The 236,953-nt window shown below is 41.6% G+C and overlaps 6 protein-coding genes and 1 pseudogene across 19 annotated transcripts; 3 read left to right on the top strand and 4 right to left on the bottom strand.

Moving 5' to 3' along the window:
• Nucleotides 1–2,783: 2,783 nt before the first annotated feature.
• ANGEL2 (angel homolog 2) lies at nt 2,784–21,200 on the top strand. Of its 8 annotated transcripts, none has more exons than XM_019428640.2 (9): nt 2,784–2,953; nt 5,425–5,750; nt 10,325–10,581; nt 11,276–11,345; nt 12,474–12,895; nt 13,920–14,046; nt 14,452–14,509; nt 17,225–17,388; nt 19,244–21,200. In XM_019428640.2, the coding sequence occupies exons 2-9, from the start codon at nt 5,432–5,434 to the stop codon at nt 19,393–19,395; spliced, it is 1,569 nt and encodes a 522-aa protein (XP_019284185.1). In that variant the 5' UTR covers nt 2,784–2,953; nt 5,425–5,431; the 3' UTR covers nt 19,396–21,200. The 8 variants fall into 8 exon arrangements, with proteins under 8 accessions (XP_019284185.1, XP_019284232.1, XP_019284149.1 ...); XM_019428604.2 differs by having other exon boundaries at nt 2,804–2,994; XM_019428667.2 differs by lacking the exon at nt 5,425–5,750 and adding an exon at nt 7,435–7,684 and having other exon boundaries at nt 2,888–2,994.
• A 792-nt stretch (nt 21,201–21,992) lies between these two features.
• VASH2 (vasohibin 2) lies at nt 21,993–62,263 on the bottom strand. 2 transcript variants are annotated; one of them, XM_019428701.2, is made up of 7 exons: nt 61,921–62,263; nt 53,208–53,296; nt 48,059–48,115; nt 47,424–47,498; nt 40,178–40,559; nt 38,640–38,755; nt 21,993–25,112 (listed from the first exon to the last, which is right to left on the bottom strand). In XM_019428701.2, the coding sequence occupies exons 1-7, from the start codon at nt 62,194–62,196 to the stop codon at nt 25,040–25,042; spliced, it is 1,068 nt and encodes a 355-aa protein (XP_019284246.1). In that variant the 5' UTR covers nt 62,197–62,263; the 3' UTR covers nt 21,993–25,039. The 2 variants fall into 2 exon arrangements, with proteins under 2 accessions (XP_019284246.1, XP_019284264.1); XM_019428719.2 differs by lacking the exons at nt 47,424–47,498; nt 48,059–48,115.
• A 31,347-nt stretch (nt 62,264–93,610) lies between these two features.
• FLVCR1 (FLVCR heme transporter 1) lies at nt 93,611–130,513 on the bottom strand. Its single transcript, XM_019428727.2, has 10 exons — nt 129,661–130,513; nt 124,373–124,517; nt 118,623–118,763; nt 110,499–110,566; nt 108,896–108,999; nt 99,387–99,497; nt 98,766–98,871; nt 98,224–98,335; nt 96,759–96,826; nt 93,611–96,602 (listed from the first exon to the last, which is right to left on the bottom strand). The coding sequence occupies exons 1-10, from the start codon at nt 130,396–130,398 to the stop codon at nt 96,513–96,515; spliced, it is 1,683 nt and encodes a 560-aa protein (XP_019284272.1). The 5' UTR covers nt 130,399–130,513; the 3' UTR covers nt 93,611–96,512.
• Nucleotides 130,514–130,618: 105 nt separating this feature from the next.
• Nucleotides 130,619–164,539, top strand: SPATA45 (spermatogenesis associated 45). Of its 3 annotated transcripts, none has more exons than XR_008424628.1 (4): nt 130,619–130,792; nt 135,128–135,293; nt 161,068–162,783; nt 162,926–164,539. XR_008424628.1 is itself a non-coding variant. In XM_019428735.2 (2 exons), exons 1-2 carry the CDS (start codon nt 155,229–155,231, stop codon nt 161,085–161,087), a joined length of 297 nt encoding a protein of 98 aa, XP_019284280.2. In that variant the 5' UTR covers nt 155,124–155,228; the 3' UTR covers nt 161,088–161,133. The 3 variants fall into 3 exon arrangements, 1 of the variants encoding a protein (XP_019284280.2); XR_002074914.2 differs by lacking the exon at nt 130,619–130,792 and adding an exon at nt 134,879–134,981 and having other exon boundaries at nt 162,926–164,538; XM_019428735.2 differs by lacking the exons at nt 130,619–130,792; nt 135,128–135,293; nt 162,926–164,539 and adding an exon at nt 155,124–155,505 and having other exon boundaries at nt 161,068–161,133.
• An 8,176-nt stretch (nt 164,540–172,715) lies between these two features.
• Nucleotides 172,716–193,664, bottom strand: TATDN3 (TatD DNase domain containing 3). 4 transcript variants are annotated; one of them, XM_019428773.2, is made up of 10 exons: nt 193,506–193,664; nt 191,955–191,987; nt 190,870–190,943; nt 190,568–190,652; nt 186,379–186,441; nt 185,135–185,244; nt 184,916–184,971; nt 183,489–183,601; nt 175,665–175,739; nt 172,716–173,120 (listed from the first exon to the last, which is right to left on the bottom strand). In XM_019428773.2, the coding sequence occupies exons 1-10, from the start codon at nt 193,569–193,571 to the stop codon at nt 172,977–172,979; spliced, it is 819 nt and encodes a 272-aa protein (XP_019284318.1). In that variant the 5' UTR covers nt 193,572–193,664; the 3' UTR covers nt 172,716–172,976. The 4 variants fall into 4 exon arrangements, with proteins under 4 accessions (XP_019284318.1, XP_019284317.1, XP_019284315.1 ...); XM_019428772.2 differs by having other exon boundaries at nt 172,718–173,120; nt 175,665–175,742; nt 193,506–193,662; XM_019428770.2 differs by having other exon boundaries at nt 172,719–173,120; nt 175,665–175,745; nt 193,506–193,660.
• Nucleotides 193,665–193,679: 15 nt separating this feature from the next.
• Nucleotides 193,680–228,755, top strand: NSL1 (NSL1 component of MIS12 kinetochore complex). Its single transcript, XM_019428766.2, has 6 exons — nt 193,680–193,962; nt 197,401–197,476; nt 201,431–201,561; nt 203,138–203,192; nt 225,632–225,699; nt 227,223–228,755. Exons 1-6 carry the CDS (start codon nt 193,729–193,731, stop codon nt 227,502–227,504), a joined length of 846 nt encoding a protein of 281 aa, XP_019284311.1. The 5' UTR covers nt 193,680–193,728; the 3' UTR covers nt 227,505–228,755.
• Nucleotides 202,562–202,657, bottom strand: LOC128778919 (U6 spliceosomal RNA; annotated as a pseudogene).
• Nucleotides 228,756–236,953: the final 8,198 nt, after the last annotated feature.

Raw genomic sequence — 236,953 nt, 5'->3', positions numbered from 1 at the left:
AAAATATTTATACAAGTGCTAATTTATCTCTATAAACCAATTAGAGCGCAGCTCCTTTAGTAAAATAAACTTCATAATTTCACTTATTAATATCTTCCAGATGTAGGACATCTCACGTTCATATAATGAGAGGTAAAGCCCTTCGTAAATAACAGACACATAGACACACAGGCAAATAGAGAGCTTATGGCTTTGAGTCTATAGTTTCAGTCAAGAGTCAACACAGAAGCACAAAATCTCACTAGTCGAGATGCCAAAGAGTTGTTTTTCCCAGTGGGCACAGAATTCTTGAGCTCAAAATAGACAGACAAATGAACAAGAATAACAAGCCAGATTCTCTGCTGTCTTTCACTCCATACAAAAAAGATCTCTGTAAGCCATTAATCCTTTTACAGAGATCACCAAGTGGCCAGACACTACCAACACTACCAAATTGCCAATCACTGCTGCCACAGGAGAGGCATAATTTATTGACCATATACAAACCAAAACACAAAACCAGTGGAGAAGAAAATTAAAATTAGGAAAACAGAAATTGAAGAACATTCTGCTGTGCTTCAGATCTACCTCTGAAAGCAGGAAACGAAATACCTAGACTTGGCAATCCATGAGCTAGAGCTCCCTGGTCATAAGTTGGTCTGGTTCTGTCCAACGAATACACTGGGCATCTTGGTGGGAACTGCAAAACTGTTAAAGGATAACTCTAAAAGAAATAATTAAAAAAGTAGTTATACAAAAGGATTTTATTTAACTCTTTTATTAACCTTCTCTGATAGATGTTACAATTTGTTCCAGGAGAATCCAAACAGCAGACACTTTACAGATCAGGAATATTGACCTTGCAAATGAATGCAAAACTGGCTTTTCTCCAGAGAAGGAGAGTTCTCTCTCCATTGGATAGAACTCAACTCACATGTTCACAGATAATAATCATTTGTATTACCATCTGTTCTCTACAAGTTAACTTTAATCACTACAGAATTCTAAAATAGTCTGATTCAAGATAAAGGTGAGTATCTTTCAGGATCAGACAATCCTCCAAACTCCAGCATTCCATTGAAAGGACATCCATTAATCTTTTTTGCTTATTTCAAAGTGTTACATTTCTCCTTAACACATTACAAACCAGAGGACATAGGATGTACTAGAGGGAGAAGTTTCTGCTCATTCACAGATCTGCTCTACTTCTGGTCCTGTGTTTATCATTCATTCAAAAATATCTACAATCTACTGTGTACTTAGCACAGCACTAGGTGGGGTAAATTCTGAAAATAATGGGTCATGGTCCTTGCTCACAAGGAACTTACAATCTCATTATGGAAATAAGACATACAAAAAAGCAGCCAATAAATATAATAAACTGCAAAATTTTTAGTACAACCAGAAAAGAGGGCAATATAAACTAGAAATACATCTGACCATCATTATTGATGCACTATGTATTTGTGAATTTGCCTACCTACTAAAATTTATCTGTAACTCCAAAACCAATACTTGCAAGTGCTTTTGCATTCATTCATGGACATATGCAGAGTGGTGAAAATTTTTGTTGTTGCATACTCCCAGCTGAGCTTGAAGGAAGCAAAGCTTGCCTTCTTGTTTCAGCCCTCACATTATAAACAACTGTCCTCTTCACAGTCTGTTTAGTACTATGTTTTCCACATTTTTGTGCTTTTGTTGGTGATTTTGCTGTTTAAAATGGTCCCCAAGGGTAGTGCTGAAGCGCTGTCCTAAATGCTTAGGATCCTAAGCACAATTCTGTGATGTGCCTTATGGAGAAAACAAATATGTTAGCTAAGCTTCACTCAGGCTCGGCCACGAATTCAACGTTAAGGAGTCAAAAATATATACTAAATGAAGTGTCATTAAGCAGAAACACATATAAACCAAGGTTATGTATCAATTAGGTGGCTAAAATGCGACCAGAGGCTCAGGGGAACCTAGCCCTGTATCCCCACTAGAAGCAATTGTTCGGTATTCACTATTACCGCGTTGGCAGTAACTTTATAGAACATTAACAATCACAAATGATGGCAATCAACTATACTTATACTGAGGAAAAATGTTTTTCAAGTACATCCGATTCCCTTATTAACATACAAGAGAACAACAACAAAAAAGCCTTCCCAAAAATTTACTCCACTCACTGCTCTCCCAACGAGCCTACAATTGCAGTAACCTTTCCCCCCTCCCCACTTTATTCTTCCTTCTTCTTCAGTTTCCCTCTCCCTATTCTTCCTTCTTCCTCAGTTTCCCTCTCCCTCTCCCCCACTTTATTCTTCCTTCCTTCCTCAGTTTCTCTTTTCCTCTCCCTCCTTCTCCCCCTCTCCCTTTCAGAAGGGTCTCCACTTAAAGAATGTTTTCCAATCATCTAGAGTCCTATACTAATATTGAGAGACACCACACACACACACACACACTTAAAAGTGAGCCCTGAGGATGTGTTCCAAAATTAACTGCAAAAATCCTTGGTATCACGGTTCTACGGTACACTGTTCCCCACCTGGGGCGTCCGCCTTTTGAATCTCCCAAGGACATCATAAAAGTACGCTAAAATACGTTTTTTTTCTTCTTAGCTCTCACAAAGTCACCACCTCCTACCCTCCCGTAGGCCTACACAGAGCTGTTCGGCTCTTAGTTTAGTTCTTGTTTCTTTAAGACAGAAGTCGGGTTTTTGCCCTATTCCGAAATGGCCGCCCATGCTTCCCCCGCTCTGCGCATGCTACTTGAACGCAATTCGGAGTTGTAATTCGCAGACTTTCGCGGCGCAAGATGGGGACTTGGCGGCCGGCGAGCCCGAACCTCCCAGCATGCCTTGCAGCCCGGCCGGGAGTCCCGACGTCTAGTGATGGGGAGCCCCTGGTGCTTTCGGCCGCCGCATCGGGTGTAGAGGTCGAGCCCCGAGCCTGGGAATTGGACGACCGCAGAGGAGAAAATGGAAGCGTGGCGCTGTGTGAGGAGGGGCTACGGCCGCTGTGTGGTGGGAAGAGGCCGGTCAGTAGGGCTGGGTGGCAGGAGGGAGGAGGGAGGGGCGGGGGCGGGCGGCCCGGGTAAACCCGGGGCGGGGCGGGCTGGGGGAGGAAGGAGGAGGAAGAGGGTCCGGGCGGCGGTGCCGCCGGGACGAGCCTCCGGAGACCCCGAGGGATAGGTAAACCCGGCGTGGAGCCGGCGGGACGCCTGGCCGACGCGGGCCGGGCCGGGCCCGGGGCGATCGATCGCCCGCAGGGCTAGTGCCTTCCCGACCTGGCTGGGCCTTGGAGCCCCGGCCCACTTTCCCCCAGCCCTGCCCCCGAGCCAGCCCGAACCCCCGCCCCGGTCCCCGGCCTCCTCCCAGGCCTCAGCACCCGCCGGGAGCTGAGCGTCCGCGGGGAGGCCGCCGGTCCGCAGTAGGTCCCGGGGCGGCCTGACCCGGAGAGGCGCGCACATCGCACGCACGCCCGGGGGTTTGCTGTTTGCGATGTTAGTGTCTCTCTCTCAAACTTGAGTCATTTGTGTACCAGCCTTTACGATTATTACCGAATTCTCGTTCCACACTTGTGTTTACTGCATTTTTCTTGAAATTGACTCATTTTTTTGAAAAAGCACTTAAGTAGTGCTGCCTATATTAGCATCGCCCCAAGCAGTACCCATGAAATCTTGGGTTTGATGTACTGATTATGGGTTTTTTCCTAATAAATACTTAGATGTGAAAAATCGAAAAGTTTGTGTACCGTATGAAACGGACTGGTATACCGCACCTGGGAAACAGCACTGTATTAATTATTATATATTATGGGGATCCGGTTTTAATCTCCTGTAGTCCGGGCTTGATGACAATTCAGTTCAACAGTGTTTTCCTGAGTACCAGCTGTGTGCCAGGCACTGTGCTAGGCACTTGGGAAGAGGCCAGGATTAAAATGAGTAAGAAAGCTCTGGCCTTGAAGGAGCTTATCGTCTTAAGAGCAAAAGACGTCTCTATAAGTAACTACAAATATGAAGAATAAGTTTTGCAGCCACGAGTATTATATGGCAACATGGTAGCTTATTAGCATGGACCGAGCACCCAAATCTCTATGGCTTTCAGAGTTGTCACAAAGCAGAGTAGCATGCCCATGTCATGCCTTTAAAGATTTACAATTAAGTTGAATTTAGAGAACAATTGGAGAATGCAAAAGTTTATAATAAATTATATAGAACAGCAAAAGTATATGATAAAAATTTTAAATGCCTTTAAAATGAACATATAAAAGTTAAAGAAACAGTAAATACTATTTAAACTAAGTTTCTTTGGTGGTAGAAGTGAACATTATTAACACTGTCTTGGAAGTGTACCTTTAATGAATTCTAGGAAAGGATAGAAGTCCTCTGAATCCAAAATTTTTGCCAGAATAGTATCGTAAGAAGATGGTGCTTGAGTTGTATTGTTTCTTAAGAGTGCCTGAGAACAAATTATTCAAGTTAATGATAACACTACTTTGGCGATGTTTTGGATGATCAGTATATTGGTTGGAATGTTGGTGAATTATTAATGAGTAAGCTCTATCCCATTTCATTTCCCTCAAGGAGAAGCATGCCATGAAAAAAAAAAAAAAGATGGAAAAATAAATTATCCACGTGCTGATTAGCAAGAGAGGTAGTTTGGTGAAGTTGTGATAGGTTTTTGTTTTCTTAGCTATACAAATGTTTGGAAAATGTAATCTTGGTTAAAAACAACTGTTCAGAAGCCTGTTTTTACTACAAACCCAAGTTGGAGGAGAGATTGGCTTTAATTGTAGTCAGCTCATCTATTCCATAGTGATTTAACTCTTATGTTTGCTGTGGATTGTATTTATCCAGAGTTTATTAGATACTAGAAGGCTACTCTGAAAACCAGTTTGATGGTTAATCTCTCAGTTGAACTGAGGACTTTTTGAAGTGTATGTGGTGTTTTGGGAGCCTGGTGGAGTCTATGTTAAGTATTTAGAATACCATTCATAGGTGTTGAAGGACAGCTTTGAGGTATTGCTACTAATAATTAAATCATGGCTGCTTTTGCCTGTCCTTCATAGATCTTGAAGATTTTTTTTTCAGATTCATATATATATATATAATATAATTATATTGTATAATATATATACATATATATATATATATTTTTTTTTTTTTTAGAGAGAGACAGCACATGAGCAGGGGAGAGGGGCAGAGGGAGAGGGAAAGAGAGAGGGAGAGAGAGAATCTTAAGCAGACTCCATGCTCAGCTAAGAGTTCTACAAGGGGCTCGATCCCACCACCATGAGATCATGACCTGAGCCAAAATCAAGAGACAGACGCTTAACCAACTCAGCCACCCTAGAAGCCAAAGTTTAAATATCAGGCATTATCTTGCCTTGAGGAGACAGATTTGGATTTAATGTGCTATAGCTGAACAAAAAGTGGTACCTCAAGGAGTGTATTTATTTCTTTTAGATACCCCATGTTTCCCCATCACCAGAAGAGTCTGGGCAGAGATTGGACTACACCGTGGGAGAATCTGCAAAGGTGTTGCTGGAACAGACATATTTCTAGTTGTATGAGGTGGCCTGGACATTATTCTCGTGCTCCTTACCCATACTTCAGTAGTAGGCATTTTTCACTACATTGGAGACCACCTTGTTTGTTTGAGTCTAGAACTCCGTTTCAGTACTGGAACTGGAGACCTGACAGCCTGAGCCACAGCTCTTTGATTCATCTCTCTAGTTACATCATGAACTCTGAGGGAGATGAGCCTTCATCAAAACGAAGAAAACACCAAGGTAAAGGTGACGTTTATCTTGGTGGAGAAATAGATGTAAGCCATAGAAGGAAACTTTCCTATCTGATAATCCTTAAAACCTCCTCCGGGTTTTGGAGGGGTTTAGTATTTGTTTTCAACCCATAGTTTTCTATTAGGAAAAAGGAAATTATTTTTTTAAATGACGTCTTGATTTATATCTATTTTTATCTTTTGTGTATTTCTGACAGTAAAAATACAGGAAACTATATATAAAGAGAGAGGGAGAGAGACAGAGAGAGGGGGAGAATGAGGTTGGGAAAGAATGTAGGACTAGATTAAAACATTAAGTTTAAGAATAATTATCAAATCCACTGATTTAAAAACAGGTCCTTAGACTTTCTAGAAATTGGTGTATGTTCTTGGGAGTCCACAGATCTATAAAAAAATTAAATTTCAGGTTTTTATTATTTGCTTATTTACTTTAAAGATTTTATTTTTAAGTAATCTCCACACCCAACATAGGACTCGACCTCACAACCCTGAGATCAAGAGTCGCACGTTCCACTGACTGACCCAGCCAGGTGCCCCTCATGTTTTTATTTTTAATGCTAACTTTTTAATGTAAGACCAAAGGATATTCTTAAAGACACACAATCATTAATTGAAAGATATTTTCTTACAGAGTAAGATTTTAGCTTACTCAATGTATTTATTGTACTGAGGTTTATACATATAATCTTGAGTCTGTGGGATGTCTTATCTTTTAATAAGGGAACCACATCTTTTTCAGCTTTGAGAATGAGTTTTTTCTAAATATGTTGATTATTTCTAGATTTGTCAGATTGTTTACAATTCACTAGACTCGCTCTGTGCTGCCAGCCCTGCCTCCTCCCCCAAAGTATGTATGAATTATCTAAGTGGAACTTGGAGTTGTCTTTCTTACTGGGCTATGTTTTCGGTGAAGATAATTCCTCTGGAGATATTTGAAAATAGACCGTATAAGTGTTTCTGTGTAGAGAGCTGACATAAGTTTGTCAAAGGAAGACGTACAGAGTTAGTCTCACTTGGAAGTCAGAGCTCGAAGGTTAGCTAGACGATCAATTAGTGCTCTTTTAAATAGAAATTCTACTACACATTTGAGTAGAAATTGTAAGCACCGAAAGTGAAAATCTGTTTGTATAATATTTAACCACAGCATGTGTTCATAAACCAATATTCTTTTGAATGAACGAAAGATGTATTGTAGAGGCATTAAAATTAGGTTCCTAAGAACAGTCAATCCATAGCCTGTAAATCTAGGGCTGTATGATGACATGAGATGGCTTGTCATTCATGTATTCGTTGTTGATCAGGTCAGCACACTGCTCTCTTGCTTAGCCTTTGTAAATCTGGTGTGCTCCCAGGTGGAGTTGTGGCTTACTGACATAAGCATGGGCTCAGGAACCACTCCCTGCTCTCATTCTGTCCCACCACTAATTGTGTCAACTTGGACAGGTTATGGAGCCTCTCTGCTCCTTGGTTTCCAAGTGTAAAATAATGCCTACTTTGAAAGCCTGTTGAGGATGAAATGAGACCTATCAAAGTGCCTAATACACTGTTGGCTTCATAGTAGGTACTCAGAAAATCGTGGTGGTGGTGTTTTCCCTTTAATGAATGGGGGATGACATTTACATACTGATAAACTTTGATTGCGACCTGACTCTTTATATGTCCATTCTTCCTAGGTATTGTGAATAAGGAAAATGCTCTTCGTTAAGCCATATTTGTGACTTCCGATAATTCACTAATACTTTTCAATCAAGAGAACAGCCTTCTAACTTGCCTATCACTTTAAAGTGGTATTTGAAGGAATTGTGTGACACAATTATGACTTTTTAATTAGGCGCCCTAAAAACCTGATCAGGCCTATTGCTTACTTTCTTTGATTCATCTGTCTTCTCTGCTGTGATCACCTTGTTCCTCCTGACATGGAAGGTATATAAGCTTTTGTAGTGTGACTGTATGTTGTGAAGTAGATGAAGGCCAAAGACTGTCCTCTCTCAGTCGTCTTCCGATTGTCTTCCATGGAACCCTAGCTCTCAAACACATTTCTGTATGTTTATTAAAAGCAAATGTGGTCAGGAGAAAATATGTATTTACCCCATCAGCCAGCCCCAGTCTATTAGGGATTGATGGTCATGACACGAAAAGTAATGCCAAAGAGTTATATAAGCTTGAGAAGGTTGAAAGCCACTCTTGAATTAGATAATCTGATGGTTTCAGTTACTTCAGAAATGGAACTGCAAGAAGAGTTGGCTTACAAACACTTGCCAGGACTATACAATTCTCAGTGCATCTCTGTGCCCTTACATATACATATTTTATAGGAAAATATGAACACCTTTTTTAGACCTTCATTTTTCATATCTTAATATGATGGTGGCTCCAGGGTAGGGCTGTAACTTTGTGATGGTGGCTTGCATTTTGTTTGCATGACTAGAGCCCTTTGCATCTCGTATACATACAAAGACTATGATTTGTGGCTAAAAACCATCAATAGACAGTCCCCAATTTACGAATGAATTGTGTTCTAGATAATTAGTTCTTGAGAATCAGTTGTGGATCATCAGTTTCCGCTTTCCCCATACAAACTATGTTACAAATCTCAGGGTAATTCTGTGGAGTCAGTACAATTAGGTGTAGTTCTGGGCCTTCGCAGGTAGGATTCTCTTTATTCAGTGAAGGATAGGGAAGAATATGGTTTCCATCCCTTTCCTGGGTATAGGACAAGTTGTAGGCTAAGTTCTGTAATCCTTGAAGACTTTTGTTGAGTTTGGTTTTCTTTCCTTCCACCTTTTTTTTCTTTACCCTTCTCAGGCGCTTAGTACCTTCATGGTATCGTATGTCTCCCAGCACCATGTTCCACCCAGACCTCACTATTCATAAAAATTATCTTCCTCTTCGAGCCTCTGGTCAAAATCTCTATTCCCTCCATGCAGCAGACATTAAACATGTTTACCAGAGGATATTTAAACATTTTTTACTTTATTGGCATTTCTACAGAGTTTATTGATACTTTGATTGTAAATATATCATCATTGTAGACGATTTAGAAAAATCATCCACAGTCCTTCCACTCAGAAATAACCGCTCTTAAAAATACTGGTGTGTTTCCTTTTGGTCTTTTTTTCCCCTATGTATGGAATATTTTTCCTCAATTTAATTTTTAATTAGTGGAATTCTAGGTATTGTAATCCAGTGAAGCGAAAACCTTCATGTAGGAGAAGGAAGATGTTCTAGGACTGAGGTTTTTCATGTAATTTTAATCATGCTTGAAAGTCCATCTCCAAACCTGTTTTCCCAAGTTCTTCCCTTTGTTTTCCCCTTCTGTTGAGCTCATGGAATCTCTAAAACTTCCACATTTTTCTTCATGGTTTCCATGGCAGTAAGAGTATCCTCCTTAATGGTGGGGTGAGAGAGACAAGGTCAAAGGGGTGTATGTACATTTGCGTGTGTGTGCAGGTCGTTTCTAAGTCGAGGACTACCTATAGTTGAAAAATCTCGTGCTGTCTGATTCTCCTCTCGTATTGTGTCTTTGCAGAATGTAAACCATCACAATTCCTGGTCGCTCACTGCATGCTGGGCTCTTCAGCCAGCCCTTACCATTTACTAGCATTCTGCACCCGTGTTCTCTCTAACTTTTGCTTTGGTGTGCATTAAAAAGAATTCTTGTGTTCATTTCGTTTGCATCATTCCACTAAATACTGCTTCCACATGTTGGCATCATACACCCTTCATTCATGTCTAAACCAGAATTCTGAGATGAGTTCTTGCTAGAACTTAATCATTTGATGATCTTATCTTACTCACAGGAAATAAAATATAGTGCAAAATCATCTTATTGAACAGTCAACTGTGACATTCAAATACAGTTGACCTTTGAACAATACACAAACTGCATAGGTCCACTTAACACGTGTGCTTTTCTGATAAGTATGACACAGCACTGTAAATGTATTTTCTCTTCTTTATGATTTTCTTAATAAGGATTTCTTTTCTCTAGCTTACTTGATTGTAAGAATACAGTATATAATACATATAACATACAAATTATGTGTTAATCTACTATTTATGTTACCAGTAAGACTTCCAGTCAACGGTAAGCTATTACTAGTTAAGTTTTGGGGGAGTCAGAAGTTTTATGCAGATGCTTTTGAGGTGCTTTTGACCCCCCCCTCCCCCCGCATTGTTCAAGGGTCAACTGTATATTGTTATGGTTATGAAGTTGCTGAGCTTATCTGGCAGAGCCACTTGTCAACCATAAGTAAGTGAGAAACTAGGACCCCTGTTCAGTCTTAGCTTTATTAACACACTCTCAAGTCTCCAAAATGACTTGCCAGATCCTTTTAAACTTGTTTCGTACCTGTTGGTCAGTCATCCTATCATTTTACTGCCTTTGTAATCAATTTGATGACAACTTCCAGTTACTTAGTGCTATGTTGCCATTTCCTAGGGGAAAACGTTCTGCTCATTGCCTGTAGGAGTTTTTAAAAGGCAAGAAAAAACTGACATACAGGAAAATTTATGGTTTGTTTTTCATTAACTCTTTATGTGTTGTTCAATATATTTTAACAGGCACAATACAACGGCATTGGGAATATGTATGTAACCATAATAAAGACAAGACGAAGATCCTAGGAGACAAAAATGCTGACCCCAAATGTGAAGACAGCGATAACAAGTTTGACTTCTCAGTGATGTCCTATAATATACTTTCACAAGATTTATTGGAAGACAATTCACACCTCTATAGACACTGCCGGCAGCCAGTTTTACACTGGAGTTTTAGGTTTCCCAATATTTTGAAAGAAATTAAACACTTTGATGCAGATGTAAGTGCAGAATATCATCAAAATTCTTCACATAAAAGTTCACTTGTGTACTGAATGGTTTTATGCCTTTCGTTTGTGGTATGAGAAGGTTTTAAATACAGTGATGGAACAGTTTTTAACAACGTAACATGACTTCCAAAGAGTCGTTTGCTAATGGTTGTTGGTATAAATAATCACTAAAGTTTCAAAAAAGATCCAAAAAGTTCTACTTATCCGTCAGTTTTGAGACAGGGACTGGCAGTATATGAAGTATTTATTTAGTAACGGTTTCCTTTGACTTGAAATGTAAATCATTCTTGTAAAAATCTAGATGATGGCATTCAAAGAAATGACCTCTGGAAAGTACTAGAAGGACATAGTACTAAGGAACATTTTAATTCAAGAAGGACTTAGTACAAAGGAACATTTTAATTCAAGAAAAAGACTCCAACATGTAAATTAAAAAGATTTCTTTTGGGAAGTACAAGTTTCAGATAGTAAGAGAGAGAGCTTCGTGTATTTAAAGGCCACGGTTTGGGGGACTGATCAAATTTGGAAACGTTAATTTGATAGTTAAAAAGAAGAAAAGGATTATGTCTTTTATTTCAAGTTTCATTAGGTTTTTAGAATTTTAAAAGCCTGTTTTTAAAGATGAAAGCACCAGAAAGTTCATATTTGGTCTCTGTTTTAATTCACACCATGTTTTTCTTCCAAGGTACTTTGTTTGCAAGAAGTTCAAGAAGATCATTATGGAGCAGAAATCAGACCCAGTTTGGAATCTTTGGGTACAATGTAACTTTTATTTTAGCCAGATTTATTTTGGAAGATTTGCGTGCTGTGAAAGCATAACTTGCTAACAAAGATGTGTGGTATATTGGGCAAAAAAATCTTAATTTTGAAAAAACTTAATATCCATTTCAAAAAGTCAGGAAGAGATTGCGGTATTTCAAGTGGAAACTTTTGTGTTCATATAGCATTTTAATTCAAACAGAAAAGCATGTGAGAATCTCTTATTAGCTTCCTTTCCAGTAGTTGCTCTACCCACAGCTAGACCTCTCAGATTCTAAGTTCTGTATCAGAGATCATTCTGTCTGATTAGCTAATGGGTAGAAGCTAAAAACCTACTTGATAAGTGAACACTTCTAGAAACAGTGCATCTGTTTGAGAAATGCTGCCTACTTTGCATTCCTTCCTCGGCAAATATTTTTTGAATGCCTACTATATCCTATGCACTGTGGTGTGCTGTACAGCAGTGAGCAAATAGATAAAAAGGCTCTGTCCTTGTGGAGCCTACATTCTGGTGGAGGAAGGCTGACAACAAGTCAAATAAATACTAAAATAGCACACTAGGTAATGATAATTTTGGAGACAAGCAGGAAAGTAGAATGGGTCAGGTTTCACTCTTAAACAATGATCAGAGAAGGTAGGTAACATTCGAGCAAAGACTTGAAGGAGGTGAAGGAACAAGCCACGCCTGTAGCATTCCAGACAGCGGAAATAGCAAAGCAAAGACCCTGAGGTAGGAGTGCTTCAAAGCAGGTGAGGAGGCAGGTGCGTGTTGACTGGAACCGGGGAAGAGTTATAGGCAAAAAGGTCAGAGATGTGCCATAGCAGGGGGTGGGGATGGTGGTGGTAGATTATCGTAAGCCCTTATATAGTCTCTGTCACAACTTTTACTAGGATGGAAATGACAGCGTGTCGATGCACATTAACATATTGGAGACTAAAGTCCGCAAGTCAAGAGACCCATTCCTAGGACCTAGACCCAGTCCCAAACTTAACATCCTACATTGTTAATGTTTTGCAGGATACACTTTGATAAACGTTGTTCAAAGATATCAGGAGAGCTGTGTTTTGCCATGTGTATGTTTATAGCGGTAGTCCCTTGTGTTAAATTTATTCCTTTCTTATAGGTTATCACTGTGAATACAAGATGCGGACAGGAAGGAAACCCGACGGCTGTGCCATTTGCTTCAAACATTCCAAGTTTTCACTCTTATCAGTGAACCCAGTGGAATTCTACCGCCGTGATGTCCCTCTGTTGGACAGAGACAACGTTGGATTAGTGTTACTCCTGCAGCCCAAACTTCCACGTGCTGCCTCTCCTGTGATCTGTGTAGCTAACACACATCTCTTGTATAATCCAAGGCGAGGGGATATTAAGCTGACCCAACTGGCGATGCTTCTGGCAGAGATTTCCAGTGTTGCCCATCAGAAAGACGGCAGCTTCTGCCCTATCGTCATGTGCGGTGACTTTAATTCTGTTCCTGGTTCTCCACTCTATAGTTTTATAAAGGAGGGAAAATTGAATTATGAAGGACTCGCCATCGGAAAGGTAAGTGCTTGCTTCATGGTTAGTAGGAGATGGACGTAGTCTCTGTTCCTGTAGCGTGAGGATCGTTGTCATATGGCTATTGAAAACCTCAGATGACCCAGTACCCTCACTTCACCAAGCTATGATGATTTTCCCAACTACTAATGAGTAATTGTGTTCACTTGGTTGAATTTTCAGCTTTCCCATCTATCTGTGGCAACATTCTGCTTGGAGGAATTGGCAGGCAGCAAAATATCCTAAATGGGGGAGAAGAAGAAAAAATAAAAGCATTGACAGACAGTACTTTGTAAAGGGGCGGTTGGCCGGCTCAGTCAGTAGAACATGTGACTCTTGATATCAGAGTTGTGAGTTCAAGCCACATTGGGTGCGGAGCATACTGAAAGACTAAAGCTTTTAAAAAAATGCTTCATAAATAAGGAACTATTCATAAGGGGGTGGAACAGAATTTTGAGTGCTGGATGTGGACAGTGTAGTTGGCAAAACAGTAATTTAATATTTCTTTAGGATGCACATCTTCCTTTTCATAATGGTAAATATTTTAATTCCTTAGCTGCCTATATCCCATGTTTATCCCATGTTTTTTTCTTCATTGTGCTCTCTGTTGCTTCAGATCATTTATTTCATCTTCAGTATTTTAACCAAAATAAACTCTCCACCACTGAGTTTTCAGTGATGGTTTAAAATTTTGTGAGAGTTGATCTCTCTAAGTATTTTATATAATAGGAGCTCTGTTGCAGGGAGCAAAAACGGGGGTGCAGCATTAGTCTAAAGCTATAGATCATGTAGATGTCCAAATTAGAATAACATGTGTAGGAAAAGATTGCCATTTTTATGTAAACAGTAACTTTTTTCTGAACTATATTTGAATAAGATTTTGTAAAGCACAAATAATCACTTACTATGATAAAGAAAGGGTAATATTTACCATTCTTGGATTTCCTCTTCTTATTTAAGACATAAACTTTTCAATACATAAACTACTTAAAATCTATTCACTTAAGATACCTGTTGAAATTTTGTTTAGGTATCTGGCCAGGAACAGTCTTCACGGGGACAAAGAATTTTATCTATTCCAATTTGGCCCCCAAACCTAGGTATCTCACAGAACTGTGTGTATGAGGTACAGCAGTTACCAAAAGTAGAAAAGACAGGTAAGTGTTTGCAGTATATTTTGCCAGTCTCCTTGATAGTAGTGTTCCCTTTGAAGACCTAAAACTAAATTTTTCAAGGGATGCCATCTCAGGGATGAATATTCATAGATAAAAACATAATGCTTACTTGTTTAATTCTTTGTTAAAGAACTCTAAATTTACCATTTTTAAGTTGACCTTCCAGAATTATCTGCATGAATTACTTGCATGTTGTTTTGGAAATCAGTTTGGCTAATTACGGAGACCATCAAAACATATAGATTCCCGGATGAAACATTTAACTAGGCATCCTATCTAAACTAGATATATCTTAAATATTGTTCCTAGCCTAAGAGGACTATTCTGTGGCAAACTAGAACAAAAGAGTATATTGATAGTTTAATATATTTCTCTTTGTTCTTACAGATGGTGATCTGACACAGACAGAGCTGGACAAAACAGAGGTCCTAGTGACAGCTGAAAAGTGAGTTCTGAAAAGCCAACAATAGACATTTACTAACTTTAGTTGGGTAAAAAAATCATTTCTAAAAAATCTCTTTGGATAAAAAATGAAAATTATGTTATTCCATGCTGATGAAGAAAACTGGCTCTTGAGTCAAATAGACCTGCGTTCCAGTCCTAACTTTGCTACATTTTAGCTGTGTAATTTTGAGCAAGAAAATTAAGATCTCTGCGATTCAGTTTCCTTACCTATAATTTGGGTAGTTGTGAGGATAGCATGAGATAAAGCATGGAAAGCTTGATGTATGACTCTTACGAGGGGTTTAAGGCAGTGTTATTTAAAGCAAAGAGCCTGTCCCTGCACCTGGGCCAGCTAGTACTCAGAAATTGATCGCTATTACGTGCTTTAACAAAGGTCAAGATCACAGGAAAATACCATGCTTAGCCTCCTTTGACTTACTGGATCTTACAGTTTGTAGGGGAATTGACCCAAAAAAAGGATATACCAGCATAAATAATTATATTTAAATTTTATAAATACTTTATGAAGACATTTACATCTCTTAAACTACAGGAAAGGGTTGTCAAAGGTGGAGGGGGTGAAGATGCCTAGATTACCGGTTATCAAAGATGCATGAATATTTGGGGCTATGGTTGAGAAACAGATGAATATTAATACAACAGGATGGAGATCTTATCTTACCTCTTTGGGAGATTCTTGAAATGTCTTGATTTTATATCGTAGCCCTTTTATTCTTATCTCTTTGGGAGATTCTTGAAATGTCTTGATTTTATATCGTAGCCCTTTTGTTCATATTTTAATTTTAATGTTTGTTTTAACATTTATATTTAGGGACCAAATTAGAATCACCTGTTACTCATTTTATCTGCTTCTTCTCAGTCTTACTATATTTTGTATACCTTGTTTTGACAAAATATTCTCTCATATGTAAGAACCTAGTAAGATAGGAAGTAATAGTTTTTGAAATTTTAAAAAAGAATATTGAAAAATTCATGATTAAACCTTTCAAATATAGTAAAAACTTCCCTGAGTAAGATTAATAAAAAGGCTAATATGACTAACAAATATTTGGTTTTGAGTAATTCTAAAATGTTTTTATAACAAAATGGGGTAAAAGAAAAGATACTTTTAAGTATCTGTATATAAATATAGTGTGCTTATATGCAGAGCTTATATCTATAAACCAAAAAATTGATAGAGAACAGTTTGCAGGAGGCACATTTTACATTTAATAGTATTGTAAATATAAGTCCTTAGACATAAAATGTTGCTAAAACTTGAAAGTAAGGGCATTTTGAAACAGTTACCTTTGTTCTTTGACCTTGAGCTTTTTTCATTCTTTTAATGTTTATCTTTGAGAGAGAGGGAGACACAGAATCCGAAGCAGGCTCCAGGCTCTGAGCTGTCAGCACAGAGCCCAACATAGGGCTTGAACTCAGGAACTGTGAAATCATGACCTGAGCTGAAGTTGGATGCTTAACCAACTGAGCCACCCAGGCGCCCCTGACATTGAGCTTTTTAAAAAGCAGGGCAGCATCTTTATATGTGTATCTTAAGCACCTAAGATAGTGCTTAGAACTTAGTAGGTATTTGTTAAATTTTTGTTGAATTTTAGAAAGTTAAAAAAAATTTTTCCATGATATAAAAGACCTTTAATCTTCAAGATGTGTTTATAGGAAATGATTTTTAAACCCTTTATTTAGTACATCACATGTATGTGTAGCATGGGATAAATATAAACCGTTACAGAAGCTGTTTTAAGATGCAGTACAAAATTATCTGATATATCACAGCAAGAATAATCATAGAAAAATATGGCCCTCTGACAATGAAAGTCTGGCGAACTCTACATAACATTCATAAAGGCCACTTTTTCTTAAAAACACAACAGGAGCGCCTGGGTGGCTTAGTTGGTTGAGCATCCAACTCTTGATTGTCATCTCAGGTAATGATCTCAGGGTCACAGGATCGAGCCGTGCGTCAGCTCCGCATTGAGCATGGATCCTGCTTAAGATTGTCTCTCTCTCCCTCTCTCCCTTCCCGCCCCCGAGCCTCTCTCCTGTCTCTCCCCCTCCTCCCTCTTCCTCTGCACCTTTCCCCCACTTGTGTGCTGTCATTAAATCAAATTAAATTTATAACAACAAATAACTTCTAAATTGTTTTAGAATACGTATTAGTAAGTGGGGGCTCTCAAATATGTTACAGTTAATAATAAATCACATTTGTATGTTGATTATTGAGCTTTTTCCCTCTGTGTGTCACAGCCTTGTTAGTGGGTTTTGGATATCCCTACATGAATAAATGAATGTCAGATTGTGATATTGTCTCTTTTAAAAAGCTTGTCTGAATGCCTGGTTTTGTCTGGATATTAAGTGAGAAAGTGCTTTAAAAAGGAGGAATTCTAGGGGTGCCTGGGTGGCTCAGTCAGTTGAGCCTCCGACGTCAGCTCAGGTCATGATCTCGTGGTCTGTGGATTCAAGTCCCGCATCAGGCTCTGTGCTGACAGCTCAGAGCCTGGAGCCTGCTTCAGATTCTGTGTCTCCTTTCTCTCTCTCTCTCTCTCTCTCTCTCTCTCTCTCTCTCTCTGCCCCTCCCTCATTCACCCTCTGTCTCTCAAAAATAAACATTAAAAATAATAATAAAAATAAATAAATAGGAGGAGTTCTAAAAATCAAAAACTTGATGGATGCTAAACACTTTTTCTTTTCATTTTAGATTATCTTCAAATTTACACCACCATTTCAGCTTGTCGTCTGTTTATTCACATTATTTTCCTGACACTGGAATTCCAGAAGTGACCACTTGTCATTCCCGAAGTGCCATAACTGTGGATTATATTTTCTATTCTGCCGAAAAGGAAGACGTTGCTGGGCAGCCAGGTAAAGAATGCGTGTGATCTTACATTGTGCCTGAGAATACAGTAACTAAAACCTCAGGGCTGAGGCTGAGAGGGTCAGCTAAACATCTGGTGAAGTTCTAGACTTAAAAGTTTAAAATATTTTGAAATCGGTAATATATTTGAGTTAATCAGCTAATCACCTGCAAAACACAGAGGCAGTGATGCACCTCAAAGCAAGTTGTTGCCTACGATGTCTGTCCTTAGTGCCTCCTTCCGGTTCCAGTCAGCTTCTTGGTTTTCATTTTATTGGTTTTACTTGCCATAAGTGTACTGTTTTTCTTGTGACAGCAACATCAGATAGTTTTGTACTTAAGTTTTACTGAGACATGCTGCCTTCATTGGAGGACCTTGCCTGTACTGCCAGCAATAGATAGTGTTGTCCTGTCGACCCTGGAATACTGGATCTTTCCAGATCAATAAGTCCATTATGTGAATATGTGGTTTCAAAAAGCGAAGGTGATAAAACACTTTTCCTTGTATGATTCAGTGAAAGTAAGGTTTTAAATATTAGCCAAATGATTTGATGTGGAGAAGAAAATGCAGTTTAAAATGACTGGCAGTCAAAAAAATACCATTCAGAAAACTTCGAAAGTCCAAAATGTGGGCAGATGTTTTGTCTTTTCTGATTCCACCCCCCCCCTTTTTTTTTACTACTTTCCTTTTTTCCTTTTTTCTCCTATTTGTGTTTTCCTTCCTACTGAGGATAACTATTAGTAATACTCAGGACTTGGTTTACCCTGCCCACTAGAGCGAGTCTAGGAAATAGTCCTCCTGCTTTGAATTTGTTGTAGGGGTAGTTGTCATGCTGTAAGTGTTCACTAGGTGGCGGGAGTGTGCCATGGACCAGCATCTCCAATGATCCTGTTAGAATACGTCCTCTTTCTCTGCTGTGGGCACTGACTCTGTGGGACCAAAGTATACTAATTTTTCTTTAATGTTTATTTTTGAGAGAGAGAGAGAGAGAGAGCATGAGCAGGGAGGGGCAGAGAGAGAATCCCAAGCAGGCTCTGTGCTGCCAGCTGTCAATGCCACCCAACTGGCTGAGCCACCCAGGTGTCCCCAAGGTTTACTAATTTATTCTGTCTCCAGTCACCTTATAAACTTCCTACTCCACCATGGCTGGATCTTTCTGCTTTATACAACTACAGAATAGTTGATAAATGAATTTATGTAGTTGTCAATCCCAAATAACTTCTAACATTATCTTTACACTGATACTTTTTTTAAAGATGACTTGCAGGGGTATCTGGCTGGCTTGGTTGGCAGAGCTTAATTGCAGGGTCATGAGTTCAAGCCCTATGTTGGGTATAGAGATTACTAAAGAAAACAAACAGAAAAATAAGATTATTTGTAGAACTGAAAACAAAAAACTCTGAACTAGAAAAAAACAAACATCTGAAACTGCTGTGTGTCTGAGAATTATAATTAGGTTATAACTCAATATGAAATTTAACCATGCGGTGCTGGATGGCTCAGTCAGTTAAAGCATCTGACTCTTGATTTTGGCTCAGGTCATGATCCCAGGGTTGTGGGATCAAGCCTCGCACCGGGCTTTGCACTGACAGCACTGGGCCTGCTTGAGGTTCTCTTTCTCCCTCTTCCTGCCCCTCCTCTACTCACACGTGCACTCCCTCTCTCTCTCCCTATCAAAATAAATAAACTTCAAAAAATTAAATGAAATTTAGTCATATTCTAAGAACTGTTTCCTATTAGACTTCTAGAGGGATCTGAAGTTCCTGATCATCATTTTTTAAAAAAATAAAGACTTGTGTGATTCATTTACAGTGACCTGTTGACACAGTTATGCTAAATATTAATGTGTTTCTTTAACATAGGAGCTGAAGTTGCTCTGGTTGGTGGCTTGAAACTTCTGGCCAGACTATCACTCCTTACAGAACAAGACTTATGGACTGTTAACGGACTTCCAAATGAAAATAACTCTTCGGATCATCTGCCTTTATTGGCTAAGTTCAGACTTGAGCTGTGACTCTTCTTTGATGACACATATACTTTTGTGTCCAATTTGTATTCTTTTTCACAAAGTGTAAAATAGCTCTTGAGAGTTTGCATGTTTATTTTTGCGCTGTGGAGTTTCGGAAGAGGTTCTGTTCAAGGCTTCAAACAGATGTCGGAAGAAACAAGTTTACAACAATTTTCTTTGTAATGATGAAAAAGTATTTTCCTGACCAGTGAGTTCTAAATGCTCCCTCCTTGTTGTAAAAGAGTTGTAAATATTTTTTATCCTAAATCCCAGTAAAATCGACAGTGATTTTTAAATATAGCGCATCCTCTAGTGTTAGTAAAGAATTTCAGTTGATGTTTTTGGCAAGCTTTACAGTGGATCCAAAGTATCTCTGAGTTCTTGCAAACCACAACTCATTTCCCTTCCAGAAGGCTTGATTTCATTGTGCGGACCATCTGTTTGTCAAGTCCTAATTCATCTCAGAAATCACTGGGTCGTTCACAAGTGTCTAACCAACCATTTTAGTTTGGTTTTGAGGGGGCGTAATGATGCTTTCTAAAATTGTACAAATTGCTTAATCCAGCTTATTACTATCCTGAGCCATGTAATGTGTCTACATTTTGTTGGGAAATGTAGTAGGAGAGGAGTTTTACACATGCCCTCTCTTTTCCATCCTGTGGGACAGACCATTCCAGCATGCCGGAGAGAGAGGCAGAGACTGGGTTTTAACGCTTTCGTTTCCCTAGCAATTTTTTTTTCCTTTTTTCTATTCCATTTCAGGAAGACATCCCTAGGTTGGGGGAGAGACTTTATTTTTCTGAACCAGTTCTATAGAAATTTATTTTATTAGGAAGCTTGTCTTTAGAACAAAATGTCAGCTATAAGATTATTTTGGTTTTGCCTCAGATACTTAGGAAGCCCGCAAAACTAGTGGGGAGATACCAACTTGGAGACCTAATACTCTCAAGTAGTAATTTAAGCTTAGTGGTTTTGTTTCTAAGATGTTAGCTACTTTGTTTTCTTTTATCATGAGGCCGCAGTGTGCATGGTGCTGACATTTTTTTTTTGTAAAGTGGTTAAGAGCAGGTCTAATTAGCCCACAGCTGGCACTATGTGAATGTTTGAATCAAAAATTTTAAAATCGAAAAAGTGAAAATGTCCCCTTTTTTGAGGCATTAGGATCAAAGAGTTATGTGCGTTTTTACTAAGTAGTAATTTTATATTTGAATTACACTGAATTATAAAAGTTTCTACAATGGGCGTTCTTCGTAGAATGACTCCTGTGAAATTAGAAAGCAGTAGTTCCTCCAAGTCCTGGACTTCAAAGGTTTTTGTACGAAAGTATATTGACTACAGTTATTTTTTAACAAAATAAATCAGATGACTACCTGAACAAAGCATGTGGGTTATAAGGATTTGCCTAGTAAAAATTGTAATAAGCAATTATTTTTAAATGTTTCATTTCTCACTTTTTTGGGTTTTTACTTACAGTATTACCTGTAGTTCTAAGATTTTCCACATTTTCTAGTAACAGTTTGCAGAATATTCAGTGTTCTAATTAGCAGATATTGTTGCTGTCAAATAATAATAGTGTAATTAATCCCTTTTAATATTGGGGAAAGAAAAAAGAAAATTCATTAAGTACCGCTTTGTGTTACGTGAGTTTATTAACAAATAATTTTGTGTATAGGTCATTGTTGGCAAACTAACATCCCTGAAAACCTCTGTGAAAACTTAATGTTTTATATCCTGATTAATATATTGACTTTAGGCCCTTTTCATGTGCTTCACTTTGTAGAGTTGATCCATAAAAATGCTTTCTACTTTAACCTATAAAGTGTAGTAGTGTTTTGTGAACTGGAGGCCAGAGCGTCCATGTAATAACCTTCCTACAGGTTTTTAAAGCTCCACTAAAATTATCTACTTGTCTTTACTTTTTACGGTCAGAAGAATTGGAAACTCTGTTGGAGCCTTGTACTTACCTGCCAAGAGCATTTAAACCTGGTTCACTGCGGAAGCCAGATCCCCCCCAGTCTGAAGTGCTGTACTATCCAAGTTTTAAAATGGAAAGAGACACTGTTGAGTAATGAATTTTGGTTTTACTGTACCTTTTGATATCAACATACTATGCATGTTTGAAATCTTGTCTTTCTTTTTCTTTTTCTTTTTTTTTTTTTTTTTTTTTGGAATTTAGCAGCTGTCTGCTTTTAACCCTTTGCTTTCCTAAAAACCCAAGTTAGAGATCCAGAGAGTTCAAGGGGTTGAACGAACAGAAAAGTCCAGTCATTTGCACTGTGTCCCTGTGAATCACCTAATAAATTACTACACTAGTGCATCTATGGCTGAAGGTTTTGTGGCAGGCGTGCTAAGCTGCATATGCTGGGCTGTTGCCCCTTCTAAACTATTTCATTACCCTGAGCCTGTATTACTTAGGGTGATGCTGAGATGTAAGTGAATTAAGATGTGGCAAAACAGAATAGTGTTTAATAAAGAGTCTGAAAATTGTGGAAGAAGACAGGGATGAGACAGTGATAAACACGTTTGCCAGGACAAGTATGTAGTCAAAGGACAAGAAAAAAAATAAATCACACCATCTTACATTCTTGGAAGAAGAACAATCCTTCAGTTTCCAGGATGGTTTTATTAAAGTCCCATGCTGTGTATAAACATACAAGTGATGAGAAAAACATTAACTTGAAACATGCACTTATCTGGCATTCTCTAAAATACCATTATACAAGTTTTCCTTTACTTAGAAAAATACCCACTAAAACAATCACAGTTTTCCTTAAAGATTTAAAAAAAATGTATTGGCCAGAACAAAGTCCAGGAGAATAAACAAGATTCTGAATTGTGTGTCAAAAAAACTGTACAAGGTTGTACATAAAACTATAGCTTACAAAAGCCTCGGGTATAGTAAGAATACAGAATTAAGATCTCCAAAGTTCTATTTACCAATATCTATTAATAAAATCCTTATGAAATAATTGACTTAGAAAAAGTGAAATGCTCATGATTTCAAAGTGTATAGAAAATACTAAATATCACTTTCTGAAATAAAGTGTACTCAAAACAGCACAACATGTAGTCTAAAATCAAGATTTCTGTCATCCATTTAAACTTTGCCATGTAACCCCATAATGGCTTGAGCACAAAACTTCTCTTGCATGGATAACTTTAAATACTAGATTCAAATCATCTCATAGATTTCCTTTTTATCTTTTGAACTATAGCCAGTCTTAAAATCCATTTTGGGGGGTAAATCATGTCATGGTTTTTGTTTTTTGTTTTTTTTTTAACCTTAGTATCATTTTAATTAAATTATTGCACTAGAACTTAGGAGTTTGGTGCCTGTCTCAAATCTTTTAGAAATTAACATAATTCCATAGGCATTGAAAACAGAATGAAAACTAAGAGTATTTTAAATTAATTTTCCTGTTTCTGCCACGAACACTTGCTTTGGGGAAATGAATCTTAAAATCAAGGAGTGGAAAAAAATCAGGTGACTAATTGAATCATCAAGACAGTTGGCAGTTTTAAGGCTTATACATCAGAATATTAGAAATGGTCTGTGTACCTGTTCTCTTACCCATTTTTGTGGGAAACAAGGCTCTGCAACTACTGACCTTTTCTACTTTGGATGGGACAGTACTTGAGCAACACTTGGAAAGTCCTATTCCAGGCTCTTAGAAAATCCTTATTCTAAGCTACTTATACTGCAGTGGTGTAAGTGCAGTGGTATAAATACTTACTGGAGATAACAAGATTTCACATTGATAAACATAAGATATGTAAATCTTGTTTTTCATACATAAAAGGAGCTAAGTCGGGATTGTTTTAGGAGAAGAACGAATTGACTAATTCAAATGAGTTTGCCGTACGAAGACGTATAAAGAAACCTCATTTTAAACTCTGATAATAGTATTCTTGAAGTGATCAAGTTCAGAATTTTTAACTTCTGTATCTTCACCTAGTTGAGATGTATGCTTACTCGGTACTTTTCACGTAAAGGACATTAAATGTCCTTCTTTTTCAAGAAAATACTGTCTGTTGATGCCATTGAGTTTTAGCATAAAGCGAGCGCGTGCATACGTGGCCAAAGGACGAAGTCACCTTCGGTGGTTTTACTGGTCAAGAATCAAGCAGATTCTTACTTTTTTTACTCCCTTTCTGAAATCACCTTCAGTGAAAGAAAGCCAGAGAGGAAGCGCTGAGACTAAAATAACACTTTCGTTGACTAGTAGACTTCACTTAAATACGCCTGTGGGTCTCACGAGTTGGCATGGCGGCTGAGAAAACACAGAGGCAACAGAAGCATACTCCTGATATTGCTAACACAGATTTGGCTGTTAGAGTTCTTCTGTGTGGCCCGCAGCCGGAAGTTCCATTGTGACCACCATATGCAGGCCACATACTCCTCCTGCCCTTGATGGACTACATCAGGCTATAAGGTGTAACACTGTACCTGAGAGACTTTTCCATTTTAAAAAAGGTTCTGCTTCTCTCATTCACTGCATTTTCCAATTGCTGGCTCCTAAATGTCACGAAGTGGTACTTTAAAAAGCAAGGTACTGGAAAATGATCACATCGTGCCACGCTTGGTCTTAATATAAGACATCGGAACACGTCTCTGCCAGCCGTGAGTCCTTCAGAATCAAGGTCTGACTCAGAGTTCAAAAATCAGATGGAACGTTGAAGAGAAAGGTTATCTGCTTCTCCAGGCTCTCTACTGATCCACTGCGGGCCTCTGCCTTTCTGAGTGTGTGACCGTCAGAGGTCGCTGCAATATTGCTCACTTTGTGTCACGGCGCTATGACCTCTTGTGCTTTTTTTTTTTCTTTTTTGCTGGAGTTTGCAAAGTTTAAATGTCAGTGACAGAACATAGACTACCTCCTGCACGTGCTTTTTGTTTTGTTTTGAAAGAACAGAAACCGCTGTCCGTGAATGCTTTAAGAAAGATTAAGAAGTAGTTCCAACATCCTGAAAATAGTTTCCCATACTGCCAGAAGAATTTCAGTGCTTTTTTTTTTTTAGTAAAACACTTGATATAATAACCTTAAATCTCATTATGTGTGCACCAGGAAAAAATTCCAAACTTTGTGGAGATCCCCATTGGAAATATCGGGGAAGCAATACAAATAGAATATAAAAAAAATGAAAACACCATTAAGTTTGCATATCTGATGTCAAGATGCTGAGGTAATATTGACTGCTTAAAAAAAAAAAAAAATCCCACCAATCTTTGCCTCTGTTATTGCTGAAAAAGACATTAATACTGACTGAGTTACCTTACTATATCAAAAGTAGGAGGGAGGGTTTCATTAACATTTCCTACCGGTGAGGCATAATGTTCAAAAGCAAGTAAACAAAAACAGGTGAATGGGAAAATATAAAACTACAGTTTATGGTATTACCCTTTCTATCTGTAGTGAGGGAGTCAGTCCAACCGCAGTGGGCTTTCTTACTTCAGCCTTTCCATGGTTGCCCCTTCGTGAATTTTCTTTCAAAGTTAATTGTTGCCCCCCCACTCCGCTTCCACGTCCAAGTGAATCCGTAAAAATAAAATCCACAGGTTCTCCATAAATAGTTGCAGTTCCTCCTGAAGATGCTGGGGTAAAGTGCAGAGAGAAGCACCAGAGAAGCCCCCTTGTTGGCTGATATGGCTTGCCTAAATTCGGATTTGGTAGCCCACTTCATTCAGCGTGCTGAGGTCAGCCACCTTCTTCTCAGGCAGTGCAGGCCTAAGGGACCAAGAAAGGTGGTAGAGTGAGGGCATGGGAGAGAGAAAGGTCACTTAGAGTCTGGGAACTCTGTTTCTTTCTCCTAACCCTTCTGGTGCTTGTCCCCTCCACCCCCACCCCCCCACCAGCCTGAGTTCCCAGCTCAACCTCGTGTTCTCAGGTCCACTTCTATGGGATCTAGGGAACGTTTTCACAGGCTTTTGATGTACAGTTCAAAAGCATTTTGGGGTTGCCAAATGAGTTTGTCCAACCTGAAGCCTGAATTCGGTCACACTCTAACTTCCGAAACCCAGTTATCCGTAAACCTTGCAAGGGTCTAAAAAGTTACATCTAATACGGTAGAACTAAAAACCTGAGCCAGATTGTCCTTGAATTCTTAGCTTCCTGGTGTTTGTGCCCCGGGGGAAGCCCAGCCACTAACTTCAAGACCTCTCAGGTGACAGATTCGCAGGGAGAGATTCTCTACTATCTTTGATAGAGGGTTACTGTTCAGGCCTGAATGCATAAAGTCGGGGCAAATCCTTTACAATTCATCTGAAAAAGCATGTCAGGTGTGGAAACTCATTCAGTGGCAAATCATCTCCTCTCTAAATACATTTTCTGAAGTACTAAGCATTTATGTGAAGTCATGTAAGAAAGTACTTCAAGCTGGTAAAGGAAAATCAGAGGGCGCATCATCTGTCTTCATTAAAGACATTTCCTCTATGATTTCCCAATATAAAACTATGCCTAAGCATTCGACGACTTAGCTCACAGTTTCCCCATTTCTCAGTGAGCCTCCTACCCTCTTTGAAAAGAGAGAACTGAGATTAAAAACCAAGTTTAGCAAAACAAAAAAACAAAACAAAACAAAACAAAAACAACCAACTTTAGCATATTCAGTGTGGCTAGTGAGTCCTAATTCAAAAGTTTATAAGAAGACTGAAGACATTTTTACACTACACGTGAACCTTGTTTTAAGTGTTTGAAGAAAAGAGACCAAAATGAAAATATAATTGTTTAAAAGTTTCTTGCTTTATCCTTTGAAAGGCTTCCTAACAGCAAACAGTTTTCCCTTGGCATGAACGTGGTCCAACTCATTCAACGTTATCAGAGCCAGAAATGAACAGCTAGCTTCCATCTAGGGTGCTGCTTAAGGATAGGCTTCACATTTTGGCAACAAGTTCTACCCCCTACATATTCTCATTCTCTCTGTCTCTCCCTCTACCTCCATCTCCTCTCACTCTCTTCCTCTTCACCTCCCTCCCTTTCTGTCTTTTTTTCAGACATATCCCATGTCAACAGTCTACGAACATCCCTTCTGAAACCTGATTATTCAAAGTAGTCAAGAAACCTTCCCTGACTATGTGGCATTACTAAAGAACTTATCAACTGGTCTCTGTGTTGCATGGGGCTGATTTCTCAGCGTGATCATGTGTCCTGCTTTATGGATCGGGAATCATGCCTTTTGTTTCTTTGTGTCTCTGCTCATGGTGCCCAACGTACACAGATGATGCTGATAAATATGGCTGCCAGTGGACAGAAGTCTCAATGCTTCCTTACACGTAGACCCCTGCTCACCGCATCAAAGAGCTCAAGGCTTCTGAGCTGCAGGGTGATGGTGTCCTCCAGCCATACGTGCCCTAGACATCAGCCATTCCCTATAAACAGAGCCACGGGCAGAGTAGCCCCCAGGGGCCACTGTCAGGACCATTCTTGAGTTGACACTTTTGCCTGAGGGTTCAAACTGACATTTATGTCTCTGCCCTAGCCCTCAGCCCGCTAACGTGGAGAGAACCAGGGCTCTTGCAGACAAGTCTGGCTCAGAGTCCATTTGTATCTCGTTCATTTTTTCATACAGCCTGAAATAAAGTCTCTGTTTGGTTTCCTTGCCTGAGGTATGTCATCTTTTCAGACAGCGAATATGGGACTTTCTCCTTCAGAGAGACTCCCCATAAGTTGCATCCTCATGAGGCAAAGGTGCCTAGAAAGGCAAATCTACTTCTCCCCTCCTCAATGGTCTCCACTTTTAGGAAGTTGAGCACTCAAAAATTCACCTGCCAATGGAAAAGCCTGAAGTACCCCTATGCATTCCTTGCTTTACAAAAGCATTAAATGGAGGTCATTTCCTAGAGCAATCAAAATACAATTTCCACATTGTCTTTCCTGGGAGTAGTACTACGTAAGCATATATTCCTTATCCAAATATAAATTACATTTGTATTGAATGGGTTTGTTTTTTTTTTTTAACCTCACGTTTTTAATCATCTCCGTGTGGCAGAGTCACATCCACTCACCCACATCCTCAACAGCCACTCCACTCCTCCATTGTTCCTTGGCAAAACCCAGATTTTTCACCGGGCACAGAGCCGCCTAGAATACAAACTACACTTCCCAGGCCCCCTGAGGCCGGGCAAGGCGTTGGACTACGTTGCAGCCAATGAGACTAAAGTGGAGGTTACCAGATGCCTGTTCAGAGAACAACGGCATGTGCCCTTCATCATTTTTTTCTTTCTTTCTTGTGGAAGCGATGGCTGGAGCTCGGCCCTCACGGCAGCACAATAAAGAGGCAGAGCAGTAAGATGCCCCCACTACCTCCGCCGACCTTCTTTCACATCATGGCGAATCATGATTAAGTCACCCCAACCTCACCTGCCGCCAAATCTGAGCCTGACCGGTATCATTTCTTTCCCTCCATTAACTCACTAATACAACACCAGTCCAGACACGATGGTAGTCGAGTTGGCCTGAAGAAGGTTCACATGTGGAGTCAGAACACATGCCTAGAAAGTTCTCAAGCATTCCACTCCGGAGATGTGGCCACACCCTGCATGAAGTCCGGAGACTCACTTATAAGAGTCAGTCTTCTGGGGTGCCTGGGTGGCTCAGTCGGTTGAACATCCGACTCCAGCTCAGGTCATGATCTCACAGTCCATGAGTTCAAGCCCCGTGTCGGGCTCTGTGCTGACAGCTCAGAGCCTGGAGCCTGCTTCAGATTCTGTCTCCCTCTCTCTTTGCCCCTCCCCTGTTCATGGTCTCTCTTGCGCTCTCTCTCTCTCTCTCTCTCCCTCAAAATAATAAGTAAACATTAAGAAATTTAAAAAAAATTAGAGTCAGTTTTCTTCCCTGGAGCCCTGCACACTGTGTAGGACCTAAGCCACAGTGGCTCTTTAGATCTCCCCTTGTCTGTTCCTTGTGTTTACCAAGAGAATCCCCACTCCAGGGTCCTTGAGCACCTCCCAGTGGGTTCACCCCAGTGTCTGCACCTTTCCTGCCCATGCTTTCTTCCCGACCTGGCCTCCTTCTCAACACCGAGTCACATCTCTCCTTCTTGAAACTCCAATAAATGTGCTGACCCTCATGTGTGAGAACAGCGCTAGCAAGACAGGAGCCTAACCTGGTTTCTCAGGTGTTGGAACAGATCTGCACTGACCTATGTCCTTTCCCTCAGTCCTGTGACCAACAGTGCCTGCCGGATTGGTCCACAGGGTCAAGGAGGTCTAGAAGACAACACACCCTAGCCGCTCCGCCCTGGAATGTGGGCTCGCCGGGGACCACGGTCCAGGTAGCCACCGCTACACCACCGCCTGGAAGCCATTTTTTGCCCACTTGCCTGACTTCCTCACCTTGGAGCCCATCAGCTCTGAGGAAACAATTTTCACCACGTTTTTCAAAGTCTGTGTTCCTAAAACTTTACCCTTACCTTTGGTCCACTCCTGGCTCCCTTGAAACCAGATGTACTTTATTATTATTTTTTTTTTTAAGATTTTATTTTTAAGCAATCTCCACACCAACGTGGGGCTCAAACTCACAATCCCGAAACCAAGAGCCGCAGGTTCTACCAATGGAGCCAGCCAGGCACCCCCCAAAACAGATGTACTTTAATTTGGGGGGGGGGGTCTTTAGCCTCCTTTTTCTAAACTTTTCCTTAGCACCTCCACCAGTTCCCCACCCCACCCCCACCCCCATCTTCCAGGTGCTGAGAAATCACCATTATAAATAGCTTTCATTTAGTTAGCACTAACTAGGCACCAGGCATTGCTCTGAGAGGTTTACAGGGATTAACTAATTCTCACCATAACCTGATGGGGTTGATACAGGGGAAGAAAGCGAGGCACTGAAAGGTAGCAAACTTGTGGAAAGCAAAGTCACACGTTTAGCAAGCGGCGGAGCCAGAGCTCATCCCCAGAATCTAGAGCCCATGCCCTTAACCACGAAGAAAACCGATCCATCCTCCTGCTGGCCACCCAAAGCATCCTCCCAAGCACCTAAGGATATATACCACAACCACCCCCGTCTCTGCACCTCCCCCATGCCTTCTTGTCATACCTTCGAGGTCCAGCCCAAATGCCACTTCTCCCCTAAGCATCTTCTCACTTTCCTTCCCTCACGATGCATTACTCCTTGCCCCTATATGCTAGGGTATGTCCTCTGGTACCTCTGCGAAAGAATCCTGCAGGTTCATAATCGTTATCCCTGCCTCGGAGACTGAACAAATCGACAGCAGGGATCAAGTAAATTCACCTAGGAATCCCCACTGTTGAATACCCTGTAGTTCTCAATAGACTCGGGTCAAGTTCTCACTAATGTGTAAATGGCTGATAGGGCTTCATTTATGTTACCTTTATGATGGGATGTTTTAAACACAGTCCTAAGCCAGAAATTCAAATCACCATAACAACATTCTTAGAATTAACATGTAGGAAGAATTTTTTTTTTTTTTCCCCTGTGCAGGAAGAGCTTTACCTTACCTCTAAAAGCCGCCTGGGGAACCTGCCTGCTTGGAAAGCGGAATGTGGTTCTGCAATGACAGAGAGCTTGAGGGCTTCCAAAAGAAAGGGACTAGATTGTTTCCATCCTCTGTATCCCACTTCCCGACCATGTCCCCCTAGGCATCCAGAACCCAGGGGAGAACAAAAGGCTAATACTGGCAGAAAAGGAGTTCAACTGAGATCCCCAGTGAACTGCCTGAAAGAGGAAACCCTTTTCTTTCAGTGATACTGGCTGCAATTTCCTGGCCTGGCGAAGGGCAGAAGGGCAGAAGTGCCTGTGGGGCCCAGCCAGAAATACAGTTCCCTCCTGGCCAGCTCGTCTCAGGGCCAGAGCTTGTGCATGGAGAGACCTCTTCCAAGTGCTCCCCTGGCTATAATTAGAATTCTGCAAAGGGATATATTTTTAAGAAACACAAGCACCAGGATGATGATTCAGCCGGATCTGCACTTGCCCAGAACCTCTCATCAGATCCACGGCTATTATTTTAGACTGAACAACGTATTTCTCCAAACCCTTCCCCAGTCCAGACAAGGAAAAGATCTCAAAGACCTTTCCTTTTGAAGGGCTCTCAGCCCGCCTCCTGTTTTAGGGAAAATGGGGTAGAGGACTTCACGTTTCGAGTACTGCACGTTGTGCAAGGAAGAAGGGGGCACTTCCCTCAGCACACAAATGGATGGTCCCAGCCTCATCTGTTGTCATGTAAGCGTATCCAGGGTGACTTAGGGTGACTGCTCGATGGCCTGGTCCCACGTGTGAACAGTAGAGGCCGTTCAGAAGGTAGGTAGGCTCTCTATGCTGGTTCCATAGAGAAGGTATTCCGAAGCACAGAAACCTTAGTCTGGCACACGGTGGAAATTCACATTCTGGTTTTCTGTTGTAAGTAAGCCACGCCTAACGCGGGGCTTGAACTGACAACCCTGAGGTCAAGAGTCGCATGCTGTACCAACTGAGCCAACCAGGTGCCCCCACGCTCTTCTGACGTGGCCCCACATTTTCAACGTGACCTCTCATCCCAGGTAGCTGGGAGTAGGTATGGTACTTTGAGTTTTCCAGTTTGTCTCAATCTCATATGGCTTGTGATTCGTTCACTTTATCCAAATATATCTATAAAATGCTAGGAGTGTTCACCACTGCTACCTAAACCTTGAGAGTCTGGGGAGAGTGAACCATCACGTCGAACCTCGAGTCTCTCACACCCTGAGGCAGCCTCGGTGCCCAGGAAGAGCTTGGCTAGATTGGATGTTGGTGTCCAGTGAAGCCACAAGGAGGCTCAGAACCAGAAAGTTCATGGCAGCATGTCGGGGACTGAAGTGGGGACCTCACACCCTAGGGCCACGTGTCTGTGTGAGACCGGGTTTAAGAGAAGAAGCAGGAAGTGGAAGGAAAACCTACAGGATCCGCCCTGAATCCCCAGTCCCCTTTCTGCAACTCTGTGTAAGGCCTGTGTCTGGGGCACCTCCTCTCCTCACTTTTCAACGCCCACCCCCTCTCTGCTTGGCAGTTGATGGGGGAGCAAAGGTCAGAGGGCCTGGGTGGCAGCCGGGAGAACAGGCTCCTGAAGCTTGCTTGCTACCTTCTCACCCACAGGATTTTTTCTTTTTTTTTTTTTTTTAAGTAGGCCTCAGGCCCAGCACGGAGCCCAACACAAGACTTGAACTCATGACCCTGAGCTCAAGACCTGAGCTGAGATCAAGAGTCAGACACTTAACCGACTGAGCCACCCAGGCGCCCCAGCCCACAAGAATTCATTTAGCAGCACTTTGTGCCAAGTGCCTCGTAGATCTTGGGTTACTAGGACGAATAGCTTTCCCTGGAGCCAAGGTCCATTCCCTTCCTTCTGAGGGAAATCTGCCTCTTGCTTCTGTTGTATGAGGATACTTCAGGGACACTATCCTTCTATGTCCAGTTCAGGGCCGCCTGATTGGGACGCACAGGCCACCACTCTGTTCGTACTGCTTACTCCTGTCTCCCCAAGGTCAGAGCCCCTTAGTGGACTCTTAGTGGACATGCCCACGTGTTCATCTACTCACCTTCCCACACAAACATGCCCATCAGGACCAGTTTAGCTGTATTCTCTGTGGACTCAGGATTCTAGAGAGGGTTCTACAGTAACGGTGCAACTCTAACATTGACTTCTCGGACCTCAGCGTTAAGGGTGAGGAACAGATTAAACCAGGGATGGTGCTGGCCCAGCGTTTACTAGTTCAAGCAGAGACCCCAGACCCTCCTCTCTTGTCTACTCTGGCAGGAATCAGGTCAGGCCAGGCACCGATTTAGGACTTATGACCTATCTGGGTAGGCCTCAGCTGGAGGGGCACTGGGGGGGGGGGTACTGGTTCTTCCCCACCTGTCACCCTCATTCAAAGCCAGTCCCGCTCCTCATTCACACGCCCTACTTCCCAGGATGGCAGGCACCCTCTGGCAGCTGCAGGGCAGACAGCTGAAGTTGCTATGCAAGCAAACAGGCCTCAGCCTGAGAGACTGGGCCCAGAAGAGACTCTCCAGGATCTGCCCTTTCTTCCAAGTCCTCTTGAGGCAGGAGGCTCTGGCCAGAGACCAAGCGCCACAAGCCACTGTTTGCGATTCCCCTCCTTGCTGCTCCGGAGAACCCGGCCAGGACCCCTGGTGCTATCTGACCTGCAGGAGGCTCCCTGCTCACTCAGCCTCAGGAGGTCTCTCCTGTCAAGACTCCCCATCCATCCCGGTTTCTCCAAGCATCCCCAGGGACCTTGGCCCCTATGAAATCCCAGGGGAGCTAAGCTGGGCAGTCCTCTGCATTGAAACTACCTTGTCTGGGCTTCTAGAAGGAAACTCCACATCATCCAGAAGATCCTACTTCTCCTTCCACAGCCTTTCTACTCTTTGTGTGTGTGTGTGTGTGTGTGTGTGTGTGTGTGTGTTGGGGGGGGGTCCCCTCTAATTTCCATGCTAAGAAAATTTTCTCCTTTCCACCTTTTGGGACGTTTTCTCATTTGGAATCCAAAGAGAATGACTTCGTAGGCCTCATTCAGAGTATCTTCAATGCAATTAGAATCAAGGTGATTCTCTATGACTTCGTTATGACATCATGGCCTCACTTGAGCAATTGCCTGGAGGAACTGTTGTGATCCTTCAAGATAGAATGGGGCAGGAACTCTGTTGTGGAGCTTGGGGCCAGCAGTGAAAGGAGGGAGATCTTAAGATGGAGCTTAGTAACCCTCTGTGAGCCTGAGGGTCTCCAGCAGGGGGAGCAAAGCCCGGGAGAGCCACAGACCGCCACAGAGACAGAGGACCAAGAAGGGAAACCAAAGGGGAAGACAAAGGGAGGAAAAGGACCATAAACCGCAAAAAAGAGCAGAGGAGGGATGGAGGAGGAAGAGGAGCCAGACAGCAGAGACAGAACAGAGATGTTCTCATAGGTCCTTAGGGACTCCTGCCCCACTTGAGAAGAATGTTCCATGCGGTTGCTCCAACTGGAATGAGCTGCTTTCATGCTGACACAGGCAGCCCAGGCAGAAAACCACTGTCCACTCACCCCCTAAGCTCCCAGGTTCAGCCCATCGGCAACAAGCCAAGAGCTGCGGACTGTCAGAGACAGAAGGGCCCCCCCGGGAGCGTTCGTGGTTCTCAGGAGGGCAACTGTTGGCATTTTAGGTGGAAAGCTTCTTAATGGAAGAGGATGAGCTTTGCAGGAAGTTTACCATCCCGGACCCCTGAGAATAATCACTGTGACAAGCAAAAACTTCCCTTCCCACCGCAGGTCTAACCCTTGTGCCCAACACGCCCCCCATCCCGAGGGTGTCTGGCTACTGCTGAGAAGCACCATGGCGGCCCTCAGCGAAGAGCTGAAAGGGGAGGGAGGCCCAGCATGGGGAAGGAGTTTGTGGAAGTGCACAGCAGGCCTTTCAAACGTGGATCTCAACCTCTATCTCCCTGTCTCTTTTAGAACCAGAGGAGCCAACTTGATGGTTCTGTGCGGAAGGTTTGCTTTAAAAGCTCCTAGGGGAGCCGAGTGCGACAAAGGACTTGTGGGGGGAGGGGGGAGGGTCCCTGTCTCCCTCTCAAAACCTTGCCTGATCTGACACTAATGCAGTCTTCACCACTCGCCCTCCAACCCAGCTGACTCTTCTGTCAACCCCGGGGACACTGAACCTCCTTTCCAGAATGATTATTCAGACAACTGCAAAAATGGAGAGGAATGCAGGGCTGGAAGTAGCTCCAGCTGTAGGGATGAGGTCGTCAGGGATATAAAGCCACTAAAATTATCCCAGCACAGAAAGGGGCTGGGACCCCACAGCTGATGGGCCTCTTGCCTGTTATGGTAATATTCCACCATTCGGGCCCCTCCCAAGCTTCATATGGCACCCAACACATTTAGAAATGATTTGATGGCCTTACGTAATGCTAAAAAAATAACACAGTGACAGAGTCACAAACCCTTCCTAGTCCTGGCCATTCGACGGTAGGACGGCCAGAATTTGGTGGAGTTATTGGGTCACAACCAAATGCATCCCTTTTTCGTTTCCTCACCAAATCAAGATTACCTGGAGAAAAGCCTGCTTGGTGAAGGCCACGGGTAGAAGCTGAGAAGCTGCTCCTCTCCAGACACACCTCTAGGAACCAGGGTGCCCTGGGTTCTAGTCTGCAGCAATGGCGGAAGCTGGGATCTGGAGGGGGAGGGAGGGGCTGCCATCCCTCTTGTGCTCCCTGCCTCACGCAGCCCTTCATTTTACTTTCAACTCTTGCCTCTCTGTCCCCTCTCTTCCTACTTGGTAGCCCCTACCCAGCCCTGCAACTCAGAAAGCAGGGTTGAGGAGGAATTAGGGAAAGAATCTTCTCTCCTTGTGACACCTCGATCCACTTGAAACGTCAGCCAAGATGTCTGCCCTCTAGATTCCCCTCCTGACCTCCAAACTGGAACAAGAAGTGGCAAGGGCTTCCACTCCCAAGGATGGCCATGGTCTTCCTAGATCAGCTCATATAAAATGGTCCACAGGATCCCACAAGCCACCTGGCCTCTCTTGATGGTCAAACTCTTCCAACCACCCCCACCCCACCCCTCCCCCACCACCCCGGCTCTGGCTGTGAAAAAGAAAATGCCTGAAGCCTGACCCGCTGGGGAAAGTTGATGAAGGAAGACTCCTGGGAACCAGTGTTGTGCCCAGGAGAAAGGGCTGTGGGGGCAGGGTAAGGGTCTGGGGGCTCAGGGGCTGGTTGCAGCTACCCTCCACCATTTTGGAAAAGTTTATGTTTTCACTGAACCATGAGCCGTCCCCTCTGTGCTCCTGGGGCCTGTCTTGCTGAGGCTGGGGTCAGTTTCGGGACATAGAGGGAAGAGAGAGGAACTGAATCCCCATCTTCCTGCAGGTCTTCCTTCCTGATCCCTCCAATGACTACCCCCCTCTCCCTAGTGACTTTCTCCCCCTCCCCAGGCCCGCTCCGTGCTTCCGGTGGACAGGAGGGGAGAGGACGAGTGGGGCCCCGACACTACAAGGTGGCTTTACACTCACAACTGCGGCAGTCTGAGCGCTGTCCTCTGCAGGCGCAGGCGGGGTCGCTTGCCTCGGCTGCGTGACAGAGTAGCCAGAGATTAGGTTACAGGCATGGCCTGGGGGTGACTGAAAACCAGTTTCTCTATCTGACCCCTAGGAGGATGAACAGTCGGGCTCCTCCCAGAGTGTCTTCAGTGGAGCCCCACGCTGGAGGGTCAGGCTGGGGACACACCCCCTAGTTTCACCTCAGCACCTCAATCTCTAGAGGCCCAGGCCGGTCTGGAGTCACGCTCGGGCCTCAGCAGACCCAGTACCTTCATCTTGACATTCTGTTGTGTTTTAAAGTCAACCAACCCCCTTGGGGCGCCTGGGTGGCTCAGTTGGTTAAGCATCCGACTCTTGATTTCGGCTCGGGTCTTGATCTCGTGGTCGTGAGATGGAACCCTGCATTGGGCTCCACCTTGGACAGGGAGCCTGCTTAAGACTCTCTCTCCCTCTCTCTCTCATAATAATAATAACAATAATAATAATAATAGAGTAAAAAATAAAAATAAAAAATAAAGTCAACCCCCCGATCACTTCCCTCATTCTGATTGATCAAACCATGGATCTCCAAGAGTGGTCCTGGACCCGCGGCATCAGCCTCACCTGGGAACCTGCCAGAACAACAGCTAAATCACAAGCACTGGGGAAGGGGCCTGGCAACCTGTTTTAACAAGCCCTCTGAGGACCTTGTGCTTGCTCAGGTTTGAGGACAGGGTGTGGATCCTTCCATCCATCTTCAGCTGGGCCCTCATGCTGTGTGCAGCCCTTCCTACCCTCCTACCCTGTACGGGTAACCCACCCGCCCGCTCACTCCCACCCGATGACGCACATCCTTCACCAGCAGGATAAAAGCCATTTAATGTACAGTCTGTCAACTTCTACCTCCTCATCTACCTTAAACTCTTCCTCATCTCCCCCCTTCATTTGCTCCGACAACCTTAACAGCTGTCTCCTGCAGGTGCAGACAGGCTCCTTAACACTCCAGATCCATCCTCTCTGCCTATTCCTTCCCCATCTCCTGTTCTGGTTTTTCTTCCTCTGGGCTACTCAGGGCCTGCCAGCACTTCCTTCCTTCCTCATCAACTTATCCAACTTTCGCTTCAACGGTCACTTTTCAGTAGACGGCTCTAATGTCATTATCTCTACTCCTCAACTTCCTCAAACTCCAGAACTGCACTCTCAGCAGCTTCTAGGACACTGTCCCAGGATGCCTGAGAAGCGCCTCAAATCCCACAGTCCAGACTCAAATGCACCTTCTTCCTCCACTGTTCTCAGATGCCCAGCACCCGGCGCATCACCCTGACTACTGTCTCCACAACCAGTTTCTGATATCTTGCTGGCTTTACCATTCCTGGACACTCATGGTAACTTTTTCAGGTTAAAACCTGAACATGGCTTGGGCTGCAGAGTTCCTGTGGGTGCAAGCAAAATGGATCCAACAGGGATCGTTTGAAAAACCCACAGCTGCCATTCTGTGCATCAATCCATGACATAGAATGCTTAGGGTTTCAAGTGCTCAGGACTTCATGTGCTCAGGACTTTAGAGGGCAAAGCAGGGTTTTATGGACTATTCAATGGACTGTATACTGGGAGCTTCAAAGGGAAGCCCCCTCCAGGGGCAGAAAAGCTAGCAAATCAAAGGAAAGGGCCCCTTCCTTGCTTCTTGAGTAACCAGATTCCTACTTCTGGAATTCTATGCTACAGGACCCTCTGGGAACGGCTAACTTATTCATAGTCCCCTGAGACAACTGCTACTTTGTTCAGGGACGTCAATGGGTGGATGACCACATCACAGAGTGGGGAGAGACAGGGTTAGGGTTAATTTAAGGTCAGGGTCAAGAGTCAAGGGCCGTGATTAGCATCAGAGGCAGGATTAGGGTCAGAGGCATGTGTGAAAGATCTGAAGCCAACCTGCTCCCTAAAAGGACAAAGCCATGCTGAAGCCCCCCTGTTCTCCAACCTCTCTTGTTACAGGAGCTCCCAACCCGCACCCACCTCATCATCCCTCCCCTTTCAAAGCCAGGACCCCCATCATTTCAGCCAACACCTTTCTGGCTTAGAAGCCGAACCCTGGGCTCAGCAGTGGGATGGGGAATGAGGACAAATAGGGAACGTTCCTCGAAACTGACAACACCCCATCCTGTCCTGTTCTTCCAAAAGCAGAACCAACACTCCCTGTTCTGCCACCGTCCCAGGGCCGACCTGGGTTCCAGCCCCAGTCCCATCACCGACCAGCTACAAAACAGCACAGTGTTCGGCTTTCTTCCTCTGAAAGTGAAAACTACAGCTCTCCCTTCTTACTCTACAGCGTGGACGTGACAATAATAACGTGCTTGCGTGAAAGCAGTTCACCACGAATAAACCGCTCTCATTACAACTTCTCAGTTGATCCTAATGACTCCTTGTGAGATGGGCAGGGACAGCATTTTTATCCTCGGGAAGGGCTTCCCCAGGCCACAAGGCTAATGAGCAGCAGAGCCCGGGCTCAGCCTAGACCACTGTGCGCTGTACCCACATCATCCCTGGTGCGGCGAGAGCCTCCTGTGACCCAGCACGCTGCTGGTATTAATAAAAGTAATATTTTTTCCCTGTATAAGTATGGCCCAAATATTTGCCAGTGGATTATCACTGGTTACTTTGGGCTTCCTCAGCTTCTCCAATCTGTCACTTCTCAAGTGGGTCCTTTTGACCTAAGCAGTAGGTGTGGAATCACTAGCCTCAGAGCTAAAACAGGGGAGCTAGAGTCAGCAAAGAAGAAGTGGGTATTTCTGACGCTGTGATCCAAACCATGATCACGCCTTCTGCTGGGCCCAGAGGGCTGCGGGGTTTTAGGAAGGTTTCATCGATTCTAACGGTCTGCTCTTCTGGCTGCGAGAACTGAAGCCCAGGAAGGTTACATGACATGCCTAACATCACGTAGCTCAGAAGGAGCTGAGCTGGCCCCAGACCCAGACTTCCTAATTCTAAAGCCAGTGCTGTTCCCATGGTGCCAGGATTTCAGGCTACCCTTCATCTCTTGCAGTCTGGGGCTGGGCTCTTCTGAGTCTATAGCTGACAGGTGGTGGCGTCAGCGCAATGGGAGTGACGGGCAGGGGGGATCCTTCTCTACAGGGGATGCCCCCTGCGTGAGGGGCGGTCCTCTTGGAGATCTCGGTCAGCTTTAGATGCCAAGGCCCATGACACAGCTTCGTCCCCGTGGGCTAGGACAACCCCACGGATGTGTGTGTTGGGCTTTCGGGAAAGAGGAAATACTACTCACGACTTGTCTCTCCTGCCGAGCCGTCTCGGGGGGCTTGCCTGTCTCCTTCTGGGGGACAGGGATTTCCCCCGACTTCTCACTTGGGTTGGAGAATGGGCACTTGCAGGTTTCAGGATCTGAAGGAGATGTAAGGAGTTACCACATGGGCTCCTGAAGGACCCCGCCCTCATGTCTTCCTGCCCTCAGCCCACCAAGATCCCGTGGCTTAGAAGGCACTGAAGCTGGAAGGCCTTCCAAACAGGAGGTCTGACAGATGCTCCTCTCTCAGTCTACACTGGCAAGGAGCAAAGGTACCACTTCCCAGGGGCTGAAATGATTATGCCGTGCCCCCTTTTCCACAGCAGAGAAGCAGAGCCCAAGGCCTCAGCTCCCCTGAGGCTGCATCTGGGTGCTGGGTGTTGTCTTGTGAAAGCCAAGTCCCATCTACATCGTTCCAGAAACCAGCTTGTTTTTCCTCTGACTCTCCCACCCCACACACATGCACAGAGTGGTTTCAATTTATCAAGAATCTCGTTTCCAGGTCCCTCAGAGTGAAAATGACAGGTCCCCAAGAGCTAAACAGAACTAAGTCTGAGGTTAGCATAGTCTCTTTTCCCCTGTGGTCCTCAGTGTAGGCACAGGCTTTCTCTCAGTGACTCCACAAGCCCTGGAGGGACAGGGACAAGCAGGCATCGTGTCACCATGGAAGTGACACGGCAGAAGCAAGAAGGCTTTACGAGTGTAGTTTATATAAAGCCAGCACAGTACATGCTTCTTTCCTATTGTGACACTGGGTCAGGATTTTATGCCAAAACGCGTTGCAACTTAGAAAGCAGAGATATAATGCAACTCTGCAAGAGATGATAAACCAGCTGACCCACTCATCCTGCTGTGCACAGGCCCTTCTGGTTTTAAGTACTAAAAATTTCACGTCCTGGGAAACCTCTCAGTTTCAGACAAACTGGGATGATTGATCACCCTGTTATAATAAAGACAGAACACAACAAAACTATAACCTTCATCTAAAATGGCTAACATTTGGGGCGACGGGGTGGCTCAGTCGGATAAGCGTCCGACTTCGGCCCAGGTCATGATCCCAAGGTTCGTGGGTTCGAGCCCCACATCGGGCTCTGTGCTGACAGCTCGGAGCCTGGAGCCTGCTTCGGATTCTGTGTCTCCCTCTCTCTCTACCCGCCCCTGCCCCCACTCTGTCTCTCTGTCTCCCAAAATAAACAAACATTAAAAAAATAAAAATAAATGGCTAACATTTTAGATTTGATTGCATAGAAGGAATTGTAGGCCAAGACACTGCTGTAATTATAACATCTAAATCAACTTTAGCTCCAGTGTTTGAAGTAGCATATGCAAAGAGAAACTTTAATTATCCGTGTCAAATAGCGAATGATTTCGATTTTTTGTTTTAATAGGGTGGCTACTAAGTAAGACAACCTCAAGGAGATTTTGACCGTCCCAAAAACACGGGGCATGAGGCAAGAGGAAGAGACAGAAGACAGGGATAGAACTCTTTTGCATTGCTCATTTGTCTTCCCAGCACCTACCTTCATTCTCATGTCCCTGGCATATTTCTCCAGCTCCTTCCTTATGTCAGCCCTCAACATCTTTGAGACATTGAGGACCAGCTGCTTCCACTCAATGGGCTGAAAGCTATGAGGCTCATGGGGGACATACAGCCCAATCTTGACCTTCTTGACTGTGTGCAGGTACTTCTTATAGGAGTCTTCAAAGTCAAAGATGAGGTCACTCAAAGTCCGAAAGGTCAACGGCTTGTCCATCAGCTCAGCCCTTCGGCTCATGCCCAGTGAGCCATAGCGGCCATTGCAATAAATCCCCAGCACAACATGGTGAAAGTAGTTTCCTGAGAAGTAGGTTTTAAAGCTGATGGGGAATCGCTCGATGGAAGGCTGTCCATTGGTTAAGTATCTTAGACCATCTGAGTCAAGGAAGAGAAAGGAGACCTTGAAAATTCACAGAGCTTGGACTCCCAGTAATGGAAGTGGCCCATACGGGCAAAGTGTCCATCCCTCTGCCTCCGAGTGGGCCCACACCTTACCTTTCCAGACTAATCCTTTTTTTTAAAATTTTTTTAACATTTATTTATTTCTGAGACAGAGAGAGACAGAGCATGAACGGGGGAGGGTCAGAGAGAGAGGGAGACACAGAATCCAAAGCAGGCTCCAGGCTCTGAGCTGTCAGCACAGAGCCGGACACGGGGCTCAAACTCACGGACCGCGAGATCATGACCTGAGCCGAAGTCGGCCGCTCAACCGACTAAGTCACCCAGGCGCCCCGAGACTGATCCTTTTAGAAAGGATTCACTTGATATCTTTGAGTACCTAGTATACAGTGCATATCAGAGCCAAGTTAATATGGGACAAAGAGAAAAACTTGCCCTCTACTTTAGCAACTAAATAAATGCAAAATGAAACAATGATCTCTCCCTTTCCCTCAGTCTTCTACAGGGCATGATGAGTATTAAAGGCTTTTTTAATGTAATCAGAATGATGTTCTTGGACATTAATTCTGGCTGGAGCGTGTGGGACAGACCAGGAACCGAAAGCCTCTGCAATGCTCCAGAGAAGAAATGAAAACCAGAATCAAGGCAAGGCAATGCGGACATAAAAGAAACAGACTGGTTGATTAGCTGGATGGCAAGGTGTCAGAACAGCTCATACCTGCACCTCATCTGCTCCTCTCACGGGCCCCGGCACACCCATGTCGACAGCCTTGGATACCACACAGAAAGCTGCCTCCAGCACACAAACCACAGACTCCCCTCATCCCCAACGCGCTTGGGATCACAGCTTGGCTTTCTCCACTTATCAGCCCATTTGGATGGACTAACTCAGCCTCTTACCGCTGCCTCAGTTTGGGACCAGTAACCCCCACAGAGCGCAGCTCCAAGTATCTACCCCCCGTGCCTCCACACGCTGGAGCCAGGGGCAAGAAGTGCCACATCCACGAGCCCATCTCAAAGTCCCAGGATAGCCCTGGCCATGACTGGGTTTTCTGGAGAGTGATGCGGAAAACTCACTGGCGTCACTTTTCTGCTGAAAACATTCGGTGACTCCAGAGTGTTTCTATGGTAAATAATCATCCAGGTGTTGAACATGGTGGCCAGGGCATGATAAGTGCTCAGTTAGTAGAGACGGTCTTCCACTCTCTGAGCATTTCTCTTCACCGTTTCTTGCCCCCCCCCACCAACGTGCTTTCCACACAAAGGCCAGAGTGGTCTATTCAAGCCAAAATTTGGTACACGTCAGCTCTTCTGCTTAAGTTTTCAGCGTCTCTCATCTTCCCCAGACTTAGCCCAAATCCCTTACAAAAGTCCTGCCACGGTTCAGCCCCTGCTCATTATTCCTTTGTGCAATCTCCTTTCCGCCACACCCAGGACTAGCACACAGACCCAAGGGTGACCCGTGACTTTTTGAAGGATACGCTGGGACCCCAAAGCATCCACACCTGTGCCCTCAGCACGTATAATCCCTCATAATGTGAAGTCAAATGTAACTGAAACTCCTAAATGACTTTTAAATGGCCTTTACAGCACAAAGCTATGAGACCAAAGCGACCTACGAAACTTTCAACAAAATGCCACTAAACACTCTTCGTACTGCATGACGCCCCCAACTGCGGTATAACTTGTCTTATGGCTTCACTGCACATCAGCCTTCTAGGGCAGGGGACTCAATTCCTTTGGGAACTCCTAGGAATCGTGAGTGATAAGGATGCTGTGGGCCCTATCCTCTTTCCACAGGCTGCACCTCAACGGGAACAGCCTCACTGCTATCCCCTCCCCCTTCCTCTCCCTTCTCTGACCTTCCTCTGTGTGGGTTAAGTACCACCCCCGCTCCCACTCAAGAACCCCTGTAGTAGCCGGTGCTTAATCACCCACTATTGTAATTGTTTATTTGTTTGCCTCTTGCAAGGAGTTCTGTTTCACATGCTGGTGTTCCCCGGGGCATAACGCAGGCCTGGCACACGGAGGTGCTTGCTTAATGCTTGTTGAATGGATAAACCTCCATTGTGAACATACATTCCTTACACTTCAAAAGACTGCGTCAGTGGGGGCCAACGCAGGTTCCCTTGAAAGACAGGAACTAATAGAAGCCAGCCCGCAGCCCTGAGGTCAGCCTCGTCCTCAGCCTCAATTTAGGCACAGATGGCTCCTCTCTATAAAAATGGTTACCTGTTTTCACTTCCCCATGTGACGTTAACCGGCAGGAAGGGAGTGAAATCATATCCTTCTGAGCCCTCTTACATCAATTCTTGCTTGTTTTCTGGGACGAGCTCTCTGGGGCTGGAATAAGGGCATTCCTTAGTTGTTTTAGTCAGTATAACAAGCACTTACTGGGTGCACATCTCCTGTGCCAGACAGCCCACAGGTGGGGCTGTGGAGCCGAAGATGAAGAATCCAACCCTTCTCTGGAAGTCTCTCGGGGAGACAGACTCAAAGTGGACACAATATGATCAGTACAGCAGTTCCTCAAAAAAATGAAACATACCATTGCCATAGGATGCAGCAATTCCACTTCTGGGTATGTACCCCAAAGAACTAAAAGCAGGGACTCGAACCCGATAGTTGCACACCCATGTTCATAGCAGCTTTGTTCACAACAGCTCCAAGGAGGAAGCAACCCAAGGGTCTGCGGGTGAACGGATCCAGGAAATGTGGAGAATACATACAATGGAATATTCAGCCTTAAAAAGTTAGGAAATTCTGGGGCACCTGGGTGGCTCAGTCAGTTAAGGATCCGACTCTTGATTTTGGCTCAGGTCATGATCTCAAAGTTCGTGAGTTTGAGTCCTGTGTCACTCACTGTGCTAACAGTGCAGAGCCTGCTTGAGATTCTCTCTCCTCTCTCTGCCCCTCTCTTGCACTCTCTCTCTTTCTCTCTAGATAGATAGATAAATAAATAAATAAATAAATAAATAAATAAATAAATAAATAAACTTTTTAAAAAGTTAGGAAATTCTGACACATGCTCCATGGATGAACCTTGGGGACATTGTGTTAAGTGAAATAAGCCAGCCACAAAAGGACAAATACTGTACAATTAAACTTTACGAGGTATCTGGAGTAATCAAATTCAGAGAGACAGAAGTAGAACGCTGGTTGGCAGGGGAGAGGGGAGAAAATGGGGAGTTAGTGTTCAATGGGCGTTTCAGTTGGAGAAGATGAAGTTCTGGACACAGAGGGTGCTGACGGTTGAACAAAAGCATGAATGTCCTCAATGCCACTGAACTGTGCACTTAGAAACAGTTACAATGGTAGATTTGTGTTATGAATATTTTACTACAGTTAAAAACCCCCACACTCACTATATACGTATGTCAAGCCATTATGCTGTTCCCCTTAAGCTTACACAGTGCTGTACATCAATGGGATCTCGATAAAATGGAAAGGAACCACCCCAGTGTGATGTGTACTGTCAGAGAGGTAAGCCCAGCGCGCGGGGAGAGCAGAGAAGAGGTCATGCGGTGACCATGCCAAAGTTAGTCTCGTGGGACAAGTAGAGTCGGCCACGTGGAGAAGAGGGAGTGAGGAGGGTGCAGGAAAGACCGGTCTCAAGGATTTGTTCCATCTTGATGGCAATCAGGAAAGCCTTGGGACCTAGAGGACCTGGGCTCAGAGAAGGAGGGGACAAGGATGAGGGCAAGGAATGGTCTGGGCTTTTCTAGGGAAGAGGGAGACAGCAGTGCCCAAGCTCCTGGAAGATCCACCCGGAATCTAGCCGGCTGGGCATGTGCCTACCCCGCCTCTAAGAACACACCTGCCACTTGAATCCGGCACAGAACTTTGGTACCATGATTAACCCCTTCAGGGTCAGCAAGGCCCCCGAAATTGGTGCCGGAATTAGAAGATAACTTGGAACCAAAGGTCTATCTCTCCGGCAGGCATGTGAGAGTGTGAGCACGCACTGAGGCAAGATTGAAAGAAGGGGCTCTCCATGAACGAATCCTGAACAGTGGCCTCACGTCAGACGAGAGGAAACAAGGCAGGACAAGACAGGGGACACAGGGCTCTAAGCAGCAGCCAAGCTGACTTGTTTCAAAGTTGCTGAAGTGCCATTTGCCTCCCAGGACCTGCAGAGGGGCCTGTGGGAGACACGGACATCTGACTCAAGCCATGTCCTTCACTGTGCTTGGGAGAAAAGTGGGCCACAGGGGTGCTGACAAAGAGCAAAGGGAAAAGACAAAGATGCTGTAACTTTTAGAATTCAGGTCTGGGTTTCTCGTCTGTGTCCAAGAGTCAAATTTCCCTGAGTTCAGCAGCATGAGCCATGTTTCTGCACCCTTCCCACCTCCTCTGCCTTTTTCTAAAACGTCACACCAGTAAGAACGAGGGAAAACCAAGAGCCACTGTCCCCTCATTTGGGCTGGCCCAGACGCCGGTCACAGGTGTATCCCTCACAGTCCCTAAAGATTTAAGTAATCCCAGTAAGCCAAAATCGTGTTTGGGTTTATACAATTTGCGCAGGGACACGGCTACTATGTAAAGCAAGGTGACCTCTGTCCAGGTACACCCGGACATCCGTCAGCAGAGTCTGAGGGTAGCTGGGCCACCTAGGGAAGGGCCCGTGCTTGTGCTCTCCCTCACTGATCCCTCCGGCAAATCCCCAACAACTGTTCACCCCCATTAAACTTGCAGGGGGCTGTGCCCAACAGCTGTGGCTGACTCCTGCCACAAAAGGGCCCTGGGCCATCTGCTGTCCCCACCCTGTTCTGCCCTCCTGCTGGGCTCCCCAGCACACGTTTCATCTCCTTTGTGAGGAGCAGGATGGAGGTAGGACAAGAGAGTGGGGCAGGGCCTCAATACGGCTCAAGTTTCCATTTTTCAAATGTCAGCCTGGGCACCTGTGGACAATCGTACTTCAGACGAGGCCTGGCCAGTGTTCTGCAGGCTGCAGACGGCCAGAAACTGCCTTTCCCGTGAAAATGTCCAGCAGACCGGGGCGCCTGGGTGGCTCAGTCGCTTAAGCGTCTGACTTCGGCTCAAGTCATGATTTCACAGTACATGGGTTCAAGCCCCGTACCGGGTTCTCTGCTCTCAGCACAGAACCTGCTTCAGATCCCCTGTCTCCCTCTCTCTCTTTGGCCTTCTCCAGCTTGCGCTCCCCCTCTTTCTCTCTCAAAAATAAATAAACATTAAAAAATATTTTAGAAAACATCCAGGGGACCAAACCAACAGACTGCACCTGTCCTATTGTCCCCAGTCCGATTTGGAGTCACCTGTCCTTCTGCTGACTTTGGAATCTTCTTCTCTCCTGGTTTTCCTTCTACCTCTCTAACTTTTCTATCACAGGCTCACCGTGTCCAACCAAAGCAAAAAGTAGTGAGAATCCATCCTTGATCTTTTTCTCTTCTTACTGCTTGAACAGCAGCTACCACCCCCTAAATACTTACAGCTCCCAAATTTCTATTTCCGGCGCAGACCCGGGTCCTGAGCGCCACACTCTAAACACCCCCTCCCTCAACAACCTACAGGTGTCTCAGATGGGACATATTCAAATCCGAGCTCATCTCCCCCTGAATCCGCCTCTCCCCATCACATCCTTCCCTTGGGCTGCAGCACACTTATCCGATCACCCAATTTTCCAAGCCGGCAATGTGGGCTCATTGCCTCTGTCTCCTCGAACTCTTACAGCTACCCAGCCCACAAGTGGTGCCAATGACTCCCCAACTCCTTCCTCCACCTTTATGGTTCCTGGGCAGAAGTCTCTCACCTCTCTGTATCCCTCATCCATCCAGCCCATCCTCCACAGACTGTCACCCAATCTGGAATCCAGAAAGCTGTATTGGTTGATTCCTTCCTCGTCAACTCCTGCCCTCATTTGACCTCTAAATCCTGTACATCCTGTCTCCTTGATGTCCCCTCACACCCGCTCCCACGGCCAGGACCATGGTTCAAGCACCACCATTTCTCTCAGGGAACAGCTCAGTCTGCCTTTCAATCTGCCCTAAGAACCACCTCTCTAAAGAACATGCCTGAGCGTGTCATGCCTCTGCTCCAGATCTTTCCCGTGGACTTCCCATTGCCTTCTGAAGAAAGTTCCCACTTCTTAGCACAGCCCTCAAGGACCTAACCAGTCTTACCTGGGACCATCCACCAAGTTCACGTCTTTTTGCATTTCCTTGGTTATTGCCCCCTTCCAGCTGTCCAACCCAAAGGACCACAAGTTTCTTTGCTCTTGTGCCAGATCATGTTTTATTGCCATCATCACTAACTAAGTCAGTGCTGTCACAACTTTTCTGGACCATCTTCCCCTTAGGCTGGGCCAGGAGTCTGTGGAAAATGGAACAGAACGTATGGGAGAGACCAGACCCTTGTTTCAGCTCTATGTTCTGCGGAGTCAGGACTCTACGCCATTGCTTGGTCTCCTCCACAGTCTACTCTTAGAATCTTCCCCAGAGATGCATTTGGATAATCCTATTTCTCCTGAGTGTCTATCCTGTTATAAAGCCAGATGAATCAAAAGATAATGATACACACTCTCTCTCTAGTCCCTCTAAGTTGGAATTCTCCTTGTGCCCAGCGGATGTGGCCTGAGCTAGTGGTACTGGCTTCAGCTAACAGGTTACATAGACAATGGTCCCATCAAGCTCTGATCTGGTTCAACTCCAGAAGGTGAAAGTTAAAGAGAGGCACCAGGGGAGCTTGCCAGTTTCCCCCAAGGAGACAATGGGCATCATCTCTGCAAATCTAAGACAATGAAGGCACAATCGGCCTCACTCTGAGGCCACCATCTATGGAGTAAACTTAAGCAAACATAACTCAAAGGATACATGCCCAGGATGACAGCTTCAAGGCATTTGATAGGCAAGGACTCCCGAGTCATTTCTTTTGCTGTTTCCATTAACCTGTAGGGTAGAACACAACAAAGCATCTCAGGACTTGTTTCATCATGCAGTCAGTCCGTCTGTCAATCCGTCAGCGTGCCTGTCTCCACATTAGGTGCCATGCAGGATTGCAGAGAAAAGGGGAGAGCTCGGCGTGGAGGATGGAACCAAAGCACATCTGCACTGGCAGAACTAAATTCTTAAATTCTCCACTGCTCTCTCCAAGAGTTAGTTCCTGGAGGTTAGTGCCTATATTCCCCAGCATCCTCCCAAGGGGAGGGCAAGGGGCATTACACAGGACAAGGGGCTTTACAAAGAGAAAGTAAAGGAGACCACATAAAACTAATTTCACACGCCTCCCCCACCCCTGGAAGAGTTAGTCTCCACCATGGAGCTTAGCTGTCAGAGTGGCCCAAGCCCTAGCCCCACCTCCAACCTGGCCCCAGGGCACCCCCCCAATCCCAGTCCCTTACAGACTGGATATTTGAGCACTGGGATACAGGGATAAAGAGTGAGAGAGGGAGTGGGCAGCTTTCAAGTAGGAGAGACGTCACCTGGCCCACAGATCATGCACCACTTACCCACTCAGCGGTCTCATTTTCCTAATTTCAAAGAACTGGGTCCCTGTATGATTGTATCTGTGTGAAGTATGTAAAGGGAAAGTGACAGAAAACTCCAAAGGCCCCAGTAATCCAGCAGAGGAAGCTGTACATTGATTTCTCAAAAGGATAAAGAAGTAAGGGGCTTTCCAGAAAGTGTTCAGTAGCCAGAAGGTAGCCAAGAGCCTCTTACTCCTCAATGTCCTGCTCTGAAAATCCAGTTTCTGACTCAAGCCCCCAAACAGCTTGGGTCTTTATAATAGCTATTTCAATCTGCTCTGTATTCTGTTTAGGGGAATACATGTCTTAGTTCACCTACTAGACTACAAACTCTGAGAGTTGGGATCATTTATTTATTATCTTTATATTACCCGTAATGCCTGGCACAAGCCCAACATATTCCAGTTAGCAAATATTATTAAATGCATGAGGAATAAATGAATACATGGGTAGACAGACAGATAGAAAAATGGGCAGATTGGTGGAAGGGTGGATGGATGAATGGAAGGAAGGAAGGGTCGAATTGATGAAATGGAAAGGTGGGTGGGTGGAAGGATGGATGGATAGATGGAAAGAATGAATAGAATGGAAGGGTGACTGATTGGAAGGGTGGATGGATGGACAGATAATAGAGATGGATGGATGGATAGAAGGAGTGGATGGATGGATGGATGGATGGATGGATGGATAGGTAGGTGGGTGGCTGGATGGACAGATGGATGGATGGAATGGAAGGATGATGGATAGAAGGGTGGGTGGGTGGTAGGGTTTCTCAATAGCGCACTGTCTATGCAGCAAAGCTTACTGTGGAGACCTCACTTTAATTTCACTGGACTGATACTAGACAATGATTATGAAGCCTGAGAAGATGACACCATTACCCACAACTTGGGATTTAGCTGCTTGCCCAGAAAGTGTCAGGGACCGGCAAGCCTGCACCAGGTCATTCTGAAGGAGACCAAAGATTCCTTGATGTCATGCTCTCTGACACTGGATCTTGATTTTCTTCAGAGCCTGAAGAAAAGTTGCTTTACACATTTCTCTTTCCTGTCTCAAACAAAGTCCTATAGAAAAAGTGCACGTTGGGAAGATGCTAACAAACCATGAACTTGTAACCCTGGCAGCGTGCATGAGATCAGATGTGTGACCCTACAGTGGTACAGGCAGTGGCAGAAGGTGGCACCAAGCACCTAAATGCCCTGCACACCCTCTCTGAGGAGGGTGAGGATTCCCCTCCCAGCACAGGCATGCCTGACCATTCAGACACAAGCATACGTAAGAACTACCAGGCAGGGGGAAGGGGGAGGAGGAGCTCATTATAGGCAGATTCTGGGATCCATCTCTGGAGATTCCAATTTCAGGCTAACAGTTTTATTTATTTATTTTTTTAAATGTTTACTTTTGAGGCAGAGAGAGACAGAGTGAGAGCAGGGGAGGGGCAGAGAGAGAGAGGGAGACACAGAATCTGAAGCAGGCTCCAGGCTCTGAGCTGTCAGTACAGAGCCTGATGTGGGGCTTGAACTCATGAACTGTGAGATCATGACCTGATTAACCTGACTGAGCCACCCAGGCACCCCCAGGCTACGATCTTAACCCTAGATGTCATTTCCAAGTCACCCTGTCTGGGACTGTTCTGTTGGAGGTTCCAGGGTGAGAGCCAGAAAGATGATTTTAACAAGCTCACCAAGCTGGAAATTATCAGCATGAGCCATAAGAACGGCCAATAACAGTACAGGCTTGCCCAGCTATTGAAAACTGCAATATAAAAACCCTTAGAGGTAAAAGAGAAAAACGAGGGGCTAAGCTCCCAACTTCAGCTCAGGTCATGATCTCACGGGTTCGGGAGTTTGAGCCCCCCATCAGGCTCTCTGCCATCAGTGCAGAGCCTGTTTTGGATCCTCTGTCTCCTTCTCTCTCTGCCCCTCCCCCACGTGCACAAGCTTGTGCATTCTCTCTCTCTCTCTCTCTCTCAAAAATAAATAAACATAAAAAAATTTTTTTAAATAGTGAGATTCCGGGTGTAGTTAAAGTAGAATTCAGTGAGTAAAAAAATCTATTTATATGCCTAGCTTTCTTCCTTTTCATAGATCTAATCTATACATCTAGCATGTAAAGTGAGACAAATCCATAATAAAATAATAAAAAATTGCCTGGCCTTCCTTGCTCAGTTCCTTACAGCTATGAGCTCCAGAAAGTGAGCTGGAGAAGAGAGCCTCTTGTAAACATCACCTTCAGAGGGAGAGACTTACTGAGCCTGAGCTGATCCTCACAAGGTCTCTCCCCATGCAAAGAGCTTAGGGGGCACCTGTCTTTCCAGAACCCCATGCAAGATCCACTTATGGCTAGCATTCTGAAGCTGTCAGAATCTGTCCTCTCCTATCCCCAAATGAGCCCATCTATAGTCAGGGCTGGCCTGGTGCCCAATCATGTGTTCCTGTGTCCAGGACAAAGCAGTAAGAAGTCCCAAGGAACTAAATACAAGCATTGTATTGTCCTTTGCTGTACTGCCCTTCATAGAAATGATGGGGTTTTGTTTTTGTTTTTGTTTTTTTACAGACTGAGGGCTTGTGGCAACCCTGCGTCAGGCAAGTCTGTTGGCACCATTTTTCCAACAGCATTTGCTCACTTTGTGTCTTTGTGTTACACCTCGGTAATTTTCACAGCATTTCAAACTTTTTCATTATGATTATATTTTGTTATGGTGACCTGTAATCAATCAGTGATTATGCCTCAACTGAAAGCTCAGATGATGGTCAGTATTTCTTAACAAGAAAGGCTTTTTATTTTATTTCTTTAAAGTTTATTTATTCCGAGAGAGAGAGAGAGCACAATCAGGGGAGAAACAGAAAGAGAGAGAGAGAGAGAGAGAGAGAGAGAGAGAGAGAGAATCCCAAGCTGATTCTGCACTGTCAGCACACAGCACGATGCAGGGCTTGAACTCAGGAACCATGAGATCATGGACCTGAGCCGAAATCAAGAGTCAGACACTTAACCGACTGAGCCACCCAGGAGCCCCTAAAACTTTTTAATTAAGGTATGTAGATTGTTATTTTAGACAGGTTACTGCACACGTAATATACTGACTATAGGGTGGTGTAAACATAAGTTTTATATGCACTGGGGAAACAAAAACTTCACTTGATTCGCTTTACTGCCACATTCGCTCTTTTGCAGTGGTCTGGAACCGAAACCGCAAAGGTCTTCGAGATCTGCCTGTGAAAGTGTGGTCAGAAGAGAAACCACAGAGGCCACACTCTGCCTTCTTTGTGTGGTGGCTCCAAGGGCCAGGTGACCTGGAGCGCAGGATCCCGGCAGCTTGTTGGGTGCTCTCCCTCTTCCCACCCTCTCTGCAGTCAGCGATCAGGTCAGTGACCAGCATCACGGGTCAGAGAAGAGAATGAAAAAGCAGATCTTTCAAGGCAACAGTGAAAACGTGGCTGAGAATGTGCTGCAGGGCTTACAGGGAGACAGAGCCTACGATATGTAAGGCACATGCAAATTTGCCCCTGTCAGGGCATTCCCAGCCGGGATCATTCTCTTTCATCTCTGGCTGGATGATCCTTGTGAAGACGGCTTCCTAGATAGAAGTGGGGAGCCAGGGGCCCCTGCATGGCTGACTGGGTTAAGCGTCTGACTTCGGCTCAGGTCAGAGTCTCACGGTTCATGAGTCTGAGCCCTGTATTGGGCTCTCTGCTGTCAGCACAGAGATCCTCTGTGCTCTGGATCCCCAACCCACTCCCCCTCTCAAAAATAAACTTTAAAAAAAAAAAGAAAGAAAGAAATGGGGAGCCGTTCTAATTTGTCACCTTCTGAAATGTTCTGTGAAGAGCCGGCCACCTCCAGGAAGGCTTAGCTCTTTGGGTCCAGGTCTACTCTGGTAGGGGTTTATGCTCTGGACCACATGGAGCTCCCCAGGGGCCCCAGTTTGGGGATCAGCACCAATACCAGATAGCCTGCTCAGGGGTGTCCACGTCCCCTTCTCCTATTGCTTCAGGATTCCACCGGGAAGATGTCATGCAGGGGAGTTCCTCATCTGTGACACAGGACCCGAGAAGCTAATGAAGTAATCTGCCTGCCCAAATGAGCAGCAATCGGTGTTACTCCCCTCTGGTATGTTCTTCCCTTCAGAGAAGACACAAAAACCCACAGCCCCGATTCTTGCCGATAGCCCAGAGAGGAAGGGCCTCTTCCGAGGCACGTGGAACACGTGTGCAGTGTCCCAATGAAATCTTTTCTGATGAATTCTGGCTCTAGGGAGGAAGGACAGAGGTCATCAAAGAATTGACCTCCTGGACAATGTGCTAGGGGCTAAGGGGTCTGAGGCCGGTTTAGCTCTGAGATGCTCACTGACTCGAGCAAACGGTGTGTCCCTCCCACAGACAACTCTGTCAGCCAGCTCCCATCTGATTCCTGTCCCTGAAAAAACATCAGCAGGAGCCAGTGGCCCACCCACCTCTGCCCCCTTGTTCTTACGATGCTGCTGGTACGGCGCACAGGACGGATCTAATCTTGGTTACGAACAACCCGAGCACACTGGCGGAGAGAAGGACCCAAGTCCGGCTGGTCTGAATCCAGCCTGGACCCACTGGGCTCCTCGGCACCTTTTCAAACTCACCCTCATCCCAGAGCCCCACGTATTCCTGTAGAAGGAGGCAAGGCCACCAGTCTGCCAAAGGCAGTGCCAAGTGGGCCTCTTCCAGATTATGAGTGGTCAAGATGAAGACAAAAAAGTGAAAAGGAAAGCAAAAGAGCAGAAAGAAGGCCAGGAGGGAAGAGGGAGGAAGACAGACAGTAGAGGAAGACAGAAGGAAGGAAACAAAGATGACCGAGGAGGGGAGGTGGTGAGACAGGAGGGGAAGGAAAGAAGAGGGGATCCAGGGGGCCACCGCTGCCTCACTGCACCTTGCTGTCCTGGCCCGCACCTGCCTAAAGGGGGAAGGGTCTGACCACTGCAATTACACCCTCTATTATGGTGCTTTCTAGACACTCACGCTGGGACATCCCTTCGTGCCCGGCCTCACCAATCTTAGAGAGCATGTGCTGACCGACTGGGGACAGACCCGCCACCAGACTGGAGCTCACCATGCCCGTTCCCTGGCCGGGTCTGCCCAGTCCCTGGTTGGAAGGATACTGTAGTGTCTTCATGTAGTTCTGGATTGCCTGGAGCCAGTCTGGGATGGTCATCGACAGCCTGTAGTTTGGAACCTGGGGCACTGAAGGCTGCAAAGAAGTAGAGAGAACTTTTTATCAAGGAGATGCTCTGGGGCCCAATTTCTGAGGGCAGGCACAGGACTGAAGGCACCAGAGAGCTGCTCCTGACAGCAGATGGCCACCTGCACAGGGCCCCCCAGACCAGCCGGTCCTTTGCCGAAGTTTTCCTTGTATGTTCCCTCCATACACACCTGCCCTGGGTCACTGTGGCTCTCTAGGGCCCTCAGCCTGCTTTCCCACGGAAGCCTCAGTGTCTCCTTGAAGCCAAGGACTATGTCCTATAGTGTCCCCCACTGAGCCTGGCCCAGGATGTTCACAGAAGTGCTCCGTTAACCCTCAGAGTTTTACTGCAGGGACTGCATGTTTTCCTGCATGGCTGGTATGACCCATTATGCTCAAGGGGACCACTGAACACAAGATGAATGGTACCCTGAAAAAATGCAACATGGCGCTCCGACGCGCCATTTCTCCTCAACACCACGCCCATCGCAGCCCTTCTGAGTCTGGCCCACGTGGATTAGTAAAGATTCCCCTCATGCCCTGACTCTTCCCAGTTCAGTGCAGTCCCTGTGACCCGTAAGCCACCTTACCCTTTCACCCCTGACAGCTGCCAGTCTCCCTTTCCTAGTCTTGGTCAACACTCACCAGTGTCTACAACCGAGGGCACACAGTTCTAAGCTCTGTTGGGAGGAGAAAGGAGCAACAGCACGCAAGGACAGGAAAGGGAGAGGTAAGTGACTCTTTACAGGAATTTAGAGCTAAGACACCAGCTCTGAGACACCAGGCGGCTCTGAGCAGCCCTGCCAACGAGGCCCAGAACAAGAAAGGGCAGGGGCTTCCAATCCAGCCACTCCTGGGAGGCAAGGGATGATGCAGTGCGTGCTTTATTCCCCATTTCTTAGGCTCTTAAGCTTGGCCTCAGGCTCCGGTGAGCAGTGCCACCGCCAGGAGGGAAAGAGGAGACTCCTCCAGGCGTAAGCCACTTAGGGAGGAGCAGAAGGGGCCCCAGGGCGGATTAGTTCATCCTCAAGAAAACAGGAAAAGGGAGGCCCTGGGGATTTAGTGCTTAGCTGATGGAAGGTGGAGCCGCCGGTGGAGAAACTTCTTGGGGACAGCGCCGGGCAGCCTGGCCAGGCACCAGAGCCAGACCCCGCTGAAGGGTGTTCCCACCCCGCCCCCTCCCCCGGCGCGGTGCTCCAGGCTCAGACCCCACAGGGATGCCGCCCCTGGGCCTGCGGCAGGTGCGAGTGGAGGGGGCTCTGCCATACTTCTCCACCGTCCACACCTTTGGCTTCATTGACTTAAAACGCTACTTGGCATTCTTTTCCTCTCAGTGCCTCTCTTCTCTGTTGGCTTTGCAGCTGACTTCCTACTCGACAGCAACTGCCCCTTCAGCAAAAAGGAAACTAGTCCCACGCCCTACTTCACAGCCAAGGTGCTGAGTGTGAGTGCGCCCCCGGGAGGGAATGTAGGAGGTGCGTGCGCATGCTTGCACAGCTGTTCTGCAAACTGCATTTTGTTTACAACGTATCAACTCAAGCCACATTCCTGTCTCGGAGAGTAATTTTTCCGAGCAAAGTGCTCCAATTTGACCATTTGCTTACATGACCCTCCCACATGCCCACACGTGCGCGCGCGCGTGCGCGCACACACACACGGAGTCAAAATATGGAATGTATCCTTGTATTTCTGCCCTTACAAATGCTAGAGTCAAGCTTGTCGTTTTTTGCAGTAACACCTACGGATCGACCCATACCTGGAATTCTGTGTAAGACTGTGCCAGAGATTTCACAGGGAAGTGAGGAGAGAAGGGGAGATGTGAACATTTCTTTAGCACCTGCTACGTTCCAAGCTCTAGGCCAAGTACAAGGTGGTGGCAGGGGAGCACAGACACAGGAAGGAGGGAAGTTATCCAGCATGAAGGCACAAGCATGTTTCTATACAGAAAAGTGCTATGTGTACCTACTTAATAGAAAAGATGGTAAGTGTGGGGAAATGTCCCAAAGAATCACCAGCCACCTAAGGGATCCTTGGAGGGGTGTCTGTTGGCCGGGGCCCCGCCATAGCCAGAGGGACTTGGTTCAGAGGTAGCTAGCCGGGCCAACCACCAAATTATTTCAACTCCCCCAAGCCCAGCAGAACCCACGAGAGCCAGATGGTGGGGTGGGACCAGGTGGCAGCTGGTCCTCAGAATAGCAGCCCGGTGGCGCCCAAGGGCTTTTAAAAACAGCTGCCTGGTTACCTCAGCCCTGGCCAAAAGAGTGCAGGAGTGGCGGCCACATTCCCCAAGCCCCAGCTGGGGATCAGGGCTGTGGTGGGGAGAGAAGCCGAGACAGCTGAGGGGATGATGTCATCAGGCTACAACTCACCCTGCTGTCTGGGACGGCTGGCTGGGGCTCGGGCTGGGGGGCCAGCTCCCAGCCAGCATCTCAGGCCACCGATGCCCCCACAGGATGAGGAGTATAAGCCAGGTGGGCGCCTTGGTGAGTAATTAGGAGACAGACACAAGGCCCCAGTCCCTGCTCTGCCACCTAACCGTGGACCCTGGTCAAGCTGCATGACCTCTCTAAGCCTGTTTCTTTCCTGATAAAATTGGAGTGTCACCTACTTCAAACCTTCTGGGCTGACTGTGAGGATTATATGCCCCAATGTATAAAGCAGGCGACTTCGGGCTGGAGCCTGGGTGGCTGAGTCAGTGAAGCATCCGACTTCAGCTCAGGTCATGGGCTCATGGTTCCTGAGTTCCAGCCCTCCATCGGGCTCTGTGCTGACAGTGTGGAGCCTGCTTGTCACAGTTTGTGGGTTCAAGCCCCAAGTCGGACTCTGTGCTGATGGCACCCAGTTTGCTTAAGATTCACTCTCTCCCTTTCTCTCTGCCCCTCCCCCACTCATGCAGACACACACTCTCTCTCTTTCTGTTTCTCTCAAAAAAAAAAAAAACATGTAAAATGTAGTATATACATAAAATGGAGTATTATTTGGCCTTAAAAAATGACATTTTGACACAAGCTGTAACATGGATGAACCCTGAAGATATTATGCTAAGTGAAATAAGTCAGGCACAAAAGAAGAAATACTGTATGATATACCTCTTCTACAGTTGTCCCCCTTTATCCACAGGGCATACGTTCTGAGAACCCCAAGAGATGCCTAAAACTGCACAGAGTACCAAACCCTATATATATTCTACATTTTTTCCTACGCATACATACTGATGATAAAGTTTAATTTATAAGTTGGGCACAGTAAGGAGATTAGCAACACCAATCAACAATAAAATAGAACAAGTATAACAATATACTGCAATAAAAATTATGTGAATATCATCTCTCTCAAACTCTCTGTGTACTCACCCTTCTCGAGATATGAGATGATACAGTGCCTACATAATGAAATGAAATGGGGTGAATGACGTAGGCATTGTCATGTAGCATTAGGCTACTATTGACCTTGTGACCGTAGGTCAGAAAGAGGATCATCTGCTTGCAGATCTCGGGTAACCATGGGTGACTGAAACCATAGAAAGGGAAACAGTGGATGGCGGCGGGGGGGGGGGGGGGGGGGGATGGGGACAACTCTATGAGGTTCTTACAGTAATCAAATTCATACACACAGAAAGGAACAGGGTGATTGCCTGGGACTGACGGGAGGAAGGAACAGGGAGTTAGCATTTAATGGGTACAAAGTTTCAGCTGGGAGGAAGTAGTTCCCGAGGGGGAATGTGGTATTGTTGCACAACTGTGTGAATGTACTTAATGCATAGAACTGTACACTCAAAAATGGTTAAAATGGTAAATTATACGTTATGTATATTTACCACGATTTCTTTAACAGCCATGAAAAAGACAATGCACAAAAAAAATGCAAATAGTGAATCAATTTTTGGAAAAAATTTCCAAGCTCACTAATAATTCAAGGAATGCAAAGCAAAGCCACTGCTAAATGTCACTTTTCACCTCCAGTTAGCAGAGATCTTCTGAAATGCGGACACTCAATGCTGATGGGATGCTCTTATAAAGCGCGTTGGGAACATACATTTGTACAACCTTTTTATAAAATGTCCATGGCACGCTCCCTTTTTGTCCCCCCTCCTTGACGGATCCTGAGAGTCCCTCCTCACGGTATTTTCCAGCCCTATTTCACCTGAAACCCTGGCCTAGATTTTCCATGGCCCTTCCCCTCAAGGTTCCTGTCTCCTGCCTCCTGCAACCGGCCCTTCAAGCCGCTGCCCAGCTGATGAAGGTGGAATCCAGAGGGAAGAGAGCAAAACCAGCCTTTCCACACAGGTGCTGTGCCTGTGGTCTGGGGTTGGAGGTCCTGGGAGGTGGCGGACAGGGTAGTAGTGGCATAGACGGAAAGACAGGTGTTCTAGAATAATGAAACAAACCACAGGCAAGGCTTTTGTGGTCAGGCTCTCTCTCATCCCATTCTTGGCAAACATAATTACCTGTCCAAAGAATGCAAGGAGAAGTGATGTGAAGGGACACAGGTGTGTAACTGGCATCCCCACACACACGCGAAGGGGTAAAAGGAGCCAGGGAGGCAGCCAGAACGCTTAGCATCAGTAATCTTTAACAAGAAAGAACAGCAAGAAAGCAAAGCCTTTTGCTGCTCCTGTTCTGGAAAATATAAGTGCCTGTGCAGGTACCAGGCAGAAGAATCTTCTCTGGCAACTTGTAGAAGCATAACATCACTCATGAGCCCCAGATGGACCCCAGGCCCCTGCATCTGGGGCAGACAGGAACATGTTGATGGTGGCCTGGTATGGAAGTCCAAGGGTCTCAACCTTGGGCCAGGCAGGAAAGACAGACCACGGTTCTGAATCCAGGACAGAGGAGGAAGTGAGCTGCCCGAGCGAGCTAGCAGGGGGGTAGGCGGGGGGCCCTGACTGCATGCTCTCACCTCATAGTCTCACACTTCTTCACTCAGGCAAAGCTGAGTCCTATAAAAGTGAATTATTTCCCAATTTAGAAACAACATGAGAACGAGGCACAAAACCATGGGGTCTATAAGAAACCATTGTTGTTTCCTGTCGAATCCATGATGGTTGCCCCTTGGAGAGTCCAGCTCCAGCCAGTCAAGAAAGGAGGAGCTGTTTCCTAGCACACTGTGCTGTTTTTTCTAGGCCAGCCACTCTCTCCACCTCTCCCTTTCCTTCCTCTATCATCCTCCAAGTGACCCTGCTACTTTCTCGTACTCTCCCTGAAAACCCTGGCTGTCACCTAGTCAGCTGCTGACTTGGACCCAACAACTACCAGAGGAGAGGCCTACAGTCACATATTGAAAAGGAGGATTGCAGGGGAGGTGAGCCCCCCAGGTGGGGGCACCTGGACCTGTGAGCAGAACTTCCCACGGCTGCTAACAAAATGTCTCGCAAAGAAGGGTCATTCAGTCCTCCTCTTAAGCCTTTGGCACCTTCCCCTGTCCTTTTCTTTTGCTTCTTGGTCCATGTTCTTTTTTTTTTTAATTTTTTAAAAATGTTTTGATTTATTTTTGAGAGAGAGAGAGAGAGAGCACAAGCAGGGGAAGGGCAGAAAGAGAGACAGACAGACAGACAGAATCTGAAGCAGGCTCCAGGCCCTGAGCTGTCAGCACAGAGCCTGTTGCGGGGCTTGAACTCATGAACCACGAGATCATGACCTGAGCCAAAGTTGGCTGCTTAACCGACTGAGCCACCCAGGCACTCCTTCTTAGTCCATATTCAATTGCCAAAAAAGGTTAGTCTCTCTGAAACTCTCCAACCCTTCTACCAGCCCCCACCACTCCTCTTCTGTCCAAAGTCCTCAGCAAGACACTGGTTAAAGGAGAAAAGGGCCCAAAGGACCCAAAGGAAAAAGTCTGCCAAGCTGAGTGCAAGAACAACCTTGTACCAGACAGGAGTGGCCCCCGGAAACAGATGTTTGGAAGCCAGCCGTTCCCATCTGAGGACCTAGGTAGGGGTAAGGGTTTGGGAAACGTCAGGACCTGGGAGAGGAGGCATGTCACGATGGAGTTCGGGTGGAGAACCAGCTATTACGATGCAACGTAAGAGAGAGAAACGTTAGGTTCTTAATTTAGGTTCAAAACGCCAAGGCCCATCCATGTTTGGCCCCAGGTTTTCCTGGCTTGGAAGGGGTTCTCCTGTGACTCTGGGTTACTGTGAAAGTACAATATGGTGTGGCTGCTATGTAAAAACAGGGTCTTGTTTTCTTTTGCTCTTTTTAAGAACACAACATTTAGCCACAGGTATAGGTCTCAGGGACTAGTAATCTGTGCTCTAAACTGCTCAGACAACATTTAGAATACTGTATTTCAGGGATCCTGGGCAGTTCAGTCGGTTAAGTGTCCAACTCTTGATTTCAGTTCAGGTCATGATCTCACGGTTCCAGGGATCGAGCCCCACATTGGGCTCTGTGCTGACAGCGCGGAACTTGCTTGGGATTCTCTCTCTTGCTCTCTCTCTCTCTCTCTCTGCCCTTCCCCTGTCTCTCTCAAAAATAAATAAACATTAAAAAAAAAAAAGAATATTGTGTTTCATATGTATTTATTTTAGAGGACTGTCTGGTGACAAACTAGCAAGTGTCCTGGAAAGAGGATGAGGAAAGTGTTTTGAACTGCAACTGTGACACCTAAGAAACAATGAAAGGAGCTACCTGTGGACAAAGAACTAAAGGAAGATGCCGAATGACCAAATGTCACAGTTCTGAGGACCTGTTCCAGGGCACCTCTGTTGTCACACAGATCACTGGAGACCTGGAGATACCTGGGTCATATCAGCAGGGATTAAAGAGTTGGAAAGAAGTTCACATCAAATCTGGTCTACTCCCATTTCATAGATGAGAAAACTAAGGCCAGAGATTCTCAACGAGTGACCGAGGCCAAAAACCAGAGGTAACACAACCAGGACTAGAATTCAGTGCCTTCATTTTTACCCCAAGTCCCTTCCTTACTCCAGGAACGCCATGTCGTAACATCATCGCAAAGGAAGTCGACGTGGGTTACCCTGACTCAAAGGGCAAAACAAGAATCAGTGGTGATGAGGTGTGAGGGTGAAGAAGGCGAATTTCTGTTCCACCTAAGAGTTTCCCAGCCACCAAAACCCAAATCTGGCCAGGCTGGGACAGCTCTGTAAGGTGATGAGTCCCCCCAGCCCCAGGACATCTTGCAAAAGAAGAAAGAGGGGAGCCTGGTCTCCACCAAAACAAACGTTGCTGATTCCCATAGAGAAAAGGGGTCCCCACACACAAGACCAGGAGGGACGATGAAGCCACAGTTAGAAGCAGGGCTGGTGATAAGGAGGCGATGAAGCCACAGTTAGAAGCAGGGCTGGTGATAAGGAGGCTGAATCAGAACGGCAGCATGGGACAGCAGGAACAGGCCTCTGTCCCCTGTGGCCACCTCTCTTCCAGGTTTAAAGGGCTCCCAGCTCCTCCATAAGTAAAGCAAGCCTCGCTCAAGTAAGGGCAAAATCTGAAGTCAGAACTGCCAGCCAAGACCAATCTTGTTCTTGTGCTCAAGGAGAGCTCAGCAAGGGTAATTACAGCTGACACTGAAGCAGGAAAGATTCTCGTTGGGCATAATGAAGATCTCCTTGACCTACTGGTAGTAAAACACTGACTGACTGCAGCAGGAAGCTTAAGGGCTCTGTCACTTCCCCCAAGGGCACACACAGCTTTCCGGCCTGCAGGGCTCAGATGCTCAGATCACCAGATGCTCCAGGTTGGGGCCTCAGCCAGATGGCCTTTCAGGTCTCAGGTCTGGCATTCCTAGACCAGCCCAGGAATCTTCTCAGCCACACCAGTGTCCCCAGGGGGCAAGGGAAACCATCTGCCATGCTCTAACCCCCAGGCTGTGCAGTATTTCTCCCCAGTTTGCATTTTGATGTCTTAGATAGTGACCATGGCACATGTCTCTCCCTCCCTCTTAAGTTACGACAGCCTTGGCCACCAAACTCAATGGGCTCACTGGCCTCTCTCCAAGATAGAATGAGTTTCACTCCTGAGCCTCTTTCTCTATCCAGTAGGACTAATGCATCACGTGTCCTGGAAAGTCCCTTTGGCCATGGCCAAAACTCTTCTTTTTTTCTGGGACCTCAGATAAGCTGGGAAAAGAGATACTTCACCGCTTTGTAAGCTTCAGAGGTGAAAGTCACTGTCATGAAAAAAAAAAAATTGGCAAGAAGTCTAGAAATGATTCAAGCTGAGAAGTCTGGTTGGTTGCAAAATTCATTCACAGCCTAATAAATCATTTGCTAGGGAGAGACAGGGGAGGACCTACAGTTTCCAAAGAGGAAAAGTAGAGTGGGATCACTAGGGGGCTTGTGCCTTCTTGGCAGTGCTGCTGTTACCTGGCGGCCACAGCTTTTGCAGGAGGATGTACATGGGGGCGAGTCAACAAAGTTTGGCTGGAGATTAAAGAAACCTTGGCACAACCAGACCTCACAGTCCCAGAGCAGCAAGCCCTCTACCTCTCCCTCCCCCATTTCTAAGACAAACACCTCAATGAAGCCAAGGGGCAGGGGCTGGCCGGAAGACTAGGGAGCGGAAGGGAGTCGCTAGCAGGACCGGGAAAATGGACACGGCCTCCGCTTGCTTTGTACAGACTGAAGTGCTCCCCTCCTTGCCCACCCCCTCGCGTCCATCGAAGCTTCTGACCTTTGCCAAGAACGTGGCGTTCCTGATGGCGCCCACCATTTCTCCCCCCTTGGGGTGCACCTTGGCCACGTGCATCCACATGCGCTCCCAGGTGTGGCTGTCGATGGGGAAGCCGCTCTTGTTAACGTGAAACAGCACCCCGCCGTCTTTGTCCTCCTCCTCCGAGCCCCCGCTGGTGGCGAGGCTCACGGGCCGCGCGTGGCTGCTCCGGGACCGGGTGCCTTTGGCGCCTTTGGGGTGGGGGCAGCGGTGAGTGTCGGCCGCGGAGCCGGTCATGGTGGGGCCAGGGCGGGGCGGGGGTGCACGGGGGGAAAGGGGGCGGCGGCGGCGGGAGGCGTGTGCGCGCGCGGGCGCAGCGCGGGGATCAGCGCCCCGCCGGGACGGCCTTCTCCATTGCTTCTGGCTGCCGCAGGACGCGCGAACCGGGAGCGGCGGCTGGAGCTCCGCTTACGGGCCGAGCCTGAAATCAGTGGAGACACAGCACACACCACGGGTAAGTGGACACCAGAGGAACCGAGGAGGGGCTGTGTCCAACGGCAGTGGGGCCTTGGAGTGTCCCCGCGTCACTCCCCGCTCCCCCCGTGCGCCGACAGACCCCCTCCAGGAACTGAACACGAGCTTCCAGCCCTGCAATTCCCGAGGAAGGCGACTCGAATTTTGTCCCAAAGCTTCACACACACCCCCAGGCACCGGGAGGGGGATACAAGGAGCGCGGAGGGTGCGGAGTGGACGGGTAGGGAGAAGAAAGACAGCTCGTGCTGCGTGAAGGAACGGGAGGTCCCCACAAGGCTCCACGCATTCCTTGGTGCCAGATGTGGCCGAGCGCCAGCCGAGCCCAGAACGTGCCGGCACGTGAGCGCCCGGGCTGCCGCGAGGGCTCAGCAGCAGCCTCGGCTGGCAAAGGCGGTCCCGTTTCCGCCCGGAGGCCCGCCCGGGCCCTCCCGGGGCCGGTGGGCGAAAGGCGGCTGCAGTCCCAGGGACCCGTGCAAGTGGCCCCACCCGCCCCTCTCCCCGAGTTCCAGCGCCAGGCACCCCGGGGGACTGGCTGCGGGCGGGGCGCGAGGCAGGCGCGCCGCAGCCCCGGGACCCTACCTCGGGCCGGCCGGCCTCATGGCCGGGGAGCCTCTCCGGGCGGCGGGGACGGCGGGGGCTGCTGCGGCGGCTGCGGCTGCTGGGCCTGGGCCTGGGGCTGCTGGGGCTGCTGCGGCCGTCGCCTCATTCCATGTCCCATTCTCGAATGTTATTCTGTGACATATAACCGAGTCACCCGGGCAGCCGCCGATGTTCCGAACGCGTCCATTGGCCACCGCAACAAAGAGGGGCGGGTCCCGGGCTCGGGACTCTACAACCGGGAGCTCCGCGACGCTCTGATTGGCTCCGGGGGTTCCCGGGCAGGAGGGGAGAGGAACAGGGGGAGCTGGGCCACCACGAGAAATCCGATCGCTGTCTTGTCCTGGGAGCCCCGCGGGGCTGCGGCGGTTGCCCTTGGGACTTAAGACCAAGTTTCCCCAGGGGTCGTCGCACTGCGAGAGTTCGCACCTATGGGAAGCAGGGGAGAAACAAAGCCACCTAAGAAGTGACCCCGAGGTAGAGGAGGGCTTGTCCTTAGAACTTCGTTCCCTGAGGAAGGCTGCACACAGTCACCTGCCCCTAGCAGGGAGTGACAGATGGTTTAGGCTGGGCTGTCACACGAAGCACAAAATTAAATCTTTTTTTTTTTTTAATCTCACATTAATCAAATTTTCCAAAATCAATAACGGGGCACAACATGTACCCTCTGACAAAAGTCATGATTAATAAATCCCTTCTAAGCCCAAGCTGATATGTGACAGTTAAACCCAGGAGGTCAGTCAGACCCCAACTATTCTGTCATAGCTACTGAGTTAGAGAAGGGGTCAGAGAGAGGGATGGGGGAGTGGGAGACTTTCCACACTCTCCTAGAAACACTTTTGCCTTAAAAGCATCTTCTTTTTTTTTTTTTTTTTTTTTCTTAAGAAAAAGAAAAGCAAACTGAGATGGGAAGAGCAACAGACTGCTGACCTGGGGACTGGCTCTAAGTCCAGGTTTGTCACTTGGCTAAGCTGTGTGACCCAGGACAAGCTACTTGCTTGTTCTGGGCCTTAACTTCTCTTTCCAAAAAGAGAACAGATCTCCCTCTGTAAGGTCTGTGCTGGCTCTGAAGTTCTGTGATTCTCTGACTTTTTCTTTTGGGGACACTTAGGAACCTAGCCAAATATGCTTTCTCTTTAAACTCCATGGAAGCTTTGAGAGTGTAGGCAGTTGTGATAGTGATTTCTAAGTTAACCTGGAATTAAGAATTCTGTTGTTGGGGTGCCTGGGTGGCTCAGTCGGTTGAATGACTGACTTTGGCTCAGGTCATGATCTCACGGTTTGTGAGTTGGAGCCCCGCATCGGGCTCTGTGCTGACAGCTCAGAGCCTGGAGCCTGCTTCTGATTCTGTGTCTCCCTCTCTCTCTGCCCCTCCCCCCACTCATGCTCTGTCTCTGTCTGTCTCAGAAATAAATAAACGTTAAAAAAAATTAAAGAATTCGGTTGTCAAAGAGCCACTGATGGTGGAGGCATCGTGGGCAGAGGCCCTGGGGTACCGTGGATAGCCAGGGCCTAGGGGGAGGAGACCTGGGTTCTAGACAATGAGAATAATAGTTTAGGTCCATCTGGACAACAAGAAATGGGCCAATTCAGGAAATTATCTAAATAATGCAAGTGAAATAGCACTCCTGAAAAAAAATCAGGAAACTGGAAGAAGCTTATCTTCTCACCACATAATTGCCTCAGGTTTCATTTCTTGATTAAAAGAAAGCATGCCTCTGTGAGTGACGTTTTCTCATCTTGAACATCCTTCCTCTCTTCTTTTCTCCCTCATCTCTCAAATCCATCGCTCTCTCCTTACTTCCTCTGAGTTTCAAATCCAGGGGGGTGAGGATTTCAGGATGCAGACCTGTATGCACAGGGTGAAAATTTGACCTCACAATCCCTCAGGAGAAAACTGAGCTCTCAAAGCTCAAGTGATCAGACCAGCTGGCGAACATCGAAGAATATCTGGCAAGTTTCACCTTCCTTGGCATCAGTTCCCGGTGTCCCACTCAGGCCAAGTCCAAACAAGTACAATCACCCTGTTAAACCAGGGCCTGGATCCTGCTTTACCTGAATCAAATCCTATGGACCAGAGAGGGTTATCAGTTCATGTTCCTGCCCCCAGCACCCCAGAACTCCTTGACAGCTGGGGGGAAAGCCTTTGTTGTTCATCTCCAATATTCCAAATGTCTGTTCTCTTCTTCCCTGGGGGTGGGGTGCAGTAGGGACCCACATGACACGGTGTATAAAGAGAGCTATGAGATTTGGCTGCTTTCCCTAAATGGTGGTAGGAAGGCTTCTGCAGTGAACTGTGCTGTCCAAGTGCAGGACTGAGAGGCAGAGGGCCCTTTTGTTGAGAATTCTTTAGCATTAGAGAATCGTGCTTATTGTGTGGACCAGCCACCTCTATCCTTCATGTCCTTGTGTATTTCAGGTTACGTAACTCTGAACTCAGGCCAGAGAGATGCTGGGTTTTGAAAGTTCAAGCAGTTAGTAAGAGTGACGTAGCCTTACATATGTACACGCAGTGGCACAGAGCCAACTTGTGATTTGAACAGGGACACGTGGCGACTATTTGCTCAACCTCCGAGAGTATGAGGTTGACCTACTCGTCTATTTGTTGACATAATGACCAGAATAGCAGGGCTGTGTAGCGGAAGGTTTGGAACCAGAAAAACGGGTCAAAGAGTATCTCATTTTCCCAGTGCCAGCTGCTGGGGTCTCAAAGACACTGAAGACAGAATCCTACCTGACAGATCATGTTTCTGGCTCCACCACTTGTTGACATTAACAGCCTATTAAGGGACATATCAAACACACCTTATATGCCTCCTCACGTTAGCTAGACCTTGCCTGTCTCCTGGCTCTACAGCTACCTCCACAGCTATAGACTTGTGCAGTCCAGCCACCTGGACCTGGCTAGTCACTTGCCCCAGGCAAGTCCCTCTTGGCTGCTGCCGCACAGCCGGGCTGGCCAGCCACACGTGCAGTCTCCGACTCTTCCACTGCTTCGAGACTCAGATGAAATGCCACACTGCAGGATGTGGCTTCTAAGCAGCCATCAAAGAGGATCGATGCATCCTAAGGAATTAATTCCCTGCGGGGAGCCTTTTGATTAATGAGAAAGCGGAGATGGGAGGGAGCCGGGCAGGTAAGTTCTCTTTCCTTCCTCCCTTCTATGGACTGTTCCGAGTCATGATTTTCCAACATAGCCTGTCTGGAGCTGTCCGTCCCGCGCGATTGAGCAGACATACCTATTGAATAAGCTTCCGAGGCTCTCTGCAGCTGGTCATGAAGCAATTACCTGCATGATAACAAACCACCTTGTGTTGCGTTTCATCCTTTCCTACTCCATTTCCCTTTTGGCTCGCTCTTGCTGCCTTCTCAGTCAGATTTACCTTTGCTTCTAGGTTCTGCTTTCTAGGGAAACTGAGCTAAAACAATGGGTTCCACAAGTGGTTCTAGAAAGCACATGCTTGGGATGGATTTCGGGGTTGAATTGCCTACCCATCTGAAATCACTAGAATCCTTTGCTGATGCTGAGAAGGAAGGTAATAGCTCCGATATGCAAGAGCTCCACAGCTCTCACTTGTGTTTAACTGTGGTCAATTGGATGGAGAGCAAGGCATGAGGAGATCAAGTAGCTGTGGCCCTCAATCAGTTTGGAACAATGATAATTATAAGGTGAGAGAGACCTTGGAAACAGAAAATGACAGGCTCAGAGCAGTTAATTACCAACTCACGGAATGCTCTGAAAGCCAGAGAGCCTCCATGGCAGCTTTAAGAGAGAGTCTTATTTCCTGCAACCACAGGATAGACTCTTCCAATCAAGCCCAGGACCTGATCACATGATAGCAGAACCGCAAAGGGTACTAATACGTGACCTTCACAGGCTTCCACGTCAAAGTCAGAGCCCTGATAGGGAAAGAGGGGGACCCAGAATCCTGGAATGGAGATGTCTCAGTGGATGGGTATCTTGACCCTTCGAGTCCCTTGTGAATGCTCCTGCCCAAAGAAGACCCCACCCCCAGCCCCCGCGGCTCTCCATGGCATGTTCGCCTCAAGACCACTTATTGCCTCCACCAATATCCAGAGTCAAGTGGTAGCACAGCCCACGGGGGAAGGAAGAAGCCCCGTTCCAGGAGCACCTGGGAGGCTCGGTTGGTTAAGCATCCAGTTCTTGATTTGACTCAGGTCATGATCTCACGCTGACAGCACATAGCATGCTTGGGATTCTCTCTCTCTCTCTCTCTCTCTCTCTCTCTCTCTCTCTCTCTCCTGCTTTCTCTGCCCCTCTCCAGCTCACACATCTGTGCGCTCTCTCTCTATCTCTCTCAAAAATAAATAAACTTAAGAAAAAGAAAAAAAAAAAAAAAAAGAAACCCTGCTCCAGGGATGAAAATCATACCTGCCAAAGATATTGTAGGGCTTGGCTAATGTGCACTGGCAGGAACTGTGGAAACGTGTGGATCTTGAAGATATTATATTTGGGGATGGGAGGGAGAAGCTCAATGAGGAGAACTCACTGATTTGGGGATACTCATACAAAACTAAGCATTTAGGGGCGTCTGGGTGGCTCAGTCAGTTAAGCATCCGACTTTGGCTCAGGTCATGATCTCACGGTTCGTGGGTTCAAGCCCCACGTCGGGCTCTGTACTGATAGCTCAGAGCCTGAAGCTAGAGCCTGCTTCAGATTCTGTGTCTCCCTCTCTCTCTGCCCCTCCCCCGCTTGTGCTCTGTGTCTCTCTCTGTCTCTCAAAGGTAAATGTTAAAAAAAAAAAAAGAAGAACTCCACATTTCATGCTTTAGCAAGGATGCCTAGAGCTTGTCCTAATCCCCATGTTTGCTTGGCTGGATCTCTGAAGCCTGGTCTCAACAATAAGCAAAGTAGAGAAAGCAGACTTCCTTGTGTGGTGTTGAAGAAGGCATCAGAAGAGTCAGGAAGGAGGGAATATTAGAAGGGTTAATTCAGTACGGCTCCAGAACCCACCACCTGACTAGTTCCTGGGCCAGACCAGAAGACACTCCCCACACTAAGGCGATAAAGAATGCACTGGTACGGAGGCAGTTGGTGGTGGCTGTCCTTGTGGTCCAAGGTGGATGGTAGTGAGGAGGGTGCTGTGTAACTAGGCTGCCTACTATTTGTGAAGATGACAAAAATCCCAGAATTGCAGAGGTGAGGTGGGAGCACTTAATCATAAAGGAAAAGGTGAACGTACCACAACGGACAGCAAGGTAGAGGAGCGCTCAGGGTCACTTCCTCTACATGGACTCATAATGCTGGCTAATAGGTCATGGTGTTCCTAAGGGAGGGGTATGCATATGATTTATTTTCCACGTCGAGCTATTTTTGAGAGTGAAAAGGTACACTAGTAGTAATGACATGGGGACAAGTGGTATACACCAGGACCATCCCAAATTGATAACCACCCTACCAAGGGGGGGGGGGCGGGGATAGATGAGCTGTCACTTAGGCTATTGCTTGATTTGTATAATCAGAGAAAATGCTGGGGAGAAGGCTTACTCTGGGCACCATAGCAAAGAATCATAGACCCTCACCTGATTTCCAAATCTAAGCCAAATCGGGCTCAAAGCTATTGCCACTGCTGAGTGAGCCCAGCTGGCCAACTGCAAAGACTGATACCAGGTGCTCTGTCTCACAGCATTCCTCAGATAGCCAGCTGGGGGCCGGTAAATTTATATGGACCTTCTACCCTGGAGGAGGCAGTGACTTGACTTTACCCCAATCAATATAAACACCATAAATGGGTTTGCCTTCCCTGCCCACGGAGCTTCAGATGGTATCACCATCTGAGAGCTTCCAGAATACCTTCTCCATTGACATGTTACCTTATCCAACATTTCCTCAGAACAACAGACCCATCTGATGGTGAAAGATGGGGCAACAATGGGCTCATGAGCATGGCCTACTGGTCTTACCATGGATCCCATACCCAGAAACAGCTGACCTGATAATATAATGAAAAAGCCCATTGAAACTCAGTTAAGGCAAAGCTAAGGTACAACACTTTGCAGAGTTATGGCACAGCCCTCCAGGTTCTAATACGCTTTGAGCTAATGACCAATATATGGTACTGATCCTTAAGAGCTAAAAAGAATGAATTCAGGAACCGAAGGATAGAAGTGGCACCTTCCACCATTGCAGCCAATGACCCACTTGAGGAGATTTGTGCTCTTTGTCCCTGACACTTTGGACTCTGTTATGTGAGAGGTTCTGGTTTCCAGGGAGAAGGTTCTGCCAGGGTGCAGGTTCCACTGATCTGGAAGCTGTGACTGCTCCCCGGCCACTTCAGGCCACAGGCAAAGAAAGGAGTTAAAGTATAGTAATTCGAATTACCCTGAGAGGTTTGGATGGCTTCTCCTGGATTGCAGAGAACCCAAGGGATTCACAGCTCCTGGTAAAGCAATAATTTTGCAGTGATAGCAGTTACAATTCAATAAGGGTAGTTCCATTAAGAACTTCAAGACCTTCTCCCACAAATGGAGATGACCCAATCCAGATAAACCAGCTGAAGTGTTGGGCAAGAGTGAGGGACGTCTAGAAAAGGTAATGGAGAAGGAAGATGATGATATCAACTACGGCCTTAGGACCAGCTATAGTAGCTTGAATCAAGCAGACTGTAGCTCTGCTCATTGACTCTCTTCCCTAAGAGCTTCTAGACGATTGCAACTGGCCACAACCTTGAAGGGAGCTTCATAACTGAAGGGATTTGTATCTTTCTTGGAAAAAGGGTAAAATCCTCAAATCCAGACTATTCACCCACTCTCACCAGCAAAATGGATGTTTAGTGCAACAATGGATGTTAGTGTTTAGCCTATGTCCTCCCCGTCTTGTTGGCAATCAATATCTCATGTTGATTGAATGTAGTGAATCTGACTGGTGGAACTCAGATCACCTGTTTGTGCCCTCCCTGCAAAAAACAATTAGGGAGTTTTCCAGATTTTATCTTAGAGAAAGAAGATTCACATGGTGGGAAATTCCCCAGACGTAACCAGAGTGCCCAAAAGAGGCTGCACAATTCTGAAACCATTTGAGATGTCTGATAGGATTAAGCAAATGAGTTAATGCCCTGATATTGGTGTTTTCACTATGAAGAGGGAGCATGCAAACACGGAATGGGGAGAAACAAGGAAGGAGCCTGGGGGGAGAATTGGAGTTAGAGGTATTGATGGGAGCTCAGTCTTTCTAAATCCATAAGATGAATCTAATCATGAAAGAGTGTTGGACCCATCCAAAATAAGGAAAGTGCTGTTTTTAAAACTGTATATATTTTAAACTGTCAATGTAATAAATGACAAAGAAAATCAGTAGAAATGTTCCATATTAAAGAAGACCAAAGAGACATGACAACTAAATGTGACACCTGATCCAAACTACATCTTGAGGGGGCGCCTGGGTGGCTCAGTTGGTTAAGTGCCTGACTCTTGGTTTTGGCTCAGGTCATGATGTCATAGTGAGATCAAGCCCCGCATAGGGGCTTGCTGACATTCGGGAGCCTACTTGGGATCCTCTCTCTTCCTCTCTCTCTCTCTGACCTTCCCCTGCTCTTTCTCTTTCTCAAAATAAATGAATAAACTTTTTTTTTTAACTGCACCTTGACCTGCAGGGAAAAAAACAGTGTAAATGATATTATTGGATCAAGTGACGAAATAGTAATATAGATGTTCAATTAGATAAAAGTATTACATCTATATTAACTTTACTGAAGTTGATAAACTAAACTCCAGTGATGAATAAGGACTATCCTGATTCTTATTCTTAGGAAATACACACTGTGGTATAGAGGGGGAAGGGCCACTTACTTTCAAGTGGTCCAGAAAAAAACCACTGCACACTTGCATGTGTGCAGAGAGAAAATGATAGAGGAAATAAGGCAAGATGTTAACAGTAGATGAATCTGGGTAGAGGGTATATGGACGTTCTTTGCACTATTATACTCGCCACTTTTCTGTTAAGTTTGAAATCATTTCCAATTAAAAAATTTTTTGAAGGAGGGGGACTGAACACCCTTGAAAACACAATAAATGTCTACTATAATAAGCCTGTGAGATAGGTGTTAATTATTTCCATGTTACAAAGGAAACAACTGAAGTTTTAAAAGGTTGGGGAACTTGCACAAGATGATATAATTAGTAAGTGTCAGAACTGAGAATTACACTTTGATTCACTTGATCAGCTACTTTTCTTTTTCCTTCTCTTCTTTTCTCTCTCTTTTTTTTAATAGCAGGAAGAACATAGATTCAAATGGTAATCATAGACAATTCGTAGATGTCCTGATGACCAAAAAGTTTAACTGTCCTGATGCTTCAAAATTCTAAGGGACGTCCTTTGAATTTCAGGCTTATTTATTTTTCTAACTTGTCCCCTGGAGAGGGGGTGCCAGAGGGCAGGGAGCATGGAGGAGAATTAGAAACAGAATGAATGAGACCAGGGGAGCCACCAGAGAAAGAACCACACTGGGGCCTAAATAATCCACTGGTAGCAGCGGGAGCCCTGGACAATGGTCCTTCCGGCCAGGTTTACGGTTCTAAGGTCCTTTGAGGACATTTGGCCAGAGGGAGCAGAAATTTAAGACTTTCTTGGATTACAGCTACTTTTCACCCAGAGAATAAGAGAATCATCTGCTGTAAAATTACTGTCTTCTCTCACAATGGCAGCTTTCAGAGAAGAAACCTGTTGTCCCCTTCTGAACAGTGCATTTGAAGGCTCTGTGCCTACCCCTTAACAAAAATACCATAGACTTCTTTGCTTTTAAACAACAAACATTCATTTCTCACAGTTCCAGAGGTTGGGAAGTACAACATCAAGGCGCTGGTGAGGACCCTCTTCCTGGCTCATCGATGACCATCTTCTTACCATGTCCTCATGTGGTCAAAGCAAAAGGGAGCTCCCTGGGACCTCTTCTATAAGGGTGCTGAGGGCTCCACCCTTATGACCTCATCAGCTCCCAAAGGCCCCACCTCCTAATACCATCACATCGGGGGCTAGGATTTCATGAATGAATTTTGGAGGGACACAAATATTCACTCTGTAGCAGCAGCCGTCTTGCAAATACTTGGATTTGGCCTTTGTGGGGTTTTCCTGGGATCCACACAGAGAGGAGCAGTTGCTCGATGCTGTGGGATGGTTGGGCTATATGAGAAAGCTCTCTTTTTGATTTTGGGGTACTTCAGGAAGATGAAAATGAAGTAAGTTTTACAATATAGCCTTTCTGGGGTGCCTGGGGGGCTCAGTCAGTTAAGCATCCAACTTCAGGCAGATCATGATCTCACAGTTCATGAGTTCAAGCCCCGTGTTGGGCCCAGTGCTAACAGCTCGGAGCCTGGAGCCTGCTTTGGATTCTGTGTCTCTCCCTCTCAGTCTGCCCCACTTGCATTCTTTCTCTCTCTCAAAAATAAGTAAACATTAAATATACATATATATATAGAGAGAGACAGAGACAGAGACAGAGAGAGAGAGAAGGAGAGGGAGGCTTTCTGTCCCAAAGGAAAACGGGAACACGCTGACCCAGGTCTGCCCAGCTGACAAATGAGACCTAAAGCTGATGAATATGGAGGCACATGATTGAGGTCATACAGGAGCTACACTAGGGAGCTTCTGAAGGTCCAGGAACCCATGTGATATGAAGGTCACCCCACCTGCTAATCTTAGCTCTGCCGGTAACATCCTGGGTGAGGCACATAGCCACATCTTGGTATTTAGTGAATGTCTCAAGATATATATTATGAATATTCTTGGTAACTGGAATTGGGCAATCCTCCCTGAAAAGGCGGAGCGCATAACCTATCACGCCTGGCCACTGAGCAGTTTCTCTGGGTTCAGATGTCTGTTCTGTCCCCTGAAAAACTACGTGCAGATCGGCTTCCTCCTGTATCCATCAGGGGCAAGAAGGACACAGGTGGAAGTCTCAAGAAGTGCCCTGTCAACCGAGGCACTGACAAGATGAGGGGAACCATCAAGGATGACGAGGAACCCCGGAGCTGTTACCCTGGACCTGAAGGAGCCCAGTGAGAGCAGGAGGCAGAAAGAAGAGCCGACGGCATCCTCCTGGGCAGACAGCAGAGCGGAAGTGGGTTGGGGGCAAACAGAAGATGACTGCTGACCGTCTTTGGGACCCAGGCAGAGGCCCCAGTGCTTTCCGGGAAATTTCGCACTCATGGAGGTGAAAGGCAAGGACAGGTAAGATGTAACAAAGACAACACACATGGGAAAACCAGGCATTCATGGATCCAGAGGCTTAACGTCTTGCCGGATGTGCTGGAGAAAGAATGTGAGCCCAGCGCTGTGTGGGGAGGTGGGTGGACTTTCCCTGAAGAGAGCACTGAGGTGTCTGTCGTTGACCATCTCCCTGGGTGCTTCCTGAGTATCCCATTTGAGGAAAGGGGTCAGCATTAGAAATGTGCCAACACGTCTTCCTTTCTTCATTGTAACACTCTCCCTGGCCTTATGAAAGATGATAGCTGTCTGGGGAGCACAGTGGGTGCCCACGGTGACGTATCTTTTGGCAGAAGAAGCACTACGGAAAGCTAGAGGAAGCCCACCCTCTTGATGTTATTGTCATATGACTGCTCATATTTACTGAAAATGTACTACGTGCCAGACGCTGCTCTGAGTGCTTTTCAAGCATGTGCTCATTCCACCCTCACCCAACACCCCTAGGAAGTGGGTATTGTTAGGGACTGAATGGTTGTGTCACCCTAAATTCATAGGCTAAAGCCCTTACCTCCAATGTGCCTTTATTCAGAGATGGGGCCTTTAAGGAAGTAATTAAGGTTAAATGAGCTCATAAGGGTGGGGGGCTCTGATCTGATAGGGTTAGTGTCCTCATAAGGAGAGATACCACAGAGTTTGCCCAGCCCCACCCCACCCCCCCAGCACTCACACTGAGGAAAGGCCATGAGGGGACACAGCAAAGGGCTGCAGTCTATACGACCAGGAAGGGAACTCTCACCAGAAACCGAATTTGCTGGCACCTTGGTTATTCCCGTTTCCAGAACTGTGAGAAAATGGATGTCTGTGGTTTAAGTCCCCTGGTCTGTAGGGTTTTATTATGGCAGCCGGAGCTGACCTGAGACAGGCACTGTCAGTATTATTCTCACTTTATAGATGAGGAAATTGCAGCATAGGGAAGCTAGGTGGTTTTCTTAAGGTCACCCCATTTGCCTTTGACTTTGGGTCCCTTCACCTCTCAGGGTCCTGCTTCTCTCGTAAGAAGCAAGTAGGTAGAAACAGATCAGGGGCCATAAACTCAAATGTCAACAGGGCTCAGGCAGAGAACAGAAAGAGGGGAAGCTGGCTGAGAGGGGCCGTTACAAACTGAAGAGGGCAGGCCCTTTAGAGAGGCCAGCTGCCTGCCAGCTTCAACAACTTGTTGGCTAAATGGCTGGTGTGCTCGGATCTACAGGTGCTTTGTTCTATTTTTTAGATGTTCATTTGAGAGACAGAGAGACAGAGAGGGACAGAGTGCGAGCGGAGAAGGGACAGAGAGAAAGGGAGACCCAGAATCTGAAGCAGGTTCCAGGCTCTGTGCTGCCAGCAGAGAGCCCGATGAAGGGCTCCAACTCATGAACTGTGAGATCATGACCTGAGCCAAAGTCGCATGCTCAACCGACTAAGCCACCCAGGTGCCCCTCAGATCTACGGTTTTTCAAGACAGACTTGGAAATCTGGATCTTCTTTAGGAAATACAATTTCCCCCACATTCCATCATGAAACAGAGTGCAGGCTAATTAGGACATAGCTATGGGCTGTGTTTGGCATACAATGTCCAGTTTGCCCCGCTCTGGACTGGATGATTTTTCTACACACTTTTCACCTCCTCCCTCTTCACTTGGCCATGACTCTCTGCCTTTGGCAATATTCCCTCCCGTGTGCAGACTCTTAGCCCCCTGCTTTTAGGAAAGTGAGTACCACCACGATCCAGAAATGTTTTAAGGCATAGTCAGTGCAAAGAGCACTACGTAGACTCGGCTGAGCCATGTGACCCTGGTCCCATTCCCTTTTCTGAAAATTGGCCCCAAAACACCTACATCACAGGAGCTCTGGAAGGATTAAATAAGATTGTGCGTGAGGAGGCAACTGACCAATCGTGAATTCTTCCGTGGGGCTCAGAGAAGTGCTGAGTGCTTTCCATACATTGTCAGGTGCCTCAATGTTAGGTGTTTGAGCTCCTTACAGATAGGAGTCTGGTGGCTTCAGCGGCTGTAAGGTGCCTGAAATGGAACTGGCTGAGTTGTGAAAGGCAGCAGAGGGCCTCTGGAGAGCCTTCTGGAGAGCCCAGGAGCATGGCTGGGAGGGACAGGAACCAGAGATTCCGTGCCTGGAAGCCAGGAACAAAACAGCCTCCCCAAACAGCTCTCCAGCGGTTTGGAGGCATAATTAGTAAGAGCGTTTGTACTAATGCTCTGAAAGTTCTACTCAGGCTTAATAGCCGCCTGTAAAAATTCCAGTAGGGCCATTTTTAGTTGGGGAGAGTGAGGGTTAAAAACTCTCCAGACTGCCCAAAATACTCTCCGGGAGGACCCCCCCCCACACACACACACACACCAAGAAAGGGGTTTATTTACTGCCCCACTGATTAAGGAACTGTTTATCCACTCTGGATCATCTTCCACCAAAGCCTTTATCAATGTTTTTTTGTGGGGTTTTTTTTGTTGGCTACTGGTGTTTGGGTTTTTTGTTTGTTTCGGCTTGTTTTTTTAAATAAATGAGAGCAGATTATGTGTGTTCCAAGGCTGTGACTCAAGATAGTTGTTTGCCTGTGAGCCAGATCCTGGGGAGGAGGGAAGGCAGCCTCCCTTTGCAGAGCTGGGGGGAGTCTCCAATGAGAAGGATACAAAAGAAGGAGTCAGAACTCACTTCCTTTCAGGTCTTCCTGGGGAGCAGCTCAGTGGGGGTGGATGCTCTGGGGAGGGCCTTGGCCAGCAAAAGAATGAGTGGGTTCAAGACAGCGGAGGTGGAGGAAGAAAGAGCAGAAATGAACTGGCCAGGCAAGGGGAGGGGAATTAGAGGCGCTCTAGGGGAGGTGTGCTGGAGACTCCCCAGGAAGCCTGGGGTGTGGTTGTAAAAGAAGGACAGCACAGAGCCGGGAAGGAGGATAAGAGTGAAGCTGTGTTTGGAGCTACACTGAAACTCTGGATCCAATCTAAATCCACTCTGGCCAGAACAAGGGTTTCACAGGTGTGACCTTGGGAGGAGCGTTCCACCACAAGAGCCAGGAGGTCCTAAATGAATTTTTGGTAAAGACGATGGCAATGCGTTTGGAGTAGAGAACAGCAGTCATTGGATTTGGGGCTCAGCTCTGCTGAGAACTGGCTGGGTAATCCTAAGCATACCCCCCCAACCCCCACCTTTCTGAGGCTTGGTTTATAAAATGAGGGGCTGGACTGGATCCCTAGTTCTAAACCTCCCCTGCACATGAGAACCACCTGGGGGGTGCTGCAGCCCAGACCAGTGAAATCGGAATCTTTGGGAGTGGGTCCAGGTATCAGTATTCCACAGCCTGGAATACTGCACACAGCCAAGTTTGAGACCCTCAGGGCTAGACGGTCTCTAAAGGTCTCATTCAGCCTTGCCATTCATTAAGTCTTTAAGGAAAGGACAGAGAAGATGATTCTCCTGTGGCAGTCCTCAGGAGAAGCAAGGCTTTGTCTCTTAAGAGTTCCCCTGCCCGTAAGATTCCATGATTTGAGACTCCCAAGTGGAGAGGCTCTTGCTGCCAGGTTCTAGCCAGATGTGTTTCTTGCACCCTTCATTCATTCCAGGAGTATTTACTGAGCCCCTACTATGTGCCTGGCTCCGTTCTAGGTGCTGGAGATACAACAGCGAATAGACCCTTTCCTGTGTTCAACTCTTGGGACAGATCTGAAACCACAAAGCTAAAAAGCAGGGTGCAGGATGATGCAGAGAGCCAGAAGGGAAGGGAAGTTTGGGAATCGGGTGTTTCACACAGAGTTCCCCAAACTGACTCATTACGTCATTGAACTGAGTAACTAAGGTTACTGGGGATCTGTCCTTGTTGCGTTATTCTCATCTTCCTTTCCTCCTTCCTCTTCAACTGTGGGGTCATCAGCCTCTGCGTTTAGCAACTCAGTTCTGGCTGCCAATTCCAACATGTGGCGGGGGGGGGGGGGGCAGTGGTGACCAACACCACCAGGCATCTCAGACACCAGCGGGGTGTGCTACAATTTAACTCAGCTCTGATAGTACCTACCTGGAGATAGGGTCAGATCCTGGAGGTTGAAGGCTCAGTCCTACAGACTACCCCTCCCACCCCCACTTTGGATACCAGTTGTAGGTCCAGGTCATGCCCTGTACTTCTGACCAGTTAGTAACTGGCTCTAAATCAGAGGTTCCCATGATGCCCTGCTTGGGTTTGATTAATTTGTTACAGCGGTTCACAACTCAGAGAAACATTTTAGTTACTAGATTACCATTTATTATAAAAGGACATAACTCAGGAACAATCAAATGAAAGAGATGCCTGGGGGAAGGTATGGGGGAGGGGTTTGGAGCTTCCTCACCTTCTCCAAGGACGATGCTCTCCCTGAATCTCCACGGTGTCTGAAACTCTCAGACAGGTTTTGGGGTTTTATGGAGCTTCATTACATAGGTGTGATTGATTAAATCACTGGCCATTGGCTACTGATTCAACCTCAAACCCCGCTTCCTTTCCCAGAGGTAGGTGTGTGTGGGGGGGGGGGGGGGGGGGCTGGTGAAACCAAAAGTTCTAGCCTTCTAATCATGCAGTCTGTTCCCCTGGCAACCAGTCCCCATCCTTCGGTAATTTCCAAAAGTCTCTCATTAACATAACCAAAGACACTTTATCACTCTTATCACAGGAAATTCCAAGGGTTTTAGGACTCCTGTGCCAGAAACAGTGACAGTGACGTAGACCAGATACATATTTCCTATTATAGATCACAATATCACAGCCAGCAACCCTAGGGGCAGAAATCTTCTGCTCCCCAACCCCAGATTCACACTCCCAAGTATACCTCAGGTCTTTCCGATTCAGCTTAAGCTCCTTACAGCTGGGGACTGGGCCTTGAGTCTTTGGGGGAGCAGATAGCATAGTTTGGAGTGTGTGGGCTATAGACAGACATCCTGGGTTCGGATCGCGGCCCCGCCTCTTGCCAGAGGCTATCACGATGTGATCTGGACAGCATACCTAACAGCTCCCCAGTCGCCCACCTCACATCTGCACCTTCAAAATAGGGATTTATTATAATACTACCTTTCACATTGGTGTGAGGAGTAAATGAGTTAGTGGAGACAAAGCAGTGTCTGGCACCTGATAACCTTCAGTAGGTGGTGACTATTACTGACCTAGAGCAGGGGATGTTGTGTGTGCTTGTTCTGATCAGGCTCACGGAGAGACCAGCAAGGTTGTATGTTGTGGCGGCATCTGCTGTCTTTCTCATTTCCCATCAGGGCGGGCCTCTGATACACTGGTCAAGAGAATGCTAGCTGTTGTAACAGGGAAATCCTGAAATCTCAGCGCCTTCCTTCAGTAGGAGTTGATGCTTTGGTCATGGAAAGTCTACTGGCATGGGGGGGGCGGGGGGGGGGGCGGGGCGTCCCGTTCCATGCAATCACGTGGGATGTCAGGGGCTCCGTCACCCTCAAGGAAGCCCAGGGCTTTCACCTCCAAGTGGCACACGCACTGAGAGACTGGAGACCACGAGGAAGCCCTTCGTAGGCCAGGTGGGGAATGATCACTTACCCCCATTCCACTGGCCAGAAATCAGTCACATGCTGCAAAGAGCCTGGAATAGGGACCAGGAAGAAGTGCGTGAGGGAGCCTCTGGGGCCTGGCCTCCAGGGGTCTTCTTCACCAGCCAGGTCTGCCTCCTGATCTCAGGCCCCCTGCACCCCTGGTGGTTATCCCATCTGAGATGAGTCTGGGACCACTGTGTGTGCAGACTCCCTCCTCCTTCTCCTTCCTCTCTGACCTTCTCCAGTTACTTTCCTCCAATTCCTGTTCTCTCTCCAATGGCACCTACCCTCTATTGAACTCCTGTCTTTGGAGAGAGGTTCATTGTTTGGCCACTGAGGGCTGTGGTGGAGAGGTGCTCTAGGGATTCAGTGACAAAAGATGTTGGGGGAGGGGGGAGTGGGGGGAGAGCCGTGTCAGCAGAGGAACCTTCCAGGGAGGAGAGCTGTGGCCATGTCCACCTGCTTCCTGAAATCAGAGCGTCTGATCCCAGGCCACTGGGCTCCCAGGGATCTGGGAGAGCTCTTAGCCCCTCCTACTGTCCCCTGAACAGCAGCAGCCCTATCACCTTGGAATTTGTTAGGAATGCAAATTCTCAGCCCTACCTTCGACCTGCTGAATCAGAAAATCAGCTCAGAAAGATTGGTAACCCGCCCAAAGTCATGCAGCTAGTAAGAGGCAGGGCAAAAATGTTCTAACACGTCTTTTACGTGATTCTGGTGCACACACAAGTGTGAGAATACCTCCTGCAAGGAATGGAGCGGCCAGAGGCTACGGGTAGGAAAGTGCTTCACACTGCCACCCAGTGGCTGCACAACAAACAACAGCCCAGCCTCCAGCTTGGAACAAGCTCATGCTGAGGTCACAGCTGTGCTAATACCTAGATTAGGAAGCACGTTTTGGAAAGCACAGGGGAATCCACAGCCATCGCAGGGGACTCACCCAAGTCTAGCCTCATGGACAGCTGTTAAGACTTAGCCTAGAGTCCAGCCCGGAGCCAGTCCCAAACTCTTGCTAGAAGGCCAAACCCACCTGCGTTTACATTCCATGGGAACCTGGCACAGCTGGCTGGAGAGAGGCTTCTGTGATCAGACTGATAACCCCATCAGGGGCAGACTCCATCATCCTCATGGGATACCAGAAGAAGCAGAGGTCCTTCTTCTCCAACAGGGCCCAGGACTCCACTGGGACCCTGCCAGCTAGGCCCCTGTGGCCCCAGGGCTCTGCTGGTGTGGCACTCCCTGTCTCTGCCAGGGGCTTGCAGATCTTGGAGGTGAGGGTGGGGAGAGGCTAGAGGGAGAAGAGGAAATGTGAAGACCTCTCAGGATGCGGCCCTCTCCTGCCTGTGTGATGGGGAACTGCAGGGACGGGGGTGACATCTGAGCTTAATGAGGAGGAAATGTCCAGAGGCAAAGGCCGCTTGCTCTCTCCCTTGTCCCTTGGCCTCAGACACAGTAGGGGCAGGAGGCTCAGCACTCTGGGGACTGACTCTGATTTTGCATTTTTATGGGAGGACGTGGTAGCTGGGGGGCTCCCAGGGGATGTGCCCAGCTTGCTGGGGAGGCAGACTCTGGGGGAGGAGGAAGCGTACAGGAACCAATGTCTGTAGGGCACCCTGCACTATGTGGGGGACTCATTTAATCCACTCACACAGTAAAACTCAGCTCAGAGAGTTCAGTAACCTGTCCAAAGTCACACAGCCAGTAAGAGGTAAAGCAAACATTTACCCTAAGATCTAACACCAAAGCCTATGTTTGCTGTCCACCACTCTCTGCTGCTCACCCCCCACCACAGAATCCCCCTAGGCTGGCTATCACTCGAGGCAGTTCATGCATCCAGAAACCCGTGGGTTCCAACAGCGATAGGGCCTCTCCTTGCTTAGCTGCCCTGCCCTGTGCTCCCAGGCCCCTCACTGGTATCTCAGTAGCATCTCTGACAAGGGAGAAAGCTCCAGCCAACTTAGAAACCTGGACACTGGCCTGTGTCCCCAGGTGGGAGGGAGAGCCTCTCCATCCTAGAGCAAGGCTAGGGTCCAGAAGGTGCCCATCTCTGCCCTCAGGGCTCTCCAACCAAGGATACAGAGCAGAGCCTGAGAGGGGGAGGGGAGGGCAGGGGAGGGGAGGGGAGGGGAGGGGGCAAGTTCACTGCTCCATTTAACCAGAGGAGGGACAGAGGGGGTCCCCAGAGCAGCTTGGCCCCCACAAGCCTCAAGTGTAGGTGAGTCCTGAGCTGAGCCTGGATGGTGGTTCCCAGAAGGTCTGCTCTTCTCCTGAGTCCACCAGGTAAGGCACAGCCTTACCTCACGGTACAGGTCACCCAAACCCAAGGTAGCTTTTTTAAGATCAATGTTCTGCTGCAGACCTGAAACTTCATAAGTGTCGCTAAAATCAACACTAGAAAGGCATGATAAGATTTATGTGGGTTTTTTTTTTTTAAGTTTATTTATTTATTTTGAGAGAGAGAGCAAGTGGGGAGGGGCAGAGAGAGAAGAGAGAGAATCCCAAGCAGGCTCCGTGTTGTCAGCACAGAGCCAGACGCGGGGCTCCAGCTCAGGAACCGTGAGATCGCGACCTGAGCCAAAATCAGGAGTCAGATGCTTAACCGACTGAGCCACCCTGGCGCCCTGGGATTGACCTATTAAACTTTATTCAATATACAGTTATTATGGAAGAACCTAACATAGATGAACTCAAATTGTCTCTCCTTCTCTGGCTCAGGTGTATGTGGGTTAGTTCGTTGGACTTTTGACCTTGCCGAAAGATTCCAAACACCCCCAAACCACCAGTGTGGCTTTTACTGTCCTCATCATCATTAGAAGCCCCGATTGTCCACCTCTAAATGCCAGGAATGCCTTCCCTAACTTCTGTCATTGACACACATCCTCGCTGTTGGGGCCCAGAGGGTAGAGTTGTCTTAGAAAGGGAGCTTCCCTGAGGGAATGGTGCGGGGGGGGGGGGGGGGGGGGGGGTGGCTACCCCAGTCAGGTTGGGTATGGGAGGCCTTCTTTGTTGAGGGTCTCCGTGGAACAATCCAGACGACTGTGTCATAGGTGCTGAGAGGCAGAAGTCCCTTGCCAGAGGCTGCCAGCCACGACCGGCTTAGGGGTTCTGACCTTCCTTTTCGAAAGGAGGCAGCACAGGCTAGGAGAGAGGCCTTCTCTGGGCCACCTGAAGAACGAGGCCCAAGTGAGTGAGGAGGGAGGCCCTGACTCCATTCTTTCTTAGCTATGCAACTTTTGGCAAGGCTGAGTCTGAGTTTACTCTTCTGCAAAATGGCTGTAATTGGTGAGGCTCCAGAATTTTTTTTATAGGAGGCACTCAGTGGGCCCTAAGGAAGGAGGCGGAGGTGATGGGAAATTGTTCACAAGCACACATACACCATTTTACTTAGACCACAGGCTTGTGGGGGGTGAACTGGGGAATTCAGCATCGCTGAAGCCCCTCCCAGCCACCTTTTGGTGCCGCTGTGGTTATAGGAACCAAAGCAGGCCTCCCTCACGGGGTCAGATGAGAGCATATAGATGAACCCCTTTGGGAACTGTTCTCAACAGATGGAACATATTAGTATCCTCTCCTAAAGTAGGACTCTAACCTTTTACTTGGGACGCTGGCCAGCATTGCTTGCTAATGGATCGGTGATGTTGCCCACGGACCCTTCTGCAGAGGCCACCAGTGAGCAGTCTCCCGGCTCTGGATGATGCTTCGATTTCTTATCTGGGGGCTCCTTCCTAACCCAGAGATGTGGTTAGATCTTCCAAGTCCCCAAAGCACTGTTTCAGGAGGAATCTCCCCATGCATCGACAGCCCAGGTAGTCCCCCAAATAGGTGGTAAGAGCATCCAAAGGCAAAGGGTGGCCACTGCCCAATTGCTTCGGGAACATGTCAGATGCTCAAAAACTCCCACAGCACGATCCCAGATCTGAGGAATCTGTTTCTGGGAGTGGGCTTGAACAGTCTGTGGGGTGTTTCCTTTTGGTTTTTAATCAAAGGCATCCCTGATTACTGTTGTGAAAACTACACTTGAGTTTCGGACACAGGTTATCATGGGATCTGGTCTGCTGTGCAGGACAGACTTCCTACAAACCCCTCAATTTTGGGAGAATCCTTCCCCTTTCTGAAGAGCTCACCTGTCCGTGAGGGTGCTCTAAGGTGACAGGAACATGCAAAACATATCAGCCATGTGTCCTTTTGGAAAGTCAGTCCAGACTGTGCAGGAGGAAACTTGAGATCTGAAGGAGGAATGGGAAAGAGCAGGTTTTCACCGCATTTCGGGCTTTTGCTTCTGGCTCTGTGGGAAAAGACAGAAACATAGGGGCACAGGGGGCTGCTCCTGTGAGACTCAGCTCCAGCACCCTCTCTGACGGCAGCCTTCCCTCCCCCGCTCCCACTTACCTCACCTCTGCCCACAGAGGCCATCCTCACTAATGTACCACAGCACGAGGCACACACCCCCTCTCACACTTTGTCCCTGTTAAATTCCCCACGTCTGTCCTCCCCAGGCTATTCCCCCCGAAGAAAGAGGCCTTCACTCGAAGCCGGGGAGTTTTCCCTGTTGGAAGCGGTGGGTTTCCTGGTTTCCTGCCCAGTTTCTGGGCTCTCCTTCGCTGCCTTTTCTCCAAACCAGGTAAGGGCGTGACTTGCTTTCCTCACTCTATGGCAGTCAGGGGCTGTGGGGATGGGGTATCAGTGCTGTCTTCACCAGGGAGGAAACTGCTTTCCTAGAAGCAGATTCTTCTAGCCCCCTTTCCCCTGCTCCCACCTGTAACCCACCCTGTTTCCTGAAGCTGTCTGTCGGAAGGAAAGGGGAGGGGACAAAGACACAGGATTGAAAGGGAGGAGGGACATCTGACACCCTCCTGGAGTCAGCCTGGCCCTCCCTGGGGCTCCGTGTGGGCGGAACTTTGTTTCTCCACCAAAGCAGATGCCTGATGGCTGTGGTCCCCGCAGGCTGGAGATGGGCCAGCTGAGCCACCTGCGTTCCTTCTCCACCGACATCCAGACGCACCTGCTGGGCTCAGAACTGTCCGAGGGTCTGCGAAACCAGATCCCTACCTTGTTCCTCTTCACTGGGGCCACACAAAAGCCTCCCATCCGGACAGTGACAACAAGAGCCAGCTCATGTTTCCAGTCGGGCCAGAGGAAGCATGTCTGGGGCAGCCAAGAAGAGCTTCTGGGGTGAAGTGGTGCCCAGTCCAAGTAGACACTCCTGAAGAGGCCATGTGTGTGCTCAGCCTGCCTGGGGAAGCAAAGCCAGTCAGCAGCTGCTGCCAAGCTGTTCTCAAAGTGTGGTCCTCGGACCCGCAGCGTCACATCTCCTGGGGACTTACCAGGGATATGTATTATTGGGCCCCACCTGAGACCTGCAGAATCAGAACCTCTGGGCTTGGCAGTCAGCACTTTATGTTTTTTTAAGTTTATTTATTTATTTTTGAGAGAGACAGAGACAGCGCAAATGGAGGAGGGGTAGAGAGAGAGGGGAAGGGAGAGAGAGATCCCAAGCAGCCTCCGTGCTGTCAGCATAGAGCCCGACGTGGGGCTCGAACCCAAGAAGCCATGAGACCAAGAGCGGGATGCTTAACCGACTGAGCCACGCAGGCACGCCTTGATAAGCCAGGTGATTCTGAGGACACTCAAGTTGGAGAACCTTTGGCTAAAGTTGGCCGTGATAGTAGGTCCTGAGCCCTGGGGTGGGAGGCAGGGCTAAGGGGATTGTGGGTGATGCCAGGGGTTTCCCATCAGAGCTGCCTCATCCATCCATCCTAGAGAGGTGTACAAATATTCTTTTCTAGGTGTGCCAGCAGGTGAAAGAGGTTTGGGAGCCTGCCCGAGAAGCTTGTGACAGGGAGAAGTGCTGAGCAGGATGTTACCTACTGCAGGATGCACAGATAAGTATTTACTCCGACGTGGAGAGCGCGCTTCCCGATTCCCGAGTAACTTGACAATGGAGGCCGTTATGTGCAAACCCTTTTGCCCAACATGAGCTTGCCGTGTCGCAGGCAGGCCCTCTGCTTCTCGATTTGGGGTCAGCAGGGACAGGGAATGGAGGGGGCACACAGCTGAGCTGTGGGATGCCTGTGGGAAGAACCAAGCCTGCCATGGTGCCACTGGGACAGCTCTGGGGCAACGTGGCCAGAAGCCACACGGCCGGGGGCCACAGGAGCGGTTCACGTATTCCGCTGAGGAGCGGTCTCTGGCAAAAAAACACCACGACCTTCCCCGTTTTACAGAAGATGTGCCAGACAGTTGAGCTGAGGCAGCACACCTGTCAACCGTCCCAGCTCCGGCTTGCCTCGGAGGTACCGTGGGTTCCCTTCCAGACCAGCACAGAAAAGCGAATCAAATGAATGTTTTGGTTTTCAAGTGCGTATGAAGGTTATGTATACACTGTACTGCGGTCTAGTGTGTAGTAACCTTGTGCCTAAAAAAAGACCTGTCTTAATTAAAAAATACTTTAATGCTTGGGCGCCTGGATGACTCAGTCAGTTCAGCATCCAACTCTCGATGTCGGCTCAGGTCATGATCTCACGGTCCATTGTGGGCTCTGTGGTGACAGCGCAGAGCCTGTTTGGATTCTCTCTGGGTCTCTTTTTCTCTGTCTGTCCCTCCCCTACTGGTGCTCTCTCTCTCTCAAAATAAATTTTAAAAAACTTAAAAAACAACAACAACAACAATCGTGCTAAAAAATGCTAACCATCACCTGAGTTTCAGTGAGTCACAATCTTTTTGCTGGTGGAGGGTGTTGCCTCAATGCTGATGGCAACTGACTGGTCAGGGTGGTGGTTGCTGAAGGCTGGGGCGACTCTGGCAATTTCTTAAAATAAGACAACGGTGGGGTGCCTGGGTGGTTCAGTCGGTTAAGCATCGGATTCTTGGTTTCGGCTCAGGTCATGATCTCAAAGTTCGGGAGTTCAAGCCCCACATCAGGCTCTGTGCTGGCAGCTTGGATCCTGCCTGGGATTCTCCCTCTCTCTCCCTCTCTCTCTCTCTCTCTCCCTGCCCCTACCCCACTCATGCTGTCTCTATCTCTGTCAAAAATAAATAAATAAACATAAAAAAGAAAATAAGACAACAGTGAAGTTTGCCACATTGGTTGACTTTTCCTTTCATGGATGAGTTCCCTGTTAGCACTGATAGCATTTTACCCACAGTCGAACTTCTTTCAAAATGGGAGTCAGGGGGCGCCTGGGTGGCTCAGTCGGTTGAGCGTCCGACTTGGGCTCAGGTCATGATCTCACGGTTCGTGAGTTCGAGCCCCGCGTCCGGCTCTGTGCTGACAGCTGAGAGCCCGGAGCCTGCCTCGGATTCTGTGTCTCCCCCTCTGTATGCCCCTCCCCCACTCATGCTCTGTCTCTCTCTGTGTCAAAAACAAACATTAAAGAAAAAAAAAAATCAGACTCAGTCTGTAAAACCCTGCTGCCGCTTTAGTACCTAAGCTCATGTAATATTCTAAGTCCTCTGTTGTCATTTCGACCTTCCTCACAGCATCTTCACCCGTAGATGCCAGCTCAGGAAACCACTTTCTATCCTCATTCTTAAGAAGCAGCTCCTCATCCGCTCAGGTTTTATCATGAGATCGCAGCAGTTCACACGTCATAGTAATGAAAGAGCCTGAAAAGTGTGAGACTTACCAAAAGGTGAGCCAGAGACACGAAGTGAGCAAACGCGATTGGAAACATGGCACCGATGGACTTGCTGGATGCAGGCTTCCCACAGACCTTCAAACCGTAAAAAATGCAACATCTGCAAAGCTCAGTGAAACAAGATATGCCCGTATTTGCCTCGAAAGTGTCACTACACATGTTGGTGGCTAATGCTCATCACTGTCTCTCATGCTATGTACCCCAGACAGTGGGAATGTGAGGACACTTGCTTAATGTGTGTGTGTGTGTGTGTGTGTGTGTGTGTGTGTGTGTTTTGGGGCAAGTGACTCCCCCCGGTTTGGAGATTTGGCTAAAATGAACTGGCATCCCCCTATCACCCATCCCCCCAAACACATACATCCATCCTCCCTCATAGCAATCGGGTGAAATTTTGGCAAGGAGTCCGGAACAGTTCATGAAACCACCGGTAGAGGGGGTGCTCTTCCCATTTTGGAGTGGCAGTGGGTCTCCTGGTCGGGCAGCCCTGTTTTCAGTGCTCATAAGGAAAAGCCGGATTTACTGGTCGGTCGAAGAGGCACAAGCCCAAAGCAGAATGATTTCAGGGACACAAGGAGGTGCAAGGCCACACATGATCTTCCTGGCCAACTGAGGCCGTCTGAGCTTTATCCATCTAGCCTAGACCAATTTAAAATACAAATATAGGGGCATCTGGGTGGCTCAGTCAGTTAAACGTTTGACTCTTTTTTTGTTGTTTTTTAATGTTCAGTTTTTACTTTTGAGAGAGAGGGACAGAGTCAAGCGGGGGAGGGACAGAGACAGACACACACAGAATCTGAAACAGGCTCTAGGCTCCACACTGTCAGTACAGAGCCCAAAGGCTTCTGACTCTTGGTTTTGGCTCAAGTCATGATCTCATGGTTCATGGGATCCAGCTCTGCCTCAGACTTTGCACTGACCAGCTTGGAGCCTGCTTGGGATTCTCTCTCTCTCTCTCTCTCTCTCTCTCTCCCCCCCCCCTCTCTCTCTCTCTGCCCTTCCCCACCACAAAATAAATAAACTTTAAAAAATAAACTAAAATATGAGGCACCTGAGTGGCTCAGTCAGTTAAGCATCTGACTCTTGGTTTCAGCTCAGGTCTTGATCTCAAGGTTTGGTTTGTGGGCTCGAGGGCTGCATTGGGCTCTGTGCTGACAGTGCAGGGCCTGCTTGGGATTCTCTCTCTCCCTGTCTCGCTGCCCCTCCCCTGTTTGTGCACATTCTCTCTCTCAAAATAGATAAACTTGAATTTTTTTAAAGAAGCTGTAAAAAAAACAAAACAAAACCCACAAACATTTAAAAATAATAATAAATAAAATAAAATACGAATATAATCCAGGATTACACTTCAAGCTTTAATATCACAGTGAGATGGAAGGAGCTGGGAGGTTTGGACAAACTAGAAGGTGAGGGTGGGCAGAGAGGCATAAGGGGCATAAAACAATAAAATTCGGGCTTCCCAAGCGTCACAATCCTCTCTCCCTCCTCTGTTCAAAAGAAGAGAAAAGCCTTGCCTGATTCCAAGAGTGAGAGGCATGTTGGTGCCCCCAGGAGGGGATACTGATTCTCTGGGGCTCCCTTTTCATTTGCACGTGTATAGTCCCTGATCAGGAGCTGATTTGTTTTCTTGTCTTACAGCATTTTGAGAGAGGGACACTGTTTTATATTTCCAGCTCCTCTCATAAATCCTGACAAAATTGTGAATGCTCAATAAATGTCAAATAAGTAAATGAATGAATGTCCATGAGTAGAGAAACATGAAGTAAATTGTGGTATATCAACCTTATTGGGATATTATGCAGTTATCTTAAATAACGGTTATTTGCTGTTTTGGTTTGTCTTGTTTTGTTTTAAATAATGGTTATTTGAAAGGTACTAAGAGAATAGATGTTAGAAGTTCTCATCACAGGAAAAAAATGTGTAATTACGTGAGGTGTCGGATGTTAACTAAACTTATTATGGAATCATGTTGCAGTATTTATACATCAATATTTATGGTAATCGTTTCACAATATTTATACGTCAAATCATTACATTGTCCACCTTAAACTACTACAATGTTATATGTCAATTATTTTTCAGTGAAACTGAAAAAAATAAAAATAGGAATAAAACAATGGTTATAAAGCCCGTATAACAACATAGAAAATGCCTGTTAAATACGCAAATTGCTTTATACCTACGTGAGATTACGCATGCATGTGAACGAAAAGGGAACAAGGAGAAATTGTTGCATAAAAGTAGTGGACTCGTGGATAGCTTCCTTCTCAGCCTGTTGCTTAATTTCTTTTGTTGTGGGTTGTGCAGTAACACAGAAACCATTTTTTTCCCTGCCTCCAAGAGCGTCTCAGTTTTGTTCTTTGGTGCCCAAGTTCCTTTGATTCCCATCCTGTCCGTCCAGATCTCACCATCTCTTCAGAATTAAGTTTTGTGTCATTTTCTTTGCCCAGTGTCCAGTGTCCCACCCACGTGCACACGGAAGTGGTTAAACACTTTGGATATCAATGATTTTAATGGCAGTTGCTATAAATAATGTCAAGTTCAAACACTTAAACACACGCTCTCCCAAATCAGTCCACTGCCTCTCAAGTGTTATCAGCACTCAGTCCCTGTTTATACAGCTTCTCACAATGAGAGTCACAGTGGATGGGATTTGTTAAGGATCTACTGTGTGCCTTCCACTTAAATTTATTAAAAAAAAAAAAAATTTTTTTTTAACGTTTATTTATTTTTGAGACAGAGAGAGACAGAGCATGAACGGGGGAGGGTCAGAGAGAGGGAGACACAGAATCTGAAACAGGCTCCAGGCTCTGAGCCGTCAGCCCAGAGCCCGACGCGGGGCTCGAATTCACGGACCGTGAGATCGTGACCTGAGCTGAAGTCAGAGGCCCAACCGACCGAGCCACCCAGGCGCCCCACCTTCCACTTAAATTTAATCCTCACCTCAAAACCTGCAAGGTAGGAAGTATTATTCTAGTTGGCAAGGGGAGAAACAGAAATTCAGAGTTTAAATTACTTTCCCAAGATCACAGTCATGTTTCTCACCTAAGACCAGGTTCCCAAAGGCCATGTTTTTACCCTACGTACCATGACGGATGCTTTCAGAGGGCCTATGGTGCACTAAAATAATGTACGTAAATAACATAATCTAACCATACAAGGAAACTAAACTGTCTTATGAATAATAGTACTGAGGACTGCATAGGTTTGCAGGCAATGAATCTATGCCCATGTGACATTTCTCCAAGGATGTCTTTTCTAATACTAATCTCCTGATGGTGCATTGGGAGCCTCTGTCCATACATAGATCCTGCCCTAGACAGGATGATCCAGAGCTTATCTGTCTTAGTTTTGGGTCAAGAATATGTTTTGAAGGATTCAGGCTTTTTGCTGAAAAGGAAATAACTCTCACTCTTATTTCAACTTAGTTTTTGTGCATCGTGAGGCTTTATGAAAGCTTAATCTGTCAGTTAATCTCAGGGATTAGGAGCCATTTCAGTCCCCGGAAGAACCAGACATTTCCCAGAGAAAGATAGGTGCTCAAGCAGCATTTATCAATCAAGACCCAGAGGCTCCAACCAGAAATCAAGTTCCTTTTTAATTTTTTTTTTTTAGTTGAGAGAGAGTGTGTGCGCACATAAGCAGAGGAGGGGCAGAGGGAGAGAGAGAAAATCTTAAGCAGGCTCCACACTCAGCACAGAGCCTGACTTGGGGCTCGATCCCACCACCCTGAGATCATGACCAGAGCCAAAATCAAGAGTCTGATGCTCAACCGAGCCACCCAGGCGCCCCAGCAATCCAGTTTCTACCAGCTTCTAACAGTTTGTTCTCTTTACAATGACCATTTCATCATGGGCTTAAAATAACAAATGAAAGGGAAAATGCAAATGAATACTTAATATCAGGCATTTGTCTAAGTGGAAAATGAAGCTCACACGCCTTATCTTAATGATTCCCGCTCCCCTATGCCCCCCACCCGCCATATCGTTCTCCTCCTTTATCAAAGGAGGGCCTCCAGACCACGTCTCCTCCTCCCTTCCATTCAAACCTGCTCAAGGACATCTCTAGACCTTAGTACAGATTTAAGAAAAGATAGCCCCTCTTGGTGGCCAGTGTGCTCTGAAACCTTACCTCTCTTTGGGGACACAAAGGTATTTTATCTCCTGTGAGATGTCAGAAAGGCATTTTCCAGGCACAGGATCCTATCAAGAACCCTGAAGTCACTTCGGGGCAGATTGTCACCTACACAGATGACTGTCTCCCCTTGCAGAGAGGGAGGGGCAGCGTGGTATAGGCAGGTGTCTTGGTCCTGAAAGCTGACTGGGCAGGTGGGTCACAGGAGAAACTACTGACTTCAGAATGTGTTACTTGTCTATACATCTTTGCCTGCTGTGGAAAATAAGAATGGTATCTTTTTTTTTCCCGGATGAAAGTTTTTTCCACTGACAATCTAAATGTCATTCTAGTGATTCTCAATGGGAACTGAGAAAGGTCTTAGATTTTAAAGGCCCTGTTTACCAGAGGGTAATGGTAACAGATACAATGCTATGTACTCGTTATATTTCATGTCTTGCCTTAACATTTAGCTATTTATAAAACCAAATAAAACTGGAAACTTCACCTTGAAATCCCGCACTAATTATAATTAAAGTAGTACGAAAAGAGGTATAGGTAACATTTTTTATGGCTTCCAGTTTATTCTCTTCTCTTTGGCTGCCCAGTTTTTACCTTTCTTTCCCACAAGCTCCTTTCTGTCTCCAATGACTCTTCCTCCATCTGTCTCATTAGAGGCCTTTGATCTTTGACCTTGTTCTTCTGTCCACTCTCCCTAGTTTCTCACACTGTCAATCATTGACTGCGTTGATGACAGCCAATCTCTTTTCTAGAAAAGTGGTTCTCAAAGTGTGGTTGGCAGAACCTTAGGAGTCCCCAAGACCCTTTTCAGGGAATCCATGTCAAACTCTTTAATAATACCGTAAAGAAGTGATTTGCCTTTTTCACTACTTTAACATCAGGAAAACCTGCATCTGCCAAAACAAATTTTAGGAAACTCACATGAGCTTGACTGCTTCCCAACACTTGAAAGCCTTTCTGATGAGATCAGAGGTATTAACGAATGTGACTTATCTGGCATCATAGAATGAGATATATCAATCTTTTGAAGAGCTGCGTAACTCAGTGAAGTAATACTTTCCAAATGCCAGTGCATAATGTCACAAAACCACGCACCGTTAAAGATCTGTTGAAAGTACAAGACAGACCATTGGATGTTAATGTTAACAAAATAGGAAAAGTTTATTGATATGGCTTCAGATTCCACATAGCAACTAACCTTTAAGATAGTACCAGTTCCAACTTGCCACAGTGTCCAGAATACCTACAATTACCTGAAAAGACTTAAAATACTTGTCCTTTTCCAACTGCACACGTGCACAAGGTTTTTTCTTCAAACACGTCAAAGTAGCGTGTCTCTACAGATTGAAGGTAGGATCAGGTATGAGAATCCAGCAGTCTTCTATGAAGCCAGACATTGAAGGCTTTTGTAGTCTTTAGAGATTGAAAAGTATCACTGTTCTCACTATATTTGTTTTGGAAAATAGTTATTTGTCATAAAAATGTAATTTATGTGATGATGTAATGAAGTTATTTTTAAATGAATAAAATAGTTTTAATTTCTAGTATGATAAATATTGACAGCTATAACTCAGAAAAACAAAAGTTCTTTGGGGTTCCTCAATGATTTTTTTTTTTCTGATGTTTATTTATTTTTGAAGGAGACCTAGAGCATGCGTGGGGGAGGGACAGAGAGAGGGAGATACAGAAGAATCTGAAGCAGGCTCCAGGCTCCGAGCTGTCAGCACAGAGCCTGATGCGGGGCTCGAACCCATGAACTGTGAGATCATGACCTGAGCCAAAGTCGGGCACTTAACTGACTGAGCAACCCAGGCGCCTGAGGTTGCTCAATGATTCTTAAATGTAAAAGTTTTCTGGGACCAAAACCTTTGGAAGTCACTGCCGTAGGCTAATCTTTCATCCAGCCTCCATTCTCAATCTCACCATTTCCTTAATCCTTGCCAACCAGTTTATTAGTCCTCCAGGACTAGCTTCAGGAGGATGTGGAAGGGGCAGCCCCCTGCCAGGTCATTCTCCTCCTCCCTGAGTGTCTTCTCTATGCTCTCTCCCCAGAACCTCAATTTTTCTCAGTAGTATTCTTTTTTTTTTTTTTTAAGTTTATTTATTTTGAGAGAGAGAGCGAGCAAGGGAGGGGCAGAGAGAGAGGAGAGGGGGAGAGTCCCAAGCAGGCTCCACATTGTCAGTGCAGAGCCCGACAAGGGGCTTGAACCCATGAACAATGAGATCTTGACCTGAGCTGAAGTCAAGAATCAGACGCTTAACTGACTGAGCCACCCAGGCACTCCTCATTGGTATTCTTTTGATGTAAGTCACTTGAACTTTTCTCTTCAAATCCAAATACTTTTAAGTGGTAATATGTTGCTAGTTACCAATCATTAATGCATAAAAATAGTAGCCAAAACGTTTGAGTGTTGGCTATGTCAAGCTTTCAGCTAAATGTTTTTTCATGTATTATCTCACTGACTCTTATGAAGAATGTACGTCCATCATATCTATTTTTTAATGAAGAAAATTAGAGTTTGGTTTTATTATGTTAATCAGCAAGGTCTTGAGAAAAAATTAACACCTGCTATAGATATAAGGTACCACACAGGCACATGCTCCCAGGAGAAACAGGTAAAGTCTGAAGCTTAGGTGTAGTGTCCCAGATGGCTCCTTGTAGGCACCTATCTGCCCAAGGAGGGGTCAGGCACCAAAAAGCAAGGGGAGGAGATTAATCCCTCACTGCTGTGCTGTTTGAGCACTGACCCTGGTGAACTTGGTCTCCTTGTTGTGCTCCACAAAACACTTGCTCCCTCCTTGGCTCATTCTGAAATCTTAACAGTCCCTTTCCACTCCCCATGTGTACCTAAGTATCAGAACTTAGGGGTGCCTGGGCGGCTCAGTCGGTTAAGTGTCTGACTTCGGCTCAGGTCATGATCTCAAGGTTCATGGGTTCGAGGCCTGCGTTGGGCTCCGTGCTGACAGTGAGGAACCTGCTTCACATTCTGTCTCCTTCTCTCTGCCCCACCCATCTCCCACCTGGCTCACACTCTCTCTCAAAAAATAAATTAACAGCTTAAAATTTTTTTCAAAAAGCCATACAAAATTAACATTAAAAAAATAAATTTATTTCAGGTCTGAAACACTGAAGAACAAGCATACAGACAAATAGTACAAAAAGCAAAATTTCAAACATGAAAGATGACTTCATACAGACAGGAATTCTTCTGGCATATTCTGAGTTTACATATAAACAATATTTTAAAGACATTTCTCCAACATTCACAAAAGGCAAAAGCTAGTATTTTTCTTTCCTGCATAATTTATAAATGCAACAGCTTTTGAAAGCATCCAATTTCTTTCTAAAATTATTTTGTTAAAATTTACAGAAGTGATGGTTACCCAACTCTATTTTCCAAAGATCAGACATAGAATTATATGACATTTCTTGTTTCACAAATTACAGGCAACTTTAACTCAAAATACAGAAAAATTATCAATTCATTTTGCGTTTTGTCACATCCTATTTCATCCTTTTTCTAATCAACAAAGAAAGATACACATGACATATACGCATATGCTTTTTGGAAATAAAGTATTCCAACCTTGATCTGTAATTTTTTTTCAAAAGCTAGGGAACTCAACAAGTACATGATTGTTTAAAACAACACTGATAGTTCAAAAATAAAAATAATTATTTAGGAGGGATCTTAGGATATCTTTTTGGTCATAAAACCTATAATGTGAATATCTAAGGAAGTTAATGATTCAGCATATTCTGCCTGAGCTATCACCAACTGAATAAAAAAGCTAAAAAAAAAAAAAAAAAAAAAAAAAAAAAAAAAAGATTTTAAATCCCCCAGATGCACAAAGTAACAATCACAGCTGTTAATCCAATTCTCTAGGGGATTTTTCTCTAGCTAGATTTAAGTTCCCACGGTACCCGATTTGGTCTACCCCATGATGAACGGCATTGAAGATGCAAAAAAGGTCTTTGAGATCAAAGTGAATACATTCATTATATGGATAAGGAAAACGCTGCCCAGAGAGTGACAGGGACACAGAGCCAGGTCTGTGACCCAGACAGTCACAGACCCAGAGCTTCTGATTCCCAGCTAAGTTCTTCTGGTGACACATTCTCCAGGAAAGATTCTACATCATTTACTGTCATTTGATTACAGAGAATGTTATAATATCAACATAAAGCAATGCATATAATCTGCCCAAATCAGAATTGCTAATTTACTTCAAGGGCACACCTGATTGGCTTTTTGTTGTTGTTGTTTATGTGGACGTAATGTAAATATTATGGCTGTTTAGATGTTAGTATTCTAAAGATATTCCCTATGAGCTTAGAGAGTCAGGTCGTGAACAACATGTAAATTCTCATTGTAAACAAAACGCAGTGGTAGGCACTGTAGAAGCACATTTGGTCCTATTCTCCTTACCCTGAGCATGTGAAAGAGCAGACTTTTGGAACAGTATGTACAGTCGGGTGAAGAAAGGATACACTCCCACAATACACTGCAGGAGCACATACCTGGGCACAGTATTCCTCAAAGGAGAATGGTCATACAGATGTTAGTAGAGAATTAAAGCATCTTAAGAGGTCTTCACTAAATGAGAACTCCTAGGCTAAGTCACCATAGATTTCTTTGTAATACTGAAGCACAAGTATTAGGGATGATACAAGAAAACATGAAACACATTGGATGACATTTTCTTACTACAAAGTTAAATATACAGGCATACCTCATTTTATTGTGCTTTGATTTACTGCACTTCACAGATATTGTGGGTTTGTTTGTTTTTTCCAACAACTTGAAGGTTTGGGGCAACCCTGAATCGAGCAAGTATATTGGTGCCAATTTTCCAAGCATTTGCTCATTTTGTGTCTGTGTCACATTTTGTAATTCATGCAATATTTCAACCTTTTTCATTATTATTATATTTGTTGTGGTGACCAATGGTGGTGATTATGACTTACTGAAAGCTCAGCTGATGGTTAGCATTTTTTAGCAATAAGTCTTTTTTCACTGAAGGTATGTCCATTGTTCCTTCAGTCTATTGCACACTTACTAGACTACAGAACAGTGTAAACATGACTTTTATGTGTATTGGGAAACCAAAGAATTCATTTGAGTCACTTTACTGTGATATTTGCTTTACTCTGAGTGGTATGGAGCTGAAGTGACAATATCTCCAATCTTGCCCGTGTTGAAAAAAGAGTAAGCAAGGCAGTGGGTACAAAATTACTGTCAAGTTGAAGTGAGAAAATAGTATTAGCATTTATAGCATGGTAGGAAGGCAGTGCAGAGAACTCAAGATAATGAGTCCGTCTGGGCCCCTTAGCTTCATTAGAATTCAAGTCTAAGACCAAAGTCATGGGTTCAACCTGTTCCCACGATAGTTTTGATGGCCACTGACAGTACACGTTACAAAGCACTGTTTAACAAGAATATAAGAAATGGGAAAAATCTTAGAGGTTCCGTGCAGGTGTCATCCCAGTGCTGTCCTTTGATGGGCCAGGAGTGTCGTGTTGGTGTAATGTACTCCTACTGAGGGTCACTGGACAGTAGATCAGAACAATGGAAAGGAGCCAGTTAGGAATATATTGGTCACTTGGTTCTAAATTGCATGAAGTCCTATGTGATTTATGGGGATTAGGCCTCCACATTATCATTTCAGAAAGCCTTCCAACCTTCCATTTTCTACAAAGAAACAAAACGAAACAAAACACAACAAAACCACTTTTGGAAAATACACATCAGGAAGCTTACTTTCAGGTTGACAAGAGAGGACTATGAATGGAAGGCTCAGTTGATAAATGGTAGTGTTAATATGAGATGAGCCAAAGTCTGCTAAGCAAAATATTGCTTAAGGTTACAATTAAGCAAGATAATAATTATGGGTCACGTAATAATTTTCAAGTAAGTATCCATATCCCATAACGTTTAAACCAAGCCTTACTGCTCAAGTATCGCATGATGTTAACTTTTTCTTTCACCTCAAATTGCCGATTCTGACTGCTTGGACATCACGATAGTTTTTGATTCTTGGTCTGTGGGACTATCTTCAACTGTATCTTCAACTGGTACCTGCAGAAAGAATCAGGAAATAAAAACAACTTACAGCATCTGGCATCTGCCATTATGACAGATCAATGATTGGCTCAGGAATACAAAATAGCTGACTAGACAGACAGGTTTCACACATTTCTTAATAGTTTAGTCATAAAAATATTCATTACTTACAGCTTTAATATCACCATTTGCAATTCCTATATTTATATTGTGTCTTCTGAGATCAGACTTGATTAATGCTGAAACAGAAAAACCCCAAAGAGGTGATGTTACCAAAGAGCGTATATAGATATGCTTTTCTCTAAGCGGCACAAAGTCTTTTTTGATATTGCCAAATTTAGCACACTGTAGTACCATAATATCCAATAGCATCCTTGTAGCATGAAATAATACCAGGGCCTCTCTAAGCCATTAACTTAATTAGCAAATCATTCATTAATGAATAAATACAGGATGCTAGGAACCAAAGATGAAAAGCACAATTCTTTCCATAGAGCACTCGCCCATCTAGGGAAATATTACCATGCAAACAATTATAACACTGTAGGATAACTGCAATAGTGCAGATATGTACAAGGTACAGTGGGAACATGGGAGAAAAAAAGCCCATGTCAGTCCAGAGAAAAATCAGGGAAGGCTTGCCAGAGAACACATATTTGCATTGAAACTCGAAAAATGAGTAGGAACTTGTCAAGCAGATAAGAAGAGACAGGAAGGCATTCTAGGCAGGCAGCAAACAGGATATGCAAAGAATGTGAGACAGGAATAGAACAGCCAAGAATTTGGCACCAGAGGGAGTTTGGGACCATTGGAGCATCAAGGCCAAGGGGGAGGAGGCAGGAAGTGTGGTTTGCTTGGCAGGTATCCGTACACTGTATAAGAGTTTACGCTGCCGTCTGAGTAGGGAAAAGGACTGCAGAGAGAAATTAACAGAGTGAGATAACAGGAGAAGCCAGCGTGGGTGTGGAAACACTGTGGACATTAAGCCTTGCTTCTAAATCCACTTTTATGCTCATGCACCCGGACAAACTACGGATTAGAGTCCTTTTCCATGCTCCTTCTCTCAAAGTTGGGCACCGCCGTCGTTCCTACCCATGTCTATTCCGACGACACCTGAGAAGTGTAAGAACTGACTAACCATCCCTTGTGCCGTTTCCACCACCACTCATTCTGGTAACAGCTGACGTGACTGGGCACGTCCTGAGTGCCAGACACCATGCTAGGAGCTTTTCATGAACCTGAACTTCAGTTAATCCTCATAGCAACCCTCCATGGCAGGCTTTTTAATACCCTATTACGTGAATGAGAAAAGGAGGGTATGAGAGTTTAAGCAATTTGTCTAAAGTCACACAGCGAGTGAGCAGCAGAGTCAGAACTCGGGTCCAGGTCTGCCGATTCCAGATCTTTCCCGACTCTTCACACGCTGGCTTTGGTTTTTATGCATAGTAATGGTATTGAAGTTAAAATCTGAAAAATTAATTAATAGATTCATATCCTTGGGAAAGAATAAGTAGTAATCCCGCTTTTTACTTCCTTTCTCCCTTTGAGTTCTGGAAGCCACTGAGAATCAATATACGTGAAAAATATAAAGACGATATGACACAAGTACTTTTGTCAGGAAAATACCCTCATTTACCTGTTAAAATGATGCCTAGAAACATCCAAACACAGAGGAAAATGTTTCCTGCTTTAGGACTATAGTCTGTTGTGAGTTTTCCTTGAGCCAATGTGAACAGAATTCCAAATATCTAAAATAAAATAAGAGGAAATAATTGTTGTTGAATTTGCTTCTTTGAAATAAGTGTCATGTTTTCCTGAGAACTTTTCTTAACTATTTTATTCATATGATTTGGAAAGGCAGAAAGTTTAAACTTCTTATTCACTAGAATACCCAGTAAACTGGGGCGCCTGGGTGGCTCAGTTGGTTGGGCGACCAACTTTGGCTCAGGTCATGATCTCGCAGTTCATGAATTTGAGTCCTGCATCGGGTTCTGTGCTGACAGCTCGGAGCCTGGAGCCTGCTTTGGATTCTGCGTCTCTGTTTCTCTCTGCCCCTCCCCCACTATGCTCTGTCTCTCTCTCTCTCTCTCTCTCTCAAAAATAAATAAACATTAAAAAAAAAATTTAGAATAGTCTGTAAACTGCTCATCTCAGATTTAAGAGAGGTCAGGGGTTTACCTGTGCGGCAGCATTAAGAAGACCAGATGAGGTGCCTTCGGATTCAGGGTAAGTGATTTCAACAGCAAATTCAAAACCCAATGGGAGGTAACCAGTCATGAAGAAACTATGAAAATAAATCCAGAATTACAGAAACAATTAACTGAAGGACAATAGCATACACTGTGGCAATCATTCTACTTCTCAGCCCTATTCTAGTGATCAAATAACTAAAGATTTTGAACTTGATGTGTGAAAGCAAGCCCCTATTATTATTCACCAATCAGTCCAAGGACAGAAGAACTGAAAAGCAAAGCAGCTCCTAAGTTTTCCTTTTTCTGAAAAAAAATTACCTCTGATTCGCTAAGTCAGTTGTTTTTCTAACTAAATAATGTTACCTGGTCTAAGTAAGGCTTATCATTTTTCACCTGTCATATATACCAAAAAACATTTTCAAACTTTTTGTATTCTAAAGAATTACAAATTTATATGCACAGCACAGATTCTTTAAAGTTTAAATATTTAAAATATTTAAAATATTTTTAAGACATTTGGATGAACTAAAAATTTAAAACCATAGTAGCAATATTTCACAATTATAACAGCATGCTATCATTCCCCCTAAACACATTTGATGCTTACCCAAGCACCCCTCCAGTAACAAACACAACGATACTGTATCCAAGGTCCAATGTGAAAGTAAATATAACCATTCCAAGAAAAGATAAAATGTAAACTATCAGAGTAGTCTGTCTAAAACAAAAAACAAAATTGTTAGTATTTTGTCTGATTTTCCTAGGCATATAAAAATCATGTTACTAACCACTGCTCCGTCCATACAGTAATAAATTCCTTGGTTTTCAAAATCAGGTTTCCCTTATATGGAAAAATGTTTCCACCAAAGCATTGACTTTATTTACTTTTATTTTTTTATAATTTATTTTTTAATTTACATCCAAGTTAGTTAGCATGTAGTGCAACAATGATTTCAGGAGTAGATTCCTTAATGCCCCTTACCCATTTAGCCCACCCCACCTCCCACAACCCCTCCAGCAACCCCCTGTTTGTTCTCTGTATTTAAGAGTCTCTTATGTTTTATCCCCCTCCCTGTTTTTATATTATTTTTGCTTCCTTTCCCTTATGCTCATCTGTTTTGTATCTTAAAGTCCTCATATGAGTGCAGTCATGTGATATTTGTCTTTCTCTGACTGATTAATTTCGCTTAGCATAATATCCTCTAGTTCCATGCACATAGTTGCAAATGGCAAGATTTCATCCTTTTTGATTGCCGAGTAATACTCCATTGCTGAGTAATACTCCATGGACCCTTGGGCTCTTTCCATACTTTGGCTATTGTTGATAGCACAAAGCATGGACTTAAAATTTTTTTTTTTAATGTTTATTTATTTTTGAGACAGAGAGAGACAGAGCATGAACAGGGGAGGGGCAGAGAGAGAGAGAGACACAGAATCTGAAACAGGCTCCAGGCTCTGAGCTGTCAGCACAGAGCCCGACGCGGGGCTCGAACTCACGGACCGTGAGATCATGACCTGAGCCGAAGTCGACGCTTAACCGACCAAGCCACCCAGGCGCCCCAAAGCATTGACTTTAAAGCTCACGTTTATAAAGCTTACATTTAAGATTCAACAGCAGCAATCAACAAAACTCACACCACATCCAGTGTTCAGACAGGAAGGAATATTCATATGGATAAAATAATTTTTGTGCCACCAAATGGGATAGTTCTGTAGCTGTATCTCAAGATTCAGTTCAAATTTTACCTCTTCCAAAACACCTTTCCTAACCACTGCAGCTTACAAAGTTGTCTCTTCTTCCAAGCTCCCTTATCATTTTAGTAGCTACATAACTGTCACATGACAGACACCTATTGGACTTATGACATTGATTTTAGTCTGTTATATTATTATTGTTTCATATATGCATGCCTTATTTTCCCCTTTTAGACTACAAGTGTCTTAAAGACAGGGATCATATATTGCTTGTCATAATTCCTAGACGAATTATGCCCACAACAGAAGTTTGGTGAATGAATGGCAGTTACTCTGAGAACAAAATCAAGGCCAAAAAGAACATATTCCTATGCCTAGCAAGTTTTCTAATTGTAAAGTGGGCCAAAGACTATAAATAAATTTAATTCTTTACATATGTTCCCTTCATCTACAGATTGAATGGGTTTCACTGTAAGCTAACATTTCATAATAATGAAGCCACAGCAAGTACTATCTTAAATTATGGGAAAACTATCTTGGAGAATTTCAACATTGGAGGTCTTTGGAAGGGCTTACATAATGGTATCAAACAGATCTTGGGCCTTGAAAGGTACAGAAGATATATAGGTGACCGTTCCGTATTTCATTCATTCATTTTATTTCCTTCTATTCATTTATGCACAGTTACATTCATTCATTTCTCCCAAGCATATGGGGAGTTTCTGCCTGTTAAAAAGTGTAGCTACTGTTGGCCTAGGGGCCCAAGATGGAAGGCTAGGAAGACCCTGAACTCATGTCCTCCCGCAGACACGTAGAATCCATGCATAGAGCAATTCCTCCTGAAGAAGACCTTAGGGCTGATTGAACAGTTTCTGCATAATAGAACATAGAGGGACCATGTAGAGAACAGCAAGAGAGACAGAGGCAGGGTAACAATGGGAACCCCACTGCAGACCCTATGATTTGCAGTAGGAGAGATATCACAGAACTGTCCCTCATGCAGATTCGTCTGGCCTGGGGCACAGCAAAATAAAAAAACAAAACAGTGGTTTAAAGGGCAACTTTTACTACTAGAACATCTACCGAACAATGGGGAAACTGCTGGAACTCACTTTGGGTTTGGAGATGCCAGTGAGCACCACTGTTTACATTCCTCCTCCCCCTGGAGAGCACAGATGGGAACAGAGTCCAGGCCCCTAGCAATCTGTCCTGCAAGGGGAACCCTCCCAGACTGTATCTGCTCCAACTCTACTTGTCCCACCAGGCTGGCCTTTGGCACGGAGCACCCCAGGATCTTTGGCCTGGACCAAATGCAGCTCCGGCTAATCAGCCAAAGCAGCCAGGCACACAAATTCTACACAGGGGATGTTATTACATAAGTCCACTCCTTCAAGACCAGGAGAGGTAGCTGTTCCACTAACTCACAGAAACAAACACAGAAGGTCAGACAAAAGAAGGGAGAGGAATATGTCTCAAAGAAAAGCATAAAAGAGAAATCTCAGAAAAAGAACTAAACAAGACAGGGATAAGTAAGTAATGTACCTGACAGAGTTCAAAGTAATGGTCAGAAAGATACTCACAAGACTTGAGAGAAGAGTGGATGAACTCACTGAGAACTTCAAAAAAGCGACAGAGGTGAAGAATATAATGACTGAAATGAAAAACAAACCATAGGGAATCAATAAGCAGATTAGAGAATGCAGAAGAATGAATCAGCGATCTGGAAGATACTCAAGCTGAACAACAAAAAAGAAAAAAGGATTTTTAAAAATAAGGAAGTTAAGGGACCTCTGGGACAACATCAAGCATACTAACATTTGCATTAGAGAGGTCCCAGAAAAAGAAAAGAGCAGAAAACTTATTTGAAGAAATAATAGCTGAAAACTTCCACAACCTGGAGAAAAAAAACAGACATCCAATTCCAGGAAACAAAGAGAGCCCCAAAGAAGATGAACCCAAGGAGGACCACACCAAGGCACATAATAATTAAAACATCAACAAGTTAAAGAATCTTAAAGGCAGCAACAGAAAAGTAAATACTTATGTACATGGGGAGCTCCATAAGGCTATCAGCTGATTTCTCAGCAAAAACTTTGCAGGGCAAAAGGGAGTAGCAGGATATATTCAAAATGCTGAAAGGAAAAAACCCACAATGAAGAATACTCTACCGGGTAAGATTATCATTCAGAATTCAAGGAGAGATAAAGAGTTTCCAAGACAAAAGTTAAAGGAGTTCATCACCACTACACCGGCCTTACAAGAAATGTTAAAGGGACTAATGAAGCCCAACACAGGGCTCGAAGCAATAAACTGTGAGATCATGACCTGAGCCGAAATCAAGAGTCAGGCACTTAACCAACTGAGCCACCCAGGTGCCTCTAAAAGGACTACTGTAAGCAGAAAAAAAAAAAAAAAAAAAAAGGCCATAAATAGAAGTAAGATAACTATGAAAGGAAAAAATTTCATTAGCAAAGGCAAACATATAGTAAAGGAAGAAGATCAATCACTTATAAAGCTACTATAAAGATTAAAAGACAAAAGTAGCAAAATCAATTATATCTACAAAATTAGCTGAAGGGTAAAAATTAAAAGATGCAAATATAACATCATATACCTAAAAAGTGGAGGGGGGAGTAAAAAAATAGTGCTTTCAAAATGCATTTCAACTTAAGCAACCATCAACTTCAAATAGGCTGCTATATACATGGGATGTTATATATGAATCTCATGGTAACAACAAACCCAAAACCTAGAATAGATACACAAAAAATAAAGAGAAAGAAATCCAAGCATAACACTAAAGAAAGTCATCAAATCACAAAGGAAGAGAGCAAGAAAGGAACAGAGAAGAACTACAAAAACAATCATAAAACAATTAAAATGGCAGTAAGTATATATACATCAATAATTACTTTAAATATTTTTTTTTGGGAGGGGGGCGACTGGGTGGCTCAGTTGGTTAAGCATCTGACTTCAGCACAGGTTGTGATCTCACAGCTTGTGAGGTCAAGCTCTGCACTGGGCTCTGTGCTGACAGCTCAGAGCCTGGAGCCTGCCTCAGATTCTGTTTCCTCTTCTCTCTCTGCCCCTCCCCTGCTTGTGCTCTGTCTCTCTCAAAAAAATAAATAAACATTTTAAAAAAAGGTCTAAAAATATCTTTTTTTTAAATGTTTTATTTTATTCTTGAGAGCCAGAGATGGAACATGAGTGGGGGAGGGGCAGAGAGAGACAGAGAGACACAGAATCTGAAATAGGCTCCAGGCTCTGAGCTGTCAGCACACAGAGCCCGACATGGGGCTCAAACCCACAAACTGTGAGATCACAACCTGAGCTGAAGCTGAACACTTAACTGACTGAGCCCCCTAGACACCCCGCATCAATAATTACTTTAAATGTAAATGGACTAACTGCTCCAATCAAAAGACATAAGGTGACAGAATGGATGAAAACAACAAGACCCATCTATATGCTGCCACCAAGAGATTCATTTCAGACCTAATGACACATACAGATGTGAAGGGATGGAAAAAGACATTTCATGCAAATGGAAGCAAAAAAAAAAATGCTGGGGTAGCAATATTTAGGTTAGGCAAAATACTTTACTTAAAAAAATTTTTTTTAACATTTATTGTTTTTTGTGTGTGGTTTTTTTTTGTTTTTGTTTTTGTTTTTAACGTTTATTTATTTTTGACACAGAGAGAGACAGAGCATGAACGGGGGCGGGGCAGAGAGAGAGGGAGACACAGAATGGGAAGCAGGCTCCAGGCTCTGAGCCATCAGCCCAGAGCCCGACGCAGGGCTCGAACTCACGGACCGTGAGATCGTGACCTGAGCTGAAGTCGGACGCTTAACTGACTGAGCCACCCAGGCACCCCTAACATTTATTGTTGAGAGAGAGAGAGAGAGAGAGAGACAGAGCATGAGTGAGGGGGGGCAGAGAGAGAAGAAGACACAGAATCTGAGCCATCCAGGCGACCCTAGACAAAATACTTCAAAACAAAGATTGTAAAAGGAGACAAACAAGGGCATTGCATAATGATAAAGGAATCAATCCAACAAAAAGGTATAATAATTGTAAATAACTATGCACTCAACATAGAAGTCCTAATTATATAAAGCAAATATTAACAAACATAAAGGGAGAAATTGAGTAATACAGTAACAGTAGGGGACTTTAACATGCCCCCCCCCACACACTTACATTAATAGATAAATCACTCAAACAGAAAATAAGTAAACAGTGGCTTTGAACGATCCATTAAAACCAGATAAACTTAACATACATACAAAGCATGCCATCTAAAAACAGTAGAATACACATTCTTTTCAAGTGCACATGGAAAATTCCCTAAGATATATCACATGTTAGGCCACGAAACAAGTCTCAATCAATTCAAGAAGACTGAAATCATATCAAGTATCTTTTTTGACCACAATGGTATGAAACCAGAAATCAAGAATAAATTTAAAAATTATAATGATGCCTGGGTGGCTCAGTCATTTAAGCATCCGACTTTGGCTCAGGTCGTGATCTCACGGTTCGTGAATTCAAGCACCACATCAGGCTCTCTGCTATCAGCACAGAATCTGCTTCGGATCCTCTGTTTCCCCTTCTCTGCTCCTACCCTGCTTGCTCATGCTCTCTCTCTCTCTCTCTCTCTCAAAAGTAAACATTTTTAAAAAATACAAGAAGAAACTGGAAAAAAAAAAACACATGGAAGTTAAGCAATATGCTACCAAATAACCAAAGGGACAATGAAGAAATCAAAGAGAAAATTAACATACCTGGAAACAAATGAAAATGGGAACACAGTAGCTCACAATCTTTGGGACAAAGCAAAAGCAGTTCTAAAAGGGAAGTTTATAGTGATACAGGCCTTCAAAAAGCAAGAAAAATCTCAAATAAATGATTTAAACTTATACCTAAAGGAACTAGAATAAGAACAAAGAAAGTCCAAAGTCAGTTGAAGGAAAGAAATAATAAAGAACAGAGCATAAATAAATGACAGAGACTATAAAAGATTATGACACTAAGAGCCAGTTCTTTGAAAAGTAAGCAAAATTTACATACCTTTAGCCATGCTCATCAAGAAAAAAGAGGAGACCCAAATAAATAAAGTCAGAAATGAAAGAAATTACAACTGACACCAGAGGAATACAAAGGATTATAAGAGAATACCATGAAAAATTGTATGCCAAAAAATTGGACAACTCAGAAGAAATGGATAAATTCCTAGAAACATGTAATTTTCTAAGACTGATTCAGGAAGAAGTAGAGAAATCTAAAGACTGGTTGTTAGTAACAAAAATGAATCACTAATCAAAAACCTCCCAAGGGCAAAAGTCTAGAACCAGATGAATTCACAGGTGAATCCTACCAAACATTTAAAGAGCTAATATCTATACTTCTCAAACTATTCCAAAAAATATAATAAGAAGGAACATTTCCAAATTCATTTTATGAGGCCAGCATTACAATGCTACTGAAACCAGACAAAGACCTTACAAAAAAGAAAATTACAGACTAATATCCCTGATGAACATAGCTGCAATCCTCAACAAAAATATTAGCAAACTGAATTCAACAATACATTAAAAGGATCAGGTAGGATTTTTTCCAGGGATGCAAGGATGATTCAATAGCTGCAAATAAATCAATGTGATGCACCACATTAACAAAATCAACAATAAAAATCATATGATCAACTCAACAGATGCAGAAAAAGCATTTGACAATATTCAACATTCATTCATGATAAAAGCTTTCAACAAAGTAGGTTTAGAGAGAACATACTTCAACTTAATAAAACCCATATGTGACAAAAATACAGTTAACATCATAATGATAAAAAGTTGAAAACTTTTCTTTAGATGAGGAACAAGACAAGGATGGCCATTCTCACCTCCTTTATTCAACATAGTATTGGAAGTCTTAGTCACAACAATCAGACAAGAAAAAGAAATAAAAGGCATCCAAATTGGTAAGAAAGAAGTAAAACTGTCCCTATTTGCAGATGATATGATACTATATATGCCTAAAGACTCCACCAAAAACTATTAGAACAAATGAACGAATTCAGTAAAGTTGCAGGATGTGAAATTAATATACAGACTCTGTTGTGTTCTTATACAATAATAACAAAGTACCACGAAAAGAAATTGAGGAAACAATCCCATTCACAACTGTATTAAAAAGAAAATGAAACTACAAAAACCCCAAATAGCCAAAGCAACCTTGAGAAAGAATAAAACTGAAAGTATCATAATCCCATATTTCAAATTATACTACAAATTTATAATAATCAGAACGGTATGGTACCGGCCCAAAAACAGACACAAAGACCAATAAAACAGAATAGAGAGTCAGAAATAAACCCACACTTACACAGTGAATTAATCTATAAGAAAGGAGGCAAGAAACATAGTCTCTTCAGTAACTGGGTGCTGGGAAAACTGGACACCCACATGCAAAAGAATGAAACTAGAAAAGTTCCTCACACCATACACAAACATAAAATCAAAATGAATTAAAGACCTAAATGTAAGACCTGAAGTCATAAAACTCCTAAAAGAAGACACATAGTAACCTCTTAGACATTCTCCTTAGCAATATTTTTCTGTATTTGTTTCCTCAGACAAAGGAAACAAAAGCAAAAATAAACTATTAGAACTATATCAAACTAAAAAGCTCTTCTATAGCAAATGAAACTATCAAGAAAAGGAAAAGGCAACTTACTGAATGGGGGAGAGATTTGCAAATGATATATACAATAAAGGATTAATATCCAAAATTATATAAAGAACTAATACAACTCAACACCAAAAAACCAAATAATTCAATTGAAAATTGAGGACCAGAATAGACATTTTCCCAAAGGCATATAGATGGCCAGCAGACACACAAAAAGATGCTCAACATCACTAATCATCAATGAAATGCAAATCAAAACCATAATGAAATGTCACCACATACTTTTCAGAACGGCTAGTATCACAAACACAAGAAATAACAAGTGTTGGTGAGGATGTGGAGGAAAGGGAATCCTTGTGCACTGTTGGTAAATGTAGCTTGATGCAGCCACCATGGAAAACAGTATGGAAGTTCCTCAAAAAATTAAAAATTGAAATACTACATGATCCAGTAATTCTACTTCTGGGCTTTCCCCCAGGAAAATAAAAACACTAATTCAAAAAGATATGTGCATTCCTCTTGGGATGAGCATTGGGTGTTGTATGTAAGCAGTGAATCATGGGAATCTACCCCCAAAACCAAGAGCACACTGTATACACTGTATGTTACCTAACTTGACAATAAATTATGTTTGAATAAATAATAATAAAAGCTAGAAAATGAGAAAAAAAAGATATGTGCACTCCTATGTTTACTGCAGCATTATTTATAATAGCCAAGATATTGAAGCAACCTAAGTGTCCACTGATAGATGAATGAATAAAGAATATGTATGTATTTACATACATAAATGAATAAAGAATACACACACATACAATGGAACATTAGCTGTAAAAAAAGAATGAAATCTTGTCATTTGCGACAACATGGATGGACCTTGAAGGCATTATGCTAAGTGAAATAAGTCAGACGGAAATACAGAAATACCATATGATTTCACTTACATGTGGAATCTAAAAAACAAAATGAATGAACAAACAAACAGAAACAGACTCATAAATACAGAGAACAAACTGGTGATTGTAGGAGTAGGGGGGTGTGGGCAAAAGAGGTGAAGGAATCAAGAGATACAACCTCCAGTAATAAAATAAATAGGCCATGGGAATGGAAAGTAGAGAATAGGGAATATAGTCAATAATATAAGAACTTTGTATAGTGACAGATGGTAACTACATTTATCATGGGGAGCATTTAGTAATGAAAATAATTGTTCCCCTATGTTTACTGCAGCATTATTTACAATAGCCAAACTATGGAAGCAGCCCAAGTCCATCGATAGATGAATGGGTAAAGTATATACACACAATGGCATATTATTCAGCCATAAAAATATGAATGAACTCTTGGCATTTGCCACGACATGGATGGAGCTAGAGTATAATGCTAAGCGAAATCAGTCAGTCAGAGAAAGACTAATACCATATGATTTCACTCATATGTGGAATGTAAGAAAGAAACCAAACAAAGGAAAAAAAAGAGTGAGAGAGAGAGACAAACCAAGAAACAGACTCTTCAGTATAGAGAACAAACTGATGGTTACCAGAGGGGAGGTAGATAGATAGATAGATAGATAGACTTCACTTAGAAGAGAAGGGAATCTAAGAACGTCTAAAATCCAAGTCTTTCAGTAATAATAACACTTCTTAAATTTCTGAAAATAAAAATCACAGCCTCCATTAAACCCAAAATACCTTAGGTTGTACACCGTACATTTATCTACCATCACTTACTTGTATATTTTGGTATAATCAAGCCAAAAGCCACAAAGAATAGAGCCCACCATTCCAGCCACTACCAATGTTAGCCCAATCTTTCCAGCATTCACTTCTTCTCCCTTAAAAAAATTTTCATAAGAAGTTAATCAGATACTTCTTGAATGGATCAAGAAAATGTGGTATATATATACACAATGGAATACTACTCAGCAATCAAAAAGAACATCTTGTCATTTGCAACAATGTGGATGGAACTAGAATGTATTATGCTAAGCAAAATAAATCAGAGAAAAAGAAATATCATGATTTCACTTATATGTAGAATTTAAGAAACAAAACAGATGATGAACATAGGGGAAGGGAAGGAAAAATAAGGTAAAATGGAAAGGGAGGCAAACCATAAGAGACTCTTAAATACAGAAAACAAATTGAGGGTCGCTGGAGGGGTGATAGGCATTAGTGAGGGCACTTGTTGGGATGAGCACTGGGTGTTACATGTGAGTGATGAATCATGGGATTCTGCTCCTGAAACCAATACTACATTGTATGTTAATTTGAATTTAAATAAATTAATTAAAAAACAAAAATCAAAAGAAGTTAATCAGATACTTCTAATTCAAATAGATCTTTCACATTCCCATACATTCCACAGTCAATGGAAATAATCAGATAAAATTAAGCATAGAATATAGTGGGAAATTTAGTATATCTGTTAGGTGAGTGGGTTAGGGGGCAGGTAACGAACATGTGAAGGGCATTCTATTTTCAAACCAGAAAAAAAGAAAACCTAAAATGTGGGAGAAATCAAAAATTTTTCTCATTCCTCCATGGTTAGAAAATGCAATGATCTTTGTTAGAATTCACAGAAGTCTGAGGAGATTAATCTGTTTTTATATATTACAACTGCTTTCTCCTTTCAAAAGGAAAGACAGGTCACAGCTTGATATTTACTTCTTTATATTTGGATTGGTTTCCTTTAAAATTGTCTCTTTGTCTTTTCCCATATAACCAGTCACATTTTTTTAAAAAAGTATTGAGTGCCTGGGTGGCTCAGTTGGTTAAACATCTGACTTCAGCTCAGGTCATGATCTTGCGATCAGCGGGTTTGAGCCCCACGTCGGGCTCGGTGCTGACAGCTCAGAGCCTGGAGCCTACATTAGATTCTGTGTCTCCCTCTCTCTCTGCCCCTCCCCCACTCATGCTCTCTCTCGCGCGCGCGCGCTCTCTCTCTCTCTCTCTCTCAAAAATAAACAAACATTAAATTAAAAAAAAAGTATCAAAAAAAGACTTAGGTATTATCACTGTAATAATAACCTCTGCTTTCCATTTTGTGTGCTTTATAAATTAGATTAAATGTATTCTCAATTAAAACAAATATAAATCTCTTAAAAGCAATAAGGTCATAAACCTTTTTTTTTCAAGATTTTATTTTTGAGTAATCTCTATACCCTATGTGGGGCTCGAACCTACATCCCCGAGATGAAGAGTCGCACACTCCATTGACTGAGCCAGCCGGTTACCCTATAAATCTTTAATCTTATGATCACACTAACAGGAATCACACTGCTTAAGAAACATTCTTGGCCAGGCATGTGACACGGCACAGACAGACACTTACCTTGTAATATGTCAATATCATTTGATTCAATAATGTTGAGACTGAATAAAATGCTCCAGTTATGATACCTACAATAACAAACAGAAAATTGTAAATGCACCACTTACTAGCTCATAATGTGATATGAGCACTCTGGGGCAATTGTGAAAATAGCATGTATTTCCTAGACAGCTGACAGAAAACTAAAATCTCTTGCCATTCCCTTTCAGGACATGGAGTGATCAATTTAATACCTAAACTTACTAGAGATTACAATAGTAAAATTCTGTCATTACATCATTTATTATTACTGAGACTCAGATATGCCAACCATAAATAATGTCTCCATGCATAACACTGTATATAGCCATCAAGCACTGAACAGATTGCTTATTGAGCACCTACGGTGTACTCGAGCTAATGAATGTTCAAACAGAAGACAGAATCCCTACTTCAGAGATGTCACCCCTGCATCAAAAACTTCAAGGCAATTAGTAAAATAATATTAATTACAGAATATGTAAAAAGGGAAAAATAAAAACAGCTGGTTATCAGAAAGCACATGGCTACGTTTGAATCTTGAGGATTCCTGGCATATCTTGCATGACTTTAGGTAAGCCTCTCAACCTAGCAAGACTTAGGTTAATTCTTTCTTTCTCTTTATTATTAAATATTTCAAGCATAGAAAATAGTGCAGATAGTAATTTAGCAAATGCCCTTACTCATCACCCAGCTTCATAAACCCTTAACATTTTGCCATTTTTGCTTTAGATTAACTTTTTAGATCTTCTCTAATCCTGTTCTTCTCTCTTATTCTTTCTCAGAAGTAACTCCTTTCCTGATGTCAGCGCTTATCGTTTTAGATATTATATGTGTATCATCTGCAGCTTGCTCTTATCACTCAATATTATGATTTTGAGATTTAACTGAGGCAATACTTTAAATTCTGGTTCATTAGTTTTCTCTACTATTTAATAGTCCATTGTGTGAGAAATACTGCAATTTAATGATCTCTTGTAAAGTCAATAGACACTTAAGGCTTTTCCCTATTTTTCGCTATTTAAAATAATATTGCAATGAATATTATGTTTTTGTCATTACATATAAGGATTTCTCTAAGTCTATATCTAGGAGCAGAATGTCTATTTTCTGGATAGAGCCAAATTGCTCTTTCAAACAGTTTTATCAGTTTATACTACTCGCAGAGTTCCTTTACTCCATATTCTTGCCATATTTGTTTTCTCTAGATTAAAAAATATTTATTTTTTTGCCAACTTGAATACATGTAATATTATTTCTTACTCTGTCTTGATTTGCATTGCTTTGATAAGTAATAAGGTTTAGCATCATACATGAGTAATACACAAACACATAAAGGCCTTCTGGTTCCCTTAAATTGTTCTCTTCTCACTGAGTGGTATGAGCTATTTTTACATTGTAGGTGCTAATCCTTTGTTGGTTATATGCACCACAGACACTTTCTCATGCTTTATGTCTTGTCTTTTCACTTTTTATGGTGTCTTTTCATTTCATTGTATTTTTTTCTACTGTTTACTTATTTCTGAGAGAGAGAGAGAGAGAGAGAGAGAGAGAGAGAGAGAGTGTGTGTGTGTGAGCAGGGGAGGTGCAGAGAGAGAGAGGGAGACACAGAATCTGAAGCAGGCTCCAAAATCTGAGCTGTCAGCACAGAGCCCGATGCGGGGCTTGAACTCATGAACTGCAAGATTGTGACCTGAGCTGAAGTCAGATGCTCAACAGACTGAGCCACCCAGGGCCCCCCGTGATATCTTTTTAGAAAAGACCATTATCTTAATGTAATCATACTTATCAATCTTTTTCTTTAGGGTTTATGTTTTATTATTTTTTAAGATTTTATTTTATTACAACTTTTTTTAATTTTAATTTTTTATTTTTGCGAGAGAGAGCATTGTGTGAGTGGGGAAGGGGCAGAGAGAGAGGAAGACACAGAATCCAAAACAGGCTCCAGGCTCTAAGCTGTCAGCACAGAGCCCGACGTGGGGCTCGAACCCATGAACCATGAGATCATGACCTGAACCGAAGTCGAATAGTTAACCGACTCAGCCACCCAGGTGCCCCATTTATTTTTTTTATTTTAGAGAGACAGGGAGTCTAAGTGGGGGAGAGGGGCAGAAGGAGAGAGAGAGAGAGAGAGAGAGAGAGAGAGAGAGAGAGAATCTTAAGCAGGCTCCATGCTCAGTGCAGAGCTCAACATGCAGCTTGATCCCACGACCCTAGAATCATGACCTGAGCCGACGTCAAGAGTTGGATGCTCAACTGACTGAGCCACCCTGATGCCCCAAGATTTTATTTTTAAGCACTCTTTATACCCAACGTGGGACTTGATACTCACAACCTCGAGGTCAAAAGCTGCATGTTCTGCGAGCCAGCCAGGTGCCCTTGTGTTTTTTTACATGAGAAATTCTTTTTAAGAATACTAAAGCCAGTTTCTAAAACATGTGCTTCTAAAACTTTAAAGTTCTAATTTTTACCCTTTGGTCTTTAATCCACTGTGATTCATTTTTTGTTCATGGTATGACATAGAGAGCTAATTTGACTTTATTGCTCAATTATCCCAGGACAATTGGCTGTATAGTTTCTCTTGTACCAAACATCTAGTTTTCATATATGCACCTTCTAGTCATTGGAGATGACTGCAAATACAGCAGTCCTCTCTTGTGTGCAGGGGGTATGTTCCAAGTCCCCCGGTGGATGCCTGGAACTGCAGAGGGCACCAACCCTATGCATACTGGTTTTCCTATACATACATACACACCTATATTAAAGTTTAATTTATACATTGGCAGAGTAAGAGATTAACAACAGTACCTAATAAAAGAACAGAACAATTATAACAATATACAGTAATAGAAGCTATGTGAATGTGGTCTCTCTCAATATCTTATTGTACTGTTTTCGTCTTACCGTGGATTAAAGACAAAGTGCCTATGTGATGAGATGAAGTGAGGTGAATGACACGGTGTGACTGAGTGTCAGGCTACCGCTGAGCTTCTGTGGACAGGCCAGAAGGAGTTACCCCTGCTTCCTGACTGCGGTTGATCGCGGGTAACTGAAACCACAGAAGAGGAAACTAGGCACAAGGGAGGATCACTGTATAGTGGTTTTTTTCCTTCCAGGTACCTAGTGCCATGGCCATATGACTTTAAATGTGAGCAAAAGTGACGTTACCCATTTGCTGCCCTAGTAATCACAACAGCCTGCGCCAAGATGTCATCCTGGATCCCTGAGTTAACTGACGAGCAGAGCCTCTGACGAGCAGGCTCTGACGAGCAGAGCCTTGCTGCCGATTCACAATGGACATGTAGTATTGGCAATAAATACATTTTTGATGTGTTAGGCCACTGAGGTTTTTTTGGCAGAAGTTAATTGCTACAATACAACCTAGCCTGCAAACAGACACAGGGGTAGATCGCTGGGATCTCTACTCTGTTGCAGTAACCTAATGGTCTGTCCCTTGATTTTACATGGCATCTTAATAATCATTGTTTTATATGTCCTGATATAAGAATGCGCCCTCAACTTGGTCTTCAACAATATTATCTTTGCTCTTGGCCCTTACTTCTCTCACAGGAATTTTAGAAGTAGTCAAGTTCCATTACAAACCCTGTGTATACAGAAGATTGCAAAAGGAGACCTATAGCTATCTAAAGATCATATCAAAAAACCCTGAGTAACTGGCCTTTGTTGCTCATGTCCCATTGAGTTCAGGAATATATAGGGACCCAGCTAGGTTAGCCTGGAGAGGCCAAGGAAAACAAAGAAGGTCTGTGCTCTGGCTTGGGGGTCCTCTACTGCGCTGTATCCTATGGGATCTTGAATCTATTCCAGACCGGAGTAAGGAGAGCAAGAGTCTGGATAAGAATTATAATAGCAAGAGATAGTGTTATCTGAGCCTAGAATATATTATTTTTCTGAGTTTCAGATAGCAAGTAGCAATAGTTGGCATAGTAAGGGATACAATTTTTCTCCAAATAGCCCTACCTCAAAAACAATGTTAGCTTGGACTATTTGGTTCTTAAGTTTTGGATATTGTATATAATCCTGAAAACCTATCTCAGGAGTATAGTCCCTATCCAGACCATCCCATGTGCAACTCTGCTCCAACTTTCAATATATAATACTAGACATTGAGGGAGACAGGTGCACTGCTAAAAGGTGGGATGTGACTCACTCATTCAAAATTATGATCCCTAACTCTTACTCCTCTGGTGAAGACTATGAGGTCAAGAAAGTTTTCCAACTGTCCTGGGGATTATTATTAAACTCTCCACGGTTTTTCCCAACCCCTTCTTTCTAATTCCTTCAACAAGAAAATTCTGTTTAGTGTCCTAATTAGTGCCCGTATCTGGCTTTTCTGTCAATCCAAATCTGCAACTGTCATTTATTAATACAGTGGTTCTGTAACGTTAACTGCCATCACTATAGTCTCAAGTCTTCTATAAACATAGCTCTCCATTTAATTGAGGTCTTCTCTTGTCTTTTAATGTGTTCTAATTTTCTAACTTACAAAGTTCTTTTGTTGGATTTTTTTCCTAGACATCTTATAGTGTTGGCTGCTGTTATAAAAATATCTTTTTATAGGAATACAATTCTTATCAGGGTGCCTTGGTGGCGCATTCATTTAAGCATCTGATTCCTGATTTGGGCTCAGGTCATGATCTCATGGTTCATGGAATAGAGCCCTAGGTTGGGCTCCGCCCTGAGTGTGGAGCCTGCTTGGGATTCTCTCCCTCCCCCTCTCTCTGCCCCTCTACCCACCAAAATAAAGAAATAAACATCTTTTTAAAAAGGAATACAATTCCTATAAATACATAGGAATGTAGTTGATATTTTCACATTGTCAGATTATCTACTAATCTTGCTGAACTCATTCTTATTAGTTTTAATAGTTATCTGTAGGTTCTCTTGCATTATTTTTATAGATCAGGGGGTCAGTAAACATTCTCTGCAAAGGGCCAGGCAGTAAATACCTTTAGCTTTGCAGGTGCTGGGGTCTCTGATGCAACTACTCAGTGCTACCCTTGCAGCTCAAAAGCAGCAATAGACAATATGTAAACAAACAAAACTTTATTTATAAAAACAGGCAACAGAGTTGACTCATAGGCCATAGTTTGATGACTTTTGATAATCAACATAGTTGATTATAGTGTATATAATCATATTATCTATGAATAATAGCAACTTTCTTCTTTTCAACTCATCTACTTTTAAATTTTGTGTTAGTGAGCCAGCCAGAACTTCCATCTGGATGATGAATAAAAGCGATGACACAGACATCCTTGTTTTAAAGCATAGTGCTGCTCCTAAGGTTCTGCCTTTAGAATGATGTCTAGTAGAGAGTTTTTGTAGGTAAACTTTATCAGATTCATAAAGTTCATTTTTCTTTGCAGTTTGCTAAGTCTTTAATCAACGGGTATTGAATTCTATCAAATGCTTTTCCTTCAGCTATTGGGCAAATTTTCCTCTTTGATCTTTTACTGCAATAAATTATATTCATGAATTTCTAGTGTTAAATCAGTTTAGTACAACATCATTTCTTAAACCAAACTCGGCCAGGATGTATTGTCATTTTTATAAATTGCTAACGTAGCTTAGCTAATATTTTATTTTGCATTTTTACATTTTTTTCATAAGTGAAATTGACCTATAATTCTTTTCTTGCACTGTTCCTGTCTGATTTTGGTATCAAGGTTATACCAGCCTCACAAGGAAGCAGATGATACCAGTGATTGTCTCCAGGGAGGGGAACTCCCTGGAAACAGAGAGGTAACCTGGGGACAGAGATGGGGGAAGACTGGTTTTTCATTGTACGCCCTTTGTACCTTGTGAATTTTATACTGTGTGCACTATGCATCCTTTGTAACCTACTAAATTTTGTACAAATAAATAAAATTTAGAATTAAGAAAAGAGAACTCTGATCCTTTATAAAATAGGTATAATATTTCTATCTCAAAAAAGTTAGATAAAATAATATATAGGGAAGTCCTTTATAAATTTCAAAAAAAAATAAAAAATTTTCACCTTATCACTTATGTATAATCAAGGAAGTACTAAATGATGTGTTACAAAAGAAATGACTCTTAAACTGTTGTTCGCTTTCTAGATGTTTATATTACGTCCCCAGTTGGATTCTAATTTCTTCAGGGAAGAAATCACATACTATGCTTCTTTTTAGCCCACACAGTATCTAGAGCACTACTCTACAGTCATTGTTGATAATTACTGATGGAATAAACAAATAAATGAATGAGTAACAAAATGAACAATAAGTGAGGCAAACATTAAGTTGGCTCTTGTAGGATCACTTAGTGGAAAAAAGGAGCACATTTCAGGTAAAAGGAGTAATGGCACAAAATTACAGAGACTAGTATTAACAGTGTATATGCACGCGGAGGCATGTTTGTGTATGTGTGTGTCTGTTACAAGGGGTTGGTTATAAATGGACTGAAAGAAAGTTTTGTCTTGGGAAACAGTGAGAGACAAAAGAAGGTAGGAATCTTTCTTCCTTAAGTGATAGGCTACAATACAGAGAAAGACAGATGCCATATGTTTTCACTCTTATGTGGATCCTGAGAAACTTAACAGAAACCCATGGGGGAGGGGAAGGAAAAAAAAAAAAAAAAGAGGTTAGAGTTGGGAGAGAGCCAAAGCATAAGAGACTCTTAAAAGAACAAACTGAGGGTTGATGGGGGGTGGGAGGGAGGGGAAGGTAGGTGATGGGCATTGAAGAGGGCATCTTTTGGGATGAGCACTGGGTGTTGTATGGAAACCAATTTGACAATCAATTTCATACATTAAAAAAAAAAAATGATAGGCTACAGAAACGAATTTGTTCTTATAGATAAAAATGACCCACTGTATTTACTCTACTTCCCAGTTACGTGTTTTAGGGTTAAGCTAACCAACAGAAGTAACCAGCAAAATTAAGAAAAGGAACTATGACATGCTAAAGTATTAATGATGATATGACATAACATCTGGGGATCTGCTTAAAAAATATTCCAGGAAAACAGTAGAGGAAAGAAATAAAGCAAGAATGGTGAAATGCTGATCATCGAAGCTGGGTGATGATGGGTACACAGGGACTCACCATACTAAACGCTCTACTTTGGTGTTGAACAATTTGTACTAAAAAAAAAGAAAAAAAGATGAAGTAATCCTGGTAAAAGGGTGAGTGTTTAGATGAGGGCATAATTTTTAACCACTTGTAAAACAGTTATGTACTAGGGTGTGCACTCCCAAAAAGATGTAAAAAAGAGAACAGCAGTGAGTGACTTCTGAAGACAAGACAGAAATAAGGGGTGTTGGCAGTTGATACAAACAGAGTTAACATGAAAAACAAAGAACAGGGGCACCTGGGTGGCTCGGTCAGTTAAGCGTCCCACTTTGGCTCAGGTCATGATCTCACGGCTCCTGAGTTCGAGCCCCGCGTCGGGCTCTGTGCTGACAGCTCGGAGCCTGGAGCCTGCTTCGGATTCTGTGTCTCTCTCTCTCTCCCTCTCTCTCTGTCCCTCCCCCACTCACTCTCTGTCTCTCTCTCCTTCAAAAATAAACATTAAAAAAATGTTTTTAAGAAAAACAAAGAATGAACTGTCAGCAAACTCTGAAGGGAGGCAAATATGTTGGTGCCTGCAGTCAAGGCCACAGTGTCAGAGGAGTATCTGTCAGCTGTCCTGAAATATCTAGAAGGGTGAGAATTCTTTTTCAAGTTAGAACTGGCTAAGGTGATCGCATTAGTGTCTAGTCCTGACTGAGTAGGTCCAAACAGACGCCAGTTTGCACAGGGTCAGAGAAGGGAGCTGTTGGTGACATTTCCCATAAGCTTACGGTAATTTATAAAGGACTTAAAATACTCTGTGAAAACTCAAAAAGGTTGACAGAATTTGTCTATTTGAGATCTATTACTTGTTTTTGTTTTAAAAACGTGTAAGAAAATCCATCCTGAAGTTTTCACTTTTAGTTCAAAATTTATGACTGTGCCGTCATTATTTTTACAGTTAACAAACCTAGCTCATTAAAGCTCAAACCACTAGATCAAGTGAAAATAATCTACAGTGCTCAAAGGTTTACAGAGACGTCGCAGAAAATAAAAGAAAACCACTTACCATAAGTGATCAATAGAAGGACAAAGGGAACGTTTCTAAATAGGTTCCTTATTGATTTCTTATAGGAGTACTCAGCAGGGGGGCTGTTTTGAAGAGCTGCTTGAGCCTGACTTGGTGGATACTGAGGCTTTTCTTTGAATGCTGGAAACAGACATGAAAAGGAAATTAAATACACGTATTTAGTGAGTGGACTCAATCGGTTTAAATTTAAAGAGGTAGTGAGAGTCTTACAGTGAGGCTTTCAGTTTCATTGATTTTTAAGTGAGGCACGTCCTCCTGGTCCCCCGAAACTGACTACAACTCAGAGATTTGGCCAGTTCACATGACTTAACTGCAAAACCATCAATAACACGCCACAACCTTGCCCACTGATTATTCCATTTTCAGTTAAGCAAGATTAATTTTTATTATAGTAGGTAGTCAACAATTCCATTTCTAAATTTAGTTCAATTTGTAATTGGAGGTAACATCAGAAATAAGCAAACCAATGTGTTTATTGAACTTTTTTTTTTTTTTAACATTTATTTATTTTTGAGACAGAGAGAGATAGAGCCTGAACGGGGGAGGGGCAGAGAGCGAGGGAGACAGAATCTGAAGCAGGCTCCAGGCTCTGAGCTGTCAGCACAGAGCCCGACGCGGGGCTCGAACTCACGGACCGCAGGATCGTGACCTGAGTCGAAGTTGGCCGCTTAACCGACTGAGCCACCCAGGTACCCCTGTTATTGAACTCTTAGAAGATTATCTTGAGTTAGTTAACTATTTCCTTTTAAGTTTTGATATGAAATTTATCAACTGATCTAATTACACCTCTAGAATTGAAACAGGTCCAGGTGGATTCATGGCAGCAGAGCTCACCAAAACATCAGTTAATTATGATATACTGAAAACTTATCAAACTAAAACAGACTTCTATTTTTACAGGTGTCACAACTAATTCAAGAGGAGACATACTCATGAATATTCACTGGTTAATATGCTTACATCGGAGGACTGGACTGGTAGACATAAAATGTTTAAATTGTTGCAATCCCTCCTCTTCCGTTCACCCTATCTGCTCCTTGCACTGTGGAGGGCGTCTGTTGTCCTTTCCTGAAAGTCTCTTTGTGTCCTAGTTAAGATAGGAGATATCTCTTTTCATTAATATTGGTAATATACAACTCACACAGTTGTAAAACAAAGCTTCAGAATGTAAAAACCATGCTTACAAGGGAGTCATGGGGATTGAGTGAGTCTTAAGCCTCTTACTTAGGTTTTTATTTACTCTGGTAAAGTAAGTATAAAAGGCTCAGCTTTGAACTCCAATTCAAAATGAAAACAATTCTTATTAATCTTCAACGCTACTAAATTTATTTCCTGAATACACGTGTTATCGTTTAGTTTCAGGTAATTAACTGCCCTGTTGGATAAAATCAGGCCTGTATTAGCTACACAATACGCTAAAGTCAGGTTTAATTCTATACGAAGAAAAGGAAACAGAGGAACAGAAAACAGGGTCTCTGCCCCTGTTCACTTGGCACTGATTCTTTCAAATGATGAAATATGGCTTTTCTTTCTCCCTTGAAAACTAAAAAGCAATAGTCTTCTACTTTCTTCTCCCACCAAAAGCGTGAGCCAATAAAATGATTAACTATCGGGGCACCTGGCTGGCTCAGTTGGTAGAACATGCGACTCTTGATCTTAGGGTCGTGAGTTCAAGCCCCACACTGGGCACAGAGCTTACATAATAATAATAATACTAATTAATAATAATAATAAATAATAGTGATAGTAATAAACTATTAAAGCAGTTATTCTCCAAAGTAGCCAAAGGATTTGGGGGGTACCACATTCAAACTTTTTCTCCCATGATGAATAAGCATATCTATTGTGTTTAGGAGTACTTCTACTTTTTGGAATTAGGTAATAACATTACCTTTTGATTTCATTATTTGTCCTTGTTTGATTCAAGCAGACATTACACATATTAACTTATTATAAGACATGTAAAGGTTTGAATACTGGCTCTGCCTCATATTTTGTATAACTCTGAAGAAGTCAATTCCTGTCTCTCAACTATAGATTTCTCATTCATAAAATGGAAATAACAACAAGCTGTTATGAGGATTATGTGACATTTGCAAACTAATTTTGTAATTATTGAATGCTACACAAAATACATCGTCTTTTTGAGGAATATTTATTTTTAAGAAGTCAGAGGCTTTATCTCAGGGCTTGAAATTCTCATAGCCTGGGTGAAACATATTTCTGTTAAAAGTTTACAATAGCAGCCTATATATAAATATCCTGAACATAAGAATCAAAAGTAAAATTACGCAAACATGTTCTTTATTCATGTGTTTAAGTGCCGTAACATTAAATATGCTGATTGCCATTACTTTTGGTTTCTCTCATTCACTCATGTTAGTGAATCAGGATGGTAAGCATTTTAACATGCACACTTGAGTGAAGTGATATAGTTTACTGCTGTGCTGCACAAGAACAGCTTTCAAATACAACAGCATCACCACTTATACAAGAGCAATTTGAAGTGGAGCAAAAACAAAACTAAATAAAAATTAAAATGACCTATTTTTATACATAACATTTTAAATATGGACTTAGGGTACCTGGGTGCAAATTTCACCTTCAGTATTTACTGTGACCATGGATAGGTTAAATTCACTTACGTTCTGTGCCTCACTTTCCTCATCTATAAAATGGGAATGATAATACTACCGTCCTCATACGGCTGTGAAGACTGAAGGATACAGCATGTAACGTGCCTTTAAACATGTTCAGTACTTACCAAACAACCACGTGTCAGAGGGTATAATCATGTGGGGTGTGAAGAATGAGGTATTAGTGTGCAATTCAGTGGAAGGCTTGGGTTAATTCCTAGAAATGCTAGACGGATTACATTCACATGTAAGTTCCATGAGGGAAGAAGGCAGGAGGGTTACATGGCATGAAGCCTCAAGATAGCATTTTTGAAAGACTGCTGAATACCAATTTAGTATACGACACGTTGCTGAAAAGCATCAGCAAAGCCAAATTACTTTGCCAGATTTGGTTGGGCTTCCAAAGTATTTATGGGTAGAATTTCGAGGGAAGTAGGACTGTCCCTTAGTGATTAAGGACATTTGAGTAGGGATTTTAAAAATAGCCCATATCTCCCTCAATCACAAATATTTGGGAATAAGAAAAACAAGTACATTTTTTGTTTAAATATCACAATTTCAACCTGAGACTTTCAGGTCACAACTGTAAATTATCTTGCTTTTATACTATGCTTGGCATCATAGCATTAAGATTACAGGTCACCAAGCAAAATTTGACAGTGAGTCCTTTTTTCCCTGCTCCATTTCCACTGTCTATTCAGACCATGAGTACATAAATAAGCAATAATGTACATGAATAGGTCTCTTAATTTCTCAAATAACACAGGGTGCTATGTCAACGGTCACACCTATTATTATTGCCTTTTTGTCCCCTTCCTTGACAAATAGGTATCTTATCTTTGTAGCATCTCATATAGATATGCTTAAACATATATGCATCATACACATAATTTCACATGTATAGATATCACATATAGAACCTGTTCTCTCACTTCTTCCGAAGAGACAAGCAACTGAAGACAATAGAAAAAGGAAAACCAGAACTGATGTGAAGATAACACAAGCAATCAAAGTAAAGAGGGTTTTACATTTTTAATAATCCCTAGTGCTAACAGAGGATCTATTTATGCACAATGTATATAAACTACATTTCATTTAGCAAATCAAATACAGCTACCAGAAAAGTAGACTTAAGAGTTTGCTTTTAAAAAATAAACAGTTAACCCCGAACAATGTGGGGGTTTGGGGCACCAATCCCCTACACAGTTGAAAATTCATGAATGACTTCTGACTCCCCCCAAACTTAATAACTAATAGCCTACTGTTGACCAGAGAACAAGTAGGGGAGAGGGGCAGAGGGAGAGAGAGAGTTCCAAGAAGGCTCCATGCTCAGTGCAGAGCCCGATGTAAGGCTCCATCGCACGACCACGAGATCATGACCTGAGCCAACATCAAGAGCTGGACGCTCAACCAGCTGAGCCACCCAGGCACCCCTGGTATTCTTAAAATAAAGCAAGCTAGAGAAAAGAAAATGTTACTAAGAAAATCATAAGGAAGAGAAAATACATTTACAGGACTGTAAAAAACCCATGTATAAGTGGGCCTGTGAAGTTCAAACCCATGTTGTTGGAGGGCCAACTGTAGATTTTGTTTATATCTTTGTTAAATTGCTAAAATAGTACAGGGATAATTTGTCCTTTTTCAGTAGTCTGTACAGGGCAAATGTGTCACTCCCTAATTGAAACATAAAAACCAACCGTAAGTAGGTGGGACGTGTCAGCATACTTTATATGCTACCAAGAGAGTATTTTCTTCATTATCTTTGGGAGATTAAATATATGGGCAGTTCACCTATAGAGGCAGTCTCTATCAAAACTGTCTTCAGCCTACATTTCTTTGAAAACTAAAGATTTCATATCTGGAGATCACAAAATTTGAATTTTTCATTACTATTATAGCCGTGGTAAAAATTAATCTATAAATTTTTAAACTCCAGCTATAATGCAACTTGATGTAAATGTTAATGATTAAAAGATGGCCTTTTTACTTTAAAGTTGCTTTCTTCTTCAAATCAATTTAAGACATACTGAGTCTTAAACAATACTGAGTGCCCAAAGGGCAATATTATAGTTATATTAGCAAACATATTACTTAAAAAGCCTATCCTTTTGCCTGAAATCAAAATTGTTTCCCATTAAAAATAAACTTTAGGAGCACCTGGGTGGCTCAGCCGGTTAAGCATTGACTCTTGATTTCGGCTCAGGTCATGATCCAAGGGTCGTGGGATCAAGCCCCGCATTGCTCCATGCTGAGTGTGGAGCCTGCTTGGGATTCTCTCTCCCTCTCTCTCTCTCTCTCTCTCCCTCTCTCTCTCTCTCTCTCTCTCTCTCTCTCTCTGCCACTCCCCTGCTCATTCTCTTTCCCTCTCTCTCTCTAAAAAATATTAAATTAAAATTTAAAAGTTTAATTAAAAAAAATAAAAATAAATTTTAAAAAGCAGACCTTCCCAAACCTTCTTCCAAACTGCTGATGGCTGCTTGCAGCTGATTTTGACTGACTGCTTCAAGAGACAGGCCCAGACGAGAGGACTCAGTGACGACTGGAGGCAGCAGGGCTTTGCTGGAGTGGCCTAACAAGCAGACAGTTGCCGGTCTGAGATTCTGCTGAACAGCTTGCTGCTGCCCAGGATCGTGCACCGGTCAACATTTTCAGATCCAGTTAATTGTTAAAATGGGGATCCTTGGAGGGATTTATTGTTAAAAAAAAAAAAAAGTTGTAGCCTATTTGCGTCATTTAAAGCATGAGAAGAACTTGTTCCTGGCTATGTTAGCATAAGATGCAGAACACGTAGAGGAGTATGCAAAGAGGCAGCTAATATGTTTGCAACAACAGTCATCAGGGAAGAAAAGTTAGTAGGGAGGTAAATTAGATGAATTAGTGTTCAACCTTTACAATATTTAAATAGATGTAGCCGACCATAACATATCCCTAGGGTTGTAGCATTCGTTATCTGAACAAGGGCAACAGCAAGAATGAAACAAGCAAATGGCACTGGAGATATTAGCATAAAAATGTTGAGGGTTAGCTATTTTTATTTTCATGTGTTTGTCATGCATTTATCTATTTAAGCAATAGGGGAAAAAATTCACTCACCAATTACTGTTAAAAAACATAAAAACGTGGCAACAGATGATGTTCCATAAAACATGGTGCTGATATTACAGGCCAGAAGATCTGTGTTATTCTGCGTGTTGGGCACTAAAACTGGTGGCAGCAAAAAGCCAATGGCAGCTCCAAGCTGTAAAATAAATAACCCTGTTAATAGCCATTAGTATAAGAGAAAAAAAGGACAAACTGGCAATTATTACAACATAGAGAAGACACCCAGTATTTGAGGTGTAAGGTGTAAACCCTAAAGCACCATGTTCTAATGTTAAAGGGTAAGTGCTGACAAACGTCTTTCCTATTCAACAAACTCCTACTATCTGAATGAGTCTGCTGTAAAGATGTATAAGGTACAGTCCTTACCCGTTAGATGCTTACAATCAAAAAGGGGAATAAGAATATGCAGCATAAGGCTGAGAAAAGATGATGTATAGAATGGGAGAAAATATTTGCAAATCGTATACCTAAGAAGGGTCTACTATCCAGAATACATAGAGAACTCTCACAACTCGACAACAAAAAGGCAGATAACCAATTCAAAAATGGGCAAAGGACTTGAATACACATTTTTCCAAAGAAGATCTATATAAATGTTCAAAACATGGGAAGAAAAATGTTCAACGTAAGTTAATTAGTAGGGAAATGCAAATCAACACCATAACGAGATACCATTTCTTACCCACAAGGATGGCTGTAATAAACAAACAAACAAAAAATTGGAAAATAACAAACATTGGCAAGACATGGAAAAATTACAACCCTTGTACACTGTTAGTAGGATTGTAAAATAGTGCCGCCAGTGTGGAAAAAACTGAAAACAGGTATTCAAACAAATATCAAATATTATACATGAATATTCATAGCACCCTACTGCAATAGTCAGAAGGTGGAAACAACCCATATGTCTATCAGCAGATGAATGGATAAACAAAATGTGGTATGTCCATACAGTGAAAGATTATTTGGCCATAAAAAGAATGAAGTACTAATATATGCTACAATATGGATGAACTTTGAAAACATCCTAAGTGAAAGAAGCCAGAAATAAAAGGTCACATATTGTATGATTCCATTTACATGCTATGTCTAGGACAGGTGAATCTATAGAGAGAAAAAGCAAATTAGTGGTTACCAGGGGAAAGAAGCAGCAGGGAGGGAGGAGTGACTGCTAAGTGGGTATTGGGTCTTCTTTGAGGGGAGATAAAAATGTTTTGGAACTAGAGGGAGGTGATGGTTATACAACACTAGGAATGTACTAAATACCACTGAGCTATAATTTAAGATGGTTAATTTTATGTAATGTGAATTTCACTTCAGTAAGAAAAACGTAAGGTTGAATATGATAATCACAATAAAACAAATAAAATCAAAGTATTAAGGGAGCTCAATAGAGAAAGATAGATTCTTTCAGGGATGAAGGTGAGGAGGAAGGGCCGAAGACAGGTTTCCAAAAGGCACCTGAGGCAGACACTAATAGTCACCAAATACTTCATTTGCTCCCTTACAAAAAGCTCGATAGAGACATTAAACAATTACAATAGAATGTGGTAAGTACAGTGATGGAGAGGTAGAGGGTGCTAAACCTGGATGATCATGTGATCTATCATCTGAACAAGAACACTATTCAGAGTGAAAGGGACTACATGAGTAATTAGCCTAATGAACAACTGTATACCTGGACCATCCCAGGCAAACTGGGGTATACAGTTTGGGTATACAAGCTGGGGTATACACTCTAGCTAAGACACTACTTTGAAGGAGCACCTTGTATATACTTGGGGTTCAGGAAAGATTTCTGCAGGAGCTAAGATCTGAAGAAGAAATTGGAATTAGCCAAGTGAAACCGGAGTGTTCCCAGCCAAGGGGCCATCATGTACAGAGGAAGGAAAAGACCATGACCTTGTGAGAGGCTGCAAGTTGTGGACAATTCCCCTCAGAGCAGTGACGGAATGTGGATGTGAGGAATGGTGGGTGTGCAGAGGCGAAGCAGAGGAGCTGGCAGGAGGCAGATCCGGAGGGTCTCACATTGTCACATTACAGAGCTTGAATTTTATCCTAAAGGCAAAGGAAGCCACTGCAGAGGGCAAGGGAGTACCCTGAACAGATGTGCACGTTATGAAGACCACAGGGGATAAATGTGCAGAGTAGCAGGAAAAGAGCAAGGGTTGCAGATAGGAAAATCAGTCAGCAAGCTCTAGGTAAGGGCTGCAGGTGGCCAAAGCTAAGACAGTAGCAGTAGAAGGGAAGAGAAATGAACTAAAAGACAAGGTAAATTTTGATGGGTGGAATCATATGGAAATATTCGGCCCCACAGTATCTATATGAGTCTGAAGCTCATTCATTTATTCAACAAAATTTTATAGAAAATCGACAATGTGCCAGGAACTGCATTAAAGGCTGGAGATACAACTGTATGCGTTCAGACCACACGCCTATTTTCATGACACTTAGAATCTAATGGCGGGTTTGGGAAATGAATAATAACAATGAATACATAAACATATAAATATATCAGATGTGATAAGCGCTATATGGAGACAGTATAATGATGTAATGAGTGACTGGGCAACTCTAAAGGGGATCTTCAAGAAACGCCACTAAATGATATTTAAAATGAATTTAAACTGAAAGTTAAGTGAGAGTAAGGATGTAATAATGTGACCTTAAGAGGAAGAACATTCCAGGCAGAGAGAATGTTTCTGCAAAGGCCCTTACACAAAATCCAAAATTAGTGTTGTTTAAGGAACAGAAGAAGACATTTTCGAGTAGAGTTTAGATTTTAGGTATTATGGGAAATCACTGGCAAGTTCAAAGCAGAGCAATGACAGGATCTGATCTATGTTCTTTTTTTTTAATTTTTTTTTTTTTAACATTTATTCATCTTTGAGAGACAGAGAGAGACAGAGCACGAGAGGGGTTGGAGCACAGAGAGAGAGGGAGACACAGAATCCGAAGCAGGCTCCAGACTCTGAGGTATCAGCACAGAGCCAGGTGTGGGGCTTGAACCTACAAACCACAAGATCATGACCTGAGCCAAAGTCAGATGCCCAACCGACTGAGCCGCCCAGGCACCCCTGATCTATGTTTTAAAAAGGGTCTCTTGGGGTGCCTGGGGGGCTTGGTCGGTTAAGTGTCCGACTCCTGTTTTTGGCTCAGGTCATGATCTCCCGGTTTGTGAGTTCGAGCCCCACATCGGGCTCTGTGCTGACAGTGCGGAGCCTGCTTGGGATTCTTGCTCTCTCCCTCTCTCTCTGCCCCCACTCTCAAAAATAAATAAATAAACTTAATTTTTTTTTTTTAAATAAAAATACAAAATAAAAAGAGTCTCTCAAGGGGCACCTTAGACTAGTTTAAGCATCCGATTTTGGCTCAGGTCATGATCTCACAGCTCATGAGTTCAAGCCCTGCATCGGGCTTTGTGCCAACAGCTCAGAGCCTGGAGCATGCTTAGGATTCTGTGTCTCCCTCTCTCTCTCCGCCCCTCCCCTACTTGTGCTCTCTCTCTCAAAAATAAATAAATAAGGATTTTTTTTTTTGAAGGGTCTCTCAGGTTACAGACCTGGCAGTAGAGATGGGAGAATGAAAAGTTAGGATGCTGGAATCAGATGGACTTAGGTATAAATGCTGCCACCAATTAGCTGTGTGACTTTTGGAAAATAATTTTACCCCTTCAAGTCTCAGTTTCTTTATCTATAAAATGGTGAGACTAATGGTTCCTACCTTAACATTATTAAATTCAAGGACACAATGCATGTAAAATACTTAGCATGGTGCCAGGTTCTTATTCAATAATGTTGAATATTATTATGAATGATCACTCCACAATTTAGGCTGAAGATGGGGGCCATGAGCAAGTTCACAGCTACTAGAGCCACAGGAGGGACGAGAACACCTTCCTTATAGGAAGAAGGCAGAGGTGTGCTAAATGTTAGAGGGAAAATCTGCCTATGGGAAAACATTTCCATTTATTGTTTATAAACAGATAATCCATAGATATGGAGTTAATATTTCTGTCATGCTCAATGAAGTATTAATATTGAATATAATTTTGTAAATGAAAAATACTTTAAGAAAACAGTTCCTATCTAAACACATGAAAGCAATCAACTAAAATATCAGTTATATAAATTATTTTGAATACACAACAACTACAGTTCAAGCTACCCTTTCTTCTGTACTTTTAGACAAAGAAAATAAAGAAAAAGTAGGAAGCATGTAGAGCTAGTCTTTTTATAGATTTTTAGCTAAATCTTACTGCGTGAAGTTCTTGGTTTACAGACTTTTAACTACGTTCTACTCAAGCTGAATGAACACTCAATACAATGTACAGAAAGTATCACAGAACTCCACTTGCAAAATGTATTAACAATAAAAGAAACAGTCTTCAACTACAACACACACACACACACACCATTCCACTTAGTAATGCTACTGGAATGCTGCTGGAATTTGAACCTATTGTGTTAGAAGGACTAGGAAGCACTTTAAGGAACAATTGACAAAATAAGCCACCCTTTTACAACGGGTTCCATGATCTGTGATCTGTCTTGCATTTTCTTACTGTTAACAATCGCTAAGTGGATTCAGGAATGTTGTGAGGTCTTTACCACCAGAACATTTATTTAGCTGTCATTTATAAGTGTCATGTGCCAGGCACTCTGCTGACTGCTAATATATAAAATTAAACAGGAGGGGCGCCTGGCTGGCTTTGTGGGAAGAGCATGCAACTCTCGATCTCGGAGTCATGAGTTCCGGCCCCCGTTGGGTGTAGAGATTACTAAAAAAGATAAATAAACTTTTAAAATGAATGAATGAATGAATGAATGAATGAATGAAAATAAAACAGGAGCTGCTCACTCAAAATGAGAACAAACTTCCCAGAATCCAACACCTTCCTTTTACAAAGAAAACACTGGGGGTGAGTCTCATTCCTTACTACACTGCCCGCTGCCTAAGTCTCATTCCTTACTACGCTGACAAGTTTTCTATGATGTTAGGGTTATATGGGCCAGTTCAGTTCATTATTTTATAGGTCATTCTCAAAGCAAGATGATAAGGCGGTCACTTTAAACCGCTTTTCAAAGTTCTGTCCTTACAAATAAATTGAACGTCCTCTTTAATCCAAGACTGCCTCCTATCTTATGACTACACATCTCCTTTCCTTCATTTATACACAACTGCCTCCTGAGGGTCCATCCATATGCTCAGCTCATACAGCCTAGTACTTTATGTTGTTCTTTCAGGATCCGATTTTCATCTATCACCCTAGTCCTTACCTGATTGCCTAGCACGGCGGTGGCACAAGCCGTGGATACCTCCTTGGGCCCAAACCACACTGAGGCGATGCGGGAGGGCAAGCCGAGAATGAACACCTGGGCCACGGAGCAGAGGCACTGGCCCAGCATGGTGACCCAGAAGAGATGCTGCTGCACGCTGGCGCACTTGACCCAGGCGCCCAGGCAGTTGAGGCCTGAGCCCAGCAAGGCGGTGAGCCGTAGGCCTCTGGTGTCCAGCAGCCACGTGGCCGGGAAGATGAGGGGCACGTAGGCCAGCATGTACACCATGGACAGCCAGTCAATGTGCAGGGAGGAGACGCCGTAGAAGCCCTCGAAGACGTTGCTGATGACACTGTACTGGATCCACTGAAAGGCGTTCACCAGCGAGTACAGGCTGAAGATCAGGAGCACCACAAAGCGCCGCGCAGACAGCGCGGTCTGGGGCGCCGGGGAGCCCTCGGTCCCCGGGGTCTCTTCCCCGGGGCTCGTGGGCAGCAGCCGAGTCTGGGTCTCCTCCTCTGGAGCCAACGGAGTCTGCGGCCTGCATAGGGCTTCCGCCGCGGCAGCGAGGCTGTCCCGAGACACTCCATTCAGGGTCAGGCAGCCGGCTTTGGGCCCGTTCTGCAGCTCGGCGCTCACCTTTCCGGGAGGCTCGCCTCCCGGCACCAGGAGGTATCCATTCGTGGGCTGGTGCCCGGGTGCCATCGCTGCCCCCTCCTCATCGTTCAGCTTCACCATGTCCCTGGGGTCCCCCGCGCCGCCTCGAGCCCCGGCCCTCCTCCCCCCTCCGCACCCCGGGCCCAGGACCCGAGGCCCTCCCTGCACCCCAACCCCAACCCCTTGGCCCACCGCTCATGCGACCCTTTCCCCGGCAGAGTGAGCCCGAGTGTGAGCCGCGAACCTCAGCCCGAGCAGTCGGAGTCAGCAGGCGAAGCAGATGTACTCGAGCGCCTCCAGGCCCGAGGCACCCTGCACCAGGCCCCGCCCCAACAACGTCATGTCACCGCGGGTGACGGCTACTGACCAATCAGTGGGAGCCTCCTCCCGGCGCGTAAGCCAATCGGGGAGCTTCCGTGAGGGAGGAGGCGGGAGCAAATTTGCCCGGAGGAAAGCCGGAAGGCGGGGCTGGAAGGTAAGGCTGGGCGTCCTCCTCCCCGGAAGGATGCTGTAACCCCGAGTAACAGACTGGGGAGAGGGAGGAAGGAGGTGGGGAGGAGGTGCAAAGGGTGGGCGGGAGGGTGAGAGGCGGCCTGGGCAACTCGGCCACTCGGGACTGGGAGCAAGGGGTAGGCAGAAACGCCGGAGACAAAGAGGCAGACGAAGAGGGGCTCCCCTACGGCCAGGTCCACAGTCAGAGGACGAATTTGGCCTCGCCCCAGCACAGCTGTCAAGATCGGACCCTTCCTTTAGAGCAGACAGGACCACGTTTCAGATGTTCGTGCCACCTCGGCAGAGGGAAAACACCAGAAAGGGTTTCAATCCAAGTAAGAGATTTCGTCAGAAATCTGCCCTTGTGAAGTTGGAACCGCCCCCCCCCCCCCCCCCCCCCGCGCAAACCACCACACACACACACACACACAGCCTGCTGATGACTGAGGCTGGTGGCAGGTGCTGTGCCTGAGCAGACCTCGTGACTCGGCATTCTCCCTTGGACCACCTCCTGTAGTTAGCACTTACTGGACATGCACATTCAGTGGGTTCAGTGGGTTCCAGGTACCGAACTTGTTTTGAACGGTATGTTCCAGACACTGTGGTGCCCTGGGGAATTAAAAACAAAAAAGAAACATAGTTCCTGCTCTCAAGAGCACACGTTCCTAGCCTTGAGAGTCTTCTAGAGAAAATGTTAGCCCTGCTGCTAGTTTAGGAAACTAATTTTGCAATAAAACAAATAGAAAGACTCCAAATATTCATTATTAAAGTGAAATTTAAATCCGAGGTGTCTCACTATGGGTTTAATCTTGAAAGGTGCTGCTATCTAGAAGCCTAAAACCCTGGACATCTTCTCTTGCCTCTTAACGTTATTTTGGTGGTGTATATCAGATCTATGCCTCAGATATACATCAGATTACCTCTCAGTACAGGTGAAATACTGTGTAATCCTGAGGCGCCTGGGTGGCTCAGTCGGTTGAGCATCTGACTTCAGCTCAGGTCATGATCTCTCTGTCTGTGAGTTCAAGCCCCGCGTTGGGCTCTGTGCTGACAGCCCAGTGCCCACTTTGGATTCTGTGTCTCCCTCTCTCTCTGCCCCTTCCCCTGCTCATGTTCTGTCCTTCTGTCAAAAATAAATAAAAACATTTAAAAAATTATAAAAAAAAAGAAATACTATGTAATCCTAAACTTTAAGAAATACTGTGTGCATTTTAATATCATTTTTGGCCATGCTATATAAATTGCCACATGTCACCACCCTCCTCCTCCTCTTCCTCCTCCCCCTCATCCTCCTCTGTCCTCTTCCCTACTTAATTTTTCTTCTTAGAGCTTACCACTGTCTAAAATGTCCTATATTTTACTTTTTTTTTTCTGGTTATTTTCTCCCTCCCCACTAGAAGGTAAGCTCCATGAGGGCAAGTCTGAAAATGTATTGCTATTTCCTGAATGACTGCAGCTAACAAGCATCGAATTACTATTTAATATTTTAAATAATTACTTGCTTTGTAAATGAACCTGTTTTTTAGAATTGCAAATTTCCCTGCAAATATGATTTTCTAAACATTGATTTAGATAATATTTCAAATTATAGAGCTGTGTTCTCTGAATGAACAAACAAATAACCAAATATGGACTCCAAAGGACTTCAGTCTTAATTAAGAAGTTTATTTTATGGATTTCTGGAAAAAACAAAAAACAAATTTCACTGCTTAACATTCCGCACGACTTATTATTCAATACTCAGAGGCATTTTTTAAATACCTTCATGTACCATGAAAGTTTCTAAATAGCTCATGGCAAAGCTGTTTAGAAAGGGAATCCAACGGGTAGAATTTTAAATGGACCTTTCTTTACTTGTCCCAGTCATACCTTCATTCCCGATGTTCACAGTAAACATTCAGATATCTGCAAATGTCCCACCCCCTTCCTGAAACCAGAAAATGGCAGATTATATTAGGCCTCATTTCCCCATTATCCAGTGTGTGTTGGAGCTTGTCTTCTGCCAGATTGGAACAGTAACTTCCTTCTCTGCACGGAGGCAGCTTCCTGAATGTACTTCTGTAAGGGGGCATTCTTTCTGATTGTATATAGGCTTTTTCTATTTAGAGATGATTTGGCTTCTCTATGTCCTTGGCAAGAAGGACTGTGTTGAGAGTCCTCTGGGCATCCCGGATCACAGTCAGTATCTAATTTCCCTCCACATTGTTACCACCTGGCACCTATTCTGCTCTTGCCCACTTTGTCATTTGCCTTCCCTGCCCGTGGCAAAGCTCTGTATCTGACCCTGTCACCATCTACATGGAGCGTCGCATCAAGAGGGTTTAGAGGAGTGGAGAAAAGCAGATCTAGAGCCAGCCTACCTGGATTTGAATCCCAACGTCAGTACTCACTAACTGCACACCCTTGGGCAAGTTACTTAGCTGTTTTATGATAGCATATGCTTCATAGGATTGTTATTATGAGGAATAAATGAGGGAATGATGGCTGGCACATGGTTTAGGCATTCTTAGTTACAGTTATTAAGGTAGTTTATATAGTGGTTAGGGTCCAGGCTCCAGATCCCATTGGCCTGGATTCAAATTCTAGCTCTTTCAGCTGCATGACTTTGGACTAGTTACAGCGTACCTCAGTTTCTGCAACTGGAATATGAAGACAATATTCATGAAATTGTTGTGAGAAATAAATGGCTGATAAATATGAAGTGCTTAAATAGTGCCTGACCTCTGATCTATAGTAATCAGTACTATACCCAGGAAATGTTACCCAAAGCCATTATTATCAACTCATGTCTTTCCTCAGAGTTATATCTTGTTCTCATGTTATCTTAGATTTGATCCCATCTTGCCTATTGAAGCCTGCTTGGATTGCCCTGGAGTTCCTCCAGCCTCTCTCAGACTGAATTCCTAATTGTAGAGCTCCTCCCCGGAGGGTGCTCTGAGAATGCCCTGAAAGGGCAGCACACAATGGAGTATACCAACTACTCTTGGCCTAACAAGTGGTAGATTTCTTATTAGAGGTGGTCAACAGTTGAATGGGCCACTATGCGACATATCTAGACAACAGATGGTACCTGTATTGGACGAGGTGTGCTGTGGATAGGATTCCTGAATTCCATAGAAAATTGAACTATATGAGATCTAAGATTTCTTCTGACTCTCGGTTTCTATGACTTATGAAAAGTAAAATACTTCCAAAGAAAGGATTAGACAAAATTCATATGCTTAGTTCAACAAAGTTCCGTAAGTAAAGAATGGACTACAGAAAAGGGAAAACTCAGCAGTATCTCTTTGTAGTATCAGCCCAGTCTCTTAACCTTGCCTCCTCTCTCTGAATACTTATTAACCAGTTAGGCATGAATCATACTTTGTATCATAAATTTGGATGAATAACAGCATAAACCTTACTCTCTGCCAGAGAGGACAGTATTGGGAGCATCACTTGGCTGGGAGTCAAGAGGAGATTGAGCTACATTATGCGTGTGGAATGCCAAGTCTGAGAGAGATTTGAATAAGTAGCAGTTGAGCAATCTGAGATGTGAATGGCATCCAGGAACCAAGGTCCAAGATGCTATCAAGAGTGATGTGGCTGTTCCTGAGCAAAGGTCTCCTGCAGTCTAAGAGGTTAAGATGCAAACCAGAACAAGGCTATTAGATGTAAAATCCACTATGTTTCATGAGGAAGCGGGTAGATTTCAGCAGCCTTACCTTCAGTTTACATCACCATTACCGTGCTCTATCCACCCGAGTGGCTGAATTTATGCTATTGTAGTCTGTGGAAAGATTAAGTTGGGAAAGGAGGGGTGGAAGAGGCTGGAAACCTGAATCCTCCTATCATGTACCTTTTTTTCCCCTTGAGGCATTGTGTGTGTGTGTGTGTGTGTGTGTGTGTGTGTGTGTGTGTAAAACATTCATAGAGAAGAATCCCAGGATTTTCCCTTCTGTGTATTTTTGTCTTGGTTCCTTTTGGCCCATGATGCCAGTTGGGTTCTTACAGAGAAACCAAATGGAAGGGGGAGGGGACTAAAAGTTCCAACCCTTTAGTCACTAGGTTGGTTCCCTTGGCAACCAGACCCCATCCCTAGGTTCTTTCCAAAAGTCACTTCCTTAACATGACAAAGAAATCAGCACAGGAAAGTCCCAAGATTTGAGAAGTTCTGTGCCAGACACTTTGGGGTGAAGACCAAATCTATTGTTCTTATTATAAATCACTAAAACACATTAGCATGGTAGTAGGTATATATTAGCAAGACTAATTCCTGATCTCCAGGCTTGGGAGGTTGCTAATATCCATCCCGCCCTCCCTGCCACCTCTGCCTTAGGTCTGGATCACAGAAGTAGCTGGATGTGGCTGAGTATGCAGACTGGGGACAAAACCAACAGCAGAGAAGGATTGGCACAGCAGAGAAGAAATCACACCGTATCGGGCCACTCAGTGACTCTAGTATGCCATGTTTGTGTTTATCTTGCAGTCTGCCTCCTGATCTGGTAAGAAATGCTCTCCATCTTCCCTTAACTTAGCCAAATCCTACCCATCCTTTATGGGTACCCAGGTCAGTTCCATTCCTACCTCCTTTGTTAGTCTGTCTCCATGATTGGAGCCCCTAGAGATGTCATCCTCTTCTGACTAGTAACACCTTTGGAGCTACTCACTGAACATTTCCTGGTGGTTACTTAGCTTTTCCTTTGCATATTTTATCCCTTATCTAGATTTGAGCATCTTGAAGCTGGGGACTGGATTTTATATCTTATTATAACACCCTCAGTACCTAAACAATTTCTTTAGTTGGCAATGTAGGGGCCCAGGGCAGGTCACCCCAAAAGGGGCCACCATGGCTTCCTGATGACTTTGCATTAAAGCTGCTGAAGAAACAGCCAGTGCAAGGACACTCTGACCTAACTCTGTCCTGCGAAAAGGGGAAATAAATCTCCCATGTGGAAGGCACCCTCCCTGTGCCAGGAGGTAGAGAGATAGGGAATCCTTATCAGCAGAAACAGGGAATTTAAAGCCAAGAAGGCCATATAAACAAACTCTGTTACTTTTGACTAATTTACTACCTCAGCCCACATGCTGTTTAGAATTTCTTACTAATTGAAGCTCCTGAACATAAGTTTTCTTTTTCCTGTCTACTCCTCACAAGTTTATTGTCTCTTTGATGAAAAAGTTTAAAAACTGCCTGCCTTGTCATTGCCTTAGGTCTGAATTTCATTATTGGGCCTGGGTGTGCACATAATTAAATTTTGGGGTTTTTGGGGTTTTTTTTCCCTCTTCTGTTAATCTGCCTCATGTTAACTTAACCCTTAGACCAGATAAAAGAAGCTTGAAGGGTACAGGAAATTTTTTACTCCCGGAGAGCAGTTCATTTCATACAGAGTCACTGGTATCTAACTCAACAAATGTTTTTAGGTGGCAGTGACTAGTATTAGGAAAATGGCCAGCCCCATTATTGCAAAATTTTAAAAATGAAATTATATCAGAGGTTAAACCAGGCCTGTCTCCCTCTGAAACGTAACTAAACACACTTTAAATTCAGTTTTACATATTTGGCCATGACTGTGCATGCCTGGTGTTGTATCCTACAACCTTAGAGTAGGAACGAAATGAGACCTTGGTAATGTCTGAAGTGAGTGAGTAGCTGTCAGGAAGGGGGAAATTTCCCCCCTCACCCTCTTAGCTATTTTGGCTGGTTAAATAATTAAAACAATGTAAGTCAGATTAATAGGAGAAAGCAAGTTTAATTACATACGCACAGGGAATCCAAAACATAAGAGATTCCAAAGACAGGCAAAATGAGGTATATATGTCATCCTGAACTAAGGAGAAGGGAGTAAGGGTCTGGTACTTCAAAAGAAAGGAAGTGATTCAGAGGGAGGTGAAACCGGGTGCACGTCTGGTGAACAGATGTTTTCTGGGCCTTACAGAAACAATGAGACCCAAAGAGGAATTTTAGCAAACTGACTTGGCTAGCTCCCCCCCTCCCCCCGCCTACCACACCTAGTTCATATTATAATGTAGTTAGTTGTCTGTGGTGATAGCTCCCTTCCTGGAGCAGGTCCCCTATCTAAATTATTCTAGGAAGTTTGAGGTGTAAGAATGAGTAAAGGAAACCTCATTTCAAATGGAGTCTCAAAGCCCTGACAGGGGAGCTCTCGCACCTGTACCCCTCCTTGCAGCAGGGAGAAGGAAGACAAGAATTCTCTTGACAAGGGAGGACATTTTTCACAGAGGTATTTATCTCTTGCTTTTAAGAAAAAGAAGGAATTTCCCTCCCAGCCCCAGCAACAAAGCACTAATCACTGCTTACAGCTGGTGAGAAATTTCCACAACCCCAAACTCTTGTTCTTCTCCAATGAACTCTTTTTTTTGTTGTTTATTTATTTATTTTGAGAGACAGAGAGAAAAAATGCAAGTGGGGGAGGGGCAGAGAAAGAGAGGAGGAGAGAGAGAGAATCCCAAGCAGGCTCCAAGCTGTCAGCACAGAACCCTACGTGGGGCTTGAACCCACGAACCAAGAGATCATGACCTAAGCTGAAGTCAGACGCTTAAGCAACTGACCCATCCAGGTGCTCCTCCAACGAACTTTTGTTCAAAACAACCCTCTGCCATTTTCTTCTAAAACCTACTAAAAGCTGACCTTCCCTTTGTCTCTTTGGACTCGCCTATGTTCACCATAGTTTGCCTGTCCTGAATTGCAATTCCTCTGCTATTCCCAAATAAAGTAACTGGCAATTTTATTTGTAAGATTGACAGGGGAAAGGTCTTAGGTTCTTCCTGAGCCTTTCGGGCCTTCATTGTTTTTAACTCAAAATAATCCCCATGCCAAAGCAGCACATCCTGGGGTGGCCTGTCCTAAACCTCAGCAGTTTCTTCCTCTGACACTTCCTTAGATGTTTCACGTATTAAAAGTTGATGGGGCGCCTGGGTGGCTCAGCCAGGTAAGCGTCCGACTCTTGATTTCGGCTCAGGTCATGATCTCATAGCGAGATCTCATGAGATTGAGCCCCATCTTCGGCTCCGTGCTGAGCTTGGTGCCTTCTTGGTCTCTCTCCTTTCTCTGTCCCTTCCTCTCTCTCTCTCTCTCTCTCTCAATAAATAAACAAACATTTTTTTTTTAAGTTGAGCTGGTGGCTGTGGAGAGTTAGTAACTGAGTGGCAAGAGATCCATAAAAGGAGAACACAATGCAGGTGAAAATGAGGATGAACAAACAGAAAAGAACAGATTGAAGCACGTTACCCCACACCCCGTTAGATCAGTCTCCTACTCTGGGAATAGGTCAGTCTCATATAATGGGTAAAATTAGTTTATTTGCTGAAAAATACTAATATTTTAACAGATTTTATTCATAGAAGCAACATTTTCCCCCCATGAGTACACAAATTCCTCCTTGTTGAGCCAGAGAAACACATTTTGGGGTGGCACATTTTGCTCCTCCACAGTCCTGCCTTTGAAATTTCCTCAAGAAATTTCATCATCCAGAAGTTGAGCCAGTAGATTGTTTAGTCTCATCGAACTAGACTCAGTCCTGACTACAGGTCAGTTCAGTTAAATTCATTTCAGAAGGCCATCTTTCAGGTAGGCTACCAAAGTTAGGCCTATATTATGCAAACAATCAGGTATTTAATCAGAGGCATTTCTGTGGAAACAAAAGAAAAATAATGGTTAATGATTGGAACAAGTTGTAAACAAGTTTCTGAGTTCTGAGGGTAGCCACTTGAGATTTCTAGATGTTAGATTTGAAGTATTTCTAGATGGACTGAGGGCAGATAGTAGCAATCTGATAGACTTTCCTAGTTTGCAGTTTGAGTGTCTCTGTGATTTTTCTGAGTGGCACCCATAGTAATAGTCAACAAGGATCGTCCACACATGAGCTCTTGTGGTGATTTCTCTGAATTTTATATACCAAGTTGTCCAACTTTAGTTTGCATGGCTTTGGAAAAAGGGCAGTTTTAGTTCTTAATGATTTAAAGACAATGGTAGGGAAAAATTGGAAATGATAGTTTGAAGATTTATAGCTAGAAGAGTTTAGGATCCAGTCCAATTTACGATGAATAGTATTAGCTTCTAATATCCACAAAGGTATGTTATTGAAACATAATTTTTCTTTATAAATACTGTGATTTCTACCAAAGATAGCAAAGCTAAGACTAATTTGTTTGCAAAATAAATCTACTTTCAATAAGCTTGGCTTGATTATATAAATACAGCAGGAGTGATGATTGATTATATATGCTCCTTTCGGTTTGCTTGCTGGAACTTTTTCATAAGGAATCTACTTTTAACAGCTTCTCAGGGTGAAGAAGTCAAACCAAATACTTGCAATCAAACTTTGTAATACCTATAGATTTGGATTAGTTACTCTCTTCTTGGGGTCCCCCGAATATCCTGAGAGGCTTGTACCTGCCAGGAAGTGACCTTCCATACTCAACTGGTAAGGCTGTTAGGAATCCTGCAAGGAAGGTACCACGCTGATATTTCCAAGGAGTTTTATTGACTCCATAAAGTCAACCTTAGTTCCTTAAAGCAGTCTGGTCACACCTAAATCTATGCATGTCTCTTTCAAATATGACATTCCAGTCAAAGCCTTTGTAATATAACCATCTTCCAACTGTGTCATGTTACAAGGAGAGCAGATTCTTATTGAACTTGGGCAAATAACTATATTGCCATGAAAATATAAGAATATCACTGAGAGTTTCTGAATTCTGGAGAGATCAGATAGGGAGAAAAAGATATTTCAATTCTGGTTACAAAGGTATAATTTATCAAATTGCTATAAGTCATAGCTTAAGAGGAAAGGCTTCCTTCTATCTATAAAACAGAAGATTAAAGAACCAACTATATTTTAAACAAAAAGTCATAAAATTAAAATCATCCTCATCAGTTCACTTGGTACCGTATAATTAATTCTTGTTCGGCTTGAATTCAGTTTTTTCATTAGTTCCAGAAATTTACCCAGTTTGATGCATATTTACATCTATTTAATTCATTTATTAATAATCATACCGAGAGGGGCGCCTGGGTGGCTCAGTTGGTTAAGCTTCTGACTTCAGCTCAGGTCATGATCTCATGGTCCATGAGTTCGAGCCTCGCGTCAGGCTCTGTGCTGACAGCTCAGAGCCTGGAGCCTGCTTCAGATTCTGTGTCTCCCTCTCTCTCTGCCCCTCCCCTGCTCATGCTCTGTCTCTGTCTCAAAAATAAGTAAAACATTTAAAAAAAATAATCATACCAAGATTACTCATGAAAAATTTATGAAACATTAAAGCAGTTAGCCACCATCTTAAGTTAGTTAGTTAGTTAGTTAGTTAGTTAGTTAGTTAGTTATTTTGGCTGACAATTTTGGTAACAAAGATAACATGAGCTTGTTTGACTTTTAGTAAACCAAGGTGGAAAAGTATCATACTTAATGCTGATAACTCTAAAGACTTATTTTTTTCAGCATCTGTATCATACATTTTTTCTCTTTTTTAAATTGAAATGTAAGTAACATATGTAATACTAGTTTCAAGAGTACAATATAGTGAGTCAACAATTCTTTTAATGTTTATTTATTTTTGAGAGAGACAGAGCATGAGTGGGGGAGGGACAGAGAGAGATGGAGACAGAATCTGAAGCAGGTTCCAGGCTCTGAGCTGTCAGCACAAAGCCTGATGTGGGGCTCAAACCCACAAACTGTGAGATCATGACCTGAGCCAGAGTCAGAGGCTTAACTGGCTGAGCTACCCAGGCACCCTGAGTCAACAATTCTATGCTTTACTCAGTGCTCATCACAATAAGTATACTCTTAATCCCCTTCACCTGTTTCACTCATCCCCCTATTGATCTCCCCTCTGGTAACCACCAGTTTCTTCTCTGTAGTTAAGGGTCTGTGGTTTTTTGTCTCTTTTTTCCTTTATTTGTTCACTTGTTTTGTTTCTTAAATTACACATATGAATGAAATATGATATTTGTCTTTCTCTGACTGACTTATTTCACTTAGTGTTATACCCTCTAGGTCCATCCATGTCGTGGCAAATGGCAAGGTCTCATTCCTTTTATGGCTGAGGAATATTCCATTCATATATTATATGTTATGTAATAGTCCATTGTATATGTTACATATATATCACATCTTCTTTATCCATTCATCTATGGATAGACACTTGGGCCGCTTCCATATCTTGGCTGTTGTCAATAATATTGCAAAAAACATAGGGGTGCATATATTTTTTTGAGTTAGTGTTTTCATTTTCTTTGGGTACACACCCAGTAGTGTGATTCCTGGATCATATAGTGTTCTATTTTTAATTTTTTGACAAACTTCCATACTGTTTTCCACAGTAGCTACATCAGTTTGTGTTCCCACCAACAGTGCATGAGGAGTCCATTTTCTCCACATCCCCACCAACATTTGTTGTTTCTTGTTTTGTTTTGTTTTTTTAACGTTTATTATTTTTTTTTGAGACAGAGAGAGACAGAGCACGAACGGGGGAGGGTCCGAGAGAGAGAGGGAGACACAGAATCTGAAGCAGGCTCCAGGCTCTGAGCTGTCAGCACAGAGCCCGACGTGGGGCTTGAACTCACGAACCACAAGATCATGGCCTGAGCCGAAGTCGGACGCTTAACCGACCGAGCCACCCAGGCGCCCCTGTTGTTTCTTGTTTTTGATGTTAGCCATTCTGACAGGTGTGAGGTGGTATGTCCTTAGAGCTTTGATTTGCATTTCCCTGGTGATGAGTGATGTTGCACATCTCTTCATGTGTCTATTGGCCATCTGTATTTCTTATATTTATTAAACCAACAAATTTAAACTTTGCTTTTATTAACTGAAAAATTTCCTAGATCACATGAACCTGAAAAACACTTAGCTTAGTTTCTACTATATTTTTGAGATTTAGAACTGCTCGAGTTATAAGTGCTTAATTTTAAGCCAGTTATATAGTGCTCTTTTTACAAGTTAATTCTGGTAATACCATCTGGAGGTAGAAAAACACCATATTTGTAATGTAGAAAACAGAGTTTTTATAGCTTTCCATTAAAAATTGTTAGCTACGAATCAAGTATAGCAATATAAAACTCACTAGTATATAAGTTAAGTTTATCTACTTGGATGGCTAAAGCTTTTTACCAGTAGTATTTGTGGAGAAGGCACATGATTTGTATTTGCTCTTGACAAGTAATCTTATGGAAGCTGTGGAGCACTTTGTATTTTTTAAAAGGTCATTTTTCCTGCTCCTACCCCGTTTAGTCTTAGGCAAGTGTGGCCATTGTTTTAGATACCCCCTGGGGTGTTTATATTGCAAAGGCAACAAACGTAAGATTTATATCTCGAAAGGACAGAGAAAGAATGTAAGAACTTTGGTTTTTTAAGGTCAATAATTTACAAGCCTTATGAGAAAAATGGGGGAAGTTTTAGGATTGGTGAAAGCAATAGATAGACTTTGCATTGCCTCTAGAGCTGCATTTAAAAAAAACGTTTATATATTTTTGAGAAAGAGAGAGTGGGACAGAGGATCCCAAGCGGGCTCTGTGCTGACAGCAGAGAGCTTGATCAAAAGAGGGGGAAATTGTTAAAAAGAAAACCACAGGCCCAAAATGGCATCAATTAGGTTAAGGTCTCAATTCCGTAACCCAAAGGCTTAGTACCTAACCTTACTGCAGTTTCAACCCCCCAGGAGTGCAAGCTTTACGTAGTCAACATGAAAAGTTCCTGGTCAGCACTAGGAAATTTACTCATGGGCCCTTCCCATTCCCTTTAAGAAGGTAACTTTGCCTGAAACAATGGATTCTTTGCAAATAATTTTCTTTTTTCCATTTTCTGTCTACCTTTAAAAACCTGTGCTTTTCTGTAGCCCGTTGGAGCTCCCCTCTACTTCCTAGGTAGGATGCTACCCAATTCATGAATCAACTAATAAAGCCAATTAGACCATTAAAATGTCCTCAGTTGAATTTTTGTTATTTAACAGGGTATATAGTTTTATTTTAGCATGGGGAGGAGACCTAAAAAAAAAATTCCTATCAGGCTTTGACTATCAGCTTCCACTTTCTGATCAATTTTTAACCATATAGCTACTTAAAAAATGTTTTTTTTTTAAATATCCTGTCAATTTTTAGCTGGGATGGATACTAAATGTTTCTGGCAGTATTAAACAACTTTATGGACCCTTCAAAGGGTCTTCAAAGAGGGTGCAAAGATTATTACCTTCTCAAGATCCAGAATCATTCTCAAAGATAGCCAAAAGAAAGAACTGACAGCCAGCATGTCCCAGGCAGGCAGAAAGCCAAGCCAAGCTCCCAGGACACAAAACAAGCTTAGTAAGATTTTACTATTTTTTTCCTACTTTTTAGATACCTACAGTTTCCAGGACCACAGCTCTTAGACATAAAATAAACAGGTGTGCCAGAAGATGGTCTGTTTAATTGTTTGGATCTTAAGAAGGAAGAACTTATGTTGGATGCGGAGGTTTAATTTTTGGTCTAAGGACTAATTTCTGTTTTTTCATCTTGGAAAAAGGATTCTCTGAGGTTTGCTGTTACATTCTTTTGTATCTACTTTTTAATTTTAATAAGACAATTCTTTAGGATGAGAGCTCTCTAAAATTTTTCAAATACAGTAGTTTTTCTAATTTAGAAGATCTGTTGTCTGGCCACTGATGAGTAGGATCTATTCATCTCAGTAGTGAGTCAAGCTTAAGCCTTCTTATGCCTTAACCAAGGACACAAGAGGCATTCCACAAGACAGTGTAAAATATGCAGCTCTCACAAAGATCTAGAGAGTTCATTTGCAAAGATAGACTGTGAAAGCAAAGTTTTGGATCTGGACCCTTGGTCTAAACTCCCCTTCTCTGGGGCACCTGGGTGGCTCAGTTGGTTGAGCTTCTGACTTCGGCTCAGGTCATGATCTCATGGTCTGTGAGTTCGAGCCCCGCGTCAGGCTCTTTGCTGACAGCTCAGAGCCTGGAGCCTTCTTCGGATTCTGTGTCTCCCTCTCCCTCTGACCCTCCCCCGTTCATGCTCTGTCTCTCTCTGTTTCAAAAATAAACATTAAAAAATTTTTTTTAAATAAAATAAAATAAAATAAACTCCCCTTCTCAAAGCCCAGCCCCATCTCCTTGAATCCTAAAACTCCCAACTTCCCCAGGAAAAAAAACATTTTAACAACCAGCTGCCTGTTACAATTTCCCTTTCCTGACAATATTTGCAGAGCACTTCTGCCTGACCTCTAATCCTAGGGAAAACAACTTACTTAGGTAAATACTGAATGTCAGCAAGTGAACTGAGCAAAAGCACCCAGGAAGAGCAACAGGGCTTTGCTCTTATTATTCGACTCCTCCCACTTTCTAGGGCTCTGTAATCAAGTTCTGCCAGTTGCAGGCATTCCTGTGCCATGTCCTTTGTGGATGTATCCTGGCAAAGAATTCATGTCCCCAGGACAGCAGCAGATCTTTTAAATTATAAAGCCCCTAGGAGCACCTGGGTGGCTCAGGCAGTTAAGCTTCCAACTCTTGATTTCGGCTCAGGTCATGATCTCACGGTTCCTGAGATCAAGCCCCACGTCGGGCTCTGTGCTGAAAAATGAAGAGCCTGCTCGGTGTTCTCTCTCTCTCTCCCTCTCTTTATATCCCTCCCCTGCTCTCTCTCTCTCTCAAAATAAATTTTTAAAAAACATTAAAAAAATAAAAATAAAACCCCTTAACCTATGCTCTGGGAGGATCCTACCAAATTTACAGAAAAATTAGAAAGATTAGTGGCTATTTACAACCCCACTCACACGGGCCTAGACTGGCTATTAAGGACTGTTCTTCCCACCCATGATTATATTGATGTGGGAAAGAAAGGCAAAAGAAAACAATTAAATTTCCTTACAATTTACAGTCCACTGACAAGTCCTTGAGACAGGCAAAGTGACCTTCCTCTAGGAAGTCAGCTGCCTGGATGATGACACTTCGCTGAGGGCAAAAGGCACTCTTAGCCAACCCCCCAGGATCCTGTAAGTCTACTTAAACGTGTAAAAACTCTTTTTGAAATGCCTTTATCTCTACCCCCCAAGATATATGTTGGCAATTATACTCTAAGCATATGGCCCCCTGAAAGATATCTAAAGGGTCTCATAACTAAGGTTTTATTAGACAGTAATAAATGGCCCTTTCCTAACCATAGCTAGCCCCCTCGAGGTCCTGGAAACCTTGCTTCCAAAATTCCTTAGAGACTTACATTTTCCCTAACCCCCTGGTATAATCAGTCACCCGTCACAACCCCAGTGCAGCTCTTTCTGCCCACCATCCTGTCCCCATGTTTTAATAAAACCACCTTCTCACATTGAAGATGTCTCAAAAATTCTATCTTGGTCATTGGCTATAATCCCCAACATTTTCACATCAATATGATGGTTATGAGACAAGCTAGATGGTCCCCTGGAGAATACTGCCCTCACTAAGGAAACAGATGGCCCTAGCTATTCCCAGCCCCTCCTGCACATGACCAGGAAACAGTTCAGTTGGAGGCTGATATCTAAGGCTTCATAGGAGCAATGTTCGAGGTGTTCCCCCTCAGAGTAAATTGGTCTGAGGTTGAACTATGTACTTAGTTGTTCTTTGAGCACATAATAGCTCTTCTTTGAGCTCTCCTTTGAGCACTCTACATAGTACTATGAACTATGGACTTAGCTCTTCTTTGAGCACATAAAAGCCTTTGTTGAATGTTCTGTACATACTTTTCAAAGACAAACTGCATTAAATCCAGAAGCCCTGGAACATAGCAATCTTTTAATTTCTGCTTTAGTGGGAAATTTTCTCCCGGATGTTAAATAACAAATCCACCTGCTCTGTTGGTGAGGGCAACCACTAAGCATAATAATGGAGACAGCTACTTTTAAAAAAATTTTTTTTAATGTTTATTTTCTGAGAGAGAGAGTGTGTGTGTGCATGAGCAGGAGAGAGGCAGAGAGAGGGAGACACAGAACTCAAAGCAGGCTCCAGGTTCCGAGCCGTCAGCACAGAGCCTGATGTGGGGCTCGAACTCACAAGCCATGAGATTGTGACCTGAGCCGATGTTGGACGCTTAACCGCTTAACCGACTGAGCCACCCAGCTGCCCCTGAAGGCAGCTACTTAATTCTTTGAAAATAGCTTGCAGGAAAGCAGGAGAAAAAGAACTGATAGCAACAATTCCTGCTTTGCAACCTGAATCTTTGGAAAGGCAAAAGCAGGACTCAGAGTAATTCAAGGCCCATTCAGATCTCCCCCTATTCGCCTCCAGACAAGCACAGATATTGCAAGAATCCAGGTCACCAGAAGAGAAATTGTCCTGTATTAAGAAAGAGGAAAATTTAAGAAGCAATTTCCCTAAACCCTATCACCCTCAGAGAGTGTGCTTTTCTCCTGAGGGACAATTCCCCCTTGAATGACAGTGCCAGCCGGTCCTCAGTCACACCCCAGAGCCCACCATTAACCTTAAAATGAGGATCAGGAATTGGATTTCTTAATTGACACTCATGTGACTTTCTCTACCATCTGCTCCGAGGATTTATCTCAACCTGTCACCTCTGATTTTAATCAGGGGGTAATCAAACTAAGTAGGGAACTTGTATAGACTCCCTCATCCCCCTAAAGGCACTGGCTGAGTGAGACCATAAAGCCTCCAGATCTAAACTTGAATGGTTGCAAACAACCACTAACTACTTAGGACATGAGACATCTCAGGGCATCAGAAGCTTACTCCACAACACCATCCATCAATTTTGTCCATCTATCTCCCTGAAACAAATCAACGGTTATGTAAATTGGGGGGGGGGCAGTGGGAGGCAGCTGACTATTGCAGCCAAAGGATTCCTAATTTTGTAGACCTTGTTAAACCTCTGTATGCCCTTCTCCCAGACACCAGCCAGAGCCCATTTCCTGGCTTTCAGAGACATTAACCTCCTTTCAAGCCTGGAAACTAACATTGTCAACACCCCCAGCTCTTGGTTTACCTAATTTTAACAAACCTTTTCATCTATACTGCCATGAAAATAATGGCATTGCTGCAAGCATTCCAGGACAATCTTTTGCTCTCAGATACAACCAATAGCATATTTCTCATGCCAGTTAGACCCTGTGGCATTGGCTTGACCCCCATGTTTATTTATTTGTGGTGACCACAGCTGCCACCTTGGTTGACAAAGCCAGTACTCTTACGTTAGGTTCCCCCATTCACCTGTGCGTTCCCCATGCTGTGTCTGCTCACTTACGAGTTCATAAGACACGGCACCTCTCTACACAGTGACAGACCACTTACAAACAAGCTCTTTTGACTAGCCCTCCCATCATCTCACATCATTGTAACACTTTAAATCCAGCTACCTTACTACCCCTCCCTGACAATGGAGAGCCCACGCTATTCCCGGTGATTGCCTTACAACTATAGAAATGGTCTCAAAGCCATGAGAGGATTTCTCAGACATCCCTTTAGACAAACCAGACTTAACTTCTAGTTTTTGATGGCTCCTGTTAATGACATTTATGGGGAAACATAACTAGTTATGCCATAGTTTCCCCATAGGAAACAATGGAGGCATGTTCTTTGCCCACTGTAAAGTCAGCCCAAGCAGCTGAACTCACAGCTCTTACTAGAGATTATAGTTTGACATAGGGAAAACTGCTACTATTTACACAGAGTCCAAATATGCTGTTGGCACCATTTGGAAATCCTCTGGATTCTTCAATTCTGCAGGTACTCCCATTGCTAATGGGCATATAACTGCTGCCTACCACAAGCTCTTCATCTCCCTTTTAGAACTGTCAGTGTTCACTGTTCAGCCCCTACTAAGAAAACTGATGCTATATCTTTTGGAAATGATAGGACTGACAGAGCTACTAAATATGCAGCCCCCAAACAGACCTCTTTATCCTTTCTCCACCCAATTTTAAAACCCGCCTTTATTCCTGACTGCCAGAACCAAGTTTTACAGCTGCCCAAACCAGACTATAGGCTTCCTAGAACAACTATAGTAGTCTGCAATCTTACAGATTGACAGGAACTCATGGATCATGGAAATGTATGAAAGTTCACTTTACCGATGGCAAAAGTCATGGAATACTCCAGGTCCTGGAAATTACAGGTCCTGGAGTTGGTTCAACTCCAACCTTGTCTGTAAACCACACTGGTCTTTCTACTTTATGTGGCAACAAAGTATGTAAAGCGTTCCCACCTAAATGGTCAGAATGATGTGAACTTGGATACTTGGCCTCTTCTGTCACTGAATACTCCACCCTAAATGCCAGGCAAATTACAAACGTGGGCTCCTCTGTTCTTAAACGCATGCTATGTAAATGTATCACTCGGGAAGTCAAAAAATCTGCTTGTACATCACAACTCCAAGGTTTTTTATCAGCATTGAGGGTCGTATTTCCAAACTTTGGAGGTTATGAATTGGGAAAAGCAATCCGAAATCTCTCTGTGGTAATGGAACAAGAGTTTGATATCACTATGCAAACTTTGAAAATACTCGAGTCAGAAGTTAACAGCTTAGCCTGCATGGCACTCCAAAACCAATGTACCCTAGATACACTGCCCAGCAAGGAGAAGTTTGTGCAATCATCAGTGAAAAATGCTACTTCCATGTAAATCAAACACTGCAAATAGTATCTAGCTTATATCTGTTAAAAGAAAGGATTAATATTTTTCATCAGGTAAATGAAGTTCAGACATTTTGTTGCACCGACCTATTTCCAGAATTGGGGAACTGGTTTAATGTTGTATGGGACATGTGCTTTGATTTGTTCTTTTCTGTTTGCTCCTCATTCTACTCTCTGTTTTTCTCTCCCTTTGCAGATCTCTTGGCTCCTAACCCATTTTCACTTTCCACAGTCACCAACTTAGCTTTTAATATGTAAAAATTCCAGGGAAGTTTCAGAGGAGAGAACTGTAAGGATTCAGAACAGTGGCCCCAAAATGTACCATTTGGCATGCAGATTATTTCAAGATGAAAACAATTGTTGGGAAGGAAAAATTTTCCTCTCCCATTCAAGATTCATCTAACTGGTCTAAGAATTAAATTGACATGAGATAGATTAACAGGACAGAATCCAATGTAATTATGAATGTACAGGAAATCCACATAAACACGAGAGATTCCAAAGACAGTCAGGAAAGTGGGGGTATATATGTCATCCTGAACAATGGAGATGAAAGTAGGGGTTTGAGACTTCAAAGGGAAGTAAAGAAAATCCCAGGAAGATGAAAAAGATAAATTTTCAGTAAGTAAATGTTTGCAGGGCCATATAGAAACAATGAGATATAGAGAAATTTTAACAAACTTGGCTAGGTTCCTCCCTGTCCACCAACGTAGTTCATATTATACTGTAGTTATCTGTGGTGATTGCTCCCTTTCTGGACCAGGTCCTCTATTTGAATTCTTTTAGGCAGCCAAGGGGAAAGTCAAAGTTTCTTCCTGAACCGTTTGGGCCTTGATTGTTTTTGGCTCAAAATAATGCTCATGCTTAAGCATCACATCCTGTGGTGGCCTACCCATCATAGCAAATAAGAGTAAATCTAGGAAAATGGGGATAGGATACCTTAGAACGTAGCCTAAAATCTTTATTGGAAGAGTAACCTTTGAGCGAGAAAAAATTGTTGGCTTAAGAATTATTCAAATTGGCTCTCTTATGTGACAAATGATTGCCTTGTAAAATAATGATAGAGCATTACTCTGAGATACAACACACATAACTTTCTGAATTGATAAACTAATCTAACCAATGTACATTTTAGAAAAAACTTATAATGCTTGTGTTGGGGCTCAGGGCAGGCTACCCCAAAATATGCCACTTTGGCATCTTGATTATTTTGAGTTAAAGTTACTTAAGAAACAGCCAGTGCAAAAAGGAGACCCTGACACTCCTTTGTCTCCAGAAAGCAAGAAATTAATCTCCCATGTGAAAGGTACCCTCCCTGTACCAGGAGGTAGAGAGACATCCTTATCATCAGAGAGAGAGAATTCAGGGTGAAGAAGCCTTTATAAACAAACCTTCTTACTTTTACTAACTTACTGCCCCAGTCCAAATTCTGTTTCGAAATTCTTACTAGTTAAAGTTCCCAAACATAAGTTTTCTTTATCCTGTCAACTCCTCACTAATTTATTGTTTCTTTGTATAAAACAAGCTGCCAGCCTTGGTCGTATCTGTAGGACCTCTGTACGTACAAATTAACTTTGATTCTTTCCTGTTATCTGTCTTATGTCAATTCAATTCTTAGACCAGCCAGAAGGATCTTGAAGTTAGAGGAAAATTTTCCCTCCCCAACACTTGCTTTATATACTTTATAGTTTACAAGTCCCTTCATCTGTTGTCTCATTTCATCCTCACAATACCTCAGTACTGATATCAGCCCATTTCAGCTAAGGACGCGGAAGCTCACAGATGCAGAAATATTCTTCCAGGTTGCACTCTGGCGAGGGAGGATTTAGCCCCTGGCCCACAGGTGCCAGGGTTGTGCCCAACTAATTAGATCTCTTGATAAGCCTTTTGGATTATCTGGGAGCTTTACGAAAAAAACAAAACCAACAGCAAAATACCTTCTTATCTTCAGCAGCCGCCCTGCACTGGTCTCATCAGAGACACCAAACTCATCAGAGTTGGGTGGTCTTCTTTTGCTGACCCTTCATATACTTCTTTAGGGAATTCATTTCTCTGGCATTGTGAACTGCTCTCTTCAATACCAGTCTTATTTCTACTATCCTGTATTCCTGTAAAAAGAAAAAGAAATGATTACTTTTGGATTTCTGAAGATTTTTTTTACAGGGAGGCTTCCTCTTCTGATAAAAAAAAAAAAAAAAAAAAAAAAGACGTATGAATAAAATAATTCCCCAAGTGAAATAAGAAGTTTTAATAAAACCAATAAAAATAGCTATGGTTTACTAAGTACCTACCTTAAACCTTTAGACTATAGGCTCCATTGGGATAGGTATCCATTTGTCCCCAGTACCCAGAACAACACCAGGCACAGAGTAGGTGTTCAACAAATATCAGTATGTGTAATAAATTGATGCCAGGCACAATGTAAAGAGCTTTCCATGCACATCTCATTGAATTCCAACTTCTTCCCTACCTCCTACAGTATACACACAAACCTACAACTTAATGAAATAGGTATCTTTATCAGATGAAGAGATTGATATTGAGAGATTGAGTAATTTATTAGAGGATACATGGCTGATAAGTAAATGGTCTCTCTAACTCCAAAACTTCTCTTAATTAGGGTTCTAGGAATACAACAAAGTTGGAATGGCTTAGCTCATAATGTCCCATCACCAAGGTAATATCTCAGTGGGCTGATCCAAACAGTGGACTTCAAATAGGCTTTGGGTTGCTGTACATTAAAGGTAATTTATAATAACATACCTGTAGAAACAGGAGTATATTTTCTACATCTATGCAGTTGATTCTTGTTTTTGCAGTTATGTTTATAGTTATGTTTATAGTTATGTTCTATAAAGTGGCCCCAAGTATTGAATTAGCAAATACTCAGTCAATTGCTCTTAGGGGAAATACAGGGATAGGTCCTTGTGAGTCTCTGGTAATAAGATTTTTGTCAACCAATCAATATATAACCTTATTTCATGTATGTATCTGTATGTATAATTATTTAATACATACTGTTGATTCATTAACATTGAACTCACAACCAACAGCACTATACATGCTTGAACAAAGCTTATCTAACACACATAAGGCACATTACAGCCTTCTTGCTGCTTAGGAGCACTAGCCAGCACTTTAGCACTATACTTGGGGAACATTCTAAAAAAAAAGAAAAACAAACAAACAAAAAACCCTAGTAATACTAAACAGATCAGGAAAAGGACACTTGTTTATAGGATGAAAGCTGAATCAAGAAGGCGGAATGTCCCCTTGTTTGACCTTAGCTGGGAATATGCACATCAAGGAGACTCAGATTTTTGCTACTCTGTGCATTTCTGGGAATGACTATTAAAATGCCACAAGTATTGATTTTGAGATAACAAATAAGTGTTTATGAGTAGGCAAATTTGCAAAGGTGGAATTCATGAATAATGAGGATGTACTGTATATACATGCTTAATATTTTCAAAGTCCTTTATTTTTTATTTTTGGGGTTTTTTTGCCTATTTGTATTTATTTATTTCAAAGTTTTATTTAAATTCTAGTTAGTTAACATATAGTGTAATATTGGTTTCAGGAGTAGAATTTAGTGATTCATCGCTTACATATAACACCCAGTACTCCATAACAAGTGCCCTCCTTAATACCCATCACCCACCCACCAACCCTTGGTTTGTTCTCTATCACTAAGAGTCTTTTATTGTTTGTTTCCCTCTCTCTCTCTCTCTGTTTTTCTTTTCCCTTCCCATATGTTAATCTGTTTTGTTTCTTAAATTCCACATATGAGTGAAGTCATATGGTATTTGTCTTTCTCTGCCTGTCTCGTTTCAATGAGCATAGTACACTCAAGCTCCATCCATGTCATTGCAAATGGCAAAATTTCATTCTTTTTGATGGCTGAGTAATATTTCATTATAAATATATATACCACATCTTTATCCATTCATCAGTTGATGGACATTTGGGCTGTTTCCATAGTTTGGCTATTGTTGGTAATAAGGCTATAAGTATCGAGGTACACACACGTGTGTGTGTGTGTGTGTGTGTGTGTGTGTGTGTGTGTGTGTGTTTTGATTTTTAAAAAGTAATCTCTACACCCAACAAGGGGCTCAAACTTCCAAACTGAGACCAAGAGTCACATGCTCCACCAACTGAGTCAGCGAGGTGCCACTCAAAGCTCTTTAAAAAGTCATATGTTTTTTTTAATTTTTAAAAAATTTTTATTTATTTTTGAGAGAGAGAGAGAGACACACACAGCACAAGAGGGGGAGGGGCAGAGAGAGAGGTAAACACAGAATTTGAAGCAGGCTCCAGGCTCTGAGCTGTCAGTGCACAGCCCGATGCGGGGCTCAAACTCACAAACCGTGAGATCATGACCTGAGCTGAAGTTGGATGTTTAACCAACTGAGTCACCCAGGTGCCCCTAAAAAGTCATATGTTATACACCTTATTTATCTCCACTTAAGAGACTGTAAAACTGGGTGAAGTAACCATAGAAACCATCCTGTTACTATGTCATACACAGAGTCAGTTTCATAGGCATGTGACCTCTGCACTAACACAAGGCCCCCATGTTCAAAAGGGCCCATGAATTTTCAACAGGGCCCTGCAATTTCATTTTTCACTGGGCCCCACAAATTATGTAGCTGGTTCTGGCTGCATGGCAAGTAAACAGATTAATAACTGGAGGGACAAACAAACAAACCCAAATGAAAAAATATTGTACATCCAGCTGAACAAATCCCTTATTTCATTGTGCCTGATATATTAAAGTTACCATTTATTGAGGATTGGCTATATTAGGCTCTTGTATGTATTAAGTTATTTAATCCTTATGACACTCTGTGAGTTGGGTATTATTTCCACTTAACATACAAGGAGAGGCACCTGGAGACTCAGGGGTTAAGCTTCCAACTCTTGATTTCTGCTCAGGTCACGATCTCACGGGTTCGTGAATTCTAGCCCCACATCTGGCTCTGCACTGACAGCACGGAGCAAGGAAACTGAGGGCCCAGAGAAGGTAACTTAACTGCAGTCATACAGTTAGCGTAGCTTGAATAGGGACCAAATCGGACTCAAAAATTCATGCTCTTGCTGTTAGACTCTTACTGTGTCTAATTTTAGTTGGCTCCAGTTTCCAGGTAATTTGTAATGAGAGTTTAAATTTTGTGATCTCCTCAGTGAGCTTTTAACTAACATGTCTAGATTTCATTTGCTGTAAACATATGTAATGGGCTTTTAACAGAATATAAATTTAGCTCGAAAGTACCTAAGAGACAATTACCTTGTTTTCTTTTCTTTTTCTTTAGTCATATCCCAATTTGATTTCATTTGTACATCTCCTAGGCAGGATAAAGAATCAAAGTGTTAGAGGAGATATAATTTAAAAAGTTTAAATTCTGATCACCCTCACTTTCTCTGAAATTAATGTTCAGTTAATTCAAGTTGAAAATACTAAACACCTCTAAGTAGTCCATTGACAAACTTAGTTAATACTTTAAATATTTTAAACTTCTTTCATAAATTTAACATATTTGATTTTTTAAGTACTTCACATGCCTGAAAAGACAAATTTATAGCCCTAACAAGCAAATTCTTCGTAAATACTTAACAACACTTTATGTTTTTAAGTTCATGTCCTGCCATAGCCAATTTAATGTCTTTTTTCTGTACTTTTTAAAATAAATATTGATTTATTTTGAGAGTAGGAGAAAGAGAGAGAGAGAATGAGCAGGAAAGGGGCAGAGGGAGAAGGAGAGAGAGAAAATTTTTAGCACGTTCCATGCCCAGTGCAGAGCCTAACACAGGGCTGAATCTCACAACCCTGAGCTGAAATTAAGAGTCAGATGCTTAACTGACTGAACCACCCAGGTGCCCCTGTACTTTTTTTTTTAATGTTTATTTATTCTTGAGAGAGAGAGACAAAGCACAAGCAGGGGAGGTGTAGAGAAGAGGGAGACACAGAATGTGAAGCAGGGTCCAGGCTCTGAGTTGTCAGCAAAGAACCTGACACAGGGCTCGAACCCATGAACCATGAGATTATGGCCTAAGCCAAAGTTGGACACTTAACCGACCGAGCCACCCAGGGCCCCATCCCCGCACTTTTTATTTTTTTTTTTTAATTTTTATTTTTCAACTTTTTTTTTTTTTTTTTTTTTTTGGGACAGAGAGAGACAGAGCATGAACGGGGGAGGGGCAGAGAGAGAGAGGGAGACACAGAATCGGAAACAGGCTCCAGGCTCCGAGCCATCAGCCCAGAGCCTGACGCGGGGCTCGAACTCACAGACCGCGAGATCGTGACCTGGCTGAAGTCAGACGCTTAACCGACTGCGCCACCCAGGCGCCCCTCCCCGCACTTTTTATAATAAAATCCCTTTAGATATTTATTGGGAAAGAAACATCCAAAATGTTAATTTCATTGTCTCTAGACAATGCTACCTTATGCTTTTCTGTATTTTCTTAATTGTCTACAATGACTATGTATTATTTTTATAATCAAAATAAACAATGAGAGTTCCTAAAAGCAAGAATCAATACATAGTATCAATTTCAAAAACAAAATATCTTTTCTTACTACAATCCTCTTTTTATGATTTTTTTTTTCTCCGAAGAAACATCAAAAAACAAAAAGACCTTAGGAAACAATAATAAAAATGGAGTGAGATGTGGGGTCAGGGGCACAGTGGTGGTGGTATTTTATAGGAGGAGAAGAAAGAACTGGTAAAAACCTGATGGTGAATACTGGCTGCTAGGTCAAGCAGCAACTGATTGTATTTTTTCATTTGTTTCAGATACTAAGAATCACTTGACGATTAGTTTGTCACCATAATGACCTCTAAAAACAGAACCAATGAAATCATTAAAAAACTTAAAGCTAGCAAAAAACATCTCCTGGAGGAGATAAACGAAAAGCGTGACTCCAACTGCTTTGTGGAAAGAAGCAATCAAGTCAGTTTATTGAGAGTTCAAAAGAGGCATTTCAGTGGTGCCTACCAGTCCTTTACTCACACCCAAATCAAAGAACCCGTTCCTGACAGTGGCAGGAGCTCCTGGGTCACACTGAGTCTCCTGGTTCACACCGAGAAAAAGCACTTTCCTGCAAAAAGTAAGTTGTTATGTATGGTAGGATTCCATCCCCAACTGACAGGAGGGATTTATAAATAAACTTGAGGAGAATTTCTGGGGTTGAGAGAGGTTCAGTAAGTATCGTTCTGGGACAGTTTAAAGGAGGTCTGTCTGAGGTGAAAAGCATCAGTAAACTAGGTTAGTGGATATAAGATCTGCTGTAGACCAGAGATTTTCTTTTTCTTGTGCTTCCAGAATCCTGAGCTCCACCTCTCGACTGACTCATTCCGTAGGCCCTCCTTTGGTCCTAGAATCCGTGTTTTCATCAGGCTAAGGGAATTTTGATGCTGAAGGCCCGAGAGCCATATTTTGAGAGAAGTTGTTATAGATAATTATAATAGCCCACAAAAGCTCCAGAGACTACCTATCTCACCAATTTGTTGCCTGTGCAAAAATTTCATGTACAAAATTGAGATACAGTGGAAGTGATTTTGATGACAAATATCAAACAAAAAGCCCTGATTAACAATAGTACAATGTGGAGGGAGGTTGGTGTGGGGGTTGATGGTGGTGGTAGTATTATTTCGCAGGAGGAGGAAGAGAAAGAGTAACCATTTTGATTGTGAATACTTGTTTCCAAGTCAAGACAAGCAACTGATGGCATTTTTTTTCATGTTTAAAAAAAAATAAAGTAGAGTGTAATTGTATTAAATACAAACAACACGCGATTAAGTTAGATCTGCAACAAGAAAAATCAGTATTTTGGAGATTTAACTTCTTTGATGAGGGGGTTGTGACTTTACATTTACCCCCATGCTCTTGGTAAGTGGTGTAAAGAGGGTGATACAGTGTGGCATTGAAAACTGACGTTCTTGGGGTGCCTGGGTGGCTCAGCTGGTTAAGCATCTGACTTCAGCTCAGGTCGTGATCTCGCGGTCCGTGGGTTCGAGCCCCGCGTCGGGCTCTGTGCTGACAGCTCAGAGCCTGGAGCCTGCTTCAGATTCTGTGTCTCCCTCTGTCTCTCTCTGCCCCTTCCCCACTTGTGCTCTCTCTCTCTCTCTCTCAAAAATAAATAAAAACATTAAAAAATTAAAAAAAAAAAAACCGAGATTCTCCATTGTGCTTTAAAGTTAATCTGTAACAGCCATGTGTTAATTTTACTCAAGAAATAACTCTTTACAAGGGCCTTTAGTGTTCCTAATTCTAAGTGGATCTGCATAATCTTTTATTCTGCTTGAATTACTCAGTACTAGGTGAGTTAAACCACATAGAATTGGTTAGGCTCACAAGCTTAATAGTGGAGGGTAATATCCACCTTCTATAACAAACACAGTTTACCATTTTACACGAATACACGTGGTTTTCTAACAAATATAATTTCCATAACCAATATTAATGATACCAAAGTTATAAGCCAATAATTCTGGAACATTAAATCTTGCAGAAAAGCTCTTTGTTCTTTTAAATAAACAGGCTTAAATAGAAATTCAGCATTATGATGACAAGATACAGAATAAGCATGGAGTTAATTGAAATGTTCTGGTAATTAGCATGTAAATGCATGCTTCTTCTTTTTTAGTCTAAACTATTCATTCTTAAAGGGTGGTGTGGGAACCTCTGAGTATTCAGGTCTTTTTCAGGACCCCACAGGGTCAAAGTTTTCATGAGGATGCCGAGATATTATTTGCCTTTTTTACTCTCATGGGAATACGTTGGAGTTTTCCAGAAGCAATGTGATGTGCAATCACATCATTCTTCTGACCATTAAATGGAATGTGGGCTTGTATTCTTAAGTTTTAATTTTTTTCCCTCAGTTTACATCTCTAATGTAAATATTGAGAGGTACAACACCCATGAACAAAACCTTGATAAAATCTTCAATAATTTGTAGGAATATAATGGATCTTGAGACCAAAAAGGTTGAGAAACACTTGTTTGAACAAATGGTAGGTAATTACTGACCCGGTGCTGTTTATTCTCAAGCTTATTAGAATTTTTTCCCATGGTTTTCTCATTAATCTCTAATTAAAAATCAAGGTCTTTGGCTTCAACTTTAATTTTCGTCAAGGATAAATAAGAGATATCGGGGCTTATTTATTTTTTATTTCCACAAGTAGAAAGTGCATGGATATAGAGAAGGGCGCTAACATTTTTTTGAGTGTATACTTTATTCTGAATACTGTTAAGGTTTGAAAAGGTCAACAATAAGACCCTTCTGTTCCTGAGTTTATATCAATTGACAGATAGTTGGAGGTTAAAATGTTGGCTTTGTTACTGGAAAACTATTTATATTGGAGAAACTGGCTTAAAAGCAGTGAACGGTGAACTCACCCCAAGAGAGAACTTGCCCCATTCCAAACCAGAAGTTTGGCCCTGCCACACTGAACTGAGAACACAGATATATATCAGAGAGTACCCTCTTCCCCAGGAAGCCAACAGATGCAAAGAGAAAATCCTCATTTGTAAAATAAGGAGATGGGACATTACTTATAAAACATGATGAACATATTACTGCAGTAAACCATTCACGAATATGTACTCAATTAAATGATAAACACCATTAACTGTAAAATAACATCCTTTTTAGATAAGATTACCTGCTTCTGATCAACTACACTTAGTTTTTAGGTGATCTCAACGCGACAGTTTGCTGGTCTTCAACCTGTTACAGGACTTAAAAATACCATCCTAATTCTGATGACTCCCACATTTCTATTTCTGGCCTTGACCTTTCTCCTGAGTTTGAAACGCATCCATGAGGACTTCCACCTCTACTTGATATCTCAAATTTACCATTGCCAAAAAGAATTCCTATCCTCCGCCCCCAAACATACATACTCACCCCTTCCCCCTCCTCATTTCAGAAAATGGTCAAAAATCTAGGAGTACGTCTGACACTCTTCTTTGTCCCACATTCCACATCCAATCTGTCTGGAAGTCCTATCAATTGTTCCTTCAAAATCAGTCCTGAATCTGACCACTATCACCCTGATTCAATCCATAATCATCTCTCTCCCAAAGTAGAGCCAGCCAGCTGTCCTCCCGCCTCTGTGCTTGCTGCCTCCCACACTTCTTTACACAACAGCCTGAGTGATCTTTTTAAAACATGTATTAGATACGTTATTCATTGCTCAAAACTGGTCTATGGTCTCACAGCACACTTAGGTGAAATCCACACACCTTCTCCTGTGCTTACAGGCTCTCAATGAACAAGCCCCTAATTATCTTTTCATCCTTATCTCTCCACTGTCCCTGGCCTCATTTCACTTAACTACCATGGCTTTCTTCCTGTTCCTGGTGCATAACATTCTGGTTCCCATCTCAGGGACTTGGCACATGCCGTTCCCTCTGCCTGGAGTTCTCTCTCTTTCCCTCACTTTATTGAGATCTTTGTTCAAAATCCAATTAATCAGGAACTATCCTATATAAATAGAACTCTCCAATATCCTGGGGCACCTGGGTGGCTCAGTCAGTTAAGCTTCTGACTGTGGCTCAGGTCACAATATCCCAGTTCAGGAATTCGAGCCTCACATTAGGCTCCCTGCTGTCAACACAAGAGTCCGCTTTGGGTCCTCTGTCCCCCTCTCTCTCTACTCCTCCCCTGCTCATTCTCTCTCTCTCAAATTAAAAAAAAAAAAAAAAAACACACACTTTAAAAGAACTCTCCAATATCCTGCAATACCATACCTGGCTTTCTTTTCCTCCGTAGGGTTAAGCAGAGATGATGTCTGTTTTTTCACTGCTTTGTCCATTCTATTCCAAGAATGGTGTCAGACATAAATTAGGCACATAGAAAATATTCATTTGGTAGTCGAATAAATATTAGGACATAGTATGTATTTTTCCAGAAGTCATGGTAAATCTTACCTCGTTCCTCTTGAGACCCGTAGTCGTGCTCTTGGGCAATGGCTCACAAACTTAGAGTCTCCCGGGGCACATTTGTTGCTGTAGAATAATCTTTAGAAATGGAAGAAGATAATAAGAAGGTACGTTTTGCTGGACCTATACAATAATTAAAATTTTTTAATGTTTTATTTTAATTTTGAGAGAGAGAGAGAGAGAGAGAGAGAGAGACGGAGCATGAGTGGGGGAGGGGCAGAGAGAGAGGGAGACACAGAATCTGAAGCAGACTCCGAGCTGTCAGCACAGAGCCTGACGTGATGCTCGAACCCATGAACCGCGACATCATGACCTGAGCTAAAGTCAGATGCTTAAGCGACTGAGCCACCCAGGCGCCCCAGGATGTATACAGTAAGAATTAGAAAGCACTTTACTCTTTTCCTTTATACATACCTGTGTTAGAGGAAGAAACACATTCATTCAGCAAATTTTTAGGAGTATCTACTTTCTGTCAGGCAGTACTCTATGTGCTTGGCAATACAGTGATAGAGAAAACCTCTGCCTTATAAAACTTAGATTTCAGTAGGTATTTGAGTGGATAGATGCACGTATTATAAGTGAGTAAGTGCTATGGGGAAACAAAGCAGGAGGATGGGAAGTGCTAGGGAAGGGATGCATGGGCTCCCAGAGCATGGGGTTGGCATCCGGGGCATGTGGGACAACCCAGAACTCCTGGCTTCTTTGTTTCCCCTTTGTTTTTATTTTGTTATTCTTATTATTTTCATCGTGCTAAGTGTGCTTTTTAATCCCCATCACCTATTTGACCCATGCCCCACTCACCTCCCAGCTGGTAACCGTCAGTTTGTTCTTTACAGTGAAGAGTCTGTTTCTTGGTTTCTCTCTCTCTCAGAACTCCTGGCTTCTTGAGGTAGCCAAAGTAAACAGGGAAAAGGAACAGAATGAGATTGGTCTTAATGGTCTCAAGCAGTGGTGAGGCCATGAGTGTTAAGGATGAGAAGTGTTGGGGATTTTGCTAAGAGCACTTGGGACTTCTGGGCACTCCTCTTTGCTTCTATCAATAGTGAATGATAGACCAGGGAATGAGTTTTCTTAGTCAGAGATCTCCAAACTCTTTTCAGTCTTCTAGTTGGAGATGTGGAGGCCGAAAGAGGGACAGTCTTACGTAAACATACAAGCCTTCAAAACAGAAGATGCAGGTATTTTGGTTCAGGCTGTTATAACCAGTTACAACAGACAGGGTGGCTTAAACAGCAAACGTTCATTTCTCACAGTTCTGGAGGCTGGAAGCCTGATTTCGGGATGCCAGCACAGTGGGGTTCTTGACAAATGCCCTCTCTCTGGCTCACGGGGGGCTGTTTTCTTGCTGTGTTGTCACATGGCAGAAGGAGCTAGCTGGCTCTTTGATTTCTACTTCTAAGAGCGCTAATCCCATTTATGAGGACTCCACTCATGTGACTTAATTACCTCCCAAAGCCCCCATGTCTTGACTCCATCACATTGTGATTAGGGCTTCCACATAGGAATTTGGGCAGGAGGACAAAGACATTCAGTACATTGCATTTGGATTCAAGTTCTGCTTCTGCCATTGACTAGTCTCACGCTTTTAGTCACTTAGTGTTTCTAAGCCTTACTTTCTTTACCTGTGAAGCAGTACTCATCCTGTCTGCCCTCAGGGTTATTTTGGAACTATAAAATGTAGCATACGTGGTATAACAAATACTTCTGATTTTTTATTTTTCAGATAATGCCATATTTGGATAAAGTGTATCTCCAGAGACACACAGAAATACAACCTCTTTGATCCTTCTTCAATGTCTGTCTTATTTACAAACATTAATTATAAAAGAAACAAAAAATCATTAACCAGATCACCAAGAAAACATTTTATTGTCACATAAAACACATATATATTTTTAAAAATTTTTTAAATGTTTATTTCTGAAGGAGAGAGACAGAGCATGGGTGGGGGAGGGGCAGAGAGAGAGGAAGGCACAGAATCTGAAGCAGGCTCCAGGCTCCGAGCTGTCAGCACAGAGCCTGATGTGGGGCTTGAACTCACAGTCTGTGAGATCATGACCTGAGCAAAGCGGATGCCCAACCACCTGAGCCACCAAGCACTCCACATAAAACATATTTTTATTCATTCCATCCCATTATTTAGACTTAGATGTTTTGAAGAGGTTTTAAGTGATTAAAGATAGTTTCAAAGATGAAGATAGTTTACAGTGATCTTCTCTTTTAAATTTTTAGAAGTTTATTTATTATCCAAGTAATCTCTACACCTAACATGGGACTCAAACCCATGACCCAAGATCAAGAGTCGCATGCTCTTCCAACTGAGCCAGCCAGGTGCCCCTAACCTAAAATGTTTAAATAGTTTGTTTCTGAAATTAGTAGAATATGTTGACCAATTCTACTAATCAAGTTGAAGGCTAAAGTCAACGCTTGCTTCTATTGCTAAATTGCATTAACTTACTCTGTTAAAGCTACCATTTTGGTAATTTGAATAAGTACCTACTTGAGAAGGTAATATTAGGTACCTATAGAGAATTTGTCCTATTTCATTGCCCATCCCCAAAGTGGGCACTGCTAGAGTCATCTCGTGGCCAAATCCTATTTGGCTACTGTCACCTTTGTGTCATTATTTCCTGCATAGCAGACTAATTTTTAAATTTTAACCTGGCTTGTGTTCCTTGTGGTAGTTTGAGGTAACAGCCTCTTCTATTCTATTTGGTAAGCCAAGCACTGCCTGGCTTCTTGGCATTTGTCTCTACATCAGTGAAATATTCGCCTTGTATTTGGTGGCCCTTTGCCTCCACAGAAAGCTCAGATTCATAAGCCAAGGCGTTTTAATATTGGAAGGGATATGGATCCTACCGGCCTAAATCCTACCTCAGCTGGGGCTACGCAAGGGCGCAGCGGACAGGATTCATTACCTCTGAGAGTGCAGTAAAAAGCCAGACTCAAAACTAATTTTTTGCTTCTCAAAAAGCAAACACCTAGTGTCACGAGCTATGAAGGGTTAGCCTACCAAGCTTCATGAGCGTTGACAGAGGACAGAAGACTCCTGGCTCTGAGGCAAAAGACTCTATTACGCAGAGCACAGCAAGTAGCACAAGCCTCATGTTTAGGTTGGTCCCCCCTTGCGCTTCCCCACCCCCTTCAAGGCGATGGGAAACTGTTCAGATAATGCCACACACAGAGGTCTTGCCTCACACCCAAGGACCCCTGCGCTTAAGAAACCCAACCTTTATTATACTGCACGGTAAATGAACCTGCCCTCTGTTACAGTGAGAGACATTATTTCTGTCATCCAAGGTCCTTGACTACAAACGTCCTTGAAAAGATAGTCTAGAACAAAAGCTATCAGTGCCTCTGCTCCCAAGACATGCAGAAATGTGAGAGACCTATGGAGAATTATCTCCCAGCACCTAGCAGCCCAAATAAAGACCATCAGGTAAAACATTATTCCTTGGGTCCAATCTAAGATGAATCCTGGGGAATAAACACATCGTAAAGGAGTGTCAGGTTATGGATTATACAATTAACAACCTTTCTCACCTCATTCCTCTGTCATCCTGTCCTACCTTCTCTCCTAGGCACATCTGGTTTTAAGGAATTATTAGTGGTTCTCTGCTTTATTCTGTTGTCCCTCCTTCACCTGATTCCTGGAATCACCACCGTCTCCTGGAAGCCATCCCTACCCCAGCCTCTTTCCCTAATAGGTGTTTCCACAGCCTCCTCGTCTATACACCCTCTATACAACAGCCAAGGGCTAAAACCAGAAACCGAAATGTCACAAGACTATATATATCTTGGACTCAGCCTACCTGAAATCACAAGAAGTCCAGCCACCTCCTCTACCCCCTCCCAGAAATGTTTCATATCTGTTGATGCACGTTTTCCTAATAAACATGTGGGGACCAGTATTTTCCTCCTTTTCTCCTCTGGCTTCCTGTAGAGCTGTCTGCAGATTCTCCCTCTCGCTCTCCCTCCCTTTCTTCCTCTCGAGAGAAGTCAAGAAGTTTCCAAGTCAAGGCCACTAATGTTTGTGCAGGAAGTCTTCCTGTGGCACCTCCAAGACTCCAGAAAAGACATTGGTATGGCCCACTATTGCTGTTGAAGCTGCTACTGGGGTTCAGAATGAGTTGTCCTAAGATGTGCCGTTTTGGCACGTAGATTATTCTGAGCTGAAAACCATCAAGGCCCAAAAGACTCAAGAAACTTTGACCCTCCCCCTAACTACCTGAAAGAATTTAGACAGATGACCTGCTCCAGGAAGAGAGCTATCACCATCAATAACTACTGTGTAATATGAACTAGGTTTGGAACAGGGAGGAACCTAGAAAAGTCTGCTACAATTCCTCTTTGTGTCTCATTATTTCTGTATGGCCCAATTCATCTTCCCGTGAATTGCCTTCCTTCTCTTTGAAGTCCCAGTCCCCCACCCCTTTCTCCTTAGTATAGGATGACATATATACCTCATTTTGCTGGTCTTTGGAATCTCTCATGTTTATGTGGATTCCCTGTACATACATAATTAAATTTGATATTCTCCTATTAATCTGTCTCATGTCAATTTGATTCTTAGACCAGCCAGAAGAATCTTGAAGGGTACAATAAAATTCTTGCATCCCAACACTGCCAACATCCAATGCCTCTTCCCTGGAGAGGGTCTTGCAGGCCACAGTAAGGGAGCTACATCTCTTTTCTGGCACTGCAGATGCGTCCAAAGAGAGGGGCCAGGCAGAACCAGAAGCCAGGCAGCACCAACCAGGACTCTCAGCTAAATAAGACCTCGGAACAAGAAGGGTTGGATGGTGAACCCAGGGAATGAAGAGGTGTGGGTGGACAGGTTTGAGGACACTCAGTTATGAAAATATTGCCCAAACCTTCACTCTTCTTTCTACAGTGTGAACAACTCCACTTACAGTGCCAGAGGAGAAGCAGAGACTAGAGAATCCAAGGAAGTTTCCCTGGGGGTTTTAGTGGAAAATTTCTTTTAAATCATTCCTTTTTTACTGCAGGCACCTCTTCCTCATGCATAAGTTTGTGGAGCTGTTCTAGAGAAAAATATAAATGACAGATATCACACTGGAGTTAGAATCACCCAAAAAATGGGGGCACTTGAGTGGCTCAATTCGTTAACAGTCCAACTTCAGCTAAGGTCATGATCTCACGGTTCATGAGTTCAATCCCCGCATCAGACTCTCGGCTGTCAACGGGGAGCCTGCTTCAGTCTCTCGGTGCCCCTCCCCTGCTTGCTCTCTCTCTCTCTCTCTCTCTCTCTCTCTCTCTCTCTCTCTCAAATGAATAACATTAAAACAAACAAAAAAAGAATCACCCAAAATTTGAGTCGTGGGACTCAACTCTCTTTGTGCCTTGAGCACAGGGTGAGTAATATCCTCTGATTTTCTATCTCAAGAACTGATTTCAAGGATGAACTGATGCATCCCCTTTTTAAATGTTATCTTCCCCTAAAATGAAACAAACTGAGCATCACATTTGTCACTCTATATTCACACAGGCCATTCAAAAGTGAGTCCTTCTTGCTTTAGAGACTTCACATTGGCTCCTCTCTGCCTGGGAAGTTCTTTCCCCATTCTTCTCAGATCTGGCCCCTTGTCACCTTCAGCAACTCAACTAGCATGCCGCCTCCTCAGAGGCGTCAACTAAAGTAGAAAGAACTCTGTTATGCAACTATATATTACTAAGCAGGCAAAAATAAGTCATGGAACATGTTCTATAAGTTCGTGAAGTCCTTGCCCTTGCCTTACTACTCAAAGTGTGGTCCATAGGCCAGCAGCACCAGTAACATCTGGAAGTTTTTTGAAATACAAAATCTCAGGTGTAGGGGAGAAAAACTTTCCTTTCTTCCTTTCTAGGTACTTTGGCTGGCTTAATAATTAAATGATATATTAATCAATTATTAACAATATTTAGTAACATTAATAAACAATATTAATACTATTGATTTATTTACTAGATTATTGTTTATCCACTAAATTATTTTTATTAAATAATTATTAAACTATGCATTAGATAATTGATATTATTAATCAGTTTATTATTAATAATTAATATAATTATGAATTAAGACAGGTTAACAGGAAACACATTTAATTTCATATGGGAGTTCACAAAAATATGAAACTCAAAGGAAGTGAGCGAAGCAGTCAGTGTGTATACCTTTATACCAGATACAAGAAGTTTGTGAGGAATTGACAAGACAAGTCTGGGCTTGGGGTAGTAAATTGGTGAAGGAAAAACAAGTGCTGTTTATACAGCCTCTCTGTGCTGCATTCCCAGGCTCTGGTGATAAGGAGTTCTCTTTACTTCCTGGTACAGGAGGGTACCTTTCACACAGGAGACTGACTTCCTGCTTGCAGGGGGACACAGGGGGCTCAGAGTGTCCTTCCTGCACCACTGCTTCGTACGTCACTTGAATTCAAAATAACCCAAATAATCGATCTTGCAGAGTGGCATATTTTAGGGGGCGTGCCCTAGACCCCATCACCCCAGCTCTCCTGAAATGGAATCTGTCCTTTAACCAGATCCTCAGTTGACTTCTATATACATTAAAGTTTGAAAAGCACTGCAGTTTAAGGCACGCCCACAAATGCCTTTCTTGGAGTCACTCCACTTTTTAGCACCTGGTTCTCAACTTTGGCTGCACCTCAGAAGCATCTAGTGAGCTTTTCAAAAATTCATTTCCCTAGACCTTGATTCCAGCAGTTGTCGCTTAAATGACCCGGGTCATGGGAACTTTTTAAAAGCCCCTCTGCCAGGCAGGAATGAGAACCACCAGTGTAGCTGGGACTGAGTGAGACTTGCAGTTAAATTCAGGTGACAGGATCCTCTTTAGAGGCTGAATTCCAGGCGAGAAGAAATCCCAGGCCTCAGGCATCATTCTGAAAAGTATAGGCCAGGGGGCAGCAAACCATTTTCTGTAAAAAGTTAAAAGGTATTTTAGTCTTTCCATCCAGGTGATCTCTGATGCAACTACCCAATTCTGTCACTGTAGAATGAACACAGACATTGGAAATGAGTGAGCGTGTAACTGTGTTTCAGTAAATCTTTATGGACACTGAGATCGAATTTCATATAATATTCACATATTATGAAATATTATTCTTTTTTTTTCAGCCATTTAAAAATCTAACTCATGCAATAATTGTATATCTAGCTAATCCAAATATCTGAGCCTCACTTATTTCACCAATGAAAAGTTTTCTCTCTACATTTAAAAATTTTTTTAATGTTTATTTTTGAGAGAGAGAGAGAGAGAGAGAGAGAGAAAGAGACAGAGCATGAGTGGGGGAGGGGGAGAGAGAGAGGGAGACACAGAATCTGAAGCAGGCTCCAGGCTCTGAGCTGTCAGCACAGAGCCCGATGTGGGGCTGGAACTCACAAAACTGCTAGATCATGACCTGAGCCTAAGTCGGATGCTTAACCAACTGAGCCATCCAGACACACCTATAGTTTTTAAACTTTTAGATATTTCAATGACAATTCTAGACTCCTTACCTTCTATTCATAATAAATACCTCCAGTTGGGCCCAAGATAAGAAAGTCAGAAGAAGCGGATGAAAATGGATTTACAATGTAGAATTCCACTATAGGGAGCTACTGATTTCAGAAGGTACCTGTTCAGATGGACTTGAAATTTGTTTGGTGACAGTACTGCATTGATGACCTTTGTTGTGGTGGTGAGGGTAGCCATGTGAGACACCCTCAGTCCAGAGAGGAGCCTTGAGAAGTGAGCCTGAAGGGAGATCTCTTGTGAACTTTGAAGATTGGGGAAAATTGCTGTTAGGGCTTGTTCTGTGGAGGGTTTGGGGACACAACTTTATAGGTTCAATCCTCTGTCTGATTCCAAAGGGTATATGCTTTCTAGCCAAATAAATTCCTGCCTTTTCTTCTGAATCCCCAACAAGAGTCCTTTCATTTTAAAAGGACTAATAAATAGGCACTGAATTGTGGCTACCGATGAACTAACTGCAAGGCATGACCAACCCTCAGGGCTAATGACTCAAGATCATCTCTGGGGTTAAGATTAAGGGGGTCCTGCTAAATTCAATGTGCTTCTTCCCCATCCTGACGTTTTAAAACTGGGAATCAGGTCCAAAATGAACTGCAAAGTGCCAAGAAGGGCAAGAAGTCATAAACGCCAAGGACAGGAGTGAAAGAAAGGAAGTTAAGTTTTGGACTTGGAGATGGTGGAGTTTTGTGGGCTCACTGCCTACTATAGCAGTCAGATTCCTCAGTTTCGAGAAACAGTACCAACTTGGAATAATTTGAGTGGACAAGGAATTTATTAAATATGTTGGGTAGCTCGCACAAGCTGCAAGAAGTCCAGAGAACCAGGTTTCTGTAGAAACAATGCCCAAATTGGGCCACAAGGCACATGAAGACTCACTGCCTTTGGATACTGGATACTGCAGTACAATCGATGGCACCATTGCCTCATCTGGGTACAGAGGTCACCTCCCACAGCAGCGTGGCGTCCACACGGCCTGAATTTCTTTACATCCCATCCAGCTTCCAAGTCTGGGTTGGGTGCAACTTATTGGAGGAACTTAGGTCATGTAACTGTCATAGTTGTAAGAAAATTTGGGAAAGCAAGTGTGCATTTTCAGTTTCTAGGGTGGAAGATGGACTATGCCTCATAAAGTTAAGAGATTTCACAAGTACAGGAAAAGTGGATGAAAAGAAAATGTTTACTGCAGTATATATTTGTGTTATCCCCCAAATCAACATATATCCTTCTTGCCCTAAGAATGTCTTTTTTAAATTCTTCCACAAGATCAACCACCATCTGCTATGGACTGCCAGTGTCTCACCCCTTAGCATGAACGGGACATGTGCTGCCTGGAAAGCTCTCCAGACTCTGTAATGAGTCCCAGATTTCCTTCTCTTCTTCTTTTTTTCCTTCATTTCCCCAAGGGTCTCTTGGTGACAACAACTTCAGGGCGTCAATGTTCTCATCAATCAGGGTTTTTAAAGATATAAGCAATGGATACTGAATTTGGCTAATTTAAGGAAATGAACTTACCAAAGGATATTGGATGGTTCATAAAATCTCCAAGAAGGCTGAAAAAACCAAATTCATGCCACTGAACTAAAAGCATAAAGACCACTGCCACAGACCCTGCAGTGAACACTGTCAACCTTGCCAAACTGGACTCTAAATTTGCTGCTATACCGCCCACCCTCACCAGAATGGAGTCAGATCAGTCCTGGCCTCCTCACGTCCCTAGCATCATTTTAATCCAGGGTGGGTAAGAGTATCAGTGTCTTGGTGGCAAAGAAGGCTGGAAAGTGACTGCTTGGCATTTTGGACCTCTATAGTGGGAAGCAGTCTCTGCATATTAAGGTGAGAGATACTCTACAGAAAGGAATTCACATGTGCGATGGCCAAAAAAAGATAGATGTCCATCCATATGAACCTGAAGACCCCTTCTCTCTTCTACTGCTTCCTTTAGTCACTGCCTATCCACTCAGTTTCAGAGCTCTTAATTTGTAATACCTGGAGAATGGCTTTTGAAAGATGTTAAACTCATGCAGAGATCAAATTGGGAGGTACTGGGATATTTGGAAAAAAGTGCTGGAATGGAAGTCAGGGGATTATAATTCTAAATGTATCCTACATTAGCTGTGAGCATTAATACAATTTGTTTAAATGACTTGGGCTTCAGAGCAATCCACAGAAAGGTCCTCCACGGAGGACATTAAACTTTTAACACTTTTTGTTTGCTCTTATATGCTATACGTGGTTCTCCATATTTATTATACTAAACTATTAACTTGAGAAATGTTATTTGAACCGGTTTTTAAAGATTATTTATTTTTTTTAATGTTTTTTTTTTATTTTTTATTTTTTTGAGACAGAGACAGAGCATGAACGGGGGAGGGTCAGAGAGAGAGGGAGACACAGAATCTGAAGCAGGCTCCAGTCTCTGAGCTGTCAGCACAGAGCCCGACGCGGGGCTCGAACTCACGGACCGTGAGATCATGCCCTGAGCCGAAGTCGGACACTTAACCGACTGAGCCACCCAGGCACCCCGATTATTTATTTTTTTGATTTACATCCAAGTTAGTTAGCAAATAGTACAATAATGATTTTAGGAGTAGATTTGAGAAATTATACATTATCATTCCTATGTTTAACACCCAGTGCTCATCCCAAGTGTCTTCCTTAATGCCCCTTACAAATTTAGCCCATCCCCCCCCAGTGGGGGGGGGGGAATAAAAAGGACAGTGAGATTTACTTATGCTTGAAAAGCTAAGCTCTAAAAAAGCACAGAACAGTCTCTGGAAATCCTTTCTAAGTTACTCAGATCCTGTAAATGAAATGTCACTTCACATCTGCTATGCTGAAGTATTCAATCAAAAGCATGAAAGGGGCAAGAAAGGGCAAATAAAAAAATTAAACTCTGAAGTAGGAGTGTAGCTCAAGTACGCAAAAAGACTTTTTTTTTTTAATAGAGCTACATGCTACTTTTCATTTTTAATGTTTATTTATTTACTTTTGAGAGAGAGACAGTGGAGAGGGAGAGAGGGAGAGAGAATCCCAAGCAGGCTTCCCACTGTCAACACAGCCTGATGTGGGGCTCAAGTGGGACGCTTAACTGCCTGAGCCACTCAGGTGCTCCAAGACCCTTATGTTTAGTTTGGAAGAGGGATCTGGGAGAGGGAAAGGAAACACACAACAGCTATAGGCTGGAGGATTATGACCAAAAGGGGGTGGGAGATCGAGAGCAAGCAGCAAAGTGATCAAATGAACATTTAGTTGCATAATAATGAAAGAAAAGAGCTGGCATTGAGTCTTCTTTTTTAATTTAAAAAATGATACATATTCATCTGATTCTTACCAGAATAATAAAAGACAAAAGTTGGAATAAGAAAGGTTTCTTTTAGTAAGGAAAGTCACCATGTGCTTGGGCTGGGGTGTGGGAAGAAGAAAAGTCCTCTTTGCTTTTCACCTGGGGGCGGGCGTTCCTATAGGAACAAAAGATTTGCTTTTCCAGACCATAAGGGTTTATTCCTATTTTTCAGAATGTTTAACCTTTGAAAATCTTTGAATAGTATTAAATACATTTACAGGCTGGAGGAGAAAAATATGCATCTACAAAACAACAAACAAACAAACCCAACCAGCTAACAGGTACACAGTATTAAATCTCCATTTTGGGATGCCTGGGTGGCTCAGTCCGTTGGGTGTCTGACTTTGACTCAGGTCATGATCTCACAGCTCGTTGAGTTCGAGCCCCGTGTAGGGCTCTGTGCTGACACCTCAGAGCCTGGAGCCTGATTTGGATTCTGTGTCTCCGTCTCTCTCTGCCCCTCCCCTGCTTGCACTCTGCTCTCTCTCAAAAATAAACATTAAAAAAAAAAAAACAGAGATCTCCATTTCAAAGAGTAGATTGAAAGATAACATACCTGACTTGTCAGCTGCAGTCAGTTGGACTTACTGCCTCCATTTGCACATTTAAAAGATAAGTGAGAGTATATGATATTGCAAACCTCGTTTCAGGCCACAGAGAAGATGCAAAAAGAAAGTAGTTCTCACATGATCCGCAACCTCTAGATTTGAAAGACATGCACAAAGTAAGCCTAGTAAAAAGGAATGTGTGTTGAAGCACCTTGGTGGCTCAGTCGGTGAAGTGTCCTTAATCTTGATCTTGGCTCAGGTCATGATCTCATGGGTCACGGATTCCGGCCCCGCTTTGGGCTTTGCACAGAATGGAGCCTGCTTGCAATTCTGTCTTCCTCTCTCCCTGCCCCTCCTGCACTTGCGTTCCCTCAAAAATAAATGAATAAACTTTAAAAAAAGGTAAAAGGTAATGCATGTTGTCATCAGACTGGTTTTATAGAACTCTATTCCTCTTATAGTGCTTCTCAACATAGTTTTGAAATTACTTTTCCACTTTATAAATTTTGAACTGAAGGCAAAGACCTTGTCTCATTCCTCTCTGTAGCCTATGGGCCTAGATTAGTGGGAAACACACAAGGAGGGGCTCAAGAACTGTTTGTGTAATCAATGAAACAAATAAATTGAGGAGTAAATGAAGAAAGTGGCTACCCAATTTGGAGGGAGGGGTCATGTCTGGCTGGGATGACCAGGCAAGGGAAAGTCATGTAAGCCGGGTCTTAAAGGATTTAAAGGTGAGATATGGACAAAGGGGGTGTGGGCAGAAGGGGTGGGAAATAGGCAGAAGAAATACAGAGGTGAAAGAGAGCTCCGAAGTCCGATTTTAGTGGAACCTCCCACTACATGTAGGAATTTCATCTCTCGTGATGCTGATGGGCTGTTAAGCTCCTCATGAAGCACCCTCTTTGGTTTCTTAGCTAGTCTAGTTCACTTTGGGCCATCTGCCCTAGAACTAGTTTCGATTCCTACATAAATAATTTCAAAATATTAAAGATTATGTAAAATCACCTAGTTTGTAGGAAGTCAATTTTTTTCTATGATAGGTACTTTTTCCAGTATTTGCTGATTGTATAATTTAGTAAAATTCAATAATGAGGTTTTGGTATGGTCATAACACCTAGTCAACTACATATAAAATTTAAAAAAAAATGTGGTTAAAATACACACTGTGGTTAAAATCTACCACTTTAATAACTTCTAAGTGTACAGTTTAGTGACATTATGTACATTCATTATGTATGATGGTGGGGACACTGCATACATCCCCACCAATCCATCCACAAAACTCTTTGCAGACACGATTTTTAAAACTTAAAAATATAAAATATCACTACATGCAAAAATAGATACATTTTTCACAAACCTATGTACATTTTAAACATGTGACAAAATTCAGATTGGATCTTAAACTTAGTTACTACCTAACCTTTGGGGCTTAGTATTTAATGGTGATTAGACACACCATTCGCCTCACACGTCAAAGTCTAAGATCAATATAAGAACCTATACATTTCTTTCTTAAAAAGAAGTAATTCAAAGTCCTGACAATTCAATTTTACAATCCCAGAAAAAAGAGATTTCTGACAGTATAAAAAACTAGATCTCCTTTCACCAGATAAATCCTATGGGAAATATAACAGGTGGTGAAGGATCAAACTTTAGCCACCACGGTAGCACTCACATCTTACCTGTGGGAACCACCCTTGCCAGAAGAAATGGTTTCGGTTCATCTCGTGGTTCTACTTAATGGGGAAGGTAAGAAGCAGTGATGTTTCCCAATCTCCTGCTAGGTCCCCCAAAATTAAAAAGAAGTACAAAGTGGAATCAGAACCCAGGGTTTCAGGATCCAAGCCCAGTTTTAGGAGAAATATCTTCTCCAATTATAATCTTCTATACCTTTATATAATGGCTTCTTCAGTTCAGACTCTTTTTTTTTTTTTAACGTTTATTTATTTTTGAGAGACAAAGACAGACAGAGCATGAGTAGAAAGGAACAGAGAGAAGGAGACACAGAATCTGAAGCAGGTTCCAGGCTCTGAGATGTCATCACAGAGCCCGACACAGGGCTCGAAGCCACGAACTGTGAGATCACGACCTGAGCCGAAGTCAGATGCTTAATTGACTGGGTGTCCACCTGGGTGCCCCTAGTTCAGACTCTTAATCGGAACATTTCTTTCTCTCGGATGCTGCTCCCTGCAGCAGATTTGGTTTTGAAGCTACTTCTGGAGCAGCTGCCGAAGCTTGGGGAATAGTTTCAATGCATTCTGTGTTGTCACTTCTATAACTTCTTCTACTGAGATCCCCTTCACCTGGGCAATATATTCTGCTGAAATGGAAATGTTTTGGGGTTCATTTCGTACCTGAAACAGAACAAAGCAGACAGTGAATCAGACATGACACTCAAGGGAAGCAATCTTAGAGACCATAGATAGAGCAGAACAAAGTGAGTTGGTAAAAGCCAGTGAGGTTTTTTTTTTTTTTCTTTTCTTAATGGCAGGGGAGGGGAGGCAAGGCTGGGGAGAAGGCCCTGAACTTCAGCTTAAAAGCTATAGCCACAACATTGGCCTGTACAATGTTGACTGTAAGTCGATGTCGTTCTTGAAAAGAGTCCTCGGGTATTAACACTGAGGCCCAGGGCCCAGCACATAAAGCAGTCTGCAGGTGGTGAACACTTGGTGACCTGCCTGTCTGATGAATTAACTGTGCTTTGGTCTGTTGTATAAGTGACTGGCTTGTAAAGGTCACTGCTCTGCTGCCTGGCCTCTTCACCTCACAGGTTTACTACAGTTGGATTCAAGAATTGCTATTGTGTGTCTGGAAGAATAAATAGATTACGTACTGGTATTTCACTGATTCTAAGATGTTCAATATCTCTGAAATTGATACTGGTTTCACTTACATTCGATGGCATGTCATAGCATAATTGTCAGTGATTTTTCTTTCTTAGTTGTTACAAAACAGTGGTGTATCTATAATCAGTAGCACTCAGATTTTACAAATTATATTATTATTATTATGTTTTCTACTCAAGTTGATAATACTCAGGGGAATAAGATAACTGTTAAAATTTAAAAAACAAACAAACCACCTTGATAATTAGCCTAAAAAAACATTGAAAAATATGCACCAAGATTTTTGCTCAAGGATGTTCATCATGTTGTTTATCATGCTGTGTTGGAAACAATGTAAATAACGATTATCAAGTTACGGATATTATGGTATGTTCACATACTGGAAGATTACACAGTTATTAAACATGATGAGGAAAAGCATACTGACATACAGAGATGTTTACCAGATAAAGCAAGTTATGAAATTTGTTCAGGCTATTCTTATTTTTATGAAAAATATATATGTACCTATATGGATATTAAGAAGGCTGGAAGGACATAAAAACTAACATTTATTTAGTGCTTATTGTAGGCAAGATTTTGTTGTAAACTTTTCATAGGATTTCTCATTTATTCCTCAAAGTAACTCTATGAGATAGGTACTATTATTATCTGCTTTCTTAGCGTCACTTTTTTTTTTTGTAGATAAGAAGGAATCCTAAATGGCTGGTTTGTAGGCTGGTTGAGGTTTAAACCTGAGAAATCTGGTATCAGGGTTTATGCTCGTAGCCACTGCTCTCTAGTGATAACTTTTCAGTAGTACATGGTTCTATTTTCTTGTTTATGATTTTCTGTGCTTTCTGATTTTCTAAACAAATGCACTTTACTTAACAAAAAGTATATCCAGCTACAAAATTCATTTATTCAACAAATATTTCTGAGTACCTGCTATGCACAAGGCTCTATGCCGGAAACCCAGAGTTTTTGTCACATCAGCTAGAGGCAAATATACACTGAGTTAGAACAGCATTTGAAATTCATTTCTGTTTAGGGGGAAAATGCTACGTTCTGTTCCTTCTAGTATACACTAACCAGGAAAGCAATTCTGTAACATCTTGTCCTATACCCAAACAAAAAAATAACTGGAGTTGTGATCGTCTATTTCCTCATTCCTCTGTCTTCTATATTCTTTAAAGAGCCAACTTACACAGATATGTAACTAATTGGACTTTAATTAGCAAAAGTCACATTGCAATCGTAAATAATCATAGTTTATTAAAAATCACATCACTACTGCTCCCAAACTTCTGAGTCTTGAGTGCCGGTCCTCTGAACCTGGTAGGCACGGAGACACAGATCTGATGGGCAGTCAAGGGCACTCAGTAAGCCACACTGGGAGGTCAATGTAATAGGCGGTGTCCAAAGCAAACAGAGCAGATACTCTGGCTTCCTTTCAGTTATAATTTTAAAAGGTAGCAATACTTAAAATATGACATTTTGTGGCCTACAATAATAAAATGTACAGCAAAGATCACATCAATAAATCTATGATTACATCAACATTTGTACTGAAAGAAACAGAGCCTCATTGTAACACGCTAATTGATAGAAGAAAAAGAAACATTTCTTGAACATCTACTATAAACCAGGCGCTGCTGGACATTCATATACATTATTTCATTTAATACTCACTGTAATATTCTCAAGTATTTTATTACTATTTTGCCCACATTCTGTAAATGAGGACACACTTTCAAAGAGATTAAGCAACTGGCCCAAAGTCACACAGCTAGTGGGTAGCAGAGACAGGACTTGAATCCAGGTCTTTCTGACTCTAGATACTGAACTTTTTACTGTACTTGTCTGGCTCTCATTATTACATAAATTAAGACATGGCTGATATCCAATAATATGTGCTGGAGCACAAGAGCTATATAATTAATAAAATCTCTCAACCTAGCATTAAAATAGGATTCCACTGTATTTACACTGTAATGAGACACACGGCTAAACTGAAAACAGTTCAAAAGAAAGAGACAATCTAAATAATGTAGATTTTAGATAACCATTTACCTGTTTTTCTGGTCCTAGTGCAGGTGAATCTGTTTCTAAGCAAATTGAAGTTAAAGGCAACTGTTTCACAAGTTTCTGCTTCTTGGAGAAAAGAGAGAACCAGTTTAAAACATGAGCCATAAAGGTAAAAAATGTGCACTAAACCCATATACCAATGCATCCTACTCTCCAGGAACCTAAAATTCATGCTTTCCTATTCAATCAATAATTGTTCACTGTGTTCTCATCCTTCTACTACCAACTGATAGATTTAAACAGAAACATTCATCGCCCCAAATTATCCAAAGCCTCCAGGGACCCGAGCAGTAGTAACCAGTAGCCAAAGATGAAGCACACCCAGCAAGAAAGCCAAACATCTGGTATCACACGCCCAAGGGAGACCCAAGGAAGAGACTTCTGTGGTGTCTCCACCACCACCACCCACCACGCTCAGTGTTTGCTCCTACTATTCGCTGTGAGTCACTCAAGGCTTTGCGTTTACCAATTCGATTCATGTGCACATTTAAAGTTTCAGATTGGGTAGGAGATGGCTTTATTTTCCTGTTTATGATTTTCTGTCTGGATTACAAGGATTGTAATGAACTTCATGAGTTTTAAAGCAAGAACAGAATTCTCTTGCTGCCACTGCACTTTGAAAGTAAAAATGGGAAGTGAATCACTATGTTGTACACCTGAAACTAATGTAACGTTGTGTGTCAACTATACCCAAACGAAAAAGAGTAAAAAAAGTAAAAGATGGGCGACAGATGATACAAAATGAAACATGGTTAAAATAAAGTATTTTAAGATTAAAATTGCAAAAAGCATTGAAATATTATGCACTATTGGTAGATAAACGCTAAACTGTCATAAACTTCCTTTAAGGAAATGTGACAATCTAACCAAAAATTTAAAAATGTATCCCTTTTCCTCAATGGTTCCGTTTATAGGAAATACTGCACAAATGTGCACGTGTATTTGTGGATGTACAAAGGTGTCCACTGAAGTACCTTAAAATGTTTTTTAACGTTCATTTATTACTTTTGAGAGACACAGACAGACAGAGCATGAGTGGGGTAGGGGCAGAGAGACAGAAAGGGAGACACAGAATCCAAAGCAGGCTCCAGGCTCCAAGCTGTCAGCACAGAGGCCGATACGGGGCTCAAACTCATGACTGTGAGATCACGACCTGAGTAGAAGTCGGATGCTTAACCGACTGAGCCACTCAGGTGCCCCATCCACTGAAGTACTTTAAATTGAAGTATAGTTGACATGTAATATTATATTAGTTTCAGGTGTACAACATAGTGATTTGATACTTACATTACTAAGTGTTACCCTAATACTGTCACCATACAAGATTATTACAATAGTATTGACTATATTCCCTGTGCTGTACTTTTCAACTCCATGACTTATTTTGTAACTGAAAGTCTGTACCTCTTAATCTCCTTCAACTACTTTGCCCATTTCCCCACTCCCTTCCTCTCTGGCAACCACTAGTTCTCTTATGAGTCTGTTTGGTTTTATTTGTTCATTTCTTTCTTTTTTTAGATTCCACACAGAAGTAAAATCATATGGTATTTATCTTTTTCTGTCTGATTTATTTCCCTTAGCATAATACCCTGTAGGTCCATCCATATTGTTGCAAATGGCAAGAATGTATTCTTTTTTATAGCTGAGTACTGAAGCACTGTTTATTAACAGTGAAAAACTAGAAATGACCTAATCTTTACTTACAGTAATGATTAAATAAATTATGGTACATCCATAGTGTGAAATATTATGCAATCACTTTAAAGATGAAGTAGATCAATATTTATAGACACTAATATCCATGAAGCCGACTCAAAACAAGAAGACTAAGAATTGATCTGAATCAATGTTATCAATGATTATCTTTGAGTGGTAGGATTTAGGCCGACTTGAAATTTGTTCTTTTCTGAAGTCTTTCAATTTTCTATAATGTACATATACTGTCTTTAAAATTAGAAAAAATAGTATTTTTGTTTTGGAAAAGAAATGATACAGCTAAAAATTATTACCAAATAGGAAATTTTTCCACACTTGATAAAAATAGGAGAAATAAAAATAATCTTGAACTATCAATTAACTTGACCTGACATTTTAGAACACTCCATCCCCCAGTAGCAGAATACACATTCTTTTCAAGTTATGTATGTTCTATTTACCAAGACCGACCATATTCTGGGCCACTAAGCCTCAATTAATTTATTTTATTAAAAAATTTTTTTTTCAATGTTTGTTGATTTTTGAGAGAGACGGGGGTGGGGGGAGGGGCAGAGAGAGGAGACACAGAATCCGAAGCAGCCTCCAGGCTCCAAGTCTTCAGCACAGAGCCTGATGTGGGGCTCAAACTCTCAAACTGTGATATCATGACCTGAGCTGAAGTCAGACATTTAACTGACTGAGGCACCCAGGCGCCCCCTCAACTAATTTGGAAGAATTAAAATTACATACTGTATGTTTGCTGAACACAACAGAATTAGTGATCAGATCCTAATAACAAAGTTATCAGGAAAATTCCTAAGTATTTGGAAATTAATACTTTGAAATAATCAATTTCACACACTTTGAAATAATCAATATGGTCAAAGAGGAAGTCACAAGGTAAATTAGAAAATATTTCAAGCTGAAAGAAAGTGAAAATACAGCATCCATCAAAATTTGTGGATTGTAACTATAAGAACTGGTTAGTGCTAGTGCAACTATAGCATTAAAGGTTTATATTAGAAAACGGAAGATTTTAAATAAATAATCTGAAACTGAACTATAAACTATACTTTAACTGTAAAAAGGATAATATATAGGCAACCTTGCTTTACTGTGTTTCACAGATGTCGAGGCTTTGTTTTTGTTTTTTTCTTTTTTACAAATTGAAGGTTTACAGCAACCCTGTATCTAGCAAGTCTATCAGCGCCGTTTTTCCAAAAGCATTTACTCAGTTTGTGTCACTGTCTCACATTTTGGTGATTCTTGCAATATTCCAAACATCTTCATTGTTATTGTATCTGTTATGCTGATATGTGACCAGAGACCTCTGATGTTACTATTGTAACTGCTTTGTGGCACCGCGAACTGTGCCTATACAAGACGGTACACGTAACTGATAAATGTGTATGTCCACCCACCAGCCATTCCCTTGTCTCTCTCTCCCTCTCCCCAGGCCTCCCTACTCCCTGAGACACACAATACTGAAATTAGGCCAATTAATCACCCTACAATGGTCTTTAAGTGTTCAAGGGAAAGGAAGAATCACATAGCTCTCATTTTAAATCAAAAGCTAGATACGATTAAGCTTGGTGAGGAAAGCCGAGACAGGCAGAAAGTGAGGTCTCTTGTGCCAGTTAGCCGTTGCGAATGCAAAGAAAAAGTTCTTGGAGGAAATGAAAAGTGCTGCTCCCATGAACACACAAGTGATAAGAAAGTGAAACACCTTATTGCTGATATGGAGAAAGTTTGAGTGTCCTGGAAAGGAGACGAAACCAGCCACAACATTCCCTTATGCCAAAGCCCAATCCAGAGCAAAGCCCTTTAATTCTATGAAAGCTGAAAGAGGCGAGGAAGCTGCAGAAGTAAATTCTGAAACCAGCAGAGGTTGGTCCATGAAGTTTAAGGAAAGACACCGTCTCCAAAACATGACAGTACAAGGCGGAGCAGCAAGGGCTGACATGGAAGCTGCAGCAAGTTCTCCAGAAGATCCAGCTCAGAGAATTCAGGAAGGTGGCTACGCTATAAAACAGATTTTCAGTGTAGACAGAACAGCCTTCTACTGGAAGAAGATGCCATCTAGGACCTTCATAGCTAAAGAGAAAAAGTCAATGCCTGGCTCCCAAAATTCAAAGGACAGGCTGACTTTCTTGTTAGGTGCTAATGCAGCTGGTGACTTTAATGTTTACTTACCATTCTAAAAATCCTAGAGCCCTTAAGAATAATGCTAAATTTATTCTGCTTGTGCTCTATAAATGGAACAACAAAGCTTGGATGACGGCACATCTGTTTACAATGGGATTTAATAATTACTAAGCCCACTGTTGAGACGCAGCTTTATTGTGATATTTGCTTTATTGCAGCATACTCACACTACCTGATTTCAAAACTTACTATAAATCTAACATAATCACGGTTGTGTGATATTGGCATATGAACAGACATATACATCAATGGGACAGAATTGAAAAATGAGAAGTAGATCCAGATATACAGTCAATTAATTTTTTTACAGTGCCAAAGTAGTTTTAGGGAGAAAGGATCATCTTTCCAGCAAATTATACCAGAACCAGATATCTATAGGCAAAATAGTGACTCTTGCCTCATACTTCACAACATATACAAAATAGATCACAAATCTAAATGTAAAACTAAATCTGTAAGTCTTCTAGAAGAAAACATAAGAGAAAATCTTTTTGACCTTGGGTTAGATAGATTTCTTAGATATGATACTAAGAGCACAAATCCTAGAAGAAAAATAGTAACTGAAGCTCATCAAAATAACGAACTTCCCTTTGAAAGACACTAGAGAAAATAAGAGAATATATTTGCGAGAAAATGAGAGAAGACATTTGCAAAACACTTAGCAGATAAAGGACTTGCATCCAGAATATATAAAGACCTTCGCCAACTCAACAATAAAAAACAAACCAAATAAAAAGGTGCAAAATATGTGAATGAAATTTTACCAAAGAAGAGACGTGGATGTATGGATGTCAAATAAGCACATGAAATGATGTGCTTTTATTTTAAATTTTTAAAAACATTTTATTTCTAAGTAATCTTTACACCCAACGTGGGGCTCACAACTCTGAGATGAAGAGTCACATGCTGTACTGACTGGGCCACCTAGGCATCCCTGCAAAGATGTGCTTTTAAATTTTTTAAAACTTTTTATTTGAGAGAGAGCACGAGTGAGGGAGGGACACAAAGAGAAGGAGACTGAGGGAGAGGGAGTGAGAGAGAATCCCAAGCAGGCTCTGCACTGTCAGCATGGAACATAAATTTGAAACATCATTAACCGAGGAAATGCAATGGAAACCACAATGAGAGATGGTTATGCACGTATCAGAATAGCTAAAAAAATGACAACACCAAGTACTAGTAAGGATGCAGAACCAAGACTTTGGCTTACTGCTGTTGAGAATCCAAAATGGGACAGTCAATTGGAAGTCAGTTTGACAGTTTCTTAATAAGTTAAACATACACTTAACCTTATGACTCAGCAATAGCACCTCTAGGTTTTAACACAGAAGAAATGAAAATATATGTCCAAACAAAGATCTGTATGTTAATGTCTATATCAGCTCTATCCATAATAGTGTGAAACTGGAAACAATCTAAATGTTTATCAACTGGTAAATGGGTAATCTGGAAAATCCACATGCAATCAAAATAAACTACGTATACAAAATAGACTACTCATATATGCAACAACACGGATGAATCCAAAAGCATTAAGTAAAAGAAGCCAGATCCAAAAGCTTACATGAATTATTTCATTTAGATCACATTCTAGAATAGGTAAAACCATAGGGACAGAAATCAGTGGTTGCCAGGGATTGGGGGTGGAAGGAGGAATTTACTAGAAAGGTACATGAAGCAACTTTTTGGGATGATGGAAATACTCTGTATCTTGAATGTGGTGGTAGTACACCTTTGTTAAAACCATTAGAATTGTGTATGTAAAAAAGGCAAATCACAATAGGTATATTTCTCAATAAACCTGATTTTAAAAACTACAATTCAAAAAATAATAAAACATAAATAATTGTTACTGGAGATTTTTTTTTAAATTTTATTTTATTTTAGAGAGAGAGGGAACAAGGGAGGGAGCAGAAGGAGAGAGAGAATCGTAAGCAGGCTCCATGCAGGCAGTGTGGAGCCCGATGTGGGGCTTGATCCCACAACACTGGGATCATGACCTGAGCTGAAGTCAAGAGTTGGATGCTTAACCAATTAGCCATCCAAATGCCCCTTGGAGACATTTGTAAAAAATCTTGGCTATACCTCAATTCTGTACTCTTTACTTACATTAGTTCTGAATACTGGTAGACAATTTACTGTATTTCACAGAATTTAAGGTGCCATTGACTGTAACATGCACCTCAGTATCAAAGACAATAAAATATAAAAAAAAAAGAGTGTCTAAAAATATGGTAAATTACCTAAATTAGTTTTTGTTGCATTTTTAATTGATAGAATTCACATACCATGATATTCATTCTTTAAAAGTATACATTTCAGGGGCACCTGGGTAGCTCTGTCAGTTGAGTGTCCGACTTCGGCTCAGATCACAATCTCGTGGTCTGTGAGTTCGAGTCCCGCGTCAGGCTCTGTGCTCACAGCTCAGAGCCTGGAGTCTGCTTCAGATTCTGTGTCTCCCTCTCTCTGCCCCTCCCCTGCTCACTCTCTGCCTCTCTCACAAATAAATAAACATTAAAAAAATTTTTTTTAATAAAATAAAAGTATACATTTCAATGATTTTTACTATATTCACAAGGTGGTACAACCATCAGCAGTATGTAATTCCAGAACTTTTCATCACCCCAGAAAGACACCCTTTACCCATTAGTAGTCACTAATGATTAGTAGCAATCATTAGTCTACTTTCAGCCTCTGTGAAATTTGCCTAGTCTGGACAGTTCATATAAATGGAATGATATGTGTTCTTTTGTGTCTGGCTTTTTTCTTAGCATAATGTTTTCAAGGTTTATCCATGTTTTAGCAGGAATGAGCACTTCAATTCTTTTTATGATTGAATAATATTCCATTATACGGGCACACCACATTTTGTTTATCCACTCATCGGCTGATGGACATTTGGGTTGTTTCTAGTTTTTGGCAATTATGAATCCTGCTGCTGTGAACATTCATGTACAAGTTTGTGTGTGGATATATGTTTTTATTTCTCTTGGGTATCTACCAAGGAGTGGAATTGCTGGGTCATATGTTAACTGTGTTTAATTTTTTGAGAAACTGTCAAACCGAGTGGGTGTGAAGTGGTACTGCATCGTACCCTTGATTTGTGCTTTCTTTTTGGCTAATGTCTTTTCATGTCCTTATGACCATTTGTATGTCTTCTGGAGAAAATCTACTTAAATCCTTCATCCATTTTTAAACTGGGTTATTTGCCTGTTTATTATTTATTATTATTATTATTATTTTTTTTTTTTTGAGAGAGAGTGAGAGCAAGAGTATGAACAGGAAAGGGGCAGAGAAAGAGGGAAAGAGAGAATCCCAAGCAGGCTCTGTGCCCAGTGCAGAGCCTGACACAGGGCTCGGTCCCACAACCCTGGGTTCATGACCTGAGCTGAAATCAAGGGTTGGACGCTCAACGGACTGAGCACCCAGGCACACCTATTTTGTTTCTAATTGGTGAGTAGTAATGGTGTTTTATATACTCTGGACACTAAACCCTTATTAGATATAATTTGCAAATACTTATTCTGTAGGTTATCTTTTCACTTTCTCCATAGTATCTCTTCTAGTATAAAAAGTACAAGAATTGTTTTACTGTGGAAGTTTTAAATTTTGGTGAAGTCTATTTTTTCTTTGACTGCTTGTGCTTTTGGTGTCATATCTAAGAAACCACTGCCAATTCCAAGGTTATAAAGATTTTGATCTGTTTTCTTCTAATAATTTTATAGATTTAGCTCTTGTGTTTATGTCTTTGATCCATTTTTGAGTTAATTTTCATGTCAGTGTGCGGTAGGGACCTATGATTAGTTTTTGTAACGTAACCAGAGTAAGTTATTACAAGTGTGTAATAAAAGCTCGTATTTTAAAGTGCATTTCACAAAGCATAAATTGAGGCTTAATGAAAGAACTTACCTGTCCACTTCTTATGATAGAAGGAGGAATTGAGAAGAAGTACCCAGCTCTTACTCCTTCCATGGCTACAGATGGCCGGCCATCAAATGCATGCAGAAGCACTTTGTCAGCACCTGTCAAAGGTTAATGAGAAGCTAGAGTTTCCTTTCATTTCCTTAATGAGAAGTTTTTCCACTAATCAAATTGGGCAACATAGATTGTAAATTTTAAGTAAATGTTGATCACAAGGACATAAGGATGAGGTTCTATGACTTCTAACGGGTAAATGTACAGTGTTCAAACAGTACAATAAAAAATACAGCACGTTGTTAATCTTCAGAATAAAATTGAAATACAATTTTTTAAACACATTTCTAAACATCCTTTATCATCAAACCTTTTCTAGACATTTGGAAATTATTCTAGTAGGAACAATTATTGTTCCTACTACGTCTTTAAGCAGTGAAATTATCCTTCGCAAGAATGCTTGTGAAAGAGACAGGGAATCAGTGACTGAGAGATTCTGTAGTCAGGGCTGGCTTCACAAGATCACCTTTAGTTCTTAAAGGATGGCCACTCAGCCTGCCTAAAAATCCCAGTAATTTTTACTAATCCCAGTGATTCTCATCACTGAGAAATACAATACTTTCTAGCTGCAGGCAATTACATTTACTTTACTATTTGATACTGTTTTTTTTCAAATAGTAGGTGTGATCATTTGTGGATTGCGACTATTAAGTGAACTATGAAATCAATTTAGTGAGTCACGACTGACCAGCATGTGCTTATATGTATGTGTGTGTCTGCATATATATATGCACACATATTTATATATACCATATAAATATACTGCTCCTTAAACGTTTCTCAGGTTTCTTTATGCACATATACGAAGTCTCGAAATAAAGTCATACTACAAAAAAAGTATACATGTGTATATATTGCGACTCAAAATAAAGTATATTTCTTACTGTGTATAACACTTTATAAAGTCTGACAAGTAATTCTGTAAGATATACTTTTACTTTAGAAGCAGCTGAAGTTGACAGTGCATTTTTATGTATCATGGCCTCAGCCTGTATAATTACCATTTTCTGAAGCAGCAGCCAGAAAACATGCAAAACAGTAACACATCTTTGCTCTGTTTTTTCCTGTCTTTAATCAGCTGGTTAAGCTGATTAAAAAATTGGAACTGCCAATTTTTAAATTAGGGAATATAAATTACTTGATCCAAGTTTTCACTTGCTTTATGCTGGCCTTTTAAATGGCATAGTCACACCTGGAAGCAGACTGACTTGCAAAATCACCTTAGTTGGTTTCCACCTCCACCCTTGCCCCATTTCATTCCCTTTAAGAAATCAAGGTGAAACACGGTTTATTCCGTGAGAACATGGACTGGAACTGTCAAACTGAAATATTAGGCACATTTCTCTCAGGAACCTAAATACCTTGCTCATTTAAGAGGCTGATGGTGGGTCTTCCAGCTGAGCGTGAGTGAACATTTCTGTTTAACAACAAAAAATTCTTTTTAGGTACTTAATCTGTAAGTATTATTTTGTTCTATTAAAGCAATTCAGAGAAAAAGAAATGCAAAGCTCCATCTCAGGAGAATCATTATTTAATTTGCTCCATAGCTATTAATACAGAAAGATGATTAATTAACCTACAGAGGCAAATTTAATCTTTTGGCTAATTGGACCTGTCGGATTAGGACTTGTCGCTGCTCTTCCTTCTGTTCATCAGTGCCAGCAAATCTGGGGGAGAAATCTAGTCCCACCTGTAATGGAAAAATACAACAGATTTACACGTTTATGGTTTAATGAACCTAAAAGACATGCCATGGAGCCATGCTGTCCAAGAAACATGACGGGAGCCATACATGCAAGCCACATGCGTAACTTCACAGTTTCTAGTAGCCTTGTTAAAAACACTAACAAGGAGCACCTAGGCTGGCTCAGTCGGTTAAGTGTCCGACTTCGGCTCAGGTCATGATGTCACAGTTCATGGGTTTAAGACCTGCATCAGGCTCTGTGCAGACAGCTCAGGGACTACAGCCTGCGTCAGACTGTGTTTCCCTCTCTTTCTCTGCCTCTCCCTTGCTTATGCTCCCTCTCTCTCTCTCAAAAATAAATAAACATTTTTTAAAAAATAAAATAAAAACACTAACAAGAATCAGGTGAAATTAATTTTAATAATATACTTTAATCCTATTAATACAATATGTCAAAAACATCATTATTATATAGTAATATTATTATTTCAATACAAAATCAATATAAAAAAATCATTGTTATTTTACATTCTTGTTTTGGGTACTAAGACTTTGAAATGCTGTGTATTTTACATTTATAGCACATCTCAGTTTGGACCAGTCACATTTCAAGTGCTTAACAGTTGTATGTGGTTACTACATTGGACAGGGAAGATTATAATGCCTGTTTCCCTGACACTATTCTGGCACGCATTGCTATATTCTAAATTTAAGTGTTACTCTTATCTTTTATCTTTGATTAGAAGTGGAGTTTATTACCAAGTGATAAAAATGTTTCACAACTGTAAATTGTATAATAAAAATGTTTTTTAATTACAAACTCTAGCCTAGTTAATGTCAGTATACACCAAGTTAACTACCACAGAGATGACCCTATTTAAGAAAAGGAAAAGAAAATAATTAGAAACGCTAACAAAGTAGTTTTCTTTCATTAACATAAGCCTATGGTGAAGTTTTCTATTGTTTTATCCGCAAGCTATTTTGCTTTTTGAGGAAGTACTGACAAATTATCATTCAGCTAAATAGGGTGAAGATAATTATCTAAGTCAGTCGTAACCACCAACAGTGAATTAAAGATTATATTCATATATCATATTTAAGTCTGGATTGGAAGTCATTTGATCGGCTATTTGGTGTTACCTCTCCAATTGCCAATAATCGATCCTTGTAATTCTCCATAATGGGCAAAGCTACATCCAAATCCTGGGAGAAAAAAAAGTAAATTTGCTTAAATAAAGAGGAAGGGAACTGATACTTTAGAAAAAACATTTTATATGCCAGGCACTGTACTATACTGGATCCTTTACATACATTCAATACCTTTAACCAGTGAAGAAGTATTAATAGTCATCCTACAATGGTACATACTACTATTTGGAAATTTGAGTAGAAACCTCCCACACCCAGTCAGGTTACAAGAACAAGACTTTCAATGAAAAGTTCCACCAGAACACTTCCTAATATTTAAGAGGTATTCCCTGGCATTTAAGACTGATTTGGATTTCCTCCTGGAATAGCTGAGCAAGAGAGAAGAAAGCCGACAGGTAGTCACCCTTGTAATTGAGCTTTTGGGAGTGCACTGTGGTATGTCCACCTCTGAGGATGTTTTTTTAGTTTTTTCGTAGTGATAATCCTATACATCCTCCTGCACTGTTTTCACTGATTTCTTCTGTCTTTACAGTCATGCCTAGCCTGTTTTTTCCCTGAAGATTCAATAGCATAAACATTAAATCTCACACATATGCTTCTTTGTCAACTACTGAAATAACTGTATACTGTTAGTTTCCATGATATTACTATTTCCACTTAAAGAGAATTCACCCTGTGAGAGTTCCCTTGTAAGAAAAGGGAAAGACAAATAAATACATATATGGAAAATCTGCTTCTAGATATCTTATAGACTACTTTGAGAGTTTTAGTCTCAGGATATGTAAATTGCAAAGGAATTCTACTGAAGATAATCAGGACAAAGAAGAATTAAGAAGAGGGAGGTGAAACAGATGGTAAAGGAACAGGAGATTTTACAATTCTACCTCTAGAGACAGAAAGGATGAGGGAGAGAGTAGATCAAGGCCTTAGAAATACATTCTAGTAGACTCAACAAAGAGGAATTAACATTGTTGTAGGAGCTAAGAGTATAAAACCTTAGACACCAGAGAAGGCGTCTGACAACAGCCGAGGAGGTTAAACAGTGTCATCCAAAGTTTCTTCCATATCAAATATACAAGTTACTCTGTCTCTCAAAGCTCAGAGGCACTGGAAAAGTTGGGGATTACCCAGGAAATGGCTGATATTTGGAAAGTCTTAGAAGAAGGTGTACATTTAGATGAAGACCAGATATAGGAAAAATTGTGCTTCTTGGAATATGTATTATCTGTGGAAAAAAACAAAACAAATTTATAATAAGACTGTTCCAACTTCTCACGAAATAGTCTGGAAGTTCTGGCAAGTCAGGGATAGTAAATAGAAATTAATATAATTCATACTACTAACTTAATACATGTGTGTATTTGTGTGTGTGGTCTCTAGTATTTCAATAGATGTAAAAAGTTTTATAAAGACATTCATAAATCTATTTCTGACTTCATTTTTGTTCCAACTTCCTCCATAAGGTCTCAAGTTCCTTAATAGCTAATGGTTCTATCATGGGGCTTCAAAAATCCTAAACCTCTATAACTATGACTAGGACTACTATTGTATAATTATTCATGGTTTACAAATGAGGAAATTGTGGGGCATCTGGGCGGCTCAGTGGGTTAAGTGACCAACTCTTGAACTCAGTGCAGGTCTTGATCACAAGGTTGTGAGTTCAAGCCCCATATTGGGCTCTGCGCTGGGCATGAAGCCTCTTTTAAAAAAAAAAAAAAAAAGAGGGAATTAAGACTTAGCAAAGTGCCACAGATCACAGAAGCCAGTAGGACAGGCCTTTCTGACTTCAAAGCCCATGCTGTTCGTACTATGCTGCTGACAGAAAAAAAGAGAAAAGGAGGAGGGAGGAGGAAAAAAGGGGACAAAGGGCAAAAGGGAAGGAGAGCAGAATTATTCTGAATGATTTTAAATAATTACAAAAGATTTTTTATCAAAGAAAATGTTTAGTCTTCAGAACCTTTAGAACAGGTCAGGCGTGTAACACAAATGAACGAAGTGGGCCAAGAAGGGACCAGAGCCAACTGCAGAGCACATGCCCTGTTTGCAGGGGGCACTAGATTGCAGACAGTGAATTTTGGTTCCCTGAAGCGTCTCCAGGGTCCCAGCCCTGCCTGGTAATAATATATATTGAATGAATTAATTCAGTAATGTGCTGGAAGATCTGTGTGATCTAGGCAACTTTACACTTGATCCTAGCCAAAGGGCCGGGAAGCGATGCTAGGCCACTTGAAGTTTATAAACCAAATTAACTTAATAAATGCTTACTACATACCTAGCTTTGTACCACATATTAGGGGCTTCTAATTTAATCAATATGGGAAAATGAATCTAGGGTATGGACAAGCACACTAGGAGTAAAATAGGAATAACTGCTTATCTGTGGTGTTTTTCAGAGGGCTATCCTGAGATTTCCTAAGTTCATATCTGCTTTAAGAATCTAGAATTACCCATCTATTGTTGGTATTTTAACTACTTTTATAAATTAAACAGTCCTATCAGTTCTACATCTGTGCCAGAATATGTCAAATCCACCCACCTCCTCTCACCTCTGCTGCTGTCTACCACCGTCTCTCTCTCTGTAATAGTCTCCTAGCTCCTTCTGTCTTCCTCTTTTGCTCCTGTCTTAAATCTCCCACTGAATTGATGAAATCCGACAAGGCCCTTACGACGTGATCCCTGCCCAGTCCCTCTGACCTCACCACTGTTGTCACATCAGCACTTTATTTCTTGTTCCTACCTTAGGACATTCGTGCTTGGTTGTTTCCTTTGCCTACAACACTTGGATGCCTCTCTCTGCAGGGCCAATTCCTTCATAGCATTCAGGTTGCATTTCTAACATCACCACCTCAGAGAGGCTTTCCTTGACTACAATCTAAAAACCAGCATCCACAATCCCTATCACATAATCTTGTTTTATTGTCTTTAAAGCACTAAGTGCTACCTAAAGTTTTCCTGTTTGCGTATCTAATTGTTGATGGTCTGTCTGCCCCTATCTAGAATCTAGCCTCCACGAGAGGGATTTCACTCCATGCTGCTTGGAGGAGTGCTTGAAATGCAGTAGGTGCTCAGTAAACACTTGTTGACTAACTAAATGAATGCCTATTAATAGAAATCTCAAGATCAATGAAAGAAATGCTATCTTGCTATGATCCCCAGTATTTTTGGAATTTTAACTCTTTGGCAATTTAGCTAATTCTATCATAACAGGAGAACAACTCAGGAGAGCTATAGGACAAGTATTTATTTTTACCTTAAGTGAATTAAAAGTACTTTTGTTTCAAAATAAATAGAGCTACCTGGGGTATCCTAATGTAAGAATACAAATTCACTATTATAAAAAGTCAAAGACCTTGTAGCCTCCTTTATTCATAGGTAACAAAAAGTCTTTACTTCTTCAAAATGGGGGGCTATCAATTCCATTATGTAATAAAGCATTTAAGGAACTGTGCATCACCCTGATGTTGAGTCAAGAGACGAGTCTGAAATGTAAGACACATTGGCTATTGTGAGTCAGTGAGATCTTGTAGGTAGGATTTTTTTCACAGAGGGTATAAAAGCAACGCAGCTTAATAGATCAGAGCATTCCTATAGAAATGGCTTAATGGTCAAGAAGACACTGCTCATTTGCTCCCTTACAATACCACATCTATGAATTTGTAACTTTCTTTTTCTGGATATTTTATCACTTTTTTGCCAAAGCAATAGGACAACATGATAAAAAATGTGAAAGCAAGTCACTTATAATTCTGCCCAATCATCACAGCTAATACCATTTCTGTGTTTTTCTCTCCAGTCTTTTCCTTATAGAATATATTTTTCCTTGGATGTCACTCCTAGCAAATAACCATTTGGTATCCTGCTTTTCTCCCTATATTATACTGTTAAATATTTTCTTCATCACTAATATAAAATAAACCTTATAATTCTCATTTTCCATGCATGCATCCCATATGTATGTATGTATATTTAACATTCTACAAATTAATTAATTTTTATTTCTGAGCCTCTAGGCTGTTTCCATTTTTTCCTCTATTACAAATAATGCTGCAACAAATACCTATGTGAAAGGTAGTATTTCCTTCTTCTGGATTATTGCCTTAGAATATAGGTCAGAAAGAAGAGGATTACAAAGTAAAAAGGCATCTTTTTTTTTATGGTTCTTGTTTTATATGACTGTTACCTTTAATGTGACACTTCTTTGGTCTTCTGGTAAAACTCCTTGCACAGGGTGAACACCCAAACATGGCAGGACAAACCCCTTATACCTAAAAATGTAGAACAGATTAAGAGAGCAGGAATATTAAACTAGTAAACAATGCTACTCTAAAGAACAAGTATGAAAGAATTTTTTAGGGCTACATCGATGTGACTTTTTTTCTTCTTATTCTCTTTCAAAATGGATGATCTCTGATATTATAAATATGACATCATAACTGCATCCTTATTAACAACTCTTTAAATGCTTAATGAGAGAAGCAGCACCTTTCTGAAAGCTGCATAATCTTCTCAAATTCTTCTGAATGTTCAGCAACCACCACAAGAGCCATAACATTGGCCTGAAACAAAAATGAATAGTTAGAGTCTCAAACAATACACATTTAATATAACTGAAGACAAATTTAAAGTCTTCTGTACTTTTAGTTATTCTTACTCACACACCATCAATATAATCAGGATGGCTATCACTGGGTACTCACTATGTTTCAGGCACTATGTTCAGTGAATATAAGTATTACCTCATTTAATCTACACAACCCTATGAGGTAGGCACTACTATAATCCACTATCTAGATCAGGAGAGAGTTTTGGATGGAGTCAAATAGCTCACTAAAGATCACTATGCCTTGCTTCCGATTCTGTGTCTCCCTCTCTTTCTGCCCCTCCCCCATTCATGCTCTGTCTCTCTCTGTCTCAAAAATAAATAAACGTTTAAAAAAAAAAAAAAAAAAAAAGATCACTAGGCCTGTGTAATTCCAAACTCCTAATTAAGCTGCCATAGTGAATGATTGCTGTGTATGTAAAATGTATTGGCAACCATTCCTGACTATCACTTTTAGGGAAGACTATAAAGTGCTCGTTATAATGAATTTCATAAATACTTCCAAAAATTAGTCATTTTTTTCTGAAACAAATTAAAAATGTCTCAGGAAACTTTTGTAATTTCTCCATGATCTCCGGAGCTAATTTCAGAACTGACAGATGGACCAATCTGTTCCATATAACTGGTAAGCACTGTAGTTGCGGGAACATATTTTGGATCCAGACTATCTATCTTATCTGTATCACGTTACTAGCAGTGTGTCTTTGGATAGGTTAATCTCTAGGTCTGAGTTTTCTCATCTACCAAATGGTTGGCTACAAAATAGTAGCTTCCTCCTAAGGATGTTGTGAAACATTAAATGAGACAATGTAAGAAAGGGCTTAGCTCGGGGCCTGGCATATAGTAAACAGTTAATTAATGTTACTTATTATTAACAAAGCAACATAAGCATACTGTCTCTAAAGTTCAAGCTGTTCTAGCTTGAAATCAATAGGAAAACAAAAGGCAATGATAGATATCGACTTACTTTCTTGGCTTTCTCCAAAACATCATCCAGATCCTAAAACAAGCGTAAGTAATCACAATTATTTTAGATAAGAAATAATACAGCTCTTTGGCTGTATATATCAATGTAGTTAGGCACCATAAAGAATGACAACAAAGGCAAGGAACAGTGTGACAGAATGTGAAGAGCAATAGTGATGCACCTTCTGTTTACTTCGTCTCTCCCTAAAATCTGGCTTCTGTTCCCACTCTACTAAAACAGAAACTGTTATTGTGAAATATAAAGGACACTTCTCTATCCTCCTCTTACTTTACCTTCAGCAGCATTAAGAACTCACTTGTTCACTCCTTCTTTCCTGAAATATTTCCCACTCGTGGCTTCTGCTATACTACCCTCCTGCAAACACCGCTCTCCACTAGCTGCTACTTTTCAGTCTCCTTAGCTGGCTCTCTCTCCTCTGCCAGATTTCAGGACCCTATGCTCCTCTCTCTCTATACCTCGGGTGATCTCATCCACAGGTTTTAATACCATTATGCTAATGAGTCCCCAATTTTGATCTCCAGCCTATTTTCTCCTGAACCCAAGACTGACATTTAAAGATGACTACATGACATTTCCACTTGGAAGGATATTAGGCTTCAACATGTGCCAAACATCTGCTTCTCTCAAACCCCCTTGCAACCACCATCATCTTCTGTCTACATACAGTAAACGCCTCCAAAAGCTAGGGTTTTCTAGCTTCCACTCTTGCTATTTGCCACACATTAGCAAAACGGTTTTTAAAATGGAAATCAGATTTGTCCCTCTCCCTTAAAAAAACAAAAAACAAAAAACCTTTACTGGATCCACATTGTCCTTACTGGCCTACTTCACCAGTCTTGTTTCCACCCCTCTCTTTCTAGCTCAGTGGGCTCCACCAGCCTTTTTGTAGGCTGAATGTGCCAAGTTCTATCCTGTCTGGGGCCTGCTACCTGCTTGCTTTTTACACCACCGTACACCCAACTCCTTGCTTGGCCGACTCTTTGTCTTTGCAATTCCAACTTAAGTGCCCCCTCTTGAGAGGTTTACCCCCTAAAAGACACCCCGCTCTTCCTTCTCTATCATCAGCCTCTCATCCCCAATGGAGCAGTTTGCAACTGTGCAACTTTGCAGCTCTGATTTTCTGTGTTCTGTCCTTTTGTTTGCTTCTCTTCCCCATTAGAACTGGAACACACGGTGCGCGGGAAAGTGCCGAAAACACAATTTTCCCGGGAAAACTGGGGGCTCCGCCAGGAGTTGCGAGGCGGGTGGGATAAACGGCCGGACCAAGGGGAGGAAGGGGGAAAGCACTCCAGCAAACGGGAAGAGCAAATAAAAGCTACGTGGAGACAGAGGGCTTAACGCTATTCAGGATCAGAAAGAAAAATCATTAGGACTGAGATTAAATACGGAGCCGGGAGCAAGTCACTCCGGGCCATAAACGGGCCTGGGAGGATTTGAGGCTTGGTCTTAAGGGAGGAGAGCAAAAACAATCTGAAGGTAAAGGGCCGCGAGCCTCCCCGCTCCCACGGGCAGGGCCTCGCCCTTACATACGCTGTCAAAGTCCGGGGCCGAGAGGTGGCAGTGACAGTCCACCAACCCTACGCCCACAGCCCCCATCGCCGCCGCCAGCGCAGCACTCCACTGGTCCGCCGAGCACCTGCCGGAACGCTGCCGCAGCGGCGGGTTGAGATTCCGGCCGGACGCGTGCTGCTTTCCCCAGTGAGACCCCGCCCTTCCGCTCCCAGAGTTCCCGCCCGCGATTCAAACAGGAGAAATGGCGCGGGCGTCTGTGTTGGTGGTCCCTTCTCCTCCGAGGGACGTGGAGACAGTGGCCGGGGCGGACGACGGGGCATCGGTCGCCGCCACCTCCCGAGAGGACTTCCGGGTGCGCTGCACCTCGAAGCGGGCCGTGACGGAAATGCTAGAACTGTGCGGCCGCGTCGTGGAAAAGCTGGGGGACGCGCTGCCAGAGGAGATTCGGGAGCCTGCGCTGCGAGATGTGCAGTGGGTACGGGCCCAGTAGCCATCTCTTGTTTTATCATTCCCTTGACCCGCACCGTCTGAGGGCTCAGAAGGGGCCTACGCCGGGCTTCGCAAAGTTAGCGGTGCCGCCCGCTCGCGTAGAAGCGGCCCGAGAAACGCAAGGGGACGAGATAGATGCTAGTGTCAGCCGGGTATCGTTAATCGCTTAGGGCCGGCGCTGTCCAGTAGAAAAATACGAGGAGCTATGTATGTAACTTGAAATTAAAGGAAGGAAAAATAGGTGAAATTAACTTTAATGATATGTTTCATTTAGCGCGCTCTGTCTGTATCCAAGATACCGTTTTAACTTGTGATAATAGAAAATGAACGAGAAATTTCATATTCTTTTGGTAGTACTAAACTTTCCAAATCTGGTGTCTTACATTTAAAGCTCATCTCCTTTCGGACTAGCCACATTTTAAGGCCTCAATAACCACAAAGTGGCAGATGGCTCCCCTATTGGACAGTGCAGACATAGACTCCTGGAAAGGGTAATCCTGGAAATCAGTCAGTCACTAAACTAGGTCTTTCCATTTCCCTGTTTCAGAACTTCATGTAAAGTCCGGGAAAACATTTTCTCTGTAAAGTCTAAAGTAGATAAGGAAGGGGTCTTGATTATAAACTTCAGTGGCCCTCAAAACATTTCCCCTTCCTTTCTCATATTTTGCAAAGCCCTGAAGAAGCTTTTTTTGGGGGGGGGGGGGAAAGACACAACAGATAGAGGGATTGATACCACCTGTCTTCAGGAAGCACACAGTCTATCTGTTGGGGGGAAAAAGTTCAAAAACTCATTCACACTCTGTGAATGACCACAGTGCAAAAAATTAAAAAAAAAAAAAAAAGGTTAAATGGAAGAAGGAAGGAACAGTGCCTGGGTAGTGATTCTGTGTTCCAGTTTTGTGTAGAGTAATTCTGCTACTACCTGCTTGCAAGCAAGGGAACAATAATAGAGACATACCTCAGGACCTTTTTAGTAGTTTTTGGGGAAAGACTGTTTCATTGCATAATGATCTTAGAATTTGTCCCTTTCTAGGAAGTGCTAATGTACTTAGAACATTTACTTTACAGAAAAAAAGGAGCTTGGCTTAACCTATCATACCTTATTTAACGGATGATTAAGTGAATTAGAAGATAAAGATTTGAAGACTTAAACTACCAAGGAATTTATTGTGTTTTATATTAAGAGCAGGTAAAAGGCAGAGGCTTAAGTATGCTGACATATCTCTTTAGCTAAAACCACATAATGTAGTAATGGAAATTCGAAAAAAAAATTGGATTGGGGCAACCAGGTAGCTGTCAGTCAAGCTTCTGACACTTGCTTTCTGCTCCTGTCACAATTTCAGGGCTTGCAAGTTCGAACACTGCACCAGGCCCTGTGCTGACAATGCAGACCCTGCTTGGGATTCTCTTTCTCCCTCTCTCTGTCCCTCCCTCGCTTACACTCTCTCTCTCAAATAAACTTTAAAAAAGATTAGATTGATATGATTTTGCAGTGAAATGTATCACAGTTTGTGTTCTGAGATAATCTTTGAATGACCATGTATAAAGTAAGGATTTTAATTTATAAAATCTTTAAAGTGTATTTAACCCATAATTATCAGTCATTATTTGATTTATGCTTATTTTTACTCATACAAAATGTGTAAAATACATTCTCATAGTAACAAACAGCATAAAACAAAAGTCTGAATTCCTCTCCCCTATCCCTCTTCCTTCCTGGAAGTAACTTACTATTATGGAAGGCCTGGAGGGTGTAATCCTTCTATACTGCCCCCCCCCTTTTTTTGTTAATATTTGTTTACTTTTGAGAGAGGGAGAGAGAGAATCCCAGCAGGCTCCACACTTTGGGCACAGAGCTCTTTGGGGTCTGGATCTCACAATGGTGGAATCATGATCTGGCTCCAAATCAGGAGGCAGACGCTTAACTGACTGAGCCACCCAGGCACCCCGTCTGTACCTTTTTATGGTTTTACATCTCTCTCTCTCTCTGTTGTTTTAGTTTTTTGTTTTTTACGTTAATAGTGTCATGCTAATGTAGCAGGTTAGCTTTTTTTTTTTTCTATCAAATATGTCTTTATTATTTGGCAATGGTTTTTAGAGATATACTTCATTCTTTTTAAGTGTTGCATGATATGGATATAGTATATTTAACCATTTTCCAAATTGTGATTTAGATTTTATTTTCCCCTCAATGTTTCACAATTTCAAATAGTGCTTTAATAAATATTTCTAATGCATTTTTTATGTTTTTTGGGAATAGTTCTTTAGGATACTTTGCTAGAAGTGAAATTGTTAGGTAATAGGGAGTGTGCATTTAAAATTTTAATGGTACTATCAAATTCCTTTAGTCCTTTATTTTTTAATGTACACATTTTTAACCTTAGAAAAAACAGACTAGTACAGTGGACACCCTTGTATCCATCACCAAATTTAACAGTTACCAAAATCTTGTTCCACTTCCTATTTTATTTATTTATTTTTTAAGTAGTTTCCACACCCAAAGTGGGGCTGGAACTCACAACCCTGAGATCAGGAGTCACATGCTCTATAGTCACATGAGCCAGCCAGGTGCCCCATTACACTTCCTATTTTATTTTACTTTTTATTATTTAAAAAAAATTGTTTTTTAAGTTTATTTATTTATTTTGAGAGGGGAATATCAGCAGGGGCTGAGAGAGAATCCAAGCAGGCTCTGCACGGTCAGCAAGGAGCCCGATGGGCTCAAACTCACAAACTGCAAGATCATGACCTGAGTGGAAATCAAGAGTCAACTGACTGAGCCACCCAGGTGCCCCTACACTTCCTATTTTATTTTATTTTTGTATATTTGTTTTTAAATGTTTATTTATTTTGAGAGAAAGAGAGAGCATGTGTGCAAGCATGAGAGGGATAGGGAAAGAGGGGGGCAGAGGATCCAAAGCAGGCTGTGTGCTGACAGTAGAGAGCCTGACATGGGGCTCTAACTCACCAATTGTGAGATCTTGACCCTAGTCAAAGTCAGATGCTCAACCAACTGGCCACCCAGGTGCCTCTACACTTCCTAATTTAAAGCAAACTCCAGATCTCATGCCATTTCATCTCTGTATATCTCAGTGTACATCTCTAAAAATAGAGTCCTTTATGAAATAGAAATTAATTTCACTATCTTTTAAGCATTTCTTCCCTGTTGTTAACACCGACGCTCATTTAGCAGCGTATGTAGGTAGTGCTTATACCTTTGAGATTCAACTGACTCTAAATCAGAGTTAAAATGTAGAAAGAATCAATGACTGATGGAATAGTACTTAATTGAAAAGAATATACTAATAAGCTAATCTACTTTTCTTGATATTATTTACAAATCTGAAATTCTTATTTTGAAAAATGTTTTAATTCAATATTTAAAGTTATTTTTAGTGACTTGAGTATTGTGAATTTATTTCAGACCTTTGAATCAGCTGTGCAAGAGAATGTCAGCATTAATGGGCAAGCATGGCAGGAAGCTTCAGATAGTTTTATGGGTATGTGTATTAACTTCTTCCTTGTGTCATTTCTGAGTTATTTTTGTAGCTAACTTTATTTCAGATGCTAATTTTAATCCCCATTTTCAGTGTCCCATTTAAAAAATTTCCTTCACTAGGGGGATGGGGGAAGGAAATGAATCTAAAAGACTATGGAAGCCATAAATCTGAAGCAAACAATACAGTAGGTACCTTGATTCTATATATATGCTATCTGGCATTCTCAACAAGAATCTGATTAATCTTTGAAAGTACCCTTGTTAGTAGTTTACTGGAAAATACTGTACGACTATCTCCAGACAAAAAAAAACAGGCCCAGAGAATTTCTGTGATTAAGACCTTATAAATCAAGTTGTAGTTTTACAGGCGATCCTTAGAGTAGATAGTGAAGGACCCTTAGAAGTATGAAGTTAAATTACAAGAGTACCATGTAAAGTATGAGGTAAATATATGGAGAAACCTCCTTAAAGACAGATTATTTTCTTCAAAGAAGATTTGATTGTACTAATGATTTTGACGTATCTGAAGAAATCAAAGTTTTAATAGAAAGTGCTCAGTGTAGGAAGGACAAAATTAGTAGAAAAGGAATGATCTATGTGGGAAGAGAGGCAGAATTTTCCAACAATGTCTGAGAGAAGGACTACCCTGACAAGAGGGTCAGAGTGTCTTGTCTTTCCCCATAGTGATGTTAGAGATGCTGACCAGCATAACTTGGTATCACTGCTTGATATCACTTGATCCAGTTATACTCTTGAGCTGATTGCAAGCCCATCAAGTAACCTCTGTGGTTATAATTTTTCTTCTCAACGTTAAGATAATACTTTGCCCAGAAAATTTCATGTCTAATCCTTGGGATTATTATAGTTATCTCCTCAGAGTCACCGATGTTCACTTTCTGGTTTATATGTTAAAATGGTAAAAGCAGTAACATTAGATTTCTCAAATATCAGAGTGATTGCCAGTTAGTAGGGGAGAGGAGGTGTATCACAATCACCTAAGAGAATTTTCAAACTACACAGCCTTTACTGTATCTTTATCTGACTCTTGTTCTGTGAAGTCACTTTGGAATTGCTTTATTGTTTGCTCCAGGCTGCCTTTAGCAATATGATTCATCAATTTATAGATTAAGATATGTATTTTCTAATAAATTGGCAGCCTAACTAGAGTATGATTATTCTTTGTTCCTTTTCCTCCTTATAACTGTGAGGGGAAATAGTTGAGAATACTACAATTTTACCTTCTTTCATGGGCACTTGATAACACCAGGCATTATACCAAATTCTAGGTCGTAGATGAGAATACCTGGTCCTTACCATTTAGGAATTCATTGTTAATGGAAGGAAATGGACGAAGAATTACTATACTGTTTGGGAAGGGGGAGAAGACCTAACAGAGTGGATTGTTATTAAATTAAATGCATTTAATAAATGACAGCATGCTGGATGAAAAGGAGGAAGGACATTTGAAGCAAAGAAAACAGCATACGCAAAGGCACAAAGGAGTGATATGTTTGGAAAATACCAAAAATGAATTGGGGAAACTAATGGCAGATGTGGCCAGATAGATAAATTTGGGCCATATCACAAAGAGCCCTGAGAGTTTGCTGAGAAATTTGCATTTTATCCTGTAGGAAATGGAAAACCAGTGGAGATTTTTAAAGTAGAATTTACATGAAAAGCTTTGTGTTTTAGAAAGCTACCTGCCCGCTGTGTAGGGGTTGGATTGGAGAAGAGAGAAATTCAAGGCAGGCTGATCTTAGGGAAGTTATTACAGTAGTACAGTAAAAGGTGGTGAAGACTTGCCCTAAGTAGGAAAGGAGAGAAAAGGGTTCAAGGGATATTCAGCAGATAGAATTAAAAGGATTTGTATCTGATCTAAGACACAGAAGCAGTAAGTAAATTTCACAAAGGAGAGGGGTTTTTTGTCTGTTTTGTTCGCGGGGATCATTTTAGAAATGAGTGGAGAAATGAAAGAATGAATGAATATACAAGTGAAATCAACCTTCTCGTTTCCTCTGTAACTACCCTGAAAGGACTTGATTTTAGGTTTGACCAGGTACATTTAAGAATTAAAGTGTAAGTTCCTTGAGAGCAGGGGCTATATTTATTTTTCTTATCACTATATTTCCAACACTTAGCTTGGCACATAGTAGGTACCTAGTAAATACTTGTTACATTGGGTGACAAAATCCTCCCTCCTCAAATTGTTTATACATTTCAGTTTTGTAGCTTTATCATTAGGTGGCGCTGAGAAACCACTTTCCTCCTACATACAAGATTTAGCTGGGGGACTTTTTTTTAACTGTGAAATAGTACTTTATTATTTCAGGCTAATGATTGAACTTTTTAAGTGGATAAATTAAAATTTAGGGAGGGCTGCCCACTTAAGTGAGTATTCAAAGTAAGCAATGGCTGATTTTCTCATAATACTCTCAAAAGAAGTAATTTAGTTGGACTTAATGAGTATTTGTTACATGAATGAGAGATACCTGATATTGGTCATTAATCTTTACCCAGTATGTATATATATGCTGATATATATCAACAATGTTTGGAAATGTTTCCAAAAATATGTATATTACTATTTCAGACTTCTTAAGGAAGTTTCTACTCAATAAAATAGATACATTTCCAGCATAGACTTTGATACAGCAGAACACATGTGCTGTGAGGCCAGTTAAGCCAATGGCCTAGCTCTTTAGTATTTTTAACTACTTATTCTTTAAGATGATTTTCAAAATAAGGTTGATGTACCATCTGCATTCATTTCATCCGGGGTGTCTAATTTTGGGGCTCCATTTCAGAGGCCTTTGTTGAATCAAAATTTCTGTACTTCTTTTTTTTTTTTTTTTTTTTTTTTTTTTTAATTTTTTTTTTTTAACCTTTATTCATTTTTGAGACAGAGAGAGACAGAGCATGAACAGGGGAGGAGCAGAGAGAGAGGGAGACACAGAATCTGAAACAGGCTCCAGGCTCTGAGCTGTCAGCACAGAGCCCGATGCGGGGCTCGAACTCACGGACCGTGAGATCATGACCTGAGCCGAAGTCGGACGCTTAACCGACCAAGCCACCCAGGCGCCCCAAAATTTCTGTACTTCTGACAAGGTCCCCATGTGATTTTTCATTCTGCTGAAGTTTGAGAGTCACTATTTTAAAACAGGAAAGCAATGGATAACATAGTTTTAGCTAAATCAAAGAAATTCTAAAGTCACTGTGTCTCTTACTTTTTCTTACTATTTATCCAGTTGTGTCTATTTCAGATTTACCAACTCTATGCTACTGTCACAGCTTTGGTGCAGCACACAATAAACTCAAAACATGTTAGGAACTGTGACATTAAATGCCCTTTACAGTCTAGTTCTTTTGTAATTATATCATCCTTCTTTCCTTATGCTTTATCCTGCAGCCATTTAGAACTTTTAGAACAGTTTCCCCAAAACTCTTATGATCTTGCAAATATAGTTTCCTCTGACTAAAATGCTTCTCTCTGTATTTTTTCCTACATTTTTTTTAATCTAATGGATTTACATTTAGATTTCAAGGCTCAGCTCAAATGTTACTTTCTGTTTAAAGTCTTAAATTCCCCAAGCAGAGTTAGTGTTCCATTGTTCTGTGTCTGAATAGCATTTTGTTCATACCTCTGTTGAATTTATCAAGTTGTTTTGTAGTTTCCTGTTTCTTCCAGTGAACTGTGATCCCTTAGAGAGCAGGGATCACGTTATAGTCATCTTTGTATTTTTCTGATTTAGGCCTAGCTTCCCATAGGTGCTCAGTAATTGATTTTTCAATGAGTAAATGAATTAATCACCAAAGTGGGGGCATACATTAACTTACCATATTTGTTTTTCTTAATTATTTTTTGTTTTCTAAATTTAGCTTATCTGTATTACATTACTATATAGACTATAACCAATGTATTTTAAGAAAATTTTTAATATTTTTTCTCTTGAAATAGATTCTGATATCAAAGTACTTGAAGATCAGTTTGATGAAATCATAGTAGATATAGCCACAAAACGTAAGCAGTATCCCAGAAAGATCCTTGAATGTGTCATCAAAACCATAAAAGCAAAACAAGAAATTCTGGTAAGATGATTTATCTTTGAGAGAGTAAATTTTGTGTCATGTCTATTTTACTATAATAAAAAAATTAAAGTATAAGATCTATGTGGCATAAATGACATTTTGTTTTCTTTGCCTTTTCTTCCTCAATTACTACTGTTTGTCTCTTGCAAGATTTTTTCCTATTCTAAGTCATACTAGATTTTAAACACAGCTGGTTTTAAAATAGAATTTGAAGATGAAAGACTGACAATGACTTTACAATTCTGAGACCAAGAAGGCAAAATAAATTTATCTTTTAAGCCTTTTCTTTCTGTGTGTCATTTGTGTTTGCATATTATTTGTGTATGTTTATATATTTTGGAAGACCCTTTAGTTAAACTGATGATGAAGGTTGAGTACCTGTTCATAACACCGAAATTTGCTTTATGAATTGTGTGTAATTTGTTTTGCTCCAAAAGTCATGATGGGACGAGGGTAGGTTTGCTGGGCATGCCATTGCCTCTGGAGTGAGAAATACGTGTTGCTTTAGATTATGTTATACTGTTTGTCATTAATTTTTGAAATTAGCATACTTTCACGTATAAATCTTCTTGTTGCTTTTTTTGTCAGGAATTGTTTTAGACAGTAAAGATGGTTACTTTACCTAAAACTTTTAGTCATTATTCCATGAGAAAAAATATAAGCAGAATTTTTCATTTATTTTCTGCCATAACAGTTCTCAAAGAAATACCCTACTCCATTCCCCCCCACTGCTTTTTAGTGTTTCCTAGGGAAAACATTCAAAATGTATTTACTTTCTCCCTCCCTACTACTACCCTCTTCTTTCCTGGAAAGAAACCTAGTAATCAGTATTGCATAAAAGAGAGAAAGTTAGCAGGCCTGGGTGAAATGGAAGTTTAAAAACTGATGAAAAATGGATGGATGGGGTAAGGATACTAAAGACAGCTCTTTTAGAAAACATTTTTGTCTCCTGCTGGCTTTGGACAGGAGTAAGGCGGAACATTTTCCTTTTTCTTTTTGCTGAATTGTGGATCCTGTTCCGTGTCATCCTTGTGCAAGGGCCGTGCTAGTTTTCTGTACTGTTCCAGTTTTAGTATATGTGCTGCCGAAGCCAGCAGGTGGGTCCTGTTTCTGTACTTCCGCTCTTAGCAGTCCCAGCGTATCAAAAGGTGTGTAGGCTTTAGTGTGCTGACATGGTAGCGTGAAACAGAGTTGCTGTGGACGTAGGAGCTCTGAGTCCCAGACGCCTTAAAAGGAACTTTTGAAAAACAGTCTGTACGTAATTTGGAGACTACCTTGTCCTTTAAATTCAAAATCCAGTCTCTGTGCCTTTAATTTGCTTGTTCGCTTTTCTTCAGCGTTTTTAATGGTGCTATTTCTTAGTGTACGCAGTAGGTGGCACTACTGTAAAAGACTTAGTTTGTAATTCAGACTCACTTTGAACTTTTCGCCTCTCCAGCACATTTCAGCATCTCTCCCCGCCTCCAAAAAAAAGAAGGATTCTACTGACTAATAGTATATGTGCTTACATTAGCTGAAGGAAATGTTTATATGAAGGATTAAACGATTAAATCTGTTTAATTTATATTGTGTTTAGAAGCAGTACCACCCTGTTGTACATCCATTGGACCTAAAATATGACCCTGATCCAGGTGAGTCAGTGTTCATTTGTGGTACAAGTGAAGCATCGCTTGTAATTTTTATGAGTCCCTGATACTCTTTTAAAGGTGTCAGCGTGAAGGGTATCTTCCCTTTGATGCTCTCACTACCAGTCATTTGTGTTTAGCTCTTCACCTAAGATTATGAAAACTTGCTCCAAACATACTGACTCAGGATCTCCAGGAGTATCTGAATTTGTGTCTGAATTTGTATAAAGCTCTCCCTTGACCTAGACTATTATAAAACCTTTTCAATCTCTAACTTCTATTGTAATACCCTCCCATTTCTAGCTGCTACTGTACTATCCATTCTTTGAATTACAGCTAAAGTTATACTATTAGAGTTTCGTAGTGTCACTTCCCACGGTGATAACCATCATTGGTTTCTCATCATTTACAAAATAAAATCCAATAAAAATCTAATGTTGAACTTAAGAGATATGCATACTTGATATACCTTTGAACTCAACTCTGTTTCCATTTAGATGCATCCTTTAAAACACAGAGAAATAAAATTGATACAAATTTATGTAAATTTAGCAATAGAATTTGCATTGCTAAACATGTGGATCTATATATTTTTTTAAATGCTCTATTCTTACATTTAAAAATTTGAAAAGATTTTCCTAAGAGACCTTTTGGTATTTTCCTTTGGCACTCAGAAGTACCATTTCTGAACTATTAGAAAAACAGTTAAGACCTTGATTTATTTGTATGGGCTATTTATACTTACGGCTTTGAGTAGTTAATCTTTGTCAAATTGTGCACTACTTTCTAACATGTCCCCTACCGCTCCTAAACCTCCTAAAGCCAATGAGATAAACCAAGAAGGGGATGTACAAGTGTAAAGATACTCTGAAGTTTGTTAAAATCACAGCATTCACTGTGTTTGACAAATAAAAATTAACCTGGGACCTAATGCTTAATTGTCATGCTCACTAAAAAGGGGAAGTTGCCAAAATGCAGTGGTTGACATATGCTTGTTTTGAACAACATAAAAATAGTAATTGATACTTGTGGTATCATAATTACCCAAGTATTACTTTTTTTTTTTTTAATGTAAACTCTGTGCTTAACATGGGGCTCAAACTTAGACCCCAAGATCAGGAGTCACATGTTCTACTGACTGAGCCCCCCAAGTATTACTTTTTAGATATAGTTAATTTTCCTCTGAAGAAATTTCCAACCTTTTATCTTAAGAGGGAAAACAAATTTACTTAAATGATCTTTTGAAGGTCTATGTGATTTTATTCCTACCATTCCAGTTATGTAGTAATAGTGGAAAATATCCTCTGTATCATATGATTCTGACTTCAGAATTAAGCAGAGGAATAATTAGAATCTGTGTTTTGGATAAATTTTGAGATTTTGTCATTCTACATTTTCATAATGTTTATAAACTTAGAATAGCATAAGTTCTTTAAGCATAGCAGAATTAACTTACAGTTTTATTAACTGTATATTTTGGGGCAAGTCCCTTGATTTCTTTAACCTCAGTTTCTTTATGGTGAGTTCTGCATTTGGAGCCTGATGCTTTAGGTGTTAATCCCAGCTCTGTCACTAAATATTATAGCATTGTTCTGCCTATATTATAGCATTGTTCTGCCTACTTATTGAGGTTGTATTACCAATCACAAGAGATGAGGAGTTCTATAATATAGAACTAAAATACATAAGTACAAGTTTGTAAAGAAATACGATATAATAATAACCTTATTATAAATCCCATCATTTATAGTGGCATACCTTATGATACTGTGTAGCTTATAATACATCAAACTGGTAAAATCATGCAAAATTAATTAAAATGGCTTAGCAGGAAAATAGAAAGCATAAATTTGTATAGAACCTAAAAGTCTGAATAAGCTTCATGGGAAAACTTTTATGGGAACTTCTTGAAAGTTTTTTTCTTTTTGTTAGAGTATTAAATGATACTAAATTTATTTGAAAGCTGACTTTTTTTTTTAAAGTTTATTTATTTTGAGAGAGAGAATGTGAGTAGGGGAAGGGCAGAGAAAGGGAGAGAAGGGGAAAATCCCAAGCAGACTCTGTACTGTCAGTACAGAGCCTGATGCAGGGCTCAAACTCACAAACTAAGAGATATGACCTGAGCCAAACTTGACAGTCGGACCCTTAACTGACTGAGCCACCCAAATACCCTGGGAAGAGTTGATTTTTTAAAAATTCTTGAAATATTTCAAACATATAGAAAATATGGAATATAACATAACGAACATCTTTGTTGCTACCACCCATATTTAAGGGCTGTTCACATTTTTGCCAAATTTGTTTCAGACCTTTTTAGAAACTAAAAGCTATGGATATAGTTGAAATGTTCTCTTTACTCCCTCATCATCCTATCCTGCCTTCCTCTTACTTTAGAAGTAATCACTATCTTCATGCTGAGTGGCTCTTTCCTATCTGTATTTTTATGCTTTTACTTTATGGATGTGTAACCATAAATAATATGTGGCATTTGTTTTTAAATTTTTATATAAATTATATCATACTGATCATATTCTGTAACTTTTCCCCTCTTGACATTGTACATATTCTTGCCCATATTTTGCTAATAATTGTTACTGTAAAGCCTTCTATATGTGTGTGTATATATATATATATGTATATGTATATATATTATATGTATATGTATATTTGTATATCTGATATATACATATATACACATATACACATATTTAAAATTTTTTTTTGCCAATTTGATAGGCATTCAATAGTAAAGGTTGAGTATACTTTCTTATGTTTCCTACAGTTTCTTCTGTGAGTTGCCTCTATTTATATTCTTTGCCCATTTTTCTGTTGAGTTGTTTGAGCTTTTCTTATTCACTTCTAAGAGTCATACATACAGACACATATCCATACACATGTACACATATTCTGGATTGTTTGGTTATAAACACTGTAAATACTTGCTCTCAATTTTTGGCTTGTCTTTCAACTTTATTTATAATGACCTTATATGTAAATTTTAATGTAATCAGATTTACCAGGTTTTTCCCCTTATAATTTGTTCTTTGAGTGTCTTTAAGAAATCCTCTACCCAAGTGACATAAAGGTCCTTTGATATTTATTGTTTCGCTTATCAAGTTTAGGTCTTGTATCCATCTGAATTTTTTTTTTTAGGAAGGAATTTAATTCTGATAGCCAGTTGTCCCAGCATCATTTATTGAATAATAGTTCCCCCCACCCCATCTTTTCTCCACTGCTTTGTAATGTCACACTCTAATATGCTAAGTTTCCATATATTTGGGGTTCTTTTCTGGACCCTTTTTTTTTTTTTTTTTAGAGAGAGAGTGTGTGTGCAAGCAGGGGAGAGGCAGAGAGAGAGAGAGAGAGAGAGGGAGAGAGAGAGAATCCCAAGCAGACTCCATGCTCAGTTCACAGAACCCAACATGGGGCTCAAACTCACGAACCGTGAGATCATGACCTGAACTGAAATCAAGAGTTGATAACTGGTAACATTTTGGGATTACATATTATAATTGAATATTGCTAATGTTTAAGAACACCATTGATTTTTATTGTTGAACTCTTATTAGTTCTAATGGTTTATCTAGTTCTAATTAGATTTTTTAAAATGTAGATAATCGTACCATTTGCAAGTAATGATGAGTTTTGTCTTTTTCCTGCACATCTTTTTTTGTCTTATTACATTGATTAGAATCTCCAGTATAATGGTGACTAGTAGCAGTGATAGTGGTCATAATATTTTAAAATTATGAATCAGTGTATAATTTTATTGAATACTTTTTTGCCCCAACTGAGATCATATATTTGTTAACTAACTTTATTGCAGGATAATTTACATATAATAAAGTACGTCAATTTTATGCATACAGTTTGAGTTGTGACAAATATATACAACTATGTAACTATTACCACAATTCAGATCTAGAACATTTTCTGCCACTCATAAAGTTCCCTTGTGCCCTTAGAGCGTATGCTTTTTGTCTCTAACTCTGTTAATATGGTAAATAAACATTGACAGATTTTTCTGTTGGTTATCTTTGCATTTATAGGGAAAACCCCATTTAGTAATATATTTTTTCTTTCATACACTGTGGAATTAAGTTTGCATATACTTTATACTTACACTTTGTTTAATATATTTACCTCTAGTATATTTGCATCTGTAGTCACCCACACAAAATGAACATGTGCTGTTTAAAACATGCTATTCTGGGGCACCTGGGTGGCTCAGTCCATTAAGCATCTGGCTCTGGATTTTGATTCAGGTTATGATCTCACGGTTGGTGAGTTCGAGCCCTGAGTTGGGTTCTGGGTTCTGCAGCGTGGAGTCCGCTTGGGATACTCTCTCTCTCACTTTCTATCTCTCTGACCCTCTCCCAGCCATGCCCTCACATCCTCTCTCTCTCTCAAAAATAAGTAAATTAACTTAAAAACAAAACATGCTATCCTTTTCTAATGTTGTCATCAAGGTTACACTGCCCTCATAAAACAGTTTGTAAACATAGAGGTTATTTGCTCTTTGAAAAGTTGATAAGATTCATCTATAAAACTGTGAGCCTAGTGGGTGGTTGGGTGCTATTTGACTTAGCCATTGGCTAGGTATTCTAACCATTAATATACTTAATGATTATTTATTTCTTCAGTTTTTTTTTTCTTGAATTGATTTTGGTAATACTTGTTTGGAAAATATTTTGGTAGTATTTGTTTCATCCATGTGCTTAGTCTGTTGGTGTGAAATTGTATATACTAGCTGCTTCTATTTGAAAAATCTCCTCTGCGTATGATTATTTTCTTTCTTAACATTGATTATGCTTTCTCTTTTTTCGTAATATCTTGCTTTAGGTTTTGTTTGTTTTTACAGTCTTTTCAAAAGTCACCTTTTAGTCTGTCTTTTTTTTTTTTTTTTTTTTTTTTTAAGTTTTCTGGTTCCTTGAATTCTGATCTTATCTTTAGTATGGTCTTCCTGCTTTCTTGAGTTTTCTCTGTAATTTATAGCTTCTTGAGTTGAACACTTTGTTTGAGAGTTATTTTTCAATAAATACATTGAAGGCTGCTAAGTCCTGCTTTAGCCATATTTCCAAGTCTTGACATGTCTAGCTCTGAGTACTTTTTAGTTTGCAAATATAGGTGTTTTCTTTGACTACTTTCTTTCTCTCTCTCTCTCTCTCTCTCTCTCTCTCTCTTTTGCCTTCTATCATGTTGGTAGAATTTTCTTTATTCTTTTTTTTTCTGGTTTGGAAGCTATATGCTGTGTTTCTTTTCTTTTAGTGTTACCTATAAAATTTTAGCACACTAGAATTCTAAAATTATCTAACATAGTGTGGAGTTCTTCGTTATTTCAAGTCCCCTTCTGTACAAGACAAGGACCTTATTACACTTTACCCACTGAAAAAGCACACCTCTTCCTCAATGTTTTTCTTTGTGTCTAGAATGTTAGTTTTTCTTCTATTAAAAAACAGTTTACTCATTACTACTTTTCTGCACTCAAGGATTAAATTTATCAACAAAATTTTCCAAATTCTGTGATTACTATTTCTTGAATTTCATGACCTTCCTTCTAGGTTCACTATCCTTGCTGATGTGCTTCTTTAGGTATTTAAGTAAAAGTCTGAGGGTGGTAGACTCTCTTAGTTTTGTGGGTTTTTTTTAATGTTTATTTTTCAGAGAGAGGGAGAGCGTGCACATGCAGAGAAGGGGCAGAGGGGAACAGAGGATCCAAAGCAGGCTCTGTGCTGACAGTAGTGAACCCAATGCGGGGCTGAGCCGATGTTGGACCCTTAACCAACTGAGCCACCCACACATCCTGACTCTCTTAGTTTTTACTTCATCCTAGCTCTTGAATTGTATTGTACTTACTTTCATTTACCATAGGGAATATATTACATCCTTATCTTTGGCACTCATGTTTTGGATGGCTTTATTGAGATATAATTTATATATTACACATTTACACATTTATTTATTTATTTATTTATTTAATTTTTAAAAAAGATTTTATTTTTTTCTTCAAGTTTTTATTTAAGTTCCAGTTAGTTAACATACAGTATATTATTAGTTTCATGTATAGAGTTTAGTGATTCATCACTTACACCCATTATTTTATTTTTAAGTAAGCTCTACACCCAGTGTGGGGCTCAAACTTAGCAGCCCCAAAATCAAGTCTCATGCTTGATGGACTGAGGCAACCAGGTACCCCTCAATTTACATTTAAAGTGTACAGCTCGATGGCTTTAAGAGTTATACAACCGGGGTGCCTGGGTGGCTCAGTCAGTGAAGTGTCCGACTTCAGCTCAGGTCATGATCTCAGTCCATGAGTTCGAGCCCTGCGTCGGGCTCTGTGCTGACAGCTCAGAGCCTGGAGCCTGCTTCAGATTCTGTGTCTCCCTCTCTCTCTGCCCCTCCCCTGCTCATGCTCTGTCTCTCTCTGTCTCAAAAATAAATAAAAACATTAAAAAAAAATTATACAACCATCACCAAAATCAATTTTTTTTAAATTTTATTTTAAATTTTTTTAAATTTACAACCAAATTAGTTAGCATATAGTGTGACAATGATTTCAGGAGTAGATTCCTTGAAGCCCCTTAACCCATTTAGCCCACCCCCCCTCCCACAACCCCTCCAGTAACCCTCAGTTTGTTCTCCATATTTATGAGTCTCTTCTGTTTTGTCCCCCTCCCTGTTTTTATATTATTTTTGTTTCCCTTCCCTTATGTTCATCTGTTTTGTCTCTGAAAGTCCTCATGTGAGTGAAGTCATATGATTTTTGTTTTTCTCTGACTAATTTCACTTAGCATGATACCCTGCAGTTTCATCCACTTAGTTGCAAATGGCAAGATTTCATTCTTTGGTTGCTGAGTAATACTCCATTGTATATATATACCACATCTTCTTTATCCATTCATCCATCGATGGACATTTGGGCTCTTTTCATACTTTGCCTATTTTTGATAGTGCTGCTGTAAACATTGGGGTGCATGTATCCCTTCAAAACAGCACATCTGTATCCCTTGGATAAATGCCTAGTAGTGCAATTGCTGGGTCATAGCGTAGTTCTATTTTTAGTTTTTTGAGGAACCTCCATACTGTTTTCCAGAGTGACTGTACCAGCTTGCATTCCCACCAAAATCAATTTTTAAACATTTTTATCACTTCAGAAAGAAATCCCTAGCCATTCTCTCCATCTCTCATCTCTTTCCCCTGGCCCTAGGTAGTCACCAATCTCTTCTTGTCTCTATAGATTTGACTGTTTTGGACATTTCATATAAATGGAATCATGCAATATGTAGTCCTTTAAGAATGGCTTCTTTCCATTAATATAGTGTTTTCAAAGTCCATCCATGTTGTAGCATGTATCACTACTTCATTTCTTTTTATTGTCAAATAATATTCCCTTTCATGTATATAATTTTTATTTATACATTCATCAGTGTAGGGATTTTTTAAAAAGTTTATTTATTTTGAGAGAGAGGAGGTGGGGTGGGGAGAGAGAAAGGGAGAGAATCACAAGCAGGTTCTGCACTAAGCTTGGCGCAGGGCTTGAACTCACAAACCATGAGATCACGACCTAAGCCAAGGTCAAGAGTCAGACACTTAACTGACTGAGCCACCCAGGCATCCCAAGACTCTTTTTTTTTTTTTTTTTTTTTAATAAGCTCCATGCCCAATGTGGGGCTTGACTCATGGCATCAAGGGTTGCATGCTCTACTGACTGAGCCAGCCAGGCACCCCCAGTATAGAGACATGTCTCTAGTTTTTTTGTTTGTTTGTTTGTTTTTGGCTATTGTGAATAATGCTGCTATGAACATCTGTGTACAAGTTTTGTGTGTATATATACTGTCTTGAGTGTATATAACTAAGAATGGGGTTGCCGATAACTCTGTTTAGCTTTTTAAGGAACTGCTGAGCTATTTTCCAAGGCAGCTGTACCATTCACATTTCTGCCAGGAGCATATGAGGGTTCCACTTTTTCTGCATCCTCACCAAATCTTCTTATGTTTGTCTTTTTGTTTATAACCTTCCTAATAGGTAGAAAGTGATATCTCACTATGATTTTGATACACATTTCTCTGATGATTTTTAATGATGAGCATCTTTTCATGTGCTTTTTGGCCATTTTTTTTTAATCTCCATTGGAGAAATGTCTATTTAAATCCTTTGACCATTTTTAAATTGTGTTATTTATCTTTTTATTGTTGAGTTGTAATTGTTCTTTAATATTCTGGAAACTAGTCCATTATCATATACATGATTTGCAAATACTTTCTCCTATTCTTTGGGTTGTCTTTCACTTTTTTGATGGTATTATTTGCAGTACAAAAGTTTTAAATTTTGGTAAGTCAAATTTATTTTCTTTCTTTTGGTTGCTTACACTTTTGATGTCATATCTCAGAAACCATGGCCTAATATATGGTCGTGAAGATTTATACTTGTGCATTCTTCTAAGAGTTTTATAGTTTTATCTCTTACATTTAAGTCTTTGATCCATTTTGGGTTAATTTTTGTATATGGTGTGAGATGGGAGTCCAACTTCATTCTTTTGTATATGTACGTATAACTGTTTTCAGCACCATTTGTTGAAAAGGCTATTTTTTCACCTAATTGAATGGTATTGGCAACTTTGTTGGAAGTCAGTTAACTGTAATGTGCAAGTTTATTTCTGGATTTACAATTCTGTTTCCTTGATCTCTATATCCTTAGGCTGTTTGATTATTAAAGTTTTAATAAAGTTTTGCAGTTAAGTTTTGAAATCAGAGAGTACTTTGATTCTTTTGTTCTTTTTCTCCTTTGTTCTTTTTCAAGATTGTTTGCCTCTCCTGGGTACCTTCAATTTCCATATGAATTTTAGAATCAGTTTGTCAATTTCTGCAAAGAAGCCAGCTGGCGTTGGCATAGGGATTGTGTTGAAATTGTAGGTTAATCTGGGTGTAAGGCTATCTTAATATTAAGTTTTCCAATCCACGAACAAAAAAATGTCTTTCCATTTATTTAGGTCTTCTTTGATTTTTTTCAACAAAGTTTTCTAGTTTTTAGCACTTCTTTTGTTGCATTTATTCCCAAGTATTTTATCCTTTTGATGCTAATGTAGTTGGAGTTTAAAAAATTTTTATTTTCACTTTGTTCATTGCTTTTATAAAAGAGCGGAATTGATTTTTATTTATTGATCTTGTATATTGCAACATTGTGGAACTCATTTATTCTATTATTTTTTTAGTGGATTCTTTAGAATTTTCTATGTAAAATATTATATCATCTGCAAATAGTGATAGTTTTATTTCTCCTTTTCCAATTTGGGTGCCTGACATTCATTGTTGATGAGAAATCTCCTGAGACTCTAAATGCCATTCTTTTAAAGATGGTCTGTTTTTTCTTTCCTGACTTTTTAGATTTTCTCTGTATTCTTAATGCTCTGCAAGTTTACCACAATGTGTCTAGATGTTTATTTTTATTTATCTAGTGTATTGTTTGGTGTGTATTTTTTCTTATTTTTTTAACATTGTAAATGACTTTATTGCTTTTTCTTGATTATTTTAAAATACATTCACATTCTAAAAATGTTAAAAGATAAGAAACACATTATATGAACATACATAATTATTGCTTGACTCCCATACCTTCAGTCCACCTGCAGATTTTTCTGCCCATACCTTGAGAACATATTACAAATTCAGCCACTTTCCACCAAATCCATTACTACCTCTCTTACCCATATTCTCTCAGCAGGATTACTTCAATAGTCTCCTCTCTGGTTTCCTTCCTTTTATTCCAGTTTTCCACACAGCATCCCAAGGATTCTTTTTAAAGCATAATCAGGTCATGTCACCCCCTGCTTATCACTCTGTAGTGACTCCCCATCCTGCTTCCGTGGTCTATAAGATCCTCTCTGACCTGGGCCATGGCTGATTCTCTGATTTCATCTCTGACTTTGGTCTCTTCTCACTGCCACCTTTCCTTATTGTGCTGCAGCCACACTAGCATTCTTGCTGTTTCCCCAAGGATGTGCCACACACTGGCCCTGTGTCTTTCGCACTGGTTCCTATCTGGCTGTTCCCTGGTTCCTATCTGAAACCACCTACCTGACTCACCTCAGTCAGCTCTCCGTTCAAGGCGTTACTTCATCAGAGAGGTCTTTCCTGACAACCTATGTCACATCCCCGTCTGACCCCCTTGCTCATACTCTGTCCCCTTAACCTGCTTTTGTTTTTTCACCACTTAACTATAATTTCTATTTATTTTATTGTCTTCATCTCTCCCCCCACTGTTTTATAAACCCCCTGTGAACCAAGACTTTGTTTTGTCTACTACTATATCCCTAGCTAGCTCTCTACAATCATTATCTGACATTTTACGCTCAAGAAGTATTTGTGAAATAAATATACAATATTATGTATGTGTATGTATATATATACACATATATGTGTTTGGTATATATGTATGTATATATATGTGTATGTACATATACACATATATATGTGTGTATATATGTATATACATACATAAAATTATGTATACATGTATATATATCATGTCATACACTTAAAAAAAATAAGGATAGCATTCTATTTTTTACTTTTTGTTTTTGGCCTCCTCTCAGATATACACTGTTAACTTGGTGCGAATTCTTTTATCCATTTTTCTCTACTCATATAATCATACAGGAGTATATATGCACTGGACATTTGGGGCATTATATATTTTACAGAAAATTGATTCGTGTATTCAAATTATGTGCAATTTACTCTTTTAAGTATATGGTGGAAGTCTTCCAATTCAACTGCCATAAATCTTTGTTAGTATTTTAAATTATATTTTTGTAATTAGTTTTTGTGCTAATTAGTTTTATAATTAGTGAAAGTAAGTTTAATATGAAATTTAAAATAATAGTGTATATATAGTAGTAAATGAAAGTCCTTCCAAGTCTGCCTGATCCCACACACCTTCAAATAAACAACTACTTTAACAATTTGATATGTCTGATTTTAGATGTTTATCAGTTTATTTGTTTTTTGTTTGTTTTTGGGGGGGGGGGTTTGAGAGAGAGAAAGTATATACCTGTGTGAAGTGTGTGAGCCGGGCAGGGGCAGAAGGAGAGGGAGAGTGAGAATCTTAAGCAGGCTCCACACCCAGTGTAGAGCCGGATGTGGGGCTTGATCTTATAACCATGAGACCATGACCTGAGCTGAAATCAAGAGTCAGATGCTTAACCGACTGAGCCATCCAGGTCCCCCATTAGATCTTTATCAGTGTATTTGTATATGGGCAGACAGGCACAGGGAGGTTTGAGTTATTATTTATTTATTTTTAATTTTTTTTTACATTTATTTATTTTTGAGAGACAGAGACAGAGCACAAGTAGGGGAGGGGCAGAGAGAGAAGGAGACACAGAATCCAAAGCAGGTTCCAGGCTCTGAGCTGTCAGCACAGAACCGGACACGGGGCTCGAACTCACAAACGTGAGATCATGATCTGAGCCAAAGTCGGACGCTTAACGGACTGAGCCACCCAGGTACCCTGAATTATTTTATTTTTTTTTATTTAAAAAAAAAAAATTTTTTTTTTTTAACGTTTATTTATTTTTGAGACAGAGAGAGACAGAGCATGAACGGGGGAGGGTCAGAGAGAGGGAGACACAGAATCTGAAACAGGCTCCAGGCTCTGAGCTGTCAGCACAGAGCCCGACGCGGGGCTCGAACTCACGGACCGCGAGATCATGACCTGAGCCGAAGTCGGCCTCCCAACCGACTGAGCCACCCAGGCGCCCCCCGAGTTATTTTTTTTATGTAAGTATTATGTAATACATTCTATGACTTTTTTTTCACTCAACAGTGTAATAGTTCAACTCTATTTTATTCATAATTTCTTTGTACACACACACATAATTTTATTTAAATATATATATTTGAGGGGGGTGGGATTTTTTGTTTTGTTTGCTTCCTCTTTCCTCCCATCTTCCACTCACAGTTCCAAGTATATTTTTAATCAGAAGACTCCTATCTTCTAGAAAATCTTTAACCTAATCTTTGAACTTTGCTTCTTTATCATTTCTTCTATTTTTGTATTATTCTCATTTTTATTTGATAATTTATTTTTCTGCTGTCATGTCTATTATGATTTCCTTTAGCTATGAGAGGATCCTAAACTTTTAAAATTGTTTTCAGATTGCTCTATTTTTATGCCCTCTGCAGTAAATTTCTCACCTTCCAATTAGTTATATTGGCTGTCATTCATGGTTGTGATTTTTTCATGTATTTTGGAATTTTGATTTGCAAACACTCTTTCATTAAGATTATTTATGTGCTTATTTTCATATTGTCACTGCTTCCCCGCCCCCCCCCCCCCCTTCCTGTCTGGTAGTTGTGTGGTTGCCTTTCATCTGCTCCTGAACAGTCTCAGGCAAGAGCCGATCTTGCATTGGCAGCATGGGGCCCCTGTTCCAGTGTACTTTAGGAGATACTGAATCTAGTCACTAAGTCAGCAGGCAGCTTGGTCCAGGCCCAGGCTTTGAAATATTATCTGCCTCCCATCACTTCTAATGTATGCCTCCGCTCCTGACTGTGGTTAATGGCAGGTCTTTTTCAGGGTAGGAAAACTCAGTATCTCAACCTGTGGTTTCATACTGCAAAGTTGACTCTTCCCATTTCCTGCTCCTCTGGAGCACTTTGGGCCCCTTTTATGTTACAGGAAGCAAATTCCTAGTTACCTACTGCCTACCTACTGTCTGCCTACTGATGGGTCTGCAACTTTGGCCTGACTTACAGCTTTTTCTCTTCTACTTCTTTTGGTTCATAGAAATGTTTGTTTTGTATATGCTTTGGGATATGTCTTTTTAATTTTCTGTATTTATCCCATGATATTTTGGACAAAGCTGGGGAGTTTTGTGAATGTCCAAGAACAACTTGACCAGAAGTCTACTCTTAAAAACACAGAGCTTTCATTCCTCTGCTGAAAATTCTAAAATCTTCCAATTAAAAAAATATATGGGGGTGCCTGGGTGGTTCAATTGGGTAAGCGTCCAACTTTGGCTCAGGTCATGATCTTAATGTTCATATGGGTTCAAGCCTCACGTCAGGCTGGACAGCTTGGAACCTGGAGCCTACTTCAGATTCTGTCTCCATCACTCTGCCCTCCCTTGCTCACACTCTGTCTCTCTCTCAAAAATAAAATAAAATATAAAAAAAAAATTTTTAAATCAAATATGTGTACATATATGTACATATATAAAATACATTTCAAACTTCTTAACATTCCCTTATGTGATCTGGCCCCCACTTTCCTTTTTGCTGTAGACCTATGGTCCACCTTTCAGTTCTTTGAAAGTGCCTCACTTTCACACATGCTTTTTCTTGGTGCTTCTAAAGGTGGCATCTTCTTTTCTTTTCTTACGCTTTTAAATGGTACCTCCTCAGAGAGATCTTTCCTAACCACCCTAATGACAATAGCCTTTTCCCAGTACTCCATCATAATACTTGTTTATTTCTTTAATAGCACTTGTTTACATTTGTGAATTTTCTTGTTTATGGTCTCACAAAAGTGAAAGTTCCATGAGCTTTTTTACTTTGTGTTTGCATTCTACGTGGCCAGTGTATAGCACCATGCTCAATAAATACTAAGCAACTGTTATTCATCCATGTATTCAATATATTTATTGAAGGTCTACCATATGCCAGAACTGTTTTCACTGTGGAGGAGATAATGGTGAGCAACACAAGCAAGGTCCCTGCTCTATGGAGCTTATGTTCAAGTGGGAGAAGAAAAGTACAAATAAATATAAAAGTAAACAAGTAATCAGTGAGAGGGTGATGTGTTTACGTTGAGAAACTTTCTGAGGAAGTAACAAGAAGGAATTTGTCTTATGACAATCAAGAGGAAGAGCTTTTCAATCAGGGAAGAGCTAGAACAAGGTTCCTAAGTCAAGACTGATCTTGAGTATTTATGGAATAAAAGACCACTATGGCTAGAGTGGGGGGAATAGAGAGGAAGAACATTACAGGAGAATGTTAGAGACTTGGCCCAGGCCAGCAAACACAGGCTAGGAGTGTGAAAATATATGGTACCTTAAGAGAGAGACATCTCTTCAGTACTAAAGATGCTGGTGAGGAGCAGGTGGGAGTGGATACAGAGGAATATGTGTCTGCTACCCAGAAGGTGTGTTCAACAGTTATGTTCAAGTTGTAGCAAAGTGTTATCTTCTAGAACGTCATAAATCACTGCTAGTTTTTTGTTTCGTTTTCACCAGGGGTGCTACTTTTCAATTCATGGTTCTCATTCATGCCTTTGGTTATCCCTTTAGAAAGGGATATCCTTTGGTATGCATGCTTGCTCATTTGTGCACATAAAATGCATTGAAAACAGAAAGGAAGACCTCAGTTAATGCTTTTTTGCTGGATGTCTGAATTTGTGCAGGCTTTTAGTTGTTCATGTTTCCCAGTTTAGTCAGTGCAGTGACCTGAAAGCAAAACTAGGTTGATTACCCAATCTTTCATTTCCACTTTTTCATTTCCCTATGTTTTAGAAGGCAAGTGACTAGGGAAGGCAATGTCCTCAAGGGTGCCTAACTTCCACATTTTTAAGAGCAAACTTTTTTTTTTAATATCCTTGCAGCAATCCTCTGATTAGTTGTCTACCTATGAGTTTTTGTTTGTCAGTTATAACCTTTTGTGATCCTATTAGTAAAACTAATAATTCCTTCTATATCATCTTTTTTTTTTTTTTTTTAAGTTCTTTGGTGTTAATTGAAAAGACTGCCTTCTTCCCCCTGTCCTTCACTAAACATATAGTGATGACAAGGAGCTATTTTAAGTTTCTCTATAGTAGACTTGATACTTGCAGTTCTTTTGCTGACCCTACAAGTAGAAGACTTAGAGATAGTTCCTCTTCTTCCCTAATAATTCCGGCTTGCTTAAGCCACTGCCAGAATATTTACAGGTAGTAACCCGCTTTCAAATGGTTATGTTTCAGAAGTTCTTATTTAATCTGAGCTTTGGAATTTGAAATACATTTTCCCCCTGAAAAAATTCGCAAGTGGTATTTTTATAAATGGGTAAGTTTCTAGGCTACCCTTTAAAGACCATTTTTTTCCTGCAATGTAGCTGAAATACTACACATTAATGTTGAAAAATATTAGGAAAATCACATTTCAGATGTACATTAGTTCCACTACAGATGTTTAAATAGGATTTGGGGGGAACGGTTTGGATCCCTAAACACCTTTGCAGTGAGAGGGAAGTGGTGTCACAAAGATGTTCCCATGAAAGCTATGGAGAGAAGGCCATTGGGAATGCTTCTAGAGGAAGCCCATCCCCAGTCTCCTACATGGCAGGTGCCAGCTCTCTGCATGTGATATATTCTTAAGTCAGATGTTTGTGTAACAGGGGTACATACATGCTCTTACTAGTGAGAAGTGAAAAATTGATTTAAAAATATTGAGTGAGGGAGTGAAAGTTTTATATATTTTGAAATTTTCTAAGCAGATATTAATGTTGGAAAATGCTATTTTGATGCGTTTATAGGCAACATATTCACATATGTTAGTGATCATTTTTAATGGTGTGTTTGTTTTCTTCCCTCTTATAGTGCTTTTTAAAATCTTTGTGTGCTTGGTTTTTTTCCTAAAATTATTGATGTTCCTTAATTTTCAGTGAAAGGAATTTAATTCACTTAAAAAAAAAGAAGGTACTGTAATGTTAATAGTTAAAGCAGAGTTAACTCTAGAATTGTTCTATTTTTAGTTTTTACCAGACATAATTTATTTTTATTTCAAGAGATTTTTAATATGTTAGAACTAATTTTTGACCATTTGTTATATTCTTATGAGTATAGTATAATTCCAGACAAAATGGTTATTTTGGAAAGTTACATATAGGACATAAAAGAGCATGTGCTTTGAATTCTAGGAAATGTGGGTTCTAATTCTATTCTAGATCATTTCTCAGTTCTCACAGCTCTGTTTTCTTATCTATAAAAGGAGGCTGATGAAACCTGCTTGCCTCACAGGGTTACTAATGGTAATACACAAGATTGATTGTTAATGGATGCCACCCCACACTGCTGCAGGAATGGGCTGTTGGGATTAAGTAGACAGTTACTATGCCATTGGGTTTCTCTTCTCTGTGCTCCTATTTCCTTTTCATAGCCAAGTTTCTCAAAGAATAATCTACAGTCATCAGCTTCACTTTTAATCTCTCACTTTTGTCAAGAAATCAGTAATATTTAGTATTTATATTGTTATGACTATATAAGTGTTCTTCAGTATGAGTCAGGTAATCATTACTATGAGTATATTTCTTTCTTGAACAGCTTCCCATCCTCCTTCAGAATGATAATGGCTTTATTTTTCTGTTTGGTTTGTTTGCTGTTGTGTCTATCACTAATTCTTTCCCAAACACTTCACTAGAACTATAAAATTCCTCTCAATGTGGTAAACACTTTAGGTTATCCATCAAATCCATTTTAAAACCTTTTCCTTTTTCTTGGAGATATTCCTCTGGGAGGCTTTTGTCTTCCTATTCTAAGCAGGACTCGTTGCTCTCTAGGCCTGCTGCAAAACTTTTGTCCCATTTGTCCCTTTCTCATCATCCTAGGAATTTCCTGTACTTCTGTTTTGAATCCTGTTTCCTGGTTCCTGTGTTTTCTTCTTTCTTGATTTATTCCCTTGTTTTGGTGTAGCACATCCTTTACCATCCACCTCCTATTCCCACTTACCCCAGCCATCCAGCACCAGGTCCTTTTTTAAGGCAACTCTTAGAGCACCTCTGAAACTTGTACTTTCCTTTCAGTTTTCCTGTTGGATTGACCTCACCCCTCTTTTGCCTCCACAGCGCACTCTTATCATAGTCTTGTTCCATCATACATACTGAGCACCTGCTCTACATGTCAGGCATTGTGTTCAACACTTAGGGAGTCCAAGGTTAAGAGAATGATGTTCCCAAGGAAGTTCTAAAAATTAAGTTAGAACACTGGTTCTCACTGGTGGCGGTACTGCCCCCTAGAGGCAGTTTTGAAAAGTGGGGGAAGTTTTTGGTTACCACAGTAATGGGGAGGGCACAGCTGGCATTCTATAGTCAGGAGCCAGGAATACTAAATGTCTTATATGTCCAGCACAACTTCAGATTATTCCACCAGAAATTCATGTGTGAAAATCTGTTTATAATTATCCAAGTCTCTGACCTAACTCAATTTTACACTTAAACTACCCTTGGCGACTTTTACATTGTCATTGCTTGTGCTACAGATGGAGAACAGCTATTGTGTCCATCAGTGTAGGCTTATAGACAGTTTTTTTCAAAGAGGCACATGTTTATACGAAAATTAGGAATCCCTTGGGTAATAGATTATTTTGTAAATCATGCAGTAACAATGAAGAATAATATTAATTACCATATCCTATAAATAAAAGTAAGATGAGTTTCAAGAGTAAATGTAAAAAAATACTCTGTTCATTAGTGTGTGTGTGTGTGTGTGTGTGTGTGTGTGTGTGTATGTTGAGGTATAACATACAGTGCACAGCTTGATGAATCTATATACACACATACACATAAACACATGTAGCTGCCTCCTCAATCTAGATATACTGAGTGTCTGTATAGTTAGGAAACATGGGACAAACTTTTTTTTTTTAGAAAGAGAGAGACAGAGACAGAGAGAGAGAGAGACAGAGAGAGAGAGAGAATCTTAAGCAGGCTTTACGCTTAGCACAGAGCCCAACATGGGGCTCAATCCAATGACCCTAGGATCGTGACCTGAGCTGAAATCAAAAGTGGGACGTTCAACCAGCTGAGACACCCAGGTGCCCCAGGAAAAACTTATTTTTAAACAGTATGTTACTTATATTTTCAAATAAGGTGTCCATTATGTTTTCATGTATACAATAAGCACAATTGAAAGTGGCCAAAAAGTCTAAAAACAAGGAAAATAGTCTATTTATTGTAGTTTTCACGTATTAACAATTGGACCCATTGTCTTAAATTTAGAAGTATTTTACCTGAAAAGGTAATTTGAGTTTAAAGAAAAAGATAGTATATTATCTGAAACTAATACATACTTATTCTGCTTCCTGACTTTATGGGAAGTCTGTACTATGTAACACTTCCAGTACCCAAAAAAGTTTTCTTATCTTCCTTTCTGGTCAGTAATCCCTAGCCATGAGAGGTAACCACTATTCTGACTTACATCATTACATCATCGTATTTCTTCAGATACTCTTTCTCTGTTTGTTAACATGTGCAGTAAAGGAAAACAGAACTAAAAAGAAACCAACAGATCTTTGCAGCCAAAGCCATGTTTTATCAGTTAACAACTTTCATACTCCCTTTTTTCCAAAGACAATTACTTAGGAGCATTTCCAAAATTTTTAATTGAAAAAGTTTCTGGTACAGTATGTAGTTATTACAAAAGCAACAAAGCTGATGGAAAGTATGTAATAGAAGACTTGAGACTGCTTTTAAATAGGACTAGAACCAAATGTTACTAAATTAATGGAAACATACAAAAGTAGAAATCTCATTTTTTTTAATTAGAGGTTTTAAAATATTTATTTATTTTGAGAGAGAGAGAGCACCAATGAGGAAGGGGCAGAGAGAGGGAGACACAGAATCTGAATCAGGCTCCAGGCTCTGAGCTTTCAGCACAGAACCCAATGCGGGGCCCGAACCCAAGAACCGGGGACCATGACCTGAGCTGAAGTCACAAACTTAAATGACTGAGTCACCCAGGTGCCCCTCATTGTTTTAATAGAAATGATTTTCAAATACTTGCTATTATAGGGGCGCCTGGATTGCTCAATCAGTTTAGCGTCTGACTTCAGCTCTGGTCATGACCTGATAGTTCGTGGGTTTGAGCCCTACATTGGGCTCTTTGCTGATAGCTCAGAGTCTGAAGGCTGCTTTGGATTCTGTGTCTCCCTTTGTCTCTGCCCCTCTCCCGCTCACGCTTTGTCTTTCTCTCTCTCAAAATAGAATAAACATTAAAAATTATTTTTTAAATACTTGCTATTATTGCCACACTAAATATTAAAAACTATATTTTTGTATAATGATAAATTATGTGACTATTAAAAATTTTAATATGAAAAACCTATTTAAAATTCCGATTATATTTTTGGATTGCTCCTGTTTATTCTTACTCAGAATGTATCCATAAAGAGCAACCACGTATCTGCTCTATAGTTTCTCATATTCTTGTTTTGGCCCAGTCTATCCTGTGTTCCTCATCACCTTTTGACAGTATGATCACTGAAGTCTTTTTAAGTAAATATATATACTGAATGTAGTCTGAATTATGGTGGAATTTCTAAGTAGGATTTAATTCCCTTATACCTTACCATGTTATAATATGGTGAATTATTTTGACATGACACTTTCAATAAGGCCATCTAATTTGTAGTAATACTGCACTTCCTAATTTTCACCATTTCAACAGCCTATACTTTGTCTTGGTAGGTTATCCATACTCCATTATTTCCTCTTTTTTTTTTTTATCATATTCAAGTAATATAGACTGTTATTTCTTATAAAACACTAATTTTTCTTTAAAAAAAATTTTTTTTTAACGTTAATTTATTTTTGAGACAGAGAGAGACAGAGCATGAACGGGGGAGGGGCAGAGAGAGAGGGAGACACAGAATCCAAATCAGGCTCCAGGCTCTGAGCTGTCAGCACAGAGCCCGACGCGGGGCTCAAACTCACGGACCGCGAGATCGTGACCTGAGCTGAAGTCGGCCGCCCAACCGACTGAGCCACCCAGGCACCCCAAAACACTAATTTTTCTATTTCTGCTTATGATCTTTTGTTTTCTATGTAGAATGACTTCTAATATAAATTTTCTTAAATCCAAATTTACTCAGGATAACAGGTACAATTATTTGAGTACTTCATTATATCTGTTTTTCCTTTATATTTTTATTTATATGTACAGAAATACTATCTTTTTTTTTTTTTTTAGAATAGTAAAGACTTTACAAAATATGTTCTAAAGGGGGAAGTTGGGTCTCATAGGGTTGAGAAACTATTCTAAAAAAATCAGTGCAATGAAGTTTTCCAGTTATTCTACTAGAACTGTTCAGGAGACTGTGGGAGTCTGTTGCAGGGGAATGCTCATTCAGGTAGAGGGTGGAATTTGTGGCAGGATCATGGAAATGTGAGGCTGTGCAGGACAAGTTTAACCTTTTCAAAAACTGGCTTGTTTCTGTGTGTTTCTGTGTGTCTTTCTTTTCTAACCGGTAAGTTCCTTGAGGGGCAGAGACCCTTTTTCCTTACTCTGAGTACCCAGTGCTGGGCCTAGTCCATGGAAAATACATAATAAATGTTGGAAGACTCAGCAACTCCCATACAGGTATGCAAGTTTGAGGGGGAGAGAATAAGTGAGAGCCTGGCTAGAAGCCAGACTGCCACAAGAGTCCCAAGGGATGGATCACTGATACGCCATGCTCAGAAGAAAATTTAATAATTGCCTAAGTACTTTGGGGATATATCCCCTAAATATCCCCAAATCTTAAAAGACTTGAAATTAGCATATTATTCTAAGGCAAGGGTCCTTAGAATACAGGGAGATTATTAATTTGAATAGAAAAAAATAGATTGTTATTTTTACTAACCTCATACTGAAATTTAGCATTTCCTTCAGTGTTGAATGTAGATCATGGTGGTAGAATTAGCAGTACCTGTAACTTTTTGCTACTAAAAGCCACAGATATTTTCAATTTTAGTTATTGCAGATACCTCACAATATTGTTGATGCTCATTATTTTCGTATGATGGTAATTATTAGACCTGCCACTTGATCTTATTTAAATCATTAATAAAGAAGCACATGTATTACCTATCACAACGCTTCAATAGTTGTATTTTAAATTTTATTGTAAAACACTCTAAAATTCTAGAGTAAGCAAAAGCAATGAATAATGACAGAAACCAGATGAGTGGTGCTTCTTGTAGAGAAGGTTGGTTGGGAAAGGGGCACAAGGGAACTTTGTAGGGTGAAGGAATTGCCCCATGTATGGTTTGCATATGTCAAAGGTGACTGAATGTTAAACTTGAGATCTACATTTTGCTGTATGTAAATTGTACCTCACTTAAAAAAACTAACACATTTAAAACTATTCTTAGAAAGGGTCTGTAGGCTTCATCCAAGTGCCAAAGAAATCTCTGGTAGCAAAACTGGTTAAGAACCCTTTTTCTGAGGCCATCCTGTTACCTTTGCCTTTGCCTTTCTTTGAGTACCCTCTTTCTTCCAGGTGCTTTTGCTATTCGTTTCCTTTTTTTTTTTTTCTTTTTCCTAAATGTGGTCTGCATTTTTCACCTAAGGAAAGTCAGAAAAGAAAATAGCAGCTATGAAAGAAATTTTTCTTGCTTGGCTTATCTGCCACTTTCTTGAAGCCAGTAAGGTTGTAGCTCTCCTAACATGGTTATATATTTGCTTAGATCTGAAGTAATTTCCAGTGAGAACTACTCTTCTAAAAACTAATTTGTAGACAATTTCAAAATGGAAGGATTTTTCTTATCCAGTTTTGCTTGGAGTTTAGTAGGATTTTTGTCCTGTTATATCATTGCATATGCAGTTCTGTTATGAAGTAGCCGTGAACATTTATAACAAAGATTGGAAGAAAATAAAATGTATTAGGAATCAGTAAAGCACCAAGGAATTAGGAAAGAACAGATGAACATAAGGGAAGGGAAGGGAAGTAAAAATAATATAAAAACAAGGAGAGGGACAAAACATAAGAGTCTCTTAAATACAGAGAACAAACTGAGGGTTGCTGGAGGAGTTGTGGGTGGGGGGATGGGCTAAATGAGTAAGGAGCATTAAGGAAGACACTTTTTGGTATAAGCACTGGTGTTATTCATAGGGGATGAATCGCTGCAATCTACTCCTGAAATCATTATTGTACTATATGCTAACTAACTTGGATATTAATACAAAATAAATAAATAAAATTAAAAAAATAAACATTAAAAATTTTAAATTAATATTATTGACAATCTATTCCAGATTTTTTTCCAGAAATTCCATCTAGTATCCTCAATACAATGTGATTGTTTATTCCAAATTCAAACGTGTTTTACGTGTATAAAATTCAGAGTAATAGATATCAAATATTAGCCTATATTTACTTTAAAATGGGATGATAGTGCTTGAAGATGTTAAATACAGTGGTAGATCACATATATCTTAGGCTATTAGGGGCACATAGTGTTAGGACTACTCCTAATAGAACTCTTGTTGCCTATCATACCTATTAGTTTTACTCTACGGTTCTAACATTTCCATAGTCTTTTTATTTATCTAGATAAATTTAATGGGACACTTGTTGTAATAGATTACAAAGTATGCTAAGAAAGATTGAGCTAAGGTGGGTAGTCTTAACGGATTTTTGTCCAAATAGCATCTGTGTATCTTTTATGACTTGGTATTAGATAAAGAACCTAAAATACTGTTTGGTGGTTTCTTTGCAGCCTCTCGTGTGGAAAATTTGAAATGCAGAGGAGAAACAATAGCTAAAGAGATCAGTGAAGCCATGAAGGTAAAAGCTACATGCTAAACAGTTATAAAATGAATGAAATGTGAGGCTAGGTGTTTGTTTTCAACATCTATGTGTATTTTAGTCTATTGTAACAGGAATTCTCAGTAGTCTTTTAAGTAGATCTTTAATGAATTTATGAAGTGACAATAACATTCAGAATAACTACCATTTAATAGGAAGTATATGCCAATATATCTGACTTCTTTGAAGATTGGTTATATTTTTTAATTCTGAGATTTAGCAGTCTATCAGATGGTTTTGGATAATAATACCACCTAACACGTAGTGAGCATTTATGGGTCAGACACCATCTAACTGCTTTACATATATTATCTTACTTAATCCTTAAAATAACACTATGAGATAGGTACTGCTAATTTCTGTGTTTTATAGTTGAGAAACTGCGGCTCAGAGAGGCTCTGGATTGCCCAAGTAAATGAGTCAGGATTTACACCCTGGATATTTGGCTCCCGAGCCTTTACTTCTTTTTTTTTTTTTTTTTTTTAAAGTTTTATTTATTTAGTTTGACAGAGAGAGAGAGAGAGAGAGATCATGCATGTGCACATTGGGGAGGGGTGGAGAGAGAGGAAGAGAGAAAATCCCAAGAAGGCTCCTCGCTGTCAGTGCAGAGCCCTGTGTGGGGGCTCAGTCTCATGAGCTGTGAGATCATGACCTGCGCTGAAATCAAGAGTCAGACGCTTAACCAACTCAGCCACCCAGGAGCCCCAGTATACTCTTAATCACTGTATTATGTATGCTGCGTATTCAATTTGGAGTCTTAGTATTATAATAAAATTGTTTATCTTCTCGACATTTATTTTATGCAAACAAGAAAACATTTGGATTTCTAGTATATGAAAATTATTTTTAAAAAACTCCTGAATCTTCCTTGTTCTGATAATTTTCTATGACATTCTTTTGTGGTTTGTATTGATTCCATGATTTTCTGGTGCTCATGCTTCTCCCATTGCATGTTCTTTATCAGGAGTTAGCAAACTAGTGAGCCAGGCAAGAACCCAGCCTGCACTTGTTTTTGTAAATAAAACTTCATGTCACAGCTCTGCCTATCCATTTACTTATTGTCTGTGGCTTCTTTACATTACAATGGCAGAGTTGAGTAATTGTGACAGGGATGTGAGGCCCTTTACAGGAAAAATGTACTGATCCCTGCCTGGTCTTGATGGTCGGGATTTCCAAAATACTTACTATCCTAAAATATGGAATCTCAGACATCAAATCCTTGGCCCTGAAATTCTGTTAACTTCCTGTTGCCAAAGTTTTGTTTTATTTTATTACCAGACATTGTAGGAATAGAATATATCTTTTTAGTTTTAGTTTTTGGTTAAAATCTCTCAGCATTTAAAATTGGTATTTTAAGGTAAAAGCAAATATCCATGACCCAAATAATTAGGTCTTAGAAAAGCCTTGACCCAAAGAATTAAAATCTCGAGTGTTGTGTCTGTTTCTCTGTGGTTGTGTTTCAAACTGAGATTAATGTTAAGTATTACTGTTGTTTGTTTAAGTCCTTGCCTGCATTAATTGAACAAGGAAATGGATTTTCCCAAGTTTTAAAGATGCAGCCTATTATCCAGCTCCAGAGAGTCCACCAAGAAGTCTTTTCCGCTTGTTACAAGCAACCAGATGTTAAACCTGAGAGCTTTATTACACAAATAGAAACCACACCAACAGAGACTTCTACCAGGAAAGCCACTGATGTGGTACTGAAAAGAAGGCAAACTAAAGACTGTCCCCAGAGAAAATGGTATCCGTTGCGGCCAAAGAGAATTAATCTTGACACCTCTTGACAGCTCTTTTTGTTTATCTTGGGAGTTGAAATTCGGCACTATCAACATTTAGAGTACAGCCTAATGCCTAGACAGGGCTTCCTTTAAAAAGACAAATAACTCTTTAACTAGTGATTCCTTTATACAAATATAGTAGCTCTATGCTGACATAGAATGTAATCATTGTGTTTCCTTATCATTTTGTCTTTAGTGATGAAAAGCATATTTTTTGAATATTGGCACAAAGAGATCAGTGGGTATTAAGAGTGCAAACTTTTACTGTCCTTAAATGTAATCAACTCTCGGCTACCTTACAGCTTTTGTGGAATACCACGAGTAACATTCTATTAGATTTCTGGTGTACATCTTTCTCTAAAAAAGAGCAGTGTAATAGGTATCTTTATTTAAATGCTAAAAGTAATCCTCTGTTCTGATTAGGAGCCAGGAGCAGATTCATTTGGGTTTTGTTTTTGTTTTTGTTTTTTTTCAATGCAGTTTTGACTGATCACATTGATATGCAGATGAGAAGGCTGGCTTTGACTTTGTTACTCCAAGTTCAGCTAATTTGGATTTGTGGTGTTATTTTTAGGATTTTTGTGTTTTTGTTTTGTTTTGTAAGACAAAGAAGACTTATTTATATAAGACTTTCTGTTAGAAATAAAAATTGGCATGGAGCCAGTATTTCTTGTTCACACTTCTGTTCTCCACAGGCCTTTCAACTTTTAAATATTATTTGACTTAGGACTAGTGGTTTCTTTTTAGGGTTTTTCATTATTTCCACATGATTGCAGTTCAAAAATATATATCGCATTAATACATTAACAAATTGTCATTGCGGAACAAAAACAGATGTAGTCATACTGAACTGTTTTACATTTAAGGATGCTTATTTATCAAGGATATAATTATTGGTAGAAGTCTGAGAAAGCTATGTTGCCTATACTTCTAACATTTCACTACAGTTTCTTATAGCTCTTACTGTACCTCTTTGTCACAGTAACACAATGCAGACAGGGCCATCTAGCTTTTCTCCTTTTGTTGACTGTACGACTTCATTCATTGCAGAGGAATTTACTAATCATGAGGTTGGAAAATCTGTACTTCCCTTGTTTATTATGACTTAATCATAAATGTCTAAATGTGACAGAAAACCTGTCTCATTGAAGAAAATTTATAAAGCCACTGTATTTCACTCTGTATTTTAATGTTACAATTTGATATCTGTATATTTGTAACAGCAGTGTGTTTTTTATTAAAATAATGTACAAAGAACTGAAATCTTAAAACTATGTATTTTTTAATTATCTCAGGCATCTTGAGCTCAGCTTTAGTTGAATGGTAAATAAACATCCTGCATTTCTCAACATACTGAATTTCACTTTAAAGTCGTCATGAGGCTACAGGAGCACCTGGGTGGTTCAGCCGGTTAAGTGTCCGACTTCAGCTCAGGTCACGGTTTCGCAGTTCATGAGTTCGAACCCCATATTGGGCTCTGTGCTGACAGCTCAGAGCCTGGAGCCTGCTTTGGATTCTGTGTCTCCCTCTCTCCCTGTCCTTCTCCTGCTGGCACCCTGTCTCTGTCTCTCTCTCAAAAATAAACATTAAAAATTAAAAAAAAAATTAAATTGTTGTGAGCCTACAGAATATTGCTATTCTAATATAGTGCTAAGTTTTTTATGGCATAAAATTCTGTATGAGGTGTTTGACTTCAATAGCCTATAAACAGTTGTTAATTTTCCTGGATAATTGCATTGATGATTATATAAGAAAATGCCTTCCTTTTTTTTTAAGATGTCTATTTACTTACTTTTGAGAGAGAGAGAGACTGCATGAGTGGGGAGGGGCAGAGAGAGAGGGAGACAGAGAATTCGAAGCAGGCTTGAGGCTCTGAGCTGTCAGTGCAAAGCCTGATGTGTTGCTTGAACTCACAAACCATAAGATCATGACCTGAGACAAAGTCAGATGCTTCACCAAGTGAGCCACCCACATGCCCCTAAGAAAATGTCTTCCTTTTTTAAGAGATACATATTGAGATACATAGAATTTAATGACTTCATGTCTTGGATTTTCTCAGAAATATGTCAGCAAAGAAAAAAAGAGTAGATTAAGTAAATGTGGCAAAAATCTTAGTAATAGTGGATCTGTATATGTATCCATTCCTCTACTCTTTTTTTTAAATTTTTTTTAACGTTAATTTATTTTTGGGACAATGTGAGAGACAGAGTGTAAGCAGCAGAGGGGCAGACAGGGGGAGACACAGAATCTGAAGCAGGCTCCAGGCTCTAAGCTGTCAGCCCAGAGCCGGACGCGAGGCTCGAACTCACGAACCGTGAGATCATGACCTAAGCTGACGCTTAACTGACTGGGCCACTCAGGCGCCCCATTCCTCTACTCTTATGTCTGTTTGGAAATTTTTATAATTAAAAAAAAAAAAAAAAGTTTGTTATACCTTAAAGGTCCCAGACAGCTGAAACTTGAAATCCCTCAGAGAGCCCACAGTTCCACTCCACAGTTATAGGAGAGTTCCGAATTAAAGACCACTGGACAAGACAGTATGTTGCCATTTTTAACTAGGATAAGCATGGCTGATACAAGTAAAAGTATTGGTTAAGTATACATTTCTAAGAGAGATTAGAAGTATTTTCTTCTAAGAAGAGAGATTGAATTCCTGCATAAAGAATGAATTCGCTAAGATGATGAAAAGGAAGAAAATCTATAGTTGTAGGCAGTATTGAAGGAAAACAAAATCAAACATCAGCCTCCTTGTGGTATAAAGAAGGCTGGGTTGCATGGAGTCTTAAAATTTCCTTTAAACAAAAAACAAAAACAAAAGTACAACACAAGAAGGTCAAATCCAGTTCCAAAGGAGAGAAAACATATTAAAGCAGCTGGCTTCTGGAAGAAGTGAAGGAAAATCTGTTTTCCATACTTCAGCCATTACAAACTATATTAGTGTACTTGAACTGCTGTAACAAAATATCAGACTGGGTGGCTTCAACAACAGAAATTCAATTTCACATACCATATTAATTTCTTACCATTGGAATGGTAAGACTTGGAAGTTCCAGAATACTAGCAGTTTGGCTCATGTATCTTAGACGATCCTGTAGAGAAATTGAACAACCTATACAGATAGTGGTATTTGGAGATCCCAAACCACATGTCCAACTGACCACTCCAGTCACCCTACTGTAGCACCATTTAGTGCCTAAGTCCCACTTACCTAGAACTTCCAGAAGCATTTTTGTATTTCACTTTCAAAAGTAAGTGGACATAATAAAAAACTGGAAGCAACCCAAATATCCATCAGTAGTAGAATGAAAAAATAAATTATAGCATATACTTATAATGAAACCCAACACAATTTTTTTAATGAATTACTGATATACACACAACATGGATGAATCTCAAAGACATTATGTTGCATAAAAGAAGCCAGGCACAGAAGAGTGCATACGGTGTATGAAATCAGAATAGGCAAAACTAATCTATGGTGGTTATCCATGGGGAGAGGGGAGATATTAATTGGGAATAACCACCAGGAATTCTTTTAGGTGAAGGAAATGTCCCAGATCTTGATCTGAGTGTTGTTCACATGGCTGTATACATATGTGTAACTATTTAGCTATACACTTATTTACGCATTTTATGTAAGTTTTAAAAAATAATAAATATACAAATTGAGATTCACCAGACATTTGAGGAAAGTCTAAATGCAGAGACCAAAGACTGAGTCCCATAAAGGCAGTAATCTTTGTTCTGATGTATCCCAAGCACCTGGAAAAGTACCTGGCATATGATAGTTTCTCAATGCATATTGATTAACTGAATGAATGAAAACAAGAACACAAAAACAAAGAGAAAATAGGACCTCAGAAAAGCCAGAGATAAATACAAAACAAAGTTCCAGAATAATTACTATCCTCCCAGAGATAACAAGATATTCCATTCATTTAAAAAAAAAAAAAAAAAAAAAAAAAAAAAAAAAAAAGGTTCTCGATATTCCATTCATTTAAAAAAAAATTCTTGAAAATTAAAGGTGTAAAAGTTGAAAGAATTTCGGTATGAAGGCTGGAAGATAATAATGAAATTTTCCCAAAAGTAGAACCAGATTAAGAGATGACAATTTAGAAAAAATAAGAGTAAAGAGAATAAATTCAGAGGGTCCAATATCTAATTGATACCCTTTTCAAAAAAGTGCAGAAAAAAATCCAGGAGTCAAAATTCTTTTTTTTTTTTTTTTTTAATTTTTTTAATGTTTATTTTATTTATTTTTGAGACAGAGAGAGACAGAACATGAATGGAGGAGGGTCAGAGAGAGAGGGAGACACAGAATCTGAAACGGGCTCCAGGCTCTGAGCTGTCAACACAGAGCCCGATGCGGGGCTCGAACTCCCAGACTGTGAGATCATGACCCGAGCCGAAGTTGGACGCTCAACCGACTGAGCCACCCAGGCTCCCCAGGAGTCAAAATTCTTAAACATAATGCAGTTACCATATGACCCAGCAATTCAACTCTAAGTTCTAAACCTCAAAGAATTGAAGACATGTCTACACAATAATTTGTACATGAATGTTTGTAGCAGCAACTCAAATGTCTATCAACTGATAAGTTAATAAAATATGGTATATCCAATTGATGGGATATTATTTGGCAATAAGTACGGTACATATTAACAATGTGGATGAAACTTGAAAGCATGCTAAGTGACAGAAGTCACTCACAAAAGACTTTTGTGCAATTCCATTTACATGAAACCTCTAGAATTGGCAAATCTATAGGAACAGAAAATTGATTAGTGGTTGCCTAGGGATGGAGGAAGGGAGAGGTTAGGAGGAATGGGGAGTGTATAGGGTTTCTCTTGGGAGTGATGAAAATGCTCTAAAATTGACATGAGCAGGGGCACCTGGGTGGCTCAGTTGGTTAAGTGTCTGACTTCGACTCAGGTCATGATCTCATGGTCCATGGATTCAAGCCCCGCATTGGGCTCTGTGCAGACAGCTTGGAGCCTAGAGCCTACTTTGGATTCTGTGTCTTCCTCTCTCTCTGCCCCTCCCCTGTTCACACTCTGTTTCTCTCTCAAAAATAAATAAACATTAAAAAAAACATTGATGTTGGTGGTGGTTGGTGAATATACTAAAACCCATTGAACTGTACCTTTAAATGAGTGAATTAATATGGTATGTGAAATATATCTCAATTTAACAAGAGTAAAGAAATAGAAATAATATAAGACACTAGCCCCAGATGGATTCCAAAATTCTGAAAGGAAAAGGCCCCACTGAGTATTCAGCACAAGGAATGAAAAAAGACAAGAAACAAAAAACCAAAATCACCCATACCAAGGCCCATCACTGAGAAACGTTAGATAAAGAGAAGTTCCTAAAAGCTTCCAGTAGAGGGAAAAGATCATAAAGAAAGAGACATTGGCATGGCATCAAACTACTAAACACTAATTTTTAATCTAGAAGTCTCTGGAGCAATATAACCTGGAAACTCTCAGTATAAGTGATTTGCAACCTAGCAATCTATACCTAGCCAAACTATCAATCAAGTGAGAGGTTAACCTAAAGCCATTCTCAAACATGCAAAATCTAAATAAGTATATATTTTAAAAATATATTTTTGGGGGCACCTGGGTGGCTCAGTTAAGTGTCCAACTCTTGATTTCAGCTCAGGTCATGATCTCAGGGTCATGAGACTGAGCCCCAAGTTGGGCTCTGCACTGGAGCCTGCTTGAGATTCTCTTTCTGTCTCTGCCCCTCCCCCCTTTTCTAATATTTTATATATATACATATATATATATATACGTGTGTGTATATATATGTGTATATATATATACATATATATGTGTGTGTGTGTACATATATATATACATATATATATGTGTGTGACACACACATATATATATATTTAACCCCAAAAACCTGCTGTTTGGGACACTGCTAGTGAATGTGCTCTGCTACATAGGGTAAACAAAAAAGCAGCAACCATGGGGTCTAGCAAAGAGGCTACAAGATGGAGAGTGGCAAGCTCAAGTCCACAGGACACTTCAGCAAATCTGGAGAAGAGTCCAGTCAGACCAGGTTGGAATATGAATATGTAGGACTAGAGAAGAGGTATTTTCAGGAAGAGGGAATATAACTGACAAAATGAGTGATGGTTTACCTGGAAAATTGTATAAAGGAGATATTGTGTGGTATTCAGATGTTCAGAGAAAGAAAAAAATCAGGCAATTATTCACTATAGTAAAAGCAGAATATTGTACAAGAAAAGAAATATAGTCATAGTCACAAATGGGCCTCACAGTGACCTGTGTTTATATAGACAATAATGAACACCTCAAATCTGAATTCAATAAAAAATTGGAAGAGTTCTATTAGGATGAAAGGATTGGGAATTAGTAGAGGAAGGACACTGGGCAGTCAGGGCAGATAGTGGTCAACGCACTGGAGCAGCTAGGGTGACAGGGACTGGGCACAGAGGGAGCTTCAATGCCAGCCAATATACAAGTTCATTTTGTAGAATTGAAACAACTCATTTGGTTGTAACTGTGTCACCTGAATATCAGCCATGAAATGGGAATGCTGGGGAGTGAAATCTTCACCACAATGAAAAGTCAGTGCATGATCTCTGAAATAGCTGAATCAAAAGACAGCATAATGTGGATATTATTCAAGTAAATACCAGAAAAAAGAAAAAAAAAAACGGCTAAGAGAGTGGAAAGTGAATGAACCCAGGTGGGTGAAGCAGGCCAAGGGACTGGTGTTTTTTGCTTATAAGCCTTATAGATTTGATTCTTTATGTGCATGTAATACTTGCATAAAAATAAATTTGATTTTTAAGTGATTTAAAAACTCACACGGTATGCAAGTGAATATGAATAATCTTTGGCTCTTTCTTCCATTCTTCCTATCATTAAGAATTAAGAGACAAATTACACCCCAGGGGCTTTTACAGGGTTTCAGTTCCATTATCTCAGTATATTTCAGATAAGACTTGTAGATTTTGTTTTTAGCTGAGGGTTTTAGTTTTGGTTTCTTTGGAGGGTTGGGTTTTTTTCTGACCTATTGTTTTGCAAATAGATTCCATTATCAAGCCTCTACATACCAAAATGATGAAAAAGTATCTTTCTAGAGAACCACTGGAGACGTTGGTGAGATTTTATGAAAGGATTTGGGGAAGCTAATGTTCTATTCCTTTGAAACTTCAGAGCTCAAGAGTCCTCCCATAATTCATTGCTTGTACCCTGTGGGCTTTTCACTAATATTGGTTGAATGAATGAATGATTTCATACTGCAAATTTCTGACTTGTCAGTTCCCCCTAGATCACAATCTCACACGTTAATGACTTGGCATTCATGTTCATATTCATTATTAATTGAGGTTAGGAGATGGGCTAACTACCACGAGAGGAGGGGAGTGGAGACATGGAAGGGGGTGGGGTCTAAGGGATCTAAGGGACTGGCAAACTTGCCTGAATGAGAGCTCTAGAGTCTCCTGGCTACTGAAGCTGACGTCTAAACCCCATATCCCTGAGGATGTCAGAGCAGAAGGTGGCATTCACACCCCTCGGATTAACTCCATGGTGCTAGCGGATATATTTTCCCTCCAGCCCTCCTTTCTTTTGGTTGTATTCCTTTGACTTCTGTGTGGCCTGGCATAGCCAGATAAGACAGCCTGACCCCTCAGGGTCCCCTGGTCTGGCTAATCCCCATGTCTGTGAAGGATCAGTCTGTATTTTCATGCCTCATTCAGAGAATGGCTCCCATGCCTTTGGGTTCCTACCTAGTCGCAGATTTTTTTTTTTTTTCAACGTTTTTTATTTATTTTTGGGACAGAGAGAGACAGAGCATGAACGGGGGAGGGGCAGAGAGAGAGGGAGACACAGAATCGGAAACAGGCTCCAGGCTCCGAGCCATCAGCCCAGAGCCCGACGCGGGGCTCGAACTCACGGACCGCGAGATCGTGACCTGGCTGAAGTCGGACGCTTAACCGACTGCGCCACCCAGGCGCCCCCCTAGTCGCAGATTTTAAGGCCTCCCTTGCTGCCCACATGTGTGGCTCTGTGGCCCATTCCTGCCATGATGGCCCTGGAGCTCTCCGTCCATTTCTGTTCCTGGTGCTACCTTGATGGGAATCCTCTCCGTGCCCCTCCTCACCAGTTGGTAAGTATACAAAACTTGAGCATTTCACTTTTTTTGTTCCTTCAAACTCTTCTGAGGTTTGGTTTCCCCATGAAGCAGCCAGTGGTTACCTTCCCTCTCAGAGTCCTTGTTGGCTGCATCACCCAACTGCCTCTCTGTCCTCCCCTGCCCTTGGCTGCATCATTGGTTTGGTGACTTTTTCCTGGGTTAGAGCTTCCTTGCCCCTTTGTTCCTGCATTTCAACCTCCTTTTCTTTTGAGTCATTTTGCAGCTCAGCATCTCCCGGGATAGTAGGTAGAAAAAGGAGAAGAAGGATGCATTGATCTGTGTATCTTGCTTCATTTCTCTCCCTGATTAAAAAGGAAAAAAAAAATGGTGGGCAAAAGGTTAAAATAAATGTGGGTATGAACTTTTGCTGACATCTGCCCACCTCTGATCCTGTGTGGGTATAGAAATTAGGGGATCACAGGGGCAGAATAATAACATTTGGACAACTTGTAGGACGCCTCTGCTCCAGGTCCTGAAAACGCCACCCTCAGAGCCTTGTGGTCTTTCCCACTTATGTGCGAAACAATATTTTAAAATCATTTTTCATACATGCATTCTTTTATTCCATAAATGCCCAGTGGATCCAAATAGTGTGCTAAGGTATGTGTGGATATGCACATGGCATAGAGCCTTCCCACAAGCAGTCTGCCGTTGGTCATGAGAGAATCCAATAGAGTGGTACAGGGGGAGTGGATGGAAAGATCCAGGAGTGGGGGGGGAGAGGGGGGGACACATCTTACTGTTTGCTGGGGTTCTAGGGTCCCAGAAGGAAGATGAGAGCGAAACCCATAGGTTTCTGAGACTTCTGAGGAATTAGCTGCTTGCAAGAAATTGGCTTCAGAAGCTATGATGGAGTACTAAGGGATTCCTGTACCTTACTGGCAAATTTTGATACCGCAATTTCTCTTTGTTATTATAAGCCCAACCCAAGAGCTTTTATTTTTTTTATTTTTAAAAAAATTTTTAAAAAATGTTTATTTATTTTTGAGACAGAGAGAAACAGAGCATGAACAGGGGAGGGTCAGAGAGAGGGAGACACAGAATCCGAAACAGGCTCCAGGCTCTGAGCTGTCAGCACAGAGCCCGACGCGGGGCCCGAACTCACAGACTGTGAGATCATGACCTGAGCCAAAGTCGGACGCTTAACTGACTGAGTCCCCCAGGCGCCCCAGGACTGTACTTTTAAAGGAAATCATCAGATTTGGCAAATGATTGCTTCTCTAGAAATACTGCTTATTAAGATGAATCCTCATTTCTTTTGTCCTCTACATCCA

Source organism: Panthera pardus, unplaced genomic scaffold (genome assembly GCF_024362965.1).
Source record: "Panthera pardus isolate Hobbes unplaced genomic scaffold, ASM2436296v1 HiC_scaffold_21, whole genome shotgun sequence".
NCBI lineage: Eukaryota > Metazoa > Chordata > Mammalia > Carnivora > Felidae > Panthera > Panthera pardus.
The sequence above is the reverse complement of the archived record's forward strand: the minus strand, read 5'-3'. Positions and strand labels throughout refer to the sequence as shown.

Bases quoted from the DNA above. Each gene is read 5' to 3' on its own strand.
- FLVCR1 (XM_019428727.2), bottom strand. From the start codon at position 130,398: ATGGTGAAGCTGAACGATGAGGAGGGGGCAGCGATGGCACCCGGGCAC. The intron at 124,518-129,660 runs GTAAGGACTAGG...TTTATTTTACAG, and splicing joins CCGCCGTGCTAGGCAATCAG to CTTGGAGCTGCCATTGGCTT. The intron at 109,000-110,498 runs GTAAGTGTCTGT...AATTTTTTTAAG, and splicing joins TGATATTGACATATTACAAG to GGAGAAGAAGTGAATGCTGG.
- SPATA45 (XM_019428735.2), top strand. From the start codon at position 155,229: ATGACCTCTAAAAACAGAACCAATGAAATCATTAAAAAACTTAAAGCT. The intron at 155,506-161,067 runs GTAAGTTGTTAT...TTTATTTTTCAG, and splicing joins AAAGCACTTTCCTGCAAAAA to ATAATGCCATATTTGGATAA.
- ANGEL2 (XM_019428604.2), top strand. From the start codon at position 2,936: ATGGAAGCGTGGCGCTGTGTGAGGAGGGGCTACGGCCGCTGTGTGGTG. The intron at 11,346-12,473 runs GTACAATGTAAC...CCTTTCTTATAG, and splicing joins ACCCAGTTTGGAATCTTTGG to GTTATCACTGTGAATACAAG. The intron at 17,389-19,243 runs GTAAAGAATGCG...TCTTTAACATAG, and splicing joins AGACGTTGCTGGGCAGCCAG to GAGCTGAAGTTGCTCTGGTT.
- TATDN3 (XM_019428770.2), bottom strand. From the start codon at position 193,571: ATGGGGGCTGTGGGCGTAGGGTTGGTGGACTGTCACTGCCACCTCTCG. The intron at 184,972-185,134 runs GTAGGTTAATTA...GTTGTTAAACAG, and splicing joins AAAAGATTAAATTTGCCTCT to AAATGTTCACTCACGCTCAG. The intron at 173,121-175,664 runs GTAAATGGTTAT...GTTCTGTTTCAG, and splicing joins CACTAGGACCAGAAAAACAG to GTACGAAATGAACCCCAAAA.
- NSL1 (XM_019428766.2), top strand. From the start codon at position 193,729: ATGGCGCGGGCGTCTGTGTTGGTGGTCCCTTCTCCTCCGAGGGACGTG. The intron at 203,193-225,631 runs GTGAGTCAGTGT...GTTTCTTTGCAG, and splicing joins AAAATATGACCCTGATCCAG to CCTCTCGTGTGGAAAATTTG. The intron at 225,700-227,222 runs GTAAAAGCTACA...TGTTTGTTTAAG, and splicing joins AGATCAGTGAAGCCATGAAG to TCCTTGCCTGCATTAATTGA.
- VASH2 (XM_019428701.2), bottom strand. From the start codon at position 62,196: ATGACCGGCTCCGCGGCCGACACTCACCGCTGCCCCCACCCCAAAGGC. The intron at 48,116-53,207 runs GTATCCTTCCAA...TACTTCACACAG, and splicing joins AACTACATGAAGACACTACA to ATACAATCATACAGGGACCC. The intron at 47,499-48,058 runs GTAAGTGGTGCA...TCTACCCTACAG, and splicing joins AAAATGAGACCGCTGAGTGG to GTTAATGGAAACAGCAAAAG.